The sequence below is a fragment of the Centropristis striata genome, chromosome 18 (assembly GCF_030273125.1).
Source record: "Centropristis striata isolate RG_2023a ecotype Rhode Island chromosome 18, C.striata_1.0, whole genome shotgun sequence".
NCBI lineage: Eukaryota > Metazoa > Chordata > Actinopteri > Perciformes > Serranidae > Centropristis > Centropristis striata.
The window spans coordinates 26,001,228-26,261,856 of NC_081534.1; the positions used below are offsets into that span (position 1 = coordinate 26,001,228).

A 260,629-nucleotide genomic window follows, 5' to 3' on the forward strand; every position below is an offset into this window, starting at 1 on the left:
ATGAGTATTTGTACCCCTTTAATCAACTTTTCTAAAGCATTTTCAATTAGAAACAATGAGACAAGAGACAGTTCTGATGGATGCATGCATGTGTAGTGTTCAGACACTAGGGGGAGCAGTTTGCACACACTTGGACAAAGTCTCACAGGGAAGAATTACTGGGTGGTTGCAAGGATGTACCACAGTTATGAAAAAGGGAAGATTTTTTGGAAAATGTGTCAGTAAAATTTAATGTGTGTCCTTTTTATTGCCTTTTTATTTGCATGTGAGAAGAGAGAAGTACAGCAGGTTAAAGTTTTCTAATCTTTCTATAAAATTGAAAATTAAGAAATAATGTAGATCACAGGGATTCTAAAAGAAAGACTCTTATACTAAAAGAGCCTGAATGCAAAAGTGAGTGAAACTCAATAATAAGAAAGTCTAATATCAACTGGGAGATAACCTTTTAATGCCAAAAAGATAGATAATCTCAAGTTTTTAATAATGCTGTTTTATTTCAGCAAAACATTTAAAATGTCTGACTTATTGGCATAAATTGGTGTTGTATCTTAAAACCCACCAAATATTGCTATTAAAATAATACTTTAATTACTGCAATATTTTGTCTATATACCACAGAAACCAACAATATGATGAAATCTGAGATGGTTTTCGTGCTGAACCCTCGAACACAAGTTCAGTTTCACCATCAGGCATTGTGACTGTACAGCCATAATGCACTGACCTATATAATATAAGAAGTGTGAGATATCATAGTATGTATATGCTTCAGAATTATTCATGTGAAATGAGCACTGCTACTACTACTGCTGTCCATGTGTCCACAGCAGTGTTGGCTGGATGTGCAGTGGAAACTATTTACAGATAAGTGAGTTATTGTACTCTGTATTCCACTGGAAACTATAACAATAGCTCAATAAATTATTACTCTACTACTCCAACTACCACTTATACAAGATCCTTGCTCTATTGCTCAATTTATGAAAAGCCTTGTTATATCTGCTCTGCTAAATCTTTTGGCCATCAGGGCGATACCTGGAAATGATAAAGCTCTTACCAGTGTCAGAAAAATACCATCTACATGGACTCAATATAGGTCTTATTTTAGCAATGCAAGCAGATATACAGATGGATAACAAATAAAGGGAAAAGCCTAAATGAGCAAAGCAACTAAGGACTAATACAGCACTGAAAATACTCAACCACAAGTAAAAGTACTGCATTAAAACTTTATTTAAGTAGAAGTTCCAAAACATTATCAGCAGAATGTACTTAAAGTATTGATAGTGCAGTAAAAAGTCCCCTGTCAGTGTTTTTCTATTATATATAATGTTTTTGAAATAATATTATTGCTGTATTGAGTTGTATTTTACTGCTGATGTTTAATCTTGTGCTCATTTTAACTCCTTTATATCCTGTTGAGTAGTTTTAATCGACATGAATGCATTATATTCTATTAAATCATCATATATTTGTTGCCTGGTTGTCCTATGATAACTGCATCTCTGAAAAGTCAGAAAAACAGCTGTTTGTTTTTCAGCTTTGTTACGAAGCATTTTCCAGCTGATCCATGAGGGTTATTTAATTTAATTTAATTTAGCTGAAGAAATAGGAAACTTTTGTTGATCTTTTCGACTGTACTTTCTCCATCTGGTATGGATAAACACTGAATATGCTGAGTAAGACTGAGGCTGTTCTGGAGGCTTTTGGTGGACCAATACTTTACATTCTACAACATATTGGTCATATTTCCATTGTTGTTTCTGGTGTTTTCACATTGCACCAGCCTTCATTAAGACAGAGACAGGCATCCAATGTGTGCTGTTAAGATATACTGGAGATAGGACATGAAAAACTACAACTTTACTAATATATTCCTTGAAACATAACAACATAAGAGCAGGCATCATGTCATGAAGTGTTATTTGTGTAAAAAGTAAAATAGGCGAGAAGATTGTTTTTTTATACTGGGATCTCCTTATGGAACATCCTACCCGTACATATTAAACAAAGCCAATAAAAGGCAGTTTTTAAAACAGAAGTTAAGGAGGCTGTGTGAGGAGTTTGATGGCTCACTATTAAAGGAAAGAGAGTGAACTTTGGGTGCCGAGCTGCAAGGGAATTAAGTTGTATTTTAGTTGTTAGGTTGTATTTTTTTAGTTGTTTTATAAGATTTGTTTGTATGTTGTTTGTATGTAGGTGTGTCGAAGGCTGCAGTTGAAATAAGAGTTCAAGTGATCTTTTATCCTCTGGGATTTTGGGACATAACAGACTTTGGAGGTGATATTTTTTTAAATCCATAATATAACTTTATATTAGTGATTTTTGCTTTGAATACATGTAGAAAATATATCTGATTTCTCATCACGTTATATTAACAGTAATAGTTGCGTTTATTTTAGGACGTAAATAATGGGACAGGGACAGGTAAGAAAAGGTTTATAGTAAAAGCTTCCTTCTCAGATTTATTCTAATAACTAATAGGATAGATATTTGTTACTTTAACATAATGAGATTTTTTACACGGGATTCAAGTAATATGAATAATAATAATTTTAAAAAGTAATGGATAAAGAAACACAAACACACATTCTGAGCACATGCACAGGTGTTTTTTTTCACATTAAACTTAAACACTGACAGGTTTTGATAGAGGTATTCCAAAGTAAAGGTCCTCTGCAATTTAGGGCCTGTTGTCCAAAAGTTGTGTGATAATACAGAAAACTAAAATCCTGTAAAGGAATGTGGACTTTGTTCAAAATAATGCAAGCATTATGAAAAATAGAGTCATACCTTTGGATTCAGTGACCTGAGTAAAAAACATGAAAGGCTTTTGCTAACTGGCCGTGCTTTTATTTTGGAAGTGACAGAGATCGATCATTAATAAAACATGTGCTCTTTGTATGTGTTTGCTGTTCCTCGTGCTCAGAGATGGAGCAGCCTGCTGCCCTATAACAGCTCTGCTTAACAGTAGTGGAGTCTGTACAGGGGTTCCCCATTCACAAAGCCTGGCTGACTCCACAGAGGGCGGAGAGAGAGAAAAGAGAGGGAGAGGGAGAGAGAGAGGGAGAGAGAGAGTTGAGACATCCCTTCCTCACTTGGCTGCATTCGGTTTACCGACACCGGAGAAGCGACCATGCTGTGGAAACTAGTTGAGAATGTCAAGTATGAAGATATTTACGAGGTAATGTGACCGTCCATCCGTGCGTGTGTGTGTGTGTGCTCTGCAGGACTGATGAGAAGATGTGATTTTGGGGAATATTGAAGTGTTAAAGTGAGCTGATTTGCAGGAGGCTTTAGGCCTGTTATACTGCGATGAGGAGGCTGTGAATATGAATTGGAGGACATTTCACTACATGGCAAATTCGTTCAGATTTTTTTTTTTTTTTGGCTCATTTTTTCTCAAATATTTTAAATTACATATTATATTTTCTCTTGTTTTTGGCTATGCTGTCGGCTTACTTGCCTTTTTGGACTATAGGGTAAAACAGAATATTATTACATTGTATAAAAATATTTTTAACTTCACATTTTCTTGAATTTTTCACATATGGGATGTATTTTTAATTTTTTTCAATCTAAAACTTGGATTTTTGTTATAAATTATTTTTAATTAAAAAAACATATCTTTTTTAAATATTTCTGATAATAGTAATACATTTAGCTCTGTGATAAATATATACCTCTAAAAAGATATTTAGGAAAAATGCCAGTGATGGTGCAAAATCGTGGATTCAAAAATAATAAATGAATGGCTTTTAAAGAACATGAAATTACAGCAAAAGCTAAATAAGTGAGAAAGGCTGTGTGAGGAGGTGATGATGTGTCACATGTATGTAAATTATTTGGCTTTGATCCCAGAACAATAATTTTTTTTTAAACGAGCGAGGGGAAGGGAAGAAATACCGTCGCGCGCGGGGGCACAAAATGCTGCTCCGGCTCGCGCTGAATGGGCTGGAGCACAAAGCAACAAGAAGAAGAAGGAAAAAAAGGGCAGCTCGGGAGGCCCCTCGGCTCAGCCCGGTGGGAAACCCTTGTGTCTCGTGCCCGCACATGGCTTTTCTCCCACGGCGCGAGGCAGGGGGAGGCTATAATGTTGTTAAACAAGTCATCCAAGAAGAGGGCGAAGAGGGGCCGCTGCAGTCTGCTATATAAAGTTTAATCGTTTCTTTTGACTCGTGACACCATTCACACGAGCCCCTCATGCGCCCCTGTAGTGTCTCGGGTGGGTTTTTTTAGTGGGCAGCTGCACGAGCCACTGTTTTTATTGTGCAGGAGGGTTGAGTTTGAAGCTGAAGTTTAAGAGAAAATCATAATAAGACGAGTTCACCTTTGTGCAGGTATTTTGCGTCTGTGCGTAAAAGTATTTTATTTTGGTGGAATCATTTTTCTGCATCGTCTTGCATTGGCAGGAGTTTTATTTTGTAGGAGCAGAACCCTTGACCCTGGTGGTATAAGAGGCATGTCAGTGAGATTTAAAGCAACCCCTGTTTATATTCTTATCATCCAACTTGACTTTTGTTGGTTTTTATTTTAAAGTCTGTTTGTGCGTAAACGGTTTGCGTAAAAGTGTCTCCAAATGCATGGCAGTGTGCCTTCCCTGCGTCAGATTTTGCCCCCAAAGTGCATATTTTTGTGTGCTGGGGGAATTCCTCACAGGTCTGCTCACTCTGTAAGAGAGAGTCCTCTCTTTCTATATCTCCTGCTGTTCGCGCGTCGTTTCGGCTCTCCACGGAATTTAAACGTCACTCACGGTTGCGCGAGAAGAGGCTTCACGCTCCATGTGTCGCCAGTCCCCCTGCCTCGCGCACATTAATATTCCTGTAAGTCTCAGTCATGAATAACAATTACACCGTATACCGGGGGTAGAGGCGGGCTGCTCGGTGCTCACACTCAGAGCGACGGCAGCTCCGGGCGGAGGAAGGTTTTCTGCGTGGAGCTGTGAGGACAGGCCGTGCCTACAGATACACGCGCGCTGCTTTTTGCACCTGGAATGAGTTTGGCTATCTGGTGCCATCACTGTCTTTACTACCCTGCTGTTTCACCGTCGTGACACCAACAGAGGCTTTACAAATGTTAGTTCACTCCTACTCCACCGCGGTGAGTTTCTCTCCCTCATCATGTGTTTCTGCAGATGGTGAATCTTTGCTAGGAGCTTTTCGTTATGAGACATTTTAAATTAGGCTATAACATTTTTCCTCCAGGCTCTTATTGTGCAGGAGCCAGTTACTTTGGCTGCATCACCAGAGGCGATATAGTGTAATAAATGCATCATGGTCATAGGCCTCCATATGCTTCTATTTCGTTAAAATGTGTTTCCAATTCTGCAAGGAGTTAATGTTTTCTCTTCTTCTTCTCTGCATCCTCTTCAAGGACCGGCATGACGGTGTCTCGAGCCACAGCTCGCGCCTGTCCCAGCTGGGCTCGGTATCGCACGCGGGACCCTACTCCAGCGCGCCGCCGCTGTCTCACGCGCCATCGTCGGACTTCCAGCCTCCGTACTTCCCGCCGCCCTACCAGCCGCTCGCTCACTACCAGAGCCAGGACCCGTACTCCCACGTCAGCGACCCGTACTCCCTGAACTCGCTGCACCAGAGCCAGCAGAGCGCATGGGGGGCGCGGCAGCGGCAGGATGCCGCCGGGGACCGGATGGATAGCTCGGCTCTGCTGGCTCAGCCGCGGGCCTCGCTGCCGCAGCTGTCCGGGCTGGACCCGCGGCGGGACTACGGTGTGCGGCGGCCCGATGTGCTGCTGCACTCCGCGCACCCGGGACTGGATCCCGGGATGGGAGACGGACTTCTGCACGGGCTGCACGGTATGGAGGATGTCCAGGTGAGTCAAAGATCACAGCTGGAGATTAAAGTGCATGGAAAATATTCTCCAGCTCCAATTATGATTTTTTTTTTAGTTTATTCCTTAAAAAGTTATTTAAAGATAGTATAATGCACTGTCCGAGAAATTGCATGTCAGGGACCATCTGGGTCCAATAGAAAAATTTGCAATTCTATTACAATTTATTGTATGTAATTGTACCTTATAAGCAGATATAAAACGTATGCATTTTAACCATGAATATAACAATTTCCATCTACAGTAAAGCAGTTTTATTTTCCACTAAATCAAACATTTTAATATATATATGTTTGTTGTATTTTCATATATATATAATGCTTTGCATGGCATAAAATACTGCAGCAAAAAAAGAAAAGAAAGAAAGAATAATTTTTAAATGGAAGAAAGGTATTGGAAATTGTTGACAGTTATCTTCTTCATTGTCTCCGTGTCTTTAGAGTTGAGGTCAGTGCACTCAGAGCAGCTCCCTCAGGGCTGGACTCTCTCAGCAGCTGTAGCCTGAACACAAATGGCCCACAGCTAAAACAAAGTGTCTGCAGAGAGCTCAGACATCTTCTTTGATGACGAGATGCTGATATGTGGAATAATTCACAAATTGCTGCACGGAGCTCAACTACCTCTACTTGCCATAATGATTATTAATAAATATTTAAAGCAGTTATTATTTTATTAACTTTGTAGAAAAAAGTAACGTGTGGGGGGGGCTTTTTTATATTTAATTTAGTGTAAAAAATATATTTTATTTTATGTATATTATTATTATAATTATTATAATTATTATTTAATCCACTCATACGATTTTTATCATCACATTTATAGATTTTGGAAGCTGTCATTTTTTGATTTACAGGATAATATAGATTTTTTTTTTTTTATTGTCAATGTAGAAAATATCCAAAGCCATCTAAGCTTTTACAGTGAGCTGTGTAGGATTTCATCTTCCCCTCGCTCCCCCTCAGGGCACAACCATCACGAATTGTTTGCCATTTAACCTCCACATTAGATTCTCATTTCTGGCTTTACGCATTTGTGTCATGCATTTATTAACCCCATTTAAATTTGTTTTTACAACTTCTATTTTTTTTCTTTCTTCTTTTTATACGAGCGTGCATGCAGTATTACAGTATTACAGGTCTATTCAACGAGGAATTTATCTCACAGGATTTGTGAGAATGGCTTCTTATATATGAGTCATGTCATGATTAATAAAAAGAAATAATACACATATTAAACGAGATTTGCTTGCTCTATGGAAACAAACAATTTAAATACGTTTTCTTTTCGAGACCTGAATTGAATCTTGCAGGATTTTGCAAAAGAAAAAAAAAGTTCCCATGCTTGTTAAGTGTCACTCCAGTATGGATGTTCTTGTATAAATCAGCCTATAATGATTTGTATTTATCTCACTTCTAACAGACCATTGACGACACTAACGGAACGAACATCCTGGATCAATCAGTAATTAAGAAAGGTAACACACACACACACACACACACAGACATATATGTCTTTTCTTTCAGTGATGCTGCAAATAGTCCTACCAATGCAAAAAAAATATCACAAACACGAAGCGAATTATTACAAATTATATTTTTTTCAAAAATATCAATAATTTGCCCTTTTTTATTGCTAATATTTGCATACAAATAGGTTATATGTAGATTTGACAGTTTGTCTTGGGGTTTCCTTTCTCCCTGTATTGCTATCTAATTTCTTTCTTATGAATTATGATGATTTATGGTGTGCAGAATTACAGTCTCGCTTATGAAAATGGCACCACTTGGATGTAAATTGGACCAGATGAGTTATTACATCTGCATGTTTTCAGTATTTAAATATCCCTGGTCCATGCATGCGCATCCTGTGTTCTGGGTGTCCGGGATGAGGAGTTCGAGGCCCGGTTAACGATCCCGGTGTATTGAGTGCAGCAGGCAGTGTGTCGCTGACAGGCTGATGATGTGCGCTGATTTAGTTACGGGATGTTGAGTGACTGAGCTCCCCGCGGGGCATTTAAGCCGCTGATGTAATAAATGGCACCGCTCACGGAGATCTCGTGAGCTCGTTTAGAGCTAATCTGCGGTATTATCCCCCGTGGAGCCATCAAAACCCCCTCACACACTGGCCCCTACGCATGCATGCATTCACGAGCCTGGTTTCTTCTTCTCTCTCTTTTTTTTTAACGCCATTAGCGCGAGCATTAACATTAACAGGCGGGATTGAAGGAGCATCCAGTGCTGCTGCTGGTGGGAGTTAAACCGGCCGTGGAGAGAAGACGGGGAGGTGGTTAATGCGATTCGAGAGCGCGAGCCAATCAACAATCGATAATATTGTAATGAGAATGTCGCGCGACATTAAATAACAGTAAATGCCCGGCGCGTGGGCGCCTCATTAGGCCGGGGCCGCCCTCTGAGCGCGCGTGGTCTCAAGCTCATTCACTGAAAGTTTGACAGAAGAGATTTAAAAGTAAAGTGTCAGGATTGAAGATGCTTCATGGTGGTGGAGTGGTGTGCACTTTCGCCTCACAAGTCGCGGGTTCGAATCCCTTTCTCCCCCAACATGCAGCTAAGGTTGATTTGGTGACCCTGAATGACACCTGGGCTACACGGTGGTCTAGTGGTTAGCACTGTTGCAAGGGGGTCGCCGGTTCGATTCCGGCCTGCAGCTCTTCTATGTGGAGTTTGCATGTTCTCCCCGTGTCAGCGTGGGTTCTCCCCGGGTACTCCGGCTTCCATCCACAGTCCAAAAAAAACCCCATGCACTTAGGTTTAATTGGTGACTCTAAATTGTCTGTAGGTGTGAATGAGAGCGTGAATGGTTGTCTATCTCTATGTGTCAGCCCTGCGATAGTCTGGCGACCTGTTCAGGGTGTACCCCGCCTCTCGCCCAATGTCAGCTGGGATAATGAATGAATGAGTGAATGAATGACACCTGTCACCGCGATCCGAGTTCGGATAAGCGGTTAATGAATGAATGTTATGCCAGACTCTCATCGCCTCTCATCTTCCTCTTTCAGTCCCCATGCCACACAAGAACATGGGCTCCCTGATGCCCGGCAAGGACGGCCTCATCGGAGGCATCACCGTCAACATTAACGAGGTGTTCTGCTCGGTACCGGGCCGCCTGTCGCTGCTCAGCTCCACCTCCAAGTACAAAGTGACCGTAGGGGAGGTGCAGAGGAGACTGTCCCCGCCCGAGTGCCTCAACGCCTCCCTGTTGGGGGGCGTGTTGAGAAGGTACGACTGCAGCCTGAGAGCATGTTGACGCAGGAAGAAGTGAAGCTCGTTAAATATGCAGGGCATCTATTAATTAAAGCATTAAAAACAGGCCATTTACCTCACAGATTCTACTTAAAATCTCTGGAGACCAGCTGGAGCTGACTGTTTAATAAAGTTTCCAAACTTTAAAGTGAATATTGGTCATTTATTAATATAGGCTAATGCTTTTCGTTGTGTGTGTAATATTAGATTTAAAAAAATGTTTTAAAATAACTGTGCCCTAGTTCTTTAAATATGCAATTAACACAATATGGTTTCCGTGTTTCTGCAGAGCAAAGTCCAAAAACGGTGGGAAATGTCTGAGAGAGAAGCTGGAGAAGATTGGACTGAATTTACCTGCTGGAAGACGCAAAGCTGCCAATGTCACACTACTAACATCTCTGGTAGAAGGTGACTGATTTAATGTTTTTACACCCATTAATACAGAAACAAACTTTTTAATATGAAATATCCTTGGTGTGCAATTGTGGCTCAAGAGAAGAAACATTTAATTTTTCTCCCTATGACATAAAGATTTAAATACCAGCAACAAGAATGCACAAAAACACAAGAGTGCAAAGGTCATGACCTCACAGGCTTCATAAATGACAATGACAGTGTATTGATACAATGGCTGCAAGAATATAATGTCAAGAAAATAAATAAATAAATAGGCCTAGGATTAAAAAATGATTAATTAATTGATTAAAGGCTGCAGGTTGGGCCTTTAGGCAGGTTATATACCAACATTTTGGCTATAATAAGTTGTATGTATTCCATTTTTGATCTCATAAATACCATTGCCCATGAATTCTATTTATTTTAATAAAAGCAACATAATCCTGAGGAATGCTTTATGAATTTGTTTCTTATTGGTATATACATTTTTTGCATTTTTAAAATGTATTTCAAATATTTTATACAGGATTCTCTCACGTTCTCAGAAAATAATGAATGTACTTAAAACAAGGTACTTTTTTCCTGTCTAAATTAAAATGGTGATCACTCTTGCCTGCAAAAAACATAATTTAAAAAAAAGCTATTATTTCATAATAATGAACACCTGGTAATTTAACGTTAATTTTCGAAATAAAACATTGTTTTAACGTCACCTGAGAGAGTGACAGCGGAGGAAAATTAATTATTTGACTAATTTAATATTTGTTTTTTAAAAAATCAACCAAATGACGGTTGTGCGCTTTTGATTATTTTTTAAAACAAATATTAAATAAATAAATAATTTAATTATTATGTAATGCTTAATGGGGGGAAAAAGAAGAAACAAAACGTGTAAGTGCACGTGTCATTTTATTTCCGGGGTGGAGTTATTGTTATCGTCTTTATTATATTTACATTGAATATGACCTGTCCCGTCCCCCAGGTGAAGCGGTCCACCTGGCCCGGGATTTCGGTTACATCTGCGAGACGGAGTTCCCCACCAAAGCCGTGAGCGAGTACCTCAACCGGCAGCACGTGGACCCCAACGAGCTGCACACGCGGAAAAACATGCTGCTGGCGACAAAGTGAGTTTGATGGACCGTTTGATTAGATTGTGTCCCCTCGCAGCCTTTATAGCGTGTTGTCTGTCATAGAATATATATAATACATGTCTGCGGTGGTAATGACATTATACCCTGTGACTAGCTGCAGTTTAATCATTTAAAATGAGCAACTCAGGTATTTAGACACATTGAAGCAAAGCAAGCAAAATAACAAATGTAAAGGCCTTGATACATAAGCAATAATTCTGTCTTGCAGAGAAGAAGAAAGGTATTTCCAGTTCAAACTGTCCTCATAAAGCACCTTTTCCTCTTTAAATGTACCAAAAAAACAAAACAGTTTGGCTCACAATCTCTCCATTCGACAAGGTTTTAGTTCCAGGATGCCATTTGGAAACGCTTTTGTTTCTGTTGATTTAAATTACATAACTGGGTGAAAAATGGGCCATTCATCTCCTGCAAGTAGTTACATTCCTGATGAATTAAATTATTGTGAAATTAAACTCCCCTCTCATTTTCCTGGGGCCTCTGTGGCCCCTCTTTAAGACCCCCCGAGGGTGCAAACCTCTCCTGTATCCTCTTGCTCTGCTTTTTACTCTATATCACACACTCAGTCCATTCTGCCACAGCTAACATTGACATTTAAAAAAGGAGAGTGAGATTTTCTTAATGAAACGCATCAAACTAAATGTGAATCGAACCTGTAATGAAATGGCTGATTGAAAAAAATTGCCACTCTGAAAAATGAGGGCAGTTTAAATTCCACTCAACCATTAAAAACGAGCAGAAATCTGCATTAAACTCACAAATCTTACAAACAAAAACAGCAAGGTGTCAATTTCCACCACCTGGATAACCTTTAACTGCAGTATAAGAGCCTTATTTGATGCTGGACACTTTAACGCCGCTCACAGACATTATTAAATACGAGCTCTGAGGTTGCCAGTGTATGTTTGACCTCTGCTTCTGGTCTCAGGAGCGATCCATTTTTACTGGTTCTCCTCGTAAAGTTACTTATATTAATCCATTTTTATGGCCGTTTAAGTGTGGAATTGAATCCGGGATCTTCTGATTGCTTTTAGCTACTGCAGATTTCCTTTAAAGGAACCAGGTGATGTGGATTAAATCGCAGAATTACTTTGGCCTATTTTTATAATAACATTTTTGCAAATTACGAGCAGCCGGATTCGGTGTCCATTTATTCCCCTGAATGAAATAAAAAAAGGTTGCAAAGTAAAGCTGTAAACCATCTAACAAAGATCCCTTCAGGAAGCTTGTATTTTTAGCTTGCATAAATAGTGCTGTCTGCTGGCCTTCACTGCATAAACCATCTGCCTGTGAGTGTGTGTGTGTGTGTGTGTGTGTGTGTGTGTGCATCCCAATGTACTCAGTATGTACGGTGTGCTCGGTGGTGGATGTTTGATGCTCAGATTCAAACCTGTTCCAATACTGTGTGTCGGTGCTGCCTGTTAGAAATTCATTATTTAGCAGTGAAGTGTTTCAAGTCGTCAGAAAACAACAGCGAGAGCCTTGAGTGTAGCCCGGGGTGGCGGCTTCTCCTCTCTACTCCCCTAACCCCAGCTGGGCTCGGCCTGCACAGCCTGTCACTCATTTGCTGGAGCTCTGCCCTAAGGCCGCTTGCAGTGTGTGTGTGTGTGCATGGGGGCGTGCATGTGAGAGAGAGAGAGAGAGAGAGAGAGAGAGAGAGAGAGAGAGAGAGAGAGAGAGAGGGTCTCTTGAATATAAAATGTGGGCCTAAAACCAGAGGGTGATTTGCTGAAATTTAACAAGGAGAACAAGGTGAAGATGGGATTTTTTTCTTTCACCGTTTCTTTTTCTGTGCATGTGAGGAATGAAGATCCATTTCATGACATCTCGTCCTAAATGACACATATTAACAGTTTAAAATTGGCTTTTAATGTGGAGGCCTCAAAGCGTACAACTTTCCTGCTCTGGTATTAAATTCATTCTAGTTTCCTGATATGAATGTCTCGTGTTTTCGTACAGCGTTCAAGTATCTACTGTTGGCATTAGCCTTGTATTTCTGGGTGCTTTTAGCAGTTATAGTATTGTGGTAATAGATTGTTCTCATTTAACATAAATGATTACTTTTTCATGTCATGCACACTAAGTGTCATGGGTTTGCAAACACCAGCTGCAGTGGTCAAACAATTACTTATGTTTCATTTTATTAGAAAATTACAGCTTATTTAGGAGCTTGAGCTTCAACAAAATAATTTTGCCTACAATTTGAAGCTTGAAAAAAGAATTGGCTACCTGAAGCACAACTCAAGTTTTTAGTCATCCAGCCAAAATAAATCAACAGAAAAGGAGGTTATTTTTTACAAAAAAGTCCTTGCAGACCGGACAGGAGAACAAAAAATAAAGCTTTCTCAATTTCACACAACAAACAGAGTCTGTCCTGCTCTGTAGTGGCATTGAACCTGCCGCTCTCTGCAGCTATAGTCAGCTTTCTGAGTGTAACTGTACACAGGGAGCTTTGTCTTTTGTTTCATTTATACTTCACATATAGTTCTATACTGTAGCTGGATTTAATGAGATAATGCATTTTTGTTATCATATCAAAAGACCATATTTCTTCATGCATGATGAACATTTTGTTCTTAATCTTCTCACGATCACAAATAACCTGTTCTGGAAGATTAATGACAAATCATTCAAATTAATTAAGAATTCCAACTCATAATACCAGAGATGATGATGAAAATAATGTCCCAATAAGACAAGGAAGTTCCCATACTATATCTCCACTAATGGCTACAACCAAAGTAAAGTTATGGACTTCCAGAAAAGATTGAATCGCTCTAAAACGGTATGATGTCATATTAAGTAGCTGTTAAAGGTTGAGAGTGTGTCCAATGAAGATATCAAGAAACATTTTCACTTTGCTAAAGCATCAAGAGTAAACAGTTTTAGTGTCAGGTCTTTAGAGTCGAAGTAAGAGCTTTGTTTTAGATTTTTTTTTCCCCACAAAAAAATGAAAAAAAGACGTTTAAACATCTTCATAGATCCACAGACAGAAGCTCCAGTGTGCCAAAATACAATTCAGCCAGAAGACTTTCTGCTTTTAGTGAATTTAATACTCTTGTTACATTGAGAACTCTCTTGCTCTTTCAGCAAGTAAAGACTCGTATCAAGTTCATGCTTTTTCCTCTCATTGTTGTCCTCTATTTATTTAAATATTCATAAGGGCAACAAACATTAACATTTCCATAAATGTGCCAGTGTTGGCCAGGTGGCAGATTTCCAACTGCAGTCTTTAAATGAGCTGTTTTGGAACCAGTGACGTAATGGTTCAAAAAAATCCAGATGGAATATATATATAGCAACACGAAGTAGCAAAACATCAGCACAGTAACACATCAGACACGTCAAATCTGCATATCAGCAAAAAACAAATAAAATGCAACAACTGTGATGGAGATCTTGATAAAAATGCTAAAAAAAGATGCAGTTACAGGTTACTAAAATGGTGCCATGTAGCACAGAGCTGACAGACAACTATAGAATATCATACTATATTGTTTTAAAGTGCCATAATGATACGGTTTTGGAAATCACAAAATGAAACAGAGGTTAATAAAGAAAAGTTGAAAAAAGTGCTGCGTGGTAATATAAGCCTTGAGGTACTCTGAGAGGGAATGTATCAGGGGGTTGTTTTCCTTTGGGATAGATTCTGTCATACAAGCAGATAAAGAGAAGTTAAATAGACAATAAGGTAAATATCCTGTTCTGGCACACAACATTTAGAGAGGCTGTAGTGTTTGGAACGGTCTTTGCAGAGGGTTAGCCGTTTGCACCGTGTGGCTAAAGGGAGATTTTTAGAGAATTTAACTGATGAAACCTGGTTTACAAGCTTGATTCTAGTCTTGGTCTGGCTTTCCCTCCCAGTGAGTAGATGCAGTCAGAATGTCTTCAGAAGATGCTGAACAATCTTGAACAATGCATCAGTGTCGTTCCAGTCACGTCTGAATGCTGTTTAATCCTCTTTCCCAAACTAATAAGAATACTGTTTCGGGTGAACCCCTGCTTTTGCTTTTCTTCTACTTCTGCAACTATATTTTTTCTTTACTGTGCATTCAGAAAGCACAAGATTATTGACATAAGACACATTTCTTATCCTAACATACTGCAATTAAACATCACCAAGACCACTATTGCTTTTAATCTGCCTTGTTGAGTTATTTTTATACAGGACATGAAGTCCCAAAACAGATCTGTTGTAAACAGACACAGTTTTGTTAGGCTTAAGCAACAAAACTCCTCGGTTAAAGTTAGAAAAAATACATGGTGAGGCTTGGAAAAACATAGTTAAAGAAGTATAATAAAAGCACGTAACTTGAAGTGAGGCTATTATGTAGGTGATGTAGACATGACGTAGCAACGTGCAGCAGTTAAGTTACATAACTTCAGATACCGTAATAATGTTGATTTTTTTGTTTCAGATGAGACATGAACACCATGAATGTGCTTCTTTCTTCTCAGTGCAGTTAAAGCACCAAAGAAGTGTGAGATTATAACAAATGTTTCAGTGGTTTTTATGTGTTTTTTTAAGTTAATGAATAGGTTTTAGTTTCAGGTAGAATGGCAGGAAAATACCTTCACTGTCTTCTTCACCACAGCCGCAGATGTTGGTGGCATTTGGGTGCTTTTCTTGGCTGCACATAGTGTAAACTGTTTTGTTAACAGGGTCTGTATTTATAGGAATTTCGGTACTAATTGGATATTGGCCACCCATTGTGCTCTTATATTCTGCAATTCGATTATTTACATATTGACTGTAGGCAGCTTGGAGATGTTTTGATCACAATTATGCAGGATTTTGTTGCATTTGTAACTGGATCCTCAACAGGGGATCCCACTGCAGGGGTCCACACAATTATTGTTTGATAATTATACTTTTTTTGTTTTGATTTTATTGAAATAAGTAAAAACACATTAAAATGAATTATACCATTTATTCTACAGTGTTGATGACTAACTGCTGTGCTATACATTAATGCTCGTAAACATTATGTTAATTAGCCAGCTAACCTATGATAACTCACTTTGTGGCACCTATGCATAACAACAAAATGATATGCAACATGGTATAGAAACATATCAGTCAATTAGCTGTATTATCATGCCAAGTATACGGACATTATTAGTATTCTTGTGACCCACAATGGATTGTTTTTAACTTCTTGAGCAAGAGACTGTTATGTATGTTTAGGCCCAGTTTTATATGCAACACAGCAAAATATATGTGTGTTAGGGGGTTCTTGCTCTGTCTCTACTGGCTGAGGAGTCCTTGGCCTTAGAAATGTTGAAGACACTTGCATAATAGGTGAAGTTATAGAATAATTGGTGCTATATGTAGTCGAAATTCTGTGACAACCACTAATAGGATTTAGAAATGATGGATAAGATTTTTGTCTTGTTCAGAAAACACTTAAATTACAGATACTGAATGCTGCCATTGAATGTGGACTACCAGCAGTGGTGTTACTGTTTTTGGGGAACCAGTGGTGGAAGAAGTATTTCAATCCATTACTTCAGTAAAAGTACCAAAACCATACTGTGAAATTACTCCACTACAAGTAAAAGTCCTGCATTCAAAACTTAAGTAAAAGTACAAAAGTATCAGCATCAAAATGTACTTAAAGTATCAAAAGTTAAAGAACTCAATATGCAGAATGGATCCACTCAGATTGCTTCATATATTCCAAATATATTTATAAGATTATTTGTATTGATGCATTTAAGTAAGCAGCATTTTAATTTGGTAAATGTCCAATCACTTTAAATGAATTATATTTTTTCATGTTAAAACTCGAAGCAAAAAGTAAAGCTGGCAGCTTAATGTATTGGAGGAAAAAGTACAATATTTGCCTCAAAATGTAGTGACGTAGAAGTATAAAGGTACATAAAATGGAATTATTCAAGTTAAGTACAATTGTACGGTAACGCTTTATAATAAGGTCCTTAATAAATTATTAACAAGTAATAAGGCATTGTTCTCGCTTTAGATCCGGTAGTTGCAAAAAGCATAGTTAACTTATAGTTAACTTATAATAGATGAGCAATAAAGTATATTTTAATATCAATAAGCAAACAAAATAAGATTAATAAAGGCATGGCAAAGACATAATGGGTGGGTCATGGGTTTTTCTAATGCCATTATTAACACTTATATAAGCTTATAAACACACAATAATGTTAATAAGCATCTTGTAAGGACTTACAAGGGCCTTATTACTTGTTAATTAATGGTTATTACAAGGACCTTAATATAAAGCGTTGCCAATTGTACTTGAGTAAATGTACATAGTTACACTCCAGCACTGGGGAAAACCCCAAGACGAGGCAGATTTCCCTCCTGACATCTTGTTGTGTCCTCTCCCCTGCAGACAGCTGTGTAAGGAGTTCACAGACCTGCTGGCCCAGGATAGGACTCCCCTGGGCAACTCCAGGCCCAGCCCCATCCTGGAGCCCGGCATCCAGAGCTGCCTCTCCCACTTCTCCTTCATCACGCACGGCTTCGGCTCGCCCGCCATCTGCGCCGCGCTCACCACCCTCCAGAACTACCTCACCGAGGCTCTCAAAGGACTCGACAAGATGTTTCTCAACAACCCTCCCAACAACCGGCACGGGGACGGCGGCAACAAGGCCGACAAAGACGAGAAGCAGCGGAAATGAAGCGAGGAGTGGGGGGGGGGGTCGATGACGGAGAGGCAGACACACGGACAGAGGCGTTACACCGTTACTTCTAGCTTTACACCACTGCCACCGACCTGCCACACACAGGGCTGAGGTGGAGGAGGAGGAGGGAGGGAGGCTCGGTAGAGAGAAAAAGGCAGAGGAAGACACCTGTGGGCCAGTGTCACAGAGCACAGAGGGATGTTTCATCTGTGTTACGTTCTTTTCACTCCCCTGAGGACATGATGGTTACTGTGTTACATCCATTTCGCTCCCCCTGCCTGCATCCTGTGAGACTGAGATGCTGTGAGCAGCCAACAAACAACATTGTGTGTGTGTGTGTGTGTGTGTGTGTTTGTCCTCACACAGAAAAAGCATTGTGGGTGTGATGACGACTGGGTGACGAGCATTCTTTCTGTGAAACAGGTTTGTCTGGTTACTTAACGAGGAGGGAAGGTGTGTTAATTTATGTGTGTAAATATTTATTTATATTAATTTAAATGGATGGTTGTGTAAATAGGTGCACCAGCTATTTTGGAGTAGGCCTATTTATCTGTGATTGTGAGCCGGCGGTGTGTTGGGGGAGGGGGGGCAGGACTCATCCAGTGTTTTTCTGTTCTTATAGAGCTGTTGTCATGGTGCTGATGATGGGTAGACATGCTTCTAATTGTCCAGTGATTTCATTTCTATCACATTGATAATAAACCATGTGTTTTATTATGCGAGGTGTGCAGCCTGCGCCTTTTCTCCACCAGAGTCCCCACTCAGGACCGAGAGTCACTTTCAGTTCAAAATGTTCAACGTGGTATTCATTAGCTGATGTCAGAGCATGTCTTTACTTATTCAATTTAATATTAATGAATACCTGTTAGTGGAATGGTCTATATCTGGGGGATTAAAAAGAAAATTCAACTTTCTGAATGACTGAAATTGGAGTTACACTGTCTATTGAAATGGTTCAAATTCTCAGGCCAGGCAAATGTGAGTTGTTTTTTAAAAATCGGGTTCTATTCATTCGTCATAACATAAATGTCTTACTTGTTTAGGTAACATTGACAAAATAAAAATAAAAAATGTTCAAATAATAATAATAACATTTAATAAGAAGAAATTAATGAATGGCCTAAAAGTATTTAAATTTATTAAATTTATTTTTATTAATTTGCTGCAGACAGTGCGTTTCAAATCATTGTGAAGACGTTAAACAATAATAAAACCAAACTAATATTAATATAATTATTATTTGAGATAATTCTTTGATTAGGCATAATCTAGGCCCTGGTGATATTCAAAATCACAACCTTTGATTCAAATGTATATTAAAAAGTAACTCCAACACCAAAACAGCAGAATTGGAGTCACACTATCTTGATTAATGTGACAATATGAACAGAACGAAATGTTTTTGCTGCTATTTTTTGTTTAACCTTGAACCAACATCCAGATAACTCAAGTAAAAGTCTTTAAATGCATTGATGAACAATGAGCAGATTCAACGTGTGTTTACATCACAGTTTTCAGTTTTATACTTTACCACTGGGGGTGTCACAATGTCAATTCTAAATTTAAATCAATTTAAAATAAGCTTTCATTTTAATTAATTATAAAAAATCAAAAGCAGGATATGAGTTATTTTAAATTTGACTAAATAGACTTAGTGTGACCCATAGTGCATAAAAAACCCTTAAATTATGGCTGTAATATCACACTTGATACCATGTAGCTCATAGATAGGGCTTAGATAGGTTTAAAGGAGAATTTTAAAATGTCAAGGCAGCTGTCAGAGCAATAAAAATAAGAATGATCTCCTGATACTTACAAATCAAGACTTAATAGTCAAACAATGGCATTAAAAAAAGTGTTTGGATTGAAAAGTTAATAAAATTATGACAAAGTGATACTGAATCATAGATTTGGAAAACTGTGATATCTCAATTTACCACACTTTAAGTTTATTAAGTCCAAAAAAATGTGCCTAATGGTCCTTTAAATTGACCAAGGCCATATTTTGTTGAAAAATACTGAAATTGTCAATGATATTATGGTATTTAGTCCAAGATTTAAAATCACAAATAATACAGCTGTAATAATAATAATAATAATAATAATAGTGGTGGAAATTCAGGATGACAACAGATTATAAAATAAAAGACCAAGAATAAAAAATAATAATAATAATAATCGTTCAAAAACAATAGGGACCTAATAATAATAATAATAATGTTTAATAGTTGATAGATTTGTATGGTTTAAAATATTAGTAGCCTAGTCTGGATATTGCAAAGCCTCTGTGTGTGTGTTCATCTCACACACACACACACACACACAGAGTCAATGATGGATACTGCCTTATTCCAGGGAGATAATTGGCTGTATTTTCCGGCCTCTCGTTTCAGAGGTTTCTCTCTCTTTCGCACGCGCGCAGGGGGAATAGCATCGTGCCTCGCGGGCCCGCTTCTGCGGTGGGGATCTACCGCCGGTGTGCTAATGACGAGAGAGACTCACAGAGAAGAAGAAGTAGAGAGAGAGAGAGAGAGAAAGAAAGCTAATGAGAAAGAGAGAAAGAAACTAGGGAGGAAGAGAGAAGAAGAGAGGGAGGGGGAGAAAGTGTCCCGCGGGCTCGGTGTGACCCGTGGAGTGGAACGCCGCGTGACGCAGGTGCAGAGTTCAGCACCCGCATGTCCGCGAGCGATTCTCGCTCAACAAAGACAGGAAGCTGCTGAGCATCAGTGGCTGCAACAACGACAGGTTGGCTGGAACAATAAACAAACAAGAAGCCACAGAAAACAACAACAACAAACACGGAGAGGGGCAGAGATGTAAAACATTATAAAGGCACTTAAACAACTGCATGAAATGTTAATGTTGGACTAAAAATGTGTCAGTGAATGCGTCACAAGATGTTAAAGACGGGAGTATGAAAGCTATTACAATGCTCTTCTTGTTAGGTATTAAAGGGACAGTTCACCCCAAAATCAAAAATAGGATACACATGTTTTCTGTTACATACAGTCAATCAGGAAAAAATATTAGACCACCCTTGTTTTCTTCAATTTCTTGTTCACTTTAATGCCTGGTACAACTTAAGGTACATTTGTTTGGACAAATATAACAATAACAGCAAAAATACCTCCTAAGAGCTCTTTAACTTAAGAGGTGATATCTATCTATCTATCTATTTTCCATTGTGATAATGATTTTGGTTATTATCAAGGAAACCATGGAAAATGGCTAAATATCAGCTCTCAAACTAAACTCTTATGAGCTATTTTTGTTATTATATTTGTTCAAGCAAATGTACCTTTAGTTGTTATATTTTACTGAAAATAGAAAATTGTTAACCAACTTTATTTTGTAGCACTCCAACAAATTAAGTGGTTTCAAAAAGTTAGATTTACACATTATCTTTGAGATTGAGTTAATTAACTTGCGTATTAGCAATGTAAGTAATTTTTTAAAAAGTTGGTCCAACAACTTCCTCTTTCTTTAGTATGAATCGCAAATGTTGAGTTTCATGCACAAGATTGCCCACAACAATGTCTGTGGATTACCTTGCATAAGTAGGTCATGATTTCTGGAAAAAGTTTAGTGGTAAATGTAGTTATTTGTTTTTGAGCACCACAAGTCAAGTGCCATGTACTTCCATGATGTTAAAAAAAAAAAAAAAAAGACTAACACTCTGCAACTCACCCCCAAACAATCTGGACTGATAAGCAAATAGCAGGCCAGGTTAGAGGAAAAATCTATCTTGTATTATCTGTCTTTGATATTTTGGGTAAACTGTCCCTTTAACTTCCAATGAACACAAAAATATAAACTTTTAGGGCTGTCAGGCACTGTGTAGGTTGAAGCTCCTGGAAGACCTTAATAAACAAACTTATGGAGGAAAATCACCAGTAGGCTTAAAAATTAAATTAAATAATAATTAAATTATCCAGCAAGTTGTACACAGATTCAGCTGGCTGATACGACAAATCATGGAAAAATGGGTTTGTGTGGACAAAATCTTTTTTTTTTCACTCAAAATGGCCTGAACAAACAGCTAATGTCATTAAAGCCCAATAAAATCATAATAAAATCAACTTTAGTATTAGATTTATAAGGGAAATGCAATTATTTAACAGCAAATATCTCTCTCTAATGCACCTGTAGTAGCTGGTAGCATAATGTTGCTGCAGAACATTTCCCTCTTGTGGGACAGTAACGATAAGTGAAGAGAACTGAATTAAACAGGCAGAACGGCGACTTTTTCAATGGTTCACTTATTTGTGATCATGATTTCTCTAAACTAACATCAGTGGTTGCTGTAGGTCTGTGTATCGAGCCTCAGGCCTGTTAAAAACGAACCTGGTGTTCACAAGTGAGTCCTCCAATATCATGCATATATCATAAATCATAGTATTACTATTCATTTATAAAAGTATATCAATTTCTTGACAAGAGGTCAAACATATTGCAAATTTAATGGCTTTGAGTATGCAGATAAATGTTTAAAATCACCTTAATACTAACAAAAAAGTAGGGAATATCTGTTATATGAAATAATATATTTAATATTGTCTTCATACTTGTGTAATTTGTGGCAATGATTTGTACAGTGCAGGTGGAAGTAAATATGCAAAATAATATCTGAGAGTAACGTGTAAACAGTCAAACATTGTACCTGCTGCCTGCCTATGAATAGAATTTCCTTTTTTTTTTAATCTCTTCCAAACATAATTTGTCTTAAATTAACACAAAGTCTTACTGTGAGGCTTTAGCCAAATACAGACCATCCAGTATCCTATAAAGACATTTTAATCAGTTCATAATATCATGATCTGGGTTGACTTGTGCTTAATAGATTCAGATTTTCTTTTTAAATAGTTGCCTGCACTAACGAAGGACCATAAATGCTGACAAACTTCAGCACTGAGCTTTGAGTGGCAATCTGTGTATTTTCTCCCCCTGAAGGATGTGCAACAATATGAAAACTAACAAACTTTGAGGTCGTCAATGAACACAGATTCCAGAAATCAATGCAAAGCTAGAGGAAGTTTCAAACCTCATCTAAAAAAAGACAGAAAACAAAATGAAATGTATGTGTCAGTAACCCTGCTGAGGAACACTTCTATGCTTCATTTGCTCGCATCAGAAAATCCTGCAAATTCTCAATTTAACAAAGACACAAACGGATAAGATAAAATCCCAGGAGAACGCAGGAATCACTAGAGCTTTCTGGTCAAATTATTCTATCTTTATTCCAAATTTAAGAAGATAATATCAGCATTAATGAAAGCTGTATCGTAATGCTGTGATGTTGTTGGTTACAGAGGGGGGTTAAGACCAAAAATGAGCAAAAGGGAACCAAATACCTGGTGCAGGATGAGCAGAAAAGAGTGTGTTGGCCCCTGGAGGACTCTGATAGTTCTGCTACCACTTCTATAGACCGAAACAGTGAGCCATGATGGGATATTTACCTTTGTCTTATTACAGGTGTGCCTTTTAAAGTGGTATGATGCAATTTCCTCCTTAACAAAATGTCCAAAACACCTATCATAGTTTGAGTTTTGCACGTCCAACGAGACTAATGCTGATCACTAAAATACATCACTTCCTGTGCACGAGGGAAAGACACAGCAGATGCATTACAATAAGCATCCAGGAGCTGTGCTATAATACGAATTACCTGTGTTTGATGAATTGGTGATCATGAGGGAGCAAATTTTATTTTTATGAAAACGTCACAGGTTGTTACTTTAATGAGAGGGCCGGTGAAAGGTAATGCAGTTATGAGCTTATGAACACATTGGTAATATTTGATATACAGAGTATGAGAGCAGCACTGACACTGCTTCCTGTATGCAGTTATGTCTGTTCTCTGTCCGTCACTCTCTCTGTCTGTCTGTCTGTCGTTTTGCCAGGAAGTGAGGGAGCAGGCCCCCATCAGCAAAGCCCCTCAGCGTTCTGTCACGCAATGGGCTGTAAAAATGCTTATCCAACACACACACACACACACACACACACACACACACACACACACACACGCAGGTTATCCAGCATGCAGACAGCAGAGTGCCGGTCGGGAGTAATTCCTGCTCGGGGCACTGTGCTCCAGGCAAGGCAGGCGCGTGCTGGATATTTCATTATTCATTAATTTACTGTTTAACAAATCCTGTCATTACTGAGCCTGAGCCGAGTTCACACACACACACACACACACACACACATTCACACACACACAAAACACACACTCGCAGCAGTGGGTGTCAGGCGTGGCAAATCGGCCTGTTTGATCCCGGCCTTCTCAACAAACGGGGAGAGAGCCATGAATAATAAGAAACGCGAAGCCTCGCCGGAACGAGGGAGCGTGACACTGTCTCACAAAAAGCCCTTTAGCATGGAGCAAAGCTCCGCCGGGGCCTCACCGAGGGCCCAGGGTTCATTATATGAAAAGACAAAACAAACAGTTGGCACAACCGTGATCAATATGAAAAGGCAAAGCTCCCACACACACAAAAGGCGAAAGTGAATCAGTCATGTTTGACAAAAGATGCCGCACTGTTTCCCTTTTCTGCGCATGGAGGAGTCGAGCATGGCTGCTGTTTACTATTTTCACTCCTGAGTCCACTAATGGGATCAGGATTAAAGCTGCGAAAATGTTTTTGGCTCATCCGTCCCCGTTTTTGGCTCAAATCCCCACAAAAACAAAAGGGGGTGAGTACTTGAGTTTCGCACGAAACAGTAGAATATACACAGAATGATGAACTCAGACACTAGAATAATGACTTTTACTTTCCCTTTTCAGTCTAGTTCACTTAATTAATTAACAGAGGAAGCCTCCAGGCTACAAATATTCATTATTTCACAGGAAGAAAAACATGTATCATAAATATTATAATGATATATTTGTGTTGTACAAATAAATTTTATTCTAAATCACTCCAAAACCAAACCCCAGCGTGTCAGGCTGCATGTTTTGTGGCTGTAAAGCTGCAGGAAGGTGACCAGAGACTTGACAGCAGACCTGCGAAGGGTTAAAGCCTTCAAGTCCTGGCACTGAATGCCACAGCGAAAGGATAAGGCCGGCGTTCCAAGGAGAAACGACTTTATTTCTCGATCTGCTGCCCTCAAGTATGTCGCGGTCTGTGGGTGGCCGCAGACTTGATGTCATTAACATGTGACATATGTAGAGCTGACTGGGAGTGGCTGCAGGCCAGTGTTTGTCTCCGCCGCTGTTCCTGTGTCTACGGGGCCAGGCGGGCTGAGTCTGGGCTTTGTCAGCAGCCGAGCAGCCGAGCCAGCCAGGCCACTGTCTGCTGCTGTTGATAGCGAACACGTTTATCAGTATGCATGACGGACAGTGTGCATGAATGTGTGTTTGCTGGTAGCTTAAGGCAGGAGGAGGCGGGGGGAGGAGGAGGGGGGGGGGTTCTGGCTGGTTGTTCTATCAGGGGGGTCCTTGGATGTTGGATGTGTGGGCAGGGACACGGGCAGTCCGGCTCCCTTAAGGTCGGACTGAAGACGCTGAGTTGAAGTGACACAGCTGCTGCTGCTGCTGCTGAGGCAAGGCTGCCTCTCCAGACGGGTCAAGGTTACACAGAGGAGAGCACGCTGCTGCCACACAGCTTCTCACACACACACACACACACACACACACACACAAACTGAGGAATACAAAGTAATGCTCGCTTCGACACCGAGGTCACAAACATCTAGTTAATGCTAGTCACTATAAGGATATCTTTAGGTGTTTGTACACTATTTTAGAGGTTATAGTCTGAGGTTAATAAGTTGAAGTTTGCCATCTTATCAAGTCTGTGTTGATCGAAGCCTCCATGCCATTGGCTGACATGTTGTCATTAGAGGTCATGTGGCTTCCTTCATGCGTTTTGCACCAGCTCAGATTTTGCCGATGTTGAGGTCCGAGTCACATTAATAGCCGTGATGTGCAGTACAGCTACAGGACAGGCCGACTACTGGGGATGGATGACCTGCAGCTAATTATAGAACCAACCACAGTGTTTGTTTACATCAACTTATGGGTAGGAAACCACTTCTGCTTCACGTACATACAATTTAATGGCGAGGAACAACTCTGATAAACTCAGATCTAATTATCTCTGGAGCAACAGACTAAAGAAAATGACAGGTGACAGGTTGAGTTTACTCAGAACTCGCAGTTAGGCAGTTAATATGGTTTAAAAAATAAGAAGAGAACAAGTTTATGATTTCACATATCTTTGCAACAACCAATTTGTCTCCCTGTGATTGTTTGTTAGCACAACAGAGGGATTGGGTCCGTGTCTTAAAATATTGGTTTGATATTTTGGGAAATATGCTTACTTGCATTCTTGCAGAGAAAAGATAGATATCACTCTTGTATGTCTGTTGAATATAAAGCTGCAGTAGATGGGTAGCTTAGCTGAAAACAGGTAGAAACAGCTAGCCTGACTCTGTCCAAAGGTGTCATAATCCACCTGTCAGCACCTCTAAAGCTCATAAATGAATAAATGATATCTTGTTTGACAGGTGGGAACTGGAAATGCATCTATTGTTAGTTGCCTTAATGCATCCAAGAACACCTTTACCCTAACTGATTTGCCCCGACCACAAGATTTCCCTAAATGTAGCAGAGTAGTTTTAGGCCCTGTTTAGACGAGGACGCTCGCGGGTAAAAACGACAAAATATTTTATCGGAAGTGCCTTTCGTTTAGACGGTGACGGTGTTTTTGGGGCTTAAAGACGCAAAAATCTGAAACCACCTTCCAAAGTGGAAAAGTTAAATACGCTCCGCCGTAGCGTGTCGTCTACACTGACAAGACACAAAACTCTGATCTGATCTGCTCACGTCACATACGTGTTTACGTCACATCCATGCTCCAGTAGAGGAAAATAAACAAATGTGGCATTATTTCCATGCGTCTGACCTTCAAGCTGCTCTGGCAGCTCTAATAAACTTACAGGAGACTTTCCACCAAATGTACAGATTATGTAGAGATAGTATTACTGAACAGAGAAGGATCTGTAATTACCTCTATCACATTTTGGATGCAGCAATTCGTCGGAGGCGAGCCAGACGGCTGTGAACGAGACCTGGGAGATCTAGTGATGGTGGAGAACTTTGTGGAAGGATTAGCTGATGAAAATGTGTGGCGTGAAAACTTCTGCATGCCCAAAGATGCTCTTATCGCTTTAAGTGATGCCGCCTGGCATGCATACAATCAAATTTCACACACTTTTGCGTCACCGTATGCACGCAGATTTCCTCCCGAAATTGCTCGTCTAAGCGAGGAATAAAAAGTGAAGACGCGACGCCACTTTTGCGTCTTCTGTTCAGACTGTCCTCGTGTAAACGTAGCCTTAGTTGCCAAAACTTGGGAGGAAAATGCACTTCTGGTACGTCTTCATCAATCCAATTGCAGCAAGATCAGATCAGCAAAATGCTCACATGTAGGATTCTGTGTTGTCATTGCAACCACAAAACTATAGAGGATTTAAAGACACCCTTATTTCATTTGTGACCTAACATCTTCCTGAAACAAGCTCAAAACAGTTACAAAGATACATTTTCACAGCTATACAATATCATGACTTTGATGTAACACTCCACCATGGGTATGTTATAATTATTTAAATCATTGATGAATGAGGGAACATTAATATAAGCTCAATCACAATCCAAAGAGACAAACCACTGCAGGTATCAGCTAGTGAGAAAGAAGGAGTTGGAAATATTCATTCATTATTAACTCCCCTGTTTACTCACCCACCCCCCTCCCCAACACACAAATATCTGCACACAGTCCTCTGAGAGTCGGTTGTTATTAGCTGTGATTATTGTTGGAGGCATGCTCGGGTCATACCACTTACAGACACACACAGACCTGTGAAGGAGAGCGGGGCGTCACAGCGGGAGGTCAGACATGAGACAGCAGCATCGATTGAAGATGTGAAGAGATTTCAACACAAAGGGGAGAGAGGAACGATGCATTTACAAACAGGTCACTAACTGAATCAGTTTAGTGACAGAGGTAGAGCATAACCACAGGAGGAGAGATAAGGAAACTAATGATGCTACGAACATTAATCAAAAGTGTTTTTCCATTTTTCAATCAGCGTGAACACTTTTGTAAAAACTGCATTTGACTGATCGACCCTTTAGAGTACCATTAAACCTACTGGTGTCGTGAATTGATTTACATTTGCACAGATCTTCTTAATCATTCTTTAGCGGAAGCTCAGTCTTTGGCATTTGGACCAAAAATGAAGACTTTTACACATATTGGGAAATATATATATTCAGTTTTTGGTCACCAAACATGATTGTAGCTGCTCTATTTAAGCCCTTATGTGACATGGCATTAGCAAAAACTAAATAGCTATTGTATTTATAATGTATATAGGGGGTATTTTTTTTGTTTTAAGAGCATTTCAAAATAGTTCATAATAAAATAAGGACAAACAACACTGCATATGTTGACAAAATGTATATTCATGTTGATGCAATGTCATCAAATTTCCTCTTAGTAACAATATCCTGGGCTGCACATTGGCTGAAATTCAAGATATTTTAATTACTGTGTATATATATATATATATATATATATATATATATATATATATATATATATATACTGTATTATGTGGTTGGTTGAGGTGTTTCTACAGTGTGTGAGAGGGAAAATGACTTACTGTGCACATTTTTTGTGCTTTTAGGTGTTTTAGTGTAATACAGAGTATAATAGCTGATCTAGGACACATGTCAACACATGCAAAAATATTTCTTGACAAACATAAAGGCAGTGATCTTTGCAGTGCGCACTGCAGGAAAGCATCTGCACAACACATTACAACCTGCCTAATCATCATTAGGGTGATGGTGTCTGTCTCCTGCTCGCCTTCTGAATTGTGTCGGTTGTTTGTACTCCTGTATACCTGCCTGTGATTTAGTTTAATCTTGTGTTTGATTCTAATTTGGACGTGGAAATCACAACTGGTTAGAAGACAAACACCATCCTGTTGTGTATCTCCTTGCACTGCGAACACAAAAGGTGTGGTCAGAGATGAAATGAGGGAGAAGGATGATGTGTTTCAGTTGAGGATGATAAGGGAGAAAACAGACCAACCATATTGTCTGTTGTTACAGGTATAATAGAAATTCTGCTCTGGCTCACAGACTGTAAGAGAGAGAGAGAGAGACAGAGAGAGAGAGACAGAGAGAGAGAGAGAGAGAGAGAGAGAGAGAGATGGCCTCAGGGCGATAGAGGTCTCTGTTCAGTGTCTGAACAAAATGCCTAGTCTGATCGAGTGAGCAAGGCCATGAACCAACCTCCACCCCTATAGCATCCAGCCCACCCGCACAACACTTCTAACACCGTGTGTGTCTGTCTACTGTATCTGTGCGTGTGCGTGTGCGTGTGTATGTGTGTGTGTGTGTGTGTGTGTGCTAGACAGATATAGCCATCATTTCTCTGGCAGTTCATTTCAGATATGACATATATCGTGCAGTTTGTTCGAATACATATTTAATGCAGAATACTGACAACTGCTGTCAGTTGAAGCTGAAGGTTTCATTATTATAATCAATATTACAATAGATAGGACTAAAGACAAACAGAAACAAGATCTTAGAAATATTGACTTGGAAAAAAATGTTAAAATGATAAAACTAAGACATTTTACAACAGCACTGGCTCCTCAAAGACTCTAGTTTTAACCCCTTAATGGACTTTTATTTTCTTCCCAAGTAGATTGTGACGAATGCTTATAGAAGCTACATGATGTTTTAATTATGGTGTTGTTGAAATCTTGAAAAATTCTATATAATTTAAAACATTCCTGTGCATTTGAACAATATTTGGCCACACAGCAAATACATTAAGTTTGTAATGACTGACTCACCAGCAGAATAATCTTTTTCAGAAAAGATCACTTTTTTGCCTTCTTGTCAAGAAACTCTCAGTCCCGACTCGTCAGATATAATGCTAACATTTGGTCAGTGGCCTTCGGTGTCAGATCTAAATGCAAAGGGTAGTCTTTAGCATCAGTATGAGATGCACCAGGCTTTCCATTAACTACAATAAAAACCCATCCGCGTCACTATTAGACAACCAGAGAAACACACATACTATAAAGAGCGTAAAGGTCGTTTAAGGGCTGGTGGTGGTATATGAGACAGACAAATTTGACCCCGGAGTGATGGTGGTTGTGTCCTGTTTGAAAGCAAAAGTTCATTTTGATGTTTTAATTTCTCCTGTAAATTAAGATCTATACAAAAATGTCACATTCTGTCATGGAAGTAGTTGTTTTTAACCCCAACTTAAGTTATTTTTCCCCCACAAACTGTGGTGATCAATGGATCTAATGCAAGAAACATTTGAGCAAACAGATTTGTCTTTAAGTGTCTTGTACAAATGTTCTGGATTCACCAATTTTCTGTATTTCAAAATTTGTTTGGCGCCTATTGTTGACCTATTGTAAGAGAAATGTGCAGTTTTTTACTAATGCATTGTATATTTCATTACCTGAGTTACCATTTTTAGTTGGAAAATCCTGGATAAGTTCTAAATTATAGAGAGGGGAAACTAAAGATTCGAAAATGTTCTTGCAAGAAGCCCAGTGTGTTCTTGCAGCAGGAGATCCATTCATATTGGATTAACTGGAAAATATCCTAAATTCTCAATGAAAAGCTGCTTTAACCTTTTAAAAATCTGGTTTGGGACAAAAATATTAAATACTGGCCAAAGCTGTCAGCTGCTTCAGTCGTAAAAACACAATTTTGGCTTTTCAATATCCGTTGAACCGACTGTGTGTCTGCGAGTGTGTGTGAGGAAGGGACAAGGAGACAAAGGGGACACTGGTGTGGCCGGTGGGCTGCTTGGGTTAGTTTGGACGGCAGCAGCAGGGCTTTCATTGATGCTGAACCAAGAGGACAGGAGGAGGCCCGGCCATGACGCTCATCACATCTGAAGCCCCCATCTGTACTGGTGTCTCCCCACCAGTCAACTAGCCCACACACACACACACACGCCGACACACACAGCTCTAATCTCTTCTGACAGTGCTCACATTCAGTTAGGCCCCACAGTGCTTGTGCATGTCACTGACCATAAACAAAACATACACTCCTCTACAGGAGACACACACCACAGGACATGGGGCGTGGATACCCGAGAAATACCACAAGACAGGGGTGTGGGGAGTGTGTGTTGCAGAGAGTGTGTGTGATGCCGATGGTGGGTGTAGGCAAGTGAAGCTTCTAGGGAAGGAGAACAGATGCCTGCAGGTCATGTCATATCTCTGACATTAGGGCAAAGTCAATGGCTGCCGAGCCAATGGGAACAAAGAGATGCCGGCTGCTGGTTGAAGCCGAGTCGTCACATTTCCCTGTATTTCTGGTTCTCTTTTCAATATTTGGTGGTGGTTTGTTTTTGCAGTACAAATAATATCATGGAAATATTGAACACATCCTGAAGCATAAAGGGTGGAGCCAAGAAGGTTGTTTTTTCATGATGAAAAGTCTCACTGAGGCACAGAAAGACGTGATATTAAACTGGAAATATGATCAAGCCTTAAGTTATTTATTTAGTTATATTAAGTCAGAAGAAGGTCAAACAAGCCTTGAACAATTATTGACACTCAAACATGCGTTGACTTATTTTATGTCTTCAACTCTTTGACATTCAAATTTATCAGTTAGCACAAAGTTTACCTAACATCCCTAACCTTACCTCAGAGTTATTCATATTTTCAGCATCATCAGTGGACAGAGATACAACCTCAAAGATCACAAATCAGCCAAACTCACGTTACCTCATGGTATCTGCTGATAGTGTCGTATCAACTCCACCCAAAATACACTTACCATCTTACTTGCCAACAATGAGTCCAATTGTGTATGTTTTTGTGAATTAATGAACATATTTGTAGAACGATGTTGTACAGGCAATAGAGATCTTCAAACCAAGTTAATAAATAGCTCTCTGCTTCTCCTCGGCCACTCAGAAAAACTCCAGATGCGAGCTGAAATGCTTTTCAGATGCATGATTGGATCCTCCAGACTCAAGTCTGTTTGGACAAGTTGACACTTCAAGGATATGAAGGTAGATGTGAAAAATCAGCCCAGTGTGCGATTTAGAGATTTTTTTTTGTCTTATATTGGTCTGGAAAACCCTAGAATCCCTAATCCCCTAAACTACAGCTCATTAGCCATTGCCACAATATTTCCCCAACCATAATCAGACTAACGTTACCACATGCAGATGCAACCCAGTTGCCAGAATACATGTCGGTATTGCAAACTCCGATCTACCAGTTTAACGTCCCATCAAACTACAGTGACACCTGCTAACCCGACAGCAGACCTGCATGGTACCGCACAAAAAAAGTTGAAGATTACCATGTCTGCTGTTTACAGAAATGTACTCTTTATTCAACATGTTTTTGCTAGTAGAAAGTGAATACAGTCCCTTGTTGTTTCCAATGGGTCGAGGTAGTAGCCAGTCACATTGTATGCTGGGAAACACAGAACCTGTCAAATTAAAGTGTTGATCATTGCCTGTGATATAATTTACTCAAACTTATATAAGTCCTTCTTTAGAGTCAGGGACTTTTATTGGCATTTTGCTGTTGGGATGTCCTGAATACCATATTTGGAGCTTCAATACCAGCTACACATGGCTTCCACTGGGAGCAGCTGCTACGTGTTCCCTCAATGGCCAGAGCTGATCGCACCACCAAGCCTCTGCAGATGATCCAGAACTCGGCTGCACGTCTGGTCTTCAACCAGCCCAGGAGAGCACATGTCACTCCGCTCCTCATCTCTCTGCACCCGGCTCCCGGTCACAGCAGCATCAAATTCAAAGCCTGTCTCTTGCCTACAAAATAGCAATGGCCACAGCCCCTTTTTATCTAAACTCCTTTGTTCAGATTCACAAACCCTCCTGTCCACTACGCTCCTCGAGTCAAAGACGTCTGGCTCCTCCACCGCTGAAGGCCTCTACGTCTCAAACCAGACTCTTCACCTCTGTAGTGCCCCGGTGGTGGAACAAACTTCCAAACTCCATCCGATCCACTGAGTCCTTCTCAATCTTTAAGAAGAGACTGAAGACCAACTCTTTACTGAACACCTTCACTCTTGATCTACACTGACGACTACGACAAGTATCGCACTGACCGCTCTTGCGACCTATGAAGCACTTGTGTCCTAATGGACTCAAACTTAGACACGGCACTTACTCTGCTATGTTTATTGACTTCATCCTTGTTTGTGTTGTATTACTCTCATTTGTACGTCGCTTTAGATAAAAGCGTCTGCTAGATGACATTGTAGAATTATTTACTTACAGTAGGTGCAAAAATAGCAGGACTAAATCAGCAAATTCTGCAGGTGTGAAATGCTCCTGGTGTGGTTCGAAGCTGTGCAGAGGACAGAACAAAACTATGTCGCTGCAAGAACACAATGCAGCTTCACCTGCTGGAATGCACAGCCTGAATTTCACCTCCACCGATCAAGAGGACCGGGTTCTGGTTTTGACATGTCTTCCTTACTATGACAGTGGCTAGGGTTAACCCTAACCCTTTCATCTTTGTATACTTCTCTATCGTCATCTATGGAGGACTTCCATTTCTCTTCAAGCATTCAAACACTAATTTGGACGTTAATTACCATGACAAAAGTTGAAGTTTCGATGCCCCAAAGCTTTTGGGTCATCCATAGTTCATGTTTATTATTTTGTACTAAAGCAACAGATTAAAAGGTGAATATATAGCTTCATAATTGTTTTACAAGAGTCATTCAAGGTGAAACTGTAAGGCATCAGAGATATCTGCACATCATTGTGAGAAGAGGAGATACTGACTCCTATTTTCCCACGTATTTATTCAGCCGTAACACAAACTGGCTCGAGGTCTTCAGATATCTGTGTGTTCACCGTTTTCAGCTAAAGCGGCACTAGATCCTATATTTCATGTTGATGCAGGTGCGTCTCTGCTTTAGTTCAAAAGTTAAGAAAACTGACATTTTAAAACTGAAGGAAAAGGAAATCATTTTCATCCTGTTCAGAAAAAATATTGACACACACACACTCCCCTGGGGTTGTTTCTCATATTTTTAGCTACTGTCAAAAATTATTACTTTAGGTTTCTGGTGTTGTGTTTTGGGTAGATGAGCTTCCAGTGTGGGTCCCTGGAGAAAAAGTATGAATCCCACAGTGCCAGCTCTTTGGCTGCTGGCTGCTTAGAGAATGGAAACACAGTGAGACGTTCCCACCAGAGAAACTGTGCTGTTTACAGACTGTTTTAAAGCGATTCTAGTTTTACTAAGCGGTACACAGCGGAGTGTGACAGGAGTAGATGGGAGAGAGCGGCATAAACAAAAGATCCAAGTGGATGTGAACCAGCAGCATCATGTAGGTGACAGCTTCCCTTTAGATCAATTATTCAGTCCAACAAGTCCTCCTACCTCAACCACAAAGTGTATCAATTTGTCACATTTGAGAGGCCCAGAAGTGGCATTTCATGATCTGCTACATCTGTGGTTAACTTATGGTAAAGTTTCTGCAACTTAAACCACTAGGTTAAGGTTTCAGAGAGATCATCATCATGATTTATTTAAAAAAAACACTAACTAGGAGTAGGAAAGAGTGGTATTTTGGGTTTTATTAACTAGATGTATAACCCAGGATGTCCAGCTTGAGTGATGCATCAATAACTTTTAAGGCTTCAATATCAAAAGACTGTAAAGCTGTTTATGACATGAGACTAGGTGGAAAGCATGATAGCAGATATTTCATTGGCCTGGGCAATGGGATGTTAGATGGTTTCGCTTTTTCGGTCTACTGTTGGTCTGAATAGAAATATAAATAAATATACAGACAGCTATACTCAGAAAAATGGATATTATCCTTTTTTTGGACATATCTAAAGGCCCAAATGCCCTAAAATCACCTAACATGCTTGGGTACACAAGTGCACTTACTGTTTTACACTGCAGAACTTTTCAATTGCTTCAATTTTGGAGCATCAAATGAGGAGCCAGGCACAAAAGCTGTTTTTTTCTGCAAACACCATATAGTCACCTTTTCCTAAAATACTGCTTCTGACACATATTTGTGCGTATGGCCTATGGATTTACAGTAAAGTTGTTTTTTAAAGAGTGTTTTGAGATGTTTATGTGGATATTTTGAGCTTTTTTTGCATGGACCCTGGGTCACCATTTGACTCAGTTGTAACTGTTTTGGCTCAAGCTATCCTCATGCAACAGTTTGTACAATATCACACAACAAATTATACACAATTTTCATTCATTATCCTAAGAAAGTTCAACAACACAAGCAATCAAATTTTTGTTATGCAGCTTGGACCTTATAGGACACAAATATTAGTCTCCTGGACTTTGTCACTCCTTATACTACTGACTTCCTCCTGTGACGCAGCCCTGCACATCCTGGGTTATATGCAAATTATAGTGTATCACAATTCGTTGGTATAAATGAATAAGAACAGTCTCTTAGGATTCACTCAGCTCACTCAGAAAGCTTCAAACTTGGGAAAAATACAATCCTACAACATGTGAGCATTTAATATACACGCATTGTTTTTGGGTGTAGTATCCCTCTAAGAGCCTGGACCTCGTCACATTATCTTTTTGTTAAAGTTAAGGAAATGTTTAAGTTATTATTATATATAAAAGTTTTCAGTCATATCTCCTATATGAGCTTCTTTTACAGCAAAGAGATTATTTTATTTTACAGAGAACACAGCATCCTCTCTGCATGGAAAGTGCATTTTGATGTCAGATGTCCACGTTCATGACTTCTGTCAGTGTGAAAAGGGAAACACAAATCGGCCTGAGTTCACTGAGACAACATTTTGACTCTTTTACTGCACTATTTCAAAACTGCTCGACCTCACAGGAATTGTGAGAAAAATCCTGCAGCGCTAATACACTGGAGATACTTTTCTAGTGGCTTCCACTTTAGCTGGTTTTAGGATAATTTATAAGTCGGTGCACACACACACACACACACAGACACACACACACACAACTAACAGATTGGGAATGATTGACAGCTCTGACCTGAATGTGCACATGGCTCCTTTCCCCCGAAGCTACAAGCAAGCATGCATGCACAGACGCACACACACACACTGTTACACACAATGATGCACATATATTCTTGCATGTAAGCATGCATATGCACAAGGAAAAAATCATTAACTGTTCCATCTGTGTGTTTATGTATGTATGCATGTATGTACCATGCATATACATACACATTTTAGTATGTATCTATGCATAGATGCATGCAATGTATATTCATTCATTTGTCTTTTTGGATGTCTTTCAGAAGCTACTGAAGCGGTATAATATGGGTCTATCGGGGTCTCAGCCAGACACCCGCCCGACCAATCACAAGTGAATGACAGCTGTCAATCATGACATTACATTCTTGTTTTATAGCATCAAACCAAACTTATCAGAAATACGAACATATATCATAAGTCAAAAAATTGCTGATTATTTAGTTTGGCCCATGTCCCCGCTAACATGGAGGGGGCGGGGTTTATGAGCTTTTGGGGAGCTGTCAGTCCAAATGTATTATAAACAGTCTACAGTCTTTTATCTAACCTACAGTTGGACTCTCTAGTTTTTAGAAAATATTCCAAAATCTGGAGGAAATATTGCATTTGTTGGGCACTATTTTCAGCTGTGGATTAATACACATTTGGTGCACTGTGAACTGTCAATCACAGTGAATGTGATTGAGTTAAAATAAACTACAGTGTCTGTGTTCATTGTAATGAAGGGTCATGCCACCTACACCCCTTTTACATCAACATGAAACAGATTCTGTTCCGGTTCACGCAACTAATTTTGAACAGTACTGGGCATTTCGATCTAAATAAAAATTGATTGCAACCCGAGAAGTTGGTTCCCGCTTAAACCAAAAAATGGCCTTGACCCTTAATGTACAGATTAAGGTTGGAAAAGAGGAGGAGGTATTGAATGAAAATAGCCTTTTCCAGTCTTCTTATAGTTAATAGTTGGTCCATGCTCTTCTTTTGATAAAAAACAAAAATCAGTGGTAGAATGTGGTACTTGTACTTTACTTGAGTATTTCTGTTGTATACTTCTACTTCACTACATTTTGAGGCAAATGTTGTTCTTTTTACTGCACTGCATTTAGCTGGCAGCTTTAGTTACTTTTCAAGTCAAGATTTAACATGAAAAACATGATCAATTTTAAATGATTAGACTTTTTTTATTAAACCTCATAACAGTAGGCTATATTAAGTAAAAAATTAAGTAAAATGAACTCTACTTATACAATATAAAACAATCTCAGTGGGTCCATTTTGCAAAATTTTACTTTTGATACTTTAAGCACATTTTGATGGCGATATTTTTGAACTTTTACCTCAGTAAGTTTTGAATGCAGGACTTTTACTTGTAGTGGAGTAATTCTGCAGTGTGGTGTTAGTAGTTTTACTGAAGTAAAGGATATGAATACTTATCATTGTGATCTACCATCTACTGATGATCCACTTGCTACTGTTTTCTTCTGTTTTGCATTGTGCAACGCCCTCATTCTGCTAAAAAAAAAAAAAAAAAAAACTTGTGGAAATTGTTGCATGAAGGTCCCAAGAATCCTGAAGGGACCTGGTTTAAGAAGATGAGCTAATATTGTGTAAAAGGGGTATAAGTGTAGTTCATTGATTCGGACTAAAATGAAGCTCTACAGCACAGAATAGTAAGATATCAGGCTTTGGCTACTGAGACAATATTTGTGAGTATGATAAGTTCCTTGTTGGTTTTTCATTGGATTTGTTGACAATAAGAAAAATACAGACTGTCAGACTAATCCTTTCCTCACAAATTCTCCATATTGTACGAGGCCATACCACATCAGGATTGAGGGCTGATGTGCAGTTGGAGCATTGTTTCTTCCAAGATCTTCCTTAAATGAGCCACAGGCGAGTCAAAGCGAGTGTTAACAAGAGGGAGACCAGCCGCTTCCAGCACTGAGCCTCAGCTCGCCTGCTGGAGCCAACAGTGGGCGAATATTCATCCCTGCTCACGTAATCATTCTGACTTCAGTGTGGTACATCTGAGGGGTTGTTCTTATGACCTGCAGGGCTTCAGAGGAACTACTGTGGCTTGTTTGGATCATGTGAGCTGGAGGGATGAGGAAGTATGGGTTTTATTATTATTTTTATTATTATTTTAACATGTTCTTTCCAGTAGAGAGAAAGAGTATCTGCTCTGTCCTTGATGACTTCATGGTTAAACTTCAGCTGCAAGTTTCAAGAAAAAAAAATGCCTGAATATCTTTTTTTAAATTAGCACTTTTATTACCACATACAAGTTTAGGGGATTTGAAGGGGAACAGATGCAAACATTCACACTGTGTAACCCTGTTATGTTAGGCAAAAAACTGAGAAAATTACTGCCTCATTATCCTGAAATCACTTTTTAATTTGAATGAATTGACTTAGGCATAAAAATATTACATACCATGTTGCGACTGTGTCATGCAAAGTAGTGATAAAGTGTAATAAAGCAGACGTGCCCTATTTCTAACTTTTTAAAAACAGTTTAGTGTAGCTCTGCAAGCACACACACACACACACACACACACACACACACACACAGACAGACTCCCTCACTCACTCTGATAGCAAAGGCGGAGCAGAGAGTAGCAAAGCAGAAAGCGAGAGGAGGGCTCACCATCTTCTCCGTTAAGCCTGGCTGACTAATTCTTGCTGCTAATTTGCGTTTGGTTAATTAACTAATTACTGAGGATGTCTGAGGGCGAGGCTGTCTGTCAGCCTGTATCAGTAATTATTTTCATCGTTTTAATTAGACTCACACACTCCTAGACTCAATTTCTTCCCTCCTACCACACACACACACACACACACACACACACACACACACACACACTGAGCATAAGTAAACAGCCTGACAACAGTATGGAGACCCTATAACGTCTATATCTGCTCTGCGGATGTTTAAGATATAGGTTGAAGATAATCTGCATTTACAACATCATTTATTAGGAAAAATTAGGTTTTTTTACTGATTTGCTGATGGGATATTATCTCACTCTCAGAATATGCTGCAGGGACTTCACACTGGATGGGGACAGTCTGGGTTCATCCCACTGTCATGATTGCCTCCCTGTGAGAGAGTTTATTTTAGGTTTGAAGGAATAGTTTGATATTTGGGGAAAGAAGTTTATTCGCCATCTTACAGGTTGGATGAGTTCCAGAGTTTAGTTCACTGCAGGTGAGAACAAAGTCTGGCACCAAATGCAGAGCATTCTGGGTTGAATTTGGGTGGAAATTTGAGAATCAACACCAGACAGAACACACACACAAACACAACAAAGTGTTTAAATTAAATTACAAAGCGACAGAATGGTGGCTAATGGATTCAATTGCACAGTGGATCAATGCTGCAGAAAAAACTCCACCAACAATACATGCTTTGAAAAGTGTCTTTCCATCACATATTCTGTCCAATAGATGAAGGACAACATTAACAGCAGGACTTTGTTTGCAATGCTTGGTGCGCCTGATGAAGCAAAGTGTGAAAGCAAATCAAACTAAAAATGCAACAATGTTGCAGCTTCACCACCGGATCAAGGCCACCAGACTTTATAAGTGGAATCGACTTAAATAAAGACCTAAAACAGGTGGAAACATCAAACCTGCCTATCTGAAACTTCACCTCTAAAGCTCATTGATTACCACCTTGTACCAGATTTGTCAGCCTAGGTGTATGCTAAACCTTTCCTCCAAGTTTCATGAAGTAGTTTTTCTGTAACCCTGCTGACAGAGACAAGGTGATTCCAAAAACGTCTTTGGCATGTAATGGCAACTTGCTAAGGTTGTGTCTGGGACCATTTCTTGTTCAGGTGCAGTGACTTTCCTGGGTTCCCTGTGAGGTCATACTTAAACAACCAATATAAGAGTTGTATCAATCTTCTCATCGAACTCTCTGCAAGACAGATAAGCACATTTTCCAAAATGTGGTACTATCCCTTTAAATTGTTGATTGTTGATTGAAGATTCTGTTTACCTATAAAAGGTAATTTCTTCAGAGTTATTTAAGCTCAGTTTCAGACACTAATAAGTGAAAAAGGATGCAAGTTGCTGCACAGCATGTTACTAAAGTTACAGGTGAGAAAGGTCAAACATGATTGAGGAAGTCAGTTTGAGCAGTGGGGGAATTTTTACTGTTGTAGTGTAATTAACCCAAATTCCCAAAAAGTTGGGTTGTTGTCTGAGAAGTAAATAAAACAGAATACAAAAATTTGCTTATTGTCTGTGACATTTATTCAACTGAAAACTTTTCAGTAATATATTTGACTGTATTTCCACACTGAAACTTGTTTTTTGTGAGTATCCACTCAAAATGCATTTTGTAATGAATATAGAAATTTCACTTGTGGAGTATTTTCGCAGTCTGGCATTAGAAGTTTTTCTTCAGTAAAGGATCTGCATACTTCCACTGACTTTGAGGACTATAATCTTTGAAGCTTTATCGAGCATTTTACAAATCATTAACACAATTTTATCATCCACCTCAATGATCCAAAGCTAAAAAGTGGAATATGTGGAAGGTATATTAGGTATATTGACTGGTCAAGGAGATGCTAAATGACTTTCCAATATGTTACAGTACGTTGTGTTGAACCCATGGTCTGCCTCTGCAGTGGCATCGATGAAATAGATAATGAGGTTGCATTATTTGTGTTAATAACTATTTGAACACTAATCTACATGACAAAATAAGTGTTTCTGATCTGCTACTTCCAAGCTTGGTGAAAGATCATCAAAAACCCACAAACCAGCATCACCCTACTTCAACCTTTGCTGCAGATTCTGTACTTGTAGGTCATTTTTTCAGTCTGAACAAACAAAAAGTTGTGTGACTTCTGTGGACAGCCTGTTTCAGCCTCTGATAAGAATCACACTGTGGGAGAAACTGTGGCGCGGGGTTTTTCCTCTTATCATGTAAAGATCTGTGAAATAGAAAAACGAAAAAAGCACTAGGCATTAAAGCTCACGTGCAGAGACTCCGGTATCAAAGGTAGAAAAACGATCATGCAGAGATCATTTCTAACTACGTGATTAATGATAAAATGCAAAGTCCTAAAAAATAAAAAAAAGGAACTCTTGCAGAGAGAATTCTTCACTGTTAAGATCTAAATGTGCTAGTTGCTTTGCTGTTAAAAATGAATTGTGATTTGATTTTTAATGTATTGTTGTTGGTCGGATGCTTCATGCCCAGAATAAGATGCCTCATCAGCTTTCTGCCGGGTCAGACCCTGGCAGGGGGAGAGAGAGTTGTAAATAGTGAGCAGATCTCTGGCAGAGCGGCCGCGCAGCAGATTTCATCCCAAGAAGCCAACTTTAGTAAACAGGCAGAACTAATGAGGACACTGAACACACACACACACGCAGACATGCAGACATCCACACCCACACACACACACACAACTCAGTGTCTGAGCATTTGGAGGCCCCGAGGCCCCGGGGCCAGAGCAGCCCAGATACCTGATGGGAGCAGGGACATCAAAGCTGCAGGATTAGAGAGAGGAGAGAGGAGAGAGCGCCGCAGGGAGGAAATGCTAACTTATTATCCGCTTCCCAGCTAATCCTGTTATCTACAGAATATAGCTGTGTTTAACCCCCCTACACACCTCCCTCTGACAACACACACACATACGGTGTACACACAGCCAATTCAGTGTTCGGGGCTTCGAACAGCCTCCCAGAGCGCCCCCTGGTTCCACACCGAACCCCCGAAAACCATCTCCTGGTTGTGTATCTCAGGTTCAGATAATGTAGATGAACCTTTATTTAAGTCCCAGCCCTCCTTCCAGATCCTTCGCTAGTTAGGCCCATAATGCGGATCCTGGAGTCCACTTCAGTTTTGGGGGGCTTTCAGGTGATGTAACGCGCCCTCCGGCAGACATATTGGAGGTCCACAGATCAGGGCGGGCCCCGGGCTGAGAGAGGCACCGAGGCTGAATATGATTTAGTGCCCCCAATCTATTTTCATTTGTGCACCAAAAACCACAGTCAATACTGGATTGTTGTTTAAATTATATATCAGTAAGTTCATGTGTTTTGCTAAAATACAGACACTTTTTGGATAAAATTCTGTGTAGTTTAAATTATTTAAAACATAAAAGAAATTACTACTTTCAAACCCTAAAATGAAGAAGTAAGGTGCAAATGAAATAAAACCACATTTTTTTCATGATTTGAAATTGATTTTATCTTAGATGTGCAGTGGTGGAATGTAACTTAGTATATTTACCCAAGTACTGTACTTAAGTACAATTTTGAGGTACTTGTACTTTAGTATTTCTATTTAATTTAACTTTATACTTCTACTTCACTACATTTTGAGGCAAATGTTGCACTTTTTACTACACTACTTTAATTACTTTTCAGGTCATGATTTAACATAAAAAACATGATCAATTTAAAGTAATTAGACTTCTTACATAAATGCATCAATACAAAAAATCTAATAATATATTTGGAATATATAGAACAGAACAAGTACTTTTACTTTTGATACTTTAAGTATACTTTCATGCTGATACTTTTGTACTTTTACTTCACAAGTTTTGAATGCAGGAGTAATTTCACAGTGTGGCATTAGTACTTTTACTGCAGTAAGGAATCTGAATACTTTCTTCCATCACTGCAGATGTGTGTTGCGAGGACAAACAATAGAAATCTAAAATTCGTCATAAATTCACTCCTTTATGCTGGACTGGTTGATGCTCCATGAACTCTCCTTCAGAAAGGTTTATCAGGTTTTTCAGGTTGCTGATTGAGATACAGAACTATTTATGCACCTTTAAAGAAACTATCCCTGCACACAAGGAACAAGTTGAAACCACTTCGTAAAAGCAACATTATAGATTTGAATTGTATTTTAAAGCAGGATACAGATTATATGCTTAGGGTTTTTTAGCTTTGTTCAACATGTGATTTATACTTAAACTAAGTGCCATGAGTGTTATTCAGTAGGTCTACCTGTGAATGAATTTCATGTGGCATTACATGCTGTTTTGCAGCCATGTTGGTTATTCAAAGCACAGCAAAATGTGCCATAATTGCATATGATGCAAAAGAGTGACAAAATCAGTTAAATTATGAGGTTTTCTATTAGGAAGTCATAACTGACCACAGTGCAGCACTGGGCTGTGCTACACAACTTTTGTTATCATTGACATCCTGTTGTTCAGCGTCTGATTGGACAAGGGACGTAAAGTTGAAATAAGGGGTTTTCTACACAATATAATTTCTCTAGAAACAGCTGAATAAGTTTGGCCTCCATTACTTGAAGCGATTACTTAATTAGTTATGTTTTCAGTTCAGCAGAAAATAAACCAAAGGCCCTATTTTCATGAAACTCGATGGAGGCATGTAGCACGGACCGATACATTTTGGAGCACATCCAAATCACAGGGCAAATACACAAACTATTCTTTTTTGCTTTCAATAACATTGCGAGACAGTGCATGGCCTTGGCGGACGTCTGCACTCTGAGTGACCTACTAGTTTTATTTGCTCTAAAAATTCATATGAAGGCATGCAATTCCCATAAACAGAGTTCAGACTGCCTCAATAAGATGATGTTGGAGTAACAAAAAGTATTTAGAATATGTTACTTGATTTGTGTGTACAAATTACACTTAAGGGCATATAATCAGTCATCTGTAGTGAAACACAACACTGTATACATTAACATGCAACAAAAAGCATCTATTTTACACCAGGCAGTGTCTCCATACTCTTAACGTCACATACCTGCAGTACTGTGTGGCTTCACAGAGAGTTTACACTTCTGCTCTCATATATGTCAGACCTTTGGGCAACAAATGCATCATATGTCTGACAGCATGTAGGCAGCATATGGACCACTAATCCCCTTAATTAAGCTGATATAATACAGTACGACAGATAATTAGTTGCAAAATAAACAAACTTTTGATTATGGATCTTTATTGGCCTTGATTTAAACCATAATAAAATAATTATATACCAAAACAACAACTTATTTTCCCTCCCACAACATGTCTGCATGAAGGTGTAACGCTGAACGCTCATGCACATTAATTTACTGCAGGTACAAGAGTTTACTGCTAGGCATAATTAGCTCATTGTCCTTTCTGACCATAACACCTGTAAAATAAAGAGAGGATGGGGGGGGGGGAGAGAAGTTGAAAGAGAACATTCCTTGCAGATAATGTTTATGTGAGCAGTAGTGGTAAAAGAATATGGTGTGCTAATACATGTAGATGAAGTGAAATTGTCATTAGGCTAATCAGCACTAAACTAATTGGGAGTCATGGACCCTCCTATCTGCTAATTCTAACCCTAAACCCCAGCCCATATCTGCAAGCAAATGGATGAAGAGAGAGAAAGAGAGAGAGGAGGAAAAGTGGAGAGAAAGAGCTGAAAATGAGAGTGAGGTAAAGAGAGGAAGAGAGAGAGATGAAGCCTAATTAAGAGTGCTGGGATTTATGCAAATGAGACGGTGCTGATATGGTAATCAGAGCCTGCAGGGCCGTAACAGGCTGTGTGTGTGTGTGTGTGTGTGTGTGTGTGTGTGTGTATCTAAGAGGCTGACAGCTGGCTGTGAGGAAGGTCAGAGCCAATCAGGCTCTTACTCTAATGCACACTGCCCTCTGGCCACTCTACCATCTCTCTGTGCTCTCTCTCTCTCTTCCTCGGTGTCTCTCTACCCCTTGCTGTTATCCTAACCCTTTCCACTCATTCTCTCTCCCTCCCTCTCTCTCTCTTTTCCTTTACATTTCACTGGTTGTCTGTCATGATGCATCTTGACACTGCAAACAAACTCAAACCTACACACAGCGATTGTTTTCACACATTTTCTGACAATTGGACTTAAATACACATTCGTTGCCTCCGTCCCGCCTCATCCTAAACGATAATCTGTGTATGGATGTTAAAGGGTGTTGGTTTCTGACCACACTGACAGGGAAGTGATCCCTTCCTAATGTGATTATACATGCATATATAATAATAATACAAGTCAGTCATCAGGAAAGGGAAATTAACTGTCTAGTTTTTGCACTCTCCTCCTGCAGACTTTTAAATGGAAAACATCAAATTGCATTCTCATCCGAACTCGTCAGATACTGACGCTTGATTATCACGTACCTCGGCGTGTGATACCGACACACACTGAACTATTTTGCAACAGGCTGTTATTCTAACACAACACTGTAAATACAAAAGTGATTACCCATCATGGATTCTATAAACACAGAAATCATCCAAAAATAAGCAGTAGATCAACAATTTCAATGACGCATTTTTGCATACATACTAACTAACAAATAACAGACAATAGCATTGTATGACAACAACTAAATTCATAGTGTATTGTTAAAATAAGTATTCTATAGTAAATGTGGCAAGAGAATGTGAAAATGCCCACATCTGCTAAAAAAAATATTCAAAATAAATGTATTTTCTTAACTGCATTTATCTGCAAACTTATTTTAGAATTCCTTGCTTTGCAGGTTATATGATTGACTACATTATTAAATAGTATATATATTTAATAATAAAGTGGCACTCATTATATATGGATAGAAATTCTAAATTAATCAACAAAGCTATGCTAAAGTAGCACAGGAGGAGAGCTATTAATCTGTTTTCAGATCTCTGAATCACTGTAAAGGTGTCGGGTGTTGTGGTCATTAAGTTGCAAAAAATACATATTTAATAAATACATATTTACTCTACAGAGTATGGAGATTAATGACCACAACACCAGACACCGATCTGATGTGATTTTAAAACGTGAGGTCTTCAGCTTTCAGAATTTGTAAACCAATTTATCCAACCTGTGTCTTATGATGAAGTATTTTAACAAGGTGTTTTTTCTAATAGCACCAGGTTAAATGCTGTCAACCCCTTCGACCAATCACAGCTTTTGTAGGTGAGATTAGGAATGGGAGGTAGAATTTTCCGACATGGCTTGCAAGCTTCTTCCGTGAAAAAAGCAACAGAAAGGTACCACAAAAATGTCTAAGACGTAGATTAAAAATATTTTGATATTAAAATAGTAAGAAATTACAACACAATTTAAGCATGTAACAAGAGATAAAGGTAAGTATGTTTCACTTTCTTTCAGTTAACTGATCCACCAAAATAAAATGAAGCTTGCATCGAGGAGAACTGGGATAACAGACTGAATAAACGAACTGCAAAAAAAAAATGACATTTCGTTCCGATCAGACTGGGATGCATGACTGACTTTGACAGTCAGTTTCATCACTGAACAGGTGAGTCCATTAAAATAAAAGCCTCTTCAGTGCTGCAGCTTTAAAGCAGCTCCCTCCCTCATCACTCAGTCTTCATGTGTCACTGCAGGATGTCTGGACCTCACAAGAGGAATGAAACTCAGAGCTTCTTGATAATTGTTAAATGCTCGCATATATGCATGCGCACGAACACACACACACACACACACACACACACAGTACCCAGGGCCATGTGGCCATATCAACACATCTGAGTGTAATCCAGTTAACAGAGTATCCCAAATGACTAAATTAATCAGAGAAATACTATCTGGACCATCTCTCTGTACTGCTTTGATGTGTGCACACACAAAAACACACATACTCTCACACACACAGGCACATACACACACACACACACACACACACACACACACACACACACACACACACAGGGATGCACATATAGAGGAGGAATTAGTGTGGAACATTGGTCTAACTGAGAAATTACTTTACCTGCTCTGATAATAAGGCCTCAAACCCATGGAGGGGCCTGTGAGATACTATCATTATAGCAGCACCCCCGGGGCATGGAAACACACACACACACACACACACACACACACACACACGCCCCTGTTGTATACATGGGGGGGTGAGAGAGATCAAAAAGATGCATTGATTCACGGCTGCAGATAGAGAACACAATAGCACAAAAAAGATCATCACTGAGGTTCTGCTGCACCTGCGAAGTTCTCGGCTTCACCAGGGACATTATTCCTAATTGACGGTGTTGCTTTGTAGATACAGTGCAGGTTATTGTTCTGTTGACAGAGCTCTCACTTCCTTATCATGTCTGCTCCAGATGTTACAGCTGCCAACAGCAGAACAAAGGTGTCTGGATCCTGAGACCGAAACGTGCTGCCGAATGTCAAATTTCAGGCGTTTGACTAATAATAATAGCTAATAATCTGACATTTTTCGCTGTTCTGTGTAGTTTGAAGAATTCAGTGTTTGGCAGGAGTTTGGTCTGGGTTTCACTTCTTTAACATTATAATCATGGTGATTTTCAAAATAAGTTTCCAATCAAAATAGTGTGACAAGAAGCTGTTTTGGTTTATGTTTTTCTTGTGAACCTGAAAAGTAGGAAATTGATGATTGTGAAATGTTTTCTTCACTCAGCCGTCAACTATACAGCGTTTTCACACTTATAGTTCATGTGCTCTGGTCTGAATCAGTTAGAAGAACCAAAATGCATCACTACACAGAAAGTGTGAATGTTTCCTTTTGGTTATTGGTCAGATGTGTCTGGGGAGGGAGCAAGAAAATAAATACAGGAAGAACGTCTTTTGTTCTGAATTTCTTAGCAAGACCCCCCACCCTGTGAGACGCACAATTGGTTATAAGGTTGTAGGCATTGACCTCGAGGAGCTCAGGTGAGGAGAGCCGATTGGTCAGAGGAGAAGAAGTAGGAAGCGAATAAGGTAGCGATATCTCATGACAGCATGGACATGCAGCCAATCCTAGTGCGTGAATGCCACAGAAGGCGGGCCTTGACAAGGAGTGAGATTCATAATAAAACATTCTGAAGTCATGCATATTCTGTGTGAGAAACACTGCTCTGCAATTTGGTGAACTTGTATTTGATGTAGTTGCCCAAACAAATCACACCAAGGGCAAAGAGACAAAGTTTGATTTAACCAGACCATGAAGCACGGGTGTAAAACAACCCTTACCGTCATTGGTTTTTGTCTCACATCCTTGACCCTTTAAGACCTAAGTTCGCCAAGAAAAAAACCCTCTAAAACCTAAGAATTGTTTCAAAATAACCTCCCAAAACTTGAGGATTTTCTGAAAAACTATGCAGGATGTCATTTTCCAAATAATTATTTTCTCAGCCTATGTAGCAGATAGTGAAATGGAATTTTAAAAAGTGAAAGCTTAAATCCTTGGCTTTAACTGTAGAGCATTGCATTTGCCCTAAAATTCATTAAGATGTGTCTATATCAATAAACATCATAGAAAAATATGAAGAATTATCACATTTCTATAACATAAAAACATCTAACAACTTGAAAACAACTGTTCAACAACAGCTATTAAAAAGATACTTGGGGCAAGAAAAAGGCCATCTTTTTACCAAGTCTTGCATTCTATAACAATTTGAGTTGGTTGTTCAGGAGGTTTGGGGGTTTTATGCCAAGTCATATCAATATCTAAACTATAATTATCCATCTAAATTATCTGAACTTCCTGTAGTTTGCAACATACGTTCTACTGAGCTCAGTTGAATCTTTGTGCAAAAACTGGACTAACTGTTGCAGGTTACACAAGGATGGATTAACAATAAAGATGTTAAAAGTGCTTTAGAATTTGTTTCTGATTTACACACACACACACACACACAAACACACACACACACACACACACACACACACACACACACACCAATGGTTGCAGGGCTACCATGCAAGGCTCTAATAATAAATTACTACAAATTACATTGTTTGTATGGCATCCTTCATACAGGTTAGTGCAGATGATTAATAATCTGATAATAAGCCAAAAAAGTGTAAAAAATAAAAATAAAAATAAAAAAAGGTATTAAAGCTCTCAAACATTACTCAAAATAACAAAAAACATAGATTCCTTACAAAAATTCTGCAGCTTTTTTTTTTTACCAGTCACTACATGGATGGGACTTAAATCAAACGTTTAATTACATGAAGTTTTTAGTGTCACTTCAGTGTCATCGTGACACTTGTTCTAAAAAAGGAGAATCTCATTGAATGTTTCCCATCTCACCATTGAACATTTCTGGGACCTACAGCATGGCTGTGTAGCATCATTAGCATGTAGCCACAAATCCAATACAACTGGACCATTTTTGGGTTTTTCCGCGTCGATTAAAAAGGAGCATGTTAGCAGAACCAGGTGGCTCTGAGCTAAACCAATGCTCACAAGCAGAACCCTCCATTAAAATAATGAAAGCAATAAAAGCAACAACAACAACAACAATAATAAAACCTTTGGAAAACATTTCATAAACCATCAGCAGCCAATTAGAGGAGCCGGCACAGGCTGTGCTGTGCTTTGTGTGTGTGTGTGTGTATGTGTGTGTGTGTTGGGTATTAGAGCGTTACAGCGCCCAGCCCGGCTGTGCCCTGCAGGCCCGACCTTCTAATCATTATCTGTCTGTCTTATTACGCTCCAAACCGGGCCACTCTTAAATAAAATATGCAAAGGTTTCTTAAATGATGACCCGAGGCTGCGCGCGCCGCCGCTGCTCTACATGCTGTTAATCTGAGAAATGCAAATTCCCTTCATCTCGCACTCGCCTTTATTAACTTTTTTGAATTTAAAATTCCACGAACAATGAGTTCTGTCAGCTTCTGAAATGATATTTTCTCTCCTCTTTTTATGTGCGCACGGAAGCGAGTTTAGAGCATGAAATTACCAGGGGAAATATGAGCGGTTTCATCTCTCCCGCACAATTTAATTGGCTGCTTTGCAATTATTAGTTTTTGCTGCTAAAGTTTTTTTTTTTTCACTTTACTGTTACTGTTTCCTTAAAGTGGCAGCTCACAACAGTGTTTTATTTTTCCATGTATACACGTGTGTGTGTGTGTGTGTGTGTGTGTGTGTGTGTGTGTGTGTGTGTGTGTGTCTGCAATTCCGGCGCCAACCGTCAACCCGCTGCTCTGATTGGACGGCTGATTCCATGTGATTTTGCACGGTGATTTGATATTCAGATCTCAAATTCAGTGAGAGAGGATCAGGAATCTCAGATGAGAATCGACAGATAAACAGTTGGGATGCTCCACTTTATGGTGCTCAACGTGTTTTTACAGCATCTGTCTTTTCCTAAATTCAATAAAAATGCATTTTGGCGTTCTTGACCTCCAGATTTCACACACAGCAGGATGTCTAATTCTCAAATTTTTCATCATGCACTTCTTTTCTCCTTGCTGCTCTGTGTCCATATTTTTCTCTCTTTCTGCGTAACATTATTCGCCCTGCTTCTGTCCTGCTGTCATTCACCTCTCCGCCGTCTCTTTCTTCCTGTCACAGGATCAAACACAGCTCCAGGTGAGCGTGAGCTTCTGACTTCACCTCTTCAGACTGTCAGAGTAATGTCTTGATTTGTTCATCGCTGGATTTTTCATATTACAAATCTTTGGGTGGCTCACCTGATGGAGGGAGAGCTCCATAAACTAAGGCTGAGTCCTTACGACACTGTCCCGGGATTGATTACGACCTGTGGCCCTTTGCTGCTTGTTGTCCCCCCATCTCTCTTTCTCTCTCTCTCTCTTCCCCCTTTCCTGTCAATCTTCAGCTTTGCTATCAAATAAAGAGGAACTGTCGAGCTGGAAATAATTCTGTGTTTAGGTTTGTCACTACAAGCAACTTATTTCACAGTATATCAATATAAAATCATTGATTCATGCAGCTTTAAGCCAGAGATATGCTTGCTTTTAAGCGTGCATTCGTGTTTGCATCGAGGCTGCCTTGGTATCCTGCTTCTGTTGGGAGCTTTGATGGTGCAAGTCCTTAAAAATTGACGCTACACCTCCAAAAGATGCATTATGCACATGAACAGTATGGTGATGTGACAGGCACATCAGGAGCAACAATATTGGTGGAACAGGTTGCAAGGTTAATATGCTTAATGAAAAAGTTGGCGACAGATCAGTACCATTCATGAAGTCGACGTGGTAACTTATAAATAAAAGCAAGTCAGAGACTATTACATCCATGAATGGCCAGAAATGTTAAAGAAACCATCACCCCAAGAAGGAGTTGATGCCAATTCCACAATGAGGAAACAGTGGAATTACAAGTTCTGGGTGAGTCATTAGATGCCAATGGGCCCAGAAAGACTTTTCCCTTTGACTTGCATTGGCAAAGTAGCATCTGTAAAACAACAAAAAAAAAAGGGTCGCAACATATGCAAAATGACTCGATTCACAATCACAATTTGATCCATTGGGTTAGATAACATTTTGAAAGTCTAGGAGAGCAGTGAGATTAAAATGTTTTATTCACATTTAAGTTAGCAGAGCACTAAACTGGAAGTAGTCACAAGAAGTCTTTAGTGCGCAAGCCATGTGGGCCCAATAGATGCAGAAGAGGAGTGGAAGATCTGGGTGTTTTTTATGCATTGAAGTCCACTGAGCAACTTCCATAGGGAATAAGCATCACTCAGTAGGTAGGTTAGTATGTTAACAAATCTGATCATGATGCAGTCAGTTGTCTACATGAACAAGTAGTCAAACAGAAATTATATCTCCAGACTACAGCAATGAACTTTGGAGAAAAAAATTGTGAATAAACTGTGGATAAAGTGGTTCCTTTCTACCTTAATTATACGAAAAAGTAAGCCTTAAAAAACTTGAAATTTGCTTCCAACTCAACCATTCACACCCATTCAGATACTTCAGGTAGAGTGCTGTTGACATGTGGACGGAAGAGCCAGGGTTTGAACCATCAGCCTTGTGTTTAAGGGACGAGCTGCTCTACCTGCTGAGCCACAGTGAAACTCACCTTATGGAAGGTGAGGAACCATAGCACTCTTACTGTTTTTCCATGTTGTTCAAATTCTGCACCTGCAGAATATTCTCTTGTTTTTTGTGCCTATGAAATATGTCAAATGATTGTTTATATTTGCCCTAAACATAATGTTATTGTACTCTATTGTACTCTACTGTTGTTTCCCTCTCATACCCTCCTCCCCCTCACCGCGCCTCCTCCTCTGGTCTCTTCCCTCCTGCTTGGCGGTGGAGAGTAATGGACGAGGTTATGAGTGTGTGGAGGCTTCAATTGCTTCAGAGGAATAATGACTCTGAACTAATGTTGATTAGAAAGGAAGAAGACGCAAACATAACGAGGGCTCGCGCCTCATTCCCCTTAATCACCCTCCTTATTTACCTCTCTGCCAGAGTGCTCAATCTCAGCTCAGCTTCGAGGAAGGAGTCGGGATGTGAGCAGGAGCACGAAAACCCACTGGAAATATATAAAATATTATGCAACAGTGATAATTATACAAGCAAGAGAAGATCAAGCAAATTAAATTGAGCGGTTTGTATCAAATTATATATCCTAAAAAGTGGCAAGTGGAAAGTTTATTGATCAGGTTTTTGAAGTTAACTTCTGGTGAAGGTGTTTGAGGTTTTCTCGTTGGTTTCAACAAAGGGAAAACCTTTTTTACATCTGCCTTTTATACCTTTCACCATCTTCACTCACTTTATTCAAGCTAAATCCCTGTTTCTGGTATTAGTCAAGCTCTAAAAACACTGGATCCTACATTACCCAAAATGCAACATTCAGCACACACTGTCAGGTGAATTCACAGAAGGATTGCATGGCTTTCTTAGTCACTATTTATCTGCACAAATAAGACACAAAGAAACTGTATAATTATCAATGCACCTGCAACCACTTACTGTGCTGCCAAAAAACAACATCTCAGTGCTCCTGTGCCATTTGCACATATTTAAATGAAGTAATATGCTGTATTTGGTGCAAAATCTGCAGCTTTCAATGTAAAGCTTTCTATGTAACTGAATTGCACCAACAGCACTGACGGACTGGGATTAATCCCAAATACAGCTTCTCTCTGCATGTTTAAATTCCTTGCATGACGTTTGAGGAATGCCTCTGCACCTCGTTGGTCGGCACCTGTAGCTCGCTGTCTACTGTCTTCTTGGCGCAAATGCAACATTTATGCTACAAAAAGTTACAATCACATGTAAAAAAAGGGTAAACTGCACTGAGCTGCAAAACCTTATGGCGTGTTTGCATGGTGATATCATTCATGCAGTATCTTTTGTGAATTGCATCTTCAAACGGGACAGATCTTTGTGAATTTACTCCAGCAGTTCATGATGGTCTGAGAAGCATTAGCATATCCAATGTACTGCACCTGCACTGAGCTTTTTTTTAAAATGATTCCATCAAAATATTTTGTGTCTTGTTGTGTAAATACAACCCCATGCATGATATTATGATCTTGACATTTTGGCTCTCAAATTGATTAACTGCCATTATATTATTACGACAGACAGGAGTTATTCAAATGAGTGATTTCACTGCATGCTTTCTCCACTTGTTGTTAATGTCATACTCATTGAATATGAGAGATTTGTTTGCCAAGAAAACCTGGAATTTGCATCGTAAAGTAAAAACACTGAGGGTCAAAAGGTCGATGCACTTCTCTGAATCACAAAGCTGGAGTTTCAGTTAAAGTTAAAGTGAAATCGGCAGCAATCACATCATAGAAACCTGATAAACAAAAGGTGTGGATTATGATAACGATTTTAAAACAAACCCTGAACTTGACGTCAGAGCGATGTACAGTTGAGTCTCATTCAACATTCCCAAACAACGTGTAGACAAAGACAACACCTCCTCTGTACAGAGTTGTAATTTCACTCAACGAGCATTGTTTCATTTCAGTGTAACACTCCTCACACCCACGATTACAGCATTTCTCCGCTCTCATCAAACTCTTTCCATTGTCCTTGGTGCACAACTGCTGTACTTCAAAGTGCTTTTTACCACCACCACCCTCCTCCTCCTCCTCCTCCTCCTCCTCCTCCTCTTTCTTCCCCACAATCCATTTTGTTTTGCCGTCAGTGTTCAGTAAAAGAACTTTCAGACTTAAAGATGCTGACGCTAATTCACTGCAGCAAACACAAAGCGGCGCCTCGTATTCAGACACAGTTAGAGGAACAGTGAGTGCAAACACGGAAACAAATATGATTCAAGCATAATGATTCCACATTAAAAATAAAAAACATCTGTCACAACATCTGCAAAATGCTGTCGCTGTGGAAACAAATTAGCGAGTGCATGCGGAGGGTGTGTGTGTGTGTGTGTGTGTGTGCGTGTGTGTGTTTGTGATGGATCGCTGTGATGCCGGGTGGAGGAGCAATTGATTAGGCCCGCCGGATCATCGCCAGGAGCGCAGTGCATTGTGGGTGATGGAAGAGAAGCTGTTTGGGCTGCGCGGTGACACCTGCGCACGCATGCAAACACACACACAGATTTATCTATCCTGTGATATTGTTGGTATTGAATAATTCAATGATTTTATCAGCCGCAACCACAACAAATGACTTAATTATGTTAATCTGAGCCAGAAACTCACAGAGAGATGTGTGTGTGAGTGTGTGTCTGCGTGTGTGTGTCTGCAGGATTGACAGGAGCCTACAGGCTTTAGCACCGAAACGCTGATCTGGAATTTCACATCCTTATCCCGAAAGCCTTAGGACACACACACACACACACACACACACACACACACACACACACACATATACACTCTCTCTCTCTCTCTCTCTCACACACACACACACACACACACTGCCCAAAGAGCCACCGGGCGATTAGCACTACCCTACCTAGAGTCTTTTGATTTGCATACCAAGTCAGATGGAATTCATATCAGTGTGCAGCAAGTGTGACACACATATTCACACACACACACACACACATATACATACGGAAGAGTATGCACAAGCAAAAAACACCCACACACTCACACACTGGGAGTGTGTAAAGTGAACACAAAGCAGTTGTGAGTGCGTCGCCGGCTACTCACTGAGGTTATAATTCAGCATGATGGACTGTCTGTGTCTGCAGTGTATCACCCAAGGCAACACACACACACACACACACACACACACACACACACACACCTGTGGTCTTCACACACACACACACACACACACTGACAACATGAAGATGAACACCAGCCAGCTCCACATTGACAAAAGAGAAGAAGCTGGACATGTTTTAATAACATTCTTTGACTTAGATTGTGAGAAAAGTTCAGTTGCTTGTTTTTTTAAGTCAAAAGAGATACCAGATACTTTAGACAGACATTAGCTCTCTTAAATTTTGACTTGTCAAGCCACAACTCACTAGGTAGCAGAGCTTCTAAAACAGCAGCTGCATAGAAAGAAACTCAAATTATTTTACATTTAGCTTTACAATACAATGTGATTTGCTTGTCTGTTAAAGCTTGGGTAAGGTGTGTTCTGAGAAAAAGTAAAAAAAATTTAAAAACCCTGCAGGGATTAGAAAGACGAGCAGGACATATGGACATGCTTTATCCAGCCTTAACCTGTACAAGTACTAGAAATTCACTTTAATCATCCAGATCGTGATTGTGATATCGATGCCAGTACAAAGCAGCAATTCTATAAGAATAACCATCCTGTTTTCTTTGAAAACTTGTGGCCCATAGAGCCCTTTTAGATGACAAACTCACTGCTTAGCTTCAGCTGTGGCTACAGTTAGCAAATGGATAAACTTAGTGACATTTTATCTGAAACACTTTGTCATGTATGTTATTGTATTCATTGTCTTCCTTTTTTGGGTTGCTTTGCAATGAAAGCAGTTGTTGCCAATATAGAAATGATGAATATAGAAATGTTTTTTGCTGAATTTTCCACCATTAATCAGGTTTTCACCATCTGATGAGGCATTCATACACATCTGCATTTAAAAAGCAGCCAATAGGATTGTCTCTCTCTCTCTGAAATAACCTGTGATTATCTAAAGTCTCCTGCCACAGGTTAGATTTTCTAAAACCTTAAAACAGAACCAAGAGGAGAAGCAGAAGTCTAGTTTTCTCTCACATTACTTGAATATGTTGGTTTATCTCTGGAGAGTTTTTTTCCATCTAAACAGCATTAAGAACACTTTTAAAGCAGCTCAAGTCATTAAAAAAGAGACCATCAGTGAAAGACTCCAAAGATAGATAGTGTATTAGTGTGATTATCAGTATCAACATTGCATCAGCAACATGTCCCTTTATGAGAAACACTTTTGTAACTTTTTCATGAACAACTGTAACTAACAAATATCAACCATGTGTCCACTGATTGCCACTAATGGAGTATTTTGATGCAAATACAGGTGCAAAATTAAACATTTTTAAATACCTTTTAATACAAAGACACACTGAGAGAACTGGACAGTCTTGTGGGAGATATTTGCTCTCTTATTTCTTTCAAATATCTGTGGTAATACAGGAACTTCCATCAGTAGCTCATATTTAATTTAAGGACAATATTAAAGGGGCCCTTCTTCCCCAGCTCAACTAATGTGAAAGCAAACCAGTCATTCTTTCTTTGGTACGAGCTTAGTGTTTTGCCTTGCTATATTTGCATTTTTTTAAGCGATGTGTCCGCCATTTTCGTAGCTTTGTGCCCAAAGGGTGATGCGCAGAAACATCCCACATACAAGCAAAAGAAGAAGAAAAGAAAGCACAGGCCGAGGGCAGATACAGACAGTTACACACTTCTCATGGGTCAGAAGTAATGATTGAGAGGGATTATTTTTGTATGAGTCTAAACATTGTTTTACAGGAAAATCCTGCATAATAGACCTTTAACATTATCAGTGACAACATGGACCTTGTGTGCTACCTCTAGGGTCCATTAGTTTCTGTTTTTATTTTTCAAGAAGAAGAATAAAATCAGCGTTTAGGTAAAAATCCAGCTAAAACACAAGTTCCATGTGAATCTCAAACACATCATAGTTTACCCACGTATCATTTTATAAGGACTTGGGTGCATATAAGTCTCTCCTCATCATTTTTCTTACTTTATTTTACCAAGCATTCTCCAAGTTGTCATTTATTATAAACTTGAGTATCCTCTTGTAACAGGAAACAACAGGAATGTGTGTGGGAGCATAAAATCTGAGTACAGGAGCAAATATTCAGAGACTCTTATCCAGTCATGAGGTTTTGCTTCATGCACTCTGACGATAAGAAATAAGCGAGTGTGCTGTCTGTCTGTTTGTATTGTTGTCCTGTCAGAGATCCAGCGCTCCCTCAGTCCAGTAGCCGTGCACACCAGCAGCACAGCCCAGACAGGAACGCTACATTTGATGGAGGCCATGAACGGTTTTATGGAAAACAGCTGTGTTGAATCTGTTCCAGCTCTCTTTTTTTTCTCCTCCCCACCTCATGAATGAAATTTCCCATGCTGCACTGCTCCAGGCTCTGGCACATCCAGGAGCTAGAGCGCTCTCCCTTTCTCTCTTTGTCTCGTTCTTTAATGCCTTCAAACACCTTATTGCCGTTCGTCAATTACTGACACACATTTTGGCAACAAACACACCATTAATTGAAACATTTAATTAGCATTAAAACCAGCAGTAATTAACACCTTTTCTCCAGCGCTCTCTGAGCCGGGGCTCAAATTCTATTAAGGCTTTAAGCGGCTCACCATTTCTCTGCTCTGCACTGACTTTTCTGCAGCATCCGCGGATGTGTGTGTGGGTGTGTGTTTGTGTGTGTGCGCACTCAGGGCCCCAGGTAAGGAGCCTCCGTGAGGAGTCGAGCACCAAGGCCAGGCCTGCTGGGTGCCCAGGGGAGAAGAAGAAGAAAGGTGGTTGAGGAGGGAGGCGAAGAGAGAGAGAGAAAAATGAGGGAGGAGGTCAAGATGGGAGGGGAGGGGAGTGCTTGAAAGAGGGACGAGGGAGGAATAAGGTGGGAGGCAAAGGAAAGGCATGAATGAGGGAGGGGAGGAGAGAAGGATTAAAAGGAGGAGGAGGAGGGCTGGTGAACGAGTGAAGAAGAAGAAGAGCCGGTGAGGGAGTAAAGAAAAGGAGGAGGAGGGTGTGTGGAAAGACACCAGAGCGACAGTTTGAACACATACACACACCATGAGGATTAACCAACACCCCCCTGTGTGTGTGTGTGTGTGTGTGTGTGTGTGTGTGTGTGTGTGTGTGTGTGTGTGTGGCGGAGTGTTTTACATACAGTACGTGTTTGCACTTACTTCTGTGTGTGTTCATGTGTGTGTGAGGCCTACTTGGAGCCAAAGCAGGGGCCTGGATTAGTTGCGTTTGCCAGGGCTGCGGGGCAGGATTAGCAGGCCGGGCTGCTGTCTGACGCCGCTCTGCCACCACTAATGGCATTATTAATAGGCAGCTAAAAAATTCATTAAAAAATCTATTAAAAATAAATGTGTTTTACATAAGACTTTGCCCCAGGTAGAAGCGAGGGGGGAGGCAGGGGGGAGAGAAAAGGGGGGAGAGACAGAACGGGCGATTGTTAGCTTTGAGGTCAGCTGAATATCACATTTGAGACGGAGAGAGACGCGCAGAGGAGTAAACACACCAACACTCGTCTGACTGGAAACATGCTGGATGTGAGATAATGAGGCTAAACCAACAAGACCAGCGTCTCCGCCGCGCTCACGGAGATGTCGACAGAGCTGACGTCAAACGTCTACCAGCCTCAAAGTGCATGTTAAACACATGTCTGCTGCAGCTGCTGCTCGCTGTCAGTCTGCCTGTCAAACACCAGATGACAGATTGTGGAGAAAAAGTGGGAGAATAAAATGAATGAAGCAACACCAGCCTTGACCATATTGTTCTTTGTACAACCTGATAATCCACACAAACCGTGGCAACGCTAGACTCTGGGGGGGAACGAGCAAAGAAGCCCATCGAGGCCTGTTGTATGTATATATATATATATATATATATATATATATATATATATATATGTACAGTACAGGCCAAAAGTTTGGACACACACCTTCTCATTCAATGCGTTTTCTTTATTTTCATGACTATTTACATTGTAGATTCTCACTGAAGGCATCAAAACTATGAATGAACACATATGGAATTATGTACTTAACAAATAAGTGTGAAATAACTGAAAACATGTCTTGTATTTTAGATTCCTCAAAGTAGCCACCCTTTGCTTACTAGAATATAAGACGTGTTTTCAGTTATTTCACACTTTTTTGTTAAGTACAAATTCCACATGTGTTCATTAATAGTTTTGATGAATCTACAATGTAAATAGTCATGAAAATAAAGGAAACGCATTGAATGAGAAGGTGTGTCCAAACTTTTGGCCTGTACTGTATGTATATATATATATATATATATATATATATATATATATATATGCCATTAACAACTCTAATATTATCCAGCTGTCATACAGTAGCTAGAAGCGCCACAATTTAGGTAGTTTTTTCAGTTTTTTTGGAGCGGTGATGCACTCTATCGTGCCTTTATTGGAGGTTTAAGAGAGTTTATAGTTGTCAGTGTAAAATGTCCCAGTATGAGTGGCCACCGGGGGCCCCTTGTCCCACATTTTTTTGGGGGCCCCAAACATTTGCCTGGTTGCTTCTCCTGAAGGTGCAACCCTGTAAATAAATGCACCTGTATATTATTGGGATGCTTTTGCAAGTAAGTAAACTGTGTTAAGATTCAATCCTTATCCTTATCCTGTTTTATCCCTTATACTTATGTTTAGGTAACATATGAAGCCTTTTTAGTGGTCTAAATATGCATGATATAAGATTCAAAGTATTGTACAGACAGTCAAGTAAAAGCATTCAAATTTGCTGTGTCCTGTTCTTCTCCATTTTATTGAAAACCATGAAAATGGAACTCTTCTTTGAGTCAATTTTTTTTTTTTTGTTTTTTAGGAAAGATTCACAGATGCTGAGAGTCTGTGCAACAAATATTTTGTTCATACTCCGTATACAAGGCGAATATATATCAGTACAAATATATACAGTTTCTCATGAAATGGGAACGTATAAAGCTGAACTATTTGGAGAAAAAGTTGCATTTTGATCATTTTAACTGATGTTACAACTGTGAAATGATTCATGATATTGGATGGAATGATAATTTTTACACCATTTTTACAAAAATACATTCAAATGATTGTTGATGTTGTTGAATATGATTTGTCAGTTGGGACATTTAGAACGCCACCAAACTTAATTCAGAATGACATTATGACACACATTTTGCCTTTAACAAATATCATGTTTCTTACAATTTGAATACAATTTCCAATTCATTGCTCAGCCCTCAGACCATACTGTATATTTATATTATTGCAACAACAATAAATTATTCACACACTGCTCTGCTCCAAAATATTGTCTGCATCAAAGTATTTAAACTGATTAGCCCCTTCAAATGAGTGAAACGGTCGGGGATTATTATCTGTGAGGGAGAGGGAGAGACGAGGAGGAGGAGGAGGAGGAGGTTAAAGGTGAGGAGGTTCTGCTTTGTGTGTGCCCTGGGGACATTTAACCAAATCAGATTAACAACAATAGCTGCGTCTACACACACACACACACACTCTCTCTTACATAAAGGAGTGGGCGTTGGGGCCTGATAATACATCACAGCTGCTCGGTGAAAACGGTTTTCATTGCACATTTTTCAGGAGTTTATTTCATGTTACTTGCAATCATAACAAGTCAACAGCCATCGGTCAGGGTGACAATGTCGCTCCAGTTCATTTGTGTATTTTTTTTAGTGACCAGCGATATTTTAATTGTGATTCGTAGGTGGATTGCTGAACAGGTCCAAAGGCTCATGGGGCCCCTAAGCCAGAGCCTCTGCATGAAGTCACAGTTAATAACTTTCCATTTCTTGTCATAGTCAGAGAGCTGATTCATTCTCAAATCATATATAATCATTGTTCTCTTATTTGTGGTTCAGAGCATTGTATTTTGTTAACTTGCTATATACCTGTACTGTAAATCCTGTGTAGTTGAGATACAGGTGACTTTTTCAGGGCATATTTTCTCATTAACCACCTATGCAATGCTTTGATATCGATATGAAAGCCTGTTCAAATCTTGTTGCAACACTTTGTTAACCATTTTTCTTTTTTTTTTCGATAGCTAGGGCTATTAGGAAATTAAGGAATGTATAATGAGCATGTCCCCATTATAAAGTGTTTTATCAGGACTGCAAGAACAGTTTCAACTCTTCAGTGAAACTAATGGTTTTTGGTGGAACTGACAACATCTATAGGCTCACAGGAGCATTATAACCGATGAATAAGACGGGTGAAAATATTCAACTACGTGAAAGGAAAAATTGACATCTGAAATTTAGGTTAAAGCTCCCAAAGCTTTTCTTTTAGTTCAATATTTCACCAGATCTTCAGAAAAATGGTCGGCACGACAAAGAACAAGGCACAAAGACAGTCCTACTGATACATTATCAGAAAGTCTAAAAAAGAAGTTATGGAAACCACGGAAATAACTGAACTCAACCTAATACTGTAGATATTTTAAAGACAGTAATACTTAACATTCAACAGACCATCCTGACCTGAAACAATAATAAAAGGGAGGCAAAAATATCAGAAATTGAAATTCAGAGTGTCTTCACTCACATTATCCTGCACCTGGACTAAATATGGGACAGGATCTGCCCACAATCACTTTTCTGCAAGTGCAACAGTCAAACCATGTCTCTAATCCTTGTTTTCCTCTGCGGTAAAAGTGTGAATTTGAGTCACACATTTGATGTCTTTTAACTTTCAACTTGAACTTGAACACCAACGACTCATGACTTAATTTGGACTTGAGCCTTTTTGACCTATCCCAAAAGCCCAAAGATGAAAAATTATGTTATTTATATTTAAGTGTGCCACAAATCAATTAATTTCCTGAACAAATGAATGTCATCACTATTCATTCCTAGCATTCCCTGGATCCACTTTGTTTAAATAAATCTGACAGTGTCCAATCAAGTAGCACTAGACAACCACGAAGAACAAAGAAAAAAAGTTTTTAAAACTATTCATGAGTTTTCTACATTTAATATATTATTACTATAGTGTGAAAATGGCATTACATTTGGTGTAGAGCAGGTTATGACTTGTTTCGGACTCCAAACTCAAACTTTAGGCCTTCAGCCATGTCAGACAAGGGTCCAAAGACTTGAAACTTATTTGTATCTTGCAAAGCTATGACTTGCACCCACCTTCACATCCTTGGAGATCATGGGCCAAAATGAAGAATATGGTATAATGTCAAACAAGAGCATCAAAACTATTAAATACTTACAACAGCAACATTTACAACTTATTTCCCTATTTCAGGAGAGTGGAACAAACCCAAACTTGACAGATGCACGTCATATGGTTTGCCATAAACAAAGGCAAAGAGCAGTTTCAACACAGCAGAAATCATAACAAACAAGACAATTAACATATTGATTGATAGCAGTCAGTTCAAAATTATGCAGTTATGAAGGGACTGACGGGGGTTTCTAGGTCTCTAAATCGTCACTCATACATTCAATATTTTGCCACTCAAGCATGTTTGGTGTTATGCTCATTGAAGGCTGTTTCTCCCGTTGGAAATATAACCAATCAGCAGCCAATTAGAGATTTGAAATAAAGAGAAAGTGTGTCACCTTTGCAAGAGCTCCAAAATGGCAACAAAATAAATGACACAATAAAAGCAACAAGCATGGCGAGGTGAGCTACAGCATGCAAAATATCATGTTGCAAAATCTTCAAATCAACATTTGTTCAATTATTATGACAAACATTAAGTAGCTGCTGCTTAAAATCACCACTGCAGCCTTTGAAAATGACATTAATGAGATCAGTCACCGTGTTTAAGGGCAACACAATCTCCCTTTTCCAAACAGATCACAGCCAACACAGAAATGTCAACGTCCATCACTCAGTATGGAAACAGCAACTCAGTCACATAACCGGCACCATTAAATGAAATCAGAACCTAAATATCTCTGATGTCAGTTCAGAGGTTTCTGAAGCTGGATATTTCACTGATCCATGACACTAAATTTCAGAGATTTTGTGCTACTTTGGGCTAGAATTGAACTTGTCCTCACATCATCCATCAGATGCTTGTTGGGTAGATATCACGAGGTGATTAAGAATATGTCAGCAAAGGGAATCTGAATCAGAGCCGGAAAAAAGTAAAACGCAACTTACCGAATTTGGGCGAGGAAGGGCAGAAAGTAAAAGGCAGGAAAGAGCACCTCCCGCTGTGTCGAGAAAAAGACAGCAAAAAGTCAGCAACATTCACACTCAAAGCAAACATCAAACATCATCAAACACACAGAATGAGACACTTTGATCTCGCTGGCTCCACAGGAAGCCAGCATCTTTAGAAAATCCTCCAAATGTAAATTAATTTACTACAGAAAGAGATCCTGAGGCGCTGGTGTGCAACCGAACAGCAGACATCAGAGGGTTAAACCCAAACTCTGCAGCTCAGCCCACAGAGACACTTCGGCTCTGGTGAGTTTATCTCAACTCTGAGCGTTGCATGTAGGTCCCCCCGCCAACAGACAAACTAACACGCATGACAGAGTTCTACATGACTCCCGAGTCGATTACCGAACACACAGGGAATCTGTTTGTGTTGGCGTCTCCGCTCATCATTACTGACATCGTGGAGAAGTGTTTGTCCTCAGCAGGCCTCGTTTCCAGCAGAGGAAATCTTTTAAAAAGCGGAATGTTGGATGAGAATTTAAGCAAACAGATGACTTTTTCTGCAGGCGTTCAGCTGAAATTTGATTCATCTCATATTGGTGTAGTATTCCATGCTAAGTGTTAATTAAAGCTTGTGCAAAATAGAAAGAGTGAGTTACTATTGAGTATGACAAATAGATGAGTTGGACCAGAAAAGTAAGGCAAGCTCACGGTGTATATTTAAACAGTGGTGGAAAAAGTATTCAGATCCCTTACTTAAGTTAAAGTACTATTACGACACTGTTGAATAACTCCACTACAATTTAAAGGCCTCAGTTCAAAACTTAGTTAAAAGTAAAGTAAAAGTACCAAAGTATCAGCATCAGAATGTACTTAAAGTGTCAAAAGTGAAACTACTCATTATGCAGAAAGACCCCATTTAGATTGTTCCAAATAGGGCTATATTATTGGATTATTATTATTATTTGGCGGCTGTGGCTCAGTTGGTAGATCGATCGCCCACTGATGTCCCACTGATGCTGTGTTCATCTGTCTATGAATGAATTCCCAATGGTGGCAGTTATAGGACAGCCTCTGCCACCAGTATGAATGTGTGGGTGAACGGGTGAATGAGCGCAGTCTGTAGTGTAAAGTGCTTTGGATAAAAGCACTCTATAAGTGCAGTCCATTTACCATTTTGATGCATTTATAGAAGAAGCATTTGCATGTTATCAAGGCACGGCTACATTTAACTACTTAATATACTGTGGAGCGGTTTAATTTACAAAAATGCATTATCATTTTAAACGTATCATGTTTTTCATGTTAAATCTTAACCTGGCAGGTAAATTTAGTGGAGTAAAAAGTACAATATTTGCCTCTTAAATATAGTGGAGTAGAAGTTTAAAGTTTCCATAAAATGGAAATACTCAATTGAAAGTACATCAAAATTGTACCTAAGTACAGTACTTGAGTAAATCTTAACATTCCACCACTGCGTCTAAATAGCCGTGAACTCACTTTTGTGTGTTGTCTGTGTTTTTGTTTTGAAACTTTTACAGTATATTTTCAGTTAATGCAAGTTTATTTTCACAGTTTTGTCGCCTAAAAATGTCTTGTTCGGCTTTCAGTTGTACTGAAAGATACTAATGAGTCAGCTGTTCAGTACATTTTGTATTTAGCCTGTTTTTCCACTAGCAAAAACTAGCATGCTAACTAGTATCACAGTTAAGTTGAATTGAGGATACACCTTGCTAACCAAGCTAGCTCGCTAGCTAGCATTAGCTGGTAACTTCGAGGCCTCCTCCTAACTTTACCCTCTTTTTCAAACACTTTTGGCTCCAAAAAACCAAGATAGCAACATCAAAAATGGCAAACTAAAGGTTTCAAACTATGAATTTGTGCAACTTTAATACTCAAATGCCTTGTTTTCTACTAGCCCAACTAAGACTTAAACTTCTTTCTACATTGTAGCACATTTTAAATACTGTTTCCACATTTGCAATAAAAAAGCATTTTATCACCTTGTACTCACCTGCTTTCTCAGTGGTCAAACAAAAAAGTTTCTTCTTCTTTTTCTTCTTTGGGGTTTTACAGCAGTTGGTATTCTTTATTTACAGTAAATTATTGCCTCCTACTAGTTGTTAATTGTCCAGTAATTCCCAATCCAGCAAAAGGGTTTGCAGTGGACTACATCTGTTATATTTACTTCCTGGTTCCACCATGTTTGAAGAGCTGCTGAGGTAAGTTTTAGACTAAATGTGTTTTCATGCAGTTGGTGTTTACATTGATGCTTCAGTCTGTATTGTGTTCTGTTCTGGTTCTGGTTCTGTCAAAAGTGTTTAAATTACACATATTTATTTGACAACATGCCAGTTTCTCTGTCTGATTACAGTGAGCTCCCCCCACAGGTGGTTCAGTCCACTCTAATGAGTTACCAGGGGTCCTTCAGCCTTGACAAAATGTAGCAAAAATGTTTCTTTAAAAAGAAATGGTCATTGAACACAATGTTGCATACACAAACGCATAGTTTTTCTGGATAATAGACAGGACATTACATTGAATAAAAATCAGTGTCCTACAAAGAGACAATGATTCCACAACTGGAACTGGTATAAACTAAATTTGAGTGGTTTAATTTACAAAAATGCATATTCATTTTGAATGTATCATGTTTTTTTATGTTAAAAAAAAATAACTTAATCCGATAACTTAATGTAGTGGAGTAAAAAGTACAATATATGCCTCTTAAATGTAGTGGAGTAGAAATATAAAGTTACATAAAATGAAAATACTCAATTGAAGTACATCAAAATTGTAGTTAAGTACAATACTTAAGTAAATTGTAACATTGCACCACTGCATTTGAATAGCTGTGAACTAATTTTTGTGTGTTGTCTTGAGACTTTCACAGTATGTAGGTATGTATGTATGTATGTATGTATAAATCTCATGTTTGATAAGCCCAAAATGATTTCATTTTTCGGGGCATTTAAGCCAGCAAATAAAAGTATGCATGAGATGTCCTTGGATGGAACAGTTTGTAAAGCATTGAGGTTTAAATACATGTAGAGGCTAATTGGGTAACACAATTGTGACACACCCAGCGAAAAAAAGGAGTTAAAATACTGCAAATCCTGTTGTAAACTGTCTCTGCCAGAATCGTAGTAAAACAATGTGAGATTGGACGTGCCCCGGGAGGTTACACCTGTATAAATTGTGTTCTTTAATGTGACTGAACATGGTGATACAACAAATATTCACCAAGGCTCTGAGCTACACTTTATACAAAAGAAACAGATTAGCATTTAGGGTCAGAGGAAGCTAAAGTTAAACAATATGTAAGTGTTTTCTGTTGCTTTTAAGAATTTAGTTTTCCTTCAGATGGAGCTCCAATGTGGAGGAGCCTTTCTGGTGGCCTGTACTTTGAAAAATAAAAACAAAAATGTCTTGTTATTGAATGTGTAGGGCACCATTACACAGAGTTTGACAGAAATTCATCAGAAGAGGAAGCTAATCTTTGCCTGAGGCTCCTCGCTCAAGTGTCGGCCAACATGACTCACAGCTGAGGGCTCTGAAGAAGAAATCCACCTGAAGTCAGTGCAGCTGCTGATTGAGTCACGTGTAGAGTTTCATGATGTTATACTGACTCAGTTTGATGTAAATAGATGGATAACGGGCCATTTAAACTACATATTTGATCTAATACAATCAAAGAATGCGAGTATTTGACTGATGCATGCATGCAAAATATTGTTTTTGCCTCAAGGTGCCAATATGTGATGAACAAATTAACATTTAGACACATATTTAGAAGTTTCTAAACTTTAAATACGAGTAAAATATTTAAAGGGAATTATGATTTTGCTGAATCTTTCATGGAGCAGTTTTTGGCATCTATGGATATTGTTTCACTTCTCATTTGGTCTTATTAACATCTTTAGTTAAAAGTTTCTTGGGTTTTGTTTCCAGTATATTGTTGGTAATGATGTCTTAAGCTCTTTGCCTGCACATTTGTGGCTCTTCTATTGACATCCTGATCTCATTTTGTTTTAATTTAATTGAGAATAAAATCATATATAAATGAAATATTACAGAAAATATCTCGAGTTAATCAGACAAAACCATACAACTTGTGGAGGACCAAGTTATCAGTGAGTAAATAAAATTATTTTCATGCTTTTTTTTTGTGCAAAGAGTCAGTAAGAAGTCGCCAGAAAGTACAGAGCGACTGAAAATCGTTTTCATCTAATTAATGTGATGTCATTTTGCAGCACAGCATCCAGGTCTCTTCATACATCCGTGGTCGGGAATGACTTTATATCATGACAGGTAAGCACAAATATGACGATCAAAACAGAAAGAACAATTTGTTGCAGGACTTTTTAAATATAACATTTCTGCCTGATGTGCTAAAGCATTACAACTAGTGTCTACATGCAAGATGAGATAATGAAACAATGTATTATTATTGCTTTTTAGTCAGTTAGATTTAGGTGTTTTGTGTCTTTGTGCCTGTAAAAATGCCACTTTTTTTGGGTCTTGCTGTCTGACCTGCCAGCAGTGTTTTTTAATGGCTGCTGAGGTTACACAGAACAGGAACATAATGATGTATTACATAAAACAGCGAGACAATGGGCGAGACAAGAACAGGCAACAGATCAGATCCGAGTTCCAGACAAAACAGCATCACTTCCCGTCACGTCACCTCCAGCAGCACTCCAGCTGAGGAACGCTCGGCATGCCGTCTAAACATCTGTCCTTCAGGTCAGACGTGAGCGCTTCCTCTGCTGACTGACATGCTTGTCTTTGCCCTGTCAGTGTAGAATAGCTGCTAAATGTGAGAGCAGGACTCTGTCTCTCTCTCCTATACCTCTCCTTCACACCGAGAGACACGCCGCGGCCCCTCGGTCCCTCCAACCTGCCTCGAGGTCCTATAATCTTTTTACAATGTGTTGAAACAGAGCAATAAATCTGTTAGCTTACAATCTAATTTCCCTGGCCTTTTCCAGAAATCCTCATAAACTTTTGGCGCCCCCATTAACGGCCCTATTGAATCAGAGCGCTTAATCTGCTTCCAGGTGAGGGGTCAGAAAATGAATGCTTTGAGATCCATCACGCTGACGGGAGCAGAGAAAACTGGGCGAGGGAGAGCGCCGGGGAAAAGGGCAGCATCTCTTCCTCATAGGTCAATAGCAGCCAAGAGAGTCAGTCATTCACTTTTTCCCTCAGCGCCGCTCTCATTTTCCATTTAATATGGACATCCAATTAATGTGAGCATGTCTGGGGCGGCTCGGATCCCCGTGAGTTATGGCCCATCATCCCCCCAGTTATGGCGGGAGAGGAGAGGAGAGGAGAGGAGAGGAGAGGAGAGGAGAGGAGAGGAGAGGAGACAAGGAAAGGAAAGGAAAGGAAAGGAAGGGAAAGGAAAGGAGAGGAAATAAGGAGAAGGGATGAGATAAAATAAGAAGGGGAGAGGAAATACGGAAAGGAAAGGGAAGGAAAGGAAAGGAAAGGAAAGAAGAGAGAATGGGATTAGGAGGAAAAGGAATGGAAACAAGGGGAAGAGAAGAGAGGACATTAGGGAAGGAGAGGAGATAAGTAAGGGAAAGGAAATTAACAGAAAGGAAAGGAAAGAAGATAGAATGGGAGGTGGGAAGGGAAGAAGAAAGGAGGAGAGGAAAGAAGATAAGGAAAGGTGGGAAGAGAAGAAAAAGGAAAGGATGAGAATGGAAAGGAAGGGAAAGAAGAGAGAAGGAGAGGTGAGGAAACAAAACAAGAAAAGAAAATCAGGGATAAAGGAAAGGAAGGAGAGGAGGAAACGAGGAGAGATGAAGAACCAGGAGAAACATTTTCATAAGAGCAGAGACAAGGGGAGGAAAGGAGAGCAGAGGAGGAAGTGAAACCAGAAAAGTACATGAGAGGAGACAGAGAGGAATGAGACAAGTGAAGGAAACAAGGAGAGCAGAAGGATGAGAAGAAAGAGATACAAGGGGAGTTGAAAAAAGAGAAAAGAAAAAGAAACCAGGAAAGGAAAAGTTGAATAAGGAGATTAAATGAAATTATAGGAAAGAGAAGAGACAAGAAAAGGAAACAAGGATAGGAGGAGTGGAAAAGAAAGAAGAGGAAAGGAAGCAAAAGGTGAAAAGGAAATGAGGTGAGGAGAAACAAGGAAATGAGGAATGAAAAACTAAGGAAAAGAGGAAACAAGATGAAAGGAGAGAAAGGGGAGAAAAAGGAAGAGAGGGAAAGGAAATGGGAGGAGAGGAGAGGAGAGGAGAGGAGAGGAGAGGAGAGGAGAGCCTTTTCCAGAATTAGAGCTAATTGATTGGTTGTTGGGGCAGCAATGGTGGGCTCTGATTGGCTGCTAGGAGGAAGAGCCAGATTAGATTCCAAAGAAAAGCGACAGACACCTGAGCTTGGTGAGTGTGTGTGTGTGTGTGTGTGTGTGTGTGTGTGTCCAAACAGCATTACACCAGGGCCTGTGATATTAAACCTGGACAGCAGCACCTTATTGTCGCTGCAACAGGGATTTGTCATTGTACCTCATTATCCAATTAACACCATGTGGGCCTGCGGCTAAACACACACACACTCTCACACACACACACACACTGGACCATTCTCTGTGTGTGCGCGTGGTAATATGTGGGTTTCAACAAAGTTAAAATAGGAAATGTTGGATGAAACTTTTAGCTCTGCTGCCAGCTGTTAATGCATTAAATGTCCTCTTTTTTAAATTCATGACACAGAATCAGGACTCCTGATCATTAGAGGGATTGTTAATTATGTTAAAGCCGCAAAGCTCAATGCAGAGTACTTTACCAGTTGTATTCAAGCTCTAAAAAACACAAATTCACACAGTTAAGGCACACAGTTTGGCACGCAGGGATCAAAGTGGACGTATTGAGACCCTAAGTGGAGAACAGGGAATGAATGAAAAGAAAACAAACTAATAAAGAGCATATAAAAACACGGGTCATCCCTGAATTTCCCCAGATTTGGAAACGTTTCGAACTAGATGAGAAAAAAAATGTGCATTTCATTAAATGCTAATATCTGCAGACTCTCTCTGATTGTGTCTCTGCTCACAAACAGATCTCTCCCCGATTTCAGAGCAGAATACGGGAGTTATTGCAAGGATACAAAGAGTATTTCCCTGCAGAGCCCTCTAAATCCCGATGTCAGATGTTTTATTATTAAAACTCCGAAACATTCGGTGCACTGGTTGCAGTTCTCAGAGGCTCAAAGTCTGAGAGGAGAGATGGGACAGGCTGGAGTCTCTCATAATGCCAGATACAACACAACGTAACCGATCATCCAAACACTGACGGACGTAAGCACTCAACAGACTTCTAGGAAAAGACAATAACAAATAAAAATACCTTGTGTATCTCATGAAGTACATCAAATTTTAAATCTGTTTTTGTCTTCATTTGATGAGAGGCTGACAGGAAATAAGGGCAGAGAGCGGGATGAGTTCCTGACTGCTGCAATGTGGCACGCATGTTGCATCACTGCTGCTTTACACAGCATTTTAAAGACAGCATAAAAGAAAATCCAGCTGTAAAAAAAAGAAAATCAAGCAGGTTGGATGACAAGTAGGAGCTACAGTAGCACTTTATTATTTTATATTCATCACTGTCAATGTATAAAAAAGCTCTGAAGAATAAAATGTGTCCTTGTTTTCAATAAATTCAATAAAAAGACTAAAACCAGCATTTCATTAATCATATCTAAATGTATTGTTTGTGCAGCCAAAGCCTGATTGTGCAAAAACTATTAAAAACACATCAATGTTGCATTATCATTATCATGTTATTTACTCAATTCAATCGCGCACACATGGCAAATAGCTGAGGACTAAATCTGTATTATTCCTGTCACAATAATGACAACATCGACTTATCAAGCATGGTAAAAGTTATCAAGATCATGTCCGTATATAGTACGACATGTCCTGTTGGGTTTACTTGTGTCACTGTTTACACTAGAATGGCACCAACATTGTTGCCATTATGTTGCTATAAAAACAGCTTGTTTTTCTCGACTGCTGAAAGATTTTAGTGCAGCAGAGGACCCGGGTTCAAATGTCTCCCCCTTTCTATCTATCACTTTAAATAAAGCAAAAATGCCAAAAAAAATAATCTTTAAAAAAATTACAAAAAATGTAATTTGTGGTCACGCTGCTCCTGTCCCCTCTGTTCTGCTCTCCATCGGAGTTAAACACACACACAATTAAAAGTTAATTTCTCTTCAGAAAAGGTGTACTTGCATTATTATATCCATGTCATTAAGATGTCCTAATATGACACTTATATAATTTATGGCAGTTATTTTTGGAACAACTTATCGTCCAACAAGATGTGGTTATCGTGACTCGGCAAGCTGAAAATTTAAAACTGAAAAAACTATTTACTCCACTTTAAGTTGCTATAAATTACAGTGCCTTTAAAAAGAAACAACTATTTCAATTGGAAACAGACCTATGACAAGATGGAACTACTTGTGCATACATATCGTTAGCAACATGGTTACTGCTAGCAGTTTAGTTGCTCTTTAAAGCAGTGAACAAAAGTAACACTAAACAAAGAAAATCCAATTAGAAGTAGAAACCCCAATCTCGGTGCTAAAATCAAGGCAAAATAAATCATCTGGTAGTATTATTCAGAACAGTTTTTATCACTTATCTTTGCCTGCTTTGCTCTTTTTCTTCTGCTGATTTGAGTTTCCACAGTTATTCCGGTTGTTCTGCCATCTGCCATTTCCGTTACCTTGGTGGGTAAAGCTGCTGTAAGTTGTTGTTGCTGAGTTGTTGCTTAGCAAAAATGTTTTCTGTTAATAAGCAATGATGCGGTGTTTATGGTTAGGGCTTTTATTGTGAAAGGTTAGCACAGAAGGAGTGAAGCTGTAATGTGTGGTCTGTTTGCCGTAAATAGAGACCTGACCAGACTGCACCATGTGAAGGACAGATCTGTCAGTCAAAGCGAGGCTTATAGGTAACAAATCCAAATGCTGATGTTGTTGTTATTCTATAGCCATTACATTGTGCAATCAACATTTAATTCATTGTAATACGTTAAAGCAAAAAATTTCTATTGCCACATTAACCCACAGCTGAAAGTTGTTCCGGACGAATGCTTTGCTCCGGATTTGATCCTGTTTCAGTTCAAAGCCAACATTTATTCTAGTGACTGGGTTGGTTTTTAATAATCATAAGTAGGGTTTTTTTGTGATGATTATCCTGCCGAACAAAACGTGTATGCATCATTTTTAAGGTAACCGGAGTGATGCTAACTCCCTTTAACGTCATCTCTGCAGCACGCTACTGCAACAAAAGGTAAGCTCTGTTGGTTAGCATCATAAAAAATTAGCACTCATAAGTACTTTTTAATACATTTAAAGTCCAGATTGTTGCTTTAGAAACAGGTGATTAAAAGGAAAAAGACACATAAAGAATAAATAAATCAGAGTAATAAAAAATAACATTAAAAATAAGTTTTCTGTGCAGGAGGACTGCAGAAGTAGTCTGGCCTTGGAGGAAGCTGGATGGGACTACAGTAGAGACTGTTGAGTGTGTGTGTGTGTGTGTGTGTGTTGACAGTGTGTATCTGCACTGCATCGTAGCTGTGTTTTTAAAGGGCTAATGTTTCCTGACATCTCACAGTTAAAGTATCATAGAGGCAGAATGATCGCCCCTGGCTAGCGGGAAAGAGACTGCCTGGGGCCTTTCGCTCTGGGCAAGAGTGTGTGTGTGTGTGAGTGTGTGTCTAAGTCAGTGTGTGTGTGTGTGTGTGTGTGTGTGTGTGTGTGTGTGTGTGTGTGGTGAAACAGCCTTTCAACATGCAATATTCTCTGTGTCATCAGCTTAAACAGCTAAACAGGGTGTTCAAGCGCGAGAGGAGGATGAAGACAGGAGGAGGGAGCGTAAAAAAAAGAGAAAAAAGACACAGAGACGGAGATAGAGGGAGAAAGCTCTCACGGCCAACACGCATCGTTACAGCGCCGGACTCCTCTTTTAATGAAGGAGGAAATGAAGACGAGGGATGAAGGAGGAAGAAGAAAGAGGAGGAAAATCCTTGTGTTAAGTCGAGTCTTATTATCTCATTACGCTCGGTCCCCCTCTCACACTCTTTCCGTCTTTCTTTGAGTGTGTTTGTGTGTGTGTGTGTGTGTGTGTGTGTGTGTGTGTGTGTGTGTGTGTGTGTGTGTGTGTGTGTGTGAGATCTCCATTAGCAGCTACACCAAAAGAGAGAGAGGGAGGAGAGCTGCGGTGTTTAAAAACCCGTTTGTTGTCGTTCCTGAAATAATCAAGCAGATTTATAATATTCAGCGCTAAATTATTCAAGTGTTTAAGGCTCAGAAGTTTGAGCAAATTGCTGCCTTTCCTCCTGTTTTATGTGCAGGAGGCAGAGTGGTAACGATGTGCAGCGCCGGGCCCGGAGCTAGCCACTGTAGGCCTGGACTTGAGGTCTGATCTCCTCTTATTAGCACTCTCATATTCCCCTTTTAGTGTTTTTTAAGGGTTGAGATCTCCTATAAACATGAAATTAACACCAGATCTGAGTGTTGTTCTACAGATTATCACAATGCAATTAGGGCTAAAAAATCTGGATTTTTTTATCGTCTTAATGTCAATGTAGGTAAAAGCTGACACTGTGGCTAATAGAAACACAAAGCGACACCTTACAGATGTATTATTAGGACGCCGCTGCAGTGGGTTTTGGCCTGTAGCTGCGAGCGTGCAGGAGAAAGTGAGAGAGGAAGGGAGGGTCAGGGTACAGTAGTGTATAATGGTGTCTAGTGTGAGTCCACACAACAGATGAAGTCATTTCACACTCGTCTGTGAATGAAATGAGAGCCCGGTGATACCATCTCCCCTCGCGCCCGCTCTCTGCCAGCACAGCTTTTGATCTTCCCGAGCGGCGCTGAAATGATCTTCTGTCCGAGTTTTTTTTTTTACAGCGAATCAGTGCCGGACAATTCTCTCCCTCTGTCCCCATTTTCTGTCTCGTTCTGAAAAAAGCCGCTGAGCCAAGAGTTCAAAGCTGGAGCCCAGATGAGATGAGCACCACTCGCGAGGAATTACATTAGTGCCTGACTGTCCCATGTGCCGGCACGCAATACATCAGAAAGAGAATATTTTCATGTCTTGGTGGATGAGCGTATAGAGCTGTGAAGGGCTGGGAGAGTGTTACTGCAACACCTAAACTCCTGTGGCGTTAACCTGCATCCTCGCTGACTGGGCTGTGATCAGGTGGAGTCAAAACAGATCTCTGCAGGTGATCGGAGACACGTGTGACCACATCCACATAAAAGTCTGTTCAACAGAAACAGAAAAAAAGAGCAGAAAAAAGACACCAGTTTTAAAAGCAACCCATACATTCTACTGACTGTCTGTATCAGTAAGTCTTTTTATGAATTTTATTCTGATGTGAGCTGCAAGAAAATATTTTCACACAGACAGTCCAGGACAGATTTCAGCAGAATATGCTTCAGTTAAGACAGACAGAATGCACATTTACATACTACTTTATTTGCACAAATTTGACCGACTATACAGACGTTAGCTTTAGCTCGCTAGCAGTATGCAGCGTGTCAGTGTAGAGGAGTGTATCTGTGTGACCTCTCAAACTCTGACTGATCTCTGGACTCACCAGGAACTCCGGTTCTTTCTATTAATTTGCTTTAAACCTTCTCTTTTCTTTCTTGAGAGTCTTACAACCTCAGGATAAACCTTTTTTTTTTAACATTATAACCTCAATTTGTGCTTCACAGGCAAATTCGCAATTGTTAGCATTCATTCTCGTCTTTGTATTGACTTCGGATGAAATACTTTAAACACTTTTTTTGGCCACTTGGAGGCAGCAGAAACAAGTGAACACATAACTGACATATTGTCAGCTTTTAAGCTGATATCCGGACATGTCAGCATAAACATTTCTTATGAGCTTGATGTGGTTTCAATAAAAATAGTTAACACACTTAACTCACTTGACTGATCAGCTGTTTCCTCTGACATGAAATAACAATTATAAGTTGCCCAATTGAATCTAATTCCTGAAGACTTCTCTCCATTTTCTTTCGTGGATGACCAAAGTTGTCCGATTAGCAACCTCTTTTTTGTTGTTGTTGTTTATTCTCTCTACTCTCTCTACTGTTTACTGACAGATTAACCTACAGCCACACATTACACTGCCATCTTCTGACCAAAGAACATTACTGCAGCTTTGTTTATTCGCTCTAAACCAGATTATGGAAATGTCCCTAATTCATATTTTCTTTAATGCGACATTTCAAGATATCGCTTCAAAATTTGCTTCGACTTTAATGGAAACACGGCTAATTTAAACTTCTGACGAGGAGGAAGAGACGGGGAAATTCAATATCTTTTAGAAAGTAAAGGATAAGCGTATGTGTGTCACAACAATTTTCACTCACTGACACTATCTTGCTCTCTCATCCCCCACCCAACACACACACACACACACACACACACACTTTCTCACACACTTCCTGTGTTCATGTGGAGTGAAAGCAACATGCAGGGAGGGAGAGTTGAGCCATGAATCATGACTATTATCATTAGGTTAAGCACCAACCAACCCCAAAGGCAGTGAAAGCCTCTGTGGAGAAACGGCACTCTAAATGAGCCTGATTATTATTATTGTCCTCCAAATGAGAGTGATTAGTATTGATGTCTAAATGAGCGCTGAGGTTATTATTGCCCTGATTATTATTATTATTATTATTGTGGCAGCGTTATGAGGAGCAGGCAGCCTCGCTCATCTTCACTTCATTCACTTTTAATTCCACAAGCTGCCTCTTTTACTGCTGTGACACACACATGCACACACAAATCTAATAAAAACCTACAGAACAGTTGCACATACATGTTAATATCCCGGTGTGTATGTGCACAATGTTGTATTTGTATGTACACATGCATGAACACACACACAGATAGACTCTTAGACACTTTAATGCACGCATATACACACACATGTGCACCAAAATACAAGCATAAACCCGCACTAACCTGGAGGAAGGCTGCACACAGCGGAGCAGCGATGTCTGATGGAGCAGATGGAGGCAATTCCCTGAAACGGAATAAATAAATCATCATTACATCTGGACAGATAACGGATCTGAGGAACCAGCTGAAGGGAACGTCGCATATGTTAATTCAGTTAACGTGATCGACGTGAGGGGCCCCGTCATCCCCACCGTGTTGTTTTTGGAACTAATCGTTGCTGCTAATCGGTGAGCAAACACGGCTGCTTTCAGAACTGTAACTGTGTTTTTATTTCATTGTTTTAACAACATTGTAGAGCAGCAAATTTTTGCCAAATTGCTCATTTTAAATGGCGAATTTGGTGTCATAAAGTGGGTTTTAGTTTAGGTTAGAATTAGGCCTGTCTGTGTACACATATGTGTGTGTGTTTCCCTGTGTATGTGTGTGTAATGTGTGTGTGCACGTGTGTCAGTACAGCTGTCAGATCACTTCGCTGATTGGCCAATATGACAGGCATCAAAAAGCGCCGTGGGAGGAGAAAGGAGGAGGCGGGCTGCCCCAGCTGTCAATCACTGCCAGTCACAAGTCCAGCTCAGCCAACAAAGCATCACCTGAGCCCACACACACACACACACACACACACACACACACACAACCTTTTAAAGCCCACATGTACAAACATAATCCATAAATCTTCATGCATACATCCCAAAACACACAATACCACCTTCACATACCATCCTTTTACTTCTTTGCACACACACTGACTGACTTTATATCATTCTCTCTCTCACACACACACACACACACATGGTCGTCAGTCTTAACACAGACAGGCATTCAGTTTGACAGAGTAATTATGACGTCCCACTCTGAGGGAGCCCTGGGCTGAAAGGTGAGAGTTATCGATCCCGCACAGGAGGAAATTTATCAATGTCCAAACGCTCAGCTCTGACAGGAACCCAATCCACTTAGAGCGCAATGTTCAAACTGTTCAACTCAGAAAACACACCTCTGCTCAGTCCGGAGGAGGAGCAGCCGGCTGGGATGAAGGCCCACTGATGGGTTGGAGAGGTCAGAGAGGAACGTCACATCACCAGACACAAGAGTTATACAAGAGTTATACTTTGTGGTTTTCAGTCTTTGTTTGAAAAGTCGTCAAAATTAAATGACAAAATACATTTAGTCTCTTCTCTCTAGAACGGCACATAGAAGCGTTTTCTGATCTTGACAGGACGTTATCATTTGCAGTGGTGGAAGAAGTATCTATATCATTTATTTCAGTAAAAATAAATTACTCCACTACAAGCAAAAGTCCTGCATTCAAAACTTACTGAAGTAAAAATACAAAAGTAGCAGCATCAAAATGTACTTAAAGTATAAAAAGTAAAAGTACTCTTTATGCAGAATGGACTCACTCAGATTGTTTTATATATATTCTAAATATATTGTTATTTGTAGATAGATTGTTATTATTATTGATGCATTTATGTAAGCAGTGTTTTACTGTTGGCAATGTAGGAATCATTTCAAATACTCAATATGTCATTATGTGGTTTAATTGATAAAAAAATATATATTTTTTATATTGGTCATATATGTTTTTCATGTTAAATCTCGACCTGAAAAATAACTAAAGATGTCAGCTAAACGTAGTGGAGTAAAAAGTACAATATTTGCCTCTAACATGTAGTGGAACAGAAGTATAAAGTTACATTTATGGAAATTCTCAAGTAAAGTACCTTTAAATTTTACTTAAATACTGTACTTGAGTATAACTTTATTATGTGACAATGCTAGGATTTACGTTTGGTTAGGTTTAGGCACTAAAACAGCTTGGTCAGGTTTGGGGAAAGATTCTGATTTTAATTAAAATAATCACTTAGTTAAAGTAATAATCTTGAAGACTTTTATCCTAACCCTAAAGCACAAAATGCATCACAAACAGCAGCTAAAAACATCCTTTTCAATCCATTTGTACAATCCAGGTCCTATTTAATATTCATTTATTTAACTGTGTTTACTATAATATCTATTTTAACAGACATGTATGCAGAGAGAGCATTTTTCATCCAACTCGTCCCTACTGTGTTCAGAAAGTGGACTTTTTCTCATTACATGTAAATTACCAGGAGAGTGAGTGTTTGTGTAATTAAATTAATCACAGATTACATTCCTGTTTTAATTTAATGAATTTCCAATCATTTGTTTCCTCTCTGTGTGTTGCCGGCAGTCTGAGCTCTCACTCTGCTGTGGCTGCTGTTGCTCTGAAAGCGAGTGTCAAAATATTTAGACTGCTTTCAGAAACTGACTGCACTCGTGTTGGTCGGAGTCTGTAACATTTATCTTTGACTGACACATCAAGGCATTAAAGTGTGGCTTACTGCAGCTCGAGAAGCAAAGATTTTGATATCGAGCTTGTAACAGACTGGAAATCTTACCACAGAAATACTCCAGTGAGCGTTTAATGTACTTCACTGAAACACACAAGCTGAGTCCAGTGTTTCAGGGAATGTAAATATGACAAGATGTACACAAAGAACCTCACAGAGTTATGGTGTTGCTTGTTGGTTTTCCTTTTCTGCAGCTTCACTGTGTATTATGGCACAATTCGAAGTGTTGGAAGTGTTGTGGTCCAACAATGTGCATAACTTAACCTCCTGTCACCCTGCATCCTCATATGTGACCATTACATTTTAGGTTTGCTGGACCTTATACTTCATTCTGCAGGTTAACTCACTGGCATTGTTTCATTTATAAGGCCATTCTAGGTTTACTCCCCACATACCTGTGTGACTACATTAACAGGACCCATAGCACTTACAGTCTTCGTTCCAACGATACATACTGGTTGACTGTTCCCAAAGTCAGCACCGTACTCGGTAAACAGGCTTTTGTGTATCGGGCTCCCTCATCCTGGAATCTGCTCCAGAGCAGTCTCAATCTGCAGGACCTTATTTTGGCCACATCCTTTAAAAAACTCTTGAGAGATCTGGAAGCAGACTCGTATCGCCTTTGCACTTGTTTTTTATGATGTCATGATCTTGTACTGTCCATGCCTATCTTACTGTGTTGTCTGGCTTGCTTGTATTTTATTGTACGTCCATGTTTTATTGTCTGTTCTTGTCATGATGCACTGTCTGTCTTATTGTTGTAACGTTTAACCCTGCTGCTGTCTTGGCCAGGCGTCCCCTGAAAAAGAGGTCTTTGTGTCTCAGTGGGACCGACCTGGTTAAATAAAGGTTAAATAAAAAAATAATAATAATTCTGCTTAACTATGCCCTGTTGTTCTTGGTAGTACACACTCTAGAAAAAGCACAATACATCAATCAGTGTAAAAATCAGATGGCAGCATCTCGGTAAAGTCAATCAACAGCTTACACCCAGACAAAAGTGGACCAGGTAAAAAAATCTGTTCAGATTCTATGGTTAAAACTTTAACGTTTATTTTGTGCTTAATAGTGTTTGTAGTTTGATATTCTGTACAAATTTGATTATTTTTTGCAATAGCAGCAGGCTATGACACTGCAAATCAGGAAGTACTCATTTGAGAACGAATAGACTTTTACTATCGTTCTTCTAAAGAGAGGGCGTCAATGTAAGGAAATAAACAGTTTTATTTACAGGTGAATTAATTGTGTTGTACAGTAAAATAAACCAATTATTTTTTCAAAAACTACTTCCTGTTCAAAGACAATGCTTAGTTTTTGTACTAATCCTAAATATGTAGGAGAAACTAACAATACATACCAAACAAAAGCTTGGGTCTCAGGAGGTTAACATATCTGATCCTATTTAAGAACACCAACATTTATATTTATATTAATGCCAATGCGCTGAACTCAAGCCCCACAATATAACTGTGTCTTAATCTTTTAAAACCTTCTGCAATACTATACTTTATTTCAGTGATATTTCTAATAATACATTGCAAGTTTTAAGCCAGCTGAGCTGTGAAGTATAATAACAGACAGGCAGGGTTAAACAGCATAGGCAACATGTTTTAGACTGCAGAAATTACAGCTGAAGGTAGAAACATGTAATTTTGAGAGTGTATTGGCGTATTGTAGATGGGGAGTATGGCTGCATGATGAAACAAATTAAAGCTGTGGAAGGTAGTTTTCTAGTAAAGGCAAAAAGAAATGCTAGAATTTGGAAAAAAAACAGCCCTTCTTCTGCAGCATTCCACTCTATGTCATAACCCTCCCACCACATGAACACAGGCATAAAGACAAGTTTCATACAGTAACCTGTACAAGTTCTAGTCATTAATTTCTGTCATCCCGATAATGATTGTGATCTCAATTATTATTTGTTAGCTGGGTTTACGTGCAAACTTGCAACCATTTGAGATTTGAGGCTGTAATTTGAGGTCCTAGCAAGCTACAAACGTGTCATTATCGGCGAAGCGTTTCCTTTTATTGGGGTTGCATTGCAGAGTAGGCAATTGTTTCCAATGCTGCAATAGCAACTTTTTCTGCAGGATCTTCTACCATTGAATCAAGCTTTTACAAAGACAAGCATCAGAGCCCTGCACGGGCCAAAATGTGCAATTTTTTAGCCTGAACAACTGACACAAATCAATCTCTCAGGTGCACTATCCAATGATGTGTTTGCTCTGGTCCACACACACAAGGAAATACATGCTATCTGGATGAACCTGGACAGTGTGTGAGATCTTTGAGATATGTAGAAGAACATTAATTCACATTAGATCCTGACCAATCCCGTCACTGTGTGTGACTCTTAAGATTTAAATAATCAATTAAGTTACTGTACGCTGCTGTGCCTTGTGTGTAGATATCTATTAAGACTCACTTATCATTTCTGCTGTGGTTAAATGAAACCAAGTCCAACCTGAGCCTGGTCTAAATTGACTCAGCATGTCGAATTACAAGGGACTTTAAGACCTTTTGTGCCTGCCAAAGTCTTCTTTTCTAAAGCTTATAAATGGAGCCAAAATGTCAAATTTTCTCATAGACCACATTAATTATAATATGCATAAACATTATTGTGGAGTTTTTTTTCCACCAATGTTGCAAAACTGCCTACCCCAGCTTTAATCGGAGCTATCTTCTGAATGCTAACAGTGTCTATCACTTCCAGAACAGCAACAACTTCTATATCTAAGAATACAGGTGACAATATGAATATGTGTGCACTTTTTCAGGTTATTGCACGTAACAACATAACCTAATTCATCTTGAGTGGTTACGTTAACTTGCATTATAGTACTTAGGACCATTAAAACAATGTTATAATGTTGAATAAGTTGTTGTTTGGATGTTGTGTCATCTTTGCATCATACTGAGGATGAGCACTGGTTTAAAGGATTTTACAGTAAATGCTTAGACTTCAACTTTATCATGACATAAAGCCTGAAAACCTTTAGCTTTTACTTTGTTAATACTGCAATATTTTCCATGACATACCACCTCATTTTACTCTGGTATTTTTATTTCCTGTGCAATAAACATGCAGATAAGAGGTGCCATATTTCCCCCCCAATACATCAGAAAGGATTCAAAATGGTCTATTTATTTCCTTGAAACCATTTTAGCAATTTTCTGGATCATAAAGAAACTGATCGCTGCCTCCATTTATAGTACTTTGGTCAATATTTCTGTCAGAAGACCGCTTTCAAAATGAGATTGTCATGAAAAAGGCCCGTCAACTGAAACGTCAGCGAAAAAGTGCGGTGAAAAATACGACCATTAGGGACTCTGAGTGTGTGTGAAGCCTCTTTATAAAGTTTTGATCCTATGCACCACAAGGGGAAACACACAGTCTTCTCTATGTGTGTGTGTGTGTATGTGTGTGTTATTTGTCTTCCCACTCATCAACTCCACCATCATACTAACCGAGCACCTGTGGACATCTGCCTACAGCCCCAGGCCGTGTCCACACCTTAATTTTTCTCAGACAATGAGTGGAATCATTTCCCCTCACACAGACCTCTCCATCATTATTGACACAGAATTATTGATCAGGACCCCGGCTGGTAAATTACAACCTATTAGTCAAACTCTTTCCCCCAGTTTTAAAAAGAGCGAGACGTTTGATAAAGTGAGATTACGAGGAGAAGCTCCGGGATCTGCGGGGCGGTTTACAAACTTGCATTATATATTCTGGAAATTCCTGTTTTTCTTCCTGTTAAGGAGATTTATTAGGTGAATGCAGATTAAACAGCAGACAAACACACACTCACCCAGCCCATTCCTCAAGGTGCTGCCACTGAATCAACATTAGTTCAAGGAAGCCGAGGTTCCAGGTGAAATCTACAACACTGAAGTTAGAGAGCACACAAGCTGCCTCACTTAATTTTTTTCTTCTTTTTTTCCCTCTTTTTTTTTGATGTTTTGCCCAAGGCCTATCCTACTAAAGAGAAGTAATTTGGCTTATCTTATCCCAGAGACCTAGCAGCTGCTTTTTATTCTTTTTTTGTGAGGTCTTTTTTCTCATTTAGTCCAACAAAGATTGTCCTCATAGATTGACCTTCTCTGTGCCTGCAGGCCGTTGCCCTCATGCCAGTAACTAGATAACACACTCTATCAGAGATTTGAGAAAATCATTGGGAAAGCAGTGGGGCTGATAGTGGCATCAATCCTAACCTGACACCAGGCTGGGTCAACCATTTATCTCTCCACACCGCCTCTGGTCACAACAGCGGCCATCTTGCTCTGCTACATCCTTCTTTAATAACCTTGGCCACGTCTCTTTGCAGACTGAGAGGATAAGGCGCCACGGCACTCCTAGCTCCTCGCCTGATCGTATTGTTTGCATTTATACCCGTGAAAATTGCATTCAAACACGTTTTTGTGTGTGTTTCAGATCAACAAGATTCCCCAACATGAGCAAACACACACACACACACACACACCATAAAATGTGTCTAACAAGAGGGCCAAAGCTCACAAACTCGTTAGCGTAGGAGTTAATGGTGACTCCACTGTCATTAATTCCCCATGGTGTTTGACTTAAATGCTTCTATATTGGTGGAGTGAGAGATTCCCAGAGGCCTCCTAGCGCTGAGATCATTGTTTTTCACTTACTAACAATGAACTTATGATCAGAGCGCTGCAAGGCTTTTAAAAAATGCCCTGCAGGATCATTACAGACCCTGTGTGTGTGTGTATGTGTGTGTGTGAGTGTGTGTGTGATGCCAATGAGGCCGGCAGAGCAGCAGTGTGTCCGAGGCTCATCTCGGTGCTCTGTGGCGCAGCCAGGATGAGAGGGGAGGTTAAATGGGGCGTCATCAATCTCAATGAAGTGCAATTATTTTCTCACTTATTAATCATTGCAGGCTAATAGCTAGTGGCAAAGCCGGGCCCACCATTTGTCAAACTTAGCAGATTTCTGTAATTTTGTTTCCCCGTTTCCCTCTAATGTTTGTGTAGACTTTGGCAGATATCTATGGAGGGCTGCAATAAGTCTGTGCCTCCAAGTATCTATCTCCTACCTGCACGGCAGAACTAACTGAACTTCTCGCCGTTTCTCCATGTGAGTGATTCCCTCCATTTCAGAGCTGAGTGACTATTTCATGGTCTGTGGCAGAGCAGAATGAAAAGCTTTATTTGCAGGGTGCAGCATGGACGGCCTATTGATGGTTAACTACACTCAGACCCTAACAAACTTCAGCCATTACTCCACACTGTTGGTTGTTTGTGTTTAATTCTGCTACATGACGTGCACGATTTACATTTTATTAGACACTGTATGCATTCTGAGAAAGGAATGGAGCAAAACATTTTCTAGACTTAGCAGCAGCTGCACTACTTGGTACTTGACATTTAGAAGAAAGGTCATTATTTGCACTTTAATCTAACAAGATCCAGTTGGAACAATGCCTAATAAGGTACTAGTGATGTCACATTGTATCGACCTCACCCTGCACTGCAGAGCTAAGGTTTTCACATTTTAAAGCAACATTATACTTATATATATTTTATGAACAGCTGCAAGTAAGCCTTTTTTATGATACGATTACTTGCAAGTGAACAAAAATTAGTGAGTTGACAACTTTGCTAATACAGCAAATCATCAAGCAAGTGTTGCAATACAACACATAGCAAGCCAGCTAATATTACTTACTAGAGCAACAGCAAGAAGTCCAGCTTGGCATCTGTCTGCAGACTTTTATTTCATGAAGCTCTCTAAAAAACAGTCTGAGATTTACTCTTGTTTGGCAGCCTCTTGCTTGGTCACCCTCTCCTTTTTCTCTTCTTATTTTCCTCCAAAACATCCGTTTCAGTCTCTTCATTTATGTCATAATGTTGTTTGCAGCTTTCCCTGCCTCAAGCCAGAAAACCACCAGCTCCCAGCAGTCCAAAACTCCTGTGCCAACAGTGTAAATACCAAGTATTTAGTGCAGATAGCATTCCTAGCAGCATGGCTAACTCAGACAGCTACAGTTAGCAGAGTCAAGGCAGAGCAGCGGAAGCACATCAGTGAGAAAACCAGAAAACATGTTCTCCAAAACTTTCATCCAGTTTTACCAAAATAAGTGACTTCTCCTGGAAGATCGTACATGCCCAAAAAAGTTAAATAGTGCAAGAACAGGTATTCGGAGAAGGAAGTAGAGATAATATTGCAAATCAATAGTCATGTTTCCATCAACTCTTCTCTGCGCATTTGAAAGAGACTCATGAGGAAATCTTTTTTTTTTAAAGATATTTTTGGGCATTTTCAAGGCTTTATTGATACTGAGAGACAGAGTGAAGGGGGAGATGGGGAGAACATGTGGGAAAGGGCTCCGAGTTGGATTCGAGCCCGGGCCGCCTGCTCATGAGGACAAGGTCTCTATGGTACGCAGTCTACCAGGTGTGCCACCAGGGAGCCCCTCATGGGAAAATCTTGATGGAAACACCAAAATTTCGATAAAACTTAGAACATTTGCATAGTTTTACGCTCGCTTGAGGTGGTTTTTGTCTTTTTTCGTAAAAATAATTAATGAGGTAAACAGGAGATGGAAACGATTTTTCTGAATAAGATCTGACGTAGCGAACATTTAACTCACTTGAATGATCAGCTGTTTGCTCTGACGTGAAGGAACAATTATACGTTTCCCAATTGAATCTAACTCCTGAAGACTTCTCTCCATTTTCTCGACAGTTGTCTGATTAGCAACTTCTTTTTTGTTGTTGTTTTTTCTCTTCTTCTTTCCCTGATTACTGATGAATTAACCTACAGCAACACATTACACTGCCATCTTCTGACCAAAGTACGTTACTGCAGCTTTGTTTATTCACTCTGAACCAGTTGATGGAGACGTCCCTAATTCACAGTTTTTTTAATGAAACATTTCAAATTTTTGCTCCAAAATCGCTTAGACATTAATGGAAACCCAGCTACTGTAGCATCAAAAAGATTTTACAGTTGCTTTGAAGCAATACAAATTAATATTTTCTGTATTTACAATGGATTGAATAACCTTGTTTTATGTGAAAAGTCCATAGTAATGAACCCACAGAGGAATCTTCACCTGCCTCTGCAGCTCTATTGAGTGTTTTAGTTTCTTTCATCTCATTGGTTTGGTTAAACAGCAGCAACTCTACTGTTTTGGTTCTCTGCTCTCATCAGCTTCATTTCCATCTAACAAACCCACAGCAGTGTGGGCGGCTGTGGCTCAGGAGCTGGAGCGAGTAGTCTTTTAATCACAAGGTTGGTGAGTCAATCCCCGGCTCCTCCTGTCCGCATGTCTAAGTGTCTGTGAGCAAGACACAGAACCCTTAAATTGCTCCCGATGGCCATGACAGCTCCGTGATCACCGGCCTGTGTGTGAATGAGAGATGAATTGTAAAGGCACCAAACTGAGAACAGAAAAGGCTAGGGACCAGCTTTTCAACATTTAGTAGGTAGAGACCAAAACAGAGCTTCTACATGAGGTACTAAATGCAGAAACACAGGACTCAGTCAGATAAACTAATGATCCTGCAGGTTTATGTTATGGGCATGATTCATTTTTTAATAAATCATGTTGTTGTGGGGGGTTTTCTGCAGGTAATATAAGATAAACTGGTGTTGGCTTGTTTTGACATCTCTCTATATCTCTTTTTTATTTTATCTATTTGTCTTCGTTTTCTAAATAAAGGAATATTGATTAAATCATTGTATTTCATTCATATTTAAAATTACTTTTATCTGTTTTTGCCAATAAATTCTTACATCTGGTCTAACTGCTGCCACTGAACAGCTTCAGTTCAACTTAAATTTGACATTTTCTCTCATATTAAATCAATTTATCTTATTGTTTTGCATAACAATTTGCTCAAGGATATACATGCATATTCCACACTTATAATTATGACCAAAATGATTAAGGATATTACAAGAATCATTGTCTTTCAATACAAGCGTAGGTCACTGGAAGCACCTCGTCAGTAGACTTTGCATCCTGTAATACCTTGAATATGAAAAAGCTTCAGGAGAAACTCGTCCTGCCTGCAGCCACAAACTTTCTGGGGCTCGACTGCAGGATGCAGAGGCTCAGCAGCTCAGCGGCTCAGCGGCTCTGTGTGCCAGATGTGTCAAACAGTGCTGGCTGGAAGAAGCAAGACGGCTGGTAGTGTTTAAAAGTGTTGTTTTCCTGCTCTACTGTTTGGTTTTCCTCGTGTTTTCATGCCTTAATTGTTTCATATTAATGCAATGAAAATTTTCATCCATCTGCAACCTTTTTTCATAATTATATGCGTGTGTGTGTGCGTGTGTGTGTGTGTGTGTGTGTGTGTGTGTGTGTGTGTGTGTGTGTGTGTGAATGAGGGAACAGCAGAATGATGTGAATAAAATTTAGATTTTCATATAAAAATGTAAATATTCATTGCATTCAATAATGTGTAATTTGACTCACAGTAATGTAACCTCGGCGTTCACAGCACTTGATTTGAGTGCCAATAAGAAGACACAGTGATGCATAAATAGTTTGGGTGTGATTATCTGTAATTCGCCCACAGCGAAACGACGGAGAGCAGACAGATGTGTTTAAAGGCAGTGAAATAACACAGCCCTGTGGATGTGTTTGGTTTGGCAGCCTCCTCAGTGAGCTGCTGCTGCTGTGAAGACTCACAGGTGAATGTGTGGGCAGTGTGAGACATCTAGTGGCAAGAAAGGGAAAGACATGCTGCTGAAGTTGGCTTTTTTCTTTTTTCTACCTATATTTGGCCTTTTTTTCTCTCTCTAGCACTAATTAATTTGCAAAAATATATATATTTTATTGTTTAATTATTTATTTTAATTTCCTTCATTTAAATTATTTTCTTGTTTATTTTTTATACAAGCCAGGCAATATTTTTTTTACTTGAATTTAATTTAATTTCAATTGAATTTTATATAGTCTTATTTTATTTTGTTTTTTATTTTTTTACTGTGCATATCAATCAAGGAATATCAGTCAAACTGGTGTTGGTTGATTACCTTTTGCTGTAGTAGGCTTTTTTCTTTTTTCTACCTATATCTGTCCTTTTTTTCTCTAACACTAATTAATTTGCAAAAATATTTATATTTTACTGTTTTACTATTTATTTATATTACTTTATTTAAATTATTTCTAGTTTATTTTTATACAATTTTATTTATTTTTGCAAATAAACTTTTGAAAGCAGTTACATTTTAGTTACACTTTAAACTTGTATTAACTCAATTTGTTTTGCCGGACAGTTTAGTTAAAATACTTGAATTAAATCAGCAAAGACAGAAACATTATAATCCACCTACATTGTCAAAGTTAATGTAATTATCACCAAATAATCTGCAGATTTTACTTATGTTGAAGTCTTGCTTTTAAACATTAAATACAGTTGACTTGTATTCTGTAACAGCTATATACAGCACTGTATAATGTTCATTTAACATATGGCTGATATGTATTATTACGACCTAAATGTATTGCAGCGAGGCTCAAGCAACAGATGAATGAATATAATGAACAAAAACAAACTTCTGCTTTTAGTCATTCTCAGTTGTAAACTTATCTGCAGAGGATTTTAAAAATATATGTTGCCGAATTCCTTATTGTCAACTTAATATTGGGGATTCTGGTTTGCAAAAATGAGCATGTGAATGTTGATTTTTATGGGATTTTATGGGAGCCACTTGATATGCCTGTTGACTTTTTTTTTTGCTTTGCCTGCACATCTTTTGTGATTGCATGGATATTTACTTGTGTTTTCATTTGTTATCAGTTTTATCCGACTTTTTAGCTTCTATTTGATATTGAAAATATAAATAAAAAACAAATTACAGTAACTCCAGGGAGACTTGTCTCTTTATGTCATTACAAAAAGAGATGTAATATTGTTAGATTTGTATATTTTTCCTGCCTTTTTTTTTTTTTATCCTTAAGCGTAAACAAAACTGAGTGTAACATATAAGTTCTTGTTTGTTTGTTTTTATTACTAAGGTAGACAGAGGGCAATACAGATGAATGTATTAAATCCTAACAGAGAAAATAGAGAAAGAAATGGAAAATAACCACAATTTACAAACCTCTTGTTGCTGACGCAAATATAGCATTTTACAATTTTTTTGCAGGCTATTTTCACTTAATGAAGTGAGTCACACTTTTCAGCTATTAACCATATTGTCAGACCTTTTTTTAATTTATTATTTTAAATCTGTTAAAAAATGTGGAGCCACACCTTGAGGGGCCTGTGGTAGAAAACATGTTGTCAGTACAGTGCCCTGTTTGAAAAGTAGGTAGGCAAAAGTTGTGCAGCAAGCTGGAGATGGTGAAGTTTGGTGAAGTGGACTTTGGGGAGCCGACAGTGCTGGACGGCTTCTACACTTCAGGTGAGTTTAAAGCCAAATGTTTCCCAAAAAACTTCCCAAAGCTGCCAACTCACCCTGTGTATGGAAACAGCCTGTGGTCAGCATGGTGCCCTTTTTAAAAAGTGTGAAAAAGTAGCAAAGGTAAACTGACTGATGCATATATGTCACTGAGTGATCCTCACTGGAGTATAGAGCGTGTTTATATTCAAGGTTATAATTTTGTGGCTCATTTATCTGAAAACCTACAGAGTGTTGCTTCTCCGTGCTGTAGTAAAAGTGTAATCACACCCAACAAGTCAAGTCCTAAGTGATGTAGATTTTTTTCCCAGTGATGAAAAGTTTGGTAAAAGATCATTAACTTAACTCTCAGTGGTTTAACTCCCATCATACCCACATATTTAAAATACAAGGAACACCAACTGTGATCCCTGGGTAACCCCAAAAATAAACTACTGTAAGAAACAACAAACATAGCTAAATGTATACCTATTTCTTCTCAAATTATAAGATAGCTATATAATACATTATCACAAGAAAAAAACAGATTAATCAATATTTCAGGAAAGTTACAGCACATGAGGAAATCTGTATCTTTCTGCTTTAAAATGACAGACAGAGTGCCCCTACCTTCCATGACAGCGTGTAATACTTTATGGCCAACATTATTATATATGTTATTAATAATAATAAAAATATATAATTTATTAATAATATATTATTACTATTATTATTGTTATTATTATTATTATTGTTGTTGTTATTATTATTATTATTATTATTATCATTTGTTATTGGTTGTACTGTCCTTAGTAGTTTTTTACTGTCCTTAGTTGATTTTGCTTTTGGTTGCACTCTTTCTTGCTTCTCTTTTTATGATGTAAAGTGTCTTTGAGTACTTTTTAAGCACCAAACAAATAAAATCTATTATTTTTATATCATATTATATTATATGTATTCTATTTTATCTTTTAAAATCGTTTAATGGAAATTTGCTGCTTTTGACTTGAGTCCCACAGGACTCCAATACAATAGAATTATGTGAACTTATAAGGAACAAACTGACCAACGAAGTCATGAAAAATTGGAATAATAGAAGAATAAAGAACCTGTGAGATTTGAGAGAAAGTACCTCTGAGGTCTGTGGATAAGGTGGTAGGATGAAGTTAGAATCAAAGAATGTGAAATATTTTGTGCTCTTGAATCCAAGAAATAGTGTAGTAACCTTTTTAAAAAGCAGTGTCAGATTAATGTAACCAAAATCTCTTTTTAAAAAACGGTTATGTATTATATATTCCAATTCCAGAAGGTAAGAAATTCTGAAGGAGATGCTAATAAACGGTGTGTTGACTAAATTATTTATCAATGTCCTAAGAGAGATAACCACTATATCTTCATAACAACCCACACATATGTTTAATGTTGTGGTTGTTAATAGAAAACGTGTTTTACTCTCACCTGTAATATCAAGTCTCCCCCACAAGAGGGCCTCCTCGTGACAGGAAAGGGAGAAACCAGCAGGTTACAACAGGTGACAAACAATACATATGGAATTTATTAAACTTATTCTACCAAATATTCGTCGAAAAGAATAAGAAATGCAAAACTTATTGCCTGGGAGGAGTTTTGCTTTTCTGACCGGATGGCGGCTGAAATTATTGCCAGAAACTTTTCACAGCTGATTTATGATCATATCTTGAATTTACTTTATAATTTCAGATTAATGGACGAAACAATGCAATTAGTTTGACACATTATGAAAAGCATGCAGCTCTGATGAAACACTGCAATCATTATAGAGATTAATGCTCAATAAAAAAGCTGTTTTTATGACTTTTTAAATTTTCTGGCGAGGTGTTCATCATCTCAGCTGATAAATTTGTGACCTAATAATTCTTAATTTTGACATATTAGCAGCAGCAGCATATTGGTTGAGTTATAATTGTGTTTTGTTGTGCACTGCTCCTTTCCTTCAGCCCACAGCTCCACATATGGTCATGCTGTCCCCGCCCAGCTCCACCAGGCTCCCACTGTTGTCTCTCCGCCCAGTGCGTGAGTGTGGTAGATAACAGTGGAAACAGGGCAGGGTCTGCCTGCACATGAAAGCAGCCTGTGTGCGTGCGCACTGTACTTTCTCTTTACAGGAGATGACACGCCGCTGCGAGGCTTTAACTGCGCTTTAACTTCGCCTCAGTGTGACATTCCTGCCTTCTGTGGGCGTCGCTGCTCGGACACCGGCGGTGTTACTCAACTTCGGGAAGTATGTGGATTTGTTGTGAGGGCTGAGGAGGAATGCGCGGATGTTGTGGCTTTTCCCTCTTGTTTTGCTCTTGTGATATCCTCGGAAGAGTGTCGTGACTTCGGCCAAGCTGCTGCGTCCAACGGGTGTTTTATCTTCGCGTGCAATCGACAGTAAACATGCAACATGATGTGCAGCTGCACCTCTAACACGCTGTTTGTTGCTTGCACGTCGTGCCTGTGCAGAGGCAACATGGGTAACCGCCGTGCGTAACGCTGGCTCTCCATGGAGGACTGGTGGAGGAGCCGCTCATCACAACCCACACTTTAAGACAGTGAGTGACACTTGGAAAAAAACAACAAGATGAGTCAAGACCAGGACGGGATATCCTTACCGGTGCCTTGCTTCGGAGTTTGTCCCAACAGAGAGAGCCTCGGCGGGGAAAGCCCCAGCAGCAGCAGCAACGGTGGAGGAGGAGGAGGTGGAGGTGGCGTCTCCGGGATCCCCGCAGCCGGGACTTTCTGGCAGGACTCTGTGATGGTCAGCGGCGGGGGGCTCAGCCCGACCCCGGGGAGCAACCCGATGGACGGTGGAGGCTTGCTCGCCACCGGGAAGTCGTGCAAAAGCAGGCCGGTGACGGTGGCCTATGTGGTGAACGGAGAGGCGAGCCAGCAGCAGACTAACGCGGAGAGCATGGCGCTGCAGTGCCTGAAGGACGCCTGTGACACGCTGGGCAGCAAGCTGGAGACTGTGAACTTTGGTAAACTGGACTTTGGGGAGACCACGGTGCTGGACAGCTTCTACAATGCAGGTGAGTCAAAAACTTGCAAAACTGCCAACTCATCCTGTGCGTGCACAATGTTGATCCTGAATGCTGCATGTTGGCGTTTAAATCAATATATCAACAATGCATGTCAGAGTTTACTTAATCTTTGCTCTACATTATAATGATTAAACTATAAGATCAATAGTCCCAAGTGACAAGTCACCCGTGCAGTGATTATTACCTCATGATGTCATGCCACAGGAATGCTTACCTCTCTACCAAACTAGTTCCAGAGGTCAAAGGTCACACATCCTTCTTGGAAACTGTTTGCCTGCAGCACAGGTTGACCTGAGCCTTAAACACACTCACAGCTCTGCATGTCAGGGCTTGAGGCTACGCTGCAAAAACACTACACTGCACTACTGTACCACACTGTTTTTCTTGGGGGAGGGGGGGTTTTCTATGGAAATGCCATAAAGATAAGTTAATTTGATTTATTTCAAATATTAACCTTAAAATGGTAGTTTAAATCTCTAAATTAATATAATGGGGCATTATAGATTACATTTTTACAGTATTATTCAGTTGATTAACGGTCTTGAATGTTAAATTGTGTAAACTATATGAAAAAAAAATGCAAAAGAATTTTTAAAAAAGGACACATAATATTACGGAATGTAAAATTAAGGCAACTTTCTGTTTTCTTAAAGTAAAAAAGTTTTTTAAAAAAGGTTAAAAGTTTTAAAAAAAAATTGTAAAAAAAAACTTTGGCTGCAAAAGTTGCCAAATAATTACTGTCAAAATAAAGCAACAAATATCTAAATAAATAAAAATCTCCATAACTCTATCTGTATTTTTAAAGAAATTATCTGTAAAATAACTTACGGTTGTTAACTGTTATTAAAGCGTAAGTAAGTGTAAGTGTGACGTTTTAAAGGTTGTTTTTTTTTTATTTAAAAAAAATACATTTTTACTGTAAGAAAACACAAAGTTGCCTTAATCTTACATTAAACAACATAATGTGTATTTATGTTTTTATTTTTTATATATAATTCACTGTAATTTAACATTCAAGACCATTAAGTAATTGAATAATACTGTAAAAATAATCTATAATCTATCATTTTCTTAATTTATTTTTTACAGTGTGCAGCCTTCATGTTATTCTCAGTTGTTTCCACACTGCACTGAACAAAGCTGGAACTCATTGAGCAAAAGAGCATCATTGGGCTTTTTTGTTTTTTTTTAATGTGGGGGTGATTGTTATATTTTCCCCCACGCATAGCTTCCATTGTGCGCCTCCAGTATTGTGCCGGGTGTCATGGGTTGAGCCATGAGGCTGGACTTTCCACTGGAATCTACGAGCAGAAACACACTTGAACCCCCGTCTTATTCTCATTGTATGTGTAGTAGTTGGCTCCTAATCCTGCTGGAAACGTTCAGTTGCATAATAAGCACTCTTTTGGAAAGCAGACCTTTTTCAGGGATTGTGGTCAAATAAAAAGCAGCTGTAATGTACAGGGGCTGGCCAGGAACAGCAGTCAGTGTTTGCATTTCACTCACATATTTGGACTGAGGATTTGTTCAGCAGATATAAAACTACATAGCCCAGATTCCTGCAGCTGCTTCGAAGAACCACAAAGCCTTTTAAAGAAGAACACCTTGGAGTGTGAGTGTCAAGGATAGCGCCGGGTTTCATCAAACTTTGATGAGCTCAGACTCTACATAGCAACTCTAGCAGCCTAAATATAACTCAAGACTTTATTAGCATCGTGATGGAAAAATGATGAGCTGGCTTTCATCCAGAGGACAAACATGAATGAAATGTGAATCCTTTTCATCTGATTTCTAAAGGCATACAAATAAGTTTTCAGTTGTGATTGCAGCTAGAGAGTGGAGAAAATAGTGAACATAGTGGCAGAAATCATTCATTTTCTGGGACAGAATTTATTTATCAGAAAGTCTGGGGTTTTTTATGTGACTTGGAAGTCGATATCTCGACAATATTGTAGGGCTGACTAATGGTGCTTTTCAGAAAATGATTCAATTTCTGATAAATAATCATGTGGATATAATGACTAAGTATGAAACGGAACAACTGCTTTTAGAAAATATATTTTGGCTGCCATGCAGCCTTTAAAACCGGGGGAAAAACTGACATTTATGATACTACGATATCTAGAATATAAAATGATATATATCTAATCTAAAATCACAATATCATAATATAATATCAATATATTACACAGCTGTACTTGGAGGTCAAATAGCATCCAGGCATTTAGGTTAGCTGGGTAGTCCATGCTAAAATCAAAAACACATATTCTTCCTCAACCTGTAGTGCTATTTATTAATCTTGACTGTTTTGGTGTGAGTTGCTAAGTGATGGTTACTCAAGATAATCCCCAGACTTTGTTGTTAGCAGTTTCATGTAGGAACTATTTTCTTTCTACAGTACTGCACCTGCCACCTGCGTCAAAACGTGCATGTAATCGTGCACGAGAGGCTCCTGCTCATGCAAGAGCAGCATGTAAATATTAATTGCGTCCTGCTCTGATGATTGAAACTTTATTAGAGGTAGTTCGATAGAAAGAGAATAGTTACCAGGTCTGTAGATTATGTTTAATAACTGGGTCATTATTTCTGGAAAGAGACAGTTTAGTTTGTAAGCTATATTTTTTGCCGCTTTGAGCACCACAAACAAAGTTCCTTGTAGTTCAGTTATATCTAGAGGAGGCAGATATCTCCGACACTTGGTCACTTTCGAGGTAAACTGTCCCTTTTAATTAGGGGTGCACCAATTTCCTTAATTTTGCGGGATCGACAATCGGCGGATTCTTTCATGTCAAACCGATCTTATCTAGCGATCTTATCTACCTCCGCAAAGGTCTGAAAGTGCGTCTGCACATACGCGTACTTCTGCATGACTGTGTTGTATATATGTTGTACTATAACGAAACCAAAAACTTTTATAAAAATTTTTTATTTTAAGTTCAATATTTTATTAACTACCTCAGACATTGTGATTTCCTTTATTTGTTAAAGAAAAATACTGCTGTGTTATTGTCATTGAAGGTGTATGCTGTGAGTTATAAAAAATCGGTATCGGCCAAAATCGTAATCGGCAGGTCAGGTTTTTTAAAAATCTGTGATCGGAAAGAAAATTGCAATCGGTGCACCCCTACTTTTAATTACTTTTTTCAGACTTGTTTTCATTGAAATATACATCATTCTGTTGAAACAAAGGTTATGCAAGTCCACCTTTACAAAGGGTTTCGAAGTTGTGATTGTTTTCTCATGAATAAAAGTTAATATATGATTTACTCGTGCTTCACTGATCAGGTAAAGGCCATTAATCAGAATAATTTTAAGCTTGTCAGGTTTTGAATAATCTTTCCAGTGGTTGAGTCACGAGTTTCTCACTCTCTAATAAACAATCAAGTGTGCAGCCATAAATGTAAGCAAACATTAATAAACGGTAATAAAAATCAAGACTGCAGTTATAAATTGCAGAAACAAACAATCCAAGTGTGCAGCTGTAAATGGGAATAAGTTGTTAATGAATTACTTTTGCAGCTTTTTGGCCCAGAAGGTCAGAGGTCAAACAGTCTGTAGAAGTGTTCATAATGAACTGAAGATGGAGTGATGCTGGAGGATGCAAACACCTAGTACAACCTGGGAAACCAGAGATTGTTATAATAAATAGCTTAGAACTGATCCATAAGTGGAACTGTTGCATGTAAGCTACTTGTCAATGACACGATTCAACCAAATGTACCTCCGTTTAGAGCTAAAGCAAGACAATAATCAGCAACTGATTTGATAATTCATGAATCGTTTCAAGCAGAAATATCAAACATTCTCTAGTTTCAGCTTCTCAGATGTAAAGATGTTCTGTTTTCTCTGTCATATATGATAATATATTCAATGTTTGGGGGTTTCAGGACTGTTTGCAGCACAAAACAACCAATACAAAGGCTCACTTTAGGTTCTGATGAATCATAATGGGGCTTTTTTCCCACTTCTTTTTGAAATTCAATTGATCAGTGAAGAAAATAATCTCCTATATTGAACTGTTGGTGGTAAATGTTGTGAATATACAACTCTGATTCTCAAAAAGTTGCTACGTTGTCTAAAATGTAAATAAAGCTTAAGTTTATTTGACGTAAATTTACTCTCTTAATTCTGAATTTGATGCATTATGTTTTGAACTCTTCCCAACTTTTTTAGAATTGGTGTTGTAGTGCAAAAAACTATTTAAAATGCATCTAATTTGAGCCTCCAGATAGGCTGATTAGTACATTGTCACATGATTTCTGTATAAAAAGTTTTTATTTTACCCATATCAGACCATCAAAGTCAATCATAATAAAAGCGTTCCAGTGAAACCGGACAGTTTCCGTTCAACAGAAGAAAGGCTTGTTGCTTGTCATAACATCACGTTATTATTTGTACAAACACAAGTTCTATCCCGTTTTTTTGTGGTTTTTATTTGGTTGACTGTCTTCCTCTGAACTACTGTGGAATTTTCCCATAAATTCACATGGGAGGGCAGAGGCATTTTCCCAGAAACACTCCGCTCTATCTATTCAAACACACACTCACACACTGCTCCATCCTCTTCCTGAACGAGTGTGTACCAGAGATGAAGGCCAGACAACAAAAACCTTTAAACAATGAGCTCAGAGGCAGACTGAAAGTATGCGGGTCCCTGTTAATTTGGAAAGATGCTTTTCCAGATTGAGATACAAGCTGTTCATAACTGTCCTTAAAAGTCCTCCTCACATGATGCTGTGGACAAAGAGGACATTTGGTTGAGAGATGGCACAAGCTGATTGTCACAAGGAAAGTTGGGAAAGAATGTAGATGCAAACATTTGCCAACAGTAATGAGTAAACAACTCTTATCATGAGGCTTTTTTTGTTCATTAGAGTGCAGCTACTGATTATGTGACCTGCTGCTGGAGTCAGACGTCTGAGCTGAAGACGTATTGATCAGGCTAATGGAAAGTTGTTGATCAATCAGAGTGTAATCAAGGCATATCGACTGAAACCAAACAATGACAGAGTGAATTAACTACAGTACATGTTCTGCTTTCAGTCATGAATAGAAGAGTATCATCAGCAAAAAAATGCACCTTTAGGTAAAAGTAGGGCTGGTCGATATATCGATATAAAAGACATATTGATATATTTTTAAATGTGATATGGAATGAGACCATATCACATTTATTGATATAGTTTTTTTTCTTTATATATAAATGCTGCTCTTACTAGGGTTTGTCATATTTAGTTCTTTGGTAATGTTCGTTATTCTTTTCTCATATAAATATATTTATTTCAGAAAAAGATTGGCCTATTTAATTTCATAGGCTATTTTTATTTAGGATGTTTTTTTATTTAAATGTGCGCTTTATGGAGCTTTGATTTTTTTTAAAGTGACCTCCGTTGTTATAAAGTATTTACGTTGACTTAAATAAATGGTTTCAATAAAACTACTGGTGACATGTCATATTTGGCTTTGACTTTGACTGAACATTTGCTCTCCCTTTGCTATAAAAATATTGGGATATGACTTTTGGTCCATATCGCCCAGCCCTAGTTAAAAGCTTACGATTCTTTTCTCTTTTTTTGTTTCCTGGGGTTCAAACTGGTCCATTAAAGGGTCGGTGTGGCTGCAGGTTTTCATTACAATCAAGCAGCAACACACCTGACTTGGCTCATTCAATCACCTGAAGTCTTCACTCAGCTGATTTGTTGTGTCAGATGTGCTCTTGCTTGACTGGTAAACAAACCTGCAGCCACACCGGCCCTTTCATGGATCAGTTTGACACCCCTCGTCTTTATACTGTCACATGAATTGACACGAAATAAGCTCAGCTGGATCTTGTGATTGCATTGTGTAATCATGTAATCCAACTCTTGTTTTTCTTGTAGTGTGTGACTATATTTTATTTGTGTCTTGTGTGTTTGGTGTAACCATTTTGCTTTTGTGCTGCCGTCTTAGCCAGGTAACTCTTGGAAAAGAGGTTTCAAATCTCAACGAGTCTTTTACCTGGTTAAATATAAAGGATATTAAAGAAACTGACAAATGTCCATCTCAGTTTACCGGAGCTGAGCATGACGTCATTATTGTAGTCCAAAACATGAACATACTAAAATGATTTAAAACAAGGAAAAGTAGTGAGTTGAACTAGTGAATCATTGGTGTTTATGCTTTTTTTTTTTTTAAGATATTTTTTGCCATTTTTTAAGGATTTATTGACAGATGTGCCACCAAGACGGCCGCATTTATGCTTTCTTAATGACTTTATTGGCAATTCATTTTCTGCACATCAATCTGGTCTCTGATAGCTGGTATATTTTCCGTCTTTTTGCACGTATCACATGTCGTTGTCCAGCAGATGAAATGATCAACAGCCAAAATTTCCATTCGGAAAGACTGCCAGCACAACTCATGTGTGCAGTGTGCCTGCATAGCGTGGATTCATGGATAAAAACAGCCCTGAGAAGCCGCCTCACTGAGGGAGAGGTGACGGTTATTGCGAGAATTACAAGTTGTGCCAAGAGCACAACTTGTTTTATGTTTAATACCACTTTTTCATGAAAGACTAGGAATGTAAAGAGACATGTTATCTTTATTTGATTAACAATAGTGAGGTCATTTGTTTCATGTTGTTGAACAGTAGCTTATATACTCAAACTTAAGAGTTTATGCTGTCGTCTTTCAGGAAAAACTTTAGTAGTTGGAACTTGGATCTGAGCGTTTGTGCTTAATTGCTGTTTTAATGTAGGTTATTATACAGCTATTTTAAACATATGTGTAGTAGTTGTTCTATATGGATAGAAGTTTGGACTATTAAAAGCCATACTGGCTGTCCAAAAAAGTATGTAATTATGTAGTCATTATAATTTTTTAAATCATGTCAGATTGATGTGTCTGAATCTCTAAATTAGGCAGCATAAAAGCTTGCATCTTATTCTATAGGACCACTGTCTTGTATTATTGATGACCAAAGAATACCATTGTTACTCTCACAGCTGTCATTTTTTTATCCACCTAAAATTGCAATTTAATGGAATATTTCTATTCTGCACTATGGCTGAACTCTTGTCTGTTTCCATTACTGGTGAACTACACAAAGATGAGTTTTTCTGTCCATGTCATCCCTTCCTTCTGCAGGACTTCTGTAGTTGCAGCAATGATGATAATCAGTAAAGAATTGACGGATCCACCTGCCGATAATTCATTTATGCTGCAGTGAGTTGTTGCTTCCAGTGGTCTCAAAGAGAAGTTTCTTTCTAGGTCACGCAAAAAAAGAAACCCAGCAACAGCAGAAGCAGCTGAGATCGATACACTTGCGAGCATCTGTCGTAGCTGCTGGTTCACTCCTCCGTCTGGCCTGAGTCACTGTGAGTCATGGTTATCATTTATCCAGGCCTAACTGTAGAAACCCCCCCAAGTCTGACCTTTGTTTAGTATTGACCACACACAGTGAGTGAGTGAGCAAAGTGCACCATGGTTAACTGTGATTTTAAATCCATTAGGCTGCTTCTGTTCAACTGGCCTTACATCATTGTGACCCACACAGGGACTCTGTGTGTGTGTGTGTGTGTGTGTGTGTGTGTGTGTGTGTGTGTGTGTGTGTGTGTGTGTGTGTGTGTGTGTGTGTGTGTGTGTGTGTGTGTGTGTGTGTGTGTGTGTGTGTGTGTGTGTGTGTGTGTGTGTGTGTGTGTGTGTGTGTGTGTGTGTGTGTGTGTGTATGTGTGCGTGTGTTAGCAGCTTTCCAGATTTATGAATTCTCGTCCATCTCTTAAATTTTGTTGAGAAGTTCAAAGGCTGCAGCCAAGCCAATCAGCAGCCTTTTATAAGTGCAAATTAATGGCAGTGATGTAATCTAATGGCACAAGTCCCAGAATCCAAATAATTGCAAGTGTCCAAACAAATAAGGTGACAAAAGTAGACGAAGAAATAGCTCCGAAATCAGAAAAGAAATTGTTCTGAGCTGTTTTCTTTTTGCTGAGACTGGAGGATTCAGAGCTTATAGCAAATCTTCCCTTGATCACTTTGATTTAGAGATATCATGTAAAATAAGCTGAGAGGTTTTGATTGATGGGTTGATGTACTAATACACTGTAACGTGAGCTTGCTCAACATGCTTCAAATGATATATTACTTTGATTGACGCGGTGTCAAAATGATAATTTGTGCATGTTGACATTCTGATGCTGACAGAAACGCATCCAGTCAAAGCAACAACAGATCGCTTCTTTCTGCTGAAATATGCCGAAGAAATCACAATGAGATGGTTGCTCAAGCTTTAAAAGCCTTCATGCAATTAAATATGCAGCTGTTAATATTTATCAGGAATCAATTGTACGTACTTGTTCCATCTGTGTTAGCACACTGGCTGTTCGCTCCTAGTTGTGGTATGCGGAGCTTTATCTCTCCAGTTGATCATTATGCTGCATTACTGAGAGCACAATGGCTTTTTGAACAATTCCTGAGCACTTTGAAAGCAGCTTTGCCTCAGTCTGAGTGTTTGTTCACCTCCTGTTTTTGTGCTCACCACTCCAATACAACGCACAAATTGTTTTCAGGCTGCCCACTTGTGTTTTTCACTTTGTCGTAGCATTGAGAAGGCTGGGAGAAGCACGCTATTGAGCGCTGAGGTGAATCGGTCACATAGTAGATAGAGTTTTGAAAGCAGTTAGCATCTACAACATCCCTTAAGTGCAATGTCAACACATTTCCTCAAACATCGGCCTACGTTATATCGGTATTGTCTGCACAAGGCCCTCAACTGTTCAAACATTAAGTTTCCATAAATAGAGAAGGAGATTGAAACCGGTTTGAAGTAAGTGTAAAACAAATAGTAACTTTATAAATCATTTTATATCATATTAGCGCTCAGAAGTGTAAATGTTAAGTTGCGTAAGGTATTTAATCCAAAAGAACTAAACCTAATCATGTCTTTTCCTTTTTTTTCCCTAAATCGAACTATGTAGTTTCTTTTTTCCTAAATCTAACCATGTATTTGGTTGTTTCCTGAATCTAACACGTAGCTCCTTTTTTCTCTAAATTCAATCGTGTAGTTTATTTTTTATGCATAAATCAAACCATGTTGTTTATTTTTCTTTAAATCTAACCATGTAGCTTTTTTATCCATAAATCTAACCATGAAGCTTCTTTTTTATCCATAAATCTAACAATGTAGCTTCTTTTAATCATAAATCTAACCATGAAGCTTCTTTTAATCATAAATCTAATCATGAAGCTTATTTTTTATTCATAAATCTAACCATGAAACGTCTTTTTTCCCTGAATCGAACCATGTAGTTCCTTTCCTCAAAAAAGCTAACCATTTAGTTTCTTTTTTATCAATAAATCTATCCATACAGTTTCTTTTTTCTAAATTTAACCATATAGTTTCTTTTTTCCTAAATCTAACCATGTAGTTTATTTCCCCTAAATCTAACCATGTAGTTTCTTTTTTTTTATCCACAATCTAACAATGAATTTATTTTTTCCTAAACTTAACCACATAGTTTTAGTACTTAAAGCTAACAAACTGCAACCAGCCATTTCATACTGTGACAATGACCTTCTGCACATATAATAGATGAAGCAGGCCCCTTTTAACCCATATGTATGAGGCTGATAACAACCTTTAACAGCCATTTAATGGGCTGATAACATTCAAAACGGGTACAAATGGTTTTCCTATGGGGCCTTAGCCTCAGCTAGTGTGGAAAAGTCATGCTAAGCCACTGAAAGAATTAAAACAATACAGATTGGATATATTCTTTGGCATGTTCCAGGAAAACCAAATCACCCAAGACGTTTGACACACTTGTAATATTTGGGCAGATCACTAATGAGTACAAACTTCAGCTTAAATACAGGATGGCAGTTGAGTTGGCGATCCTTTTAATGTGGCGTAAACACAGCTTAAAGAATGGGGCCCTATGCGGCCCATAACCAGACTTCTGAATGAGGTCTGAGCAACCGGATCTCAATGCATCTTGAGTGTAACACCCCTGACTACGTACTTACAGCTGTACACTTGTGATCAGATCACCAGGATGTGTGTTAATGTCAGGTCTGAACAGAACCTCAGTGTGAAAAAAGTTCCTGGTGATACTTGATACTTATGTGACTTTACCAGAAAAGGATCATGTTGCATCCGGTTTTTATCTAGTTTTGTATTATGTGGTTTGTTAAAAATGTGGCTTTAGATTTGAATATTCTAACAAGTAAAAATCTACACAGTAGACCCGAACAAAGCCCTAATGTAGACTAATCCTTCACAGCAGGTGAGGTCCTACTGTGTTCAGTGTCAACACTGGCGGGAGTCAGCTGACAGCGTCTTGTTTGAGCGTCTGGGGATTCACCAGCATAAGATTGTACACACAGTGTCCCGGCTGGGAGGCCACGCTGCTCAGAAATCCCATCAGCTGGCCCTCTGCTAAGTTGTTTATCCTCCCTCCTGTTTACTCTGTATGCTCGGCTGCTCGGCGGAGGTTAGAGAGCACAAGGTCAGAGGATTTAGCCCATAGGCCACTCGCTGGCGTCTGGAGAGCGGCGACTTCACCTCCGTGGGAGAGGTAGACTGTAGGCAGGCACAGTGTTGGCGAAAAAACTTGTTTTCATGCTGGTATTTCTCAACAGGAAGTGTAGTGTGTACCCAAAATCGGAAGCTAACAGTCTGTTCTTCTTCATTCATTATTGTTGTGAAATCCACATTAAACCCGAGCATGTCAGCGGTAAAACATTTTCACATCACTGCCTCATCACATTAGGGTTATTTTGCTTTGCAGACTAATAACGGTAATCACAAACACCGTCTCTTACAAGAGCGTTTTATACATATACGCTGAACATGTTGTAAGTGTAGTGTTCTGTCAGATAAACCCCAGGGTAAACCTCTTAAGCGCTCCTCAGAAAAATGACAGGAGGTGGAGTGGCGGTGTATTAAAGCTTCCCTTCAGGTCTTATCAGGGGTTCGTTTGAGGTGAGCGGCGGCAGGAGCGGGCAGCCGGCGTCTTTTAAAAGCAGTGGAGAGTGCAAAGAGAGTGACTCATATAGTAGTTTGATGATAAGGTACCATGTAAGACGGCTCTACCTGCTCCAAAAGATCGGATTAATTTGTTGCATGGGCGCTCAACTGGGAAAACTACGTGGAGCATAATATTCAGTGATATGTACAGGATAAGGAACATTTAAGTGCAATATCTTTGATTTAGAGGGGAAAAGTTTAAAATTAAGAGCTGAAAAAGCAAAGAAAATGTTACTAGGTTGTTTTTTTCTCCCAAATATCGTAGGTTTAAACCACACAGCTGAATGCAACAAGTCATTTACATGCACTCTGCAGTATCTAATAATAAGATAGTAACCAGGCTCCAGTGAACAGAGGTGGTGGTGTTACTCATCACTACTTTACAATACTCTTCTCACGTACGCAGCTTTAGGCTTCTGTGTTTCAGTGTTTTGATTATGCACATGCACCGCAAAGGTCACAGAGTGAAGTAGATGTAATACTGTGTGTTTGATGAAAGTAAAAATTGGGTGGTTGTGGGAAGAAGAACAATCTCTTTCAGGCAGCAACCTTAAAAAACGGTTTCGTTGTACTATGAGGTGCAAGTTGAAGGCTTTTGTTTAGGCGCTGTGTAAGTTTCCTCTGACTTATTTCTTGCAAATGATGTAAACTCACTTTATTTTAGGGACGCTGCGGTAAAAAATGGAAATGCTTCATTAAATGGTAATGTGGTTATTTACTGTAATTGAGCTGTCTTTGCATGCAAATGCTGAAACGTGCACACATTAAGTCAGGGTTTACACATTTATACATGTTTTCTTAGGGGCGTGTTGGCTGAATAAGAAGAAAAACAAAGATTTTATTTTTTATTTTTTTTACAAGAATATTAAAACCACTCAACTTCATCAATTAAATTCACATAAACTAACTAAATAAAGAGGATTGGTCCACACAGAGCTGACAGTTGACTTTGTCCAAATATCAACTTAGAAATTGAACACAAATGGTTAACAAAACAAATTAAATGATAACGTGCCAAATTGTCCCTGAACTGAGACAATACTTGCACAATCTTTCCTCTCTGTAGAGACAGACAGACAGACAGACAGACAGACAGACAGACAGACAGACAGACAGACAGACAGACAGATGAAACTTTCTCTTAAAAGCATTGAGGTGTTGAGTCTGTAGTTTATAGTATTGGAAAATGATGGCACTTGATGAAAAGTTAAGGGGAAATCCATCTGAAACTCCCTCCAAGCACCAAGTAAAGTGCAAATGAATGAAACAAAATACCTTGTTGGCTGCGTGCTTCATAAAGGGAATTACCTTCTTCTTGACATTAACTTTAGTCTGTAGTGACAAACAATTCAACCTGCACCATTGTTCATGTTTCCCAGTAAATCTGCTTTGACACAAGAGCAGCCAAACAAACTTAGGTGAGTTGGTGCACCTTCAAAATAAAAGCATTGTAACGTTTACCAAATAAAATACCATTTGAAGAAACAAATACAACTTAAATTAATTTTCAATAAAATTCTTAAAGAAAAGTTAATAAAATCTATTGCAAAAATAATAATAAATAATAAATTGGCAACATTTACACCATCCATTGGTTGAGACTTGTAGCCACAAACATCATGAGAGAAAGTCAGGACATAATCTAAGTAATTAGGGTTCATCCTCTGGGAAAATGAATATCTGTGCAAACTTGCACTGCCAACTGACTTCATAAACATGTGTCACAGTTTGCAGTAACTTTTTATAGTTTGGTGAATCAAAACTCCAAAGAAGACTTTTATTAGCATGCTGAATCAGTTCCACTTTTCAGCGTCTTCAGGTGAATGTCTTTACACTAATTCCTGCTCAGTGCTGCTTTATCTCCCTGCAGTATTTTGTAAATACCTAAATCCTATCATGTGAAGTAATTGAGATAAGCTTGAGTCATTGGCACTAAAACAAATCCCTCTTGTTTTGTGAAATTCTGTAAATTAAGGAGGCAAGTCTGTACAGCAGCAGCACGAGTTTCTCCCAGCGTGTTTGTCAGCCGCGGATGAATTCACATTCTGTTCTCAGCTCTTTTCCCCCTTGGGGCCATGGCACTGCAGTTTGTAAAATCTTTGTGTGTGTGAAAAGGCAACAAAGTGGAGCTGAGGTAAGAAAAAAAAAAGAAAAAAGTCAGTCTGCCAGGAGAACGGTGCAAGTTTGGTCTCATTTCCTGCATCATGGCGTTTTCAGGGTCATTTCTTTCAAGCACACTTGTGCCTAAAAATAAAGGGAGCATTAATCTCTGTGCTGGGCAGGGCATCTGAACTACAGAATGAGCATTGTCTAGTGTTTCCCATAGCATCCTCTGGGAGAAAGAGATGTATTTGTAGACAGAAATGCTCAGTTGAAAGACTTGTATGGTGCTTTTCTTCCACTCCCAGGGTTGTATTTTTGGGAGATTGCCTCGACTGGCTGTTTATACTTTATGTGGCCTTTTGGCTCCACATGAAGCTCCACCTGATTCAGAATTCATTATAGATGTTTCACCACTTCTAGAGACAATTTCTACTTTCAACTGCCAGCGACACCTGTGCCTCAAAATATTGTTTTTTTGCCCCGTTTTCTCCAACATGACTGCATTTTTTGTCCGAGTTTGTATTCTGTGTTAGCCATTGTTTTGTTTATTGCAAGTGTGGTGAAGAATCAATTTGAAAGACAAAGCGGCAACACTACAAATGTCATTATGCATGGAAATGGTTTCTCCCTGAGGGACAGACATGCACCACCTTGCTTTTCCCTGGAACTGCTACCCCACTGGGTCTTGTGATCTTGACATTTACAAACCTGTTGAAGAGATGTGTCATCTCAAAAATGTTTGCAAACACACAGTATGTGTCTGACACATATTTTTACAGCTGAAAATTCCAATTAAAATGTAGAGCTGTTTTCAAGTCAAGTTGGCACAAGTCTTTTAAAACAAGTCCAGGTTAAGTCACAAGTATCCATAAACAAATTGAAGTCCAGGTGCAACGCTTTCTGTTGCAGTATTTTAGCAGGTCAGAACTTAAAGGTTGCCTGGGTATTTATGTCACAACTCATGGCACTATGGAGCTATAGTAGTAGAGACCAGTACAGGTTTTTGGATGCAGCTGACATGACAAGTTGAGGATATATGTACGGCTTTACAGTTGCAGTAACAGGCCAAGAAACAAAGCAGCATCTTTGTATTGTTGTGTTGCACTTTTTTCTTGTCCCAATGAAATAAAAAGTCAATGCAAACACACGAAAATATGCAAATTAGCACTAGTTTGTGTCACATATTCCAGCAAGTTGAAATTTTTCAACTCGAGTGAGAAATTTCAGTGATGGTGTGTCCTGAAAGCCTATCAGCGTAGCACAGCTTCTGTGCAATATAAATATTCTATTTTTTTTTACAGTTTTTATTTTATATTTATACTTTATTTATGTCATTTCAGAATACAATCACTGTGAGCCAATGCAATGGAATTTCATTCAATGTGCACATTTTTATGTATAACTGAATGACAATAAAGTCTGTCTAAGTGTATCTAACCTGGATCGATCCAAACTCCATTCAGAAAAGAAGCATTTTATATTTTGTTTGCTTGTCATCTTGCAGGCAGACTTGATGAAGCACAAGTTTAAACTTTTTTACAAATCTTCATCATGATGAAGATATTTCGGAATCACTTTGAATCAGTTTATTTCAATTAAATTGCAGCAAAATCAGTTTGTTTTAAGTCCATACTGCTGTAGTGGCACCATAGCAGCAGTTGTACACCTGCAGTTGGAGCTGTTTGTGCCTCCGGATGATGTTATGAACCCAGGCGTGACAGTGATTGGTTTTCTGACAATGTGAGACATGCACAAAGCAGCAGTAGTGGTTATTTTGGTCATGGTTGATGATGGAAAAACGGCTGGAAGAAACATTGTTGGTATCTGGTGCGCCTCACACAAGTACCCTGAATAATAGAAATAAAACCAAAGTTGAACTCCTCTAAGTAAGGGGAGGTGAAAATTTGCTTAGCTTCTGTCTTGGTTCCAGGTCTCTTTTTTATCCTGCTGCAACCTGACAGCAGTGAAACATCATCTGTGGCACAAGTTCAGGAGGTAATCATTCTGCAGCTGCAACACAACAACCATCCTCTGCCTTTTCTGGAAATTTGGCACAGAATTCGGACATTATGCTCCACAAGGTTCCTCGTCTGAAGGGGAGGAAAAAGAGTGTGGGAAATGATTTCCAGTGGAGCCCAGAGACAGTAATTCCACTGTCTCTTTCTGTCCTCTGTGTGGGCCGAGCTCCAGGGACATCCACTAACGAGCCCCGTCCCCTCCTCGTCCGTTAGAGTGCTGCTGTTGAGGTTTTCCCCCTCTTATCAATGAGGGTTTCACATCTGTTTCAGCCGTTTCCTCGCTGAGTCTCCATGGTTGCAGCATCTTATGTGTAGTTGTTATGTAATTGATTGTAACGAGTGCTTTATTTATGTACTTCACCTGTCCTGTTCCTGCATACTCACAATCAAACACAATAAAATTGCAGACCATTACAGCTGGCCCCTGAGTGACCAATGTAAACAGTGCAGTCGTGTAATTGCAGTGCTTTTAGCGTCGCAGCACGGTGACATTTTCACACAAATATGAAGTGTTATTAGGCGACAGTGAGGGCACATACCGACTTTTGCAAACATTTTATACTTCCTTTTATCTGCAAAGGAAGAGACTTTGTGAATTATGCTGTGGCCTAGTCAGAATGGCAGGTCGAATATTGGTGCTGCTGTGTCGATTTTTACTGACAGTACAGATTTTGCACATTTTTGCACACCATTAGAGGTGAATAAAAAGTTAAATATATTTTAATGCACCTCTGACCACCTGCATGACCAGTTTGAAGTGCTGCCATCTGTGAGGAGTTTTCTGAGCCCTCTGGCAAAATAAGACTATTCACAAAAAGTCCTTCACCTCCGATGCAATGGAAATGTTAAGCTTGCAATCATAGTTTTTGTTCTTCTTACACATAGTTTCAGTAATACTCGTTTGACTACATTTCATGTCTCAGTTGTACTGTGTCTCTTTGTATCTGAATGTAGCCTTTTGAATTTTGGAGCAGATCAGAACCCCAGGGCAGATACACAAATCATTTTTCAGATTTGTTAATATTTCATGGCTTTAGTGGAGGTCTGGTTTCTCTGATTGCCTTTCTAGTTCATTATTGAATCAGCAGAAAATTAATCTGTCACAATTACAACTAGCAGATGATTGTTCGAGTCATTTATCAGGCAAACATATTTGGTGTTTTTATCTTTTCAAATGTGAGGATCTGTGTTTATAGAAATATAAACTAATTGGGGTTTTTTGTTTTACTATTGGCTGGACAAAACAATTTTCTTATCTATTTTTTTTTTTTTACTTTAATAGGATTTTATTATTATTATTATTATTATTATTATTTTATACATAAAATCCCTAATGGAAAATTAGAAGAAAAATAATTGGAAATTTGAAAAAAATAATCTGATTTTATATATAAAATCAACAGTACTGTGCAAAAGTTTAAGGCAGGTGTGAAAAAATGCTGTAAAGTAAGAATGATTTTTAAAAATTATTATTTGTTAATAGTTTATTTTTTATCATTTAACAAAATGCAAAGTGACAAAATGCAAACCAGCCTCAATTCTTCTAAGCATTTTTCACACCTACCCAAGACTTTTTCACAGTACTGTATATATTTTTTTTATAAACTCTTGGTTCTCCAGGAGCTTTCAACCATATCTCATGGCCCTCTTCACTAAATGGAGCTTGTTCAGCCCTCATAAAATCTGTAAGTGACCGTTTAGTTTAGAGTATTTGATATGATTAGTTAGATGTAGGACGTGGCTTCCATTCTCAAATCTACAAACGAATCAATAATGAAAACAATGATTAATTGTAGGTCTCGTAATAAACAAACACTCACCGTGGTGGACAATAGAGTTGGTTTGTATTGTTCATTTGCATTCGCTGCATATCGCTTCAGGGATGTGTAGTGCAGATGCTGCACACGGTCTCAGTGTTGTTTATATCTGAAGGCTGTTCGGAGCGACTGTTTACATTTCCCCAACAGCCCACGCTCATTAAAATAGATTTCTTTGTGTTCAAATGTATGTTCTCCATTTGGCTCGGAGCACAGGAGAGAAAGACACTTTGAGTTGCTGAGTTAATCCATATCCACTTGAATAGTCTCCAGTGCCATTTAGATCCTGCTGCCATTACAATATTGAGCAGATCTCCTCTCCACCCTCCAAAAGAGACCGGTGGAGGCTCTCAAGGGAGGGCTGAGAAGGATCTATAAAGAGGAGCCAGCAGACAGCACAACAATTCATGCAGCCCTTTCACTCTTCACTCCTCGCCTCCCTCCTTCCCTCCCGCTCCTCCTCAGAGGCACCGCTGGGCCCGAGGAACCTGCAGCAGCAGGCCGAGAGCTGCTGGAAGCCAAATAGTGTGCGAGAGTATTGAATTATTTCCCTCCTCTGCTTTGAGCAGTAGGCGAGGGAATCAATTTGGTTTTGGTCAACAGTAGCAGGTCCAGCCGTAGGAGGTGTAGCAGGATTTTCAGGGCATCGCTATGCATGTTTTGGTCTTGTTTTGTATCAAATCTGTCTTATCTCTGCCTTGTATACACAGACATTTTGTAACTAGTGATTTCAGGTGATTGCAGCAACATTTGAAGTGAGCTCGTGGGATCAGGTGGCCTCTTTACAAGGCTGACTCCAGTTACTTGACGCAGCCTTCTGTCAACACTATGTTGGCAGGTCTGCTGTTACGCTGGGAAGCAATCACGACATCTGAACGCTCTCCAGAAAACATTTCAGCTGCTGAATCAGGAGAAATCTCAGGCACCGTCTGCATGACGTTTGCTTTTTTATGTGCTGTTGTCTCAAGATTATCGTTCTTAATGTGTCATGGCACTGCTGGCAGAACGCAAAACACATATTGAATAAAGCGTGTTATGCTGGCTGCAGAACTGTGACATTTTATTCACAGCATGTTAGCAGTGAAGTGTGAAACATTTCCTCATTTGTTTTGTTTAATCAGATAATCATGTTCTTAGTTCTTACAATGCAGTGCAGTTTATTAACAGTGACTGTATTATATGAACTAACTCGACACCAAAATGCAGTTTCTGCTATGAAGAGACGTTCAACTGAAGCTGCAGATATCAACTATTTTATTTACTTATTAAGAGGCTAATGATTTTATTTAAGTAACAGAAAATAGTGGAAAAATAGCAACCACCGTTTACCATAGCCTAAAGTAACAATAAGTTTGCAATGCAGCAAACCAACAAAAGCAGCAAATCTGCAGTTTTTTTTACAATTTTTTACTGCAAACAATAGTCCTCAGCTGTATTAGCAGCTTTGTGCGACTGTAAATTGACTTAGAACTAGATGCTAACATCAACATGCTAACATGCTCCCAATGACAAGATAATATGCTAATATTTACCAGGTTAGATAGATAGATAGATAGATAGATAGATAGATAGATAGATAGATAGATAGATAGATAGATAGATAGATAGATAGATTTATTCAACTTTTACAGGAAATTATACTGTCAAAGTAGCTCCAAGACAGACATAAGTGTCTTAATTTAGTGTGTTAACGTGCTAACATTAGCATTTTTACAGAGCGTTTAATGCAGTAAATGATGCTTGGGGTGATGTAGAAATAATGTTAGCTATTTTATTTTTAATTATTCTTTATTTCAATGGTCAGCAATTGACTGATACTGAAGACTGATGTTTATTTGTTTTTCTATTATATATTTTCACTGTTATCATATCTAGAATTGGTTGCCAATGTAGTGCACTGAATATATAATGTAGAATTATGGCAGATATTCTTTAGGGAAGTTATTTGTTAAAACGCAGCTTTCTGAGCACCTCATATCACCGCACGTCATATCAGTGCAAAAAGTGTGCACAATAAAACATAATAAAGCTTTTTCATTCTGTGTTGAAAATGTGCCATATTGGTAATTTTTGTCTATGTCTATAATCTGCATCATTCTCAAAGAACCCATGTCAGTCGGGCTCTAAAAAGAATCAACAGTTTGTAGATATTGTGTTTAAAACAATAGGATCTTTGTCACAAAAGTACTGAAGCCTTACTCTCTCTAGTTTACTGTAACTCCTTATATTTGGGCTCCGGTAAGCTCAGGCACAACTGCTTCTTAGATTTAAAGTAAAAAATCTTTCTGTCTTTGTAGCGGAAGCCAAACATCCTGTCGGGGGGAAACGAAGAATGAAAGTGGTTCTGCATGAATCCCGGTGTATTCAGCTTCTTATTAACTCCTGGGATGTGTTGTGTTTCTAACATTATTGTTCGGTACGACTGGAAAAAAACACTCCACACTGCCGATATCATACGCCACTAGTCAAGTGCTGTCAGCTCTCGGGGGCTTTGTTGTGAGTACAAAGCACTTATTAGACTTGATTGCTCTTGCGAGGCTCCCAGCAGAACAACACTCACTTGTGTCATGGCCCTTTTTTTTTTTTGCAGAGCACTGAGTCGGCTGTGTTCTTTATTCATCACCTGTGTTAGCCCTGCCCTGTGACAGCAAACATTTTCCTTGGCAGATGTATTCCCGTGTAGCAGGTGAGGTTTCCAAGCAGAGGTAATATAAAATTACCCCACCCATGTCATCGCAGCATTTAAAAGCACGACCGCAGCCGTGTGTTACACTGCTGCCTTTAAATGGCCTGTTTGCATTAAAATCTCGCTGAGATGTAAAATTGATGGGGTCTCCCGCCAGCAGAGAAATGAGACAAGCTTATCTTTTATTCATCAGCCAACCTGCGCTGTCTGGATGTTGACATTCGGCACCTTGTGTGCATAAAGAAAGAGCTGTGAAGGAACTAAACAGCCTTTTTCTGCCTTTTCTTAGAATTGTTTAAGGGAAGATGTGTGAAATTACTGGACACCTGCCCCAAGAAGAAAAAAAGGGGTAGTATTTGTGCAAGAATTACATGATTAAATAATTGCGAGAGATGACGTTGTACAGTTAGACATGCAATAAACCTTTCTGTGTCCTCAACAATGTACAGTGGACTTTCCAAACTGAAAGACCGACACCTGAACTGATATTCTGTGTTTAAGAGACTGCTGCGATGGGCGAATCCCTGGAGAGTCTAGCTCTCTGACAGAGATGAAGCACAAGTGTCTAGGAACAGCACTGAGCTTTGGAGAACAGTTTGACATTTAAGCCAAATGATGGAATTACAACTTTTCTGTCTCAGTTTTTCGGGATGCCATGAAACCCAAAAATACTGTTCCCCATTTACTTTAATTATAAAAGAAACGTCCGTAAATCAGTGCAGAATTTTTCTTTTAACGTTCATCTCTGGAAATAACCCTAACTTTAAGGTGCAGTTGATGTTCTGGAGTTGTTTCTGGAGTTTCATTCCCAGGTCGTTAAATACTGAACTACTACTTTTAACTGAGTTTGTTAAAAAATGAATTCAGAAAGCATGGTCAGTTTTTCATGCTGTACTTCTTCTAATGCTGATGAGCAAGTGTTCATGGGGTTTGATGAATCAGAGGTATATCTTGTAGTGTCCTGATATATACGTGGTGCATATATTTTACTTACCTGGGTTGAATCCCATCTGTTGATTCTATCTGGTGGTGAAAATTGGATATTGGATATTGGATATTGAATATTAAAATATATATAAAAACTGAATTCAGAGTTATTTTTCTTCTTTGTTCTTCTATGTGAATAAACCCGAGACAGAGCATCCGGGAGGCGGGGCTACAGGAAACACTAGTGTGCTCACTCTATTGGCCCATAGATGCAGAAGATTCCGGTAATTTAAAACATGGCCGTCAAACTTTTTTGCCTCTCTTCTGCTTCTTCTCGCCTCTCCTCAGTGAGTAATCTCTGCCGGGATGAGACTCTCCAGGGAACCGCCCACTGCATCAATCTCTCAAACACACAATCTCCGTTTGGGTGTCAGTTTTAATTTCAGTTCCAGTTTTAGGTGTAAACGCTGTCAACTGTTGTAAAACTAACGTTGTAGCTGTGTCTACTTCTAGATTTTCTGAAGGCAGACTGGACACTACAGTAACTCACAGTAACTCACAATTGCCTCTTTTGGTCCAAGTTGATTACAGTAGCTATTCAGTTGCTGTCTCTGCAACACAATGCAGACTTCTATGACGCAACTTCAAAACCAGGGCAGCAAACCTCTGGGGCTGAAAATTGAAGCCAGTGTCAAGGTGTCAAAAACTGCACTTGCATTTCTCAAATGTTCACTTGAAGCCGGCTCTAAAAGGGAGTCAATCCTCACTGACACCCATCTTAAAATGTCCAACTTTACAGCAGAAATAAACACGCTTCCAGCCCAGCACGTACAAAATATGTCTCAAGTTTCTATTGCTAATTTCCCTGTTTATGACAGTAAGCTGGGTACGTTTTTATGTCCCTCACCTGTTTTATATTTATATTAAATCTTGCATAATTAAGAGTGCAGCTGCTTTGAGTGACAGGTGACTTGCTGATCCATTTAGCCCACCTCAGTCACAAATGCCACCAGCTTTGAGTTTTATTTCAGCTCTTTGGAAAATTTGGGTGACTACGTCCAGATTTTATGAGTGTTTTAAACTAAAAAAATTGGCCATATTTTACACATTGCATGTTTAAGGTTTGCAGTAAAGTAAGGCATGGACATGCAAGTACTTTTCTACTTAACGCCCAATAATCTCCAAAAAATGGGCTATCCTAAGTGTCCAAATTTTTCTAGAACAAGTCAGTCAGCCAGTCTTGGTTTGGACACCGGAGATGTCTGAACATTCAATCACTGTAGTGCGTGATTGTGGAGATATCATTAATAAAACCGCGTCACAGATACGGCAGTAACAAGTGGTTGTTAAGCAGAGGTCAGTGAGTGAGGATTAAGATGTACTTTCCCTCTCCCGCCTTGTACGTCAGAAAGTGGAACAGTGCGTGCGCACAATCACAGAGAGACGCATCATGATGTGAAGATGCCGGAGAGCAAAACCCCTCTTGATATTCTGCATCGCTGCACAGAGCCACGCAGCTCCAAATCCCTCATATCCTGTAACAGCTCTAATGAAAATGTGAGGCTGTTGTGGAGGAAGGGCTTGATGATGAGGAGCTCTGAGGCCAGCAACAAGTGCCTGCTTCCTGGATGAATTTGCATGTGCTGATGATGAGAGTGGGGAGCTGCACGGCCCCTCGTGACGGGCCTCTCTCTGCACTGTTGTGTTGGCATGCAGCCACAGAGCCAGTGAGTTAAAGTGGCTGTCTGATGTTAACTGTGCATTTAAATGATGAGCATGCACATGGCTCATTTAAGTGAACTGTCCTGGTAGAATTAGAGGCTTTGATCACATCATCTGTACGTGGATCTTTTCTGTTTTAACACTGATTTTGTTCTCAGAAAGTATTTTTCTCTCTGCTGCTGGCTTGCATCCTAATGACATTGATTTTATAAATACAGAGGACTGTTTTGAAGCTACATTAATAGATTTATTGGGCATGTAATGGCAGTGAAACACATGCAGCAGACCCAAAGCAACATGAGCATTCATTAGGTGTTATGTGTCTGTCCATACAACGCATGTAAATCCAATATTCACTCTCCTTTTAGCTCTGTTTTGCTCCCTCCTGAGGGAAACATCTCTCTTTAGCTGCAAAAGGCTTCTCTTTGTTCACCAGCTAGTTTCTTAATGCGTCTGTCTCTTGTTTTGGTGCTGGAGAGGTAGTGAATAGTGGAATTATCCAAGTTTTTACTGATGAAAAAAGGCTTCTGCAGCAGCTGGAAATGATGCTGATGAGAGCAGTGAGAGTGAATCAGAAAAGTAAAGTTGCAGGCCGGAAAAAAACAAAACAAGCAGACGCTAAAGTGCTCACAAAAGCTGAAATAGGATTTTCTGTGGGGCAGTCACTACGAGCACAACTTTTACACTACACATGGTCATTTGATCCTTTTTGAGCATCAAATATTGATCAGTGCAGCTTTAAGTGTTTTCAGGGCAAGAGTTAAGACTTGACTGGCAATTGATGGGGAGATGGGAGACAGAATGCCTCCGCATTTCAACATCTTCCTGTAAAAGTATTTTTGCAGAACTGAAACCAAGTCCTTTCATTGCATTGATCTCATAATTAAATATATACTGTATAGTATACGGCAATGCTATTGATTGTCTCATTGATGTCCTTTTATTCTGCAATGTTTTTATTTTATTTTGATCAAAAACTTGAATGTTTTTTGCTTTCAAGTTTCTGGTCAAGAAAAGTTAAGCCTCTATCTCCGCATGATGGTTAAATATTAATGAATTGATATCAATTTTGAATTAGAACACATCATCTCAATTTGATTAGTTAATATTATCATATTATCATTTATAAGAGTAGCCCATAAGACAACCCCCCAATGGTGATGTTTTTGTCCTGCATGGTTTTGGACTGATATTGTTTTTGCACCATGATTTTGGATGGGATGATCATTTTTGCATTATTATTCTCAATTTAATTAAAAAGTATATTAAAATATTCATGGTCAGATTTTTTTATTATTTTTTTTAATTTATTTATTTTTAATTTATTTTTTACTGTAAGTCTGCAGAATACAATTTGTTGGCCTGGATATGTGCAGCGCCTCAATATCAAATTCAGAAATATTTATCATAACAAATATTGCACCTCTTGCAATTTAGATATTGCACCAAAAAATATTACAATTTTGCTAAAACTTTCATTAAATCGTGACACTTCATTGAGAACCTCAGACGCTTTATTGAAAATGGGATTTGGTGTGTTCTGCACGTCATGCTTCCTGGTTCTTCACCCAGTTTATTGTTTCACTGTTTGTTCTGTCTGTTGAGTGCAAAATGGACAATCCACTGATAACCCCTGATGATGCTTCTCCTGCTCAGAACTGCCACTATAACACCACTGCACAGACGCAATCAGAAACAATTGCACCGCCATCAATCTGCCAGAAAAGAACAGCCCATCTTGAGACATACTTGGAGTGTGAACATTATCTCAAGATGACAGAATATTTTAGAGCTTTCTGTAACAGCTGCTGGCTTTAAACGACCCAGGAGAGGTAAAAAAAAAAAAAAAAAAAAAATCCAGTCGGCTGGATCAGAGATTGTCTACTCTTAAGCTTCGTGTAATGTGTTTGTTGACACAGAGAGCCAGCTAGTTGGGAAACAGATGAAAAACCAGGGTGCGGCGTTATCTCTGTGACTCTTTGAGCTCCTCTGTCATCACTGGAGCGCAGCCACCGGGCTGATGTGTTTTTGTTGTTATCATTATCTGGCGGCGGCCTCAGGGACAACATGTACCACCCTGCTTCATGTGTGGGCTTCCATAACACTGTCATGCTTATTCTACACCTTTTATGAGTGTCTATCTATACATTTCATACCAGAATTGAAGGGTTTTATGCTTAGGTATTTGTACGTTATGGTTCAGTTCAGCAGCACACATATGAATGAGCTCTTTAGTTACACTGTGGTCTGTTCTGCTCCTGTAAGCACTTGGTTCAAGGCTGGGAACTCTCCACCCCTCCAGCGGGAGCTGCAGTCCCTGCTGGCTTGAGTGACACTTGCCAATATTTGCTCGTATTGACCTATTGATCCAGATCATATGCTGCAGTCCAGCTGGAGTCGCTGTGTGTTTGTGTTCATAGTTAGAGTTGAAAAGACGAGGTCAAAACACCTTCAATCAAATCTGTTTTTCAAGAGCGTGGCTCTGAATTAACTCCCCTTGTTCCCCTGACAGCAGAATCTATGTATCGATATATAAACATCACCTGTAACAACTTGCAGTGTGTAAAACTGACACACACATGATGTGGCTTTATATCTGTGTGGTAACCTTTGACCTCAGGACTATCTCTGTCTCCCAGAACAATAAAAACCAGTCGATGTTGGCTAAAATGAAGGCCAGATATCCAGTGTTTGTGACCTCTACCTCTGATATTATGCAGGTTTTACATTATTTAGTATTTATTTAATTCATTGATGAATTGCATGGTGTGTATGGGCTGAAAAAGCTGCAAAGGAATCGACCTTCTTGGGGTAAATACAGCTGGAAATGAGACATTAGTGATAGTGATAAAAGTCTGGTATCATTTATGTCTTGAAATCTATTTAATTTGTAAGAATATTAACACTGAAATTCACTTTTGATTGATGTGAATTCATTGATTCAGAAATTACTGTTTGTCTATTACTAATCAATCTATCAGTTAATGCAATTTGTCTACCAGCTTGATTTGTCCGCCAATCGACTAATTGATTCATTGACAGATAGTTTAAGCGTTGCTACGCTTTCAGGCAGTTTACAAAGAATAGACTGCAGCCAGTAAAAGCAACTTTAATTGCACATCATTTGCAACCACTTTCTGTCCCATCTCAAGATAGATATTGCACTAATATTACAGTACAAACCAGCTTGTAAAGGTTTGCAGCTGAGTGCAATTTGACCTTTTCTTTGCATCTGATTGCAATTATCCACCTGGTAAAAACACACCTTCAGACTGTAAGAGAAGCAGAGAACGGCCCATATGCATGCACTTCAGTGACCACCAACTCTCTGAAGAGGCTCATAATTTCACTTTAACTGTTTGTGTCTATTTGCACTGATATTTGTAAATTGAATTGTTTTGCAGTGATTCTCATTTGCATAGAAAAGGGCCAATTTCGTGCCAAATATATGCATGTTACCTCATTTAAATATGTGCAAATAGCACAGGGGTGCAGCACAGTTAGGATGCACATCACCCTTTATGGATACTTTAAGAATTACATAGTTTCTTTTTGTCTTATTTGTGCAGGTTTAGTGGAATAGAGTGATTGTGTGCAGACCGGGGCAATGACTCACCTTATACCTGAACTGATGGATATTGCAATGGATTGCATAAAACGTTCACTTACTTAAGCAACAATGCTGTTTACGTGTTCATTCAAGTGTAGATGTTGTGACCCCAGGTTTTAGGAAAGAGCTTTTCAAGAACTCTAACAGGGCAATATTTAGCAATTAGGAAAGAGAGGTGGCTGGCTGCTCCGGTAAAAGAACGTTCATTAATCAGGGGTCAGGTGCTCTTGGAGAAACAGGGCAGAATGCAAGACAAACAGAAGAGCATCCAGGTGCACCTCAACAGTAAAAAATAAAATACAAAATAAAAAAAACACTATTCAAGTGGATAATTTAAATAATCTGTTTGAAATGATTTGGACACTAGAATAAAGGCCTTTTTATTTATCATTCCTCATTGATAGTGACTTTTTCACTGCTGTGGAGTACCAGGAAACTCTTCTGTTCATCTCATTTTTAGCCATTTCTGGCATGCAAACTATCGAAGTGTATAGATATAGGCTCAAAAATTTGCATTATAAGTTGGCTTTTGCTCCTGGCTGTTTCTGGTCACGGCCTGTATTTCCAGTAAAAGTAAATGCATGCAGCAGCTTTTTCTGTTTGAACATGAAATTACCCCAGTGCACAAAGCCAGTTCATAAGGAAATGTTTTTTGCCACTTCAGTCTGCCTGCACAGGAGCCTGACCAACCCCATTAGGATAAACGCAGATTAATGTCCATTGTTTTGGGTGTTTGGAGATTTTTTTTGGATGAAAGTAGCTGAGCATTTTTGACACCTGTACGTGTCTCTTCCCATCAGACATCGCTGTGGTGGAGATGACGGACGCTTTCCGCCAGCCCTCGCTCTTCTACCACCTGGGAGTCAGAGAGAGCTTCAGCATGGCCAACAACATCATCCTGTACTGCGACACTAACTCCGACTCTCTCCAGTCTCTGCAGGTCAGTCCCGCCCTCATCACATTAACACATGAAACCAAACAATCAGACAGAGATGGTGATTAGAGACTATATTTAGGACGAGGCCAGGGATCGACTGAGATGTGATTTGGTGGCAGCGCCGCATAAATGCATCAATAAATTGATGGGAGGAAATGCATTTATAAAACCATTTGAACATCAGGTCTCAGGGGGAAAATAGAGTTTATGGGAAAAGACAATTGGTAATCATCTGGATGTTTTTTTGGGTTGTTTTCAGTGAGTTTCTCCTCTGCACTTCAGTGTGTCCAGTACTGTGATGACTTTCTTTTTTGTGTAATGTTTTTTTTTTTTTTTTTATTAAGCTGATGTATCTTTAAGTGGTACTATTTAATCAATGCAAAAGAGGTTTTAGTCTTGATTGTGTGTAAACTGGAAAACAAGTTGGCTTATCTTATGGTTGCATATTTAAATTAAGTTTGGTCAAGGCCCAAAAACAGGAAGTCCCTGTCAGTCCAAGTTTTTGAAGGATTGCTCATCATTTACTGCATTTATCTGCACAGAATATTGTTTTTGCCCTTATTACGTTATTGTTTTTGCCCAAGACAGGAAGTCAATATTCTATATATACTATATATTCTACTAAGATGTTAACATGGCTAATAAAAATGAATATTCTGCTAAATAGTCCTGTTTATATGCAGCCATGCATAAACTGACTAATGCAACATGTTATTTATCACGTAAAAATATGGACAAGTTCCAGAGCCATATGTGCGATTTTGCTTCTCTTTGAAAAAAAATCCTATTTTGACAAAGTTTTCCACCAGTGGCAGACTATTTCCACCGTGCAAACACTGCATCCCTCTTTCCCTCCAAGGTCGACATTGTGACATTTGCACATATCTTAAAAACCTGTTGATATCCAACTCTTTGAATATTTTAAAGTTGGCATGTTTGTCCTTGTGAAATGAGATCTTCTCTTTTAGGCATGTATCTCTACCCCAGCCTTGCAAAATGTTGTTTGGCTGGATAGTTTGTGTACAATAACCATAGCAATGCATGGAGCTGACATTAAACAGGCAAGAGGCCGAGTGTCGCAAACTGTGGTAAAAACCCCAATTGACGCACAACTGAATGTGCTGTAAACATGTCCAAGGAATGCTCCTAAAACCTGAATAACACCAGCGTGTCTTAATGGCAAATGCTGCATTCAGAAAATGCATAATTCTGAAAATCCAAACAAAACATGTTGTTTAAATCAGTAGTTCTCAACCTTTTTGAGTCGCGACCCCCAATTTAACATGCATGTTGTCCGCGACCCCTGCTCACTGAACAGAATCTCACACGCACAATTCAGATCACCCAAAAAAGAAACAAAATTACCACAAAAAGCCACAAAATGACTAAAAAAGACACAAAATGACTAAAAAAAGACACAAAATGACCAAAAAAGGAAACAAAATGACCAAAACAGACACAAATTGACCACAAAATGATCAAAAAAAGACACAAAATGACCAAAAAAATACACAAAATGACCAAAAAAGACACAAAATACCAAAAAAAGACACAAAATGACCAAAAAAAGACACAAAATCACAAATAAAAAGACAAATTGACCAAAAAAAACTCAAAATGACCAAAAAAGACAAATTGACCAGAAAAGACACAAAATGACCAAAAGAAGACACAAACTGACCAAAAAAAGACACAAAATGACTAAAAGAAACACAAAATTACCCAAAAAAAAGACATTAAATAATCAAAAAGACTAAAACACATGAACACTTTAACACAGTGGAGACAGAGCTGACTTCCAAAATGATTTGGTGACCCCCAGAAATCATCTCCCCCAAGGTTGAGAATAGCTGGGTTCAATGACCCAGTCCTAGATTAGATTGTCTAATATTAATGTGCATGTAAATGTAGTCAGTAAACGATCATAAACGACAGTACTGCATTTGATCATTACTCATAATATCAAGGTTTCTTTAGTGGAGGTGTGCCGCCTCCTTCTGTACCAGAGACCACCTCCACTAACTCCATAAACGCTGACACGCTGTTATGAAATGAACCAGAGCGGAGGCACTGCTGCTCCGTTACAGCAATCCGTCTTTATTCACACCTTTTATTCATAATAAAAAGTCAGACTTTTTTACTTTCACTGTGACCCAAAAATCTCACCCAGGAAAGTTTCGGCTGAGTCAGCGTTTCTGACAACAGTGCGAGTCTTATGGGTGCAGCAGACGAGACGTAGTTCACACAGTGTGAACACAGTTAAAACTCCGTCTGCAGCTGAAGAACACTGAAGCCTTTATAGTCAGTGTTCTGTAGTGAGAGGAGTTTTACGGCCACATGCAACCACACTGTACAGGCAACATATAGTAATATACAGCCTTCAGGAAAACATGACATTTAAAAAACGTAATGCATATGCTCAGCTCTATTATTTCTGCTTGTTATGATGTTAAAATTGCTGCTCTAATGCAGACTGGTAGCTAATAGGACCTTTCCCTTCCTGTGGTGGGCCGTGGTGCCGCCCGGCTGGCTGGGCGGTCGGCTAGCTGCTCCTCATCCTGCCTGAAAGACCACTTTTCTCTGCCGGTTTCCTCTGATCTCTATCAGGCTGCAAGCTTGTTTCAGAGGGTGCTGTTTTCTTTAAATACTGGAGCTCCTTTTTTAAAAATACTCCAAGACCCTAAAGAGACCACTGTGTACTCCCATGCGGGTCATGCTTCTTTTCACAGTGATTTTTTTTTTTTTTTTTTTTGAATAAAAGTAGTCTTTCTGTAAAAGCAACTACAGTTAACCCACTGCTGACTTAAGGCTGAAAGGGCATGTTTGTTTTTCCAGTTGTATTTGTGTGGAACAAAGACTGTATAAAAGAAGTGGATACTGCCTAAAAAGTGATGCAGATGCAGAATCATCTTAAACCTGCATTCTTTTTAAATTGCCCCCAGGGGGCGACTCCTCTGGCTGCAAAAAGAATTCAGATTGTATAGAAGTCTATGAGAAAATTACTCTACTTCTGACAAGCTGAGCTGCAGCTAATGTTTTGCTCAACTTGTTTCTCTAATAACTTAGGATCCAGATGTCCACTAACTAAAATCTTTCACCCACTTAGCAAATACAGTTAAAAACTACCAAGTTATGCAAAGGTTATCATAAAAAGTGGCTTAAAACTGGATAAAAGGTAAATTTATAATGGTTTTTGGCAGGCTGCTACAATGCTGACACATGTTGGAAGAGGATATGACGCCATTAGTTCTGTTTCCATCTACAAATTTCTCTGCGCACACAGAAAAGCTTGATGGAAACAACAAAATTTGCTGAAACGTTTCACATAAACGTTTTTACACTTGCTTCAGGTGTTTTTTTGTTTTTTTGAAAAATAGTTAATGCATTCAATGAACAGTCCGAGTACTTTATCTTGATTTGGAAACATTTTGGACAATTTGAGTACACAAATCAAGTATAAAACATAGTCTGTACAACATAACTTGTTCTTAGCCATTTTAATGCAGAAAAGTTCCATATTATATCTTTTAAAGGCATGTTAAACCTTGTAAAAGTTGTATAAAATTGGTGAAATTCATGCAAAATTTGACTTTTACTAATATAACTCGCTTTCAGTAATTGAAAATGTCTCTCCCTGCAGCACAAAAGTCCTCAGTGATTTAAACTCACTACATCAGTTGTTTTCATTATAAAAAAACCTGCAGACCTAAACTTGTTAAATGCATTTCCTCTCTCATAAAACATTTGCAGAACCTTTTTTTTTTTTAATGTTTTGAAGTCGACGTCAGTTACAGCTTGTGGTCTTCTCATATTTATCTGTGCCTGTCTAGCCTTGGTGCATTAATAGCACCAACTGTTGCTGCATAATCTGTGTTACATGTCGCAGCTTTTAACCAGAGACGTGATCAGATGTTGGAGATTAAGCTGTCTTAATGAAAAGTTACTGTCTCAGACACAGTGTCCAAAGCTAAATTGCCCCTAAATGTTCTTGTGTAATCTCTAAATGTATCTTTCTCTTCTTATTCTTTCAGGACATAATTTGCCAGAAGAACACTGTAAGTACACAAAGCAATCTTCTTTTTTTCCCCCTCGCCTTTCACACATTACTCACCCATTGCTCACACATCACACATCTTCTATGGTGCAAAGAATATGTTTTTTTTCTACAACATGCAGGGAGCACAGTCTCTAACACCTTATGTTTCTGTCCTTGGTGTTATAAAGGTTTTCTCTTTTGTTTCGACGCTGTGATAAATGTTTCACAGAAATATAGAAATGAAAACATCCCCTCTTCCTTAGCAAGATGCTTTTTCTCTCCGTTGACAGCTCAGGTTTTTCGGGAGTTACAGTGACTGCAGGGGCTCGATCTGCATAAAAAGGCTCAAGCGTTTTGACAATTTGACTTGCAAAAACTGCAGCATTCAAATGAGGTTCTGCATTAAAGCTAAGGAAATCCTGTTCTTTACTGTCTCACGCCATGTAGTTCCTTAGATTCACCCACTGGAACACACTGGGTGTTTTAAGTGAAGCCAAAATGAACCTACTTAGTTCTAATTGGCATTAATTTACCTTTTTTTGCCCTAATGTGTATGTGCAAAATGTAGAAGACAAAGCCAGTCGTGTCATTATGAAATAATCCATCAGACCTGTTCCATCAGTGCCATTAATGACTCATCTTGTAATTATTTCTTTCAGTTTTTGTCAGTTTAGATAATAAAATGGAGAAAAATACTTCAAGAAACCCAAGGTGATGTCTTCAAATTACCTGTTTTGTTCAACTAGCAATCCAAATCTGAAAGTTATTGAAATTGCTGAGTTATAAAACAGAGAAAATCAACTTATCTAAGAAGCTGGAAATGACAAAAAATATTGCAATTTTTGCTCAAACGATTAAATTGCTTACTCGATTATTTTTTCCGTGGCTTGGCTAACTGAGCAGCAGAACAAAGTGTGATAATGGCTGAAGCAGGAACAGACTGATTATTGTGCAGGAGTCCATGTTCAGGACTGAGATGAAAGGCTTAGCTCTCCTAAGTGGCTTTTCACAGAGGAAGGATGAACACGGTGCTGCATGAAACGTTCTGATCTCTGACAGCGCCTCGTACCGTGTGAGGAGCTGATTATCACTCACACTATGAGAGCTTGAGCTCACTGTTCTCACCTTTGTGCACTTATGAGTCTCTGTTCTGTCTGTGTCTTCCTCCTGCTGGAGCTCTCCACTCACCTCTCACCTCTGCACTGCTGCATGTGCCCTGGAGTTGCCCTCTGTGCTCATCAAAGTGCACTTTAAGTACAATATCTGCAGAGTTTTTTCTATCTCTTGAAAAGTATTGTAGCTGGTTTCTCTGCTTGTGCCATGATTAGCAAAATTTCAAGGGTTTTTTTAGTGTTTAGTGAAAAAGGTAGGATTTGTTTTGAAAATGTAACACAATGCAACAAGTTTGGCTGAGGTTGCTGCAGCTTAAACTATCTCAGATCAGGTGAGCATGGAGGACAGGAGCTGCAAAAATAATTTAAATAAATAAATAACTTGATAAATAAATAGATTTGCCTTTAAATGTACCAAAATTAATATCAGAGATATATGCATGCATTTTATTATTAATTTAATGTGACGAATAATTTATTTATTTTTTTTATTTATTTTTTTTGGGGGGGGGGGTTGCTTCTTTATTTATTTACCTTATTAATTCCCCTATTTATTTACTTTATTTATTTTATTTTATTTATTTTCAGTTTTAATTATTTTTAAATTTATTTATTTTTGCTCATTCAATTTCAGTTATTAGTATATGCATGTTGATTTTCTTTCTTTCTTTTTACACAATTATTTTTAATATTGTTTGTCATTGAGTTTGTGTTACATTTAATGGCATATGAATGTCTCTATTCACTTATTTAGTTTTTATTCTTGCAGCGTCCATCCTCCATAGAGGAGCAAAACACGAAGATGCTTAAGTTTCTCTAAATTCTGATATATTGGTATCTTTGTTTGTGGACATAAGAAGTATTTTTTCTAACTTCTTCATAAATATCTTTTTTATAGAGCAATCAAATTGAACATACATCCCACATATGGATTCAAGGCCCACAATGGCACAAAGGTGGATTTTTTTCTAACTTCTAACCTGTAATCCCTCAAAACAATGTAGTTCATTAATGAGGTTCTCTTTCTTCTTTTTTTAAGTTACTGCTGAAGCTAGTAAGCCCGGCAAGCTAACATTTGATAAACACACTCTAGTGCATTTATTAAAATTTTGCTCAAAGCGAGAAAAGAAACATAGTCCCCAAAAGCCTGAGATACTGACTCTGAATCTTACCAGATCTCCACTTCTACATGTGGAGAACTCTTAGAGTCTGGCAGGCCTGCTGCGCCTAGTAACTGCTGCTAAACTGTGATTGGCCCGTCACTGTTTGGGGTTGGGGTGCAGCCAAAAGTCTGTTGCCTTTTAACTGCAGCCGGCAACTCGACACTGAAGCAAATGCTTTTAATTGCGGTCCTAAAATCCTGCAGGTGTAAATGTATCTAGTTATCCTCTGCTGTTACAAAAGAATGCGTCGCTAATTGTATTTAACTAAGTGCATTTGACTACCCACTATGATACTGGAAATCCAGGTAATTAGCTTCTGCTGGTGTATATCCAATTACTGTAATTGCAAGCACATTGCTTATTCCGTGTTGGTGTGAATTCACTGACTGTATCTACCCACGGATTTTAAATCTGCAGGTACAAACACTGGGAGTTTGGAAGAGGCCACGGGTGGTGATTAGTCATGACTACTTCCTCGGTGGGTTAATGACTGCTGGAATAGTCGTATAAATTAAGTGCCGACATTAAGTTGAGGTCAGCTTTTTCGTGTGCCTCTGTGAAGGTGAGTGAGTAGGCATTCAGTCCTCCTGTAGCTGCAAATGGACAGATGGACCATCGGCAAGGCTAACAAACCAGATGAGTCACACTGAACAACTGACTCACATGCAGTCACATTCACCAGATTCCCCCGTGAGCCGGCGCCATCACATGTGTTCGAGAGAACCTGTAACCTGTGAGCAACTAGCGCAGGTTAGCTTCCAACGACCTGCAGCCGCTCTGAAATATGCATCAGCCTGTGAAAACAAACCTGTCATGTGATCCCCCGTGAGGGCACAAATCACACACACAGAGCAGCTAAATATAGTAGTCAGGATTCTGCAACCTGTCTGGTTACTAACAGAGAAACAAACAGGGGTCACAGGTTTATTTTTGAGAGGCATGCACCGACGCTGCAGCAACCGGTTATGTCATGAACTGCTGTTGCACAGGAGGAAGTAGTTATCTGTGGAAGGCTTTCATTGCTTCTACGCCGCACCTTCCTTTCACTTCCTTTTTATTTCTTCTTTTTTGGCAGCGAGAGCAGCAGCAGTGTGTGTTCTCAAAGAGGCTGCATGAAAAGCTGAAACCATGACAGAATATTAAAGCCGTCAGGATGCAGCTGGGTAGCGGCCCAACCGCCTTCAGACGCTCTCATGTTGTGTTTCAGCGCACATCTGACATTCTGGGAATAGCTCTCCTTGAAAAGACCTCGGCTGTTTCTTGAGGATGTCAGTAGTGGATTTCCTGCCCCTCTCTCTCTCTCGGTCTGCAAACACCACATGCACGTGTTTCCTCGTTGTTTATTCAGCAGTGGCAGGCCACCGCAACAGAAGCATCACCCAACCGCTGCTGGAGAATAATGTGAAGTTTAAAACAAATACAGAGGCAGAATACAGAATACAGAACCTCCAGACTGAACACAGATGTCAAGAATTAGAGCAAAGTAAATAACACTTTTAGCACTATACAACTGCAGCTTAAAACTGAAGCAGACACGAAACAAAGCGTGCCACAGCTGCAGAAAATAACAGAGTAGAGCTGTGCACGAGGTGAGCAGCAGATGAGACTTCTGCTGCATAAACAAGTGGAATTTGTAAGTGCACTGCTGTCAGTGTTTGTGGTTACAAGAAAGCAGCTCCTAATGGGAGCGACACCGCTGATGCAGATCTCTCCTCACGGCTGCTGCTGCTGCCTGTTTAGTCTGGTTCAGTGAAGTCATCGCAACACAAACACTATTGTCTGTGTGGACAGATCAGAGTCAAAGCCTCTTGTCATTACCTGAAACTGTCTACAATAGGGGAAATAGCTCAGACTTCCTCCAGGCAATCTGCTTCCTCACTATACAATGCAAAGGTTTACCATACAGTGTCTATAAAATTGATGGACAAGAAGTCTGTAAATTGCTCAGAAAAATATTTACATTTATGGTACCCATTAAATCTGGGCAATTACAGCTGCAGAAGAAGTTGGTGTGATATGATTAAAATGGACATTATTGACTGTTTTGTCAGCTATAATGTTGTCATAGTGTTAATAAGATTCAAGCCTTTGGACGAAGATTCAATAAAAAAAAAGATGCTGAGTTCATTTCTTCCTTTTTGGGCTATATTTAATCAAATTATCGTCTCTTGGATTCTCCAAATGAAACACCCACATTTGGCGGAAATATTGCTGATGCTTTTTTCACACCAAACCTACACAGAAAGAGTCCTCTGATGCTTTAATTTACTGAAAGATATTTTTTGTCCCTTGTATCCACAGACGTGCTCAGCCAACTACACCTTCATCCCGTACATGGTGACGCCCCACAACAAGGTGTACTGCTGCGAGAGCAGCCTGATGAAGGGCCTGACGGAGCTGATGCAGCCCAGCTTCGAGATGCTGCTGGGGCCCATCTGCATGCCGCTGCTCGACCGCTTCGTCCAGGTGCTCAAAGTGTCGCAGGCAAACTCCCAGTAAGTTCATGGACTGCATGGGGCAAAGGCATTTATGTGTGTTATTTAGAAGAAGAAGAAGATTACTTTATTAATCCCACAATGGGGAAATTCAACTGCGCCCGGGGAGCTGTGCAGGGGGGTTAGGTGCCTTGCTCAAGGGCACTTCAGTCCTAGACCTGTCTGTAGCGGGATTCGAACCGGCGACTCTCCAGTTAAAAGCCCCATTCGTAACCTCTCGGCCACCAAATATATTTTATTTAACCTTGCATGTACTGTGCTGTATCTGTTTTTGTGCTATTCATTAGTTACAATTTCAGTTTCAATCATAACTTTATCTCTAAACTGCTTTAGCTAATGTTAGCTGTTAGGCTTTCTTTCTTGCTTTCGCACATTTTCGTGCTGTTTCTAAGGAAATTTTGCATTTATATTACATAATATTTTTGACTGTTTGTAGTAAAAAAAAAAGATGCAAAAAAGTCTGATAATTGTTTTAATAATCTGAACCCTAAAGAAGTAGGTTTACTTCAAAAGATCGTCAAATATACACTGTTTATGGTAGAAAGTAAACTGTAAAAATGTGCATTATCCTCGTGTTTTGAACTTTCCGACAGTCCTTGAACAGATCATTGGTTGCAAAAGTTTCAGTTAGAAAAAGTAACCAAAACGAAGCTTAAAATTGTAATATTTCTTTCAATCAATTTATCATTCATGTCTAATTGAGACGAACAGTCACGTGACAAATATTCACTGAAAAACTGTTTACACAGAGCCGAGAGAAGAGGACAGGAGAGGTTGTAAAATGCAAACAGTTCAATAAGTATAGTATGTAGAGACCCAATTCTTTTTCAAATATTCATGACACTTTAACCTTCAGAAATTCAACCTGCGTTTCTTTTCCTTTTTTTTATGATTTATGTCATTATACCTGTTATTAAGCACAAAAGTCATATTTGAGTTGTTCCCACTTCTCGCCATGATTGTGCTGTTTCCATAGAGCTCTTATATATTGCAATGAAATCCAAGGCCACGGTGAGTTAAATGTAAAAAAGAGCAAAAAACACCCTGAAGCAGCTTGTAGGGTTCGTCACTAGTTGTTCACTAGTTGCTGTATTTTGACTTTGTAGGGCAGTTAGTTCACATTGCTTGGAAGGTTATTTCCCTATACAATGACGGTAATAACCGTGAATTTCCAGGTTCTGTAAACCGTTAAAGGAAACACTTTTAAACTGAAAGCAAACTAATGGGTTTGAGGATGAGGAAGTAAAAGAAAAAAATCTATTATAAGCTATTCCTGCTAACTAGAAGTTCCTCTGAGCGACGTGTAACTGACTGTAATAGTACTGCGCCTCGTCACGGCGCCACGCTGCTGTACGTGTGAAATGCCCAAAGCGAAGGTTAAATGGGAACAACAATGCCTTGTACAAATACAAGCTGAGGTGTATGCACAGAGACGAGGAGGAAGCCATGATTTTGTTATTTCTTCAAGTTCCTGTAGAGCAAAATTTCTCTCTCAGGTGTTTGTGATCACGGCTCTGTGACTGTTTTACAGCATAACAGCCCTTTTGTTTTATTATCCCACTCTTCCTATTTTTACTTGCTGTAATTATTTTTCATGTAGTGCATCCTTCAACTTTGACTTGCGTGGTGATCTACTTTTTTTGTTGTAACATTTCATACCAGTGCCTCAGTTGCTGGGGTAATATTTAAAGCTCTCCTGCCAACAGGCGATGCAGCAGCAGCCAGTTAGTTCTCACTCAGCTCCAAGAATAGTGACTCAGGTTTTACAGGCACACCAAAGAAAAATATGCACTTTGATGCAGCTTTTGTCTCCTGGAGACCAGCATGTGAGGTGCATCTGGTGATCGCAGCAGCTCAGACAGCAGCTCTATCTGAGCAGAATGCATTCTGTACATTGTGTTAAAGAGCGTGACTGCTATTTATAATGCAGAGTAGAGAATAATGTATTCTGCTTTATGGCACTGAGACCTGTGCTACCTCTACTGATCCTTACTGTTTGCTGATGCCATGTATTGGGCTGACACTGGCCTTTTAAATGTCAATGTCGACTTGTTTCAATAGCACAGACGTTTTATTTCGAGCTAATTTAATTTCAGTCGGCTAACTCACATGGAACAGATTTATTATGTGCAGAAAGAGAGTCGTTATTTGGCATTTAGGCTTTAACCTCCCTGCAAGGATACACGGGGCAGAGGAGAGAGTGGAGGGGCAATAATCTGCAGCAGATGATTACAAATACATAGACTTGTTTTTTAACCCTTTGAACCCCAATAAGCCGTTTCAGGGTGTTTTTTGCTCTTTTTACATTTAACTCACTGTGGTCTTGTATTTCACTGTGTTATATAAGTCCTGCAGCTCTATAAAAATCAGCACAGTCATGGCTAGAAGTGGGAACAACTCAAATATGTCTTTTGTGCAGAATAATACAGTTATAATGACATAAATCATTTAAAAAATGTAAGTTGAATTTCTCTCATAAATAAATTTTAAAATAATTATAATACAATTTAATTTATATATATGTACACACAACACTGCCCACGAGTGTCATAAATATTGGAGAGAAAAAAATGGGTCTCCACATGCTATACATATTGAACTATTTGCATTTTTTAAACCTCTACTTCCAACCTCTCCTGTCCTCTCCTCTCAGCTCTGTGTAAACAGATTTTCAGTGAATATTTGTCACATAACTGTTTGTCTCAGCAGAATCAATCATGGCTTCACAGCGTCACTGAGGAGCAGAATTGAATCTTTTTAACAGGATCTAGTCATTACAAACAGTTTATTTTTAGCAATGTTTTAAATGAGACATGTAGAAAGTGATTTTGACAGAAATATCACAATTTTCATCTTCATTTTGGTTACTTTTACTAGTGGAAACTTTTTGTAACTTTTGATCCATTCAGGAACTACGAGGAAGTTCAAATTTAGATGATAAGGCCTGTTTTTACAGTTTCTTTCTATGATAAATGATGCATTTTTGGCATCTTTCTTTTAAAGAAAGCATACGTTTCAATGGTGGGGTTCAGAGGTTTAAATTAGCACCAACTTTTTAATTAAACCAAATCATTTTCAAGTATATAAACTTTTTTTAAAAAAGATCAAAAAATCTCAACTTTGGCTGATAGAAAATTGTCTAAACATGACAAAATCATGATTCAAGTCAGAAACTATGATCAAAAAATAAGTAAAAAAGACAACCAGCAGCTTTCAAAGGTTTCAGAGTGTGACTGTTTCCAATCCTCTGTGCTACAGACACATTTTGGGCTGATTGAAAGTTAATTACCCAGCCCTAATAGGCAGCGAGCGAAACCGCAAGCTCAGCAGAAAAAGTAAATATGTGTGATGAAAGTCGTGGAGCTGACAATGAAGAGCCAACAAAAGGCCCTTTGTAAATTGTTGCATAACAGGCTGCATTTTTTTCCCATTTTAAAAGGGTTTTTGTTCATTATTTTTTGTGTGTTTAAAGTTCAGATGCTTTAGAGTGTCTTAGAACAAGAACAAGACATTTTTGGTGACTAAAATGTTACAATTATCCTTCACAAACTGAAAACAAACAGTGAAAGGGTCAAAGCTGTTAGACGAAAGCACACGGTGTGCTGTCGGGGTGACCTGTCAATCACAAGTTTGCCATGCCTTAAAGCATAACCTGTTTTACCATCTATTTTACTCTAAATGGCACCTGAATTTACAAAATGAACATCATGTTATATTGAAGAAGACTTTAAACTAACAATTGAGACCATAAACCCATTTAAAAAATGTTTGCTGAGGTTATAAATCAAGTGAGAAGTTCGGCCTTTTCCTTATAGACTCCTATTCAATCTGACTTCTTTTTGCAGCCAGTGGAGTCGCCCTCTGCTGGCCAGTTGAAAGAATGTAGGTTTAAGGCACTTTAGGGAATTTTATATTTTTGTATGTAAGGTTGCTTTTAGTGCATTATATTGATTTTCTCCACAAAATCTAGTGAAAACTAATTTTCTCTGCAGGTATATTATCCACCTTTTCTCCCAGTCACAATAATAATCAATAGGGTAAAACTAAAAAATATAGCTGTACTCAGTACAATTATCGCTTTAAATTACTTTCCTGGAAGTGGCGATATGTAATCAACGTTTTATGAAATACTTCTTCTGAAAATCTAATTTCAGGCGAGTGGAAAATGGCTCATCTCACTAGAGAATCATCTGAAATTATGTAAAACAGGAAATGAATTAAAACTCCAATCATGTTAGAACGGCCCCTCAAGGAGACACTAAGCGACCTAAAAACAACTTCAGGATGACGTTCAGAAAGGCTCATAATTACATATTGTTCGAGTTGAAAATGAGAGAAAACTGGACTGTTTTTTTCCCCTTCATCAAAAAGACAATTTACCGAAGTTGAACTCTTTTTGTCCTCTCAGTCAGTATTTCCGAGAGACGATTCTGAACGAGATCCGTAAGGCTCGGGAGCTGTACACCGGCATGGAGCTGGCCGCCGAGCTGAGCCGCATCCAGCAGCGTCTGGACAACGTGGAGTGCCTTTCAGTCGACATCGTCATCAACCTGCTGCTGACATACAGGGACATCCAGGTACACCTGTTGCTCTGTGAAGCCTCTTTAACCCTTTATCAGACGAAGAACCGTATTTGGTAACTTCAGTGGATATCCAAAATGGTAATATTTTGAGAAAAAAAGGTTGCAAATTAACTAGATTAAAGTGGCAAATCTACAAGAAAAAAGGTGCAGATTTAAGAGATTTAAAGTGGCAAATCTGTGCGAAAAAAGTCACAGATTTACGAGACAAAAGTGGGGAAAAAAGCAACTTTTTTTCTCGCAGATTCACCACTTTAAATCTCATAAATCTGCGCATTTTTTTCTCGTAGATTTGCCTCTTTAATCTCGTAAACTTTTTTTCTCAAAATATTACACCCCTCTACACATTCCAAGGTCCACATTCTGGCTGTATGTAATATCCTCCAATATTCTCTAGGGTTGAAATTTGGAATTTGCAAGTATTTCAATGAGTGCCCTTTTAAGAGTTAAACATCAGCATATTGTGGTCATGTGTAATATCAAGTACACTGAGAGAAATGCTTATTTACAACGTGCTGTGATCAGAAAGCTGTAGAATCAGAGAAGGTGAGCCTTGATGCTCCTACCACGATCTGCTTCTACCACAAAGGCAAATATTAAGTTATTTTGAGCAAAATGTTGATAATTCTGCAATGACAAATTAGCTTTAGCTCAGTGGTAGCCTACAGAGTGAAACTGATTTCATCTTTATGCTATTATCTGTAAAAATCTCACAAAATGCCCACGCAGTTAGCCCACAATCCACTACGTTTTGGTTCATTTCCTTTAACCCATTTAGGCCTAAAACGCCTGGAAAAAATGCCTGTAAAATCTATCAACAGAAGTGTCAATGCTTCCTACTAAATAATAGATTTTTCAGCCTCTGTAGCAGATAGAAATGAAATTCAAAAAGTATTTGAGAGCATATACCCGTTATATCTGAGCTCTCTCCGCTATAGTAGTCTTTCACCATGATTTCAGTTCTGGAAAAGTCCACAAAAGCCATAAACAAACCATGCACACATACATGCACGTACACTTGCTACAGTACCTTAAGCAATACAAATAATAATAATAAACCAATGCTCTAGTAAAGAAAACAATTATGCATGGAAAAAAGATCAATCAAGCTGCTTTATTTAAGGGGTGTAGTGAAGGTGGGTCATTTTTGACCATTAGGACAAGTGGTGTATGCAGAAGACTTATTTGAATTGGATTTTTAGTCATTTTAAATATGTGCCTTTGCCAGAAACGGAGCAGTTTTGATCAAGTAACTCGATTAAAAATGTGAAACAAAGTTGTAGTTTTCCTGCCTCCACAGAGACAACTCATCCTTTTCTTCTCCACTAGAGAAAGAGTTTGACAGCAGCACTGACGCCTACTGAATGGTGTGATCTGGTAATTGAAAGGTGGAAAGTTCAAACCATCTCAGATAGAAAAGAGGAAATCATGCACATCCACTTAGAAAAAAAAGCCTTCACTGAGGGAGGAAGAACAATGAGGGCACAGTCCTTGTTAATAACTCCCAGTAAATGTAATGAAGCAAATGAGCTGCAGCTAATAATTAATCTCATGTTCTCTATTAATCGTTCGGGCTATAAAATGTCAGAAAATGGTGAAAATCTTCCATCCATGTTATCCAGTCCAAGGTTATGTCTTTATATGTCTTCATTTGTCAGTCCAAAACCCAAATCTATTCAGTTTCCGAAGGAACAAATCACCATTTTTAAAGGAATTTTGCATGAAAAAATTACTTTAGCTATGAATGGCTTTTTAAAATACTTTAAATTTATTTTTCTGGACTTAATAAGAGCAGCTGCAGCCACAACCTACAGTTATTTTGATTATTGGGGAGGTCTTGAAATTATTTTTTTGATTTTTCTGTTTAGTTTCTAAAATGTCATAGAAAAAAAATCTGTCACTTTCATACATTGTCCCATAGAACCCCAAATTATTAAATTTTGCAATGACATAAAACTGTAAAAAAAAAAAAAAAAAAAGTAAAAGAAAATCCTGAAAAAAAGTATCAGGTCTTATTGTAACTTCCCTGGTTCCCTGCTACACATAGATTGTAATGTTTAAATTATTATATACAAGTTTTCTTGTACTTTGTATTCTTACTTTTTTGTGGTATAACCAACAAAAATGTGTAAGATAAGATATTACTTAATTTATCCAGCAGTGGGGAAATTTAGTTGTCACAGCAGCTCAAGATACAGACACATGGATATAGGAGACAGAATAAAGAATAAAAAAATTAAGACATAGATGTACATATATTCTATACAAATTATATACATTATATACATGTATTTCTGCTATTTGGCATTTATTATTAATATATATTTTGTGTGTTTGTTTTTTTCCTGAAAGTACTTTGCATTTTACAGATATTACACATTAGAGAAAATAGGTTAAATAAGTTGTTGCATGTAGTGGTATGAACATCAGTGAATAAATGTATTTAAATATATGCAGAGATATACACATTATAGTTTAAGTGGTACATGACATATATAATAAAATAAAAAAACACAGAAGGCCTAATAAAGGCCATTATACTGTATGTAAACAGAAGACTCCGTATAAGCTGAATTAAATTCAAATGAAAAGAAAAGAAAAAAAGAAAAGAGTAAATTCTCATATTGGAGAAGCTGTAACCTATCAAAGTTTGTGTTTTTTGAAGAAATCTATTGATAGATGGCTAAAAGAGTTCCTGATTCATGGATTTCAAGTCTTCATTAGACTTCTGGAGGCCTGCATTAACATGTGAGACGACAGAAACCTGTTTTGCTTAATTTTAATCTACATAACCAATAAGAATTAACTCCTCACCTGCAGGTTTGAACCTTGTCATAACCCAGATTTTGCACCCTGAGAAGATGACTCTTTAGAGAAGGACATGCAGAAACTTTCAGCACAACATCCCAAAAAGTTTCTCGTATAAACTAGTCAGACGAACCACTGATGTGCTTCTTAAGTTCAAACAAATTGCCAACTAAGCAGCGAGGATCAGCGTGACCTTGTGAAGCCACTGTACCAGCCTACTGTACCAGTTAGAGAGAGGTCACTGCCTCGGCATCAATCTGTCGCTTACGCTTCCTCAAACCGTCGCAGACCGCCCATGGAGAGCTCTAGGCGAAGCTTTTGGTCTGCTCGTCTTAAATCTGCCGCTCTTTTTTTTGCTCTTTAGTCTCAGCGCCGCGATGGCACTCGGCGTCCAGATCCTCCCACTCACCATAGGCAGCGAGCGCTCAGCCTCATGAATCATTCATCGGGACAACAAGCATTGAGGACGTGCTGAATTATTCAACATGCTTTGGGTATAGTGACTATGTAGGCAAGTAGCAGCAACAAAAATGTGATGAAGGGGGCCACTCAATTATTGAAGTGCTTTTGGTGTTAAGCAGACAGTTGAGTCTCAGACAGAATGAATAAAAAGACATCAGAAACTCTTCCCTCCGGCCTCAAAGCAGCTCAGCACCTTGATGAGTCGGAGTGTGTGTGTGTTTGGAGGACGCTGGTGCAGAGAGCCACGGACACAACAGTCCCACCAGCGGCTCATCTTTGTGTTCTCCTCTCGTCCTGTAGGATTATGAGTCCATCGTGAAGCTGGTGGAGACTCTGGAGAAGCTGCCGACCTTTGACCCCGTGGCTCATCCACATGTGAAGTTCCACTACGCCTTTGCACTGAATCGGTAAGAGTCATTAGCTGCCAGCCAACCTGCACCCTGACACACACACACACACACACACACACACACACACACACACACACACACACACACACACACACACATACACATTCAGTTTGACAGATCAAAAGGTTTTGTTGTGGAACCTTTTGACGATAAAGCAAAAAAAAAAGTTGTTTTTTGAGAATTTTTGGGACACTAATGACACCACAAACTGCAAACACTGTATTTTGTCTTTTCTTCTCATTTTGCTGAGTTTCAGACACTTTTGGCTGTCTAACTTAGTGCATTTAATTAAGTACAATTTTGAACTTTACTATTTATTTAACTTTACACTTCCACTTCACTACATTTAAGAGGTAAATATTGTACTTTTTGCAGTTTTAGTTACTTTTCAGGTCAAGATTTAACAAAATCAGCCCTACCTGGAAAACCGTAAAATGCTGCTTACATAAATGCATCAATAATAATAATAATATTCAATCTGAGTGGGGACATTCTGCATAACGAGTACTTTTAGTTTTGATACTTTAAGTACATTTTGATGCTGATACTTTTGTACTTTTACTTCAGTAAGTTTTGATGCAGGACTTTTATTGTAGTGGATATATATAATTCCACAGTGTGTTATTAGTATTTTTATTTAAGTAAGGGATCTGAAAACTTATTCCATCACTGCTGGACACAAAAAGTAGTGACTAAGTGCCAGATTTAAGCATGCATCCAATAAAAAATAAACAACAAATAAAAAACCCTGCAAATATAGTGAGGTGAAACAGACAAATCCTTCTCATTGTAACTTTCGTATTTTTTGACTAAACCTAAAGCACCTGTTGTTATCTTTATGTGGTATTTAAACCTCTTTTTTATCTTATCATTCCTTTAAAACGTTTGTAATGATTTTATTCCAGTTTTGATGTTTTAGGATGTATTTGTGAAGCACTATGAATTGGTTTCATGTTTGAAATGTGCTCTAAAAACACTTCTATTATGGATTACGATGTAAACACAACCTATCTTGTTGTCCCTTTTGTGAGCGGCCCTAACACAAGAACAAGATACTATCTGAGTTGTGAGAAAAACTCTTTTGAGGAACGAAAAATTGTTTCTCCTTCTACTTTATTTCTGAGTATCAAGACAACAAGTGGTCTGTTATCTCTAACTTCCATTCATCAAACAACCAGTTTATCTGAACAAGAGTTTCACAAACAGCAGTCGTGGGAGAATTTTCTCAAACTCCAATTAGATCTTGAAAAATGTTTGTTTGTGAAGTTACCAGCAGCAGGAAATGTAGGTTTAGCGCTCCCAAACAGCAGCGATATTATTAGTAGCATGTGTGCAGAAAAACAGACAGATGCACAACACAGAGAGGTGTTGACTGCCTGTTTTCTCACCAGCTGCTTGTCTTGTAAACTTCCTGCGGTTTTCATGGTGCGACTGCCTCAAACGGCAATAAAGCGTGCTGTTCTTTAATTTGGCAGCAACTGGAAAATGTTTCTGCAGGGAGCCAAGATGCCCGTGTGTTTCTCACTGTTGCCGTCTGGCCCATTACCAGGATGTGATGTCGCGTTTAGGAGCTGGTTGCTGCAGCGTTTTGTGAGGCAGATTCATGTGATCGCCGCTAATGACAGAAGACGCTCCCTCTGTGTAGTTTAGAAGAGGACGCCGCGAGGAGAGACGCACAGCTGTGGGAGGTCTCTGTGTCAGCTTACCTACTCGACAGAGTCGGATTAGTCACTACAGTATAATAGCTCTTACATGAGGTTGTTATGTAAGGTGCTATCATGACTTCTTTTATTGTACCTGGTGCATGAGTAGAAGATGAGTCGGAGAATGAATTATAGTTGTTTTTTTTCCTTTTAGTCCTTTAATTTTGTCCACCTCTGATACATAATTTTAAGTTTTTCTGATCAGCCTTTTTTATTTGAATTATTTATAATTGACAGAAGTTGTCTGGATGACCTAAATTAAAGCAATGTCTTGAGTTGGATGCACATAAAACATGCAATATTTAGTTTATTTCACTGGGTCTCAGTCATTATAATGTATATGTCCACATCATTATACTGTATTTTTTATCATTTTAAGAAACATAATGTCTGCTGCACAGACATGTCAATCATATTTGGGTTTAAAAAATATGTTTCTGTCACGTTATTTGTGCTTTCCCGAATCTGGTGCAGACTTCTGTCAGGACCAGTGGTGCATTCACATGCTCTTCGGTTATTCCCATTTCACAAGTTGGGAATTTGTTCTTCTGACTTTGTTGTGTTCATGAGCATTAAGTCGTGAGGTGGGAAGACATGGATCCTACAAAGAAGATGTTTTATATTGAAATGCTCAGTGTTTAAACTAAATGTTAAAAGCTGTTTCCAGTGTTTGCATTCATGAAATATGATGGGGAACTAGCCAATGTTTCCCACAACTCATGAATGCAGCATTTTGCAATGTTAACATATCTGCACTGTGATTCGATCTGTTCCGAAATAAAATGGGTTCTTTCTTGACCCGTGGCCCGTAGTTTTTTCATAATCCTGCTGACAAACAAACAATCTGCAAAAATATCAAAACGACCCTCTTGAAGAAAGTAATTATATTGCAGTAAATTGTAAGCCCCCTTGTTGCTTTTCTCCACCCCGACCCACTTCCACCCTAATAATGACCTTCGTTGCCATGGAGATATACAGAATAATGGCATTACATATGATCTCTCTGACGTCACCCTCTCCTGCTGCTCAGTTCAGTATTAGATTGAGGCCGTCTTTTCCATCTAGAGAAAAATAAGACATGTCATTTCTTTGACATTTAACAGGTGGAATACATTTATTGAAGCTTGAGTGGAAAATTACAGATATTATACAGTAAGTCTTCTGATTGTACGTTTGTAAGAGGCTGCTGTTTTGGAGTAGAAAAATCTTTCCGTTTGTACCTGGATGAATTTTCCTTTTCAAGTGGACTTTTATAAATCATTACCTTGACTCCTTGTACTGGCCCAGCAGCATTACTGGGCTCCGGCTTTGGGGATTTTCATGTTTTTTTTACTTTAATGGTCCGTTCTTCATGTGTTTTTTCCCACAAATCTCATTTTGAAGTAGAAAAAAAACGATTTTCAGACATAAAAATATAAGGGTTTTCCTTTCTTCACAGACTCCCAAAAAATTTAATTGTTTAATCTGAAAGCATGATTGTAAACAAATCTGGCTTTTGGATTATCTAACTACAACTGAAAAAAATATTTACCTGATCATTTGACCTATGAATAACATTACACAAAGTTCAAGTGAAGTGTGATTGTAGCTGCCTGACGGATGCCAAAGAGGTCAAAGGGTGTTCAATTACAGTAGAAAAGTACAGTAGTATATATTTAACATTCCTTTCCTTTTATGGCCCAATTTAAAGTTTGGAGTTTCAGCAGTTTACCTACACAAAAACAGCAAAAAAGTTGACTTCTTGAATACTGCAAAATCTCACACCACTGTTACGCCGATGACACCCAGCTGTTCCTGTCCTTTCTGCAAAACGACCCCATTGTCTTGACTCGTATCTCTCCCTGCTTTGCTGATATCTCCACGTGGGTAACAGAGCACCACCTTTAGCTCAACCTCTCTAAGACTGAGCTTCTTGTCATCCCGGCCTGTCCCGCTTTATATCAGCCGACTAATATTCAGCTCCAATCAACGCAACTTGTGCCCACAAGCTCTGCACAAAACTTGGGTGTCATGATTGTTGACCAACTGACCTTTAAGTGGCAACGATTCATCATGTCAAATCACCCTATACATATATTTTAAAAAATCAGACCCTACCTGACCAAGCAATCAACACAATTTCTGGCCCTTGCCCTTATGACATCACATTTAGACGACTGCAACTCTCTACTGGCATGTCTTCCCGCATGCACCTTCAAGCCTCTGCAGATGATCCAGAATGCGGTGGTGCGTTTGATCTTCAACCAGCCCAAGAGAGCACATGACACTCCATTAGTCATTTCTGCACTGGCTCCCAGTTGTATCCTGCCTACAAAACAGCAACTGGCACAGCTCCTGCCTACCTGAACTCCTTTATTCAGGTCCAGAAACCCTCTCAAACTAGACTAAACTCTTCTCCTCCGTAGTTCCCCCACGGTGGAACGAACTTCCAAATTCCATCCGATCTGCTTAGTCACTCTCAATCTATAAGAAGATACTTAAGACCCAAATCTTTACTGAACACCTTCACACATGATCTACCCTGATGGAGGAAAATAAAAAGATTGTGAACTGCCTGAGAGCACCTACGTCCTACTGGACTCAACTTAACTCATGGCACTGACTCGTGTGTCTCGGGCGCCCTCTTTGAAATCAAATCCTGATTCCCCGTTACCCGTGGTCACCATGGTAGGCACAGAAAGTACTATCGAAAGTGGATAGGGCAGACATTCGAATGATATCAAGCTGCCACGGGGGACAGCGATCGGCTCGAGGTTATCTAGAGTCACCAAAGCGGCCAACAGATGGATTTTGGATCTGATAAATCCACGCATCGCCAGAGATCAGCACTCATTGTATGAACTCTCAAATGTGCGTTGCTTCGGGTAAAAGCGTCCACTAAATGACATTGTAGAATTGTAGTCTATCTACTCAAAAAATGGCATAAAAGTAATTTAACTTCTTGAATCGCTACACAAATATAAATGCAGTTTAACTATGAGCCAGCTACTGCAAAAGGTAGTTAAACTACTAGTTCAATTTCATGTGGCTCACTACTCTGATGATCGGTCTTCTAAATGAAGCCTCCATGTTAGAAAGTGTGTGTGGACTAATTGGCGTCGGCCTCTCGTCTGCAGCATGTGAGCGCTGCTGGGAGCCTGACAGCAGCGAGAGAAGAATCTCCTCCGTCCAAATACCAATCAGCACTCTGGAGAGAAGAAAGAGAAAAATAGAGAGATGCATTAGGAGAGAGCAGGTCTCATCTCCGTGAGCGCTCTTCCCTCTGGACAGTCTCCATGGTAATAGCTGTCAGCTCATATGTTTTATTTAACCTTCACGCTCTGCAGAGAGGAGCCACGTTATGTTTATATCACACATTGTCGCCTGTGTGAGACTTAACTTTGCAAAAACACAACTCATTTTCTTTTTGAAGCCTGTGTTTTGACACGTTCATTAACTCAAGAACAAAGGCTTATCGAAATTTAATCCCGTAAGAACAGAAATGACCCCCACGGAATAGAGGTTCTGCAGCTCTTTGCTGCATAAATTAACATCATAATGAGGATTTTCCTGAAGATATAAGGACCTTAGATGATTTTTAATGCTCTGTATGTTACGCAAGAGTGAAGACAAGTGTGCAGAAATGTGATAATTATCTTAAAGCAGCTACAAGGAGCTTTCATGTTGTGTTAGTTGTGATGCCCCCTGTGGACAAAAGTGGAAGTGTTTCCATGAGCAGCAATGTCGAAAAGATCTTGATCTGGTTAACACATGCATTTCTTTTTTGCCTCAGTGACCATAAAGTTGCATCAACACCTCCCTTAAACAATTCATACAAATCTGAACCTTTATAACCTTCATTAAGTGCATGGTAGTAGTACTGGTCTGCTGTCGTACTCTCTATTGTTTAATAGCTCCCATTGTGGTTAAATATGAGAAGGCGTGCCACGTGTTACTCCCTTCATGATCTGTGGTAACTCCTATAGTTTATGTGTGATTGTCCTAAAATAGAAAGCAGTGGAAAGGAGTGTTAAATGAAACCAGCCCTTTGAATTGTAATTAATTTTCTCTGGAAATTAGCCAGAGAGGTAAATGCAGCTAATGTCACCTTTTAAAGAACTGAGAGTAATTAAGAAGTGAACATGGTGAACTTGCAAGAGAGATATTTGAAAAAAAGGATTGGCATAAATGTATGCTTTAGAAGTCAATGAATCCTGACTCCAAACACCAATCATACACTTCCCATGATGCAACTCAATCAAGTCTATTCAGCTCCCTCCAGAACATACTATTACATACAGAACATACAAACTATTTTTAAAGCCTGAGCACGTCATAGCTTTTCTTATTTCTAACTTGTCATATACGAACGGTTGATCACAACTCCCTTGGCGTCATTTTTAACACACTTGGTGGCCCTAGTTGTCAAACTATGACGCTTATCACGGCCACAGGGTTAATCATGTGGGACATGGTGTCACAGTATACAGTATCACACGATTATTATGTTTATGCGGCTGTGGCTCAGATGGTTGAGAAATTTGCAGACTGATCGTAAGGTCGTGAGTCGATCCCTGACCATGGAAGAGTCCTTGGGCAAGATAATGAATCCAAAATTGCTCCATATGCTGCATTTATCATTGTGTGAATGGATTCCTGATGGTGGCAGGTGGTTTAGGGTAGCTTCAGTCACCAGTATGAATGTGTGTGTGAATGAGTGATTGAGCACCGTCTGTAGTGTTAAAGACTAGAAAATCGCTATACAAAGTCAGTCCATTTACCGTTTTACCTTTTATTATCAGCTACAATGAACTGTAAAGGAATGAAAAGTTATGGAAGTGTGTATAAGTCTCCCTTTTGAAAAAAAACTCAATACTGCAAATAAGCAAATGTCCACAGTATCTATCATTTTTTTATACCACGGTGTACCTGCTTTGCCAGTATATCACTACAACCGTAAATACAGTGTTATACATTAGTTAAGCAGTCACGATTGACTTTTGTTTCCTGTCCTCCTCCCTACACACATTTCCTCGCTCTTCTACTTCATCATCTAACTTCCTGAGCAGCAGATGGCTTCATACAGGAGTTATTTAAAAACATGCATCTCATTCAGACACTAAAGAGTGCTTCTTTGCGTTGGTATCAGACGCCAAAGAATGAAAACAGTCTGGCATTCCACATGCCTAAAATAATATTGACATTTACAATTGGTGGAGTGCCCCATTAAGATTAGGATGAAGAAGTGTTTGAAGAAGTGTTAAAAATGTTCAGGTGTCCTGGTGGCGGACCAGCGCAATTTCTGCCGTTTTTCTTTTTTCTCTTCTGGAGGACGAGCAGGCTCAATTTGCAACAACTTATGGGACATAGTTTAACATGGAAATGTACTTCAGAAAGCCACCACTAATATTATGGCCCTTTATACACCATAATAGGTTTCAATAGATACATAATTAATTATTTAAGTCATTTTTATTAGATATTTTTGACCAGAACACCTTGACACACAGTGCTGAGCTGCATCTCAAATGAATCTTTAGGTTCGGGCGTCCCGGTGGCTCACACTGGTAGAGCGCTTACCGCTAAGGCTGAGTCCTTTCTGCGGCGGAGCCGGGTTCGAATCCGGCCTGAGCTCCCTTTGCCGCATGTCTTCCCCTCTATCACCCCCTTTCACTCTATCACTTTCAATAAAGAACATAATGAATCTTTAGGTTCACAGCTTTCAGATGATGTTCACCACTTCTATGTGGTATAATTGTGGTAACCGCCAATTCTCCCCCCAAAAAAAGGACCCCGAATGGTAACTGAATGGTGATTAATTGTCACAACTAACCATGACAGCTTTCCACTGACACAGGCCTGGATAGATATTTTCTCAAAGCAGATTAGTTTTTCTTCATTGCTCCTCACTCAAGTTAAAAAAAAAAGTCTGAACTCTAATTAAACTCCTTTCTGACTTGTGTTTGTGTTTGCAGGAGGAACCTGCCGGGCGACAGACAGAAGGCTCTGGACATCATGCTGCCGCTGGTGGAAGGCGAGGAGCAGGTCGCCTCGGACATCTACTGCCTGGTGGGACGCATCTATAAGGACATGTTCCTGGAGTCTCACTTCACGGACACGGCGAGCAGAGACAGCGGCACGCTCTGGTGAGAGAGGACGTGTCACTCCCTTTATGATTTGTGGTAACTCCTATCGTTTACGTGTGATTGTCCTAAAATAGAAAGCAGTGGAAAGGAGTGTTAAATGAAACCAGCCCTTTGAATTGGAATTCATTTTCTCTGGAAATTAGCCAAAGAGGTAAATGCACCTTTTATAGAACTGAGAGTAATTAAGAAGTGAACATGGTGAACTTGTAAGAGAGATTTAAAAAAAAAAGGATTGGCAGAAATGTATGCTTTAGAAGTCAATGAATCCTGACTCCAAACACCAGTCCCACACTTCCCATGATGCAACTCAATCAAGTCCATTCAGCAGACGTCAGGTGGCTCCTCCAGATGCTGAGTCACATATAAATATTGTTAGTAGAAATGTTTCCAGATAGATGCCTTGAAGGTGAATCACTGGATCGTGGCGCCACGGTGTAAAGAGTTAGTGTGAATGAAAGTGCAGCAGATAAAGGACTTCTTAATTGGCGCTGTAAAAGGTAAAAGCCTTTGTTTAGAGAGGAGTTCAAGGAACGGGGCGAGTCTGCAAATGACAGCTCATTACAGCAAAACAATGCACGTGGAGAAAAACATGCAGAAGTTCCAGTCCTGTCAGCTCAAAAATAACATATTCAAGAGTTAAAATGAAGAAAAACAGCTGTGATTAAAGTAATATGGTCATGCCGAAGCATTTAGTGCCTCTAACTGTTTATCAAGCCTCAATTAAAAGATATTGTAAATGGAAATGTTAGTGCAGGTGTAACTTCTCCGTCTTTTAATAGCTTTAATCCCTTTTCTCCAAAAGTGGATTTCTCTACATTTGCGTGAAGATTGTGAAGGTTTTTCTCACTAATCCACCATGCCTTAATACTAATGCCAGAGCAGTTCTTATTCATTTCTCAAAAGGAAGAATATAGACAGGAAACAGACGAGATGGCATTTTAAAATAAGTCAAGTTTTGCCACGTAATCCAGTATAAACCCCTTATTTATTTATTTGAATTCTAAGATACACAAACACTTTTGCTTCAAAGATTAATGGAGGTTTGACAATGTAACGTGCTTACAGATAACCATTACTGTGTCTACTTTTCTATTCTCACATTTTTTAAGAGAACCAGAGAACATATTCAGGCGGCTTGGCAAAATAAACGGGACAAAAGCACCAATTTTTCTCTATCACCATGTGTTTCAATTTTTGATGGGAGCCACTTCATCAAGATTGTGTGTCGGAGATGGCAGCCGTATAAAGTCTATGAGAACCAATATATCTTCCAAGCCACTTCGAAGGTCAATCTTGGTGTCAAAATCTACATTTTCTGGGTCAAAGAATCCATAAAAGCTCTTAAGAATATCACCAGATGATTATTTTAACAAATAGATATGTTCACTTTGGCCATGTATTTACGTAATTTCCAACTCAGTTCCTCAGACATATATTATACAACGCATGTATTCTGAAAAATGGATAACATGCGTACATTCAATTGAACTTTATTTGCTTCACTTTTGCTATTTATTACATTTAAATCTACAATGATTACATATACTAACCTGAGCTTCTCTACATTTAAAGTGCCGGGTCTCTTCCCTCGACTACATGTGACCAAATGTTTGTGGCCTTTTTAACACTTCAACCAAAGGAAGCTGCTTTCTAGTTACAAAGGTTGTAGCCATAGACTCTATAAATAAGTTGTAGCGCATCCATTGTATGTATCCATGATACAAGGTTATGAGAAATGTAAATATGGATATTTACAGTGTATTTTAATCTAAAAGAGTATGAAAGAAAGTCACTTTTTCCTTTAAAAAATACTCAAAGGATAATATGTCACAAATGTCCCAGCATTCAGGCTGGGGTTCAGAAACTTTCTTTAAAATGTTATATTAATTCCCACAAAGTTGGTTTTTTTTTAACTTAGATCAATACCTGAACATATGGAGGAGCACAGCTATAGTTTAATTACATCAATCTCTCACATCTCTAAGTTGATTTGGTTATTTTGATATTCGTAAACTAAGATTTCTTTTAGTAGAGTAGCTTTTTTTCATGCTGAATGACTTATAACCCAGAAACTTGTATGCACATATCTGGCAAACAAGATTTAAAGTGAGGCTTTTGTGTTTTTCTTTGTGTAGATAGATAAATTGATTTATTATGTTGTTGACTAATCATCTTATTGATTAGTCAACAACATCGTGTTAGTCGGCTGGGAAGTTCATTAGTCGATGACAGCCCAATAAATCAATATCGAACTCACGGACTCACTCTGTTTTAGGGATCCTAAACTCCATGATTTAAATCCTTAAACAAACTGAAGATTAAATTATTCCAATTTATGTTTCTTGCCAAATATAATGAGGAAGGTCAGTGTTGAGATTTTCTCTACAGTTTGGAGTACCAAGACATCTTTATTCATAGAGCACATTTCATTCACAGGGCAACTCAATGTGCTTTACATAAAACAGAATTTAAAACATACAATTAAAAAGAAGCAGAATAACAGAAAGAAAAGAAAGAGCTAGATTAAAATGGAACATAAAATAATGATTTGCTTTAAAAAAAATAAATAAAAAAAAAATAAAAAAAGACAAATGTTTTTAACCTGGATTTTTAAAAGATAAAATAAAATAGATTTATTAATCCCGAAGGAAATGGGATGGTTCCAGATTGCTCCAAAGTTACAATCACAATATAGGATAATATAAGAAAAACAATGAACAAAATATGTAACAATATATAATATATAATATAAATATAAATAATAACAATATAAAAAAAATAATAAAGTGTCAAAGGAGTAAAGTATACAGATATATTGCACATGATCATGAACATAATATAGTCTGTGGTGTTGAAAAATGGTATTGCACATGATGTTAATTACAAAAATATTCACATTTGTGGCTGATTTAAGTTCTGATGGTAGTTTGTTATATTAGTTTGCATCCTAACAGCTACAGGAGCATCTCAATATATTAGAATATGATGGAAAAGTCCATTTCCAGTAGTTCAAGTCAAATAGCCCCAACCAAGTATTGAGTCATATAGATGGACATACTTTTCAGAGGCCAACATTTCCATATTAAACATACTTTTTAAAATTGGTCTTTTTTAATATTAAACATTTGTTGAGACACTAAATTTGAGGTCTTCATTAAATGTAAGCCATAATCATTATAATCAGAAGAAATGAAATAAATTAAGACATGAAATGTTTCATTCTGTGTGTAACTGATTTATATAATGTGTTATTTCCACTTTTTGAATTGAATTACTGACATAAATAAACTTTTCTATGATATTCTAATTTATTGAGATGCACCTGTAAATGCTGCTGCACCATGTACCATGTGAATGCATCAGCAGATAAACTCTTCCTATAATTTCTTTATTGTGAGCATTAATCTCAGTGATGGAATCTAATATTAGTGTTACACAAAGAGGGTTTTTCTTTGCTGCAGAGTGATTTTAAGTTCACTCCAGATGTAGACCTTGTTCAGACCTTTGGTTGATGAAGCTGGATGTTCACAGCAGGAGTTTGCTTCTGGAAAAACTTGCAGGATCAGCTTGTTACTAATGAGTCAGCAGAGATGCATGTGGAGGGTTTCCAGCTTCCAGACTTTAAATCCAGGAAGGCTGCTCCTGTTTTTGGTACGAGCTTGTTTGCCCTCTAAGTGTGGCAGCCATGTGAGCATATAAAGGTTCACGGTAGCTGACGGAAGTTGACTTAATAACAGAGCAATACTACTAATAATAATACCATGAGGCTGCTGATTTCCTTCATCTGTTAATTGCTCTTCGGATCTCATATCAGTCTGAATATGCTGAGTCCCCATCTGGCTGTTATTTTCAGTTCCATGTCACAGCTTGGCGAAGCCCCCTAATAACATTCACACCCCGTCCCTCAGCACAACAGATTGCTCATTAAATAAATGAAAATTTCTTGTTTTGCGAGGGTACTCACAGTTGTGGTTTGCCGTTCTGTGGTCCCCACTCAATATGGCTGTAATTGTTTTTTCTAACTCCAAGTGTCTCAGAAAGCCGGGGGAGCCCCGTGAAGCCATCCGTCATCTCACAGATTCTTGGATTCATTTAGAGTGACGCATTTCTTGGAGGAAAAATGTTTATTGGAGCCATTTTTTTCTCTCTCAGGTTTAAAAAGGGGTTTGAGTCAGAGCCAACACTACACTCTGGGATCAACTATGCTGTTCTACTCCTGGCAGCCGGACACCAGTTTGATACGTCTTTCGAGCTTCGCAAAGTGGGTGAGTGGCTTAGATTCTGTCTTTACTCTGCTACAATTCAACATGATCAGTCAAGTCTATCCGTGGCAGATATACAACGAAGGTAGGAAGTTACAAAGTAAGTTTTATTTTAATGATTTGCATGTACACAGGCGCTTAAAAGTTTGGGGTCACCCAGAAAATGTCTGTTTCTTTCCATGAAAACAAACTGTTTTATTCATGAAATGAGTTTCAAAATTAATCTAAAATATAGTAAAGACATTGACAAGGGTAGAAATAACCTGTAAAAATATCCAACTTTACCTCTAGAGACTAAACCAGCCTGAGGAGGGATCATTTAATTGCTTCTCAAATCAGCACAGAAAAGTTTCCAGCTGTGCTAACATAATGGTGTTTTAATGATCAATGAGCCTTTCAACACTATAAATGTGAATTAACACAATGTGCCACTGGAACACAGGAGTGATGGTTGCTGACAATATATAATAGATATTTTATAAGAAAATCAGCCGTTTCCAGCTTTAATAGTCATTTACCACATTAACAATGTCTATACTATATGTCTGATTAATTAAATGGTTGTTTTTTTTTTTTTAAATGTGCTTTTCTTTCAAAAATAAGGACATTTTTAAGTGAGCCCAAACTTTTGAGCGGTAGTGTATATATTGAAATTGGCAGGTTAATGCTGCACTAAACAGTAGAGTCTGACATGTATCATTGGTACTGGACCTTTGCATTTCCCTTCAGGTCCTCATAGCTCCTAAAGTCGTTAATAGGCTTCTTGTACTGTACGGCAATTGCAGTCATACAGACTAGACGTGGATCTGTCCATGTAATGTCAAAGGTCAAGAGGGAACTAATCAAATCAAATCAAATCTGAACGAGTGAGGTTCAATGAAAATACAAATGTAATGCAAAGGATCAATAAAACCTGAACAGAAAAGGTAGCGGGAAAGGAAAAAAGTTCAAGATAACACATATATTGTTATTTAAAAATAACAACTTTATTGACGATGATGCCGGTGGCAACAAAATCCTGCTAGCTTCAGCAGTGACGGCATTAACATTACTCAGGGCTGGTCGGTTCAAATGACAATCACCTGGGAATTTTTACATCTGGGGTTGTGTTTCTCTCTGTTTGTCCAGTACTCACTCTCCTTTTAGCTTTCTTTTGGTCTCCAACAATTCAAGAGGGAAATATGTGGCTTTAAAGTAGCTAATAGCTCCACTGTGTTCACCAGCTAGTCATAAATTGTGTCTGTCTGCTGTTTGGTAATGGGAAAAATTTTTTCGAGCTTTATTGCTGCAAACATTTGTCTGCTGCAGCCAAAAACGACTCTATTAGAGCACCGATTTCAGAATTTATAGAGCCAACAGGCCACACAGAAAAAATAGGATTGCAAGTTGTTCATTGAAATCAATGCTAACAGCACTAGCATTGATGAAAGAGTAGCCATAGTAGTCGTAGTACTAGTAATTTCTGACTTGATAGATGCTGGTAACGGGTCTCAGTTTGACGCAGTGGCCAAGTATGTATGAAACGTAAGCTAATGAAAGTGCAAGTGTTGTTAAATGGCAGAGGAAGATTCAATTTGTTGCATGTATTTTATGTCACGTTGTGGAAAAACACATAATGTTTCTGAGGGTTGGATGGGAACTGTAGAGTTTGGTGCTGTTTGTGCATCACTACCTGCAGCCCCTGTCAAATTTGATCCAGTTTATGATAAAAATGTTAATTATAGCTGCTTAAGTAGAAAATATGTAGTCATATACAGAGTAATATATGCTCCCGTTAGGCCCCTGTTCCCTATTTTGTGCTTCTGCCCTGAAATCTGAGGCTCAGAGGAGCACAGGAATGTGGGAAACAGTGCAGGCAGTCTGGGAATCAGCCTGCAGCTCTTTATTCCAGTCCCACCCTCCGTCTGTCTCTGGACCCTGCTCTCCCCCTGCACTGATCCCCTGGGACCCCCACCTGCCTCTCCAAATGGCTGGTTGCTGCAGCAGGACATGTCATAGCAGAAGCCACAAAAACATTTCCAACCATACCTTTAAATTCTTGCAGAATACAAATGACAAATCAAGCGTTTGTGCTGCAGGTTGTTGCACATCCAAGTCGTGCACGAACATGTTTCTGCGCCCCTTTTTTTAGCTGCAGTTATCTTAAAAATCTCTCTTCTCATAGGAAATGCAACAACAATGATTATCTTTTTATTGTGGTGGATAATCTGTCTTGTTTCCCAGGAGTGAAGCTGAGCAGCCTGTTGGGAAAGAAAGGCAGTCTGGACAAGCTGCAGAGCTACTGGGACGTGGGCTTCTTCCTCGGTGCCAGCATCCTGGCCTGTGACAACACCAGGGTCATCCAGGCCTCCGAGAAACTCTTCAAACTTAAAGCCCCCATCTGGTGAGAACACAGATAAGCCGCTCTCAGATTAGCATTGCCGAAAACACATTTCAGACCACATCCTTCACCAAATGCATCGGCGCTGATGTGATCTGGAGTGCAGCTCTGGTTTCCTTTTGAAACCATAGCGGCCATCTGTGGCCATTGTGCAAAGCATTTGGTGTGTTTTGCACAGAGAACAGAGAAAATCACGAGGGAACTGGCTTTGCTCATTTGAGCAGCACTCCTGTCTTTGCACGGATTCTGATGAATAGATCAGCAGGGTGTCGTGACATTTGGTGAAGAATTTTAAATGTGTTCGTATGCTGATAATTTGCTCTTTGGAAAGAAATACTCTTTCTCAACAGGAGGTTGAAATGGTGCAGAACTGAGTGAAGGTTTATGCTTTTATTCAGTTACCTTCGGCTCTGATGAGGATTCCTAAATGTTGCAGACAGAATAACGACCTTAAACACCAGCAGCTATAAAGCTTTCTCTGTTCGTAGATCAGTCTCAAAATTAAAATAAATCAATTTGCCACTAAATGAACAAAATATAATATCAAAGAATAAATGTAATGTAATTTTTCTGCATTTAATCACTTTCCTGTTTCATTTTTATTAATTTTTAATTATTTTCCCTTTGGTTCCTCCTAGGTCAAGTGTGAGGTTGTGTGTCAATAAATAAATGTCTAAAAATAATATTTAAAAATACATGTAAGCTTTTCTTTATTGATAATAATGTGAATCAATGTGAATAATGTGTGTCAAATTCATACATTTTTTGCCTTTGTATTCATTTAGCTATTTAATTTTCCTTTTTTAAATTTATTTTTGATTTAAATTTATTTATGTCTCAATTTATTTATTTTTATTTATGTCTTAATATTTTTATGAATTAATCAATTAACATTTTTAAATATTTATTTATTATTTTACCTTTGGTTACACCTATTCAAAACATGTAATGCATGTGCTTACGTGGTCACAGCTATTGCAGGTTCATGCTTGTTCCTTTTTGAGTTTTCTTCTCATTCAGCTATGGCCAAAGCCTTTTCTTGACTATAAACAAAACTATAAACAATAATTTAAGCCTAAAACAGGAAAATAAAGCCCAAAATTATTCTTTAACAGTTCAATATTTTATACAACAAGCATACGAACGCACCTAAATCATGCTTACTCTCACATAATCCCTTCATAATGAAGGAACAAAGTCTTGACTCTCAGCGGGGCATAATTTCAGACTTTATATCCATTTGTCAGGACTTTATGAGTCTGTATCAGATGTACGACATGTGCAGGAGAACAGTAAACTCTCTGCGGCTCCATTTTTGCAGCTCTTAAGACCCTGCTGTTCTTTATTTGTGTTTGTGCTGTGAAAAACTCTTTAAGTTTCCATTAATGTCACAAAGAAAAATGAGCCCCAGCATGGAAACACAATCATATGGTATTGTTTGTTTCTGTGATCCTTCTTGATCTATGCTCATGGCTTTAAAACAACATAACACACATGCAAATTATCTGCCAGTAAGTTGTTTTGTTTGCAGATGTTTTTCTGAAGAGAAATGGGCTGTCAATTAAGTTGTTTTTTATGCCTCTGACATTTGGTTACATTTGGTTAAACAAAGATTAGATTTCTGAGTTTTCTTAAGGGCTAAGTGGATCCTTTTTTTTAATTGTTTTCTTTGTTTGGTTTCAGGTATCTGCGCTCGCTGGTGGAGACCATCCTGATCTACCAACAGTTTAAGAAGCCCGGCGTGGAGCAGCCGGCACCCAAACAGGAGCTGGTGGACTTCTGGATGGACTTTCTGGTGGAGGCCACCAAGAAAGACGTCTCCTCTGTCCGGTTTCCTGTGAGTGACTCCAGACAAAGAACCAGTAAACCCCCAAAGATGCAGCTCAGGGATGAAAAAATGTGGCTGAATGCCAAAAAAAAAATCAAATAAATATTTAATACATTAATTGTGTAATAAAAATATTGTATTGGCAACTAAATGTACCAAAAATAATATTCAAAATACATTTAGGCTTTAAGTTCTTGATAAAATGTGACAATTTTATATTTCTGTTTCAATCTTTCTATGTTTATTTACTTTTGTATTCATTTCCCTATTTATTTATTTATTTATTTATTTATTGACTTTCCTTTTAAATTATTGAAATAAATGTTGCATTTATTTATATTTTTTTATTATTATTATTTTTATTGTATTTATTTATTTCTTTTATTCATGATATTATATAATATTATTATTTGCTTTTATTTCCCTTTGTATAATCCCCATATTTATACTCCCAAATATTATTATTATTTCTGCATCATTTTCTCTTACATTTCTTCTTTATCTTTTTTTATGTTTAATTAATGAATTAAACATTTTTTATTATTATTTTTAGAATTATTTATTCTATTGATTATATTATATTATATTGTATTGTATTAAATTATATTATATTATATGTTTTTATTATGCCTTTGTATTTCCCCCCTATTTATTTCCCCAAATAATATTATTATATCTTAATTGATATTCTCTATACATTTCTTCTTCATTATGCAAACAAGGGGTCTGCCTTTTAAAGCGTGTCATGGGGTTTTAATATGTGTAAACAAAATGAAAAGATTATGCAGGCTCTAACAACTTTCATTGGCTAAACAAAGGCACTAATGCAGCACTTTGATGTTTTTCTTGCAGGTGTTGATATTAGAGCCCACTAAAGTGTACCAGCCTTCGTATTTATCTATAAACAAAGACGTCGATGACAACACAGTTTCTATCTGGCACGTTGCTCCTGATGACAAGGTTAGTATCATCATGGTATCACTTATACTGTTCCACTTCTGCTTTATCTATTGTTGGTTAATTTCCTCTCATTTCTACTCATCCCTGAATTTTGAGAAGAAACATTGAAGCAGTTGGAAAACATCCATCCTCATTTTGTCTTATTTAAAATACCTGCAAAACCTGTCTGGATGTGTGTAACTGCATGTTTTCATACACAATCAGCAGCAATATTGCACTTTCAGTTGTTGGGGTGATTTATAAATGTATCTTTTTAAGTGAAGAAGCTACAGATAATTAAATCCACTATGGCTCATTGCCCAGTGCAAATTATGGGAAGATTCAAGCATGTTAGCATATATTATTTTAAGTGAGCTAAAAGTAAATAATCTTAATCATGTACAATGCTTAAAAAATTATTAGACCATAAATTTATGCCACAGCTGTCCTAAATTAACAGCATTAGTTATTACCAAAATCATTTTTTATGTGTCTGTAAGTTAATACTGCAGTATGTAGAAGCTCTTTAACCAAAAGTATATTTTCAATGCTAAAATATAATAATTATTATTGTTATACATGAGTTTTAAAATTTACTGTTTTACAAAAAAAAACTGTAAAAAAAAAAAAAAAAATAGTAAAGCACATTATTATTTCTTCATTAAGATGTCAAATTATAGTTATTTACTTGCATTCCTGAATAGAAAAATGACTTTTAGAGGTTGAATGTTGTTATTTTCGGACTTTTGGGTCAAATCTGGGTATAAAAAGGTGAATTCAGTTTGCTATTTGCCAAATAAAGAACAATAACATTTTAGTAAAGTCAAGTCAAGTGAAAGTTTATTCATAGAGCACATTTAAAAACAACCTCAGTTGACCAAAGTGCTATACAGTTATTAAAATACAATAAAATCATACACAAATGTAGTAATAAATACATTTTAAAAAGTTTTAGTTTCAAACAAACTTTTGAATGCTTTAAATATTTATGTTTTCTCGTATTTCTGACAGGTGGTCTGATAAATTTGTTATGCTCTGTATGTATATTAACTTCTAGCTAACTATGGTGCAGCTATTCTTAATTGTGCTCTGTCCCTGTAAAACAAAAAATCATAAAATGTTTATGCAGTTAGGCTTCATGCAATTCCTTTTGGCAAATATGCATTAAAAAACATGTAAATGCTTTAAGTAAACACAAGCTACTGTGCAAAGGCAATCATCATCACATCAAAGCAATGACATTTACAGTAACCAAAGATTAAATCAAAGATCACCTTCACAGCAGAAGTCGGGTGATGGTTGTCAGTTTTCCTGTTTCGTTATATTTGGTTAGATGCTGCTCTATGATAACAGACTCTTATTTCCTGTTTAGAAGTTATTGCATCTTCCTTATTGCTTCAATACAAACACAGCAGCATAAATAAATAAAAATGTCTGCTGATCAGAAGTTGATCCTAATAAACCTGCTACATCAGCTACACTGACTCCATATTTTCATTCATTTTAATGTGCCACAGCCAATGCAATAAACCCACTAATGTCTTTTTTATTACTGCCAGGTCAATCAGCATATTTTGGATAATGCCATTACTGTAACACAGCAGCCAGTCTGCTCCGATGAGTGAGTGCATTGATTGATTTAACGCTCCAAGAAGCTGTCATGATGTTATTTTGATCTCTCCTGCAGAACAAGGGGATTCACGAGTGGAACTTCAGCGCCACATCAGTACGAGGTGTCAGGTCAGTGTCTGCCGTCTTAAATGAAGCGCTCATAATTCAGAGTGATGTGACGACGACCTCACGCCTGTCTCTGCAGGGTGATTGGTTTAAATTTATCACCAGATGCTGGCTCGGGAGAAAATTGTTTAGCTCCACTACGTCTCGAAAAGCTTCTAGATGAATGTATTTAATTATCTCTGCCGTTCAGAGAGATATCGCAACTCTTGTCATCATCTCTCAAGTTTTATGATGTTTTAGCATTTTTTAATCTCGTGCTGATGTTCATTAATAGCAATGGAGCATTCTGAGACAACAGCAATACATTTACTTCACTTAGTTTGAATAGAAAACAAGATTTAAAGACCTTGCTAAGAAGGTGGCATCTGTGACAATACCTTTACTGTACATTTAGCTTTGAACTAAATTCTGAAATGCAGATGTTAAGCACGTATAATGTGTAGCATGGTCATACTCTTAAGATTAGTGTGTTAGCATGCTAATTAGTGCTTAAAAGAAAGCACAGCTGAGGCTGCAGGGTCGGTAGTTTTGCATTTATTTGGTCATAAACCAAAGACAGAATGTGGAGTAGCATGTTCCTGCCATGGAGGAACCTGCTGTTTCAGGACCAAATATGTCTTGGAGATTATTTTTATTTCAGGTAGATGCTAGAATGTAGTTACCAAACGTAGCAATGTAGCATTCTGCACAGGCGCCAACACACAGTCTGTAATTTGAACCCTGCTACATACGCTGCAGTTAATAAAAATGAAGATCACCAAAGTTATTACAATTAATCCTCTTGGAACCATTAATTTATGGACAGAAATGTATGACAATCTATCAAGAAGTTATTGAGATATTGTTGGACCAACAGACCAACAATACCATCGTCATCCAGCAACAAGCATGGCTGAAAACTTTATTCTTCTGCAAAAGTCTCTCTTAAATGGTGTTAAAATAAATAAAACTAACTCAAGTTGTTCCAAGATATGAATTTACACTCACCAGCCACTTTATTACCTACAAGATGTACCTAATAAAGTGGCGTGTGGTCTTTATCTGCTTTAAGGTTGGACGTGTTGTGCGTTCAGAAATGCTCTTCTGCATACCTTGGTTGTAACAAGTGTTTATTTTAGTCACTATTGCCTTTTTATCACTTGAACCAGTCTGGCAATTCTCCTCTGACGTCTGGCATCAACAAGCAGCATTTTGGCCCAGAGAACTGCAGCTCACGGGATATTTTCTCTCTTTCGGAACATCTCTGTAAAACCAAGAGATGGTCTTTAGATCAGAAGTTTCTGAAACACTCAGACCAACAACCATGCCACATTCAGAGTCGATTTAATCACTTTTCTTCCTCATTCTGATGCTCCGTTTGAACTTCAGCAGCTCGTCTTCATCATCTCTACATGACTAAATGCATTCAGTTGCTGCCATGTGATTGGCTGATAAGATATTTGCGTTAACGAGCAGTTGAACAGGTGTACATAATTGTGGCCAATGAGTGCGCATGTGTATCAGAAAGTTACCGATATTAAATTAAATTAAAGTGACAAATGAAAACCTCAAGACAAATGCAAAATATAACAAAACGCAGAATATGACATTTACTGCTAACTGTAAATATGTAAAGGCTGCAACATGCTTGCAGAGGCATCTAATCCTGCACAAAAGCACCGAAAAGGTGCAGATTTTAGACTCTCATGGCTCAAGACTGTATCAGAACGCTCCATTATTACCAGAGACCGTCTACCACGGACAGTGTTCATGATGTCTTTCTCGGCGTCTCCTTTTCCGCCGTCCTCAAAGGAATTCAGTGTCAGATCAGTGAAGGGGCTGTGCTCACATGTTGCTAGGGAACGACTCATTCTCCGTGCCCACTCAGCCTGCAGACAGTCAGCAGGACACAATAGCAGCTCTGCGAGCAACAATACGACCACACATACAGCCGCTCCGCCGTTGGCTCTGTAGCCTTGGCACACCGGCTGAGAATTGGAGCGCTCATCCCGCCAGATAAAAATTAAATCGAAGCTTTCCATCTTTTGTGCAGGAATTTAATTTGACAACTTGCAAAACAACTTTTGTCTTGTTTTTTTTATTCCAGATGCAGAATATGTCTAGAAACAAGCTGTCATGTGCATAATAAATCAAGTATTGTTATTAAATCCTGCATTTGTCAGATCCACTGGGTTTTATATTTTGATGGATTTGCTCTCCACACGCACTGACAAACAGTCTTTTATTTCATTTGATGGCTGATGTCATCAGTCCAGTGAAAGGCCTCATTCATTCCCAGTCATATCTGCTCTCATTAGTTTATTATCGTCCAGCTAACTGTGAACTGTTTCTCCTCAGCATCTCCAAGTTTGATGAGCGCAGTGCCTTCCTCTACGTGCTGCACAATGCAGAGGACTTCCAGATCTACTTCTGCACAGAGATGCACTGCAAAAGGTCTGTTTGTTTGACATCATTAGGCTCATAAAGGTTGTGTTTCAAACAGCCAGTAGACTTTTACTGCATAAACATTTAAAAAGAAACTCTGAGTGTGATCAAAATAATTAATGACCTCCTCCTTTTCCTTTTAGATTTATATTACGGGGTTTTATGAGCCAGTAATATTAAATAAGCTTAATGGGATATTTTTTTCTTATCCATAGTCAATGTATCACCTACAGATGGCTCCAAATTTGGAGAAAAGGACACTAGAGTATCAGCAGCTAAGTAATGTACCGCTGGAACAGCAGCAAAAAATATTTTAGCCACCTAAAAAAAAATCAGTTTGTGTGTCGAAGCACACAGGAGTTGCAGAACAAAGTCCTGCATTCAAAACTTAGTTAGGTAAAAGTACAAAAGTATCAGCATCACAATGTTTTTTTGTTCATTTTAAATACTTTATATACACAGTCACCCATAAAGTTGGAATAATCTTGTTTTCAGACACAATCCTCTATTAATTGTGGTTTAATTTTCATTCATTCATTCATTCATTTTCATTGTGATATGTTTGGAATCAATTAATTTTAAGTTTTGAGAAGATATACACTTTATCTGTCAAGAATAAACCACATTGTCACAATCATTTCATGGAAAGAGGTGAAAAAAAAAAAAAAAATATATATATATATATATTTTATTCCAACTGTATGCATGACCGTGTTCTTTTATGTGGTTGAATTTATAAACATGCAAATCTTGACCTGAAAAAGTCCAGTAAAAAGTATAATACTTGCCCCTAAAATGTCGTGAAGTAGAAGTATAAAGTTACAAATGTGGAAGTACATCAAAATTGAACTCCAGTACAGTACTTGAATAAAATAATGATATTTTAAACTGTATTCAGATTGCTCAAAACACAGGAGGGGATCATCCTCTGACAACTACTACTCACAAGAAAATATAAGTTTTATTCTCAGCCGACAGTGAACCGACATGGTATATTTCCGATCATACAGATTTGTGTCATTCTATAAACTGTCTCCCACTGCAGGGAGTTCATCTCTATACGTTCACATCCCTGCAGGGTTCAGGCACTCTGTCAGCTCTGAACTCAGGTGGGAAGTTTCGCACCTCTCCATCTCCGTGAGCGCACCTTGTTAATTTTCGGCATCATCGTGTTCCTCGGTGAAGCACTCAGTGTTCAGACTTGTGACTCTCACATCAGAGGCTCCCGAGCTCTTTCGGCTCCATTATGTGGAGTGTGAGAGCCAGTGAGTCATGCCTGCTGTTGTTATGATGCTGCTCTCCTTGAATACAGACAAAAAGGAGTGACAGCGGGGAAGAGAGGGGTGAGAAGGAAGGAAGGGAGGGAGGAAGGGAGGATGAGATAGGTGGTAGAAAGAGGAAGAGATCCGGTGTGTTCGTACATGTAGCAGCATGCATGCAGGAGCACATGTGCATCACACAACACCTGCAGAGCCGCAGAGTGTGACAGCATGACGAGACAACGTGCTAAATCACAGCTTGTGTGCAGCGAGAGACGCAGAGGTCATTATATGTATGTATTGTGTGGGAAGTGTGCATGTAAACAGGCTGTAACCCCTTCTGGATAAAACCAACAGCCACAGTAAACACATTATGTACCAGACAGATCACAGACAACCAGCACATTCTGTATGTTCGACAGCTCTAATGTCTTTTACTTGTGTAAGGCAAACAGCTGAGCCACAAGTGGTTTTAGCATCATTTCTTTACCTGGACTTTGTTGTGATGGTAGTGTACGCAACAAACTAGGTTTGGGCATTGGTTGAATTTTATTTTCACTTTCCAACAATTAGGAAAACAATATGATTTAGATAAAACCAATATTTTGCCACAATGATTCTCACCGATGCTCTCGTTTTGACTTGTGTTTTAAATCCAGTGTTAACTGGTACAGTATTAGTTAACCAAAATGTTACATTTACAACCCCAGTTTTTTTTTTTAAGTTGGCTTGCTGTGTAAAATGTAAATAAAAACAAAAGGCATCAAATTTAAAAAAGCTTATAATAATTAACAATTATAAACAATAATTAATCAGTTTCATCATTAAATATATTGTCTTTTTAGTAGTGCTACAACTTATTTGATCTAATTACATTTTTATTTATTCTAAATTGAATATCAATGTTTATTTGTTTTCAAGTAGGTGACACAATATAGTTTATCTTGTTAATTTTCATCTAATTTGATCTTTTTTATTATTTTACATTATTTATTTAATAATATATATATTTAAATATATATGTATATATATATATATATATTTTTTTTTTAAATATATATATATATATATATATATTTAAATATATATATATATTTAAATATATATATTACATTATGTTTTTTTTCTGGTTAAATGATATTATAAGTGCACATTTTTTATCAGTAAATTCGATAATAGCCTGATGTTTCTACAGTCAATGAGGGTTTTTTTTTTTTAATGAAAATTAATAAGGTAAATATATTGTGTTATGTACTAAAAACAAATACATATTCAATATTCAAGAAATAAAAATAAATTAGATCAAATAGTTTGTATGGCACTGTTATAGCCTACTGAAAACTCCTAAATATACAATACAAAGAAAACATATTTAATAGTTAGACTGATTTTTTAATTTTTTAATACAAACATTTTTTTAAATTCTATACATTCAATGAGTATTTTCTTGTAAAATTAATTGTGATCTCAATATTAACCAAAATATTCGTGATCATGATTTCTGCAGGTTCATTACCTCACTGTGTATTTCTGTTCCATGTGATCTCTGTTTTGGACTTATTTTGTGCTTTTCTTTGGTAGATTCTGTGATCTGGTCAACAGCATTGCAGAGGAGGCCTGGAACGGTCCCGAGGAGGGAGACTGTGACACCGACGCCTTAGAGGTGAGACCACTCAACACCAGATCCACTTCCATGTTGGCTCAGATACTGTTTTAGACACATAAACCTCAATTATATTGTAGCTTTTAGGTGCATCAAAACCTATTTCTTATAGTTCCGTAACTGGTTCGCCTGCAAAATAGTTTGACTACTTTTATGTCCATATATTTATCTGAAAGGTTTTTATATCATTCTGTAGCTTCCCAGTGGTGTTCCTTATGTATTTAAATCCAAACCTTCAGATTTTTGTCAAAGTTAAGAACCAGTGAAGTCCCAATTCTCACATTTTTACCAAGATTTTATGGATCAGAAAAGTCCACAGAATTTTCCTACAGCACAGCAAAATACACAAATGTTCCTATTTATACAGTAATGCAACTCATTTTCAATGTGCAGGTTCCAATATTCAGTTTGATTTTTGTATCGAAACATCCTGTTGTGTATCTTTGAAAGACTTTGGCTGCTTTTTCAATGTCACAGGAAATATAATGAGATTGAGGTGTTATTTTGACCTGAAAAGTAACTAAAGTAACTGTCAGCTAAATGTAGTGGAGTAAAAAGTTCAATATTTGCCTCAAAATGTGGTGGAGTAGAAGTAAAAAGTTACATAAAATGGAAATATTCAAGTAAAGTTCAAGAACCTCAAAATTGTACTTAAGTACAGTACTAGTCAGCAGGGTATTATAGTTAACGAACATTTTCGTTAACTGAAATAGAAATAGAAATAAAAATAAAAAGTTTTTAAAAAACGATAACTAACTGAAATTGATTGTGAGGTTACAAAACTAACTAAAACTAACCAAAATTATAGTGGAAATGTCCTTCATTTTCGTCTTTGTCAACTTTTTTTATACGTAAACCTTTTTGGTTGGTATGACATCTATTTCATCTATCTGGTTTTATGACTTAATAAACTTATTGGGGCTGAGATGAATAAGACAAAGGGAATAAAGGAAACATTTATTGTGACTTTTTTTTAATTTGGCACCCAACAGATACCCATTACAAAAAACTAAAAATAACACTAAAACTAATAAAAACTAAACTAAAACTAAGCATTTTCCAATAAATAAAAACAAATTAAAACTAGCAAACTCACTCTAAAAACTAATTAAAACTAACTTAATTCGAAAACAAAAAATCACAACGAAATTAAAACTAAAACTACTGAAAAATCCAAAACTATTATAACCTTGCTAGTCAGTACCAGAGACACATTTCTATTTCATGCAAATTTAATGGAATGCAAAAATAATCAAATTCTGAAGACAAATAAATCCAGTGAATTAAATAATCCATAATGTATTTCCTTCGCTTTTTATAGCATGCATTTCAATAACAACATTCAGTTTCAGCATATATGAATCCAGCTTCTCCATCCAGCTTTTCTAATTCAGTTCAATCACCATTTGCATGATAATAACTGGTTGGAAACGCAGCTGCAAACATGAGCAGTAACCTGCTGGGATAAGACCTGGATCCTGCTTGTGTGCTTTGTTTGCTTTGACAGTACAGAACAGACACCTGCTGCTGCATTCACCTGTCTTCCCAGCAGAGCCGCAGGAAAAGAAAAGCTAATTACCCCAAAACGCTGCCGCACCCTGCTTGAGTCAGCGGAGTGGCACAGATCAAATGTCTAACAGGTTTCTCTTAGGAGCAGGTTTTAGATCCGCGTTTGATGCAACAAGAGCGTCGTCAGCTGAAATTTAGCTTTAACTTCAACTTTCACCTTTCTGATTAAATATTTCCTAAAAAGAAGGTCTTGTTGCTGTAAATGATTTAGAAAGAAACATACATTTGTTTCTTTCTTACTGAGGTTTCATCAGGAATTATTGTAACAGGTTTAAAGTAATCTCATTACAAAGAAAAGACCATTTCTTAAAGTGAATTAACAGATCAGTAATCAGATAGGTTTGTCTGGATTTGTTCAACACAACAAGAGCACGATGCAGAAACAGGATTCTGTAACAATAGAACAATAATCTTGCAAAGAATCTTATGTGTACACAAAAAACACAGAAGAAAGTAGTTTTACTATGTCCAGATTTGCACATTTGGGTTTATCAGCAGATGCAGAATGCATGTGTTTTCTATTTTTGTCCTTTAAACTTTGAAATTAAATGAAAATAAACTAAATTCTTGGAAGTCCTATTTTTTTTTTTTCATGATTTGACATATTAACTCACTTTTTCTTTGGCAACCAGACCTGTGCATGTGGAAAGCAGATCTTAAGGTGCACACAAACAAAGAAATAAACATGCAGTTGCATCTTTTGTGCCAAATAAAAAAGCCAAAAAATACCAAAAAAAAAGTGACTTTATATGTCAAATCATGAAAAAAAAAATATAGAACTACCATGAATTTAGAGATCATTTAATTTAATTTTAATGGTCAAAACATAGAAAACACACATGCATTTTGAAGCTGCAGATTAGCACCTGCTGTATCATGAATAAATCTTAATAGACTGCAGCATCCTATATAACTTTTACACTGCTTTAGTCGTAAAACAGCACCATCCTTTTATCTCTATAAGTGTTAGAATAACAGCTTCATGCTTGTTTCCGTTTCCTCCACAGTACGACTATGAGTACGACGAGCACGGAGAGCGGGTGGTTCTAGGAAAAGGAACATTCGGAGTGGTGTACGCAGGCCGAGACCTCAGCAACCAGGTCAGGCTGGCCATCAAGGAAATACCAGAGAGAGACAGCAGGTAAGAATCTGCACACGATCCTTCTCATTAATCACTCTAGAGCAAGGCTGGGCAATTAATTTTTTTCAATGGGCCACATGAGATACTGCAAAGGTTGCGGAGGTTGATTTCATCGCTTTATTAAATGCGGTAAATTAAATGGTTTTGCGCTGCTACTGGGAAGAATACATGTTATGATAAGACTATGTGGAGAAAGACCAATTTAGCAGTAAAAAATAGTAAAATCTCCAATCATTATCTCACTTTTCCATTTATTTCAAACACAAAATACATTCAAACCACAAAAACAATTATTTATGTTTTGCAGTAGTCCTGCAATTTATTTACTCTACGCAAAAAAGCAATAAGTGTTTGCAACAAGGTAACATTTCTGTGTGTATGCATGCACGCAAATACCGGGCCCCCGGTCCGCCTAATGCCCAGGTCTGCTCTAGAGGTTTCACATTTTTATAAGGTATCTGTGAAGTTCCCATGACTTAATGTAATTGCTCTGATGTACAGTGTGTGTGTGAAGTCATGCTGCCTACAGGCATTTCACATGTTTCTGCTAGCAGTGAGGCCTAAAAACAGTAATGTCAGTCTAGTAAGCTGTCAGTTTACAAGACAGTTAAGAACAGACTCTCAGGACACTTTAAATGCATTTAAAGATCCTGTAGGCCTTCATCTAACACCACCGAAAGGTACGGATGGGAACTGATAAGATTTTATTTTTTTATTGTCCATTATCGGTCTGATTCCTCATCAATATTCTATGTAGAAATAAAGTAGGTCTACACAGGTTTTCAGCATCAACGCAACTCTTTTAATGTCTTTTAGTGTTAATTTCGGGTTTTCTTAGTCAAAGAAACATTCTGCTAAGCCTGCCCGTGCTATTATAACATAGGACATGTATTCTCGGTACTAACGGACGTGCTGCAAGCGTGAGAAGCAGTGACACTTGACATTCCTGGAATTGAAACCGATGTTGCATGGGAAGATGTTTCAGCATGACAGTGTTTCCGTTCTTACTTACAAGCAGAACTTTAGTCATCTTTCTTTGCATTTTTGTCCGTTTCTTCCTCTCTGCAAAACGAGGACGTCAAACTCTGCATATATGCTGCTGCTGAGTCATGGCAATGTGCAACTGTTAGATGAACATGTCGACCCATCCCTAACGATGGGTAAAAGAAATTTCCCTCAACTAGCGTTTTTGTTTATGACTAGTTATCTCAAAAACTAATGGCCACTAAACAAATAAAAAGAAAACTTTAATTCAGTTCAAAGTTTATTGCCATATAAGCATGTTTCCTTGCAGATTAAAATCTTACTTTGATGCCAGAAGTAAGAGAAATATATATATATTTTTTTTAAATAAGATTTTAAAAAAAGAACAATATGTACAAATATACAAAGACTATACATGTATATAAACATACATTTTTGCAAAGGAGAGGCAGGTACAGGTAGAAAAACAATTGTGTTTCTCACTGAAACCCACTGTATGTTTGCCAGTTCTGGATTTTTATCTTTGCTAGCTTGCAGACTAGCTCCTCCCTGTTTTTGTTGGTGCATTGCACCTTAAAGCTATGGACGTATGTGAAACTGACAGAAGGAATATGTACTGTATCACCGATATGCTCGACTGCATGCAGGTGCATCCTCATGCACATACACAGAACAACATAAAAACACTGCTCTTTAGTGCTACTAGTCATGAAAACCTCCACACGGTTCCTTTAAGGTAATCTATGATTAATCATGATCCCCAGAGGATGAATCCTACTATTTTTGGTGACTCACTGACCTTTCCTGTAGCACCAACATCAAAGCAAAACTGTTAAATTTGCACACAAGATATATTTCTCTAATATTCTAACTGGCACATTGCCATGAAATTCATGTTCAGAAGAAGCTTTGAAGCCGGGACATACTAAAAAAAATCTTGTATTTATGATCCGGCTCACAGATTAAATCACAGGCTGAATGTAAACAGGTGTCTGAGCTGCTAATGCCTCAGCTTGTTCAGCTCTGCAGTTTGAGCATCATTAGGAAAAGTGCTGCAGACTGAGAGTGTGAAGCGCAGATCAGCCGAGTCCCCGGTGGTTTTCTGGCTTTCAGTGGGCTCCACTTGAGTGACTGGTTAGTGGAGAGCTGTGAAGGCGAACTCCCACCCTCCGCCTTGAATTCCCTCTAGTGTCTCTGCTTTTAAAAAAAAAAAAAAAAAAGCGCCTGTCTACTCACAGCTCTATACCTACTCATCTCAAATTGCGAGACGAGATGATTCCACCGCCACACTTTGTTCCACTAATCACATCAGCCAGTCAGCACGGTGCTCGGCTGCAAAGAATGTGGAGGATTTGGGTAAATAATTCAGGAGTGGACTGAAACCTCAGACAGGCAGAGAGAGAGAGACAGAGAGAGACAGAGAGAGAGAGAGAGAGAGATAGAGGGAGGTGTGATTCATGCAGAGAGCTGAAAGTGAAAAGACATTGCTTGTAGGCATGTTTTCAGTGTACAGAGATGCCTTTTGTTCTGTTCTGTTTTTTGTTGTTTGTGGTTTTATTATTTTGGCTTTTGGCATGTCATCCACTGTAAATCTATCCTGTTTACTTTATTCACTGTTAGGAAATGATGCAGTGACACTGACGTCTCCATAAGACTTCTATCTCTTTGTAATAATCCATCAGTTCCATTTATTTTGAGGTTAATACGGTATTTTTAAATGTATTTCAGCAGGTTATCTTTGTGCTGGAAAAAAACAACCATTTGAGTCATTTCTATAAGCAAAAAATACTGAAAATGAATAGTTTCACACGCTTAATGTAAATAGTTTATGTCCATTTCTGAGCCTTATATGACAGCGAACTGAATATCTTTTGTTTTTTGGACATTTTGGATATTGGAACCAGTGATGGGCATTTTTGACATTTTCTAATGTTTTAGAGGCCAAACAAAAGTAGTTATGATTATGAAATAAGACAAAGCCAATTCCAAAAGTTGGGATATTGTGCAAAACATCAGAATGAGTCTATACATTTACAAAAAAACTAAATTTTACCACTTTGTGTGTTAGTTATCTTGTCTTGTTTAATAAATTAAATTAAAAATTAATTAAATATAGGTCAAAAAGGACTTGCAAATCATTGCATTCAGGGTTGTTGTTTTTTTAAATCTGGGTTGTAATAAAAATACTCTTTTAATTATTGAAGCAAAGCTTTTCAAAACTAAGTTACAAAGTGCGTTACACAGTTAAAACAGGAATAAAAAACTGGATTTAAATGACATAAAAACACACAATTACAGCAATACAAATTTAAATGGATATTAAAAACCCAAAAGTTATATAAATAGCAATAACATAGTTTTCTGTAGTGTTTGGTAGTTTTATCCATTCTATTTTGTAATGTTTAATATTAGCTTCGTTTTGGCAGTTATGGAGTATTTTGTAATGTTTGTAAAGTCATGTCATTTCTAGATTCATCTGGATATTTTTAGACTTATAAAGACGTACAGTAAGTTCTCTGGACTGCAAGTGATAGAAAAATAGTTTGAATTGAAAAATTTCTATATGTATCTTAAAACCTCTGATAAAAAATCCCACAAAAGAGAGATAAAAAACTGCAGAAATCTGTATTTGTAGACACGATAAATGGAGATAACGAGTGATTACTGTCCATTTTTAAGTTTTTTTTTTTCAGTATTCAACTCTCTTTAATGTTGCATCAGCTTGATATCCATTACTTTTCCAACCATCTACATATAGAGCTGTAACAGTGTGTTTTTACCACAGGTACTCCCAGCCGCTCCACGAGGAGATCGCTCTGCACAAGCACTTAAAGCACAAGAACATCGTCCAGTATCTGGGATCCATCAGCGAGAACGGCTTCATAAAGATCTTCATGGAGCAGGTGCCCGGAGGTGAGACCTGCTGCTGGGACACTCTTATAAAGAGGAGATAGAAGAGATGCACACAATTTGAGTCAGCTATTTAACTGAGAGCCAAGGATGCTGACCTGGCAGCTTATTCATTGAGTCTCAAGAGTCTGTGTCCTCTTTCAGCACTTCTTCAAGTTCCTCTTATTGCTTTACATTGTGTGTTTCCTTCATCCTTTATCTTCATATTTTTAAGAATATATTCACGGGGGGAGGGGTGACCCCTTGGGACAGGTTCTGGGATTACATTAAGGTAAATAATAACCCCCACTAGGATTCAGGACCCTGGTTCTGTGGTATTTCTCCCAGGGGGGGGGGGTCTGGTAATATTGTAGACCCCAGCAACATGTCTTTATGATGTGTGTGTGTACAGATATGACACATATTTAGTTTATATTATTATGCAGTCATTTTTTTTTGTATTTTCTGCCTTTTGAGAGACAAAAATTTGCTGTAAACTCTTAATAATAACTACCTGTTCCTGTATGGAGATATGTTCTAAATTTGCCATGTATCTGAGCCTTGAAAAGTTGAAAAGTTTAATAAAAACTTGAATTTAAAAAAAGAGAAAAGAATATATTCACACAGAGCTAAATTTCCTTAAAGTAGATTTTATTTACAGATCCAGAAAAGGAATAACCAAAACGTTACTTTACACTTTTCATGAAACATAATGAACTTTTTACACCAATAGAACAATATTTACGCCACTAAAACTGTTCCTGAATTAAATGCATGGAAAACCGAGTAGGCACATGATTTATTAGAAGTATCACTGCTGAGATAAAAGACACTGTGAAGACTTATCAGACCTGTTGTTGTACTTTGTCTCGTGGTGTCCAGGGAGTCTGTCGGCACTGCTGAGGTCCAAGTGGGGCCCTCTGAAAAACAACGAGTCCACCATCGGCTTCTACACGCGGCAGATCCTGGAGGGACTCAAATACCTGCACGACAACCAGATAGCACACAGAGACATCAAGGTGACCAAAAACACACCTTACTGTACAGAATTGTATATTTTTATCATCTTTGTGGCTTCTCCCCTATCCCTTACTTGAGTAAAAGTACTAACACCACACTATGAAATTACTCCACTACAAGTAAAAGTCCTGCATTTAAAACCTACTGAAGTAAAAGTACAAAAGTATCAGCATCAAAATGTTCTTAAAGTATCAAAAGTAAAAGTACTGGTTATGCAGAATGGACCCACATAGATTGTTTTATATATTCTAAATATAATATTGCATTATTTGTATTGATGCATTTATGTAAGCAGTGTTTTAATTTTGGAAAGACAGGGCTCGTTTTAACTACTTAGAGTGGGAAACAATTTTTAAGAAAATGTCTAATCACTTTAAATGTATCATGTTTTTCAAGTTAAATCTCAACCTGAAAAGTAACTAAAGCTGTCAGCTAAATGTAGTGGAGTAATAAGTACAATATTTGCCTCAAAATGTAGTAAAGTAGAAGTATAAAGTTACATGAAATGCTCATAAATACTCAAGTAAAGTACAAGTACCTCAAAATTGGTTTGTAAAGCTAAGACATTTTATAGTTTTTGTATGTTTTAAAGTAAGTAAAAACTTACTGATTTAATATTAAGTGTGTGGGGAAAAAAACATCTGGTGAAATTGCTTTCTCTCCTGTGTTTATGACTTAAAAATTTATGAGAAAAATGTTTCTTTCTTATTCATTTTTTCGTCCGTGAAACAGGTGGGAAGAAAGTTTGGAAGGTGACATTTTTTTGTCTGGATCTGAAGTGTTTTTGTGAAAAAACACTTCAAATCAACCTTTAACTGTCAAAACATTTTTTACTGTTTTCTAAAAGTAACTTAGACACATTGTCCTGGCAAACCCTTTTCTTTTTTCACCTGATCTGTGGAAGTACAGAATAATAAAATAAGAAGTATAACGATGTACAATAAGTTGTACATTTTAGATATTTTAAATATTTTAATGCATCTTAAACTAATATTGTAACCTTTGATATTGAATGAATAATTTCTTCTGACTCGAACCACAAACACACACATGCACAGACAACCACAGTCGCACAGTGAGTTATATTAGTAATATAAAGCAACAAACTGGAGAAATTATTCAAAAAAAATTGCAGAATTTGAGTTTTAAAGTTTGAGTTAAATGCATCACTGTTTATTAGCTCTCTGGAAACTTGTTCCCAGTGACTCTTTGTCACAGTAAATTTGATTTAGTGTGAATGCATTCCTGGAGCGTCTCAGCTGCTTTTTAGCATTTTGTTGATAACTCTTCAGCTACAACCAGACTTTTCTTCCCTCCTTGTTTCACCTCAGTCATGACAAACCAGCACTGATAACACTCCCATCACAGAGAGTGATTAAGGTCCGCAGCCTCTTCCTCCTGCGTCCAACTGATTCAACAACACAGTCATATAAGCATCATTAGCGGCCCGTAAATGTTAATCACCTTGTTTTGGCGGGGATGTCACCCTCCTCCTCTCACGCAGTGTGTTGTAACCTGCTCTCTGTCACTTTCAAGGATTTTTTAAGCACCTCACGCACATTATCTCATAGTCATCCTTGGGTCTCAGCCACAGGAATGGGCGTATGTGTTCTCACGGAAGTGTTTTTTTATCCACAGGGCGATAATGTTCTCATCAACACCTACAGCGGCGTCCTTAAGATATCAGATTTTGGCACATCAAAGAGGTTGGCTGGGATCAACCCCTGCACTGAGACTTTCACAGGTACGCTCTGACACACTGACTGACGGCTTCTGTTGCTTCCTGTTCGCACAAAAATGCTTCAGATGTCTCTCAAAGAGGTGGTTTGGTTTTTTTGTATCGGGGTCATATCAGGTTCTTATCCACAGTCAGTGTGTTATCTACAGTAGATTAGGGCTGGGCGATATGGACCAAAAGTCATATCCCCATATATTTAGGCTGAATATCGATATATGATATATAGGCAAGGCAAGGCAAGGCAAGTTTATTTGTATAGCACAATTCAACACAAGGTATTTCAAAGTGCTTTACATACACATTAAAAACAGCAAGACACAATTGAAAACAATAAAAACAGTCAATTAAAACAGGGAAGATACAGCAGGATAAAAAAAAAGAGATAAAATAATAAAAAGCACAAGTCAAACATTGTGTAGTTAAAAAGTAAGGGCAGTAGAGTAGAGCAGATAAGTGTTAAAGTTAAGAGTACGCTTCAGTAAACAATAGTGTTTTTAGTCCTGATTTAAAGGAGCTGACCGTTTGGGCAGACCTCAGATCTACAGGTAGTTTGTTCCACAGGTGAGGAGCATAATAACTGAAAGCTGCCTCACCCCGCTTAGTTCATGTTTTTGGGACACGCAACAAGCCAATATATCCCAATTTTTTTTTTTTTGTGCATTTATTTTTATTGTTTTCATAACAGAAAAATATATACAAATTATATACAAATTAGAGATAATTGGTGGAGATACACAGAACAATACATGTTTTGTTGTGTACATTTCAATAAAATTACTTTAAAACTTATATAAAAATAATGAAATATAAATGAATAATATAATGATATTATTATATGTATAAATACAATAAAATAAATAAATAAAATACCCACTCCAAAATAAAATTAAAGACAATAAACCAAATGCTCCAAATGTGTTCATTCATAGTTTTGATGCCTTCAGTGAGAATCTACAATGTAAATAGTCATGAAAATAAATAAAACGCATTGAATGAGAAGGTGTGTGTCCTGTACTGTACCTCCTACAACCCAACTTTAATACATCCAAACTATCCCTTTAAAGCACTGAAAATCCCCAAAATATCCCTTTTAATGAAACAACAAGAGACCAAAGTTTGCTCGGTCGTGGCTGTGATTAAAGCTGAGCGGTGAGGTAACCCCCGCACAGATACCACTTGTCTTTCAGCAGTAATCCTGCTCAGCTCTTTGCCCAGTAAGTGATATATCGCTGAGAGTAGTGCATAGCCTTTCTGTTCACTTTGGCATGAGTCAGATCGAGCAGGTTTGTGCCCGCGTGATGTCGGCATCGTGGCGGTCTGACCTCTTGGATTAGACCTTCTGGCAGCTGATTGGAGCAGACAGGGACTTACCCTGAATGGTGGAGCTCTTTCAGGAAACTGGGCTACTCCTTTTTATAGCTCGGGCCGGCTATAAATGCGTCCCGGCCTGTTTTTAGCTCAGTTGGTACACAAGGCTTCTAAAAGCAGCAAACACCGCCCAGCAGGCTATTATTAGAACAAAAGAGTGCTTTGAATGGGGAGCTGAAAATGTTACTTTGGACTGTGATTAGCAGTAAGCTCCTTTTTAAAGCTTCTGTAACCTGATTGGTCATTTACAAGAATTGTGTCATCACCTCGGGACAGAGGAAACTTATAATTAGACTGAATGCAAGTTATTTTTGGCGTCAGTTTCTTTTAACATGCTGCTCATGTCATTAATGCATCTTTTGTGTTTGTAATATTTTGTGTCCCTGACAATGTACCAGAGCCATTTACCTCAGCAGTCATCTGCAATGCCAATTTTTTATTTTTAGTTTCATACAGGGAGCAAAAGTGCATTTTATAAATGTATATTTTTGCCTGAAGCAGAAAGTGTGACTCATTTTTGCCTCCCCTGTAGACTGCATATCATTAAGATCAGTTTGCTTTTTTATCTTTATTTATTTGATAACTTATTTATGAGGTTCGTTGGTGGGTTATTTGATAATAATCAGAGCAACAGGCAGCAGTATGGTCAGAATTAGATCATATAAATCATAAAAATGATAACAGGTGGATTATTTAGACAGATGTAGGACACAGTCTGCCACCTGCAGCTCAGATCTGTGGAGGGTTTTCACCTGTAAAATATAATTTTCAGGTTCTTAAAAAAGTTACAAAGCAACAAACCTGAATTTTTGTCCCTAATATTTCTTCTTTTTTTCTTTTGGCCTAATTTTTTTATTAAACTTTCATCAACCATAGCACAAAGTGTACATTTTCATGCCATTATTTCCAATATTTTCCTGCTATATACCACACAGTTTGTGTACATTACAATGAAATTACTTTAAAACTTATATAAAAATAATGAAATATAAATGAATAATATAATGATATTATTATAAATAAAATAAAATAAAATAAAATAAAATAAAATACCCACTCCAAAATAAAATTAAACAATGCTTTGCAAAAGCATTGGACAGTAAACCACTTCAATTGAAAATTTAAATTTCATGTACAGGCACATAGGTACTTAAATGCACATAATCAAGTAATTAATACCATATTAATACACGCAAATAGTCACTTTTAGCAGTGGTGGGAAAAGTATTTAGATCCTTTACTTAAGTTCTAATACCACACTGTGAAATTGAAAGTTCTGCATTTAAACTTACTGAAGTAAAAAAAACCTCTTATCAATTTAAATAGATCATGATTTCCATGTCAAAAGTAACTAAAGCTGTCAGCTAAATGTAGTGGAGTAAAAAGTAAAATATTTACCTTAAAATATAGTAAAGTAGAAGTATAAAGTCACATTAAATGGAAATACTTAAGTAAAGTACAAATACCTCAAAAAATGTACCTACAGTACTTAAGCAAATGTACTTGGTTACATTCCACCACAGATTTTTAGGGATTACATGCAATAAGGTGACTATATCCTTATATTTCTCCTCGCTAAGTAGACGAGATCAGATCAATAAGCAGCTCAGAGCTTAAACCTAATTTGTGCGTTATGTATCTTGGGAAACGTACCAACTGGGCTGAAAAAGTAGGACAGATATTAGCAGGTAGTAAAAAGCATAACAAGAAAACGGCCGAGTACAATCATTGAATGGAAAGAAATAGTTCAGAAAATGTATATAATAGAAGGACAAACTTTTTATCTGAGACATGCCACTAAAAAATGTGAAAAATACTGTAAAACTGGAAATCTTATTTGAATCTGCAGTGTTTTATTTCCTTACGTACTAGGGTTGTCAAAAGTATCAATACTCAAAAAAGTATCGATACTAAAACATTGTATCCGGATACAATACTCATTTTCAAAAGTATCGAGTATCTGAAGCTTGTTATCATAGTTGCAGTTTCTTTTTGCACAACTGTTTTTTATTATAAATATTTAACCTGTGGTTCTGTTCATTTTTACATGTTGCATTTGTCTTGTTGATAAAAGTATTTCTGTTAAATTTTGGGGCTTTGTTTTTATCCTTGTGGTATCGAAAATGGTATCGAGTATCGAATATTTTCCTGAGTATCGGTATCGAGTTGAAAATTTCAGTATCGTGACAACCCTATTACGTACTAAGACAAACAGATTGTACTTGTGAATGAGTGTGAAATTATTACTCTAAAAAAATCTAAATCTGTGTTTCTTTGTCCAGGCACACTACAGTACATGGCTCCTGAGATCATCGACAAGGGTCCTCGAGGTTACGGCAAGCCGGCGGACATCTGGTCCCTGGGCTGCACCATCATAGAGATGGCCACTGGGAAACCACCTTTCTATGAGCTGGGGGAGCCGCAGGCTGCTATGTTCAAGGTGAGAGACAGAACGGTGACAAAAACATCCCATCATGCCGCTGGGCAATGTGTTTAATTTTAGCAAAATGGGGTCGAAGGAGGCAGGTGAACATCTGCTTCTGTCAACAAACAGCTGCAGATCCGACTGTTAATTTTCATGTTTGAGAGCTGATAATTGCTCCCCTGATGTACGAGATATTCTATAAACTATCTGATGTATTTTTAACAGCTTTTTACATTGTGTTAACTCGCTGGCTAAGAGTTTCTCTCTCTTTTCGCTGATTTGTGCACTTGCTTCGATCATTTACAGTCAGACAGTGGAAGCTGTCGTCTTCTTGAAGTTTAAACTGATTTATGAGAAACATGCACAGGCCTGTATCCTGCCATGAGGAGAAAAGAGCTTTTGCTTGACCTTTTTCCTGGCTTTTTTTATGACATGCACACTAGTTTGACTTTATGATTACGTGTTGTTTTTTTGTTTGTTTGTTCTTAGTTAGTTTTTTCTTTTTTTTTCTTTTTTGATGATTTTTCGGTTGATTTTGTTTCATATGTTTATGCTGTAGTTCTTTTTTTATCGCCTCTGTTTTGTTTTTTACTCAGTAATTATTGGGCTTTGTATTTCTTCCCATTATTGTCTTTTTATGTCACTGCAGTGCCAAATTAAAAAGATGTTTTTATAAAAATATAATAAAAAGAAAGAAAGAAGGTCGGAACCATTTGAAAATGCAAGAACATTTTTTAATAATTCATAATTTAAACTGTATTCAATGTCAAAAACGTTTAAAAGACAAAGTGAGTTTATTTATAAAGCACAATGGCAATTCAAAATGCTTTACAGAGGCATTGAAATATATTGAACGCTAAAAGAAATTACAATTTATTTTAAAAGACAATTCAAAGAACAAAAAAGGAAAGAAAAAATATTGGAAATAAATTGTAGTTTAAAAGTAATAAAAGCAAAGCCAAAGCAATCAAATAAACAGTTACAGATTTAAGTCATTTAACAGAAAATTGATGGTGGGATGGTTTGCATGTTGTAGGAGTCATATCTTGCAACTTAAAATACATTTTTAACTAGTTCTGTGAATGTTTGAGTGTATATTTTCCCCCTTTTTCTTGTTTTTTATTTCCAAATGTTTCATATGAGTTTGTTTTTCATTGCACACCTCTTACGGAGATCCTATTCAACAATATCACTATCTAATAGAAGCTAACATTAAAAATATATATATATTGAAGTTAAAAAACAATGACCAAATTAGCCTACTGACTTAAAAACAGACCTGAAAAGCCAGAAAGTACAAAAAAAGAGTTTCAGATTTAATAACAGAAAGGTCATAACTAGTGAAAGGCTGAAGTAAAGAGATTTTAGTTTTAAAAAAAAACACAAAAAAACATCTCAGAGCTTATTTTATGCTTTTCTAGGCCTAATTAATAAGAAAATCTAAATCAAAAGAAACACTCATTACGTCTGTATTCTGCACTTATCAGTTCCCCTTTTTTCCGGAAACAAAACCAGTGGATCAGCCGTTGTGCACCTGCATTGTGCTGCCACCTGCGTCCTGTAACGTGATCGAGCTCAGTAGAAACTCCAAATATTGCCCACGCACGCACGTCTGTTTGAACACAAACAAACATATGTAGCTCACTGAGAGGAGCTACCGCCGCCTGTTTTTTTAATTCTCCAGTTTCTGTGTGCACGTTTCTTTGTGTTTGAAGTCTTTTCACTCTCTCGGTTTACACGGCGTATTTGCTTTGGATGGAAAGCGCTCCACACTAATGAAATATTGGTCTTAGCCATGTGCAGCCCATTAGAGACAGTAAAGATGTTTAAGGGCTTGTCTGGAAAGCATTACAGCGCTCCTGTCAAAGCTGTGAATCATGGAATTTTCCATAAGATGTACTTTAAATTAAAGGCTGTGAATTCAAACAAGGAGGCGTGTGTTACTGCGCTGAATATACCTTCTAGTAAACAGCAGATTTTCTGGACACAGATCACAGGATTCATGCAACTGCAGTTAAATTAACATCACCTTTTATCTTTGAAATGATCTCGTGTTTTGTCTTTGCACTTTGCATGCTCTGCAGGTTTCCCAAATTGTAAAACAGTCCTCATATTCTCTTCACTCATCCTTGTGGAATGTCTCAAGGGAGGGGCATCTCCCTGCTAATCTTAAGTCAACATTCCTCAACAGCAACGACAGGAATTTCTTATTGTCATGAGAGACTTGCACTCGAACTTTGAGCATTATTGCCCCGAAGCAAAGTCTCATAGTTCACCGGGTAAACACTCAGTAACACTTAAGTTGTCTCCTCAAATCAAATAATTTACTCCGAGGACATCTCGGGGAGCTTTTCAGAGGCTGTGTGCTCTTTTTTTATCTGTATATGTGTCTGATATGAACATGATTCTTCTGTCTGCAGGTGGGCATGTTCAAGATCCACCCAGAGATCCCAGAGTCCATGTCACTGGAGGCCAAAGCCTTCATCCTGCGCTGCTTTGAGCCCGACCCCGACCGCCGCGCCACCGCCTTCGACCTGCTCACCGACGAGTTCCTCACCGTCACCAGCCGCAAGAAGAAGAGCAAGAGCAGCTTCACAGGTCAGTTCAGCAGCTGAGAGCGCCATGTTGTTTTTTTCCTACTCTATTTTTTATTTAGCTTCCATTAGCTTCTTTTAGTAATCGCTTTGGGTTTCCTGGGTTCCACATAAGGTGATAAAGATAGAAATAAAGAACAAGAAACCCAAAAACAAACATCAGGATCATCAGCACTATTATTTTACACTTTGGTTACGTTTAATACAAACATCTGACGCCCCCAAGAAAAACCAAGAAGCCTTTAAAGGAATAATTTACATCTTGGGGAATATGGCTTTTTACACTATTTTCTAGGAGAGGGGACAACCAGTTTGTCTCTGTTTACAACGGCTCTAAAGCTCACTACTTAATATGATATATCTTATTTGTTTATTGCATAAGATAATACTTTAAAACAACAACTCAGGGATTACGAGGGATTAAATACTATTTCTTTGCCAGACAACTTGACGCTGACATCAACCCTTCAGGCTGTCACAAAAACAGTTGTGGAGCTTCTGACAGAGCCAGGCTAGCTGCGTCCCCCATTTTTAGCTTCATATTTAACAGACATTAGAGTGGTATCGTTCTTCTCTTCTAACTGTTTGCAAGAAACCAATTAATAAGCGACTATTCTGGTTGTCGACTTGACTCATTAAAGAGTAAACTTCAGTGTCCGACAAGAGCAAACAGGCTGCAACGGCACAAAACATTTGAATTAAGAGAAACATGCTGCAACTTCAAAAATGATGCCAACTGAATATGAAAATGCAAAACAAGTACAACAACAGAGAAAGCAACTGCAGCAAGCCGAAACAGATACAGTAACAGAGAACTGCCTGAAATTACAGAAATAATGCAAAGTTGAAGGACACAAACCCAGAGAAAAAGACTTGGAGAAACAGAGAGAAACCAGACGAGAGGGTGTGTTTTGTTTTTGAAGCAGGAAGACGAGTGGAGTAAAGAAGCTAACATTTAAAAAAGATTTTGTACTTTTTTCTATCGCCTCTTTACTCCAGTTTTCTTTCTGCTTCTCTACTGGGTCGAAAAATAAGCTGTTCCACTCAGAGCTCCCCCTACAGGTCTGGAGAACTTCAGTCATGTTAACGGGATAATGCACTTTTTGCACATTTGTTACATTTGTTTTTCAACGTTTCGTGACTTTGCATCATTCCTGTAGTTGCAGAGTGTGTACTTTTAATGTATTTGTTTGTGCTCTCTGCATCTTATTTTTCCATGTGCAGCAAGTTTCTGTTGTGTATTTGTTTCAGATTTTCATGTGTGTCTTTCAGTTGGCATCGTTCTCAAACTGCTGCATGATTGTCCTGATGGAAAACATTCTGACCGCTGTAGTAAACAATAGAATTTTCTAATAAAACAAGAAAAAAAGGCAAAGAAAACAGCTTTCTGTAACAAGCAACACTTCTATGTGAGAGCAGACTGCAACTAAAGATTGAGAACTTTTTTTCTAGACAAATAATGCTCAGTAACAATCACCTGCTCTACCTGCTCATTTTAGAATAGAAACACACCCTTAATCTTCATTGTCCGGAGTACAACATGTGCACATTGAGTTTCCAGTCCAGCTGCAGTGATACTGTCATGTGCTCTGGCACCAACACAAAAGATTAAACAGAAAAGATTAAAAGCTCTCTGCTTACTTAGAAATGTTATCCTGCCAGGTTTACATGGAAATGTTTTGTCCTTGGTTAACACATATTTTCTCTTTCTTCCACCACAGCTCTGACTCCAGGCTCTGGTGAGTTACTTTACCCTCTTCTTCTTCTCTCAGACAGATCTGCCACCACAGGGACCACTTTATAATCTGGGTGTCAGTTCTGTGACACGTCTGCCTGCTCTGCTGAAGAGTATCTAGGCTACACTTTTCTTTTTTTGTCTGCCAGTGGCTACCTGCCTGGCACGACTCTGCCCTTTCCCAGAACTCAAAATAGACATTGCACAACAGGACTTCATTCCAATTGCTTGAATGTTTTCATAATCCATCCCTATTTCATAATTTACACACAGCGCATTAGCTTTCTGCCAGATAGAGCTCTTCTCCCTGAACATGATGAGAGAATAATACCTGATTTTTTATGATTTTCCATCAGCACTTTTACTAATTTCACCATCTCGACACAAAAAGAGCATGAAAGCTTCTGATTATTAGTAGAGCCAGACTGATATGGGACTTTTGAGGCAGATATGAACAATACATTGAAGAAACAAGGGTGGTCTAATATTTTTTTCAATGACTATATATATATTAGCTGGAATGAAAATAGTCTTTTTTTTATGTAGATTTTGCACCACTTTTTCACCACTGAAGTACTTTAAAAGTACAAAAGTATCAGCATCAAAATGTACTTAAAATATCAAAGGTAAAAGTTCCAATATATGGATAACTTTTGAGCAATAATGCTCAAAAGTTATGCAGAATGGACCATTTCAGATTGTTTTATATATTCCTAATATATTATGGATTATTGTTATTGATGCATTTATGTACGCAGTGTTTTAATTTTAAAAAGATAGGGCTCATTTTAACTACTTAATATACTTTTATGTGGTTTAATTAAAAAAAATGTCTAGGCACTTTAAATTCATCATGTTTTTTATGTTAAATCTATTATTTTTTTTATTTTTTTTTTTTAATGGATTAAAAGAACAAATATCGAACACAATTTCTAAATGATGCCAAGCAACATTTTCTGCATTATATATTGTGTAAAATAGGTTTTCATAACGGCACATATCAGACAGCATATATACAGATATCGGCATATATCTGTCTGGATCTAATTATCTGTGTATAAATTATGCATTTTTAAGGTTTCTTGTGTCCTTCAGAGTACCTGCGCAGTATCTCCCTGCCGGTGCCGGTGGTGGTGGAGGACACCAGCAGCAGCAGCGAGTACGGCTCCGTCTCCCCTGACAACGACCTCAACACCAACCCGTTCATCTTCAAACCCAGCGTGAAGTGCTACAGCGAGAGGGATGTCAAGGGGCCCAGGTCCCTCTTCCTCAGGTAGGAGGACTGGCTTTAAATAAGGTCACAGTGGTCTTTCATTAATGATCTGTATCCTGGTTTACATAATGTTATCTGATAACTTGTAGTACTGATAAAAACTAAGCTGATTGTCTACTGCACTATGATGATCACCAACTGTAGCCTTGTAACTGTAACTGCTCCCATCTGTTAACATTTTAAAGCATGTTTGCTGCACCAACATCAAGCAAAGGCAAACGTTTTACATACAGTCATGGAAAAAATGATTAGACCACCCTTGTTTCCTTCAATGTATTGTTCATTTTAATGCCTGGTACAACGTAAGGTACATTTGTTTGGACAAATATAATGATAACAACAAAAATAGCTTATAAGAGCTTATTTTAAGAGCTGATATCGAGCCATTTTCCATGGTTTTCTTGATAATGATTTTGGTTATTATCCAGAAAACCATGGAAAATGGCTCTTAAATTATACTCTTATGAGCTATTTTTGTTGTTATCATTATATTTGTCCAAACAAATGTACCTTTACTTGCACCAGGCATTAGAATGAACAAGAAACTGGAGAAAACAATGGTGGTCTAATACATTTTCCATGGCTGTATATTATAAGCTTTACATGCATGTGTGTTTGCAAATTATGTTGCAGGAGCTGCATTATGATTGCAAAATGAAAGATCATTTAGTTCTAGGAAACAGAAAGATGAACTCTTTTCTTTTCCACTCAGCATTCCAGTGGAGAACTTCGAGGACCACAGCGCGCCCCCGTCTCCTGATGAGAAGGATTCAGGTTTCTTTATGCTTCGGAAAGACAGCGAGAGACGAGCCACGCTGCACCACATCCTGACCGAGGACAGAGACAAAGTGGTGGCCAACCTGATGGAGGCGCTCACACAGGTTGGTAATGGAAAACACCATCAGTCAGCAGACAGATAAATAAAGAAATAGATACTTTAACCCTTTATCAGGCGAAAAACTATATTTGGTAACTTCAGGTAATATTTCGAGAAAAAAGTTGCAAATTTACTAGATTAAAGTGGCAAATCTACAAGAAAAAAAGTTGCAGATTTAAGAGATTTAAAGTGGGAAAAAAGCAACTTTTTTCTCCCAGATTCACCACTTTAAATCTCATAAATCTACGCATTTTTTTCTCGTAGATTTGCCACTTTAATCTAGTAAACTTTTTTCTCAAAATATTATTTTTGTATGTTTTTTTTACACATTCTGGCAGTATGTAATATCCTCCAATATTCTCTAAGGTTGAAATTTGGAATTTGCAAGTATTTCAGTGAGTGCCCTATTAAGGGTTAAAGTGGTGAATCTGGGATAAAAAAAGTAGCCTTTCCCCACTTTTTTCTCGTAAATCTGCAACTTTTTTCGCACAGATTTGACACTTTAAATCTCTTAAATCTGCAACTTTTTTTCTGGTAAATTTGCAACTTTTTTTCTAATAAATTTGCAACTTTTTTCTCTAAATATTACCTGAAGTTACCAAATATCGTTCTTTGCCTGATAAAGGGTTAAATACAAAAACATCCCTCCTATCTATCTCTCTCTCCTGCAGGGCACTGATGGGATGAAGCTGAAGCCTCAGCACATCTCCACCCTCGTGGTCAGTCTGGCCGACTTTGTTCGCATGGCGGACAGGAAGATCATCGCCAACACGCTGTCTCAACTCAAGCTGGAGCTGGACTTTGACAGCACCGCCATCAGTCAGCTGCAGGTCGTGCTGTTCGGCTTCCAGGATGCTGTAAGTATGAAACGCAAAAACACCAGCTGACGTCACAGAAACCAGATAAATTACTGCATAGAAGTCATTTATTACAGTAAATCTCTGCTATATTTAGTCTCACGCCTCATCCTTTTCAATTTAACCCAAACATAAAATACTCAGATGAATAAAACACAAAGACAGATTTATGCCTACACATTATTTTTGGCGGATTTATAAAGCAGTACTGATTCCCGTTTGTAAATCTCAATTATTTTGGAGCTGGGTGCTTGGGCATGAGCCTTATTTCCACTCCCACAGCTCACCATAAATGGATGTGGAAACACCCTTAAACTTTGAACATCTAAAGCCCCGCTCTAGTGCTCATTAGTCGATGAAAAATACGGCGAAGAAAAAGTGTAATATCGCCAACTGTGTCGCAGCAGGGAGGTTCTCCAGTGGAGCCAGAACAGCTGTCATGACACACAGCTGAAGCTTTCTGTAGGCTCCACTAATTCTTCATTGCGGTAAAATCTCATGCATCATTACAAAACTTCAGGAGGAAGATCAATGATGATAATTTTTCAGTGCTCACATTGAAACAGACTTTAAAAAAGGGCTTTTTATAATCCAGGATAAAATGAAATGATCATTATCAGGGAGATGATGGCTCAGATGTAAATAAAGGAACAAACTTGGAAAAAGTTTTAATTGTCCTGCAACATTTCGATCTAATAATGATCTTCATAAGGCAATTTTAAACTTACTTTTTAAATTAAATCATTAATTTAATATTGGACTTAATTTTTGTTAAATTGTATTCAATATGTAGATATTTATAGAAAATCTGGCAACTGCTGAGATGGATTCATTCCGATTCCTCAAAAAAAAATTCTAGTAATATACAGTATATATCACTGTTTTCTATCCTTCTACTCATACTTTTATCTTATTCTCCACATTTATTTATTCAGTTTTAACACAGAATATTTACAGCCACAAGATGGTTGTTGCAAGCAGTTTTTAGTGTTTTTATAACCTTATATTTTTTATATATATTTGCCTGAACTTCTGATTTATTATACTTATTTTATTGATTTTGATGGTTTGTATTCGTTTGCAAAAAAAAACGCTCTGTCCCTCATGTGACAGTGCTGTTGAGCTCTGCTCTGATTGGTCTAACTTGATAAAATTAGATTTACTCAGTCTTAACACAATCACTTGAGTCAAGAATGTGCCTATAGAGTATATTGCCTGCTGACAAAGATCTCTGTGAAATCGAAACACTGCAGCACAATTTTACCCTACACCCTGTCTACTAAATAAATACAGTAAATCATCACTCTTAAATAATTTTAAATTGATTTTGACTGATTTTCTTGAGCTGCAGCAGTAAAAATCTGCTACTTTCAGGCTTTTCTAGTCGCTGAAATCCTGCTCACATGCTGCTCGCTTTCCCCCTGCACCTGCAACATGTGATTTCCTGTCTATTATCCATCACCCCATTTGTGGGCTCCCAGTCTCTCCATAAACCATGTGCTCTGAACACTCCAGTATAATTGTTGTCATTTCACATGAGCTGCAGGAAGCAGCAGGCTGCCATGTTTCTGCTCTCTCTCTCTCTCTCTCTATCTCTCTCTCTCTCTCGATGCACAGAGATCAGACAGATAACTGTGAAAATACTTGTAACCTTTCAGCGAGGCAATAAAAGGGGAATCTGTCAGGAGTAATTGCACATTCTGTAAAAAAAGGGGGCTGATCTGCTCTCCCCCTCAGAATATGTCGTTATGCAGATGAAATGACACAAGAGCAAGTGGTTGTTTTCATATTTGTAAGTGGTGTTGCGTAATCCTGCAAGGAGATGAAGCTCTGATGCCTCCTGTTGGTCATCAGTGTGAATAATTTACAGTAGATGGAAGGAGAGTCATGCAGCTGGGAGGATTCATGTTTTTGTTTGTAGTGCATGAATAAAAAAATGCAAAAAATAAGACTGAAATATCAGCAAATATAATATGCTTAAAAAATCAGCTCTGAGGTTAAGAAAGAGCTAAATATGAATAAAAATGCAGGTAATAAAAGAGCATCAACTATATTAAATGGAATTTCCACAACAAAAATGCACAAATTGCACAATTACACAAAGTACAGCGCAGATGCACTGAATTTGACGGATCAGCTTTTTCTAAAAGAGCAACTAATTATTGGAACTCATTACCAAATGAGATCAGAGACATCAGCACATTCATTGGTTTTAAATCTAAAATAAAATCATGGCTTAAATCCACTCAATCATACACCCACCAACTATAAACTCAAACATTAGCTCACTATTTTGCAAATGTTGTATTTTAACATTGTTTTGTGTCTTAATACTGTGACTTTACTCTTGCTGTTGTCCTGTGTTGTATTGTGTTTTAAGAGTGTGAAACTGTGTTGTTGCTGTTTGAAAGGCTTGTTTGTTTGTGTTAGATTTATGTTATTTGTTCCTGCCCAGGGACTACAGATGAAATTTAGCTAGTAGCTAATTCTGGTACGGCTGGGAGCAATGCACTGTGCCTGTTAAATAAACGAATCAATAAATAAATAAAAGTCAAAAAGATAACAAATATAAATATACAAATATACCAATAATATGACGTGAATTTAGCATGAAAATTCAGAAATCTAACTCTTAAATTTTGCATCTTCAGGTGAACAAAGTGCTGAGAAACCACAACATCAAGCCTCACTGGATGTTTGCTCTGGACAACATCATCCGTAAAGCCGTGCAGACCGCCATCACCATCCTGGTGCCAGGTAACATCATCAGCATCTCCTGCAGAAACCCTCTGAATAAGTTATCACGGGTCCCTCAGGGAAGCACTGACAGGCTGATAAATATAGGAGCTGGTGTGGGAGTTCTCCCTGGAAGCTTCAGTCATCACAGCTCTCTGGTGAATGACAGATATTTGGGAGGCTGGGGATGTTTAGTGTTGACAACTAAAGCACTGAAATCATCAACATGAGCACAATAGATGAGTGGTAGCACTAATACTATCCTGTAGTAGCAGCTTTAAAGCTTGACTGATGTGCAGCTGAGACTGACAGTTTGTGTGTTTCTGCAGGAAAGAGATTATACAAAGAGGCATTTTGCAGCAGAATATTAAACCAAACAAGCTGTTGCTTCATGTTCCACAAGCTAGTGTTGGTTTTAACTTGCAAAAACTGTTTTAAATTTTAGTGCACTGTCTGCTGGAACAAAATACAGCAGCACCTCTTTAAAATAAACGTATATAGCTATAATAAATATAGCTTTTGGACATTTTTTGGAATTTTTTGGGGTATTTTCTTGTATTGGTTTTGCAAATTATATTCTATTTTACATTTAGTTATTTTAATAATAACAAATTGGTCATTTTTTATTTATGTCTAAAAATGGTTGATTGAAAAACATTAAAATAATTTGTGTACATTATGTGATATTGCCTTTCAATAAATAAATAGTTAATTATTTAATAATTATTATTTATCAAATTATTTTAGCCTTTTTATACAACTTAATTTTATTTCACATTTTAAATTATCTGTCAAATTATTTTTCCTAATCGGAAAGTGTTTTTTTTTTTTTTTACAAGCTGCAGTCTAAAAACACATAAAATTGATTTTACGATGATGATAAACCTAGAAAAGCAGCAAGTTGTCACATTTAGGAAGCAAGAACTAGTGAGTGTTTAGTTGACGCGTTAATCAGCTTAAAGCTTCTCAGTTCTAATATTTGGGAGCATTTTTCCACCACTGTGATTAGAAAAAAAAATTCTGTAAGCCATTATAATGAGAAACTTTTTTGAAAATACTTTTTCTTTTTTAATTTATCTAAAAAATGATGAATTTGTGAATGTCAAGAAAGCTTCTTATTATAAGGGATCTTTTTTTGTCATAAAGCTACTGTACATTTTTATTATGTATTCTTTTATTTACATATTTTACATGTTATATAAATGGGCTGAATACTAAGATTAAAACATATATATATATATATAGATATATATATATATCTATATATATATACATACTTGTCTATCTGGAATCTTATCTCAATGTAGCATCAGAATAGCTGATACTTTTCATTTCCATTACAAATTCAAGCTGCATCACATCAATCCTGTTGATATTCATTCATGATTCATTCATTCATTCATTCACCTCATTAATGTCTCGTGTCACAGAGCTGAGACCTCACTTCAGCCTGGCCTCAGAGAGCGACCCGGCTGACCAAGAGGACGTGGACGACGACACGGAGCCGGACAGAAACTCCACCCACCAGAGCCGGGCGCCTCCCGTCGCTCACGACGACACCGTGGCCACGTCCGGAGTCAGCACACTCAGCTCCACCGTCTCACACGAGTCTCACAATGCACAGCGGTCTGTGAGCATGGAGCTGGGCCGCATGAAGCTGGAGACCAACAGGTAGCTCATACAGCACAGCAGCAAAAACCTCATCAGTTTTTTGTTGCTTTCATGCATTCTTTAGTCGTTTTGCTGACTAAATACCTATTAAATCCTGCTGTTGTGTTTGACTGCAGGCTGATGGAGCAGCTGCTGGAGAAGGAGAGAGAGTACCAGGCCATCCTGCAACAAGTCCTGGAGGAGAGAGAGCAGGAGATCAGACTACTGAGGCTGCGATCTGAGCCCGCAGGTCTGGACTTCATCTAATTTACCTTTTTATCACTGGCTGTTTACAACATTAGCACCACTTCTGCTGCAGCTACCAGTCTGCCTTTGACATTATACAACCAGCTGTGGGTCATTGAGGTCACTTCACTGTCCATCCACAGCTGATCTGCATCAATTTATACAAGTTGTGACATGATCAAAGCTTTCTCATCGCCAACTGGAGGTGCAAATTGTGCGAGTATAATTATCTTTGACACATGAGCCACATGCTGCATCTTGAAGTTATTATCTCTTTCAATGTAATTGAAGATTAAGATTTTTAACATCTGATGGCAGTTTACCATCCGATATACAATTAACTTGCTAAAAAAATGTGCTGTAAGTTTTGTTTATTTGCTTGTTTAAAAGTTATGATGAAGATATGTTTGGGAGAGAGATTTTACAGCTGAACAACTATATTTTAACTATAAATTACACTGGAAATTGAATTGCTATGAATAATAACTATAAGTTAAAGTTAGGTCAAATGCAGTCTGATGAAGTTCATCCTACCATTACAAAAACAAAAACTTTTTTCTTGCAAATTTGTGACTTAAATCTCTGAATTTTCAGATTTTTTTCACACCAATTCATGACCTTTTAATCTCAGAGAATATATTCAAGTTTTTTCTTGTAAAACTCTGCCTTTAATTTCAGAGATTTTGAAAAAAATATTGACTCCAATTTATGACTTTTTAATAAAATATTCTAGTTTTTTTTCTTCTAAACTTGTGAGTTTTATTTCCCTACGTTTAAAACTGAAATCTCAGAGAATATTAGAGTTTTTCATCTCATTAATTTACGACTTTAATCTCAGAAATCCTGAATTTTCTTTCCTTCTCTGTCATTTTTTTTATGCCCAAATATGCGTCATAGTCCAGCTTGTCTAAAAGAGTGTGTTCGCTTTATTCTCCTGCAGACGTCCCCACATCACCAGACAGTCCCGATGGACAGAGGAGTCCACCTGCAGAGAGACACGAAGACTCAGAGATGACCAGCTGGCTGAGGCTGTACGGTGCTGACCAGGACGCCATAGACAGAGTGAGTCTCTGGTTTCACTTTAATTAACAGGACCTGGTCTGTTGGTTAACATCACACAGTGACAGCATCATGCTATACAGGACACACTTGAATCTTTGAGATATAAACCCTCTGGAGTCTCCAAAAGCTCCAAAGCATGACTTCTTTATCATCCAGACTAGAAAACAAAGCAGCGTGGAGCCCTACTGTAAATTTACCTCTAAAGTTCTGGCTGTAAACTCCATGAGGCCAGTTTCAGTTTGATGATGATATACCAAGTAAAACTGGAGACAAGGTCAAATATATTTAGTATAAAATGATAGAACTGGATGTAACCCTCTTATATGTTATATTTGCAACCTTTGTTCACATTTGCAACATTTAAAAATTTTTATTGAGCATAATAGTGTTTTGATAGTAAAAAAAAGATTCAAAATCACATTTTATGTTGGACTAAAGGACTACAAAAGACACAAAATGACCAAAAAAAGACACGAAATGACTAGAAAAAGACACAAAAAGAAACAAAATGACCAAAAAAAGACAAAATTACTAAAAAAAAGACACAAAAAGACTAAAAAAAGACACAAAATGACAAAAAAAAAAGACAAAATTACTAAAAAAAGACACAAATAGGCACAAAATGACTAAAAAAAAGACACAAAATGTCCAAAAAAGACACAAAATGAGAAGACAAAATGACCAATAAAAGACACAGAAAGACACAAAATGACCAAAAAAAGACACAAAAAGACGCAAAAAGACTTGCAAAGACACAAAAGGACATGAAAAGGATTCGAAACTGGACAAAATAGCCCAAGACTCCATAGAGTTTAAGCTGGTGTTTGTTCTTGTGATTTCAGTTTTGCTACAATGAAAAGGACAGAGTATGTTTTCTTGAATCTCATGGATTTTATGGATTTTGTTCCCCCAGATACTTAACGAGGAGTACACGCTGAACAACATCCTCCACGATGTAACAAGAGAGGATCTGAAGAGTTTAAGACTGAGGTACTAGGAACTAGTTTCTTGTCTTTATTTACAGTTTCACTTCTGTATTCAATCACTAGAATACGTGCTGACACTCGTATTTAAAAACCTCTGCAGCTCTCTAAATACCAGACACACAGAAGTGAAGCTGAGACAACTCTCTTTATTGCATAATAGTTTGTATTTTCCTGCTTCTTGCTTTAGGTTTGCACTCTCAGCACTGAGGTGGCTCATAGTAGCAGCTTCACTACTCAGAAATCCTTTAAGGTTGCATTAAGAACTAAAATATATTTCCTTGTCCTTGAAACCGATCACAGTAATCTTTATTTTATTAGCTGGCCATCGCTACTACAGTTTTCATCATGTACACATACAGTAAGAGTGAAACATCTGAAATAAAAATAAGAATGTAAATATTCATTAAACAGCTTTGCCTTTGGCGCCCCCAGTGGTTATATCAATGAAGACACACCACAGCTTTTGAAAAATTATACCTTAAAAGGTGTTGTGGTAAGACAAGATCTTGTCAAACAGTAACAAAATAAACTGATTAATGAAGATGTAAAATATAAAAAATATTGTACACTATTTAAGAGCAGTAATACTTGTGAAACTTGCTTTTATTCCATTATTCTATTATAAAATATATCATTTCTTTTACATGAGTAATTTCCTGTAGAGACAATTAATTATGCTTTACAGAGTGATGCAACTGTTAAAATCAAGTTGTAATAAACACGTTCGCCCATAAAGTTGGAATAAAATATTTTCCATACTTACCATGAAATGATTGTGACAATGTTCATGAATCAGTCTCTTCCAAACATATCACAATGAAAATGAAACCACATTAAACAGGATTGTGCCTGAAAACAAAATTATTCTAACTTTATGGGCGACCGTGTAGCTACAGGCAGTCAACATGCCCACTCACACCTAAACTACCTTAATAGCAGTGGCGTAATCTAACTAAGTATACTTAGAACTGCAATTAAGTACAATTTTGAGGTATGTGTACTTTACTTGAGTATTTCCATTTTATGTAACTGTATACTTCTACTTCACTACATTTTTAAGCAAATATTGTACTTTTTACTCCACTACATTTACAGGTGCACCTCAATAAATTAGAATATCATGGAAAAGTCAATTTCCAGTAGTTCAAGTCAAATAGCCCCAACCAAGTATTGAGTGAATATAGATGAACATTTCCATATTAAACATACTTTTTAAAATTGGTCTTGTAATATTAAACTTTTTTTGGAGACACTGAATTTTAGGCCTTCATTAAATGTAAGCCATAATTATTATAATCAGAAGAAATTAAATAAATGAAGACATGGAATGTTTCACTCTGTGTGTAATGGATCTATATAATGTGTTATTTCCACTTTTTGAATTGAATTACTGACATGAATAAACTTTTCTATGATATTCTAATTGATTGAGATGCACCTGTACTTTTCAGGTCAGAAACACAGCCTTTGACAGTGTCATGTTCTCCAATGTATCTGCAGATCTTTAAAAGTCTTTAAAAGCATTCAGTGAACTCCTAAAAAAAAGGCCTTAAAAAATAAGCTGCAGGTCTTCAGAAGTATTGCAAAATTCCAGGAATTGTACATACATTACGCTACACTTTAATGCCTTTTCCACCTCTGGTCAGATGTTAAACTGGATTTAATTGTCTCAGTTCCTATACTTGCATGCAACCTAACAGTCTTTTCTCTGTGTCCTGTCAGAGGTGGGATCCTGTGTAAACTATGGAAGGCCATCACAGACTACAGGCAGAAGCCAACCTGAGGCCTTAAGTGGCAACAACCACTCAGAAAAGCCAGGACCTTTTTGTCCCAACGACTCAGTATTCTCCTCTTTACCTCAGTATTTATAGGATCAAGACTTTTAGGAGAAGAACCTGTGTTTGCCGCGTGCACCAAGCAGCTTTCCACCAGCACAAGAAAACTCTTTGACTGGTCTCGTCTGAGTATTTTGATAATTTTGGAAAAAAAGGTCACTTTGAAAGCAACAATTACTGAGAAGTGCCACTAGTTTTGCTATGCCTGATGGACACAGCTTTTTGTTACAGGTGCGTTAAAAAATGACAAATGGTGAGAAAATCCGTCGTTTGGATCTTGAAAACTGTCAAAACATTTTCTCCTGTCTTTACAAGATGTAACGTTTACAAAACTGGAGACTGATCGTTTTCTAAATCAAGCCTGAGATACAAAATACTACATTCAACATCATCTGTACTAATGTTTTTATCATAGGCATCTTATCACTACTTTATTTAAATGTGTTTTTAATTTAATTTTTATGGTAATCTGAAGGATGTCAGTGCATGCCCTGTTTTTATTTGATTTTTTATCCATACTGAGACTTATTTAATTTTTTTTTCTCACATTTCCTTTTATATTACGAATCTACATTTTTATTTTTCAGAAACATGTAAATATTGTGTTATAAATTATATGTGAGCAACATTTATGTACTTAAAAAACACATTGTTAAACATAGTTAAATCTCCATGTGGATTGGATTGAGTCTATAATGAACACATGTGAAAAATGAATTGTATAGTATTGTATTTTTTTGTGTCACAAATCATAGGAGATAATATTCATTTAGTAATTAATATTACATCAAATCATTTGCTTAGTTTTTATTGTTGTACACTGACAAAATTGTGGTTATCTTGCTTGTGTAGATATAATCATTCAATCAGATGTGCTTAAATGAAAAAAATCTGCAAACAAATTTCATACGGAAGAGCCTTGACTTTTTTTTTTTTAATTGTTATTATTTTAAAAACATGATGTCAGAAAATGGGGAACATGATCATGAGAAATGTGTCCGTTTTGTTTCATATCTGAAATTATTCAAGATTTTTGTGTCTTATTGTTAAAATAAAACTTTTCATCTTGAAACTGTGAAAGAAATGTGTAAGAAATATTTTGTTACTAGTTTGATTGAATATAGTAAAGTGGTGTTTATTTCATGTTTTTGGTCTGACATTTACATTTAAATAACGGTTGCTTTATTACATTACATGAATAGCATAATGTGTCTTCTTTCAGGGTCGACACAGTCTTTTTTCTTTTAAAGAAAGTGCAAAGCAATATGTATGTAAATGTATATAATAGCAATATATACATTGCTATACAAAATATTGACAAATATAAAATGCTTATATTCTCCATATACATTTTAAGTTAGATTTCCATTTTCAAGTCGCAAATCATCATAATGTTTTTCATATATATTACCTTTGCAAAATGTCACTGCACAAAAGCAGTATAAGGCTAACAATGGTACCTTAAAAGGTGTTGTGGTATGATAATAAACTGATTAATAAAGATGTAAAGCCGAAAAATATAGGAAACTATTTGAGATAAGAAGTACCTCAATTTTTGTCCTGAAACTTTATTTTATTTCAAAACATTTCAAAGTAAAATATCATACTCACCTAAACTATGGTAAAAAACAAAATACAGGAAAATAAAAAAATAAAAACAACTAAACAATAAGGTCAGTGCTAATATACATACGAACTAAAGCCAAAATATTTAAAAGCTATAGTAATAAAATGTAAAATGAATAAACATTATTGATATTGAATGATATTATTATTATTATTATTATTATTATTATTATTATTATTATTATTATTATTATTAATAATAATAATAATAATAAGAAGAAGAAGAAGAAGAAGAAGAAGAATTACTATTATTAATAATAATAATTGTTTAAAACTGGCAGAAATTATAAAATGTAACAACATAACAGGCATAACTATTGTTTCGAAGTGCATTATATCGTAGTATGGGGTAAAATAATGTTATATAAATATATATGTATATATAGAAAAATAAAGGGGGAAAAGAGCAATCTTAATCATTTGTATGGACTCGAAATATTACCTAATTTCAGTCATAAATGTGTGCCAAGTTTTGCGTGTCTATCTCGGTCTATTTAAAAAAGCAAACAGCAGCAGAAAGTGGACAGAGGGAGGTAAACAGAGCTACAGGTGTGTCTGCTCTCCACACGCCATATTTGTCATCACTGTGAGTGACGTCAGTGGATTCTACTGAGCAGCCCGACTCTCTGGTCTCGCGGTCGACTCCCCCCTCACCATGACAACAGCATTTATCTAGCATCGTCAGCAGACTGACCGTTAGCTCCTCCGCTCAGGATTGAACAACCAATATTGTGTAAAATATCGTGTTTTCATGAATATAACGGAGATATATTTGATGTAGGAGGGCTTTCTCTGCTGTGTGGATGCGTGGGAGACCAGCCGGAGGCAGAAGAGGAAGACGCCGTTTATCTGCGTGAACAACATGGCTCTCCTTCAGCATCCCCGGCTGCTGCTGCTGTTGACCGCGGTGACACTTATCGACACTCGGTCTTTGCCGATATCGGATTTAAAATCAAGAATATCAGGCGTGGAGGACCTGCTGGAGGAATTCCGCAAGCAGCTCCAGCAGGACCAGACAGGGTACAGGGCAGGCGATGTGATTGACTCCTGCGTGGGCGACTTCAACGCCGTCGGGGAGCGCATCATCCGAGCCAAGGCCTCCATCGAGCAGGGGGCCAGCTTCCTGTCCGCCCCGGCCACGGTGTACACCTGGAAGGACTGCCTGCACGCCTGCTGCTCCCAGCCTCACTGCACCGTGGCGGTGGTCCAGCAGGACCTGAGGCAGCCCGGGGACAGTCTCAGCTGCTACCTGTTCAACTGCACCTACAGGAATAAAAACGTGTGCTCCTTCGCCCCGCAGCAGGGCTTCACCACGTACAGCCGGACCGCCAACACAACGGAGGGACACCTCCCTGTTTCTCCCGGCGGCTCAGCCAGGAGGCCCGGGGAAGGACATCCCGATGAGGAGGGCACACAAGGTGGGAGATGCTGGCACAGATCACAGGCTTACAAGTCAGGGTTTATACTGATGTTTGAAATCCTTGAAAATGCTTACATTTTAATGTTTTATTTTCAAGGTTTGAAAAGTGCTTGGATTTTGGATATAGTGCTTGAAAATGCTTGAAATTAGTACTGTATTTCTCTTGCAATCTGACTATAGATAATCAATGTTCAATGAAAAAAATGAATTGAATATTGAGATTAGCAAACTGTACTTTTGGTTGTTAAAAGTGTAAAACCATCGCTGTCGGTATGGTTGAGTGAAATTACCCCTTTTAGCATGTAAGTCCTCATCTAAAACATGCAACTTACAACCGTTGTGAGGTCCTGGAAAAGCTTGAAAATGGACCTTGGAAGTCCTTGAAAAGTGCTTGAATTTGACCACTCAAAAAGTGTATGAACCTTGACAAGTTATACACAACCTGTATAATTAAAATATCACTGCATAACTGATTGTGATCAACATTGTTTTGTGCATGCAGTGTGATGACACAAATAAAATCCTGCAGGGCCCCTTGTTTAAGTAAAACACTGTTCATCAAAATTAAATACAACTTGGAAAGGAGTTAAATATAAAGGTTTCAAAATTTTCTCTTAATTAACATGCAGATTATATAGAAAAATAACTCTTTGGGATGATTTGGGATTTGAAAAATAAGTCAGCAACATTAAGTGATGATTTGTTATGTACTTTTCTGGTCTACTGTGTCTTCGTATCAGTCACTGATGCGCATTTAGTTATTGTGTAAGGCCATAATTGAAAAGCGTATAAACTATTACTCTACAGAACAGAAACAGGAGTGTGAGGTATAATCTAACAAACCCCAGAAGTAATTTCTGTTTCCTTTTCCTTAAGGTTTGGGCAGAGATTGGTACAAAAAACTGTATTATGTGTAAGAAAACCTTATCAAGATCTGTCAAAGTCATAATGGTTATTTTTAGCCCTCTAGCAGTATACCAAGTTTACCATCAGCTTTCTCCCCTTCATCTCTGTATGTTAAGGTTGGCAACTAAACTGCTACTAATCATGATAAGGCAGGCAGGGCGGGTTAATGATTTGCTTCTTAGGTTCTAGCTTGTGACCAGCAGCAGGTGTTTTTATTTCTCACTTTATTTACAAGGGATTGGCTTCAAATTAAGGAAAGTCGACATGGTAGTGCAGTTGCAGAAGTGGTTAGTGGTTTAGTTGAATAATAATTTAAGCAATTTTTAAGAAAAATACTAATTATTGTCTTGTTTCAGCGTCTCCAAAGTGAGGACATGGTGCTTTTTCTGAGTTTCATATAGATTTTTAACCGAATATCTGTGATTCTCTGTGAGATAATCACATTTATCGTTGAGATTATCTTTGGGTTTTGGACTGTTAGTCAGAAAAATCAAGACATCAGCGTGTCCTTAGCTTTTAGCAACTGGTCACAGGCACTTTTCACTATTTACTGACAATTAATAGACCAAACAATTAATAGACATTGAAAGTAATCATTAGTCGCAGCCCTAAATAACAAAAATGTTATATTCAAAGACATATCTGTATTTCTAATCATCTTACAGTAATACAGTGTTAAGAACACATTTCATGTCTTAACCTCCATTAAAATAAAACATGAATGTGACAATAAAGAGTAAAATTGAAATAGAGTAGATATGTAGTACACATCTACTTTATTATCATGGTTTTCCTGTATGTTTTGCAGATGTGGATGAGCCTCCTCGCAGTGACGCTGGACAGGATGTGGTGATCCAGCTGCCCACAGACTGGGCCGTCCTGGATGGACGGGACAGCGTGGACGACCACAGGATCGACCACTATGAATGGACTCTTGTTAAGGGGGACACAGCCATCAATATGAAGGTCAGAGAAAACTACTACTGAAGACATCTTGTAGCAAAACGATCAAATGCAGTTTGATTTGAGTGCTCCTTGTCAGAGTGAATTAAGAAAATATACCGAAATAGCTCTATTGTTCTGTCTTCTCCCAGGTATCAGATGATTCTTCCATTTTCATTTGCAGTATGAATAGTCACTAATCGCCCTCACAGACACCAGAGTCAAATTGCTTGTTTGCATTTGTAAAGTCAACAGGGCGGCTTGTGGCCAGAGCTTCATAATTCCACGCTGTACCAACAGAGATAAGAGTTTATTGCGTTCAAACTTGCCTCAAGGACAGCAGCATTGTTCGAGCCTTTCCAATGTTCACAGCCTTAGAGGCAACATGAGGAGCGTCTGAGTACAATGTGTCCTTCTATTTACATAAATACACTTTACACTCAGTTCATCCGAGGTCAATTTTCAACATTTCCTGCCTTACCAGAGCAGTTAGTTATTTCACAACCAGATCTGTGGTTTATCCTGAGTAGCTACAGACATTGTGTTTTGGAAACACACGTTGCTACCAAGGTTATTACAGTTAACGAAAACTAACAAAATAACGAAAAGTAAAATTGAAAAAACATTTTTGTTAACTAAAATAAAATAAAAACAAGAGTTTTTTTTAAAAAAAAACGATAACTAACTGAAACTGTATTGTGTGGTTACAAAACTAACTAAAATTATAGTGAAAATGTCCTTTGTTTTCGTCTTTGTCAACTTTTTTCATACGTAATTCAGTGTTTCTATTTCAACATGCAGGAACACATGGTAAATATGTTTACTGAGACTGGGATGTCTATACACTTCAACCAAAATACAAAACACCCCGAACTGTAAGAGTTAATAACCTTATTGGGGCTAAGATGGATAAACCAAAGGAAATGAAGGCACATACCCATTACAAAAAAACTAAAACTAATAAAAACTAAACTAAAGTTAAGCATTTTCAAAAAATAAAAACTAAACTAAAACTAGCAAACTCACTCTAAAAACTAACTGAATTTGAAAACAAAAATTCACAACGAAATTAAAACTAAAACTAATGAAAAATCCAAAACTATTATAACCCTAGTTGCTACTGAGTGTTTTGAATTAGATTGAGTGATGTGACAATATATACCTTAAGATGATATCAGTTTTTCTGCCTTTAGGGATTTTATCCAACCCTTCAGTACCACAAGGTTTATTAGGTCAGTGTGGGAAATTATGTAAATCAATAATCAGGACTGTTTTATGGCCGTTTATGTTATTGCCTCAATGTAATGAAGTATTTTGATTTTCCTGCTATTTATTTTGCTTAATTACCCACAAAAAACATTCTTTGCTGGTTATTTTGCCCATTAACACACTTAAAATGGATTTCCAGAAAAGTTATATTGTGATATAACTATAACATATATATAACTATAATATATTCATATTTCAAATGGTTAAGTTTTTATGTTTTTGCCCATTTTGCCTTAATTAGGTCCCTAGGCCACAAGGGCACCCTTAAAATCTTTTAGTTTTTTTATTGATTAGGAGAAGGGAGGCATGATATTGGATTTTTGCAAACACATTGTGGTCGATTGCCAATGCCAGTTTATTCACATATCTTTTTCCACCTAATTGCAGAGAACATCAAGTCTTTCCTGTAGTGCAATTAGCACATTATTATTCCCACTCTTATTGTGAAGACCCTCAGGCAGATGCAGACATAAAATACAATAGTTAGGTTCAACTTAGGTTACATCTAATAAACAAAAAAGCCATATTTATTTTTATCTAACATCTCAAACAAAACTGTAAAATTCATCCTAATTCAGCAGTCTTGGACGATGCTCTCGCCAAGATTTGTAAGTAAATAATGTAAAATATGTCCAGACGGATCATGTGAAAGTAATTGCTCCACACCACAGTTATATTTGTTGCTCCATCATCAGTCTTCATGAGTCTTATTGGCAAAAATGTTCATTTCTGGCCAATTCCAATATTGCATCAAAAAGCTTTTATCTGCCGACAGCAATAAAAAATGGTGATGACGAATTATGCCAATATTAAATTATAGAATTAAGAGTCACAAACAGAAATCCTTTCCCCTTAGTCTTGGCAGCGGACATATCTTGAATCACCATCGCAGAAGTTGTTATTGAATTTAAAAATTATATTTTTCCCAAGCTTGTAAAGTTTAAAAAAACGAACATTGCTGAAATCAGATTTAGAACCCACAACTAACTTCTGCTTGTGTAGGAGCTGAATGTGTTTGGTTGAGTTTGATGTGTGGTGTAATTCACTCAATGTATATGTGGGGTCGCTATGCTGTTACCTGGGTAGCTCAGGTGTATATGAGGTGATTGTTCACTCTTTGTGCAGGGTTTGACCCGGAAGGGCAAACGTTTTTTTGACCGCCGCTGTAGCGCTGTAATGCTGTAGATCATCATGCCGGTATTTTGTTTGTATGTTTTTTCTTGTTTACATGGCACGGCAATAAACGCACAGTGTTGTGGAACAGCATGAACATCTATTCAATGCGGTATGAGAGCATCAGCCGAGGCGAGGCGTGTCAACCAGGTTATTCCGGGACTCAAATACCTCAGTAACTCAGTATAAGACTGAGCTCCTATGATAGCTGGTATTTTTACGAGAGACAAACTTCAAAGGTCTGAAGATTCCAATTTGTGCATCTATGATTTATTCAACTCTGGTTATTTTTGAACATTGTTGATTCTTGAAGGCGACTCACCCAGGGCTGCTGAAGATCAGCGGTCTGCAGGAGGGAGTCTACTCCTTCCAGATGACCGTCACAGACACAGCGGGCCAGAAGAGCTCTGACAACGTCTCTGTCACTGTGCTGGCACCAAAACACCAAGCAGAAGGTAAAGTTCTCCAAAACATTTATCCTTGTTGTGTTTTTTGTTGTGAGCTCCTTTAAGGTTACTGTTAACTTTTAAGAGGTGCTTGTGTGAAATATTGATGGCTCTTCTTTCACATTAATGCAGGGGTGTCAAACTCTGGCCCGCGGGCCAAATTTGGCCCGCAGTGTAATTTTATTTGGCCCGCGAGCCAATATCAAATTATTATATTATTATTGTACTATAAAAGCTGACCCGCCGGTATTATACGGCGCATGTAGCGCTAATACTAGATTTATTATTGTTATTTTATTTTTAAATGTATTAACCTGTTGAAAAACTTTATTTTGATATTTAAATCAGAAGGATGCAAATAGAAAAGAGGCATACGATTTTTTTTTATTTTTTATTTAATAAATTAATGACATTGATGTGTTTTTTATTTGAAATTTGATTTTGCATGTCTGCACTATTTAGTTATATATTGTATGTTTATAAGCGTTGCTGGTTACATATTTAATGTTAAAGCAAAACATGTTTGGTATATATTAAAAGGTTTATTTTTTCAATGTTGGCCCGCAATTTTATTCAAGTTTAAATTTTGGCCCATTGTGTATTTGAGTTTGACACCCCTGCATTAATGAGTCTTTTAACAGCCAAAAGTCTCTGAAATGTGTTTATATCAACCACTTTAAATGGCAGCACTTTTGATTCTACAACTTTAGAGAATATATGCAGTAATTTCCCAATATTTCAAGTAATTTAAAGCTGGCTTTTTGTGGTTACAGTGCATGGCTGTTACAAGATGAATAGCTGTAACTTTCTGTGTCCACAGTGTGCACAGGTCACTGTTCGAAGTACCAGTTCCGGTGTGATGACGGTTGCTGTATTGACATCACCTACGCTTGTGATGGGAAGCAACATTGTTCAGACCGCTCTGATGAAGACTTCTGCCCAAAATGTAAGAAATGCATGTTTTTTTTTTCTTTATAATCTCTTTTATTAAATGACTGCAAGGATGAAACGTAAGCAAACACATGTAGCGCTTCCCACCATTAATTTGTTTTTTTCTGTTATTTCTTTAGTTGACAGCAACAGGAAGTCAGTGACCCACGCCTCTGATCTGTCAAGCCCTCATCGGCCTGTAGCGCAGACAGACGAGGCAGAGGACGACGTCATGCTCCGGAGTGGGCAAAGGAATACCGTACAGAGCATTGTACCACCTCAGGACAGGAGCAAGACTGTTCCTCCACAAAGTCCCAGTCAGCAGGAGGATTCAGCCAGTCAAGGTATTGTAATATTTCTGTTTGTTTATTCTCACTTTTAGGGGATTAGATACCTGCACCAAAACACTCGTAGAGTGGTTAGGGCTGTTTGATATGACCAAAAACTTTCAAAGAGCCTATTTTTATAAACTCCACACTCCATCTTAGCAAAACAGAGCCTTTGTGGTCCGCTCCAGCTTCAGTCATAGTGCAAGGATCAGAACATGTAAAGAATTGTCCATATGATGTAAACATTGCCGCAGTGCAGTTAAACTGCTAGTTTTTCAACATTAAAATGGAGACAATATGAAAAAGAAATGGTTTCAAAACTAAGTGTTGTTTTTTTTAATCTTTGAAATATTTACACTTTACACACAACATATTAGTATCATATGATGCTAGAATATATACTAGGCTATCTTGCTGGGAAGAATGCTACAAAGCTAAGCTAAATTTTGGTTAGGAAAAACTAACATGGACATTTTTAAAGTGGTTCCTTGACCTTTGACCTCAAGAAATTTGAATGAAAATAGGTCCCCCCTTTTCAGAAAAAGATCAAGTTTTGGTCTTCAGATGAAAAAAAAGAGCTATTAAAGACATTTATTCACAACAAACTGTGCGAATAATTAGTTAATTATTTTAATCGATTGACAGTCTTAAGAAAAATATATATGATAGACATTTTTATGTTATTTTGATGATATATAGTATCTTACCATGCCCTAAGTGCAGTGATACGAAATAGTTCCAGACAGTTGGCTGGGAATCCACAATCATTTCTTTTACTTCAGTTATATCCTGTGAAATGTTTGCTCCACAATATTATCCTTCATCACTGTGTCATTAATGCAGCATCCCTTTGTAAAAAAGCAGAGAGTGTTTTTTCATATGTGACTGGACTGAAGCAGATGGAGCCCCTGTAGGCAGCCATTGACTCATAGTACTGAGCTCAAAATTCTGGCAAAGCCACAGGGCCACTCAGCATTCCCTGGGAAAGCAGTTCTTTGCCTGCGTCCCCTCTGAGTGCTGGAACAAAGCCCCTCTGTCCCTGCCGCCATCTGATCCCTGAATCAGGCTGAGACTGACCAAAAAAGGGCCTCTCCCTCCCTTGGTATTTTACTGCAGGTATTACATTCTCAGGAGTCTTTTCTTCATGTCACCAATGCTCACTCCCATGTCTAAATGCTTGGCTAACTAGTCTTTGTTTATGAGAGAGAGAGGAGAAGTCAGGTGGAATGGCATCAATAATACTTTGACCTTTGCTCTCGGTTGGTTCTTATTGTTGTTGATGGGAATACATTCGCTGTGTTTGAAATCACATGCCATCTGTATCTGCCTACAAAATGAATGATTCACAAATGTAAAGCAACATTACCTCTTCCACTCAAGGTTCAAGTTCAATGTATTGCCATATAGTGTAAACACAATTGGATTTTTTTTACAGCCAGTCATGCATGGATGTGGTTGACAGAAAGGACATACAAGGCAAGGCAAGACATGATATGACAAGACGATTGATAAGTGCTGTAAGTCAGTGGTTCCCAACCTTTTTCTTGAGGGACCCACATTTTTACCATTGTAAACTTTGGCGACCCCCCCATTGTCCATTGATTCTATGAAGCCAAACTCAATCTGACTTTCATGGTACCCTCTCTTTTTCTTTTTGAGATATTCAGCATTTTCGTCTCCCTGACGCTTCGCCATTTTTTCCATTAGCTCTGTGTTTCTGTTGTTAGGCGAGGTTACCGCTAGGAGAGGTTACCGCTAGGTGAGGTTACCGCTAGGTGAGGTCACCTGTGTATACTGCAGGAGGAATGTTACACATGTCCTTATTCTCGCTATATAGCCTTTATTTTTAAACTTTTCTATAGTGATTTTTCTATTTGAATAAATGAATAAACGTTTAATGTAGCCCTTATTTTATTGTTTTTATCCCACTAATGAATTAAATGCTGACTCATCTATATTTAACACATTAGATTTATTAAATCCCTTAAAATCAAGAGGGCTTCGCGACCCCCCGTGGTCGGGCCCCCCCTGTTGGGAATCACTGCTGTAAGTGATAATACTGATACTGATAAATAACAAAGTGCAAACAGTGCATTCAGTCCTGGTGGGATATTATGTTGAGCAGCCTGGCGGACGCGGGGAAAAAGCTCAGGGTTTTTGCAGTTCTTGGGAGCTGTAGCCTTCTTCTGGAAGGGAGCATTTGGAACATGGCAAAACCCGGATGTGAGGGGTCTGCCATGGTTTTTCTTGCCCTTTTCACAGTCCCGGTGTTGTGTAGGGACTCTAGGGAGGGTAGAGAGGTGCCGATCACCCCCTCAGCCGAGTGGATCACCCGCTGCAGCTTGGCCTTGTCCTTGGCTGTTGCAGCAGGGAACCATGTGATAATTGATTGTGTTATGATGGATTCGATGATGGCAGTGTAGAACACTCAATTTATTATTATTATTATTATTATTATTATTTTAAGACAAGTGAACATCATTAAATATTGCAGTGTTCAATTCAGTAGATTATATATGTGAACGCCCACACTTTTCCTCTTAGCTGTACCCTACTCACCATTATTGGTGATTATTTTACCAAAATGTAACCTTGCAGTCTGCCAGAATCCGACAGGTTCTCATTCCTCTTTTCCAAAAATCTTAACCATCTCAATAATCATCATAATGTATTGTGTGTAGTATGTATCTTATTATGAGGACTTTCATGTACATTCTATTCTCTGACATTTTTACTATGTGGTGGAATCAGAATCTTCTTATCCTCCGTTGTATTCTGACATTATTTGTATTGTGTGTAATATTGTGTAGTAATGTAATATTTATATCTAATTTTCTACATTAGAATCAAAGTTGCTTTTGCCTATCATTTTTGGGGAATTTGAACCTGTTGGATTCTTTGCTAGTCAAATCTGCACCGGATTGTTTAAAGACACACCTGATGGTAATCAAGCACGGGGCAGATTTGATGAAGCAACAGGCGAAACACGTAGCTCTCTCCTTTTTTTAGGATGTAACCCGTTTTAGAGTAATGTTAATTCTAGTTTTCTTGTTAGCGCTGCAGGTTTGATTTTAGTTTTAGTTTTAGTTTAGTTTTTTGATATACTGCTATTGACAAAAATGCAGTATTTTACCTTTGCCCTCAAGTCTAAATATGTGTAAAATCAAATTGTCAAGAGTAAATTAGATTTGAGTGTGTCTGACTGTCTCTGTCTCTGTCTCTGTCTCTGTAGATCCATGTGCTGCGGCGCCAGTTGTCGGACCCTGTAAAGCCGCTTTTCCACGCTGGTACTACGACCAAAATGCAGGAGCATGCAAACACTTCCTGTATGGCGGATGCCAGGGCAACCACAACAACTTCCTCCAGGAATCTGACTGTGTCAGTGAATGTATACAAAAAAGTGAGAATCTGTTTCATGCCCCTATCTTTTTTATATCAAATTTAATCTAATAATTGCAACAACATAAAACTACTTTAATTTTATTTTTATTCCTGATGAATCTTTTAGGTCCAGCGTTCAAGCCAGCAACTGTAGCTCCTCCAATCACCAAACAGACTGAGATAGGTAAAGCCAGAGTGTATTTCAATGAAACTTTATTAACATAACTGTTTCTAGATCTAACTTGTATGTGCACTTTTCTTAAAGCTGCCCCTAAGGTCTCCCAGAGCCAATCAGAAAACGACCTCCCCGTCTCCAAACCGTTTCCAGTACTAGGAGGTCATCCAGGACCGGAGTCAGGTATGACCAGACATGAGAGTTTTAGGCCGCGTTCAGACTGCCAGCCAAAATCAGATTTTTAGCCCATCCAGATTGGAACTGGATGGCTCTTTTGAAGTCTGAACAGTCACAAATCACATGAAATCCGATTTTTGCAAACCGGATCGAAACCACCTTCGGGAGGTAGTTTCAGATCGCATTTGGACAGATGCGTCTCAGTCTGAACCGCTCCAAACACTCGCGTAGCGCCGGCAGCGCGGAGACGAGGTGTCCACCGGCAGCCGCGCCCGACTCATGCGGCCCGACGGGGGCGTCCATCCGCCCGGTTTCTCCCCTGGTGCGTCTGAGATGTTCTTCACCTCTACTGGACAGTGATAAGGCCAATATACTGAGGAGACCTGCCTCCATCATGTTTGTTGTTGTTGTTCTTGTTGCTGTCGCAATTATATGACGTGTGACGACGTCAGACGCTCTGACGCCGTTACTATGGCAACCTGTCAGATCAGTCAATAATGTGGCCCAGTCTGAACAGAGCCATATCCGATTTGGACACTTGTTAAAAACAGTGTGGACAGTCAGCCCTAAAAATCGGTTTTGAGTAGGAATCTGATTTGAATCAGATTCGCCTGCAGTCTGAACATCGCCTTAGTTCTCTTGTTGTAGTTTTATGTTCTTCCTAATTTCCTATTTGTTTCCTCCTGAAGGTGCGATCCTCCCTCTGGCTCTCGGCCTCATCATCACCGCCCTGCTGCTGCTCATGATCGGCTGTCGTCTCAGACTTGTTCGACACAAGATGAAGAAAGCCCGTCCTCTCACCACGGAGGAGTCAGATTACCTCATCAACGGCATGTACCTGTAGCCACACAGCCAGGGGCAGCAAACACAAGAGATCTGAGAAACATGGGCGAGCCTGAGCCAGGACTTATTCAATTTGCACTCTAAGTTTCTTGCAGCCCGGTGTCTGTAATCTGTCCTCACTTCAGGGTGGAAACATCCCAACCCTCTGCTGTCATGAACGTTTCTGATCATCAACACACTAAACCCCTCTGACTGGTAAATCCGCTGCTGACATGCTGCCTTTAAAGCCACTGACACATACTCAGATGCTTGTGAATTCATACATATATGTTGTTTTAAGAAAATATCATTGTGTCCAATGAAGAGTTGATATTCCTTGTTTAATACTGATATACAGCTACCTACGTTCCCCTAATGACTTCTGAGATACATACAGTACAAGAGACTGTTTTTCCCCTTTATTACAGTGAATTTTATTACTAAAAAATAAGTTGCTTTGATGCCAAACATTTTTGTTTTCTGTCCCCACTAGTGCAACACAAAAATATTGTTGTATTTTGTGCCACTAGGTGGCGCTAATGTGGCATGTTTGTGTTGTACATTTTACTTAATTTGCCTGAAGGGAAGAAGTGTTACTCATTGGAGTGCCTGTTGTAGTGCACTTTTCTTTTCTTTTTTTGACTGAGTAGGAATCAGCACCAAATTATTTGAAAGTATTTCTCTGGATCATATAAAGCCATAGCAAATTATATCCATCCGAATCAATTATTGTCTCAATTTTGGTGCCTATTTTTATTTACTAAGCAAACTTATGTGGAGTATATAATATATTTGAGCACATGTATTCCCTTAAAGTGCTGTCTTTCATGTGAGATTAAAGTTTATTATAAATCAAAAATCACTGGTGCAATCTGTTGACAAAGTTACACTGAGAACGAGGTCATTCATAAATTTTAAAGACTAAGGGGGTTGACACTGCAGAAATACACACAAATTATACTAAGTTTTCAATCAAAATCAATATTTTTCTCTTAAATCCTACTATTAGACCAAAAACAAGGAATTCAGTATTTTTCCTGCCAAAATGATATTCCTAGCAGAATTAAATGAAATAGAGTTTACAAAATGTAAATGTGAAAATCATTTTTAAAAAGCTATTACAAAAAATTTTTGGGTGGCTAGTCACACATTTGTGTTTCAAGGGTATTGTTGTAATCGGCTTAAAGTAAAGTGGAAAAATGGACAAAGTTGTTGGCTTAAAGTAATGAATAAACGGTTAAATTATTAGCATACAATTATGGATAAACAGTAGAAATAGTTTTAGCTATTGTATGCACCAGGACCATGCTAACTAGGTGGTAAGTAAAAAGGAAGTCATTTAAAAAAGTGTCAGTTATTTTCAATTAAACACTTTAAATACATAATAGCAATTATTACTACTTTCTTAAATTGCTGATGAAGAAAATATGATCTAAGGATGTTAGTGTTGTTATTCAGCATCCCACAAGATGTCAAAATGTAGTCCAAACTTCAGATGGCAGCACAGCACCTGTTCAGTAATCTCCCTGATATGAAACACCTGTTAGGTGGATGGATTATCTTAACACATTTGTACTCAAAACTTGAGGGATAAAAGCATTTTGTGTGCTTAGGAAGTCTTAGATGTTTATTGAACTTGTGAAAAATAAGAACGAGCGTATATGTTTTTATTCAGTGTATTATTATTGTCAATTACTTGATAGTATAGAAGGTTGTGGCAGGCTTATTCTTTGAATGAAATGACAAAATGCAATTAAAAACTATAGTGATTTAAATTATTTAAAATAAGAATGTATCACTTCTCCATCAAATATAGCATTAAAATGTGTACTGTTTTAATTTATTAGACCATATCCTTCACATACAATAAAAAAAAACATTTTTAAAATTGGGGAAATGTTTTACTTAGGTGCAAATGAGATGATTTAAATTTAAAATAACATTTTCACTCCTGCCAGTTTAAGGGTTAAATTAATGAATACATGGTTGAAATGGTTAAATTAATGGAAAAACTGTTACGAGCCAACAGTAATCATTAAAAGTTGAAACATCCATCTTAACTCAAAGCAGTAAAGATTAGTATTAGTATGATTGCTGATCAAAGCAACCTAAATATTAATGATTCAGTTGTATGAAAAAATGAACACTATCATTTAAAAAAAAAAAGAATAACATTTGGAACATAGAGAGCACCGAACTTTTGGTTTGGTTTAACTTTTGAGTTCATCTGACAGGGCTGTGGGATACCTCAGAACAAAAACGCTAGGAACTACTCCTTTAAAAAACTATCTTTCAGCCCTGCCTGCAAGATATTATATTTATTAAACACTCAGTTGGGCCTTTACACAAAAGATTCAAAAACAAAAAGAAGAAACATAAGCATCTCTTTATTTTCATGTGCCATTCCAGAAACTGTGACAGCCAAATATCATCCATCACCCAAAATAAAATGTGCTTATTTTGATTTCAAGAAAACAGACATTCATTTGCTTTATATTGTTGGAGTTTATTTTGGCAAAGCAGTGACTACCTCATTTAGTATCAGTCACCAGAAGAGCCTGCGCTAATTGTTAATGGAAAAACCAGCGGCAGAAAGCAACACATCACCAGGTGGAAAAGCACAGCCCTGTATGTGCACGGGTGTCGGTGTTATTAGTGCTCAGCTCTCTTTGGAGTATGTTCGGTATGATCCGATGTGCTGCTTATTCTATGTGTAGAATATCAAACAGGATGCGTGGGTTACATCAGCCGTGTGTTGCCGTTGTGTGTGTGTGTTTCTAATACTGCTCGCAGGGGAAAAAGCTCATGTGTTAGCAGAGAGGTCTACAGTTAGATGGTCCACACACACGCTGTAGCTAGGTAAATTATCTAAAAGTTTCAGGCTTTCCTCATCATCGTTCGTCCGGCGTTCCTCCTACATTCAGCTTTGATTCTGCTGAAATGTAACACTGTAAAAAATGGCTGATTGCAATTCAAATGTTGAAATCACAACAAAAAAAAACCTAAAATCCAGCAGTTAAAAAGAATACACAACCAAAAAGATGCAGGCCTGAAAACAAAAAATAAACTCTCTCCAATATTTCTTTGCCGAGCTTCAAGCAGTCTTTCTCCCCAGTCTTTCTTCTGCCTAGTCCATGGTTAGACTTAAAACAAAAAAAGCATGGTTTGTTATGCTTTGAACAAAATGCCATGGGCTGCCTGACCCCATCCAAGTTTTCTCCAGGTTCAAACTTAAAGGTGGATTATGGACTGTCTTCTTCTTCAGAGTTCATCCCTGTGACAAATAGAAGTCAAACGTTAGAAGAGGCTGAAAAAGAAGAGCTGCATGCAAGAAATAACCACCAACTGTCATGCAAACAAAGAGTTAGAATCACATGCAAAATGTTAAGATTTAATAAAAATACAGACAGTTACATGTTTTTGTCTACATCTCACAGAGTAGAAGATAAAACTGAATAGTTTGGTTTCATTGTGTGAGGAGCATCCAAGCTGACAAAGTAGTCATGCTCTTAAAAAACAAGCATATGCCTTCACACAGCTGCTAATTCAGTGTCTTTAGTGTTTGGGTTTCAAAACGACTTCAAATTGAATTAGTCAGGCAGGTTTGATTGAACCAAATTGGAGTTATGGAGTTAAAAAAGGAAAAAAAAGAAAAAAGAAGAAAACGTGCAGCTAATTGGTATGGTATGGAAGAAGCAAAAAATGTCAACGAGCAGCAAAATGCAGCCTCTTGTGATCCATTGCCTGCTCCAAGCCACACCATTTCACCTTTGCCACTGTGAGAAGGAGAGAGAGGGAGGAGGGGGAGAAGGAAGTCACTTCCACCTGGACCACTGCTTGTCTTTGTCTGTTAAAGGCACATAAATCACCCCCATCAAGGCCTTATTTTTGGTGCTGCCGTCTTCCATCTTGTCGTACTGCTCCAGCATCTGGTTTCCTCCCGCAGGGCCGACGGGCAGAATCAGCCGGCCGCCGGGCTTCAACTGGTCAAGAAGCTGGAAGACAAACAGGAAACATATGTTGTGTCAATAGTGATCTCTGGAACTCTCTACCCCTTGAGGTCAGACAGGCTTCATCACTAGCCTCTTTTAAATCCCTACTGAAAACTCTTTTATCGCAAAGCCTTTTTAACTACTTAATCTCTTGGTTGTTGTTTTCTCCCCCAGCTCGTGCCACTTTTGACATTCCGTTAGCCTCATAGCATATTTGCCTAAGTCATATTTGAACATTTTCGGGAAACAAGAAAAAACAATTTTTAGTAAGCCCATTGGTATTTTTGATTGATATTGTAACAGTAAGTTCAAATAGAAGTGTGAACAAGTTTGCATAAAAAATTAAACACATTTCATAACAGATAAAAGTGACTTAGGCAGAATATGCCCTGACTAAGGCAATTTTTACATATAAATAATGTAGTTTGGTTTGTATGTAGCGGCAAAAATGCCTAAGTCAAGGAGATGACTAAGGCAGATGTGATTTTGGACTCTAACAAGTGTTCTGATAGGTTGAGAACATAGGCAATAAGGCAGAAAGATGCAGCAGTGGTAGGAGAGTAAAGTTAGGCAAATATCACAATTTGGCCAAAAAATTACTTAGGCAATTATGCTATGAGGCTAACGATTTGTGATTCCAACTTGTCTGCATTGCACTTTACTTTGCTTTGTTGTTTTATTGTAATTTTTTCTGTCTTCCACTATGTTTTTATCTCTTGCCTGTAAAGCACTTTGTAACTTTGTTAAGAAAAGTGCTATAAAAATAAAGTTTATTATACAAAGGAGCAAACCGATGTGCATGTCTTTAGCTTCCCAGTAGTCCCTAATGTATTCAAATTCACATTTTGGTTGAAGTACTTATGTTTTAGTGTCAAAATGCTACTTTCCCAGGCTCTTCGGAAAACTTTTCCCACATTTTGGTTATTTGATGATGAAGTTGCTACATGTATATTTACAGGTGCATCTCAATAAATTAGAATATGATGGAAAAGTCAATTTCCAGTAGTTCAAGTCAAATAGCCCCAACCAAGTATTGAGTCATATAGATGGACATACTTTTCAGAGGCCAACATTCCCATATTAAACATACTTTTTTAAATTGGTCTTTTGTAATATTCAATTTTTTTGAGACATTGAATTTTAGGTCTTCATTAAATGTAAGCCATAATCATTAAATACATTCAGACATGAAATGTTTCATACTGTGTAATGGGTCTATATAATGTGTTATTTCCACTTTTTTTAATTGAATTACTGACAAATAAACTTTTCTATGATATTCTATTTTATTGAGATGCACCTATCCTTATTGATAGCCAGCCAGAGTACCGGCACATTAGTTTCAATCTGAGCCCAAAGATCACACAATAACGCAAACAAACCTAACACACTGAGGCATCGGTAAAGCAACCACTCGTGTGTTCTGTGAGGTAAAAAATACTGTTTTTGTCTATGGAGTCTCGTGGCTTTGAGGAGAGTAATGTGTACTACTGTGGATGGGGTTGAAGCAAAATATATTTTACCCACGTTAAAAAAGGACCATTTAAATATTAATTAAAGTGTACTGTAAATGAAGAATATTTTCACCCTTATACCTTACAAACAGCACTTTTGGGCGGGGAACTGAATCCATTAACCATTATCCATTTACAAAGCCAGCAATTTCACCTCTCAGAACACAATCTAACCCATGGTTGAGTGTTACTGCCATCTTGTTCAGTTAGTTTGTGTTATTGTGTGACGTGATTTCCAAACTTAGCACGGCCAACGTTGACATTAAACTACGTCACTGCTATTTGCAAGGCTGTTGTGGGCGTTTACATTTCAAAACAGTGAAAAAGATTATTATTTTTAATTATCAAAAAAATATAGCATTTTCTCTCGAAATGGAAATTGGGATTTTTGAAAAAATTGTTTTTTTTTTTGTTTTTTAACAACTCTTCACTTCATTCCAGATATGCATTTGCTACATCACTGTCAATCGTAATGGGACAGAGCATTTTCATTGTATTGTCTGTATTATGTAATAAGTAATTGGATATTTGTTTTTTGTGGCCAGTGTGTTGTTTGTTGTTTTTGTCTATGTTGGGAAACGCATTAAAAAAATATTTAAAAAAAAAAAGAATGCTGATGGAGTCGGCCTTCAGAAAGAAACAGCAGGATTGCCAATTAAATTTTTTTTTTTTTTTATCTGCGTTTGCATTCATTCCTTGTTTTGAAGTGAATTGGAACAATGTGACCTCGTAAATAGCTCTTGAAGCATTAAGAGAGACTCACAGCTTGTGGGACATTTGGTGCTGCTGCGCCAACATGGATGGCATCATAAGGCGCTTCCTCAGGATGGCCCAATCGCCCGTCTCCCACTGAAACACACACACACACAGTCATTCTGTTTATCTCTGTCTACTGTGTGTATGAATAATTGTTTACAGTTACTGAATGTGAGCGTTGCTGTGCGGTCTCATGTCTCTGCACTCAAGTCTTAAATGAAGAAAGGCAGGTCCCAAGTAAAGTAGCAAATCCTACTCTGAGTTTCAAGTCTTAAACAAGTCATAATGCGCTCTTCACCAAAAGAAATGCTATTCTAACAGCATCAATAATATATTATGTTTACCAGAATCAGTTGAAAAGAGTACTTTTAAATATATATTAATTTGTTAAAACAAGTGGCTCGAGTCCAAGTGATGTCCTGAGTCATTAGCGTTAAATGTCCAAGTCAAGCTGAAAGTCTTTTTCTGAATTTGTCAAGTCGAGCCTAAAGTCGAGTCCTCACCTGTTATTTAGTCTAAGAAATATCACAAATATAGACAATTCCCATCACATGTTAGTTACCAGAGCCTAAAGATATAAAACTGTCTTATTGACAAGAAATATTTTCACTCAGTACGTTCATGCCGCATCATTCAGGTGACAATATTTAGAGGATAGCATCTAGTTTCCTTCACAAAGTACTTTCGAAATCTTCAAGTGATGCCTTAAATTGTTTATTCCAACATCAGCACAATACATCAACAGAAAGCTCTTATCTTCTCACTTTTTGACATGAAGCAGTTTGTGTTTTGTTTAAAGTGTAGGCACAACAAGCTGTAGTTTAAGCCCACACATTTTAGTCCACAGCACTCTTTTATGTTATGTTGTTTTCTGTACTGGGTGTTATTGCATTTTTAATGCCAAAAGTAGTATTTTTTTTCTACACCATCCTTTGTGTAATTACTTACAGACCAAATTAAATGTCAAAATGTCAAAGTAGATACAGACTGTTGAGCAGCATAGTGGACCGAAGCGTAATTTATCTTTTTATTTACTGACTAAATTGAGACACAATCACAACAAATGTTTGCACATCTTCACTAACAATCTGTCAAAACATTGTGGTGATAACAAAGCAAGTGAGCGTCTGTTGCCTGCCTACTTTTTTTTAGCACTTAGTTGTGTCAGAACTACCATCCTCCTGGTGAAAGTACGTGCTCAATTATTCAACACTGCACTCCCCGTCTGCTGAGCTGCTGTATGTTTAGCTCCCCGCTGAAGAGAAGACAGCAAGGAGCATTACACCGTCCGTTATTTTAAAAGGAACAGACGGCTAAAGTTTCTGCTGCTGATAAGCTCCAGAAAAAGACAAAAAACGACTTTTACCTTTCATCAAAGACATCTTACCGAATAGCTTGATTCTGCCCGATGTTATCAAACTGGGGTCGTCTTTCTTCACATTGGTTATAGAATCATCTACCAGCTCTTTGATGTGATCAATACCTATAACTTTCCCTTTAGGACCAACCTGCAAAGCACAGAGGGAAGCAGTGGTGCTCAGTTCACATGACAATATCACATTAAAAACATCTAATTTTATGTCGATTTGGAATCATCCATCAGCTCAAAACAGTCACAATGCCACCAAAGAGAAATTGTATATGTTTACCCGTCATGTGTGGCTCACCATTCGTGCGAAGCAAACCGACAGGATCCCACTGCCGGAGCCGACGTCCAAAGCTCTAGCTCCCTCATACAGCTGGTCATGTAGAAGCTCCAGGGCGTAGGCGTGCTGGGTGGAGGGAGGGAGGGGGCGTCGACAAGGAAACTGCATTACAACCCATCACTCAGCATTCATATTGCATCAAATACCAGCTGTGACAAGGTGAATCACAGCCAGTTCATCCGAGGGCCAACACCACTACTTGTCTCTTTCTATGTCTGTTAGCATCATTAAAAAAAACTGAAAAAGCCAACTATTAATGGAAATATATTAAATTGCTTAGACTTATTCCATTGTAATCCATTTGATTACGTTTAATATGGGAAGATAATAGGGTTGTCACGATACTAAAATGTTCAACTCGATACCGATACTAAAAAAATATTCGATACTTGATACCATTTTCAATACCACAAGGATAAAAACAAAGACTCCAAAATTTATCAATTTTTTATCAACAAGAAAAATGCAGCATGTAAAAATGAACAGAACCACAGGTTAAATATTTATAATAAAAAACAGTTTGCAAAAAGAAACTGCAACAATGATAACAAGCTTCAGATACTCGATACTTTTGAAAAACGTTTTAGTATCGATACTTTTTTGAGTATCGATACTTTTGACAACCCTAGAAGATCATTTTTTATCTCTCTGGCTGCTTCTCTTTTTTATCTACTAAATGACTGAATGAGAGCAAGCTTCACACACACAAAAAAAAACTGTTAACAGTTATGATTCACAGGATGCAGAAATGTCTGAGAGTCTTGTAAAGTCATACCATGTGTGGGGCGCTGATGGTTGCTTGATAGCCTTTTGGTTAAAAGAGAGATTTAGTTAGTTCATCCCTCTGATGTCAGACCTTATTTGGATTCCAGAGTGTGCAGCCATGCATTACTGATTGCAGAGGCAGACGTACCTATTGACTGTGGCGAGTCCATGTAGGGATTACACCTAGAGAAATGGGCTCGGTCTGTGGCCAGCATGACTTCATAGACCTTTTCGGACTTAATAATGCCATTTTCTGGGGATGCAAAAGAGTTTGTGTCACTGCGTGTTATGGGAACATGAACAAATACAAACACCGGGCAGGAATAGATTACATAATCTTGCAGCAGATGCAAACAGAAATGCATAAAAGAAAAATTACATACACGCAAGAACAGAGCGAGTTCAGAGATATTAGGAATCACACACACACTACTGGTATGTTTAGGATATGAAGTATGTCGACATTTACTGTGAGAATTTTTTAACCATTATAGTTGCAATATATCCTTTATATCTCTCAGTATATTAGACAATTTTGTGCAATTTACCAAATCAGTGAGCATGACAAGATATGTTTAACGAATCAAGTTTTTTAATAATTTCTTTTGTATCCTGTATATTGATATATTAGAGACAGAGGACTGGATGGTACATATTAATTAGAGAAAAATTAACAGTATGAATCTACACCAGCCACTTCATTAGGTATACCTGTGCAATGTAGGTATAATTTGTTAGTTTTTGTTTACATTGTCATGAAAGATAATAATTCAACATTATGTTTATAAACAAAATATTAGAAAAACCTAATTCAGTCCAGATCACCTCTGCAAACTACCTCTGCACAATTACTCTAAATTTGATAGAAATTGCATTATAGACTAGTGCAATAACCAAATCGCAGTGAGGAGCAAAAGTTGTTCAAGGCAAAATAATATCATATTTATAATAAATATAATATTTATATATTTATAATAAATATAATAAAATATTTGTAATTCCTAAATTAAGTTGGTTGTGCTGCAGAGATGTCCCGGCCTACAAATCATATTCTACAGACTTGAATGTAAAAAAAAAAGATATATATATATATATATATACGCATTAAACCAAACTTGCGAATCACACTCTATGCCAAGAATGAAAAACTGAGAATATCAGAGAAAATGTAGGATGAAATAAATTCCGCAGCACAGACAGGAAGTGTCAAAGTTTATAGACGTGTGGTGGAAGAAACTTTAAAAAAAGCTCCCCAAAGAAGTGTTAGTGTCTTCAGAATAATCCCTCATAACAGGTTTCTGCAGCAGCTGTGCCAACGGCGGGAAGAGCCAAGGACAGCCGGCGCTGCTCTCATTACCGTCTCCGCTCACCGTCAGAGCTATGTGCTGCTTTAGGATGCATTACAAATAACCTGTTCAAGCTGCCAGATGGATACCTACTAGTGATTTCGGAAATTAAAATAACCCATACTGGCTGATTTCAAGCTGTTTTCTTCCTATTCCTGATCTTTCTCAGAATATACAAAATTGTCTGTGCAAGCCTCCAGGATAAGCAAACAAACTTTATATTGTTTTAAACTTTTTAGGCTATAAAACACAATTTTCTCCATCACACAATGGGCTGCGGAACTTAAATAATTAATTTAAAACAAATGCAACTGGGGGAGCTAGTGCAGCCTGTACTGACCAGTCCTGAGCACTGGTCAGAAGGAAACAAACTATTTTAAAAAGTCATGAATTAGCATTCATCCTGAGTTTGACCTGCTTAAATCCAGCTTATGCAAAATGAGGGTTAAATTTAAGCCATTCGTGTGACTAAATGGGTCAGTGTCCAGAAGAGAAGTGTTTAGAAAACCAAAGTAATGCCACTTAGAGAGCAAATAGAATATTTGGGGGAAATATATAATAAATAGAACCTAAATAAAGTTTAATTAATGTCTTATACTAATGCTAGAAAAAATTGCATTTGCATAATTGGCACACATCATAAGGCGATGCTGCTGAATTGGCCTAAGAAGCCTTTTACTGAAAGACTAATTTACTTGTTCTTGGGGATTTCCAGCATTTTATTATCCAGCATGACACAGCTTTGCATACTGATGAACTGGTTTCAACTTCCTCATGTCCATTTATTTTTTATATAATTTCACCATGTGCAAATAAAAAAAACTGAACTACACAATCACATCAACCAAGAAAGATAAAGAAATATTGAAATGATAAATCCCATGATCCTGCTTGGTAGATTTAATAAATACAAATCTAAAATTTGCCAAAACAACCCCTTCATTTAAAGGTCTTTCTCATAGATGAAGCATTAATTTGCTAACCTTTCTTGACATTATTATATTCACTTGAAAGAAACAATATACAGCATTTTTTTATTTTTATTAATATCTTACACAGCGTCCCTAATGTTTTGGAATCAGGGTTGTAAATTTATGAAGTCTAAGACATGTAAATAATAAAAGTTTATCATAAAATAGATCATTAAACCAATTATTGAGTGATCTATTTAGTTTCTAATTTAAAAAGCTGTCTATTATCTCTTTGTTTCCTATTCATGTTCTTATTGTTAATTTTAGTAATTTGTCTTATTCTTTCTTTCTTCATGATATCTAAGATGTCTGTACTTCTAACTACTATTAATTTCCTTAAAAATGTATTGAAATTCACATTGTATGTTTATGCTTTAAAGAGAGTACATCTAATAACATATCATCGCAACATTGTAGATTTACTGAACTCTTACTTAATTACAGTTGTAAAATGTTTAATCACAATTATAACTTATGAAAAGAAAGATAAAGAAATACTAAAATTATGCTTTTGTTTTAGTTAAAAAGCAGATGGTGCATGACTGACCACTGCCCTGAAACCATACTGCTGAACTATCTGTTGCATTGCTCTGCTGGAGCGCACAGAATATAAATAGCCCTGGTAGATATTTTATATTGAGAGTGGACTTGCATACTCAAGTCTGCAGATATCATCACCTTGACTATAATTTTGCTTATGCATGTTATCATGCAAGATAAGGGGCTTGTTTATTGCTATATCGGCGGTCAACAACAGAGTTTCCCTCCGAGGCGAACAATGCACAGTCATCTGATTGCAGGGTAAACCATGTGGCAGCGACGGTATTGATCACAGTAGACTTAGCACCACATAGCAGCAGTCTAGCAGGTTGGCACACTGATGCTGCTTTCTGCAGAGCAACGGCTGTGACACAGCATGCTGCCATTTTCAATCACCCCCTGTCAACAAATACATTGTAGAAACTGGCCTCACATTGTCAGCTGTCAATGTCATTCATGTGAACGTAAAGTGAATGACACAGAGGCAAGGCCGGATTAACCATATGGGCAACTGAGCAATTGCCCAGGGGCCCACGACCTCTAAAGGGCCCAGGGCAGTGTGGGCACAAGCAAAATATCTGGTTATCTCTCGCTTATGTGTTTAACTGTCCATCGGAGCCGTTGCTGAAAAATTAATTTTGAGGTGACAGGGTGATTTCTGTTTAAAATGAGCTGAGGACCAAAATGCTACTTGATTCTAGATTCTTGATTTTTGTTTGAGTCTTGTCTTCCTCTGTGACGGCTCTATCAATTCAATACATTTGTGCTGGGTGTAGGTGCTGTTAAATAAATATTGGATGCTTTAAATGTGGTTGCTTGCTTCTTCTTTTTTCTGAAAATTGAGCACACTTCCTTCCCTATCTTTCTCTTTTTTTTACGGTGTCCTTGAGTGCCAAGAAAGGCGCCTTCCAAATGAAATGTATTAATATTATTATTATTATTATTATTATCTATGTAGTGGGTCGATTTTATGTGAGTGAGTGACTTGACAAGAGGACATAGTGGTGCATTTGTAGTTATATGAGCGTTTGCACATCTGTACATGAAAATGCAACTGTTAATATATTGAGTATATTAACTGTATATTACTGTAATTTATTCTGTATTTTGCCTGATTCTGGGGTCGTGATGATGGGGCCCTTGCATATTGTTGCCCAGGGTACAGCAAAGTGTTAATCTGGCCCTGCATAGAGGTAGTTATCCATCAATGAATGTGGGCAGGGCAGTTAGCTGCGCTGCTAGCGATAGCTACAACGACCCAAATGACGCACATACAGCAACGCTAGCACGCTAAGCTAACCTAACACAAACTCAAGCTGTATGAATAATAAATAACTAAAGGCGATTTTATTGTTAAATTATTCTTAGCAGCGATCGGAGGCATGCATCTGCTCCACAGCGTAAGCGTGGTTTGGGAAAAGGGGTGGAGAGAGGTAACGCTAGGTCAACAACAACATAGCTTAGCAACCAGCTAGCCACCGCTCCTCCTCTCTAGGTCGCCCCCGGAAAACTTCACCGATTTCGGGGCGAGCTGTCTGCAAAATGCGGCCAATGCTACCGCTGTAGAAAACACGAGGACTTACTGCGGAGGTTGTTGACAAGCTCTGCTTGGTTGGTTCCTCCAGATTTCCAGGCCATTATTAAACACACTTTGCGGAGTAAGTAGACAGCAGCTGTCAGTGCCGCGCCTGCGCCAAAGGTTTTGCCGAGAAAGCTGACAAGCTCCAGAGCGGACGGCGGAGCGGCGGATACGTCACCAGACATCCGAGACGGTTTTACTGCGAACACACACCCCGATACACAACGGTGGCATTTTATAGCAAACAATAAATCATGTTCTGTTTAAATGCAAGCATCAGATAAGGTTTAATTGCAAAGCCAGAAATAAAAGCCACATCGCTCACTCAGGTGCACAATCAAATTTGCCGCAGTAACATAGACGGTGGCCGGCAGGTGGAGTGCGACACTCGTTAAGGGGAGACACTACAGGGGGGACATCATTTACATCGTCACCCTGTTAAAATAATCGCCTAACTCATTTTTTCAAGTTTTGCAGGAAACACAAAAAACTTCACCTTAAGTGTAACATATGACATTTATTGATCATTTCACTCAAAAGGATGTAACAAAGGATGTCTATTGGCATAGTAATAACATTGTGGGTAAATTATATAACTTAAGTGAAATAAATGACTTAGGCAATTTTTTTAAACATGCCTTTGTGACTTAAGCAAGATGTGGTAACACTTTATTTTGAAGGTGTCTTCATAAGAGTGACACAAGCCTGTCAGAAACATGACATGACAAGTATCATGAGCATTAATGTTACTTCAAAGTGTTATTAATGTTCATGACACATCCCATGTCATGTTTATGACACGCTCATGTCACTCTTATGTAGACACCTTCAAAATAAAGTGTTACCATACCTTCTTTAAGTCACAAAGGCATGTTCAAAAATTGTCACATTTTATTTTGACTTAGTCATAATAAATCCGCTTAAGTCACACACTTGACATAGGCCATTATCTTAAAGGGGTAAAATCACATGATCTGATCAACTGAGGATGTAGGAGATTTTACCATAGGTGGCCGGCGTCATGAGGAGATGATTTAGGCAAAAAGAAAACAATGTTGACAAAAAAATGACATGGCGAAACAGCAGGCGATTATTTTAACAGTGTGACGACATAATTTATATAATAATTTATTTATTTTTATTTTATCTTTATTGAGGCCAACAGGTTTCATACAACGTAGGATATTTTTCCTTTTAAAAAACAAAACAAAACATAATTTCTCTTAGATTGACAGGTTCCTGATACATAGGAAAAGCAAAGAAAAGGAAAAGAAAACTAAAGAAAGAAAAGATAACCATCAGGAATATCCATCTGTATCCATAGTTATATATCAACATCAGTTTTCTTCCCAGGCCCAATTTTTAACATTTTTTATGTATTAACAGTATGAACAGTTCCAACATAAGGGAGTTTCACTTTAATTCTCTGAAAGAAAATAAATAAAGAAAAAGGGACATGCATGCATCATATATATATATATATATATATATATATATATATATATATATATATCATATATATATCATGGACCTCATCTAACCATTTTCCTATTGTAGGTGGGTCTTGTTTAACCACCTTCTTGAGATTGATTATATAATCATTTAAATGTACCTGCTCGAAAAAAAAAAACTGCTCTTAAAACTGTCATTGAATTTTATGACAAATCTCATGATCTTGCTTGGTAATTGTCATGTACACAAAACACACTAAATTTGCCAAATCATTCCTCTGTTTACAAGTCTTTCTAATAGATTTTTATTGTGCAATAATTTGCTAATACTTCTTAACACAGACTACATTCAATTGAAAACTGTAAAATTGGTTAATCTATTCTACATTTTGAATTCTGAATTTGATTAATTCTGCTTTTATTTACACATTTACAGTCCCACAGCTTTTTCAGAATCTGGGTTGCACGTTAATGCAGTCATTGGAACTTCTAAATGATAATAACTAAAATAAGTTTGTAAATTTTTCTCAATCTTTGTTTCTTTTTTTCATCTCCTTATTGTTTTTTAGTTTGTCCTTATTTTTATTTTTAGTCTGTCATTTGTATTTCTTTACATTGTATATTTAAGCTTTTAAGATAAAATATAAAATCGAACATTTTACATTTATTTAACTCTCATTTCATTTGGGATGTAAATCCAAAGTTTCAAACAATACACTATTCCTGTTATCACAAATCGGATCATATGCTTTTTAACACAATCAATCCACAGTTTTATTACTGAGCTCTTTTCTTTTCTTCTTCCAGACCCTTATTTTTGGCCTAACCTAATTGTGAGGATTTATGGCAAAGCCCATGTGCTTTTATTACAGAGAACAGTGGTGACAGTTTTGTCCTACTTTGAAAGAAGTTCCTGTTTGGTCTCATGAAAAGTAAAACCCAGAGAAACACTCATGTGTGCACAATTAATATTATGGCCTTAATCCATATTCATAAATGAATAAAAAAAATCCCAGGTAAGAAAACATGTTTTATGGGCTAAAGATGTTATTATTTATATATATATTATTTCCCCCCTTCTTTTTCTTTTTGTTTACTAGGATTTATGTTTCCTGTACTTGTAAAATGTCTAAAAAGAGAGAAACCAAGCTCCTGTCTATTGAGGTTTCATTCCGTTTCCGTTTATTTTGGTCAATACGTGTCATTAAAAGAAAAGTAACAAACCAGAAAAAAAGCATTGATCAAAGTAAACAATAAGTAAACAGAGAAAGAAATTTGATAATAGACATTTGGACTGAAAAGGCTGAAGCATAGCTTATTACACCTACCCTGTTACAACTCAAGTTAGTTTAAAATTAAAAATGTACAATCTGTTATTTATTAATAAAATAAATAAGCAGTCACAAAAGAGAGAAGCTGCTTGATTTTTTTCCTTCTTCTTCCTTTCCTTTCCACTTGTACCCCCTTTCCTTCTTTCCTTTTCTCCTTTCCCTTCTTCCTCCTTTCTTCCATCTTCCTTAAAAAGAAGAGAAAGACAAAAAAGACAATCAAACATACAGAACAAAACAAAACAAAAATAGCAGCAGCATAGCACGTGTCACCACTCATTACTCTCACTAATATAAATGAATTACCCTGCTTTTAAGTACTTTTTTTAATAAAATAATGGTATTGCATGTTTTTAAGTCATTCTCCAATTTGTTCCATACATTAACATCTGTTACCGTGGTGCATCGTAATTTGGTGTTGGTTCTGGTTTTTAACTTTATAAATATACACACAACTCTGAAACTGACCTTGAAAATGGTGGATGTTATTGTATTGTTAAAATAAGGACGAAAGGGCAAAAAGTGAGAAAAGTCGCATGATTTAATAGTTTGACTTCGCTGGGCCACCGTAGTTACGTACAAAGTAGTAGGCGCGTAGGCTCCGGTTTTTGCCTATCAATGCTAAGCTAACTCCAGCAGTCGTTTTAATTCATAGTGTGTGAAACTGTTTCTGTCTCTATGGAGAGTGTAAATGCTAAATACGTGTCCCAGAAAATCAGTAAAACCAGATGGAGACCAGTTTCTCATTCGTCTTTGCAGCAACCAGACATCTTTGCGACCGGCTCGTGGGATAACGAGGTGGGCAAGTTGTCAGTGTTTGCCAAACTTCATTTGAAAATCTATGAATTGTATATTATTTTTCTAATGTGTCGGCTTACACGGATTGTAACTATATAAACACGGCTTAAGATATGTTATGAATCCTAAGGTGTTATTTCGGCATACAATTGTGCATGAACAAATTATATATTAGCTGTAGTGATGTCATGTTGAACTCAGCACGTTATTTACTATAAAGGCTGTCTGTCTACTGAACCCCTGACAAATTAAGACAGCGATTAGTGACATTTTCTTATTATGACCGCTGTCAGTTACATCGTATTATGATCATCTTAAAAATGATTCAAATTTGACTTGTATAATAACTCATCAATGTGTCTATTACAGGATAACAAGATTTCCTTTTGGTCCATTGGAAATCATGGAAGTTCTGGGATGGACGATGGATTTGAAGGAGATCCGCAGCTTTTATGTGAACACAAGCATGATGGAGATGTTCTGGACCTTCAAGTAAGACACTCATGGGAATGTAAATGTACAGTACCAAACTTTTATTAGTACTTAAGACAAAAGAGTTAACCTAAAATGCAAAACATGTATAGTATTGTGCATTTGGTTTCGTCTTTGCAACAAACACAGTGGCAGCAACAAATCCCTTTTCCCCCCCATTTTGTACTTTAATAGAGACCCCTTCATTCTGTTTTGCATTGCACATTATTTTCACCTTAATGTAATCTAGTTTTGTATATTTTGTACCTACTGTTGTGTTTAGTCTTACTCTGTATATTGGCACTCTTCTTACTTTTTATCGCAACTGCTTCACAGCATGTTCCCTCTACATATATATATTTTTTTATCTTATCTAATTAAATTAGGAATTAGGTGAGAAAAGTTGCATCAATGCAGTATTTTTAATCAAGATTGATAGATGTTGCCTCACACTCATAAATGTAACAACTTTATTGATTCAAGACCGCATATATCAAATGTTTGTCCCAGTTATAATTTTTTTCTTACAGTTTTTGGACCAAGACCGAATTGTCACAACATCATCAACTGGAGCAGTCACCGTCTTCCGCCACCACCAAAACAGTCAGGTAAGTCAGATACATGAGGCAAAAGTTATGCCTAATATTTATGATCTTTTCGAAATCCAGTCTATGTAAGCAGACAATCCTTTAACGTGTACACGAATAACAGACATTCACAGCAGACTTTGGCACAACTTAGCTTCACATGGCACACTTCATGGCATTGCTGTCATAGTTTTACAAACTCAAGGTTTTATAAGGAAACTAAACATGTTTAAATCACTCTTGTGTAAGACAAGATGGTTACAAACATGAGGAATTTTAACTCTCATTAGAGAAATATTTAACTCTCAAAACTGACCTAGAAATAATTAGGGGTAGACTTGTCAATCTTGACCTTTAACTTGTATTTCAGAGGCTGTTTTCCCATTGTGAAAGGCTTATAAGACTTACAGATCATCATGTCCTCAAGTTATGTTATTAGATTTCATAAACCCTTATTAAACTTGACTAAAGTCACAACAACAGACTGCGTAATGGCTTCACAAATATGTTGCAGTTCCAGGAAGTGAATGTTGGACAAACGGCTCAACTGGATATATAACATATCTGTGGTTTTGTCAATATTCAAATTCTCCTATGGCGTCTTGCTCTCTTGACTGCAGACGATATCAGTTTCTCAGCAATGGCCGAGAGCGCATCGCTACCCTTGTGACAACGCTCCCTGTACCGGTGTCGTGTGCAGCAGTCCTGAAATCGTTACAGTCGGTGAAGATGGAAAAATCATTGTCTTCAGAGCCGACCAGGAGGGAGTGGTTCGAGTCATAGGTGAGATTAAGATGTGGCAGCACCATGTCACATGACACCCAGCGTTACTTCTTTTTTATTTATTTTTATTGGTGAAATGACGTAACAAACAAGGTGACATGAGGGTCAAATACACTACACCATGTGGACCACAAGTAGAGACAGCAGACATACAGCGCAAACAACAACAAAGAAAAACACAAATGATAAACGATTTCCACAGAGGCATCACACAAACAAATAAATAAGAATAAATAAAATAACTAAGTAAATAAATAAAATAAAAAAATAATATTTAAAAAATTATAATAATAATTATATATATATATATATATATACATGCATACATACATACATACAAAATAAAAATAAACAATATATAATATAATAACACAGGGGGACAGGAGACATCACCACACAATATAGTTTGATGCAATACAGCACAACATCTTACACAATAACAAGATGTGCAAGATCATACACGTAATTAACCCAACATAAACCAACACATCATGACAATGATAGCCACAACAACAACATACGCCGCAGTGAGGGGGCAAGGCCAGACCAGTGCATCAGGGTGGCAGGCCAGGGGACCCCCAGACCGGCCCCAAGTAGCACAGTAAGACAAAACAAGAGTTCCTTTTTTTTTTTTTGATTGATTGATTGTGCCTTGGGCCGCAGCTGAACCGCTGCTGGCCCCTTTGCCAAGCTTTACTTCTCAAGAAAGTGAAGCTATTAAATTGTAAACAATAACTAGTCGTCAGTCCCACATCAACCCGATTCTCTCCTCCCTTCATTTGCTTTCAGTTAAACACATAATTGAGTTCCAACTTCACTAATCACCTATAAGGCTTTGTATGACCTGACCCCTGAATTTATAGCAGAATTTGCTATGTTTGCCTGTAGTTTTGTTTATTTTGGTCATGTGCTTTAATTCTTATTTTTGTATCATGAATATCTATGTGTATGGTTGTAGCTATATATATAAACCTGATTTGTATGTGTGTATTTTATCTTATATGTAAAGCATTTTGTAATTGTGTGTTTTAAAAAGTGCTATAAACAGATTTACAGTTCTTAGCATGTGTGTGTTAAAAGTGTTTAACATGTTTCTGTTTCACCTTTGACAGAAAATGCGGACAGCAGCACGATACATGCTGTCACTTACCTGAGGACAACAGAGATTTTGACAGTAAACTCTATCGGCCAGCTGAAGCTGTGGGACTTAAGACAACAGAGCAACTCACCATCACAGATTCTCTCCCTGTAAGAGCGACAAAAATTAGTTGCTTAGTCCACTTAATGGTTGTTTGGGTCAAATAGGAATTTTTTAGTCGGTTTTACAAACCTTTCGATCAAATCAACTCATTTATTAGTTGACAAAATCATTGAAGTGCTGGTTGACTAAAAGTTTCGGTAACGCTGTATAAAAAGGTCCTTAATAACCATTAATTAACAAGTAATAAGGCATTGTTCCCGCTTTAGATCCAGTAGTTGCAAAAAGCATAGTTAACTTATAGTTAACTTATAATAGATGAGCAATAAAGTATATTTTAATATCGATAAGAGAACAAAATAAGATTAATAAAGGCATGGCAAAGACATAATGGGTGGGTCATGGGTGTTTGTAATGCCATTATTAACATTTATATAAGCTTATAAACACAATAATGTTAATAAGCATCTTGTAAGGACTTACAAGGGCCTTATTACTTGTTAATTAATGGTTTTTACAAGGACCTTAATATAAAGCGTTACCAAAGTTTCTTTAGTTAAGGACAGCCATAAAAAATTCTAAACTTTTATTTTTCTATCCCACTCGTTCCTTTGTTCATTTTGTATTTGGGTGATTTGGATTTTTATAAGCATGTAATAATAACAAGTTGTTTTGCTCTCAGGTCAGGGGACAGAGTCCCTCTGCACTGCGTGGACAGGCATCCGAACCAGCAGCACATTGTTGCCACAGGAGGGCAGGACGGCATGCTCTGTGTCTGGGATGTGAGACAAGGCAGCGTACCCTTCTCACTCATGGAGGCACACTCTGCTGAAAGTAAGACTTGATTGAATTCATTTACCAAATAACTATATTGTAGTCATATATTACATTTCACTTCCGCAGTGACTTGTGCCTTATTTAAATACATTTTCCTTTGTTTTTCTGAACAGTGTGGGAAGTCCACTTCCATCCCACGAACCCAGATCACCTGTTCACCTGCTCAGAGGACGGTTCACTGCTGCACTGGGAGACCTCCACACAGTCAGACATGCTCGCCTTCGTACAAGGCAAGTGATGTAATAGCCTGAACTGACGGCCATTGTGTTCAATGACAGGCTCAATGATTGATTCACATGAATTATTGCGGCGCCTCCAGGATGGGTGACTTCAGATCATGACCCAGAAAAAAATCTTGGAAACAGGCTTCGTTTATCTGCTGTAAACGAGATAAATTCAATAAGTGATGATTTTATTGATAAATTCAATAAGTGATGAATTATTTTTTTGCAAAGAAAAAAACTTTGAGGGAATGCCAAGAAACTGCAGTTCATTGCAAAAAATGGATACAATTTAAAAGCCATCATATTAAAATAGCAGGTATAAAAGTTTCACATGTTCAGTCATAAATATATAAGCTAAAAAAAATCACCTGATATGTATAAAGTATAAGTCATACAACCCCTGGCTTTTATCAACCCCCAAAACACTGAGTCAGCTGCTGTGATACAAATAACAAAGAGCTTAAAACCTGCTAAGCATACTATGGAAACTATAAACCAAGACAATAATAATTTAATAAAGTAAATAAATAAGGTTTTATTATTGTTTTCCAGGCGGCAGGAACAACAGCATGAAATCTCGCAGTGCGATGGCCCCGGCTGGAGGGAACCAGTCCCTGATCAGCGCCTGGCTCAGCGGAGACTCCAGTAAAGCCCGTCTGGAGACGACTCACATGCTGCCCAGTCAGACGCTGTCTGTCAACAGTTTGGACGTGCTGGGACAATGTCTCGTCTGTGGAACGGACGGAGAGGCAATTTTTGTCAACAGACAGGTCCCTGTTTAAAAGAGCTGTTAGCGCACAGGACAAGATGTGGATTAAAATATGTTTATTTGCCGTCAATTTCAGTCACAACAGAGGTTTCATTGTCTGTTTTGATCATACAAGGTGCCTAAAATACTGTGTTCAGAAGTATGATTGTGACATTTTGGCTTTATGTTGTGTATTTGTCTGTCATATAAAGCACATTTCTGGATGGATTCATCTAAGAATCAAGGTTTTTGTAGATCATTCCAGGCAGAGTATTCCAAATCTACAGTACTTTTGTATGGATATCATTTAAAACTGTTTTGAAATAAATAAATAAAATCCTTTAAACAATTGTCTCATGAGTCTATTGACAATTAGAAAGTAGAAAGTAGAAATTAAAAAAATATATATATCTTGTCACAAGGGACTCCACTGCCCTTTTAGTCCTGATTTAGCTGCAGACAGTTACTGTACACCTGAGTGTTTCCTATTAACCTGTCAAGTACTGTGTTGTCATATTTAGTTCAAATTCCTACTGTAAAAAAACATAAAAACTACAATTTTACTTTACTGATTCAGAGCAGGGGCTGCAGGTGAATATGGGGTCCAAGTAAAGGATAATAGGAAATGGTAAATAAAAAATAATTAAATATTCCAAGTTTCATCCGGGTAACTTGTGTGAAGTTTCCTAAACTTGATCTGGTAATTCTGCCAGTGGCACTTCTGCTTTTTTTTAAACTATGAAACATGACACCATAAAAGGTTTATTGTTTTGTTATTTTATTTGGATCCCCATTAGCTGCAGCACAACTGCAGCTATTCTTCCTGGGGTCTGACATATAATATACAGTACATACAACTTAAATTAAAACAAACTTTAAGAATTAACAATGGGAATAGTGAAGAAAAAAGCAACAAACAAAAAAAGAAAAGAACACCAAAAATAAAACCAAGAATATAAAAGATAGCAAATCTTCAAAGTCAGGATCTTTTATACATTCTTTACACCTTATACATTTAATGCACTATAGCTATATTCATTGCGTAGTAGTTAATATACCTTACTAACACATTATTCTATATTTTAATAGTATATTAATAGTAATAAGGTTCATTTATTAATAACAATTTCATAATTAGTATATGTATCCATTTAAGAGATGTTTTTTCAATAATCATTTAAAGTCTTTTGTGCTAATGGTTTGTTCAAAATGTTTGGGAAGTAGGTTCCAAGCAGTCATGGCTCTGTACAGGTGACTGAGATTATCGTGTCACCAATTGATACGTAAATATACCTCAAATGATTTGGATGATGTTCGAGCACTTTTTCAATAAAAAAAAAACGTTTTTATGTTGATATTTATGATGTTTTGCTTCTTTTATTGTGAAATCGCCAGTAACCGGAAGTGTGTTGCGTTTCTTCTTCGTCTGACTTGTTGCTGTGGTACTTGTCATTCAGACATCCCAGGAATTCAACACGACTCGGAACCAGCCAGCTCGGCACAACAAGGACATTTTAAGTTAAAACATCGTCCTCGTCGCCGCAAACAGGTCACGAAAGTGCAGTTTGCTGACAATAAAGGAGAGGTGTCGAGGAAAGCGCCAGCTACAGACACTGGTAAGTAGCTAAACACGGCTAACTAACTGTCGCCAGTTGTGTTGGAGCTAACAGCTAACTAGTTGTTGAGTTAGCCTAGCCGTTAGCAGCAAATGGAGGCCGCGGAGGAGCTGCTGCGCCGTTTTAATTAAAGCAAGGTGAAGTTGTTATAATACCAATTTGCAGCTCATAGGAGGCTCCGTATAATCGATATATTTAACCCTTTGATTCACAACATATAAACACCTTCTAATGCACAACATGGGTCAAAAATGACCCGTATTCATCCCCCATGTTATTTCATGCTGGTTGTGTGTTTGAATATCTTTTTTTTAAATTATTACAACAGATCATTATCTCCATTTTTCCTTTCATACTTTATGAAGAAAAGTAGTTTTTGTATTATTACATCAAGTTTACACACATGGGTCAAATATGACAAAAGTGGTACACTAAATTAACAATTTGAGTATATGTGTAACTATGTTTGTCTTATTTTTAAGGTTTAACTTTAAAATAGTTCTTAGATCCATCAGATTACATTGGGAAATCACATATTTTAACATTTGAGACTTATTAGAGCCACCAAATAATAATTTCCATTGAAAAAACGCCAATTTAACAAAATAGGATAGTTAAAATTGTTGTCTTCTTTGTCAGGTTTTAAATTGGTGAATTGATTACCCTTTGATGCACAATATATAAACACCTTCTAATGCAAAACATGGGTCAAAAATGACCTTGTGCATTAGAAACGTAGTGATAAAAAAAAGCGGTTTTATTCAAAAAGCAAGAAATGAAAACAAAAAATTAGGATGTATGATGTTCAAAAACGAGTTATTTGAGGAAACCCTGGAATACTGAATGATGAAATTAATTCATTGCAAAGATATAGAATATAAAAACTTAGTCGGGTCACTTTAGACCCATGTTGTGCATCAAAGGGTTAAGAGAATATGACAACCAACTTTAAGCATTACAGCATACAACACTTGAAGCAAGATAAATAGCTTTAAAGTAGGGATCTGTTAGTCTGAACTGCTAACGATGCTAACAAGTGGGCAGGATCTTGTTTTATGAAGGGATATGTATTTCTCTGTTGCAGGTTTTCTGTCTCTTACAGCTTTTAACAAGTTTAGTTTAAAGTGAAATGGTAAAGTACTAAAACAAAACTTTTTTGCTTATAGGTGCACCTAAAGTCCCAAAACAGCTTCATAACAATCTTCACACAGCTTGTGTTTATCTGATAGTATCTGATAATTAGTACTTTCCACACTTGTTATTTGCTCAACCTGTTTGGTAACATGACACGTGCTCTAGATGCTTGTTGATCTCACATTGTTCATTTCTGTCAGCAGCATGCAGATGTGAGGGTCAGACATCAGAGATCTCTGTGCTGCAACCCTGGACTGAGTGACATCCTCTTCATCCTCTTCATCGTCATCATACATGCTCTTACATGAAGAGAGGGGAGAAACCCGAAGGATACAGACAGATGAGACCCAAAACGTTTCCCACCAGCAACTACAGCGGCAACAGCCAGCAAATGCTGCAGGAAATTCGGAACAGCCTGCGCAACCTGTCCAAACCCTCGGACCCTCCTAAAGTGGACAATGTAGGGGCTGTAAAAATGCTTCCTGAGGACCCAAGGCAACAGGGGCGATGCAGCAACCCCAAAAACCCCTACCACAAAGCCTTACAGGAGATCCGCAAATCCCTGATGCCTTTTGCCCACGAGCAAACCTCAGGCCCTGAGGTGAAAAAACACATGTCGCTGGAAACCCCCTCTGCTGGGTTTGATGAGGTGAGATGAGGTGTTTTATTTGTCACTCAGACAGGTTTTTGTGAAGGATTGTGGAAGAATTTCATTCTAAACATAACTAAACATAATCACTCAGAGCACTTTGTTTACCTGGGAATCATTTGAAAAATGAAAAGCATGCAAAGTGGAATGACGAGTTAGAAAGGGTAACAATACAAAAGTAGTTTTTGAGTTGGCAGGTGCCACTTGTTTTGAGACAGTGCGTGCAGTCTAGGTATGAAGTGGCACAGTGTGAAGTGTTTGTGTTGTAATAAGTTTAAATGTAATCTGTAGGGGAAAAAACATCCCATCAGAGCTGTAACAATTCGTCAGTTTGTTTAATTGTCTAGCAAATATGTTGATAGTTATCATGTTGTTATTTTATGAGAAAGAACCTCCAAACTAAGGCTGAACAATCAACCAGGATTATTAGAAAAATAGTATTATGGACTAGTCGAATATTCAAATCTAAGGAGGCGCAGTATTTGTTAAAGTACAGTACCATTTTGAAGAGAATAATGTGCAGATTAATCAGTAGTTATTAAGATAATTGTATTTTCACTTTTATGTGAAACAATGTTATGTATTGTTTTTTGTGAATTGTTCTCGTTTTTGCCTTAAAACAGAGCAACAGTCGCAGTATGGGGGCAGTAATAGACTACACGGGTAAGGTGAGCTACCAGGACTCAATGAGGGAACAGATGGTTGTTTCCAATCCTAACGCTACAGGTCTGAAAGCTCCAGGTACGTCACTGTCCACTGGGACTAATTCTCTTTATTCAGCCCCGATATTCTTTGCAGAATTTGGGACATTTGCTTTAAGAAATGACAATACATGATGACAAAAAGATAATGAGTCACTGCATCATATAATGGTAGAAACTGAAAATGAGATCTTTTTTTTCATTCATGCTAGTAATGGTACAATCAAGGAAAAGTTTGCATTACACTATGTTGGCAACTGAATGTTTGAGTTTATTTTGGGAAAAAAACACGCACACAATTTTAATAAAATACTGATGTATCTTACAACAACTGTAACACAGCTTTGGCCTTCATAGTATGTTATGAAATCCATCAGAGTAATAGCTAAAACTAAGGTAATTCCTGAGGCTTGAAAATGTGGCTGTCAGGTGAGAGTTGACACTGTTCCATTGGTTGAATGCTTTGGCATGAATTCTAGATATTTTATCAATATCTGACAGACATAAACTGGGTTATTTTAGTCTTAGCTTTAGATGGTTGGACACCAATTTTATTTCTTGTCCACCTCACACACTGATGATTCACATTTTTAATATAAATCATATTACCAATGTTGTCAGTTGAGTTGATTAACCAGTGGAAAATGTCCTCACTGTGGCATCCTTACTATGAGGATGCAGTTCTACAAGTAATGATCTTGTATTTTTACTTTTTTTATTATATCTACAGGACCTTCTCATATCCAGCAGGCTGTGCTGAGGAGGCCGAGCTGGAAAGGCTCTAAGGAGTCTTTGGCGCCTCGACATGCTCTCATGGTGGACGGAATGATGTACCGCTCAGACAGCCCTGGACCGCCTCCTGCCTTCCCACAGGGTCACCCTGCTAACAGCCAGAGGGTCAATCCTCCACTGCCGCCTCAGGTGCGCAGCGTCACACCTCCACCAAACCGGGGTGCCATGCCTCCTGGTTCATCCTGGGACAGCAACCCATCAACAAAACGCTACTCTGGCAACATGGATTACCTTGTTCCCCGCATCTCTCCGGTGCCCCAGGGGGCCTGGCCTGATGGGTACCAGTCGTCCGCACCTCAGAATCCACGTGGGATCAGCCCAGTCCCTGTGGGCCATCAGCCCATTATAATGCAGACCTCCGGAGGAAATAAGTTCACATTTCCCTCCAGCTGGTCTCAGAATGGCACTCCTCAGCAAGACTACATGGCGGGGGGCAGCAGGCAGCCTCCTCCACCGCCGTACCCAGTTAACCAGAGCAGCAGGCACAGTCCCACTGACCAGCAGATGCAGTCAGGAGGACCTGCATCCTCTCCCTCTTATGTCAACGGTGGAAACATCCCTCAGTCCATGATGGTTCCAAACAGGAACAGTCACAACCTTGACATGTATAACTTAGGTCCTCCTCAGTCCTGGTCCCAGGCTCCTCTGAACCCCAACCAGTCCCAGTCTTCCTCTGGCAACAGCAGCAACCAGGATCTGTCACCGTCGTGGCAGCACAACATGCCGGTCCGGTCTAATTCCTTCAACAACCATCAGCTAAACAGCAGACAGGCACACGCATCCAGCTCCCAGCCCTCTGCTACCACAGTCACGGCCATCACCCAGGCTCCCATCCTGCAGCCGGTCAAAAGCATGCGAGTCCAGAAACCAGAGTTACACACTGCGGTTGCTCCCACACACCCTCCATGGATGCAGCAGCCTCCACCGCCTCCAGCTGCACCCGCGTACCCAGAACCCCCAGCCCCTGTACCTCAGATCCCTGCAGAAGTCCCCAGCTACCAGGGTCCCCCTCCACCCTATCCCAAACATCTCCTCCAGCAGCAGGCTGCACCCTGCCCCCCCGCCTATGACCCAGGGGTCAATAAGCTTGGCACAGGTAGAGAGGAGGAGGAGGAGAGCAGCGGCACAGACAGCTCCCGGGACAAGACGACAGAAAGCACCGCAGCAACAGCGACAGAGAAGGAGAAGAAGCAAATCACGACATCGCCCGTTCCTGTCCGCCGCAACAAGAAAGATGAAGAGCCAAGAGGGGAGTCCGGAAGAATTGCACTGTACTCCCCACAGGCCTTCAAGTTCTTCATGGAGCAACATGTGGAGAACATCCTGAAGAACCATCAGCAGAGGATTCGAAGGAGGAAGCAGCTGGAAAGTGAAATGCAAAGGGTGAGAAAATCAACAACCACAGTCACATCATTTTCTAAAATAATTGATCTTGTTATAAACTTTTTTTCCTCCTTGAAAGTGCTTGAACTTTACTCTTTAAAAGATTTACAACCCCTGTATAAATTAATATATTCAGCTTTTTACTATTTTGAGGAATACCTTTCTCTCTTTCCAAACCTTTTTCCTAACTATCTGTATCATTATGTTCATATTTTTCATGCTGTTCTATTTTTCTTAGCTGTTCTTTCTCTTCTCTCCTTGCTGTCACTAACAGCTGATCTAAAAAGGTAAAGGTATCTCTGCTGATCTGTGACACAGAATAGTCCCACACACGTCAGTTATTCAAGTAAGATGTTGTTGAGAAGCTGGTCTTTGTATTTTGAATGTGCTACATGCAGCATGTTGGCCCTCAGTGGCTGAATCAAATGCATGCCACTCCATCTCACTCATCATGTCACTGCTCGTGCATCTTTGTTTTGGACTAAAGTGAGGATTAACACATGGGTAAAATACAATATTTACACCCTTTTAGATCCTTTTAAATGTATTTTGCACTGGTTTCCCTCTGTGTTTGCAATTGTTGTGTGTTTTTTTGCAAAAATAATTGCCATTTCAAGATGATGTGAGTCATTATATCACATTTGCCTCTGTCCATGCTCAGGTGGGTTTGTCTTCAGAAGCTCAGGAGCAGATGCGTATGATGCTCTGCCAGAAAGAGTCTAACTACATCAGGCTAAAGCGAGCCAAGATGGATAAATCCATGTTCAAAAGAATCAAGACCCTCGGCATCGGAGCCTTTGGTGAGGTGTGCTTGGCCAGAAAGGAGGACACAGGATCGCTGTACGCCATGAAGACGCTCCGTAAGAAGGACGTGCTGCTGAGGAACCAGGTGGCCCACGTCAAGGCTGAGAGAGACATCCTGGCTGAGGCAGACAACGAGTGGGTGGTGCGTCTCTACTACTCTTTCCAAGACAGGGACAACCTGTACTTTGTCATGGAGTACATCCCTGGAGGGGACATGATGAGCCTTCTCATCCGGCTCGGCATCTTCAAAGAAGAGCTGGCCCAGTTCTACATCGCTGAGCTCACCTGTGCTGTGGAGAGCGTCCACAAGATGGGCTTCATCCACAGAGACATCAAGCCCGATAACATCCTCATAGACCGAGACGGACACATTAAACTGACCGACTTCGGCCTTTGCACCGGCTTCCGCTGGACGCACGACTCCAAGTATTACCAGAGTGGTGAGTGTAACTTGATTGATATCTAACAGTTTATCCAAAATATTAAGTTCATTTTTTGATCTGCAATGAGGCATATTAAAGTGATTGTGTACCTGTAGTATAATGCAGGATTGGTGCAGAGTTTGCTAGAAGATGCTTAATTTTACCACATTATGTTATAAGTAAGGAATATGCTTGACTTTGAAATATAAGATGGCTTTTAAGTCAGTACTAAATAAATACTTGAATGAAAAGAATATGGCTATGAAATAAATCCTGCAATGAATAAATGAGGCAATAAATACATGTAACTTGACACAACATAGGTAAAAATATAATAAATTAATTAAAAGGTTTGTATTTGAAAAATGTTTTTCAAATGACTAGTTTTTTTCCACCTTTATTTCACTCTTTATATCCATTTCTTATATTCATATATGAATATGAAAAACACAAATGATCTATATCATAAGTGAAACTTTGCTGGTCTCTTTCCAGGGGACCATGTGAGGCAGGACAGCATGGACTTCAGTAAGGAGTGGGAAGACCCGGCTAACTGCCGCTGTACGGACCGTCTGAAGCCTCTGGAGAGGAGAAAGGCCCGGCAGCACCAGCGCTGTCTGGCACATTCACTGGTCGGGACCCCAAACTACATAGCGCCAGAAGTGCTGCTCCGAACAGGTACAGCGCACCACAGCCAGAGGGGCTACTGAGGGATTTTCTTCATTATTTTTCTCTCTCCAAATTTGTTTAGTCTTGTTTTACTAAAATATTCTATTCAACTTTTTGCATAACTCTGGACATTTTTAGCTTTTTAATTTACTTAAACTTTTTTTTACTCTAAAGGAATCGATTAGTTCGAAAATAATAACATTTATTATTTTTATAGCAGTTTTAGGAAGGGTCATTTATGTCCTCTAAGGTAACAAGAGGGAGTTTTTAACTTTTAAATCTGAATTGCACCAAAAAAATGCATCAAAATCAGTATTTAGTCAACAGAATTTAACTAATTTTATGTTACTGTAGAATTATGTAAACAAATTGGCAATTTAAGGGTTAAAAATCTAAAGAAATAATTCATATTTGGTAGTTATGTTAAGGAATGATGGCATTTTAAGATTTAACTAAGATTAAGACTAAGTGAAACCGGAAAAAATAATATAAATATAATATTTTGTGGTAGTTTCAGACATGGACATTTTGCCTTCTAAGAACATCAGAGCAGCTCTTTAAAGGGACACAAAAGAGTTACCCAGATAGACTCTAGACGCTAATTCCCTGCTGAGAAATGTTGTTGTTGCAGTGTGATTGATGTAAAAACATCTTTAATCTCCTCCAGGATACACCCAGCTCTGTGATTGGTGGAGTGTTGGTGTCATCTTGTATGAAATGGTTGTTGGACAGCCTCCCTTCTTAGCGACCACGCCCCTGGAGACACAGATGAAGGTATGTGAAGCACCTGCAGTGAAATGTAATGCATCCAGAGACTTCATAGTTTCTTAATGTCGTCTCTGCTGTTGAACTCCAGGTGATAAACTGGAAGAGCATGCTGCACATTCCCCCACCAGCCAAGCTCAGCCCAGAGGCGTCCGACCTCATCGTTAAATTGTGCCGCAGCCCAGAGGACCGCCTCGGCAAGAACGGCACGGACGAAATCAAAGCCCACCCTTTCTTCAAGACCATCGACTTCTCCAGCGACCTCCGGCAGCAGGCGGCGCCGTACGTCCCCACCATCGCTCACTCCACAGACACCTCCAACTTCGACCCCGTGGACCCGGACAAACTGTGGAGCAGCGACAGCGACGGCGAGGACAACCTCAACGACACCCTCAACTGCTGGTTCCGCAACGGCAAACACCCCGAACACGCCTTCTACGAATTCACCTTCCGCCGCTTCTTCGATGACAACGGCCACCCGTACAGCTGCCCCAAACCTATCGAGTACGAGGGTTATAACGGGGACGAGGCGGACTCAGAGGGCCCGGTGCAGGAGGCGGCTGGTAGCTCAGCGACTCAGGGCCGAGACCTGGTCTACGTCTAGCGGCTGAGCGGTGTGTACATAACGAGCTTGTGGAGGAAGTTTGTGTGTGAGTGGAGGGGAACGCAACGGTACAGCGTGTAAATCCTAAAACATAGGAAAGTATGTTGGTAGGACATCAACAGACTTTAAATATGGAAAATATAAGTTCACACTACAAATTAAAGGACTAGTTGGGCATTTAGGGAAAACATTTTTGATTGTTTTCTTGCCGTGCGATATTCTGCATTTCTTTTGGTTATTGGAATTATTATTTCCTTTCTAAATTGCTTTAAAAATGTGCTTAACTTGAAAGTGTAGTAAAAGTCTTTTGTAGCATTTAATTAAACATGCCTGCAACAGATACTTAAACTAAGTTCTGTATTTCAGTTTGTGTTCAAATCTAAATTTTGACGCCAAGATTTTCATTTTTACAGCAAATGTATATCTGTTGTAGATATCTATCTACTACTAAATCTATCTAAAAAATATCTAAGATGAGCTAACCAGCTCTCATATTTTAGTATACAGACATAAAAGTGGTATAAATTTGCTCATCTCGGCAAGAACGCAAATAAGTGCGTTTTCCCAAAATGCTGCCTACAATGTGTGAAAGGTACAGTACGATGTTCGCTGCCTGAGAAACTGAAAGCAGAAAAAAAATCAGGGTGCTCTCTTTATGACGACTTATCACAAACTCCCCTTAAAGCCTTAATTTATTTAAGAAAACTGTACCTGGTGATGCTAGTGTAGATGCTGTTTGAGTGTGGGATTTTTGTTGCTGGAATTGCATTTATTGATAAAAAAGAAAAAGAAAAAAAGAAATTGTCTTAATTTATATTTTAATGTCTGTTGCAATGGGGATTTAGTGTTGTGACTCATAGAAATTTGCAGGGATAAATTGCTCTAATTATTCATTGCTGTGCCTTTTTTGATTTATTTTTTGTTATCTTTTACCAAATATACAGAGGATTAATAATCAGACTGGCATTTTAAAAATGAGAGTAGAAGTAGCTGATTGAACTACAGTAGTTTTTTGTTTTATTTTTCTAATTTATACTTAATGTATTTATAAATTAAGTTGTATACAGTTGATGTAAATATTTTTCTCTTCCCTGTCAGCTGATTTTTTTTTTCTTAGGGCAGGCCCTCGTCAGTGTCCACTGCTGCTGCCTTCTGTTAATATGTTGTGTGCTTTTCAGCCTCTCATTCACCCAAAACACTAAATCACAGTATAAGTAAATCTATTTAATCATTTTTCCTTAACTAAACTTTCAGATTTCATGCTCATTTCTCAACCAAAGCACTAAATAGGTGGGTTTTTATAATTGTTTTGCAATAACCCACGTTTAGAAAATAACGACACAAGACGGCAAAATTAGTTTTTGCTGCGTTATTACACTATCACCCAGAAATGCCTTGCTATTAGGCATCTAACACTTCATCTTATTGTACTCTACATTGTGTTCAAGGATCTGGGAGAGATAATTGTCTCATTTCCTGTCTTTGAGTATCACTACAGCTGACTGTCATGTGTTTATCGTGTTTAAAAGAAAAGCTGGATTGACGGACTGACGGTGAAGAGAACTGCTCTCCATCACATATCATGATGATTCTGTAACCCGCTGTAACTTTTTCTTTATGTTTAGGAAAAGCTCTCTGAATGTAGTTATTATGGACTTAATGGTGACCACTGGCATTCTGCACTGGTTTTGTGTTTTCGTTGTCAAGTGAGAGAATTTTATTTTTGTGTACATTGTTGCTCCGGGAGGTTGGGTACAGGGAAGAGGGTGATAAATAAAGAATGTAAAGAACAAAACATGTTTTACATGCACATGAACCGTGTTGCATTGTTATTAGTATCATAACACTCATAAGTTGGATAAGGGCTGCAAATAACAATTATTTTCTTAGTATAGAAAATATAGTATAGTAATAATATACTATAGTATAGTAAGTATACGTGCCAAAAAGTTATAGAAGGTGAAAAAGGCGTATTTAAATGTCTTATTTTGTCTGACCAACAGTCAAAAACACGAGATATTTAGTTTACTGAATGATTTTGACTCACTCCACAAAAAAGCAAGTGGGAAATGTTTTGCATTTTTAACTTAAAAGTAAAAAGTATTTAAATGATTAATTGTTTAACAGGGTAGTTAAATGTTAAAGAGTTTTTTAAGGTTCTAAGTACCACATTACAATGTCCAAACAAAACTATTTAATACCAGTATGACAGTTTCCTGTGGCAGACTTGGTTTTCTGGATATTTTTTGTTGAGACAGTACTTAAATCAGGGGTTGGGGGCAGTGTTGGCTAGAAAGGACTACAAAAAAGCAGGCTCTTAGTAGTCTTTCTAAATGTAGTGGAGTAGACAACCATGGAAAAAAAGGCAAAGCACTCCATCTTGAGGTGAAATGATACTACAGTTTTATTTTTGGAGCGTTTGGCATTTTTTTCAACCAACACACATGGAGTGTAGGTTTTCATCAGGGTCTTAAAAACAAACAATTAGTTTAAGTTCTATAGCAGGCAAAGATGGCATTTTATCCTACACGTAAGATTTAATGTGACCCACAGGGGGCGATAAAGCCTCACCTTAGGGCCCATAGATGCAAAAGAAATATAAAACATAATAAATTATTATTTTTAAGTGAAAATATATCAATTTGATGAAACACTGAACAAAAACTAACAAGCGAGAAAGAAAGTAAAACACCCCAAAATGTGAAACTAACTTTAAATACAAAAACTGTAATTAATTGAAGAAATAAACAAATGGGCAAAAACTGGGATTTATATTTTTACATCAATCTCAGAATTTCCCTTTTGGTTTAAATGTACTTCATACTGTGTTTTTTGTATGCATGAGTATAACTTTTCTTCTATAGATCTTTCTTCCTTTAAATATGTATTTCACATTTGGGGGTATGTACATTCATATTTACAAATTTACAGGTAAATGTCAATGTTTTTTCTTCTTCTTTAGGAATACTAATATATTTTAATTGAAATTATGTGTGCCTAGGCTTTTTACCCCTATGGTTGTCTGCTCAACTCTACAGTTACCTACATGGATCCTGTGATGTTTTAATGTACCTTTACCTGCCTCACCAAAAAAAACACCTGTCGGATCAGCTATCAGACCCATGCAGCGCTTCCTTATTTTATTTTAAAGATAAAAAGGACTGTTGTTAGCAGCCACCTGTGTGAAAGACCATATCTGTCACTGACCCTTTTCACAGCAGACAATTTGATGATTTGTCATAGCAGGAAAAGCACAGGTGAATTGATAACATTAACGCGACTGTGTTCCATTTAGTTGTCTAGAAAGCTTTTCCAGTAAGCCAGCATGCACAATAACAGGATCTCCACTTATTGGAATGCAGCCCCCATTAATGTAATTAAACTGTAATTAAACTTTTTTCCAACTGTCCAACATTTCAAAAAGCTCTGTTGGCAGAGATTGGGGGGCCTAGTTTACATGCTAGTTTGGGAAGCGGGAGTTTAAAGCAGCGAGCAGAAGCAAAGACAGTTAGCTTGAGTGTTTTTGTAGTTTTGGCGTCTGATACGGCCCACGGCAGCCTGATTTCCATTAATAAATAAACAGAGCTAACCGGGCTAAGGAGCTAACATTAGCGCCGCCGAAGTGTCATGGCCATAGATATAGGAAAATACTTTGTTATATATATCTATGGTCATGGCCACCCAGTCAACCGTCACCAGCACCGGTGTCTTGCCAAAAAGTGATAGCCTGCCAGAATCTGATTTCTGGCCGCGGGAGCGCGCACGGCAGCCCGTTGAGCGGTAGCGTAAACACGTCTGCTTTTCTCTGGATTAAACGGTCTTAATATGCAGATACACACAACTGTATTATAATGTAATTATAGCAAAGGCATGTGGCTTCGAAAGTTTAACGTTTGTTGTTGCGTAATTATTACAACTGTGGCCAAAAGAAGTGTATAGTTTGTAGCGAAATCAGACATGGCAACTACGTGATAGACACGTCTATTTCAGTTTTCACCTCGCAAAAACTGATTGAAGGCATAGTATAGTTACTGAGAGGTTATTTCTGCCTAAATATGACTTGATCTCATTCATGAACTTCATAATGTAAAGATCTGGCCGCTCAACGGGCTGCCGTGCGCGCTCCCGCGGCCAGAAATCAGATTCTGGCAGGCAATCACTTTTTGGCACGACACCTGTCACACCGTCACATTATGGTATGTGTAACGGTACTTCATGTTGCCGTTACCTCAAGCTAGCAATATGTATGTGTTCAATATTTAGTGATATTAAGCCTTAACGTATCTAGAATACATGGGGTTGGATATTAGTAGGAATTAAAAGGCAATGTGTTGTATGAGTTGGGAATAAAGAAATAATTTAACGTTATTACAATGGTCTCTCTACCGTTTTTTTGTTTTGTTACCATGGCTGAGTTAACGGTAATGTTACTGGACATTTGAAGCCAAGAGCAAAAGTTAATATTCAAGGGTTCAAATGCAAAAAAAAGTTACAGTAACAGGTTGTTAATCACACCTGTTTTATTTTTTAACCTATAAGTCAAAAATATCTGCTGTGAAAAAAGCATTTAAGCTGCCTCCCAAGTCCCACTTTACATCCCCCATTGTTCATGTCAAAGGTCAGAATTTCCCAGTTGAAATTTTCAACTTCTGACCTCAAAAGTTTCTAGCTGAGCATGCTAAACATAAACAACAAAAAACATGGCCGACTCTTCGAAACTGATGTTTTTTTGGCAAGTTAACCCCCAATTGAGCTTACAGTAGTGCAGCCCTCTTTGCATATGTAAATAAAAGAGTGGAGGAAAATTGATGCATGACCTAACACTATTATCAATTTTATTTTATGGCACTTTTTTTTGGACTTGGAAACGTATATATCAGGTTTTTACCATAACAGTATGTGATTACTTTCAATAATATACGCAAATACTTTACTTTTAAATTAATGGTTTCATAATGTGCACTTTTGTGTTAATTTTTATATTGACAAATAAGGCTTGTGCCTTTTTTTTCTTTTCAGACCTGACTGTCCATACCAAATACATTTCCTCTATATCGGAATAAAAAAAAGCTCTAAAAAATAACCATAAGCTATACAAATATTTTACTTTTTAAAATTAAAATAGTTTTCTTACAACCTTTATTCATCCTGGCGCACTTGTACTTTATACAAGTACTGTCTCAATTAAAATTGTGCGAAAAGAAACAAAAACAACAGATTATAAAAACAGGTGGATGAAATAATCTCGTTTTAGCTTTTCTTGATCCCTGGTTTCCTTTTCAGGTCACAAACTTGCTAGTGTACTTAATGTAAACAGCCAGTCTTTGTTAAATCTGACATAATGGACACATTAAACCACACACTGCAAATCATTGAGGACAAACAAGTTAACTTAAACAAGCTTATTTTTAATGGATCTGCAAAACTGTTTGAATTTCCAAAGAGAACTTCTGTACCTCCCGCCCACAGTTACCCAGTGGCAAACGTTACACAACGTTACAGAAACGCTTCCAACTCAAAGAAATCTGCATGCAGGAAAAAAAAAAAAAAATTCAACCCAAATAGGTAAAAGAAATAAAAGTAAAATAAATCATACAGATAAAAATAAAACATCAATAAACAGGACATACTGTATAATGCCGTTCTCTTGGCTGGAGGAGAAATTCAAACGCTTCTGCTTTAGTTCGGCGTCCACGACGGGAGCCTGAACCTACAGAATATTAAACTGTAATTTCATTGGGTGGATGTGGCTCCGCCCACCACACAGCCCCGCCCCTGTCTTCCATATAAGGCACAGGACAAAATAAACCCCCACATACAAAAGGAGCTAGCCACGCCTCTGTCACTTGGTAACAAATTGTAAATGACCAAATACGGTTAGACAACAGAAACCCCACTAAAGTGTACAAAATGTTAATCCTACATTTTATTTTTTTTTTGTTTTATCTTGATTTCCTCTGACTGAAGGTGAGTGCTGTGGGTGGGGTTGGGATAAAAGGTGGGTGAGGGTGTCCAACCAGGTGAGCTCAGGCAAAGGAAATATTAAAAATATGAGCTTGTCTTTTCACACTTTTTTCTTCTTTTTTTTCATTTTTTTTTTACAACTTTTAAAACAAATGACAAGAAACGTGACTGGATTTCTCTTTTTATCAGAAATAAAAATGATCATCAGATGGAGAGTGGAAGAATATGGTGGAGGGTGGGGGAGGAGGGGGATTAGACGAGTGAAGTGGTTTATTGTTTTATTCTGATAAAGAGACAGACAGAGAGTGTCAGTGTGCAAGAAAAACTCATGAGACAGGTTAGAGATCGAGAGTTAGCAGTTAGAGAGAGAGAGAGAGAGAGAGATAGAAAGAGAATATGTGTTGTGTTGATGTGTGTTTGTGTGCGTTAGTGTGAGTGAGACTGAGGAGTTGTTCAACTGCAGCACTTGCTCTTCCAGCCTGTGACTCCACCTCCGCTGCTGATGTCGACGTTTTCACTGTTGGGCTCTTTTACAGGTGTCTGTCGGACCAAACAGGAAAAAAAATCATCTTAAATAACGTCTTCCATGTTAATAAGGTCTACACAATTTGGAAAAAATCTATAATATAATTATTTTTGATTGATTTTCAAATTTTCATTGAAACTATCATAAAAATATTTTGTAGGTTTGTAGTAAATGATTTCTAGGCTGAAATCTACTGCAGAACAACAACACCTAATTCAGAAGGTATTTTGACACTTGCGTCAAACAAATATTGCACTTTCCTCTGATTTAGATAATGCACTAGCCCATATTGCAATTCAGTGTGCAGCTCTAATGTCTGAATTATGACTGCAACATTTAAATGTATAAAACATTACTGCAATAACATCCATCAGTGATGATGCAATAAAACAGTGAGTCTGAAATCCCATTTTACTGCTCACCATAGACTAAACTAATGTGTAAACAGTGTATGAATTTGTGTTTATGAGTAAATGTTGGCTTGTATTGTAAAGAACTTTGAGTGATCGGTACACAAAAAAAGCACTTTGCATAATGCTGTCATTTAAGTTAGATTGGACACACTTCAAATGACAGCCATGATGTAAGGTATACACACCTTTCTGAGGATGTCTTCTGCTAACGTGAGGAAAGCCTTCTCGATGTTGATGTTGGCCTTAGCACTCGTCTCAAAAAACCTAATGCCATGCTCCCTCGCAATCTGTGGACAAGAAAGCAGGACGAGTAAGAACGATGAGTGTCAGTTTGAGAAAGTTCAGTCCAAAAATAAAGAGCGCACAACGGAGATCAGGTATCACTCGCACGTATACACACGTTCTGGTCAGGTAGGTGTGTGTGTGTATGAGTAAGCAGATCTGTATCTGATGTTGCTAAATCTGCAGACTGACTAGTCACTGCTAGTTTGCTTTGGTACAATGAGCCAGCGCTCTTAAAGACACACACACACCCACACAGATGTTTTCACTTGTTCTGGCTGATTAGATCTCCTCTCAGGCTGAAACTGGGCGGCACTGTTACTGTAGAGTTCATTAAACGTCCAAACTTTTATTGGCTTATAGACAAAGTAAGTGACGTCACTGCATGTATAAGTCAGCACGGTCACTCCCCCCCCAAAGGGGAAAATGCGCAATTATTTCCCATCTGCTATTAATGCATCCACATGACAGGGGGATTACAATCCTTCCTAAATACCTAAGAAGTGTTTTGGATTTGATTTCACAAATACATACAAGGATTTTAACTGCCAGAAAAGAAGCAAGTGATGTCAGCAGTTTGAGAGAGCTTTTAATACTGGTGCTGTAACCTGGATACGTATAGGCCATTTTGTGTCAGATATGTTGCATTTTTTGGTAAAACTATATAGAAATGCACAATACTCTTACTCCCTTTTTTAAAAGTACTGTTTCTTGCTGTCTTTTCTATGTTAAGTGTCTGAGTACCTTTTAGAGCGCTATGCAAATAAAATGCATTTGTGTAGCCTAAAACATTAGAAGGCACCATTTTATTTCACTTCCCTTTTAGCAAAATGCTTTGAGAGAATTTGTGTTCCCTCTGGTGAATAGTGGAGGCTAGAATAGAAGGGGAGAATCTTGTATGCGATGCCTTTGAAGTAAAGGTTGTCGTCTTGATTCGGGCAATGGAGCCTCCGTGTTGTTGTTGTTGTTGTTGTCTCCATCTTTTTAAGTACAAGTGCGACGTGTCTTATCTCAAGCTCATCAGTGCTGTGGACATGCTGTGGTTTTTTTGAAGCCACAAACTAACAAGTCAACCCATTCAAGACTAATTCTACTGCTTTTTTATTTTCTCAAAGACACAAAGCCTACATAGTTTCAATTGTGCCTTGAGCTCTAAAGCCTTCCTCTTAATTTCCGCTATAAACACTGAGCACTAGCTGCAGCAACATTTCAGTGTCATCAGTTACACAAACTATTATCGATTTCACATACTCATAAACAATGCAGTGCTTTGTTTGAGCATGGAGGCAGCAAATTTAACCCCCCAAGAGAAATAAATGAGGATGTATGTCTGGAGGCTCACATATAATGCCACTCTCATATCCATTAAGTAAACATATTTACAGGAAGATAAAATATAAAATGTTGCATTTCTTTGTTAAACCAGAAAATATTCCTGAAGATGAATCGAGTCAAACGCCCGTGTTAAATGCCTCATGCTCAAGGGCACCTCGGCTGTACTTGCTAAGACAGTAAAGAGGCTCACATTTCTTGCTCTTGATCCTCTAAACTCTCCTACAAAGTCCAGTTATTCTCCGACCTTTACGCTGCAGCAGCTGCTTTTTTAGAGATAAAAGTTGCCTGTTAACATATATAACTTCCCTGTGTACCTGCAGTATGGAACATTTTAAATACTTAATAAAATCATTCTTTTAAAAATGTATTTATGATGGCTGTATCCCGAGAAACTGTCGTTTGAGTAGTTGTTGTCACTGGCTGAGTTGTTACAGTCGGTGTAATAAGCTTGTATGGCATGTAAAGACAAACAGCAGCTTATTGCTCATTCTATAAGAGAGGCACTGTTACAGTGGATGGTGTAATCTGACATTTCACAAGTAATTTTAAGAAGCTTCAAAACTATTTACACCTATTTCAATGCCTTATTTTAAACCCATTTGTAACACTGTGTAGTTAATTAACATTATGGTATTCTCTTTTGGCTGTCCTGCTTTTTCTGAGGGTGATTACTGCCCAATACAAGCATTAGAAAATTCTGGCACATTCAATCGTGAATTTTTTTTAAGTAGATACTTTTTAAACCAAGTAGGAACACATAAGTTAGCTTCAATCTGCAATGTTAAAAACCACACTTCAAGACAGAAACATGGTATAGTCTAGACTGAGTTTCAACAGCCAAATTAGGACAATTACAAAGTCAGTCTACTATCAACTTAAGGATAAGATTAAAGGACTATAGTGTGAACTGTCCACTCTGGACACGTCTGCTTAATGTCCACAAGTCAACTAAAGAAGGAAAGGGAGCTTTCAGTTTATATGCACTATACATCTGGAATTAACTCCCAGAAAACTGCAGCAGTTTTTTTTTATATTTTCTACCTGTCTTATTCTATTTTAGCCTGTTTTAACTTTCTATACTCTTGGCTTTTTAATGACTGTATTTAAATGTAATTTTATAAATTGTTTATTTTACACTTTCTCTTGATGCTTTTAATGTTTTATGTAAAGCTATTGATCAGTTGAAATGTGCTATATTCTAAAAAAAAAAAAGATGCTGCTTGGAACATCACATTGTGTTTTCTACTTTCAGTGCTCCTGAACATGAAGCTGAGTGGCAGCAGCAAATTGGAAGATTTGAATGGAGGACACTGATGATGAATGGCAGCTTGTAGCCGCAGTGGACTGTGCCATCTCACCTGCTCTCCCTTGGCTTTTGGTACGACCCTCTTGTCTTCCATGTCACACTTGTTGCCTAGCAGCATCCTCTCAACGTCCTCGTTTGCATGCTGAAAAGAAGCAAAGAGTAGATTGTTAGATTACTTTCTCATATCAGCAACATTAAACATTGCCTCATCACTGCTCAACACTGGCATAAGATCCCTCGAGCCAACCAATGAATCAATCAACCCCAAAGAAACACAAACAGGTTATCTATTTACCTGAGAATAAAAATAAAAAATAATGCATCTATTTATTTTTGAGAAATGCCGGAACTGGTTTATAATTCTGGTACGACAACTCTTATTCCTACTCAGTCATATAGACCTGTGGGTTGGACACCCACAACCCCCAATTTTATTAATAAAACTAACAATTACTATCGTGATTATTCTTTTTGTCCATTAAATGTCAGGCAACAGTGGAAAATGCCTCATTAATTTAAAATTACACATGTATATCAAGTGATGTCAGCAGCACATACAAACATTATTGATTACTATATGGAAGAATTTGACTTAGACTGACTTTGTTCTGAGACTTTACAAGCCAAAAACAAACTGATCAAGCGTGTATTCATATTCATTTTCATTTCCATGTAGCAGAAATTCCTGCATCCTCTGGAATCAAAAACAGGCTTTCACACACAGAAGTGCAACATGAGCAAGGTCGAGTTCTTAGTTAGCAGGAAATGCATTGTGTTTCTTTTCCTCCACCGGACTCAAAGCTCTTTAACAGCGAGGGTGAGAAAAATGACAAGAAAGCATTCCAGACAAGTCCAGTGCCGGGCGGTCTCACCCAAAGACGTAACACCTCCATACTGATCATGTGTTGTAATGTTATAGTATATCATTGCACCCTATAATAATAAATAAGAGATAATTTGAGCTATTGATTAAAACTGTCACAGTAATTAATCAGATGTGTTTGATCTGGCGTGGATCCAACAGGATTACTCCCATAAAAGAATAATCACCACCGTGTTGATATAAATAATAAGGCCGTAAAACAAAACACATTACAAAGGCAAAGAAGCACCAAAACAGAAAAACAATAGAGAATTGGAAGCTAAAACAGATGCACAATTATTCACAGAGATGCATCGATCTCTAACGGCAGAGCTCAGCAGCACGACAAGCTGTTGCAAACATGCAACAGACAGCTTGTTTTATTTATACGATAATCATTTTGAAAATTTAGGACTGATGTCACCAAATGTTGAATACATTAGGCTACAGTTCACGCAAACTACATATCCACATAACAAAACCGCTATTTTGAGCATGAGCAAACTCTTTTTTTGGGGTTAAAAATGTTTAACACTATGAAAGTAGCGGAGCTAGGCTTAAGGTGGACACCTCATGAAAAAAGATTAACCACACTGGAATATATAACCAACGTTTTTAGATTAGATTGAACTTTAAGTATAAATACTGAAACAATGAAATACAGTTTAGCATCTAACCAGAAGCAAAATAAATACTAATATGTATCATAAATTAGAGTTGCAACAATTAAATTATAACGAACGATAATCTACACATGTTGATAATTAATCTTTAAAGCCTTTTTTCATCAAAAAATTGTAGGAAATGTAGTTTTCAGTCTCTCGCCAATCCGGTGCATGCATGCATGTATATATATATATATATATATATATATATATATATATATATATATATATATATATATATATATATATATATATATATTATATTATATTATATTATATTATATTACACTGAATAGCTTTGGGTTCTGGACTGGCAAAACAAGACTTTTAAGGACATCACAGTGTCAAAGACAAAGTTTATGAGTTTAAGCATAAGCAAGTATTTCAATTATTCTGGATACAGGAGTTTCATTGAGTGGCTGTGTGGGGTGTGTGCAAACTCCAACTATGTATCGTGCAGTTTGTCACAAGTTTTCAGAGCAAAGTGGCCCCTAACATTAACATTGATCCCTGGTGGTATATAAGTATATAGAGAATCTGTATAGAATAATTTGGTACTAGTAGATATGAAATTTACTTGATTTAAGTTAAGAACTAAGGTTGTTTCAATAATGGTGTTTAGTGTGTTTTATTTCTGTCTAGATCTGTAAATACCATTATCAAAATTACTGGAAATTAGCAATCAGTTATGAAACCCCCAGAGTGTCATAGCTGCTATTACAAACATTTAAACTCCTGATAACAGCACTAAAGTAAAACTGAAAGTTTAACTAATATCCACAAGGTAAAACACAACAACCCCAGGTTGCCCCACAATGAGCCAGATGGAAACAGACATCTGGCTCAGCTGATGTCATTTAGTCACACTCCTGCAACACGGCTCACTGCACACAGATCGGCCAGCTCGTTAGCAATGTTGGCTGCATTCCCTCAAAGTATTTAAGTCACTTTGTCATCACGCCAAAGTTAAAACAAAGATGAAAACAGAGTGAACAATAAGCATCCTGTTAACAACTATGATAAGATTTCACCCGGCAACATAAATTTACATGATGTTATGGACTCTGTATGGAGAGAGAGAGAGAGTGTGTTTTTACTTCGTCAATGTTGCGCAGCCATTTGCTGATGTTTTCGAAGCTCTTGGCATTGGTGATGTCGTAGACCAGCATGATGCCCATGGCTCCTCTGTAGTAGGAGGTGGTGATGGTGTGGAACCGTTCCTGGCCTGCTGTGTCCCTACAAACACACACAGAAACGCACAGACTTTATTTGTTTGTATTCACAGTTTTTTTGTATTAATTCCAACCCTTATCCCAAACAACAAATGCTTGAGTGAGTGCATCACAGCACAAACTGGAAACACAGATCTGCAGATTTCTCCTATTCCACTGATGCAAATCGTTTAATATATTACCAGCAAATGTTGAAACGTTTCGCTTGAGACAAAAAAAGGAACTAATAGTATTATTATGTAGAGCCTGATGCATATACAAAGGTTGACTTGTATCAGTTATGCACCAACATGAAACCTTGTTTACACAATATATAATGCAGGAAACAATGCTTTGGGTGATTTAAAAAAAAAATGCAACCTATTCATTATTTTTATGCTTTATTTAAATGTCAGATATTGACTGACATACATTACTGATGTTGATTTAGCAATGTATTCTTTATTTTCTCAGTAATCATTTCTTGAATTTATTACTTGTGTCATAATATTTGTTAATGATGTAATTTGAAACAGCCTCCTGAGTACCTTTGCATAGCCCAATCGGTGCAAAATCGGAGCAAAATCCACATGGAAAAGCTTTATTTTCATTCTTAAAAATCATCATCCCATATTGGTCGAGCTCTTTGATCTGTCCTTTGCTTGCTTACCTCTGAATTGGGAAAATTTGACTTTATTATTTGTTATTATTTAGTATTAAGTGAAAGATCTTTCAAGGTCATTGAAGCGCATTTCCTTCGGTCATCAAAAGAGGCTTAGTTTAATACTGACTGAGCATAAAAAGTGTCTATTTTAAAAACGTATACGATACTTGAGACGCCTGGTAAGCCTTACAAGTCATTTTGAACCACACACATTAAAATCCACCGCAGGCTAACTATGTCCCTCACACGTCCAGCATATACCTCAACTATGACATTTTCTTATCAGGGGAAACCCTGCCAACATCCATCCATCACTGCTGATACACACAAAGAGAGGAAGCCCGGGAGCACCAGGCTCATATGAGCAAATCAAACCATGATGTTCAAAATAATAGTTGGCCTTTGCAAAAGTTGTTTTTTTATTGACCTGCTATTTGCTGAGCACGACCACATCTTTAAGTGTTCAGGCTATATAGTGAAGATTAAATCCAGACGTCATGTACTTGGACAGGAAGAGGAAAAAACATGATCTGGACAGACTGAAATACATACAGCCAGAGAGCCTAAAAGAGGCCTAATGGACAGTATTAGGCCAAATGTGATCAAGTCTCAGATTATATAAAAATCATTTCTGCTTATACCTAGTCCACATTTCCAAGTTTAGCCCTGATTTTGGAGGGACAGGTCGCCTGTAGCTAAAGGTTCGCACAACTTTTTAGGAGTAAAATTCAAACAATTTTTGAGCAGTTTCAATGTAACTTAACCAAAAATGTCCAGACCCTAAAAGCCCTTATCATCACATCTAAAATGTTACTTTATATAATAAACTGTATCCTTGGGTTTTGACCTGCTGTCTGTACAAAAGACGGACATCATATCCAGCTGCACCAAAAAAATGAATCAAATAATAATTTTGTAGATTATTAGATAATGATAGTAATTGTTTGTTGCAGTCCTTTCTGCAATCCTATCAAATCTCACCTGTTAATTTAAGTTAAATATTTATATTTCATTATATTTGCAGAGAGAAAAATGAGGAATATCAGCTGTTGTGGACTACAATGATAACCTTGCAACAGAACTCCTGATGGACTGATGACCATTTCCTGCTCTAACATATTTCTGGGCTAGAGGGAGGTATGTCAAACAGATGTTTCACTGTGATATAACAAGGCACAAACACAAGAGATTGAAGTGAAAGATGATTCCCACAATGTTAGTTAACTGTAATCCTCGAAACACACAATTCTAACTTGGCTATATAAACTAAAAAAACTTAAAGTCTATTTACTCACCAGATCTGTAGTTTGATCTTCTTTCCTTGTAATTCAACAGTTTTGATCTTGAAGTCTATTCCTGTAGGTAAAAAAAAGAACGAATCAGCACACACATTTATCAAAAAGAGCGATTAAAGCATTGACAATGGGAGGCAATAAATAAAATAACTGAAATTAAGGCTTATAAACAAACTTTGCCTGTTTCTGATTCTCTGTTAGGATCAGTGCCAAAGAAAGACATTAAGGAGGAGAGGAAAATGGAAAGTGACTGACAAGTGTTTCCATCAGGGAGACAATAACATTAGCTCTTCCTGATTCTGCAGTGTCATGCCCAGACCTTGAGCCTATCAGCACACAGCTGCAACAATGGACACACACACACACACAAACCAGGTTAATGCAGGGAAACTGAGAAAGTGTTTACACACTTGGCCATAGCCTTGTTTCTGTAAAGCCTGTACTTAAACACAACCGGTGAGAAACATGGATATTTTGCATATTTAAAGAGTATTAGTGACTTTCAGTTTTGGTTAGAGCATTTGCACGGATCTTGCAGAGAGAGGACAGGCATTGGTGGGACAGCACATAGTTTTTCCTCTGTGTAATGCTCACTTTCCATTTTGGTTGGACTTTGGGTTTACTTTTGATACAAGTACACTCTGCTATGTTATATTGCCATCAAGTCTTTCTTGGACAACTATCTTGTATTTTATCCTACGTGTTATGTTTTTAAATCTGTATTTTATCCAAAGTGCTGAAACTTCCAAAAAAAGATGCATCTGAAACAGTCAAGTAATTAGTAGTCTTGCCAACTACCCTGGTATGGAGTTGTCTTTATTTTGCAATGAAAAAAACTTTAAGCAAAATTTTTTGCTTGCTGTTGAGCTCAACAGCAAGAAAAACTTTTTTCCCATCACAAATATGTTTTTCTTCAATACATTTTTTTTTGATTGCAGTGTTGAACACTTTGCTCTCAAACCTATTGTGTTTGATTAAATAATAAAAGACACACAAGTAACCTTATACCCTGGGAGCTGCTTCTCTTTTTATATCAATATAAACAGACTCAGTGAGAGAAAACAGGATATGTGAAGACACTATCTTTTGCTCTGAGAAAACTGAGATGTGCACTTATCACGATTTCCCCTTTTACATATTAAACTAGGACTATCACTACGAATTATTTGGATTATTGATTAATCTGCCCATGTTCTTGACAAAACAATAGGTCATTTTATGTAGAAAATATCAGAAAAATACAAACAATGCCCATCACAATTTCCCAGAGTAATCTGTAAAGCTGCCCGCCTCAATCAACTGGTAAACTACTTGGACATTTTGGTTTAGTGGACTAAGATTTCTTTATTCGATTTGCCTATTTTCTAAGGCTTTTTTCATGTTAAATGACTTTTTGACAAGAACCTTGTGATCACATCTGTGGAAGACACAAGATTTAGTGTTGCTTTTGCATGATTATTTGTGGTGAAACAAATAAGTTTTACAGATGTGTCGATTAAATTAGCTAGTTTATTAGTCAATTAGTACAGGTGTTAGTCGATTGAGAATGTCTTTAGTCAAGGACAGCCCTGACCCAAGTGTCATGTTAAAACAACAGCCCAAAACTAAGTTATTGACTTTATTATCATAAAAGACAAAAAAGAAACAAATCTTTTTTTCGATGGGCTGGGCCCAGAGAATATTTGTACTTTTTGGTTTGAAAAGAGCCTCAATTAATCTATTATAAAGTAGGTACTGACAGATACATGGATAATGAAAATCAATATTTGCAACTGTAGCAAATGCAGAAATTCACTACCAGGTTCTAGTGTAGCTACAAAGTAAAAACAAGGTCCAAACGTGAAATGTTTTATCGTGTTCACAATATTTAGTAAGGTTTAGTCAGATTATCCCCCATGTCATAACTGTAAAGTGCTAGGGGAGGCCAATTTCAAAGAGGTGAGTCATGACTGTTTACACTTTATGGCCAAGAAGTGGTGTTTTCCAGTTAAATAGTGAGCTGTCAGATCAACTCTGGTCAGAAACTGTGGTTGGTTTAAAAAGTCCCAAGAAACAGCTGTGCTCTAGGTGGAGCAGGGCCATAGAATAATGAAAGAACTGGCTGCCAATGTGTGACTCACTAAATATTATATACTCCCCCGAGAGAGGGAGGGGGGGGACAGAAAGATATAGTTGGATAGAGAGAAAAAGAGACAAAGAGAAGAGGAAGGTTTCTGCAGATAAGACACAATGTAAGAAATTAATATTTTACCATAAAAACATTCAACATGAGTGATTAAAAGTTAAGTAAAAGAGGGTGTGTTTTCTTAACTATTAGTAAAAGTTGTATTCTAAAAAAAAACAGACTTAACAGGGACTGGTGTAATATTAATGTCTTCTTAGTGAGGTGAGGTGCACTGGCAAGTTGTCAAGAAAATATGTGCATTGTGCAATCACACGTTTACCCAATCACTGGAAAAATGGGCACACTCCAACAGAAGAAAATGACACTTGAATTGGATGTCTTAAGCAGAAAGTACATGGTTTATGGTCTTCTCTTGTTTTTAATCCCAGAGGAACCATTCCTTCCCCAAGTATGAATTCCACTGCAGCCATAGCCAGTTTCCATGCAAAATTCATGATGTGTTGTGGAAAGAGATTTTAGATCGCAACATCATGCATATTCAGCACTCTTAATGTTCATAACCTCAAATATACAAGGAGGAAGGGTAGAGGAGAGAGATTGGAAATGAGGATGAGTGTGGGGGGGTTTCCAGTGGGGGTATTTTGAGAAGCAGCTGTGCATCTGTGTCTCCAAAGGTATGAGTACTGTGTCAGAAGAAGAACACACTCCTGTTTCACATGTCCTGGTTCTGCTGGTTCTCCACAAAGTTCTGCTCTTGTTAAGACTTCCCTGATTTATGTTTAGGGCCTTCTCTGAAAGTAAAGAGGTAGAATTTTTCCAAACTTTGGACAGTACATTTTGTACTTTGTGCACTACAGTGCGATGATGCATTTACTTAAGTGGTCTGTTGCGTCCACGGAACTTACAGTGGTATCTGCCAAAATATTAGCAAACATTGCAGCCAACAAAATACTGGGCAAAAAGATGAAGCCACTAATCATAAAACAAAAGCAAAGTCACATCCTCCAAAATGCTTCTGTTGGTATTCATCTAAATTTCATATTTATTAAATCCCAAACTTGTGCAACTGTATACTTATCATATATTAAGGGTAGAGACACAGATCTACAGAAAATTATTCAGCAACTAATTATACAAAAATATATTTTTTTATTTTTAAGCACAAAAGCCAAAGATTACACAGTGCAGCCTCCTCAGTTATGAGTTGTCTTGTTACAAATTCAGTTATAAATTGACAATCAGTAGAAATAAGCTCTCAATTTTAATTATTGAAATAAATACCATCTGCAATTTGACCATATGGCCTTAGTGAGGTAACTATTTCAACTTTGATCTATGTAGCCTATCTTTTATAAAGCAATCAGAAAACGTTAGACAGTCAGGGCATAAAACCAATAGCCTTTAAGTGCTGAAACAAAGTTTAAATCAAAAATGTAATCAGATCATTTCCTTTAAATTGAAAGTCGAATGGAAGTCTTATCCAGAGATTCGTGACACTCATAGTTATGGGTTTTTGGTGCTTTTCTTTGAGAAATGTGAAAGTAAACTGATATCTTTCAGCTTCAAGCTATTGGTTGGACAACAAACAATCCGAAGATGTCACCCTGAGATTTAATATTTTATATGGCCAAAGATTATTGAGAAAATCATCAGCAGAATGGATCAAGAAACTTATTGTATTACCTATATCATCAGCACACATTAAGCTGATAAAATATGCTCTGACTGCAAGACAGAACATCAAGTACTTCTGAAAAGGCTCTGGCTTTTTTCCAGGCAACATCTAAAAATCAATATTCTCACATATTTACTGTACATTGTTAAATATCCAAGCTCCCAGGCAACTACGCGTCTGGATTAAAGGGTGTGCCTAGAGTTTTATGTTCTCCATATTCTTAACTTTTGTTCATGTTGCATGCTGCTTTGTTGTCAATACAGATGTAGAACAAAGACAAGCAGAAACAGAAGCTTATGACTGTGTTGTAGTTTTGAAGAGGACAGCTCTTGAAGGAAACTAGTGAAAACTTTTAAGCAAACATCCCGACAGGAGTTAGTTTGTGATTCTGAATGTATGTGCCAATAGCTCTCAGGTCTTGTCATGTTTTAAAACATACTGAAGTGGGAACACCTTAAGTAAGCACTGACAGCAAAAACTGTTATGGATAATTTAAGTTCAAGCTCCATTATTATCCCGTTTCTGGTCATCAAATAGACCAACATAAAAATGTGCCCTTCTTTTACCTAGGTTTTCAGATAAATAAGACAAGAAACAGAGATTTTTTTAGAATATAGACACCCACACAATCAGCAGCATCAAGCACAGTATTCTTGATTTGAAACAGGTTCTTTTGGAGCTAATTTTCAAGTTTTGCTTGAAGGTAGATACAGAGTACATTGAATATGCTGAGTTTTTCTAAGAGGTAAGAACACCTGCAGTTGCTGCAAACACTTCTAGGCATTGATACTTGACTTCCTTCCAAACTTGGCAGGGGAAGCGCCGCTGCAAGGAGCAAAGGTCACTTTTGGTCTTTGACTTCTGCAGAACCTGCAAGTCTGCCTCCGACCATCACACACAGCCTTGTCTTAAACTGGCAGACCTCTCATATGACGGCTTTAACTCAGACTATGAGTACATAACTACAGAGTGTTATACAACACAAGCTGACTGCAAGACAAAGCAACGACAAAGCACCAACAAAACCATAAACAAATAAACACATACATGTGACAGCAAGCTTTGCAACAGAAGGATTGTTCAATGCTGTACCTCAACAAATCTAATCTGGCCTGGATGTCACTGGGAACACTGCCGCCCATTATGGTTGAGTGTTCTTCAGCATATAGTTAAGACAAATTGTAAATACTTTACTAAAAGCTGGGCTTGAAATTGAAGCTTAATCAAGAGATCAAGGGTATAATGCCAATGCATTGCAAACAGTCAGCTGCATGCGGTTCAGCAAAACACGTCTAATGTTACATTATTACTCAGCACTGATCTTAAGCAACAGCAGTAAATGGAGCCTACACTTGGGCCATGCAGGGATTTGACATAGTTTGACACTTGACTCATGTGAGCGTGATGTTGGACGCATGCGTAGAGGACAGAGGAAGAAAAAAAAGCTGATGATGCCACCATGATTAATTGTTTATGGTTGTCTTTGGTGCAGTCAAGTCAGATCTACTTGTACCCGAGTATATGTCATATGCCATTTTCTGCTACTGTGTACCTCTACTCCTACGTTTCAGGGAAAAATATTGTAGTTTTTATTTCACTGCAATTATTTGACAGCTAGAGTCACAAGTTACATGGCAGATTAACTATGGATTTACATATGAATCATGATTTTCCAAAAGTATTGCTAACACATTAATGCAGCAGTAATGCTAGACTAATTTGAAACCAAGCTATTTTAAATAATTAGTATTTTTCTTTTGACAAAGTAAATTTCACTGACAAATCTTGTGTATTTTACAAAAGGACAGGGCTTTTACTCGTAAAATACTTTTGATATTGATATTACAAGTTTTACTTCAGTAAATGATCTGAATACTCAAATAACTGTTTTTACTTGTCTGTCATTTTGAACACAGGTCCAGAGATGTGTTACCTTAAAAGACATAATTCATATCCACATAGCTATTTACCAGGGATGGGCAACTTAAATGCTGGAGGGGGCCATAATTTTTCATGCCACTACCACAGGGCCACATATAGGACCGTGCACTTAACCAGATATGATGTAACTGCAATTTTAAACATGTTTACAGTGCAACATATTTCATGCCCAAATGCATGTATAACAGCATAAATAGGAATACAAAAGGTTTGAAGCAAATAAAAAATAACCACTTACAGTGATTTCTTATTTTTCAGTGCAAGAACAGCAGACCAACATTAATTGCAAGAAGTAATGTTGTGCATTTTTACACTGCGCTTTTAAGATTTTATGCTCAAATGCATGTAGTTGTACTGAGGGCCACTTCAAGTGAGGGTGCGGGCCGTATGCGGCCCCCGGGCCTCCAGTTGCCCATCCCTGACATAGATATATCGGTAGATATTAAGATGTAAACGTTCTGTGTAGTCATATCTTTTAATGCTTTTGTAACAGCAGCACGGCCCTGCACTGCTTCCCCAAGTGCTAGCCTCTTTAGCTCACTAGCCACTGGGTCAAGTGCCATGACAGCAACTCCTCTGGCACCTAAACCGGTTATACTTGCCATTGCTGGCAGGCCCAATCAAAATAACAATCATGTTTTGTTATTAAAGTCGCAGGTGTTTGAAACACGGGTGGCTGGGGGTATAGCTAAGAGCTCATAAAGCGGCTACAAGTAGCTTTCCCAGCTAACCTGTGTGTGCAGGCCTGCATGCCGATAGCACACTGGCTAGCCAGATCCGTCCCTGCATACCATTTCCAGCTGCAGGAGAAAGTCTCCCAGCTGTCAAACTACCTCCGATTGGGGGTTCAAGACAAAGCAAACACCTGTAACAACACAGCAGCCAGAGTCCGGGCCCTCCCGAGTCCTCTTACCTATGGTGGAGATGAAGGTTGTGTTGAAGGCGTCGTCAGAGAAGCGGAACAGCACACAGGTCTTCCCCACGCCCGAGTCTCCGATCAGAAGCAGCTTGAACAGCAAGTCGTACGTCTTCTTCGCCATTGAAAAACAGCGTGTGTTAACCCCAAACAAGGTACAAAAAAACAGGATAACCTAACACGCCCTATGTGAAGTCTAAAGCCAGCTCCTGAGCCAACCTGACCAGCTGCCCCGCTCCTCTTGACCGCTCACAGTTAACAATCTGGGATTTGTTGATTAGCTTGGCGAGCTAGTTGGCTAAATACCACCCAAACAGCGAGCCCGGTGACGTGTCCGACAAGTTATATTTCCCCTACCCGACTGTTTCCCCCCTTACAGCATGAGAACAGAAAGCAAAAATAGGATCTCCTCCCGTGTGATTCCTCTTTTCCACTCTTTCTTTTCTCCCACACAGTCGGGACAAAATGGCTCCTCTCTCTCTCTCTCCTCTCTCTCTCTCTACCCCGACTCACTCTTTCTTCAAACTAACGAGCTAATTCAAATTCTCGGCACACCCCGTCATTCCAGAGCTCCTCCACGAGCTCAACCGAGAAGAATCTGAAGAAAATCTCAACGTTGAAGTCTGTCAAAGTCGCTGTCTGCTCGGAGTTTTTCGCCTTTTTTTCTGGAGAGATTACAACCGAAATATAGACGACCGCCGTCGCCTTCGAATGGGAGCCACCACGGCGACACCCTAGGCCCACAGACCCGCCTCTATCCCCGCCCCTTCTGTCAAAATCCACGCCTCTGATTAGTCGGCACGGCTGTCATTCTGATGAACACTCTAATCTGATTGGTTACCCTCGCTAACATCGAGAGGTAAAAGGGCGTGTCTTAGATTGACAGAAAGGGCAAATGTTACTGCGTAAGTTCCTCGGACATTTAGGCTCAACGCTCCCATTGCTCCATTGAATGAAACGTATCTGATGATCCAATATGGCGGCCGGTTTCTTGCGGATCTCTTTCCTAGCCGGGGTGTGTTTCAGTTTGCATGGCAAGCTGGCATTAGATGCGGTGACTATCCCAGCTGTGAGTCAGGCAAAGTGATGTCATATATAAGTACTTCTGTGCTTGTTACGGGCGTTTCCCACATCCTCTTCTCTGTGAACTGTGAGCACATTTATCCTCCGAAGTCCTTTAATAACTGATAACACACCAGGAGAGTGTCTGCATGTACACACCATTAATGTGGGTTATTTAGACTGTGTGTGTGTGTGTGTGTGTGTGTGTGTGTGTGTGTGTGTGTGTGTGTGTGTGTGTGTGACTCTTTTTTTCCTTCTTCCGCTTGTCAGAGTAGTTTGACTCTCAGACACTCCTTAGGAATGTTGAGTATGCCCTGCTTTCTACTGCCGAGTACAGACTTGCCACAAACTGAGAACGAAAGACAAAGAAATATTTTTAAAGAAGACATACAGAAGATATTTAAAAGTCTATAAAGAAAGATCTAAAGACGAGTGAACAAAGAAAGGGAGACAGAGATAAATAAAGACAAAGAATGATTAAGACTAAAACATCTACAGCAGTGTTGGAAAGTACATACTGACAGTTTTGAAGTACTTGTACTTTATTTGAGTATACTATTCTGTACTTCTTTTTATTTGACAACATTAGTTACTAGTTAGATCAACTTTACACATTCAAAATCTAAATCAACTAATAGATTTATAATTTAGGGGTCTTAATCACAAGTTTCTTCACAAAGCTATTAGTTAATACTTTGGACAATTATTAAACTCAAATATGATTTGATATTTTGAGCTCTTTGAGACATTCAAATGAAAACAATGTATTCTTTTAAATAGCAAGAATAAAAATAAAGTGTGAATTTCAAAATAAATGTATATCCTAAATTTTCCGCTACTGAGCAGTACAATACATAAAGTAGTTGAAAATTGTCGTACCTTTAAATATTCAACATTAGTATGATCCAGTAATATTATATGTACAAAGGCTTTTAAATGAACCATTCTTTTACTTTTACTGCTCTGAGTATGTTTTTGCACTAATACCTACTTATGTATTTTAACTTAAATTGGATTTTAACCACATGATTTTTGCTTGTAACATTTCCACACCGTTGTATTGCTAGTTTTACTTAAGTAAAATATTTAAACACTTTCTTTTTTTTATCACTGATCTACAGCTTGGCAGATCCGTGCTGTCATACGCATCGTAAAAAGAAGAAGAAGCTGATAAAGAGGGCTAAAAAAAGCTGTTACATATACCAAATGTGTTACAGGGGCACTAGATGAAAAGTCAGAAGATAAATAGTTCTGTAACTGCATGTTAATCCATTCAATAGTTGCCACTGGTGGAGAGTAACTTTAAAACAGAGTACATTTACCCATACTTAAGTTCAATTTTAAGGTGTCTGGCAACCTGTCCAGGGTGTACCCCGCCTCTCGCCCAATGTCAGCTGGGATCGGCTCTATCGGATAAGCGGTTAATGGTAATGAATGAATGAATGTACTTGAGTATATAATAGTACATTTCAATGTATTGTTACTTTATACTTTGAATCTAACTACTTTTTAAAATGCATTTTTGCGTTGAGAACATCCTGGAGTTTGTGTTAAAAGTTCTCTGCAAACATCTCCTGCAGTTTTATGTCAGGATCGATAAAGAAACAACATTTATAGTAATATTAGCAACACAAATATCTCCCAAACTGACATCTAATATGTGCCTAATGTCTCAGACAATTACATTAGTTTACTCAAGAATTTGGAAAATACGCTTCAACTTCAGTGATTGGCACCAAGCAAAAAAAATGTTCACAACCATGACGACATGAGACCAAAAAGCAAAAGAGGATGGAGCCAAACCCATGCAAAGTCTAAAACAGATGTTGCAGAGGTTAAAAAGGTGATAAATAGCAGAAGTTTTCATGAGCTCACAGGTTTTCTTTTTTAATGGCTTAATGAAGACCAGCTTTATTTGTACTTCAACCCATGTTTTAATTGTATCCCTGCTCTGTGGCTGAAGAGATCTTTGTTATGCCAATAAATCATGTCTTAACACAAAAATCCTCCCAGATCAGGATGCATTCCTGTATTTTGCTGCATGGGGCCCCAGGGTTCATCTCACACTCCTACAAACAGCCAGAAACACTCAACTCTGTTCTGGCAGTGATACTTACACACATTCAAGGAGGAAGTCTGTCTTCACATGAACCTGTTTGACAACTAAACCAGATGACCCTTTGGTTTTTAAAACGTTTTTATTCGGGCATTTTTTCCTTTAATTGATAGTGGACGGTTGAGAGGTGACAGGAAACCGAGGGGGGACAGAGAGGAGGAAGTTACTGAGCAACAGAGAGGAGGATGGTATGCATGTTGATCAGAAGGCCACCAGAACGCCCCAACTGTATGTTTAGCTTGAAAGATTTGCTGCATTCCTCAACAGTAAAAACACATTTTATCATATAGCTAGAGCTATCTTTTTAAGTGACAGGTCTATAGTGTATATAGCTCCTTTATTTGTACTTTGTCTTGTATATGTAGCTTTGTGAAAATTTTCTCCTTTTTTGTCTAAACATTTTGCATGTTTTGTTGGTCCGGTTGTTTCTAGTGGGCATCTGTTTTAACCTATATTTAAAGGCATAGCTGGGGGCTTCTGTCAGACAACCTCTTGCATCCGTTGAATTGATTATCATTCAATCATATGATCAAAAGCTTCAGAACAGCTACTAAATTAACACTGTGGTGAAATTGTTTTGTCAAATACTGTTTCTAGGGTGAGCAAAGAACTTCTGCAGAATATTTTTTAGATTTTGATCCATTTATTGCACAAAACAAACAATGTTATGACATTAAATGGCATTTTTATACTTTTCTGACGTAGTTTCTTGTTGGAAAGTCAAACGACTACAATGGGACGCAAAACAACTACAATGGGACGCAAAACGACTAAAAAGAGAAGTAAACCGACCGCAAGAAGACATACAATTTCCACAAAGAGACACAAAATTATTATAAAAAGACACAAAATGACCATAAAGAGACACAATGATCATAAAAAGACATAAAACACATACAAAGAGATGTAAATACTACAAAATATGTATAAGGAATGACACAAAAACGACCACAAATAGATAAAAGATGAATGATGCAAAACCACCAGATTGAGACACAGAATTACCACAGAATGATGCAAAATGACCACAAAGAATCACTGTTTCCTACTCGTATGTAGGAAGGGTGGTTGGCCTTTTACGTGTCCATGTCCACTTGGTTTGTTGATAATATACAGTTTACTACTGCCAAGAACCAGAGCCTTGTATTGTACCCTTATATTACCCTTTTTCTAAATCCCGGATTATAGCATCATATGATTTTATTTAGAAAAACCAACAGTGGTTAGTGTTCATTTTCCACTCATTCTGTCCACTTTTCCATTTAGACCACCATGTGAGTACTACACACCATTTTCCTTTCTGTAGCAAACACAGAACCTCAGACTGATTTTTTCAGTTAATTTTAGTATGACAGGCAAATATTCCTGGCATTCTATTTGCAAATCAACGATGACTCATAAAAGGTGACACCAGCAGCGGCCGAGCCAAGGGGATTATCAGTACCCAATACAGTACGGGTAATTTTCCAGTTCTGCCCAGGGACATCCAGTCAGTCGTGTTTGTTCAGCCATTAAAACATGTCATCGAGGGGAACATATCAAAGGCTATGAAGAGTTTTGTAGCTTCAGAGGAATAATGTGACGTGCTGAATTCCCCATGCGGCCAAGCCTTTCCCCTTCTGGTCTGTCACGCTACATCTGCATTAGTTGGTTTTGATGTGAATCAGCCAGAAAAACCCCCCAGTGTCTCCTACATTACACCTGAAACAGTCGTATTTGCTCACATGAATCACCTGACTTCCTTTACTGACATTGACAGCCTGCAGGTCACAGTGTATTTCTCACTTATTTCACCAGGTGGTGCTGTTCTATCATAGTTTAATTGTTAAATAAGTCTTGTAATGATTAATCTTGCATTTGTCCCCCCTGTCCTCAGTTTGTGCCACTTTGGGAGCCTAGTTGTATAAGAACTGGTGGCTTCAAAATCCAACTGGTGATTAAAGAGCAACTTTCAGCTTCAATTTCTTGCTAAATGTATACTTAATGTTTCCTGGTAATTAATGTTTGAAAAGTTAATGCAGTATTTTATATATTTTACAAGACATAAGTGCAGAAGTTCAGAGGAAGAAGCTGTTTAAATACTATACACTGGATCCAAATTAGGAATTGGAAGTAAAGTTACAGCAGTTTTGAGGAATTAAAATACAGATTAATGGGCTCATACCAGGACAAACAGGGATATAGTGGACAATAAACCCACCTTAACTGAACAAAAGTCCTCTTATAGGTGGTGAGTTTTGAAGATTGATGTCAAATCTTTGACATGTATTCACATGACACATGTTTTGATGTAAGTTGTGTGAGGTTAGTCCTTTATAACGCAAACACATTCATTTTTATTTTAAAATTATCCATTTGTTGATTGCTTTGGAGGGTTTTTTTTGTACATAAATAACAGAAAGTACTTAGTTAAAACAACAAATAGAAGAGGGAAAATAGAAGAAAATGTTTTTCTCACAATAAAACCACAGAAAATCCCCCTGATAATAGAATGAATATTGAGTTATGTTATTGCTGTTCTTCGACAGCTAAGTTAATATAATCAAGTACAAACTGTCTCCCTTAAGATATTACATCTAAATCAATTTATTTGACTGTAGAGCTGCCAAGTCATAAATTTACCCATATCCCATTAAAATCAAAGTATCTCTGTCTGATATTCATTATGTATGAAGCAGTTCCCAGTTCTGTCTCTACATTACATCATCACACACACTACTTTTTTTCTCTGCAGTTTGTCCCAAGTAGCAATCTGTTCAAAGGCAAAAAATAAACTGTTCCTCAGACACATTTCAATTAGTTTTCAAAGTATTCTACATCAGTTTTACTATTATGTATGTTATTATATAGTAAGGTTGTCCTTTTGTCCCTGTACTTTTGGATGCAATATCTCAGGAACACCCGGAGGGGATTTGTTGTTGCAAACATCCACTTGTATTAAGGATGAATTAATTTGATTTGTAGGTCAAATGCCAAGGTATATTGTACTGCGACCTCAGGAGAGATGAGAGATTTTCTTTAAATTTGCACAAACATCCAATTGGACTCAGGGAATAGCTGATTACATTTTGGAGGTCAAAGGTCACTGTGGCCTCATGCTTGAACACAATATCTTGGGAATGCCTTTAAACTACATATGTACATATGTAATTGGGGA

General features: G+C 38.1%; 7 protein-coding genes and 1 long non-coding RNA gene across 12 annotated transcripts in view; 5 read left to right on the forward strand and 3 right to left on the reverse strand.

Moving 5' to 3' along the window:
* The window catches only part of LOC131991330 (uncharacterized), a 74,728-nt gene extending 10,171 nt beyond the window's left edge, over positions 1-64,557 (reverse strand). Inside the window, exons 1-2 of the long non-coding RNA XR_009396133.1 lie at positions 64,392-64,557; positions 62,375-62,427 (exon numbers count right to left, since the gene is read on the reverse strand). This is a non-coding gene — a long non-coding RNA (uncharacterized LOC131991330). The remainder of the gene's footprint in view (positions 1-62,374; positions 62,428-64,391) is intronic.
* On the forward strand, positions 3,018-17,308 carry tfap2b (transcription factor AP-2 beta). 2 transcript variants are annotated; one of them, XM_059356704.1, is made up of 7 exons: positions 3,018-3,184; positions 5,374-5,832; positions 7,270-7,324; positions 8,867-9,086; positions 9,400-9,518; positions 10,489-10,630; positions 17,020-17,308. In XM_059356704.1, exons 1-7 carry the CDS (start codon positions 3,137-3,139, stop codon positions 17,306-17,308), a joined length of 1,332 nt encoding a protein of 443 aa, XP_059212687.1. In that variant the 5' UTR covers positions 3,018-3,136. The 2 variants fall into 2 exon arrangements, with proteins under 2 accessions (XP_059212687.1, XP_059212688.1); XM_059356705.1 differs by lacking the exon at positions 3,018-3,184 and adding an exon at positions 4,514-5,100.
* Positions 64,558-90,222: 25,665 nt separating the features above from the next.
* Positions 90,223-189,469, forward strand: map3k5 (mitogen-activated protein kinase kinase kinase 5). The gene is made up of 30 exons (XM_059355954.1): positions 90,223-91,180; positions 117,878-118,017; positions 122,046-122,069; positions 126,627-126,820; positions 131,229-131,397; positions 134,971-135,077; positions 142,738-142,908; positions 147,061-147,173; positions 149,394-149,553; positions 151,234-151,387; positions 152,231-152,338; positions 154,005-154,057; positions 156,392-156,487; positions 159,319-159,400; positions 161,977-162,110; positions 165,880-166,007; positions 166,866-167,002; positions 168,642-168,747; positions 172,392-172,549; positions 174,955-175,132; positions 176,850-176,867; positions 177,959-178,136; positions 178,849-179,017; positions 179,685-179,870; positions 182,522-182,627; positions 184,037-184,277; positions 184,394-184,506; positions 185,443-185,564; positions 186,478-186,554; positions 188,273-189,469. The coding sequence occupies exons 1-30, from the start codon at positions 90,733-90,735 to the stop codon at positions 188,331-188,333; spliced, it is 4,131 nt and encodes a 1,376-aa protein (XP_059211937.1). The 5' UTR covers positions 90,223-90,732; the 3' UTR covers positions 188,334-189,469.
* Positions 189,470-190,646: 1,177 nt separating this feature from the next.
* Positions 190,647-202,840, forward strand: lrp11 (low density lipoprotein receptor-related protein 11). The gene is made up of 9 exons (XM_059356141.1): positions 190,647-191,429; positions 193,146-193,303; positions 196,035-196,176; positions 196,988-197,113; positions 197,238-197,441; positions 200,659-200,826; positions 200,935-200,991; positions 201,073-201,165; positions 201,849-202,840. The coding sequence occupies exons 1-9, from the start codon at positions 190,874-190,876 to the stop codon at positions 202,001-202,003; spliced, it is 1,659 nt and encodes a 552-aa protein (XP_059212124.1). The 5' UTR covers positions 190,647-190,873; the 3' UTR covers positions 202,004-202,840.
* A 1,512-nt stretch (positions 202,841-204,352) lies between these two features.
* pcmt (protein-L-isoaspartate (D-aspartate) O-methyltransferase) lies at positions 204,353-215,498 on the reverse strand. 2 transcript variants are annotated; one of them, XM_059356143.1, is made up of 8 exons: positions 215,155-215,498; positions 210,863-210,967; positions 210,725-210,756; positions 209,911-210,015; positions 209,631-209,751; positions 208,251-208,336; positions 205,750-205,976; positions 204,353-205,255 (listed from the first exon to the last, which is right to left on the reverse strand). In XM_059356143.1, exons 1-7 carry the CDS (start codon positions 215,333-215,335, stop codon positions 205,797-205,799), a joined length of 810 nt encoding a protein of 269 aa, XP_059212126.1. In that variant the 5' UTR covers positions 215,336-215,498; the 3' UTR covers positions 204,353-205,255; positions 205,750-205,796. The 2 variants fall into 2 exon arrangements, with proteins under 2 accessions (XP_059212126.1, XP_059212125.1); XM_059356142.1 differs by having other exon boundaries at positions 205,807-205,976; positions 215,155-215,495.
* Positions 215,499-218,492: 2,994 nt separating this feature from the next.
* On the forward strand, positions 218,493-223,924 carry nup43 (nucleoporin 43). The gene is made up of 8 exons (XM_059356416.1): positions 218,493-218,727; positions 219,097-219,219; positions 219,729-219,806; positions 220,406-220,568; positions 221,681-221,816; positions 222,449-222,600; positions 222,717-222,833; positions 223,380-223,924. The coding sequence occupies exons 1-8, from the start codon at positions 218,608-218,610 to the stop codon at positions 223,607-223,609; spliced, it is 1,119 nt and encodes a 372-aa protein (XP_059212399.1). The 5' UTR covers positions 218,493-218,607; the 3' UTR covers positions 223,610-223,924.
* A 1,100-nt stretch (positions 223,925-225,024) lies between these two features.
* On the forward strand, positions 225,025-234,912 carry lats1 (large tumor suppressor kinase 1). 3 transcript variants are annotated; one of them, XM_059356710.1, is made up of 8 exons: positions 225,025-225,191; positions 226,526-226,974; positions 227,598-227,715; positions 228,406-229,850; positions 230,512-231,094; positions 231,572-231,754; positions 232,413-232,519; positions 232,602-234,912. In XM_059356710.1, exons 2-8 carry the CDS (start codon positions 226,630-226,632, stop codon positions 233,112-233,114), a joined length of 3,294 nt encoding a protein of 1,097 aa, XP_059212693.1. In that variant the 5' UTR covers positions 225,025-225,191; positions 226,526-226,629; the 3' UTR covers positions 233,115-234,912. The 3 variants fall into 3 exon arrangements, with proteins under 3 accessions (XP_059212693.1, XP_059212692.1, XP_059212695.1); XM_059356709.1 differs by having other exon boundaries at positions 226,529-226,974; XM_059356712.1 differs by lacking the exons at positions 231,572-231,754; positions 232,413-232,519; positions 232,602-234,912 and adding an exon at positions 230,125-230,137 and having other exon boundaries at positions 226,529-226,974; positions 230,512-230,629.
* Positions 234,913-238,501: 3,589 nt separating this feature from the next.
* On the reverse strand, positions 238,502-255,015 carry rab10 (RAB10, member RAS oncogene family). The gene is made up of 6 exons (XM_059356218.1): positions 254,292-255,015; positions 247,638-247,698; positions 245,565-245,703; positions 242,993-243,082; positions 240,203-240,304; positions 238,502-239,618 (listed from the first exon to the last, which is right to left on the reverse strand). The coding sequence occupies exons 1-6, from the start codon at positions 254,416-254,418 to the stop codon at positions 239,532-239,534; spliced, it is 606 nt and encodes a 201-aa protein (XP_059212201.1). The 5' UTR covers positions 254,419-255,015; the 3' UTR covers positions 238,502-239,531.
* Between the last annotated feature and the right edge of the window lie 5,614 nt (positions 255,016-260,629).

Coding starts and splice junctions, on each gene's coding strand:
- tfap2b (XM_059356704.1), top strand. CDS start 3,137: ATGCTGTGGAAACTAGTTGAGAATGTCAAGTATGAAGATATTTACGAG. Junction 7,325..8,866: donor TCAATCAGTAATTAAGAAAG/GTAACACACACA, acceptor TTCCTCTTTCAG/TCCCCATGCCACACAAGAAC. Junction 9,087..9,399: donor TTGGGGGGCGTGTTGAGAAG/GTACGACTGCAG, acceptor GTGTTTCTGCAG/AGCAAAGTCCAAAAACGGTG.
- map3k5 (XM_059355954.1), top strand. CDS start 90,733: ATGAGTCAAGACCAGGACGGGATATCCTTACCGGTGCCTTGCTTCGGA. Junction 178,137..178,848: donor CCCAGGTCCCTCTTCCTCAG/GTAGGAGGACTG, acceptor TTTTCCACTCAG/CATTCCAGTGGAGAACTTCG. Junction 184,507..185,442: donor GCTGCGATCTGAGCCCGCAG/GTCTGGACTTCA, acceptor ATTCTCCTGCAG/ACGTCCCCACATCACCAGAC.
- lrp11 (XM_059356141.1), top strand. CDS start 190,874: ATGGCTCTCCTTCAGCATCCCCGGCTGCTGCTGCTGTTGACCGCGGTG. Junction 191,430..193,145: donor CGATGAGGAGGGCACACAAG/GTGGGAGATGCT, acceptor TATGTTTTGCAG/ATGTGGATGAGCCTCCTCGC. Junction 193,304..196,034: donor ACACAGCCATCAATATGAAG/GTCAGAGAAAAC, acceptor TGATTCTTGAAG/GCGACTCACCCAGGGCTGCT.
- pcmt (XM_059356142.1), bottom strand. CDS start 215,335: ATGTCTGGTGACGTATCCGCCGCTCCGCCGTCCGCTCTGGAGCTTGTC. Junction 210,016..210,724: donor CCATCAGCGCCCCACACATG/GTATGACTTTAC, acceptor CCCTCCACCCAG/CACGCCTACGCCCTGGAGCT. Junction 205,977..208,250: donor CACCAAATGTCCCACAAGCT/GTGAGTCTCTCT, acceptor TTTGTCTTCCAG/CTTCTTGACCAGTTGAAGCC.
- nup43 (XM_059356416.1), top strand. CDS start 218,608: ATGGAGAGTGTAAATGCTAAATACGTGTCCCAGAAAATCAGTAAAACC. Junction 219,807..220,405: donor GCCACCACCAAAACAGTCAG/GTAAGTCAGATA, acceptor TCTTGACTGCAG/ACGATATCAGTTTCTCAGCA. Junction 222,601..222,716: donor GGAGGCACACTCTGCTGAAA/GTAAGACTTGAT, acceptor TTTTCTGAACAG/TGTGGGAAGTCCACTTCCAT.
- lats1 (XM_059356710.1), top strand. CDS start 226,630: ATGAAGAGAGGGGAGAAACCCGAAGGATACAGACAGATGAGACCCAAA. Junction 226,975..227,597: donor CCTCTGCTGGGTTTGATGAG/GTGAGATGAGGT, acceptor GCCTTAAAACAG/AGCAACAGTCGCAGTATGGG. Junction 229,851..230,511: donor TGGAAAGTGAAATGCAAAGG/GTGAGAAAATCA, acceptor GTCCATGCTCAG/GTGGGTTTGTCTTCAGAAGC.
- rab10 (XM_059356218.1), bottom strand. CDS start 254,418: ATGGCGAAGAAGACGTACGACTTGCTGTTCAAGCTGCTTCTGATCGGA. Junction 245,704..247,637: donor AAGATCAAACTACAGATCTG/GTGAGTAAATAG, acceptor GTGTGTTTGTAG/GGACACAGCAGGCCAGGAAC. Junction 240,305..242,992: donor CAAAAGCCAAGGGAGAGCAG/GTGAGATGGCAC, acceptor TCTTGTCCACAG/ATTGCGAGGGAGCATGGCAT.